We start from the raw sequence: 288,358 nt of genomic DNA, 5'->3' as shown, positions 1-288,358 counted from the left end.
TAAATTATCTACAAAAAATGTGTACTCCGTATTTTTCGAAAGTGAAAAAATGTGTCACTTACAAATATCAGTATTCTATGCACACACTTAATAGTAAAATTCAGCTAATTTCGTGCTATTACAAATTACAATATTGTGAATCAAAGATAAAACTTATTTTTTTTTTTTTTTTTTTTTTTTTATTTATCGAAAAGAAAGAAATACATAAATTATTTTTATAGATAACATTTTCGATTATCTATCTCCTTTAAGCAAAGCTTGTGTTGGAGATAGAGAGTTATTAAATTATGTAATATAATTATTAATAAAAGAAATTATACTAAATTAAATTAAGATTTTAAATACATATAAAACTAAATAAACAAATATCAAATACATTTCTAGAAATTGTACATTATAAAAACAAAACTATAAAATAACATTATATTCAAACATACCCGTCTAAAACAAATATAGATTAAAATTATTTACATAACTTAAAATATAAAAGAACTTGATTTAAGGTAAGTTGCACAATAACCATTCATTAATTAATTTTTTTTTTTTAATTTTGTTTGTATAGTATTGTAATTTCTGTTTTAAATCATAATCCAATGAATTGTATGTAGTAGGCCCAAGGTAATCAATGAATTTTTGACCACACGTTGTTTTTACATAATTTACTAATGCATCTAATGCCCTGTGTTGTCTTTTATTTTTGTATAACTCTGTATTGAACCATGTTTTTCTGTTAGTATCTAACCAAAATATTACAATTTTTTTGTAAACCGATCTAATAGGCAAAACCTTAAACTCTTTATAATTTTGATTTGTAGAGCCTACCATAGTTTTTTTATCTAAACAGATTCTTATTATTTTGTTTTGTTGAAGTTGTAATGGCTTTAAATAAATTTCGGACAGTCCACCCCATACTAAACATCCATATTGGAACACTGATTGATATAGAGCTAAATATATATTGCGTAATATATTTACAGGCAGGATATTTTTTAGTTTATAAAATTTGTGGAGTGAAGAACGTAGCCTCATTACTATATTATTTATATGTAAATTCCACTTTAAATTACTGTCAAATGTTACACCTAGATATCTGGTAGACTGGACCTTTGAAATTTTTTTACACATATCATCATTACATTCAGCGATATTTTTACAACAATGTACTGTTAGTTCCTGAAAAGGAATAACCGAATTGTAAATACTGAAAGCCATAAAGTAGGTTTTTTTTATATTCAAAGATAATTTCTTTGAGTTAAAAAGATTTACTACTTTTTTGAGCTCAGATATTGCTTTAAGTTGTACAGAATGCCACGAGCTATCTGTGAAGAGTAGACAAGTGTCATCCGCATAAGTTACAACTTTACCATCTATATTTATATTACATATACAGTTAATATATAAAATAAAAAATAAAGGACCAAGAACACTACCTTGTGGGACTCCACATATGATTTTCCTTTTTTGACCCAATGTTTTGTTTATTTTAACTATTTGTTGCCTATCTTTTAGATAATTTCTAAACCAATGTAAACTAGTTGTTTTTATGCCAAAACTAGGTAGAGTCTTTATTAGTTCTTCGTGATTAACCATGTCAAATGCCTTTGCTAGGTCTAAGAAAACAGCTAAAGTTTTTTTACCATGATCAAGGGCATTATATACGTGACTCGTGACGTTATAAAGTGCATTAACTGTCCCTAAGCCAGGTCTAAAACCATATTGATTTTTAGACAGTAGTTTATATTTTTCTAAGTAATTAATGAGTCGATTTTTGATTATTTTTTCAAGAATTTTTGAAAAGTTATTTAACATTGATATCGGCCTATAATTATTTACGTATTTATGATCACCACCTTTGTATAAAGGAGTTACTACTGCAATTTTGAAATTATCAGGAAAAACACATTTTTCAATACTTAAGTTATATAAATAAGTTAGTGGTCCTATAATAATTGATTCAATGTACTTAATTAGTTTTACCGTTACTGTATCAATTCCAGCAGCTGTTTCATCTTTTAAATTCTTAATTATATTTGAGACTTCTGATTCTGTAATTTTTGTACTAAAAATATCATCAAATGAGTGATCACTTTTATTATCTTTAAGTTCGTTATCTTTAAAATTTGTGTTATTCTCTAATGTATTTTTCCCTATTTCAGTAAAAAAGCTATTAAAAAAATTTGAAACAGCGTGTGGATTATCTACGGCGTTTACGACTTTGTTATCTATTAATATAGATTTTATTTCGTTCAATGAGTTAACTTCAGTGTTTGTAATTTCCTTAATTAATTTCCATGTCAATTTTGGACTTGATGCAACATTTTTAAATTTTGTTTTAAAAAAATTTATTTTAGTGAGTCTTAAAATGTTTGTAAAATTATTTTTATAATTGATATAATACTTTAGTAAGTTTGTATTATTTGGATGTTTTTTAACTTTCATTGCGATTTTCTGTTTATTTCGTGCTGAACACAGTAGCCCTGCAGTCATCCATTGTTTTATTCTTTTGTACTTAGCACTTATATTTTTAACTTCCGTTGCCAGGGATATACTATTGTTTAATTTGTTATAAAAAATATCACAACATTTATTTACATTCTTGCTATTGTATAGATCTATCCATAGTTCAGTTTTTAAATTGTTAACTATTTTATCAAAATTTATTGATTTAATATTATATTGGGATTTAGAGTTATTTTGTTTTACTAATGGAATTGCTAATATCGTAGAGTAATGATCAGTAATAGTTGTTTGAATTACACCAGCTTCAATATTTCCTACTAACTTGTTATTTTTTACGAAAATATGATCTAAACATGAATGCCTAGAGTTTAAAGGAGTCCTTGTGTATACATTAATATAAGATTTGAAACCACACATAGATAACATATCCAAGTAATCATTATCTACTGAATGTGTTCCCACTATATTTATATTCATATCACCCAGAACTACTGTAGACGTACTATTTACATTTTTTTCATTTAATAATATATTTTTAAAAGTGGTCAAAAAGTCATAGCTATCCATAGCCGGTGATCTATAGATACAGAAAAAAATTACAATACTATTTACAATATTTAAAGTTATTTTTACAATGTTTGCCTCTGTTTTATCAAACTCAATACAATCTAAACATAAATTATTTTTATATAAAATTATTACACCATCATTTTGGTTTCTTTTTTTTTTTGAAAAAAACATGTCATAATCTGGTAAAAATATATTACAAGAATTTGTATCATGCCAGGTTTCAGTTAATACTATAATATCTGGTTTAAAAATATTTTTTTCATTTTCAAGTAAAAGTAATAATTCATCTACATTTGCATTTATACTTCTAATATTACAACTCAAAATATTTATAAAAGATTCTTGTACAATATTATATTTAATTTTAAACTCTGAAAATGATTCAAAATAATTTGTTTTGTACTCAAAAAAACTATTTATTGTGCTGATACTGTCCATAATGTAACAAAAATTATTTTTTTATTTTATATTTTTAACTCTAGATTATTTTAAACAATTAACTTTTAATTTTATCTAGGATACTTTCATCATCTATATAGATTGTATTGGAGTTTTCTGATTTTTTTATAAATAGTTTATTGTTTTTAAACCATACAAACTTGTAACTGTGTTCTTTGGCTAACATTCGAGTTTTATAAAAAAGATTTCTGTTCGATTGAGTTAGATAATTATTGATATAAATACCATTATTATCCCATTTGTCATTTACATTTTTCGCAGACAGTCTTTTCTTTTTTACTAAATCGATTAAAGTTGCTTTATCTTCTTTTGTCTTCATTTCCGCCACTATTTTCCCAGACTTATTGTTCACATTTTTGGATCTTACACGATATGCATTTACTGTAGTTAATTGAACGCCCAGTGCTGATGTAATAGATTCTACTATTTTTCCACAGTTTTCATGTTCTTGAATGGGTACACCAATTATTTCAACGTGTTTCCCAAGTTGTTCTTGTTCTAATATGTTGATTCGTTTATTCATTATATGTAATTCGTTTCCTAATTTCAGATTTTGTTCTTTTATTTTTTTGTTTTCCTCTTTTAAATCTTTAACCGCTGTTACCAAATCTTGTATTTGGTTACTGAAATCATCAAATTTGTCACTCATGAATTTAACTGAGTCAGTTAAATCCTGAAGTAATTTATTCGAGCCAGTAAAACAATCATTCTTTATAGGCGAAGTAGTAGCAATAGATAATTCATTTCCTGCAATGATATTTTTACATTTTAGACATGACCAATTTTCTATAGCTTTTTGGCTCATTTTTCTAAAATTTGCTTCCCTTTGACCAGCACATCCAAAATGTAAAAACACTTTACATTTTGTACACTTAATATCGTCATTTTCAAATATTTCTTCATTGCAAATTCCACATAACAACATTTTATTTTTATATTATAGACGTAATTGCCAAATACACGGGAAAAATGGATATAAAACGGTAACTACGATAAGAGACCGACGTAAAACGCAAACGACCATACAGGTCAACGTACAGCAGATAACTGAAAACTTATACAATTAATAATAAAAAAAAAAAATGTAAATATTTAAAACTGTATCAATTATTTATTCCATAGCTATGTAATAACCAATTATAACTAATTTATCCATTGATAATGTTAACACAACCGCAATTAATGTCCTAATTGTTAAAGACTTTATTCTAAATAAAAAAATAAATAAACAAAAATAATAAAATATTGTGAATATATAAACTCAAATTTTTAATTTTAAAATTTAAATAAAATCTGCGCATTTTTTACAAAATAATTATTATTTTATATACATCAACAATCAAAAATTGTTCTGACCATAATATTTTTATGGAATTCTACCAACAAGTCACAACTAAAAAAATGAATTATTTTCGTTAAGACGTGAGCAATAAATATTGAATATAATTAACATATTTTCGAAATTCAAGTATTTTTTTGTGGTTGTAATCAGAAATCCTCGCTATCACAAAAATAATGTATGAGCCATGAGGTAACAAAGTACTTCTCGATACCCCTTAGTTATGCCTATGAATTTAAACGTATAGTACTTATACTCGTTGACCAACTACTGTTATTATATTCTAAATTATATAGAAACATATAGACTAGGAGCTTACCTATATAATTATTTCTAATTAAAACTTAAATACGCTCAAAAACAAACATGTAGGTATAGGTGTCATAAAAATATAAATGCTTAATACACAGTTTCTATACATGTATTTTCATATTTATCATAATACAAAACTCAGTATAGTCACTTGACACATTATTTAGATTATATTCATGTATATAAGATAATTAAATAGTATAATTTATTTGTTTACAATAATAATTATAGGTATACGTTTAAGGCGCTCGGTGCCAATGTAATTTTGTACACAAAAATACACAATACGAAAATAATTATCCTGTTCCGTAGAATCAACCAAATTTGATAATTTTTTTTTTTTAACTCATAGACCGTATACTATTCTACAGGCCACATTAAACGCCAACTTCCAATATTTTAATCTCAAACTTTATAATATGTTTTCAAAAAAAATACAATTTTAAAAGTTTTTTTCTAAATTATATTACACCATTACTTGAAATAAAATAAAAAATCGGAGTTCGATGTAGGGGGTTTTCTCCTTTCAGATAAAAAAAAATAGTTATCAAAATCCTACAATTCTATAAGGCCTGAGAATTATTCCCATGAAGACATTTTCTCCGGTATAATATACACCTTATCAACCCCCCTCCCCACTAAATAGGTATCGGGTAGTTGATCAGTAGAAAAGTATTGTAATATTAAGGTGGCAACTAAAATAAAAAAATTTAATTTTCAAATTGTACAGAATTGCGGAAAATTTGAAAACTGGCACCGGCTTCTTAAAAAACAATATTAAATAAAAATGTAATATCGACGAACCATTCAAAACAAATAATTCATAAATATCCAACACAAATGGAATGTGATATAAATAACTAGAACAACACACAACTGATGCAGCCTCAATAACCTAAAAACATAAAACCAAATAAATATAATTAAACAACTAATATTTTTACTATTTTTAGCCGTACTTTTTATTTTTTGATAACGCTTCTTTAACGTTACTTAGGTCTTCGTGAAGTATATGTTTTCTGATACCGTAATAATAGCTTTCTATATACGACTTCCAGTCAAATGATTTTAAGCTGAACTGGAACATATTGCGATCGTCTTTACTTAGTGACAACCACAATTGTCTAGTATTTGTATTGTCAAATTTCCATTGTTTTGTAGAAAACTCGTAGATTAAATCGACCATACTTTCTGTTTTTGCATACATTCTTAACATTCTGTAAAAAAAAAACGTAATATAAAATGTATTCTTAGTTATTACCGAAAACAATATTATATGTACCAAACAATATTATAAAATAAGATGAACTAATAATTATGTAAAATATTTTTTAACTATGCCTTGTATTTATTTTTTAGTAATTTCTTCAAGGACCCGAGACTCAACTTCTCACCGAAGCCCATATCGCAGACAATTTGAATTACAATAAAAAAAATAAATAACCTGTATTACCTAGATACCCACTTAAATTTAAAATTTAACGAATCGTTATAATATCATATATCCATCACCTAATAAGACAAAGGTCAATACTAAATCTTTGGACTTAAAAGTTTGAATCTTGCAAGCGTAACTATTTTTTAAAAAAATCTGTATCTAAAGCACTCTGAATAGTGAACATTAAATGTAAAAACTCAAGAAATAACTTATACAATTTAGAAAATTAATCATACAGAATGGACTACTCCTATATGCTACAATTAGGCGCCCTGGAAATGAAAAAGAGAGGGGCCTGACGAAAAAAATTGACTTCAAGTACAATCATCATACGTGCATATTATAAAATAATAATAATAACAAAATTACCATGTATTTATTTATATACTTCAAACTACTATTGCATATGTTATATAATAACGTAGGAAGAGTGAAATATTTTTAAGTAGCTGAAGCCTAAGGGATTATCCACGACGCTTGGTATATAATGGCTCATACTATACTGTAGTATGCAGCTATCCAACTACAATCTCTTATTTCAACTTTACATTTAAAAACAATACATTTATTTAAGCAATATACAATGAGCCAGCAATAAATTCAAAATTGTGTATGAATATTGAATACATTTAGATAATAATAGGTTTTGAATTTTTAGTTCTGAAAAATATTTGTTTAACATTGAATTGTAAGAGTGTGGTCTTTAAATTTAAACCGTCATTGAAATTATTTAGATCAATTAAATAACACAAGTATAAATTATTTAAAAGTATGATGCAACCAAAAAAAAATATCTAAACATTCTAAACCATTGTAATTTATAGTGTGATATTATACTATAACCTGGTAGGTAAATATACATATTTTTTTTTAATTTTTCAAAAAGATAATGCGCCTTATTGAACATGTTTTAAGACTTATGATAAATATATACATATTTATACAAATTATGAACAAAAAACAGTACAAGCACTTACTTGGGAGATTTACCACACAAAATCAATAACAAGTCCATAAATGCACCTGGTATTCGGTGCAAGAAAAATCTCAAAATACTTCCGACCATGAAATGCGTATAGAGAATGTAAAAACCGTACCACATCGATTGCAAAGGAGGAGCTACGTAATATTGATCGTGCATTTCTCTGATATATCTACCCCATGTCAAAGGGCTTTCGACACATGAAACGTAATTATATATTTTCGGTACCTTGTTCACTATGTTCGACTGTTTGTGTCTGAAAATTATCAAAACAGTTATTGTAATATTATTTTAAACATTGCGTGTGTACGCACAATGAATATTTTTAATGCCATTGCACACCTGTTAACTGTGTCCCACATGACGCTAATCAATGCGTTGACGGTGTAATCGGCAGGGATAATGTCTGTTATATTGGTTCCGATGTTTGGTGCCGTCCTTAAAAATCCTACCATGACCCCGGAAATCAGACCTGTTGGTCCGTTCATGTTTTCTAACCAGCCAGGTTCCGGTTCGGATTCCGTGCATCCGACTATAACAGTATTACGCGTTGATAAAAGTCTCGTTTTTCAATAATACTATTTAGTAGGTGTTTACATATTGTTATATGTATAACAAAATAATAAAACAACATTTTTATTCTTACTAATCGAAGGACGAAATATTGATATCGGCAAGCGATTTTCATTTATCATTATCATGTTTTCCGCGACTGCTTTCGTAAAAGTGTACGTATTGGGCCAATCCTCTATAATTCTATCGTTCACGCGAATAATTTTATAAAAAGTGTGATCAATTATTAATCAATCAAAAAATATATTATATATTATTAATTACTCGGCAGTCGGTACGTTGTCAACCAACATATTTTTCAGCTCCGTAACTGTGACCGGGACGGTATAGTATTCTTCTTTAATTTCTTTCCTTGGACAGTGTGAATAAGCAGTCGACACGTGCACAAAACCCTGTAAAATAAAATCGTTTCTCAAATATTTCAACCATATTTTTTTAATATTTACAGAAACTTGTTTCCTTATACTGTAGTATTTATGGACATTATCAAGTAAACCTCAAGCACTCGGCTTATAACAGCTATAGAAAATATTGTTGTAACAAATGCGACTTTTCTAGTTTCTACCTTGTTTTTTGTGAACAATATTTATATTTTTTAATGAAGTACCTTAAGATTTTTCATTTTTGACGCTAATGCCAACAAATGTTCAGTCCCTTGAATATTTATTTTTGATGCCAACTCGAGAGTTTCGTTGAATTTAACCGTCGCTGCGCAATGAAAAACGAAGTTAACATTTTCTATCATCCAGTCATGGTCATCTAACGATAATCCCAATGATGATTCCTCTAAATTCCCTTCAATAATTTTAATGGATTTTATAAAATCTGGTTTTTCATGACGAATCCGATCAAATAGCTGAAAAATATTAATATTTCTTTTTTAATTCAAAAATAAGTACAAACTATTTTTTTTTGTTTAATGTAAGTTATATTTACTTAATTAATAATTGTATTAGGTAATCATTTTATATATAATAAGTACAAACTATTTTTTTTTGTTTAATGTAAGTTATATTTACTTAATTAATAATTGTATTAGGTAATCATTTTATATATAATAAGTACAAACTATTTTTTTTTGTTTAATGTAAGTTATATTTACTTAATTAATAATTGTATTAGGTAATCATTTTATATATTAAAATTGTGTGTTCACATAAAAATTTAAAATTATTTTATTCAATTACCTATAAAAATAGTTAAAATACAGTGGTAAGCGCAACTATAGGTGATGGTTTGTGGTGGGATGCCCTGTGACTTCTGAGCACCCCCACCCAAAAAAAAAGAAAAAACAAATTTTGTCGTAGTTTTGTTTATGAAGACAATACAATTTCCGAATTAGATTTTTATTTTTCTGGTAGTTTCCATACATGTATTGCAAAACCACTTAATAATTAGTTAAATTGTAAAATTGTTTACGTTCGACGTAGTTAAATAAAAAAATATCGACTGGTTATATAATAACAATCGAAAAACAATGAATAGAAACTTTCAATTTGCCTCAATCCTATATCATTTTAACACATACAGCTTATTATGAATCAATACTTTACATTTGAATAAACTGATACCTAATCATACGGTATTCATACCATGTTTTCTAATTAGTAATATATGTATAAAATACCACAAAATTGTAAGTATTTATGATAAGATAATTTCGCATTAATTGCAATGTTGATAAAATGTTTTGTTTTTGTATTTTAAGACGTGACACTTATAGACAACGTTACTCATATAAATTATCATGTCCATTCCTATGTGCAATAAGTTATCTTTTGAGTATTTTATAATTATTAATGTTTAAAATTAAAAATGTCGACAGTTCTACACTGGTCATTGGTCCCCACACTTAGTAGTCACTGAATCACGTCTGTAAGTATTCACATTATTATTATTATTTTTTTTTTCCACTGATTGTGGTCGACGGTTGTTTATTTAAATTAAATACTTTGTATGAAATATTCTGAGTTATGATATTTATTGTCTATTTAATAGCAGTTACCTTCAACACTTATCTGTTTGTTTAAAAAATCATAATACATTTAAATTTAAAGTTTGTATTTACAACAATAATCATAATTTAAATGAAATCGTCAAAACTGTACTTGAAACGCAAAGTTGTGACTATATTAAATTTGTATATCTAATTTGTTGATTAACAACAACATTATACTTACAGTTTGTTGGTATATTTTTGCGACCCTTTGACTAGCATTCAGTTCTTTCTTACGTCTGACAAGTACCACAATATTTTTGACAGGACATGATCTGAGTAACTTTTCAGTGAGTATTTTCCCCAAAAATCCAGTACTTCCTGTAATTAAAACTATCCCATTTCTGAACGTTTCTGCTACACCTGTTTCCATCATTAATGTTAAAATTAGCGTAATTTATTTGTAAGACTAAGATGTAAGTTCTAATGTACAGAAAATAACAACCGAGAACGAAAACACGATATGTGCACCAACTGAAGCCATACACTCAGTTGATCCCTTATTAATAATATAAATGTAAAGCAAAACTACAATAAAGACATTTGATTAAGCGGGGACGTACTGCCCATTTTTAGTACCTATTATAACTCGAGCAGGTGTATGTACTCCATAGCTGTCTCCCCCCACTAAACACGCGTATATAATTGTATAATCAAGGGCAACCGGAGAAGAAAATAGCTAAGAGTAATTTTATAATTAATAATTAACATTTATAATTAAAGTCATATTAAATATTAAGTTTATAATACAATACCTAACGAAAAAGCAAAGTACTCCGCAACCGTCACCTGGTGGATATAAATACCAGGAAGTACATATTATCAAGGCTGGGAAACTTAATGATTTTTGTTAACTCAGTTAAGTTAAGTTGATATGCACCAATAGCAAAAAGTTCAAAGTTAATTTAACTATAGGTTAACTCAGTTAAGTTAAAAGTTAATACACACTTTTTGATAACTTTTTATTAAATTAAAAAAAACTTAATTTGTTTATACAACGCTAGCGTACTTAATATTTTTCCAACCCAAAACTAAATTATTTACTATAGTGTATATTATACTTTATATAGTATTTCCATATAAGTTGTATTCGAATGATTTAAATTTTTAACTTTAAACAATTCATGGTAAATATTTTTTGACATGAAAACAAAATAGACTGAAATAGTGAAATATAATAAAATTAAAAACAAAATAAATTAACTTAACTTATTTCTTAAAATGAAAAATTAATTCGTAAATATCACGTTAATTAAAAAAGACATTTAGTAAGTTAACAGTTAAGTTAATGAAAAGCCAAAAGTAACTAGTTTAGTTAAAAAGTTAAAACTAAATTAACTTTTTAACTTAACATTAACTTTTTAACTCGTTAATGCCCAGCCTTGCATATTATACACATTTATACACATTTCTTCACTCACTTCAGCGCAAGAATCATGTCATAACGCATTAAAATAATTAACTTCATGGATTTCAAATATTTCCAATAATTATAGAAAAAAATTATATTTAATTAAATTTGTACACAACAGACGACAGAATAATTCAATGGGCAACACACAACAATGTGGAAAAAAAATGAATACTGTATGAGTAACACGCAGTTACACAGTACTTACACCATTGCATAGAAAATTCTACAAGAAAAACAAATTAATGAATTCAGATTAAAGTAAACATTCCTTCCTACGACGCGGCCGCGGTATGTTCAACAATAAACATATTTGTTCGTTATTCAACATTAGTTAAATAACAGAATTATTTTCATTTAAAATTTAACTTTATTCATTTAATTCTAACAATATGATAATTTAGGTCTCTGTACACGTATATTGTATAGAATATTAGAATATTAGAATATAATATTTATGCATGTCCGTCCATTCGTCGCCAATGTTTTTTACAGGATCTATTATATTATAAATTATGTATTGATGATCATACAAAAATTATATTAATATTTTTTAAGATAACATATTATTTCGACAAATAAACACAAAAAAAAATCGTTGTTAAACACACATAATCATCACATAATTCCTTACGTAAACAACCGCAGTAATATTATACATTTATAATATTAAAACTAATAATTGGTAGGTATACGTTTTTATGCTAAACTCTTTTATTTTCCTCTCATGTATTTTTCTATAATAAGAGCTCTATTTTATGATAGGCAGAGTTTGTGTAATTTTCTATTTTCGAAAATAAAATACAGTATTTTTTTATATAAAACAGTTTAAAAAGAAAAAAAATATTGGAATTTTAAATGGTTTAACACTGTTTAAATAATATTTTATCTAGAGGTATTTCACCAATTAAGACAAAATAGGAATTTATTCTTAAATAAACACTATAAATTCGATGCATTTGCATTTTTATTTTGATACATCGTATATTTGTATGAGAAAATAGATTCGTCAAAAATATGTTTGTGTTATTCGTAATTAAAATAGGCAATTTAATTTTGCCTATTTTTACGAATTCAAGTGTTTAGGACATATAAATGCATATTTTCATGATTTCATAGTTTCAATGCTTATTTTCTTAAAATGTACCTATATATTTCCAGTGAATCTGGTCTAAATATATTTATCAATAATATTGTCCATATAATAATGTAGGTATCTACTTAACCTATACTGATACTAAATTTATTTATTTTTTCGATATTAAATTAACTTCGACTATATGAGTTAGTTTAAATTAAATTTTTAAGATGTTTTTGTAAATTATATATTATAAAAATAGTGCAATAGTACACTCTCTTCACGATGAATGTATTGGTTTAAAAATTACGTGCTGTTTTTTTTTGTGTGTCTGACGTCACCTTTATAAGTAGTTATTTTGTTATTGTTATTATAAAAACATTAATCGTAGAAACTTGAAACATTCTAGTGTACCTTAATTATAATTTTATATACACAATGATATTTTAAAAATATTTAGAGTTATTTAAGGATATTTATAGACATTTATAATGTTACTAATTTTATTTTATTATTGTTAGGTAATGAAAAATACTTGATCAAAATTCTTGAAAATTAAATACGACAAGTGTCGATAACCCTCATACATTTTTCTGATAATAGTTTTAAAATATTTAAAATATATTATATTATGAGTAAACTTTTATAGGATTTTGAAGTGAATACGATAAATTGATAATTAAAAGAGAAATAACGATTTCTTCAGTCTCCAATAATGGTTTTAATAATTTTTTGTTTTAATTTAGTAATTGTAAAATCTGTAAAGGAATAGTTTTACAAAAAGCACATTTGTTGTTGTGGATTTATAAAAAATATTATAAATAGTAAAATAAAATAAATTAAATGTACAACATATTAGACAATGTGCTTGTGGAACTTCATGACACGTAGAAGTGGATGTTAGTCATTTAGTAGATCATGACATCATGTTTGTTTTAGGCGCCTTCTGGGGTCATCAGGAATAGTGGAAACAGATAGTTCTGAGATCACGCGCCAAAGGGTTGTAGTGGTTCAGTGATTGTGGCTATTGAAGTGCATAAGTTCGTAGAAAACGTTGACAACGTTTTTACTGTTTTGTTGAATCTTTATGGAGAAAATTATTTGATACGTAGTAAGGGGCTTTGGTTATTTAACAAAGGCAATTGGAATGAACTATTTTTATTTTACTAATGTTTGTGGGTTTAGCATCTACCCAATACTGAATGCCAGTATAGGTCTATATTGGTTTGAGGAGTAGTTGTTGTATACCATAAGTTTATTTTTGAGAGTTACGTATTTAGTTGTTAAAATAAAGTGTAATTGACAAGACCAGTTGTTGAAGGCAAGGCGTTTGATATGGATATGGGTGCCCAGGTTAGCCGACGGTCCTACTGTATAGACCTAAACATTCTGAGCATATGCAAACAAAGGTTAAAAAAAAATTAAAAATCAAATATTATACCTATTTATTATCTAAAATCTATCAATGTGTCATGTGTCATTGTTACCGTTAAAAAAAGTGTGGTATAGTCTATGCTTCTCCAGTATAAAATGATAGATTAAAGAGAGGGGAAGTAGGTAGGTACAGACGTACAGTAGGAGTCGAGTGTAAAATTCATAATCAACACTGAACACATTGAATTGATAGGTAACTGTAATACAGTGATTCCCAACCTTTTTTATTCGACGCCTCCTTGTAAATTTTCAAAAATCCCCCCCTCCCCCATAAATTAGAGTTTGGACGGCATAATAAATGACGCAAAAATGAATTTAACCTACTGTTGAAAACACTAATGCCTAATAGTAAAATAAACTACTTTCACAATAATATCATCAAATAATAAATATATCTACTTTGTAAAATCATAGTCTTAGTGCAGAATCATTCTTCATATACAATGATTTTATATCATTGAATTCAAATTTAACACCATCTATTACAGTGGTCAGTGACCTACTGTACATCAAAGCAACGCCCTTTTACCCAATTTTTATATTTTTGAATATACTGCTGTAATGGGTGTGTAAAAATTTGAATTCAATGATAAATCATTGCATACGAGAAACGATTCTGACTGGAGAAAAAATATTAATCGGTTTTTGCACCAAGTTATTTTGCAATCATTAAAATTGCTACAAAAATAATAAAAGAACGATTTTTCCACATGATATCCTGATGAAAATGCATTTAGTAAATATTTTTGAAAAATTAAAAGATTGGTCGTTTTTGATATGCCTTTCTAAAAATCATGTTGATCATAATTTAATAGCGATGCAAGTACTATAGGTATATATTTTTTTAGATACAATAGATTCAAATAATTTAGGAATAATTTAAATAAACGAAATAGGCCGAAGATAGTGAATTATATTAGTTAAATCTTTTCATTTTTTTAATACGTTTTTATAGGCTTTACAATTCTAATTTTCCAATTTGATGGAAAACAATCACTAGAAAGAGATAAATTATATAAATATAATAAAGGCGAACAGCTAACATGTATTTACAATTAATAAAGAAACAGCTTGAAATTATAACAGGGCCAGGACTCATTTTATATTAGTGACATTTTCTAACTTATTTAGAACGTCTGTGATGCTTAAAACACACGAGTTAAAATTTATTTCAACTGAATTATTTAAAGTAAATGACTGATGGGCATTTCTGTTGAAGTAAACTGGTTTTCATAGACGCTTGAAAAATAATGAGCAAAGCGATCAACAATATCCTTTCCACCAATAAATAGTTCATTGTCATAAATCATAGTTTTTGGAAGGGATGATGGGTAAGTTTTTTTTATTGTTAAAAGATTTCTAAAATAATTTAGGGTTAGTTTTAATAGAAATTTTAATATTAAAAAGCGGGTAAGTGGATGTCGCTCTGCTGTACAGTAGATTACAAGTGACTCAATGTATAATGGATTGTATTAAACTTGAATTCAATGATAAAATATCATTGTATAAAAAAAAACGATTCTACGCGGAGACGGTTTATCAGTCTAGATTTTTTTAATTTTCAACATTTATTATAACCTCTAAATAGAACTAATATTATAATATTATAATTTTTTATTCGTTGCTACGGTGATAAACAAATCTTTAGAAATTAAAATCCCATTTTAAGCGGTTTTTCGTAATTTGTCAGTAGCTCTGAAAATGACCTCTCTAAAGTACCATATTGATCCAATTTGCTAAAAGATAAAGTACTATATGTTAAAATCAATGCACTCCATCTGGTAAAAATTTTGTATACAGGATATTAAAAAAAAAAAAAATTTAACACCATTGTAAAACCACTAGCTTCCTCGCTCCGCTCAGAATCTAAAATATAATAATTGTTATAATCGAGTTTGGATTGAGATTAACACATGCACGTAATTAAGAAAATCTATTGTAGTTCATTTGGGAAGTAGTTTGTTTGTACAACATGTAAGCAATTTTTTTCATATTATAAAATATCTTTCGAACTAAACTGTATAGGATATTTATTATTAAAAATGTAGTTTTACTGCAATGAATATCAATCATTTTAAAAATATTATCATAAGGATAAGACACATTAATTTGAAGTTTATGAAACACGTGATCCCGATTAATCGTAGCTAATGATGAGAACGATCTATTAATATTATTAGGACATTAAAACCTTACAAAGCCGCTAGGATATACAAAAATCGAAATATATTATAGTTTTGTTTTTATGTTGAATAGAAAATGTATATCAACTGCTGTGGAAATGCAAAATAATAAATGATCTTGGAAATTAAATTAAGACCGTCTCAAATACACGATGGATTTAATTGATCGGTATACATAATCTCACTTCTAGTAAATTACTTACACAACAAGTAGCAATTTAGTAATTATTGTTTCAGTTAATGATCATTTTATAAAATATATAGATGGAACGATTCTTTTCGACGAAGATAAATTTTTAATACAACCGTGGAAGCCGCTGTAAAATGTGGCCTGACACAATTTACCGCCACCGCAACAGTTTGCACGGGTCTTTGATAATATGCCATTTAACCGCAAAACTATATCAAGGGTAAATATAATATTCAATAATAAGAACACGTCATCACGGCCAATATAAATCACACGCTATAATGTATGAAACACTTCCAAAACATACATTAAGGTACACGATAAAGAAAACACCACACCTCATTGTAAATAATTAATACGTTTATAAACAACGCACAGATATACTTATAGATATAAGTGTAATAATTATCCATAACGGTAGGTAATAATGGTCGGAAAAGTTAGTAATGTTGGAAAAAAATTGTTGATTGTATTCAAAAACTTTTCAACTTTTTTTAACTTTGTTTTATAGAATATAGTGTTTATAGTAATGCTGTAGATAAATTGAATTCTTTGTCCTCAAATTAAAATAGCCAACACAGTATTGTACCATGTAAAGTGATATTCCGTGGAAAAATTTTAGTTAGACTCTATCTTACTTATAAAATAAAATATCTAGTATGTTACTTTAGTTACAGTGTAGGACTAGTTATGAGAAACCTTGTATAAAATTTTCACAATGTATTGCCGGTTGAACTATGAATTTCCATTTTGCCCTAATTTTTTTTTTTTTTTGTTCATCCCAATTATTAAGAAAAGTATTGAGAATTTTCGAAACCTCTCAAAGTACTAACTAGATTCTATTTCTTACCAGAAACTATCCCCAAAGTTATAAATTGAAGCGTTTTATCTACTATTTATCATCGTATTGACACAAACAAACCACACTTCATTGTAAAATCAATACATTCATCGCTCCTATGAGTCTGATCAGAATATAAAATAAATAACAAACTTTGAGTATGAAATTATATAAAAGTACTCAGATTTATTTATTTATTCAAGCATAATATGACATAGCATTCTGATAGTAATTTTAAAAAATATATATTTTCCTGTTAAAATTTTAAAAAAAATCGTCTTATAGCATAAACATAAACCTAAGTATAGGTAGATTTTACGTGATTTTATTAACTTTTTATCACCTTGATTCGTTAAAAATAACTGTTTCTATAGGTACTCTTATACAGAGTTATTATAATGCACCCATTTATAAATTACATTTTTTTTTAATTTTCACTATGAACCTATATGAACTGCCAACTGGGGTAGGCAAAATACTAAAAAATCAGTATCACGATACTAGATACTAGATGCTTGGATTTAGAGTACCAAGATGCTAGATTTTCGATACTATACTATATATTAGTTAGTTAATATAGACCACAAAATGTAATAACTTAATAACAATATTCTACAAGATAATTAATTATTATTCACGTACATAATTATTTAGAGAGTCATAAGCTACATAGGCAATAAGTAATAAGTTATTATAAGTTGTAGTAGTTATTACTTAATTATTATACTAGTATTATATAATATATTATATTGATAAAAATCGCAAATATTGATTATTATAATAATATAGTCAATAATACTACTATAATAACTTGGAATTTAATTATATATTTTATAAAATTATACAAATAATTATAGTAGGTACAAGATACCTATGTTATAAATATTTAATTGTATAATGTGTATTGTATAATAATAGTTACTAGTCAGGGTTGAACTTAATTTACATTGTACTTAACGTCTAGAAAACGAATAATTTATTTACTTGTTTAGTATAACATAACGCCTTGTTTCCTTTTAAAAATACTAATTTTTCAAAAGTGACATCTGATAATTTATTCTTACAAGTTGTAAGCTACAGTCTCCAAAAAATCACCTATATAACTACTCAATTGTATTTGTATTCTCAAAATAAATATTAATTATGATAGTAAAAATCAGAATTGTTGATAATTTGAAATTAATTAATACTGCAATAATTAAATTATGGTATTCATAAATTTAAATTTGCCGCGCCTTTTTCACATATTTTACTAGAACATATTCAAACAGTCGCGGTTGATAGGTAGGCGTGTGAAAATAATCGTAAACAATTATTATTTCAAAGTATAGCATTAATGTATCGAGATACAAGATACAAGATACAACTATCGAAGATGCTGCCCAACCCTGCCTATGAAATTATACTTAATAATATGCATAAAAAATATGTACATTGTTCAACTATTATTAATACAAAATAAACCAAATCATATTTGATGTGAGTAATGATCCATTCCATTTTTTTTTATAAACTGAGATTTTCTTAGAGTACCACCACAGGTTGAGGAACGCTGCTATAGAGTATAATAGACATTTGTATTATACAATATGTACCTATTAACATATTATGAACATTTCAAAATAATGCTAAGAAATACAAATTATACGCGATGGAGGACATACCTATTCAAAACAAAACTGCGTGTTTACATTAGAACAGGGGTCTTCAACCCGCGGCCCGCCCTGTCATAATATGCGGCCCGTGATCACATTTGAAATTAAAGATGTATATTTTCTATTTCGATAAAATTATAACGGATAAGCCATCGCTATCGGAAATATGCGATAAGATAAATTTAATTATACGTACTATACATACCTACCTACCTAGATATAAATGACCTAACCTACCTAGAGATAAATGTTGGCTGTTGCCTGTTAGTTCGTAATCGATTGTGGAATGAGCATAATACTCGTGTCAAATATTCTAATGATTAGAAGATAATAATTAATTCACAATAAAACAATTTGTTAAATATTATGCTTATTGCTTTTTCCATCGTCGTGCCAATAACACCTGACGAATGTACAACACACCTAGGTATGTCCTAATCTAGTCAAAAAAACTTCGGACTTTCATCAAAATGTTCACTGACACAGCATCAAACTATCCAGGCGTACCAGCGAGTTTTTTATTACCGTGCAATATTCGACTGCGAACAATGCATATTATATAGTACTTAACTGTAAACTGCCTACTTATAATGTATTGTTCTAAAAATTGATAGTAGAATCAGAACAACGCATTGCGATTTGCAAGTGTGGCTGCAGAATCTTCACATTCAAGGCGTAAATCGATAACACTCGTCAAGTATAATATATTATGATTTATGAAAAATTGTAATAAGTAATAGAAATTAATAAATATTAAATAATTAGTACCTATTTTCGAGAATTGATCGAATACACCTCACATTATAATTGTATGTAAATTATAATATATTATGTGTCTTACCTGGCTCATAACTGACGATTATATAGGTACCTACTAATATGCTGTAGTAGGATTACAGGTGACACAAAAAACGTGTCTTCTGATTATGGCTTGTAAAATTTCCGAAACCAAAAGTCACACGCAGGACTCTTTATACTTAGAGATGGGTTTTTGTGGAGGTCGTAGCGCATCTAACATCTGAAGAACGGACGGTACGGTCACGCTGGCCAGAGGTGGCTTAAATAAAGAGAGTCCTGCCCTTCCAAGGACTATAATCTTTATTTCGGACATCAGATCACTTGCATTCGGCCGCCCGTTCTCGCTGGCAGCATAGATAAGGGCCACACACTATAAATTATAATTATATGAATACGATTTGACCTCCAGATGCCTATCCACATTACGTCGGTGTTACACATATTTATTATTTTGTATTGGAATTTAGAGATGACAAATGGCCAATGGGTAATTATTGATTAAATTCAACCTTATTTATTATAATGATGTGTGAAAATTACAATCATCGTCCACCACTCGTTATAAAAGTAATATTTACAATATCTTTGCATAATTGATGACCAGTACAAAATCGAACGTGTACAGCGGAAATTTTTAAAAAATGTTGCTTATGTCCTCCAAATTGATTGTCCACCACATGCCACAAGACGTGCTTCATAGACTAAACCTCTCTACGCTAGCAGATAGGAGGGATCATGCACATTTTAATTTTCTGCTTAACCTAATTAGTGGAAGCCTGAGTATCCCTGACTTACTACAGACTGTTAATTTTCATGTTCCTGTTTTTAACTCCCGTACAGTATATCCCTTCTCTATCCCTTTTTGTTCTTCCAATTATATGCCGAATCGTCCTATCTCACGAATGTTGAAATTAGCCAATGAAGAACCATCTTTTTTATTTTAAACTGTATTTTTGTCATGTTATCTTTTTGTTATTGAAATAAGTAAATTATATATTATAGATGTCTACCTATAGCACTGTATCAAGCTGTATTAATTCTATTATTTTTTCTCTGTATTTTTTTGTGAATGTCTATTTAAATTGGGCTAGTCCCGTATTATATTTAATAAATAAATAACTAAATAATTCAAACGGCATAAGCTATATAACACGAAAAGACAACTGCTTTCCGCGTTTTTGCGAATAATATTGATTATCAATACTATGAGTATACATATTTTATTTTTTCATTTAATTAAAAATAATTTAACAATCTAGCTTAAAATAGTCAATAAGACAAATACATATATTACATATTATATATAAATATATATATGTTGTATGTTTACATTATAATATTTACATTTCACATGGTGAGAACTGAGAATCTAAGAACTATATCTATTAAAAGTAACTCGTTTTTGGTAATTAATAACAATTATTGTTAGATTTGTTTTTTGGATAGAATATTGACGACGGTTTCTTCAAAATACAAATGTTATACACGCCCAAAACAATTGCAGCAAGATATAAACAATTAGAACCATAAACATCTGATGCAGCCATAATAACCTAAAAGAATTACATCAATATAAATAAGTTTAATCAATTTAGTATACAGTTTAATTATTTTATACGTATTATGTATTATATTTTGTATGTATTTACTATATTATATCGATTTGGGTATATCACCGTGTTGTAAAAAAAATAAAAATAAAATATTAATACGTAATACCATAAAAACAATAATTCAAAATCCAGAGGGAGGAAAATCTAAAATCACAGTTTACAATATCGTACATTTGGTTTTTCGATGATGCCTTTCCTACGTTGCTTAGGTCTTCGTGCAGTACATGCCTCCTGATACCATAATAGTAGCTTTTTATGTAAGGTTTCCAATCAAATTCCTCTAAACTAAACCGGAACGTTTCACGGTCGTCTTTACTTAGCGACGACCACAATTCTCTTATATTGCCATTATCAAATGTCCATTGTCTTGTAGAAAACTCATATAGTAAATCAATCATATTTTCTGTTTTCGCATACATTCGCAACATTCTAAGTATGAATAAAATATTTTATATTAATGATTTTCATAAGCTAACATAATATTAAGGGGATTGCCAGCGGACAGTTTTCAAGGAGTTCAAAATAGGCAATTTTCAAATATTGTATGCATGTAGGTCTTGTGTGCGTAGTAAGTGATCATTAACGTATGTGACTGCGTGTAAATAAAATAGCGGAGTGCTCCCACACACGCATATGAACCGTAAACAATTTATGCTCGTTTGTATGTACTTTTTGTCAATCCTAATGAATTCAAATCATTTTTCAGAAGTCTTATAATGTTATAAGGTCCATCATACCGATCGACAAAACATTGGTACATTTTGGTTGAAATAATTGTCCGTTTGCAATCTCCTTACCTACTTATACCTAAGAAATTTTCTAAGATTATTTAGTTATTGAGTAAAATTATTAGCTCAATAATCTATACCGGATTATACATTTTTGAATAATAACAAAATAACAGGTTAAGGATAAATAATTAATACACATTATATGCATCCAATATCCAATATCCAATACTCCGATGTCAATAAAATTTGAACTTAAAATTATTATAAAAGATGTATAATATATATTAGAAATTTTATATTTCTCTCAGTACAATTTACAAAGAATTTCGTATTTCAAACTTTACAAACAAAAATTGAATCATATTATATAATTCAAAAAAATGTCAAATATCTATAAATAACACAAAAGTTTCCATAAAATGTTGAAAATAATTTTATGTTTAATATAGCCTGATAGTCGGTAAAAATTTTAAGTCAACAGTAATTTATTTTCGAAATTATAATAAAAAAAGTTTGAAAAAAATTAAACATTTAATAAATTGTTAATAATATAATTTTTATCGAATTAACAAAGTAATCATAACTTACTTGGGAGATTTACCACACAAAATCAATAATAAGTCCATAAATGCGCCTGGTATTCGGTGTAAGAAAAATCTCAAAATACTTCCGACCATTAAATTCGTATAGAAAATATAAAAACCGTACCACATCGATTGCAAAGGAGGAGCTACGTAATATTGATCGTGCATTTCTCTGATATATCTACCCCATGTCAAAGGACTTTCGACACATGAAACGTAATTATATATTTTCGGTACCTTGTTGTTCACTCCGTTCGACTGTTTGTGTCTAAAAATTATCAAAACAGTTATTGTAATATTATTTTAAACATTGCGTGTGTACGCACAATGAATATTTTTGATGTCATTGCACACCTGTTAACTGTGTCCCACATGACGCTAATCAATGCGTTGACGGTGTAATCGGCAGGGATGATATCTGTTATATTGCTCCCGATGTTTGGTACCGTCCTCAAAAATCCAACCATGACTCCGGTAACCAAACCTGTTGGTCCGTTCATGTTTTCCAACCAGCCAGGTTCTGGTTCAGATTTCGTGCATCCGACTATATATAATAATATTAAGTTGACATATTTCTCTAGTTTCAATTATTAAACACCACAATTTAATTCATAATTTATCCCGATTATCATTATTCAAATATACAAGTTACTAAATTGGATATTTTTCTCCCGTAAAATTAACCATATTATTCTTACTAATCGATGGACGAAATATTGATATCGGCAAGTGATTTCCGTTTGTTTGTATCATATTTTCCGTGACTGCTTTTGTAAATGTGTACGTATTCGGCCAATTCTTTAGAACTCTATCGTTCACGAGTGTAAATTAATGGATAGTTTAAAAAGAACAAACACCAATCGACAAGTATATAATATATTTACTTAGTAGTCGATTCCTCGTCAACAACCACATTTTTTAACTCTTTAGCCGTGATTGGAACGTCATAGAATTCTTCTTTGATTTCACTCCTCGGACAGTGTGAGTAAGCTGTTGACACGTGCACAAAACCCTGTAAAGTATGTATGCGTTTTTCTTTAAGTATATTACACAACAACCCTTTTAAAATATTCTCTTTTATAGAATAAGAAAATTAAAAAGAAATTCAGTACCTACTAATCTAATAAAATACCTAACCAAAAATGTTTGTGATAGTTGCTCTAAAATACAACAAATCTGAGTAATCCAAATATATTATTTTATCATTATATCCATTTATCATCTGAAGAGTTTATTATACCCTTTGTGGTTCTCAAAAATCACTGTTAGTATAGTCACGGGTTAGTATTAAAATTAAAATATAGATTTTTTTAATTGTGTTGAAATTCTTGTTTCATTATCTTCAGAAATAGGTAGGTATTCATAACATATTATTATAATAATAAAAAAAAGTCGATAATAATATTATTTTTTTTTTTTTAAAGAATCGTTGTGTGAAGTTGACAACTTTTCTATAAGATATATGACGCGGTTTTCTTTTCAATTTCCCGTAACTAAATTACTTATGTGGATAGAAACGTATAGTTCCAATACTATTATTTTTAGATTTACATACGTTCTTTCAAACTGAAAAAAACATGTCTTGAGTGGTGTACTTCATAAAAATCACATACCATCACAACACTAGCATAGTAGGTACTATACCTGCCTATATAATATGTGGTTATTATTTATTGAATTATTATAGTTATTACCTTGAGATTTTTCATTTGAGATGCTAATGCCAACACATTTTCAGTGCCTTGGACATTTATTTGCGATGCCAAATCGAGAGGTTCGTTGAACTTAATCGTAGCCGCGCAATGAAAAACGAAATTCACATTATCTATCAACCACTCTCGGTCAGACGGTGATAAACCCATCGATGATTCTTCTAAATGTCCATCGATGATCCTGATTGACTCTATAAAATCTGATTTTTCACTACGAAGTCGGTCAAATAGCTGAAAAATATATTTTTAAATCATCTTTATTAGGTATGTAGGTGGTCAAATGTATAAGTATTATGTATTATATTATTTTATATATTGGTTACAGAAAATAAAATAGTTATTATAATAATTGGATATGGGTAATTTTATTCGAACGATTTTCGATTAATTGTTGGAATTGAAAAACGAATAACCACAGTACTTCAAATTTTCACCAAATGTTCATTTTTAATACAAGACTACATTTCCAGAATATTTTGGATAATTATTTGTAGACATTTCAAATTTCAAATTTTGTTTTCTATAAATGTCAATAAAAAAATTTTTGCTGGATAAAAATGCTTTAAAATTGAATACAACATGTTCTTCATAAATAATAGTGGTTATTAAAGCAGTATAAAAATATTAAAGGTAAATAAACACGATTTGTTTTATAAGCATTTTAAGTTCAAATGAGTAACGGACAAAGTGCCTTTATTATTGGAAGGCTTCTTTAATCCGTCTTTTTTTTCAAGCCATTAATTCATCTAAAAAATGTACTTATTATTCTGGATGGTAACGTATTGTAAATTGTATTTTAAAAATAAAAAATACATCAAAATCACGAAAAAATCCATTTCTTATTTTTTTTTTTAATTAAATTATCATTAAAATGTTCAATTTTAGATTCTGAGCTGAGCGATGAATGTATTGATTTTACATTTATGTGTGTCGTGTGTGTATTTTTTTTGTGTCTGTCTTCGTCTTTTAGGACAATGAAGCTTTTTTCTTCAACAGCATCTTTTTTGGTAGGAAAGTGAATCTAGTTGGTAATTTGAGGGGCTCTGTTATAGCAACAATATATCAGGAACCGCTTGAATTAATTTTTACACTTTTTGACCCAACACAAATAACATTTTATTGACAATTATATAAAGGAAAATTAAAAAAATTGAAAATTGAAAATGTCCGCGAACAGCTCAAAAAGATCCAATTTGTTTTGAAAATCTTATGAAGTATGGGAATTGATAAAACGAACAGTGTAAATTTCATGTATCTATAGTTATTCGTTTTTGAAATACAACAAAATAAGAAAATCGTTACATGAGAAATCAAGTAAATATCCAATGTTGTAAAATAATAACTTCAAACGCTGATAAAAATTTTAATTTGACTTTCTTATAGACATTTTTTTTTGTTGATAAAGGTAGACAAAGTTATAAAAAATCTTGTATTACATTTTCAAATCTTAGATTTAAAATTAAAAATTTTTATGAATTTCTAACTCAAAATAATTTGTAAATTTTTGTGATTTTTACGTATTTTGTCAAAATTTGAACTTTAAACACTTATTAAAAAAATTGTGACTACGGATTTTTAATATTTTTCAAATGTCACCATAACAATATATTCGGAGCCTTGTATTATATTTTCAAGCTTATTTACCCAACAAATAAAATTTTATTGACATTCATAGAAAAAAAACTAAAAAAAATTGGAAACTGAAAATGTCCGTAAACAGTTCAAAACAAATCAAAATATTTTTAAGATGTTATCGTATATAAAAAAAAGGCTTATATAAGCAACCAGATAAAATTTCCATGTATACCTATACGATCATTTGTTTCAGAGCTACACTAAAAACCAAAATCGATTCTGTGAAAACCGATTTTTAAAAATTCCCGTTTTTCATTAATTTGTATGTTGTTTTTTCTAGCACTTTTGATAACTATTTCAATTTTGACCTCCCGAAGCACCAACTAGATTAGTTTTCTCATCCAACAAGATACTTTTGAAGAAAATCGAATCATTTTGACTGCCCCAAACGGTGATGACAGGCACAAAAAAAACACACTCACATCATTGTAAAATCAATACATTCATTGCTCAACTCAGAATCTAAAATGTTTTTTTGCATATCTAAGATTTGAAATTTTCGTATAAGATTTCCTTTAAGTTTTCCTACATTTAACAAAATAAAAGTTTACCGGCAAATTAAATACATTTTTTACGAGTGTTTGATGTTCGACATTGGATATCGACCCGTAAATTAACAAATTCTCATACAATGATTTTCTTATTTTGTCGTTATTCAAAAACTATTAACCGTATAGGCACTTGAAATTTTGCATCAAATGTTTATTTTATCATTTCATTTCATTGAATTCAAATTTAACACATCCATTACAGTGACTCTCTGGACACCTAATGTACAGCAGAGCGTTACCCCACTTACCCGATTTTATAGCTTAAGATTGAAAATTTAAAACAAGGTGTCTCATAAGCATTTAATTGTGTAACTAATAAGTCTAAAAATTATATAGACAGTATTTTTTAATAGATATTTTAAGTTCAAATTTCAACGAAATTAGTCGGAAATTTAATTTGTCACGGGTAACGCCGTACAACTGTGCAAGGGCAGGATGAACTTTACAAGTACTTATATTATTATATTTATAGACAAATAATAATTTAATGGTAAAGCGATATAATAGTTATTTATTTTATTAAACTATAAATAGAACATAAATAAAATAAAGATTGGCACATATGTATTGTATCGCACGTGTTAAATTATTATAAATTTAATATGCATGATCAACGCATGATGTTTTAATTTTTTTAACTTATATTTATATCGTATATTAGTGTATATAACTTAATTGCAATATAATAATATATAAATACTTTTTTATCCCAATATAGGCAATAAATAAATACCTAAAAATAATTCAATTAAACTGTGACAACTAGCACCGGTCTCCCGACATATTAACTAAGTTTATTAACACGTTAAAAAAAATAAATATTCAACTTGCTCAGCCATGATACGTCCTATAATAATATCTATACATTATTTAACTTAATTTAATTCACAATTAATATAATTCATGTTTACGTGCATAAGATAATTAATTATAGTTATTAAATCACCAACATTTATGAGCGTAACATGTACGTATATTATTAATACAAAATACTGTATAAGTAGGTACTTACAGCTTGCTTGTATATTTCCGCGACCCGTTGACTGGCGCTAAGCCCTTTCTTACTTCTGACTAAAATAGCGATACTGTCCACTGGACAAGACCTTAGCAACTTTTCTGTGAGCATTTTCCCCAAGAACCCAGTACTTCCGGTGATTAAAACTGTCCCATTTCCGAACGATTCGACTATACCCGTCTCCATTTCATGCAATGTGTTGATCCAAATCGATTATACGAAACGTGCAGTGGTCGGTAGTCAACAGTAACTGAATATTGGACAGCCAAATCTGATCTGGTTGCTTTTATAATAAACTATTTATATATCATGTGCCATGTACCATCGAGTTCAAACCGATAATAAGCCGATCAAAATAAAATAGTAGTAGTCATCAACGTTTTATATGTACTCATAACGGGACTTGTACAGTAACAACATTTTATTAAGACTCTACAACCTCTGATATTTGACCCATCCTCTTATTTTCTCCCTTCCACATGAAATGTATCATTCCATTCGACCATTCGTATTTTCCATTGATTCAGATTTCAGACAGCGTTTGAACTCATTTCCTTCGTAAACATTTTTGTTTACGTAGCGTCAATTATTTTTTTTGTTTTGGAAATACCCAAAAGTACTCACACGGTGGCCTTCATATTTATCAATAGATTAATTACTACCTATTTAATATTTATAATATTTTATGGTAATGATACAATATTTTAGTTATATATTCCTAACATAGGATATTGGTGATATTTTCATATCTGATAAGTATAAATGTAAGCGGAAAAAATTTTTGATAAGTTAAGAACATTTAAAAGGTTTTTTTAAAATCAAATTAATAACTAGGAAAAAGCTACAGTTTAACAATAGTTAAAAATATGACGTTTAAACATGGTTTTATAATTTAACGTATAACTTTTTAAAAATAACTGGAAAAAACTGATGAATACTCTTAAGTTATAAGTTACATGCATTTATTTCGGTGAACAGAAATCAAATCGAAATCCTTCAAGGGAAATTTTCCTTCAATCGGGAAAAACTGTACGAAAATTCAGAAAATTCGGTTCAGTATAGTTTTCCCGGTTAGTGGAGATGGATGTATAGATTGTAATTTGTATAATTTCCAGTAGATACTATTAGTATAGCCCGATAACTATATTTTTAGTGATCCAAAAACTGTATTTTTCAATATAATATATAATATATACATTTAGGACTACATCTGTGTTTTTAAAATCAGAACGGTTGCTGAGTGCCAAGATCAACTGGATGGGTCATAAACACGGTAGGTTCGATTAATTTTTGTCACAAGCTTCGTATTTATTACATTGTTAATATTATAACAATAGCAAAAATATTTATAACATAATACCTATAGGCTATATTATTGTTATTAACTTTTGAATCAATAGGACAATACCTATTTATGAATGATGCGAATATAGGTTTGTGATATAAATAGGCAGTAGCTTGAAGTTAAATTAGTCTAATAATTAATATTTTAATGTGTTATTGCGTAAAATAAATTATAATAATATACTTGGTTAGGTCCCCATGAATATCTGTGAATACAATAACTAAAATTGTAATTTTTAATTAAAATATCTAATTTCTTCAAAATTTGAACTACGAATGACTATAAAATAAATTATGCATTTACCTACCTATATTATTTATATTTTTAGGATGACTGCTCATGAACAATTTTGTATTCAATTAAACCTTAGCTAGGTATTCAAATTTTAAATTGTATACATTTTGTAAAATAATCAGCAAATGTACGTGATTTTGTCAAAATATAAACTTAAAATGTATACAAACCTTGTATATTTTAACCATGGTTAGTACCTACGCCAAATCGACTTCGTGTCTCGTGACTGATTATTATATTTAATAACAAGTCAATAATTATTAATTTGTACCCGTATGATTTACGTTCAAAATAATTTAAATAAAGTTCTTAAAATAACGAAAATGGGCTATTTACAAATGAAAATTATTACGACAAAGCAATAATCAATAACATGTACCTATACGGCATTATCAAGTCAACAAATCGCTCGTTTTCATTTGGTATCCTAATAATCGAGTTATCTCGATACAAAACTACAAAAATGATGATCTCTCTTACACATTGTTAAATGCATTTCAGTAATTTTGCCTAGGTAGTAAATAGTAATGAACTCCCTGATACAATAGGCAGTTAAAATGTATTCCACAATTAAAAATAACGAATGTGAGGATTTGTATTCATATTTCATATTATGTTTAAATCAGTGGCATACTTAGGATTTTTCTACCCTGGGTACACATTTTTTCAATGCCCTTTCGCCTTTTGATGTTTGCTATAAAGTGAATTCACCTTTAATCAAACTTAAAGTCATGAACATTATAATTATTTGTTTCATGTTTGTACATTGAAATTTTCGTCAAGTATTTATATTTCCATTTTCCATTCATCGTAAACGATTTACAACCAGAATAAATTGCCAGGTCATTCAACTGAAATGTTTCGTTTACCGTAAGAACCGCTTTTAATAGTTGGTACCGCCCGCCAAGACGGTATCCTTACCGATAATAAATTTCAGTCGGTAAATGTAATACGAGTCATAGGAAAAGTCAAATGAGCATACTTAAAAAATATATATTTATATTTTGGTGTACTTGACAAGTAGTCTTGGCAAGTATAGTCTTGTGAAAACCGGCTTAATGTTGAATTAACTGTAGGTATCTAATATTTATTACCTATGAACCGTATTACCCATAAATTATAATACCTAATAATATACAACACGTGCTCGATAATCCACATGCCTAACTGGTTTTGATAACTTATTAGCCATATTATACCCGGCGGCTGGATTTGCACGCAGAAAAGAAATTTAATAATAATAATGATTCAACATCAAAAACGCAGAGTGATTATTTTAAAAGGAAAACAATCATTATTAATTTTCTCTGAAAGTATTAACGTTTTTGCAGTGTATGTTTTTTAGTAAATGCGAAGTCATTGCCAAACAACTGCATTAAAAATTAAAACATTCGTGGCTTATACGTAGGTACTAAAGTAAATATAATCAAATGCAATGTCCTTAATTTCAAATCACTTGGTTTTACAACTATAACAGGAACCTGGCATTGGTTTTCAGATATCATTGATACGGAATTAGGGTTTAATAACTTAAATTTTTTTGATTACAATTTTGGTTGTTGTTGAAACAAACGCATTATAGATGCCCTAATACACTTTATAAATACAATATGTCTAATATATATTTATTATCTTTTCCATTCTCATGACTTCGGAGTTTCTTCCCAATTTTATTTGGCCATCAAACGATCTGCACATATCAGCTGTTGTATCAACCACAATTCACAAACGATGGATCCTGCGGTGTATTCATTTGAATAATTTGGTATTCTGATGTTTGTTAGTTGAATCGGCGGTGAGTACTGCGATAGTTGCAATTATGGCAACAGAATATTGATATTCAAGACTTACCAGTCCAGGTAAGGCGATTTGATACCGACTGGATTTCCTATACCTATGCCAATATTATACCTACTATCCTAGGAATCAAATAAAACTTAAAAAAACTTATTTCGAATTCGTCATGATCATAAAGTTAACTTGAAAACGAATTATTTACTTTTTGAAATCTAACACTAAAACCGTCAAAAATTAAATGTACGTAATTTTAAAATGTTAATAATACTGAACTAAAAAAAGATTAATTTAAAAATGTAAGAAAGTCGTTAACAGTGGCGTGTTTAGGCCGTTGTACCATGTACGTCCAAAGTCCAAGTTGGACGGGTACAGTACTTTAATTATGATATAAAAAAAATGGAGACAAAAGCTTGAAAATTTAGATTTTAGCTAGATTCCTTATAAATTTAAGTAATGGAAGTTCAACAATTTTAACGATACATCGGCCGATTATTTTTTATATGCATTTTAAGTTCATATTTTATCAAAATTCATAGGTAAAAGTTTTTCCTTTCATAGATAACATTAGATTAGACATTTGAATAGGAGATTCCCCACAAATTTTCCCACCTTAAACAGAAGAAAAAAAGTTTACCGGAAAGTAACAAACATTTTTTATGAGCGTTTGAATTTAAAATGTTTACAATATAGTATTTACATCAGTAAATTAACGAATTTTCATCTATCAATTTTTGATAATTTGTTGTGATTCAAAAAGTAATAATTGTAGGCACTTAACATTTTCACCAAATGTTAAAATGACCATTTTTCATACATTGTAATATTTTCAAACATTTTCAAGTCTTTTTGAACTATTGATAGCCATAAGAAATTTTAAAATGTTGACAATTATTTTTCAGTTAAAAATTCATAAGTTTTTTTTTTGCCAGGTGGTGCTGCTGAGTGCCTGCCCACAAATGTTAAGTTCTCCTGTCACTTACCATTAAATATAAAATTTGCTTATTGTACTTAACGTTGTATAGATTGTAAATTATTTCAAATATAAAATAAAAAAAGTTTTTTTTTCATAACTTAAATTAAAAGTTTTAATCAAAGACTTCACATAAGTATTTTCCCAATAAAAAAGAAAAAAAAGTTTACTGAAACAGAATATGAGATATTTTAAATATTTATAAAAAAAAATTTTAACTATTAAATATGATTATCTATACAAGTATGTTAGGCTAACACAATGTCTCCGCTCAGAATCATTTTTCTTATGTACTGTATACAATGATTTATCATTGAATTCAAATATAACACAACCAATACAATGATATGCTCAACAACTACTGTACAGCCGAATGGTACCCACTTGTCAACTATAAAAACTATTAAAATAATTGCTGTTACCAAAAAGTTAAGCTCTCTTCGCTCAATATTGTTTTTCATTCTATACAGTTATTTATTATTGAATTTGACTTAAACACATCCATTCCTGTGCCGTATAATTTAAGATCTAAATTATATATGAGATATTGATTACAATACCAGGAGGCAGATTTAGTAGCCAAATTGATTATTTTATCATAGAAGATAAATATAAGACGATTATAAAAAACGTCAAAAGTTAAAGAGGAGCAAACGCAGTTTCAGATCATTACTAAGTAGTCTTAATCATAATTGAGGTACGGTATGAAGTCATAATCAAAGTAATCCATACACCAACACCTCAGAACATAAGGGACTTCGAGAACAAACGAAGATAAGTAACTTCACTGATAAGAAAAGAAAAGAGAATTCAAACAGTCGTTTGAATTATAAAAGTCGCGCCAACTGTAAATCGAAAGTTTAGACTTCATGATAAGGATTAGTGATATGGATTGGATGTAAGACTTGGCGGGAATGCTTAAAAGTTTGAGCGTCTAGCAATCCGTCACGAACGTTGTAAATAGATTGGCTGGATACGATCTCCTGGCGTTTATCCGCTGCTTTTGGTTGTTACGCTCAAATACTTAATTTAATAATTCTCTATTAGATCTTGGATTTCATCCTTTCCTATATTATCGGTCTCCTTATCATTAGTTCCAACTTTCCCTATCTACAACCAAGCAGAAACTTCATGATATATATTTACCTTATGCATCCTTTTTTTCCTCGGTTAATAGTTTCCTTAAAACATATAACTCAGCTGGTGATGTGTTAAATTTTTCAACAAAACATTTTGCATCATTAACTGCTTATTTTTTTTTTTGAGGGATCCACTAGATTTATTGCATAAATGTTATGGATTTACTTTGTAAGTTATTGGATAAAGGTGTAGTTATTGCAAACATATTTTTATTTAAGGTCATTTTGAGTATACATTAAACGTTGTTATCGTGGTTAAAAGACTTTTAGCACCTGATGCAGTTATTCTATCACCATAATTTACTAACTTTTTTAACGATTCTAGTATTGCTCCAAATCATTCAAATATAACAGTTACGATCCTTCCATGTAAAATCCACCTAAGGTCGCAAAAGATTTTTAGTCAGCGTTTTCTATCACTTGGATATAATTGATGTTGAAATTCAATAAAAGTAGCAGTTCTTTTTTTTACCCGAAATCATGAAACTAATGCTTGAACTTCACCAAAAAAATTGTTTTGTCATTTCATAATAATCACAAGTACCTATCTACAACAACCAAGTTGAGTAAATGTGCGAAGCATCATACATATATCGTATTTTCTTTTTGAATTAATATCAAATTGTTAGGTTAATCGTACATGTCTTAACCGTATAATTTAGAATCTAAATTATATATGAGATATTGATTACAATAATGCGTCGTAAAAGTAACTTTTCACGCACTTGTAAAGATGAAATACAAAACTAAATTAATTTAATCTTTTATTCATAGAATCTTAAATGTTACATTTTTATAAAAACTAAAGGTGAAAACTGTCACTTAAAAAATAAAGTGAAAATTCATTAAATTTGAAAGATATGAGTCCCAGTGACCCAGTGCTGTGGCTCATCATAGAATTTATAATTCCAATCTGATTCGCTGATTTAAATCGTAAAGCTATAATATTATATACCATGATAAAATATGCGAACAGCTGATTTCCCGTGTGAAATAAAATATAAAAACATATATTATATTTTTCTATCTCGCAGATAATTGATTTCACTAATATTTATATACATTGTCGACAATTTTTTTTCAAAATGTACATTTTATAAAAGTCCAACACAATTGCAGCACGGCATAAATAGTTAGAACCACACACAACCGATGAAGCCACAATAACCTGAAACAATAAATTAGATAGGTACATCAATATTAAGAGGACGCCCACATGACATTGTGTTGTCTCCGACTTACAAACGTACAACATACCAAATTTTACGTTAACAATAATCAATTTTACCCTGATAATTAAATGTAATTTTAAAATTAGGGTAAGCTAACATAATACAATTTAAAGGTAAGATTATTATCTGAAGTATCGCTGAAGAACTCATTGATATTATTCTTTTTAATTAGGTAAGTTATGATAATTATAAAATGTACAACAAATTTAGTTTCAAAAAGGTCATAAGCATAATACTTGCTTCTTAATAAAAAAATATCAATAAAAGCCTCCGGATGCTCTAGAATCTAGATAATAATCTTACCTTTGCATTTTATAACAAGTCAGTGCATTCTATTTTTAGAATTTATGGAGTAAAAAGCATTGTTGATAACATAAAATTTGCAATATAGTACGTTTCAAGACAGAAACAACTATTAATGCGGGTGTGGATGTGCAGGCAGCATGACGTGTTGTCTCCGTTAGACAACATAGACAAAAACTGTTTTGCGCGAAACAACTTTACTCTCTCAGTATTTATAGTACACTTACCAAATTTTTTTGATAACACTAAACAATCATTTTTAATAATTAAATCAAAAAAAAACAAAAAAAACCTAATTTTCTCAAACTAATAACTTTAATTGTATTTATGTTATCAAAAAAATAAAAACACTACATCACAGACAAAGTTTTTCCATATGCTTTGTGGAATTTTTGTAATTCTACTATAAATACAGAGGGAGTAAAGTTATTACGCGCAAAACCGTTTTTGGCTAAGTGTGTACATTTGTAAGACAGAGACAACACATGCGGGTAGCACGTCCTCTTAATAGAAAACATCATAAAAACTATAATTTAAAAGACAGTGAGAGGAAAAGCTGGTAACCACAATATCGTACTGTCGATTTTTAGACGTTGCCTTCTCAACGTTGCTTAGGTCTTCGAGCAGTACATGTCTCCTGATCCCGTAATAATAGCTTTTTATATATGGTTTCCAATCAAATTCCTGTAAGCTGAACCGAAACATTTCCCGGTCATCATGACTTAGCAACAACCACAATTCTCTTGAATTGCTATTGTCAAATATCCATTGTCTTATGGAAAAATCATAAAGTAGATCGATCATATTTTCTGTTTTCGCATACATCCTCAACATTCTAAATAATAATAATACATTTAATATTAATCATTTCCATAAGCCAACATATTAAGTACCTAAGGGCTAAGAAAATGCATAATATTATTGAATTATTGAATAAAAATAATAAATCAATAGTAAATTTGAAATATTATCAAAAAAAAAATTTTTGAATGATAACAAAATAACAAGTCGAGGATAAATAATTAATAATTATTATACATTCCAATATCCAATGTCGTAAAAACTTTGAATTCTTATAAAAAAAAATAGTTACAATGTACCTATAGATACAAGAAATTTTAAATTTCTGTAAAAACAACTTACAATGAACCTTGTGTTAAATTATCAAATTTTATACACACAAAGAAAAATGAAATCATTTGCATGTAAATTAAAAAAGAAAAAACTAAAAAAGTCAAATGTCTAGAACAAAAAAATCTGAAATTTTTGAAAATTATTTCATGTTTAATAAATCCAAATATTTAATAAAAATTTAAAGCTAACGGTAATATATTATTTTTGAAATAAACAAAAAAAAATTAATTAAGTTTAGTCGAAAACTAGATTTGCGTAAAAATTCCTGTTTTTGGTTTTTCCGAATTATTTTTAAAATGACTAGGAATTTTTCATTTTGACCTCCCAAAAGTACCAACAACTAGATCCAAAATATAATAAAAACCGTTAATGTTGAGCAAATATTTAAATATTGTTAAGATTTTTTGGTATCAGTATAATAGGTACGGTGGTGTAATGTGTAAACATGATTTCTGAAAGGTGGATTAAAAAAAACGACAAGCTAAATGGGAGGGGAAAATTGGAAAAACCACCACCCTCTCAAAACTTTTACCCCCACGTCACCCCCCTTTTCTACGCCACTGAATAGGTATGAACTTCTTTTAAAAAAACCTTGTAATACATTTTCAAGCAATAGCTGCAAAAATTTAAAATTTCTAATATAATTTATATCCAATAAACAAAGTAATCATAACTTACTTGGGAGATTTACCACACAAAATCAATAATAAGTCCATAAATGCGCCTGGTATTCGGTGTAAGAAAAATCTCAAAATACTTCCGACCATTAAATTCGTATAGAAAATATAAAAACCGTACCACATCGATTGCAAAGGAGGAGCTACGTAATATTGATCGTGCATTTCTCTGATATATCTACCCCATGTCAAAGGACTTTCGACACATGAAACGTAATTATATATTTTCGGTACCTTGTTCACTCCGTTCGACTGTTTGTGTCTGAAAATTATCAAAACAGTTATTGTAATATTATTTTAAACATTGCGTGTGCACGCACAATGAATATTTTTGATGTCATTGCACACCTGTTAACTGTGTCCCACATGACGCTAATCAATGCGTTGACGGTGTAATCGGCAGGGATAATATCTGTTATATTGCTCCCGATGTTTGGTACCGTCCTCAAAAATCCAACCAAGACTCCGGTAACCAAACCTGTTGGTCCGTTCATGTTATCCAACCAGCCAGGTTCTGGTTCAGATTTCGTGCATCCGACTGTAATAATATTAAATTGATACAATTCACGTGTATTCATATTTAGCCATGGGTACAATAAACACCATAATTTGATACATAATCTTTAGTCAAAATATTCAAATAATAAAATCAGAATTCAGAAGAAACGCGTTAACACCTATTATAATATATACTTTTCAGCGATAAAAATGAACCCTATTATTCTTACTAATCGACGGACGAAATATTGATATCGGCAAGTGATTTCCGTTGGTTAGTATCATATTTTCCGTGACTGCTTTTGTAAAAGTGTACGTATTGGGCCAATCTTCCAGAACTCTATTGTTCACATTTTACATTATTAAATTAATCAAAATAAGAGAATGAAGTTTATTTTTCAACAAATATAATATATTGTCATATTTTACTTCAAAGATAATTCCTCGTCAACAATTACATTTTTTAGTTCTTTAGCCGTGATTGGTACGTGATAGAATTCTTCTTTGATTACACTCCTCGGACAGTGCGAATAAGCTGTTGACACGTGCACGAAACCCTGTACAATTTGTATACGTCGCACTTAAAATATATTATATAATAATAAAATATAGAAATTATAAAGAAACTACATTATGTCTATATGGTACTCATCCAATATAATATCCACGAGGAAATATAAGGAATTACCTATTATACACCTTGTTACAATTGTCTCCACGGCTCACCAAAATATAAGCTTAATCTTATATTAGCGGTATCTTAAAATATAACCAAATAAATTATTACCAACAAAAATATCCCTCCCTTTTTTATGGGGAGAAGGTCTACCCACCCACCATACTTTGCATAAAAGCCAAAATGTTTAACAAATAAAATCGTTGGTTATCAACTATTATATAATAATTATTTATAAAAAAAAGCGGGTAAGTGGATGTCGCTCCGCTATACAGTAGGTTACAAGTGGGTCGATGTGTAACGGATTGTATTAAACTTGAATTCAATGATATAATATCATTGTATAAGAAAAAGTATTCTGAGCGGAGATGGTTTGTCAGTCTGGATATTTTCAACTGTTATTATTAATTATTATAGCCTGTAACTATTAAATAACTATTGAGAAAATCGAAAAATGCCCTCTCTAAAGTACCATCTTGATCCAATTTGCTAAAAGATAAGGTACATAGATAATGTTCTTACAATCAGGTTTCATAATAGATCGATTCACTCTAATTTTTGAGCTAACAGCATAAAACTTGAATTTCTGAGAGTAAAATTGGTATGTTACGCGTTTGTAAGACAGAGAGAACGCATGCGGGTGTAGCGCCCTCCTAAGAGGTCATGTTTGCATAACATATCAAATTGTACGCTCAGCAGATCACGTTTAGCTCTGTAATTTAAAAAAATTGAGAGAATTGACCTCTTATAAATTAATGTAAAGGTAAAATGATTATCTAGTGAACCTCACAGATTTTCTTTTAGATTTTAATTTTAAAGAAAGTTGTAAGTATTTTAAAATGCACAAAAAATGTATAGTTTTAAAATACTCATAAAGACGACTTGTTTTAATATTAAAATATTAAAAGAAAAACCTATGAGGTTCACGAGATAACATTATTACCTTTAAATTTTATAATATAATTCACTCTAATTTTTAAACTAACAGAGCTAAACGTGATCTGCTGAGCGTACAATTTGCTATGTTACGCGTTTGTAAGACAGAGAGAACGCATGCGTTGAGATGTGCCAAGATTGCTATTATTATTATTGCTATTATTATTATTTTTTTTTTTTTTTTGGATATAACCCGCGGCAACATTGACTATTGGGAGTGGGGAAGGGAACTGTAGGTTTTAAATTGGGTAGGTTGGTACACGTGTGTGTTGTGTTTTGGAAGAATTCCTAATGGGGCACCCGTAGGTTTCTGCCATGCCCCGGGTATGGGGGGGGGGGGGGGGGGGGGATGGTGGCACTTGTTCTCCGGACACCGTGACTTGCCCGAAGAAAAATGCCGCCCGCGACCGAGGTATTAAACTCGGGTCGGCAGCGTCGCAACCGATGCCTTAGTCCGCTCGGCCACTCCGTCCCCCATTATTATTATTATTATTATTACATATTATCAATATCATTATAATTACTATGTGGGTATTATTAATTATGGGATTATAATAGTTATTAAATTATTGCCTTCAGATTCTTCATTTGTGATGCTAATTCCAATACATGTTCAGTGCCTTGGATGTTTATTTTCGACGCCAACTCGAGGGGTTCGTTGAATTTAATCGTAGCCGCGCAATGGAAAACAAAGTTTACATTTTCTATCATCCACTCTCGGTCTGATGATGATAAACCCATCGACGAATCATCTAAATGTCCGTCGATAATTCTGATTGATTGCATAAAATCTGATTTTTCGCTACGAAGTCGGTCAAATAGCTGAAAAATAATTAAATAATTGTTAGCAAAAAGTAATCAAACGTATGTAGGTATAAATTCAATTTTATTCAAACACTAATATTATTTATTATTGTTGTCATACAAGTCATTGATGATTGACATAATATAATAATATAATTCTATACTATAAGTTATAACACATATAATAATTTTAAATTATATAAGACAAATATTAATTAATAAAAAGTAATAGTAATTTATTTTATTAAATCATAAAATATTTACTAACAAAATAAAACCTGAACATATTACAGAAAGCAAGTTTGGCAGTCGTATCGCTTCGCTCGTCTAGGCCCGAGATAGTGGTGTAATAATTATTATAAATTAAAAATATATGATGGATCATCAAAGCATGTTCTAAATGTATTATTTTAATTATATATTAGTTATTACTGATTACTATATTAGCGAATAAAATGACTCAAAGATATCATTCTTTTATAATATGATATGATTATTGAGTGTACTGTAACTTTTGAACGATTTGACCGATTGAGTTAAAAATTATTCAATATAGATTCTATGAGTCTTGGAATGTGTTTACAGCGTATTTTTTCAGTTTCTATTGGTAGCTGAAGGGTACCTCAAAAATAGAATATTTTTTTTGTTTGTTAATAAAATTGTCTATATTACTATTATTATTATTAGAAATATTGAAATAAGTGCATAATTATAATTTTTTTTTTGGTTCCTATTAGTTACAATTTACAAATTACCAATGGTTACACGTCATTATAATAAAATATTTATAAATTAAAATTAAATGCTATACGTTAGAAATCACTTAAAAACAACAGGACTGATTTAGCTCATTTTTTTTTTAGCTATCGTAATATCTGTAGGTTATTACGGAAAGAAAAATTGAAAAAGTTGTCCGGAAGAGGTCCTCACACAACAATTTTGAGATTTACCATGAAAATTGAAAAAATTGTTAATAATTATCAGATTTTAGTTTTGTTTTTGTAAATAAATGGTTGCTATTGTTACTCTGGTATATAGATGAGGGAAATACATGTATCAAACTATCAAATTATTACGTTTATGGTCTTGAATAAAGAAATTATGACTTAGTCGAATAGTTTATTTTTTCAATCCCTAAGATACCTCGCTAAAAGTTAGCCAACACATGGATTTTTTTCAGCTCACAAATTTATAAGGTTTCCATTGGTTACATATTAAAATAATTAGTAGAAATATGGTATAATATAATTTTTTTTACAATTATATTTATAAAAAAAAACAAATGTCGTACACGGGCAACGGCCGGTGGGACGGCTAGTAATATAATTATATTATATCATATTATATTATTATAAATGTATTTATTTTTTTTTTGCACCCATATTAATTTTTTAATCTTGAATTTGTTTAAACTTAAATTATACTACTTCAGGAGTATATTTAAGTACAATATAGTTCTATAGTAGTTAAGTATAACTAGTACAAGAAGTCTGTTTGAATGTTGTTACGTGCTGCCCCTTCAGGGATTCACTATGTAGATGATTTGAAAATAATAGTAGTCAAATTACAATAATAAATGCAATGTTTTTATTATAACAGAATGAAATGTATAATATCGTCGTGGTAATAATAGTAGTAGTAGTCGTCCTGTATATGGTTAGTGGCGTGAAGTCGCTTCTGCGTTGCTGGTCCTGGTAGGGTGGATATTCAATAAGTTGTTATTCTCGCAACCGCCGCCTCGTAATGATAACTTGTTGTTGCCCGCTCCTCTTGATTAGCTTGCCAAAATATAACATTGTTTCTAACTATGAGACCATAACAACTCAAGGATAACTGCCTCTGCGATTAGTATAATACTTGTAGACTTATACGTGAATCGACTAGGTACCTACATACATATTATATTAGTACGTAAAGCTATTCCTTTACAATGTTGTAAATAAAAATGGTGATGCTGTTGTGAATGTATACGTTGAGATTACTGACTTGACTTCTAAATAATAGTATAATATAGTAACTATAATAGAATCAAGTTCTCCAGTAAAAAATAATTATCTTTTGTCTCGAAATAACATAGTAACAGTAGATCACAGAATGGAGAATAATACTATAATATAATTAATAATCATTTATTATTATTATTAATATTATGATTAGAACGCGATTAAATACGTGTTCCTGTCGTCCCCGGTGGTCAAATAATCATAAAAAAGTTAAAATATTAAAATATTTCATTATTATGAGTATTGATAATAAAGAATAATATATAACTTGTGGGTGGGTTGTGTGCATTGTCGTAACGGTTGCACCCAAAAACCGCACACTTTTGATTTTAGCCCTAAAAAGGTCGATAGCCAAAAACCGCACAGCTTAACGGTCATTGTATAACAAATTACCGTACGTTTATACTGGGTTAAAACCGCACACTATTTTTAGTAAAAATAGTGAAAAGATAAGATTATATGATATGTACTATTGTTTCAATTTTGGGAAGAATTTTTACGTGACGGAGATTGTATAAAGTTTTTAAAAAACGTCGGCAGTCGGTTTCAGCCAATCAAACTTTGAAAGTTTTAATTTTTTTTTAAATTAATATTTAAAATTTTTTAATATACCAAACATTTTTTGTTTTACATTTTTTTAAAATTGATATTTAAAATTTTAAATAAAATTTAAAAAAAAATAGAACAAATTATTAATTGTATATATGCGTTTTTTGTTTATCGACCTTTTTGGGGTCAAAATCATAACTGTGCGGTTTTTGGATACGACAATTTCTAAAATTGTGCGGTTTTGACCTATTAAATGTGTACGGTTTTAACCTAACAAAAGTGTGTGGTTTTGACCTGTATTTTATCAAAAGTGTGCGGTTTTTGCAGTCAACGGTCGTAACTAGGGGGCTACGCGGCATTAGCCCCGTGACTATGATTTAGCCCCGCAAAAATATCCCTTATTGATTTAGATATAAACCCCCTATGGATTATTTTAAATAAATACTTTTGTTAGCCCCCCCCCTCCAGAATATTAACCATAGTTGCGCCTATTGTTGTGTGGTTTATTGTACTTGATTATAGTAAGTAGTAATTTTAAGCAAACAATTATTTAATAGGTATTAAAAATGAAGTTGTATATATTTGTTAATTTAACATAAATAAAACTGTAACAACACTTTTTTTAATTAACTAGAAATAACTAATAGGCCAACAACTATATTTTTAAACAATTTAGTAATTTTAATTTTAATTTGTAAAAATCATTAAATTTTGTTTTAAACTTTTAAAACAGGTTTAATCAATGTAACTGTTTAAAACATATTTTAAACACCTTAATTATTTTGGTAGACATTAAACATACTTCTGGGTAGTAATTAACTTCAAAAAATGAATGCTTTCAGAGAAAATGACACCTATCAATTTGTTTTTGATTTAAATTAAAGAAAAATATTTGCAAAATGTGTAATAGTATACTAATTATGCAATACAATTGTGGTAAAGGTTCTGAGACTAGGTTAACTATATTATTTATTATGCTGTGATACCACTAAATATGGAGGAAGTCGCGATTTTTCAATTTTCTAAGTAAGTTTCCCCAGAAGCGTGAGTAACAGCGTCAAAAACGTTTGAATAAATAAAATACTTACAGATTTTTTGTACATATCCTCAACCCGTTGACTTGCGCTAAGCCCTTTCTTGCTTCTGACTAGTATCGCAATACTGTTCACCGAACAACATCTCAATAATTTCTCTGCGAGCATTTTACCCAAAAACCCCGTACTTCCGGTGATAAAAACTATCCCATTTCCGAACGACCCCGCTATACTCGACTCCATTGCCCAGCACTGTTTGGCACAATCGCTTTGATTTTGACTAAGTCGCGAATCCAAATAGATAATAAGTATACATATATATATATATGAAACGGTTAGGTGAATTGTAGTCGCAGTATACTCGGGAAAGAGATGTAACTCGAGTGTAACTATAATAATTGTTTAGTCTTCGCTCATCGTACACTAACTGGAATATTCTACAAACTGCATTAGTTATCCGTTTATTAAAAGTACAGCGCTGTGGGATATACACTGTTCAGTGGTAGGTAAATTAAAATTCCAATGAGGTGTGTTCACGGAGTCTGGGCGGGATTCCCGATGGAAATTTTTTTTTTTTAATATTACAGAATATTATGTTATCATATTATATACACTACCACACCGACGTTCCCCGGAAACCAAGGGAACACGTACAAATACAATAATTAAAAAAAAACAAATATAATATGGGTAGGTAATAGGTATATGTATAATATTATTGTACAATATACGTCTTTATCCTGCGTGGCATTGACCGTTCCAAATGTAATTCCCAATTTCTGAATTTAATACGGATATAGGTAACCCGTTAAACACGTCTTAAAAGTAACCTTCGCATATTTTAATTGGATTGTTTTGACCAAATTAATAAGTATTTTATACTTGGTCAAAAATTTTGTACAATCATAATAACTATTTTATATTCTGTAACCGGTATGGCAAGAATAAATAAAAACAAAAATCATGGTTTTTCGTAAGTCAACAATGTTCACTTTCATTACTTTTGTGTTCGTCAAACTTGAATAGCTTTTTTTTTTAGTTCTGATATCGAAAAAGGTGGATAAGTGGATGTCGATCTGCTGTACGGTAGAAGTGGGTAGAAGTGGGTCACTGTAATGGATGGTGTTAAATTTGAATTCAATGATATAATATCATTGTATAAGAAAAACGATTCTGAGCGAAAACGGTCAGTCACCCTATGATATTACCAAGTATATTTGATGATATTATTGTGAATAAAGTAATTTATATATAACCTATTAACGTGGAGCCTTGTTTTAAATTTTCAATCCTTAGCCATAAAAGTTAAACATTTTATAAATTTTTAACCACAAAATAATTAATAAATTATAAATTTGATAAATGTTGTCAAAATTTGAACTTTAAATGCTTATAAAAAAAAATTGTGCAAATGTATTTTTAATATTTTTCAACTGCTATTAAAACGATATATCAGGAGTCTAATATTAAATTTTCACGCTTTTTTACCCAACAAATAAAAATTTATTGATATTTATAGAAAAAAAAACTAAAAAAATTGAAAACTGACAATGTCCGTAAACAGCTCAAATAGAGTCAAAATATTTTCAAAATTGTATGGTGTATAGAAAATGCTAATATAAACATTCAGTGAAATTTTCAAGTATCTACAGTCATTCGTTTTTTAATTACAATAAAATAAAAAAATCGTTACATGAGAAATCGAGTAAATATCAAATGTTGTAAAAATATAAATTTCAGACGCTCATAAAAATTTAATTTAAGTTTCTTCTAGACATTTTTTTTTTGATAAAGGTAGACAAACTTATGAGTAATCTTATATTACATTTTCAAATCTTAGATTTAAAAAGAAAAATTTTTATGAATTCTCATCAAAATAATTTGCTATTTTTCGTGATTTTTCCGTATTTTGTCAAAATTTGAACTTTAAATGCTTATAATTAAAAACTGTGACTAAGGATTTTTAATTTTTTTCATCTGCCTTTGAAACAATAAACTAGGAGCCTTCTATTAAATTTTCAAGCTTTTTTACTCAATAGATAAAATTTTATTGATATTTATAGAAAAAAAAACTAAAAAAATTGAAAACTGACAATGGCTGTAAACAGCTCAAAAAGAGTCAAAATATTTGGAAAATTTTATGGTGTATAGAAAATGCTAATATAAACAACCAGTGAAAATTTCATGCATCTACGGTCATTTGTTTTAGAGTTACACCAATAACCAAAATCGATTTTGTTAAAAATCGATTTTGCGTAAAAATTCCCGTTTTTCCTTAATTTTTCTTTTGTTTTTCACATCGCTTTTGAAAACTACTGGGAAATTAAAATTTTGACCTCCCCAATGCACCAACGATATTCACTTTCCCATCGAACAAGATACTGAAGTCGAAAATCGAAGCATTATTTCGACTACTTATCGTGTACACAGACACAAAAATAAAAAAATAAAAAAAAAAAATAAAAAAAAAATAAAAAAAAAAATAAAAAAAAAACACACATCATTGTAAAATCAATACATTCATCGTTTCACTCAGAATCTAAAAATAAAAACAACGTTGCACAATAAATAATGTTCTCTTCTCTACAGTGTGAACATTTGGTTGCTTGGACTACAACCAGAGTGGTTCTTATCCGCACAAAACGGTTTTTGCAATGTTTACATTCATAAGAAGGAGACAACACACGCGGGTGATGAGCGTCCTCTTATATTATTATAATTTAACCTATGTAAAATTTCGGTGCCAGTGCGAAAGACTTAAAGAGCCCCTTTCCTATTCGGACTAAATTTAAAAGAATAAGACTGGCAAACTAATTATCACAAACTAACTGCAAATAAGACGCGTTAAAACAATGAAAATATCATATCCTGTCGGAGTTACGAGCCGACCGCAAAACTTATCGTTAGGTATATAGTTTATAAAATATAAAATTTATAAAAATTTTTATTTTTATTTTTAGTTTCTGATTACGGCGGTATTACGCTATACCGCAGCACTGCCGTTTGCTATAAGAAGACAATATAATATACTTTTTTACACATTGTTGTGTCGTACTTATTTGTCTATACAATTTATAGTTAAATTATATTTAAATTGCACCGTCGATTACCGAGATGAGCGTGGAAACCCGTTACGTGCCATGGTTTCACGGGGCTGCCATCGATAATGCAACTTTATGCAAGGACATTGTTTTTTTATCAGTTACACATCTCATTAAAATAACCGCAAAGACGTCCACGGTGATTTCAAAATACTGTAGTTACTAGTTACTGCGTGTACATCTAGGTCTGTAGTTAATTATTTTTTGTTAATACATCCTACTTGAAAATACGCGTGTTGTTTGTTATTAATGATGAGGAAAAAACTCGAATGTAGGTAGGTAGACACCTGTATGGAAAACCGACAGCATGAAATGGGACAGGCCATAGGCGACACTATAATATACATAATATGATTATTGGAACTTGGAAAGATTTTAGTTATGGCGGCCAAAGAATAAAAAGTAAGACATTGTATAAATTCTAGCCATTAAGTTAAAATCATAATAAACATCAATATTATCCATAGGTATACCTACTAGAATATTATTCATAGCAGCATTGTGTTTCAGTTTTGAAGACTGCCTACTGACTGGTACACTTCCATAATAGATTCGTATAGCATGTCGAACGTCGATGTCTCAAATTATTCGTTATCTTGAACTCAATTGAAATCCCCTTGTAGTAATATTAAAATTACATTAAGACTTTAACTTTTTTATGTTTCCCTCGAGTTTCGACATAATGAGAGTTAACTATAACAATTTATTGTAATTGTAATTTGATAAAAAAATCCCTGTTTGAGCACCTCCCGGGGTTGGTCCTCTCCCTTTTTGAATTAGCCTATCTACTGCCCAGAGATCTAATCTATCTATACATATAAAAATAGCTGATCCCGTGCACTTCGTTTGCCTATTAAAAATGCCAACTTTATATTAATAATATGTTTTACATATTACTATAGCAACCATTTATATATAAAAAAATTCCATCGGAAATCTCAAAATAATATATAAATGGTTGCCGTGGTAATATGGACACACAGGACGGACAAGTTATAAGAGTTAGCTATAAGATAAAATTATTTAGCTCTTGTAAATTAAACATAAACCAATTATTTAAATTAAAATTATTAATGCATATATTTTACCAAACTTTAGAGTACCATATAGTTAATAAACTAGCGAATCAAAATTAATGATTTGACTATCAAAATTTTCAGAAAAAAAAGCTTTACCGGAATCCATTAAAAATATAGTATAGTTGCCATTTGAAAAATTAAAGTTAATTTTAATATTGGTACACCCGCGTGTTTAAACATTTTGAAATTGTTATAAAAAAATTGCCTGTTAAAAATAAAGAAACGTTTTTTTTCGTTTTAACGAAGTCCTATGTCATCGATCCATGATCGTTAAAAAACCCCGCATACAATGACATATAAGATACACCCTGTAGAGCATTAGGTACAATTTTAAAAATGATTATTATATGACAATTGCTTAAAATAAAAAAAATTAAATCTTGAGTGAAAAAAGTATACAAATAGGTATTTAGTTTCTAATTTGATTCTAATTTGAGGTTGAACATATTTCTTACTCATTTTTTTTATATCAGTTTTCATATTAGTTGTTGATACTTGCAAAACTGCATTCAATTTTTCATCGCTTAACAATATTTATTTTTTCGATATTTAACAAATGAAAATTATTGCTCATCGATAGAAGTAATCATTTTTTATCAAAACTTCCAATACTTGTCCACCTTACCAAAATTTTTTATCTAAAGTACGGCCAGGATATTATATTTTATACATATGTAAATTGAGTGGCGGTCAAATTATTTTGTCGTGAGACGATATGTGGCTGATTTTTTAACATACACTAGCGCATACATTTGATCATTAAAAATATAATTTATGGTTACTGTTTTACACATATCTAAGTTATTTAGTTATAAATAATATTTAAAAAAAGGTCACGAGGAGGATTTATAAGAGCGTGCGAGATAACTCGTGGAAAGACGTGTCCGGAAAGCTGCCTCCAGCTCCTGTTCCTATATCGCCATCCCGATTCTGTTGGAGGTGCCATCGAGGCTCTTCGTCCCTCCTCCTATAGCACCATGGGGTGGACCACGATCAGGGCAGATCCTGAGCGATATTCAAGAGTGTTCGTGGCAATCGGATGTATAAGTACGATGTACGAGACTTCGAGCTTGGTGGATTCTGGTCGGCCGGTGGAGCTCCCAGTCAAATTGACCTCTGCAGACAAATAAAAAATAGACCTCGATAGAGGGCTTGTTGTTCCGTCTACAATTACCCTACCTTTTTAAATATGTATAGTAATAATTGATATTATATCGCATTATAGGTGTATAATTTGTAAATTTGTAATTATAGCACAATTAAGGACTCGGCTAAGATGGAAGTGATGCCATCTCAGTTTCGATAACACTGCAGGATGACGAATACAAAAGAAAAACACTCACATCGTTGTAAAATCATAACATTCATCGCTTCGCTAAGAATCTAAAATATCTGATGTCTTTCTTAATTTCTCGTTTTAATTAAATCAAAACTAGGTATTACAATTATTATAGTAATCCCGACGTGATCGGAGGATTAGTGTAATTTTTTTTTGAAAGACTAGGTATACATTTCCATTTTAGGTCACTATATTTTATGTGCAATCACACTAATTATTTTTTTTTTTTGGTGAATAATAATAACAAACATAAAAAAGACAACAAACAAACGGGTTTAGAACTTGCAAATAAGGTTGAGTCCTACTAGGAAGTCTTGTCCGTGGATTTTAAGGCTCCGCGGCCTTTTTTTGAGAAAAGCCTGTACCTATACACAGATTAAGCAAACTGAATGTAGGGTTTACGTATGACTTATCCAATATAAGTCGTTACACCTACACCAGATAAAGTCACGTTGGAACGAGATATGAGTATAACGAACATAATATATTTAGGGCTAGAGTTTGTATGCAATAAAAGATTGTAAAATATGCATTTTATATATCATATTATTATTTATTATCATTTTATAATATCATATATTTACCAAAATATGCAAAATTATACAAAAACAATTTTTTTTAATTCTCGTTATGACTGTTATTATATTTTGCATAGATAAATAATATCGTCGGCTTCTTGTCAACATGCATGATCGGTAAAAATGCGTTTGTTATGCAATGCAATGCAATGGCGTTTTAAATAATTGAAAAGTTTTTCAAGGATTTTATTAATATATTTTTCCCTATATTATATAAAAATATATTATTATCCTTATTCATTGCATTCACATATTCCTATTACAGTAACCAATCACATAAACGGTTTAATGAATTCTTATATCATATACACTAAAACAATACAAAAATACTAATGGATAAAAAAATATATGTTTTTAAGGATATTTCAATGTTTAATGCCCTTACACAAATTAAAGAGCTCACAATTATACACTAGATGGTGGTTTAAAAAAAAAATCGAAATTTTGCGGCTATATTTATGAGTTTTAGCAAATATATAATGACTTTTAGTAAATTAAAATATAATTATACAAACTAATGTTCAATGCATAGTAATATTGTGTATAACTAATAACAAAGGTCAAACGTGCTGCACTTCTGCAAACAATCAAACACTAAAACTCATATAATATGTACAGAAAATAAGTCAAAATAAGTAATCTCATTACATTACGTTTATGCCTAAATTTGGTGAATGAAAGTGTATTAATTACATTCAGTTCTTTATAGATCCTAATAAGTAAGAGGTACAACGACAATGTTATGCTATTATTATACCTAGTTAGGAACGTATTATTTTTATGCAAATGCATATTCTACAATATAATTCACCTAGAATTATTTTGATTTTAATGTGTAAATTCTATGATTAAAATTTGCATATTTTTGCATATTTGAGTAAAAATGACTATAAGTTGCAAATTTCCATATAATTGTATAAAAGTTACATTTTTATAAATAGTCGACTAATTTTTTTTTACTCTGATTCACAACGTATTTTTTTTTTTTAGATTCTCATCGGACTAGTGGAGCGAAATAATGTACCTAGGTATTGATTTTACAATGATGTGTGTTTTTTGTGTCTGTCTGTCTGTCCACAACATTTTGGATACTAAAAATGCTCCAGTTCTCTGGATCAGCATTTTTTCTTATAGGAGGTAAAAATTTAAAATTTCAAGTAGTTTTAGAAAGCGTCGAGAATAACCAAAAAAAGTAATACAATTTTTCGCAAAACCAATTTTTGAAAAAATCCTTTTTTTATTTTTTGGTGTACCTTACTCAAAAATTGATACCGACATACCGTACACCCTTGAAACTTTAACCAAATATTTATATTAGCATTTTCGACATATTTTGCCTCTTTTTAAGCAAGATATAGCCTTAAGAATGTTTTGAATTTTGTAAATTTTCTTAAAATTATTCTCGATAAAAACTTTTCACTCGGTAAAAAAGTTTAAGAATTTAATGCTAGGTTCCTTGTAAGTTTCATTCATAAAATTTCAAAAATGTTAAAGATAAATAGGCACGATTATTTTTTATATGCATTTAAATTTCAAATTTTGTCAAAATACATCAAAATTTCGAAAATTTTAAAAACTACTTTTTAGTTAAAAATTCATAAAAGTTTTTCCTTTCATTGCTAACAATAAAAATGTTGATAGAAGACCCTACCTTAAACAAAAAAAAAAGTTTACCAGAAAGTGATATTAATTTTTTATGAGCGTTAAATTTTAAATTTTTTCGATATTGGATGCTACAATGTTCAAACAATTTTGACTCTTTCTGAGCTATTTATAGCCAAGAGAAATTGTTTAAATTGTGTAAAATAATTTTTAAGTTAAAATTTCATAAAAAATTTTACATGACAAATTCTACCTAAAACACAAAAAAAAGTATACTTAAATGGAACATTAATTTTTTATGAATGTTTGAATTTATAATTTTTACAATGTTTGATAATATACAGTGATACATTTTTTTGCATATCTTTGAAATTATGAGTGCATAAATGTGCAATATGTGCTTATTTAACAATAATTTTTGAATAAAAATCCAGGCCTTAATTATTAGCAATTGCCCTTTTTCCCGTACAAAATTAAACAGGGCAATGCCCACTCTCCATTGGCATTTTGTATGTTATTTATAAAAATATAATGGTAAGTTAATTTTGGATTCGTAGGAGTTGTTGATTTTTTTCAAAAAAATGTAATATTTTAAAAACAATCAACTAAAAAAAAAAATCGATTAGGTACTTTTCAAAACTTTTGTTGAATTAAATTAATAAAAACGTGAATAGACAAGTATAGAATATATTTTTGCAATTAGGTATAACGTAGTTTTACTAGCACCCACTGTAATTTCATACTATAATGATGTAATAATATTTTATTTATTTATTTTATTTTTATTGAATTATTATTTTTATCCTACAAATGACTACATTTTTTTTTCTTAGTTAACGTTTTTTGAGAAATTATAAATACTCCAAAATAAAAAAAAATTATAAATTTATATTTTTATTTTATTTTTTCCAATATAAATCATTATATTTATTAATTATTAGTATAGTAAAATTATTTTGTAATTACAAAATATGGTAACATATTTTAGTATTACCATTGATTATATAATCAATGGTAATAATAAAAGATACGAAACTTATTAGATGCATCCACGTGAGAAATCAAGGGCGCACCCAAGGGGGTGGCTAACGGGCTTTAGCCCCCCCCCCCCCAAATGGCTAGCCCCAAACATTTTGATAATTTTATTAGGTTTATTGACAATTAACATTTTACTTTAAATTATTACAAAAAAAAATTATCAACTATCGACATTGAAATATTAGGTATAACATAATATTATATTATATTTATACCTGTCATTCTGAGACCTCTGTTGTCTATTATTATCGTCGCGACGTCGTTAGTTGAAACTGTGTACTGTGTAGGAATGAGCAATAATGAGTACAAAATTGTTGAACAATTTTTGAAATTTGTTCCTGTTCAATCTACAACAGGTCAAAACTTGGCAGATGTTCTTTTAGAAACATTAAACAATGTTGGGATTGATTTAAACTTTTTACGTGGACAAGGCTATGATGGTGCTTCTTCTATGAGCGGCCAATTTAAAGGCGTGCAGGCGTTTATTTCAAATAAATACCCAACTGCAATATACGTACATTGCGTTTCGCATAGTTTAAACTTAGCTTTATCAAATGCAGCTGAAGTAGTTCCAATTAGAAATGCTTTTGGCATTCTCCAAAAAATATATACATTTTTTAATACCCCGAAACGGCAAAATGTCCTTCAAAATAATACCGAAACATCAACTCATAATTCAAATAAAACGAAATTAAAGCAACTTTGTCCCACCAGATGGGTTGAACGTCATGATTCGGTTATTATAATGAAACAAATGTTGTTGCCTGTAGTTGCAGCTTTAGAAGAAATACAGTCATGGAGTTGTAAAGACTCATCGTCTAATGCGTTCTTACTGTTAAGTGGGATTCAACAAGGTTAGGTTAGTTTCCTGTAGGTTAGACTAAAAAAAAAAAACGAAAAAAAAAACAAAAAAAAATTAAAGATTACTTCATCATTGAAGTAATGAGTCATAATGGATCATGACCTTTAATTTTTTTTTGTTTTTTTTTTTCGTTTTTTTTTTTTAGTCTAACCTACAGGAAACTAACCTAATTAGGTTAGGTGGAGGGGCGGAGGGGGGAATATAGTCGTGCACGTATGCGAATGATTGTGATTTCTGAATTCGAAACATAATAATTATATGTGTTTTTAATAAAATTACGATATTTGTTTATGGATTTAGTATGAAAATAGTTTATATTTGAGGTATAAATATGCTGATGTTTATGAGAACTACAGAAATGTAATATTTCTCACGTGGATGCATCTAATATGATTTTTTAATACAAATATGAAGTTTGTACCTATATATTTTCATTGAAAATATGATATTATTATACAAATATGTGTACCTATCAATTATTTAGAGTAAAGTCGAATACAATAAAAGCTATATTTATATCAGCATTGTAGACTGTTGAAATTATACATTTTTGCGAGATTTTTAATATTTACGTATCGTCTTATTCAGATAGTTTTATCAAGATCTGAATAATGTCTATATGTGTTGTAGTATAAATATGTTTATATTTATGATCAGTATGTATATTTACGATCGAATATAAAATTATAATATTATATTATTATTTTATACCTATATAAAACCAAACTATGACTAATTATTTAATATCTACTAGAGATGGCAAGATATATCCTAACTTGTGATGGTAATATACATGTGTTTTACATTATTTGTGAAGTAAATAGGTGAACGGGTATGGTTTCAGCATAAATACCCTCGTGTATTTAGCGATAATTGGAGACAAATATATGATTTCTATGTTACATTGATGCAGGGGCGCACCCAGAATTTTTTTTTTGGGGGGGGGGGGGCTGAATTCAAAAAATTTTAATATTAATAGGTAGTATTTATTTTGAAATATGTACAGAAATCTTGTTTACAATATTTTACTAACTAATTTTGTTTTTTTGTTCCGGTTTTAAGTCGTGCCGTAGCGGTGATGTTATACCTGTAAAACATGAATATTATTTATTAAATTATGAATAATATAGTGATTATTTTTTATAAATCTAACCTTTTAAATTATAAATTTGAGACGCCTGGTTCTTTTTTTCCCCAATACTGAGAGTACTTCTGAAGTTTGAACGTCGATTTCTCTGTGAATATGAAGCATAGCTAATCCGTTCAGTCGATTCTGACTCATTGTATTTCTCAAGTATGTTTTTATTCTTCTCAAAGTGGAAAATGATCTTTCTGTTGTACTAGTCGAGACAGGCAATGTTGAGAATATTTTTAAAAGTATAAATATAGTTTCAAATAGAGTATCATTACACAAATTTAATGCATCGATTGCATTATGTGGTAATGAATGATTTGGGCATTGGAATTTTTGATACCATAAATCAAATTCGGCTACTGCAGCGTTAACACCATTTTCTGGTATATCATTTTTATAAAATTCTAAAAGTTCTAAATACTGTGATTTTTCTGTTTGATTAGGGGAATTTCCAGTTGGTAAAAGACACTTAAAACTTTTAATAATACATTTATGCTTTAAAAATCGGTCGGATATATTGTTTATAAAAGAATCTAGCCATGGAATAAAAATGGCACGTCTATAATATTCTTCTTCATTTTCTGCTGGTACATTGCATCGTTTGGTTTGATTTTTTGTTAATCTGGGCATAGTAATTGTTAGTTCTAAAGCATTAGCAATTTCATTTGCTTCGTCGAAAATAATTTTAAATTCATTTTCAACGTTAGTTCGTATCTCGCGAAGAACGAATACTACACCGTCTACGTTATTCAAAGCCTCTGAAATATCTAAATCACTCGTTTGAAGAATTTTACTGATTGGTAAAGTATAACTTAAGAGTTTCTCTGCACACAATAGTGAAATAATAAAACTTGATTGTCGAATCCCACTTAACAGTAAGAACGCATTAGACGATGAGTCTTTACAACTCCATGACTGTATTTCTTCTAAAGCTGCAACTACAGGCAACAACATTTGTTTCATTATAATAACCGAATCATGACGTTCAACCCATCTGGTGGGACAAAGTTGCTTTAATTTCGTTTTATTTGAATTATGAGTTGATGTTTCGGTATTATTTTGAAGGACATTTTGCCGTTTCGGGGTATTAAAAAATGTATATATTTTTTGGAGAGTGCCAAAAGCATTTCTAATTGGAACTACTTCAGCTGCATTTGATAAAGCTAAGTTTAAACTATGCGAAACGCAATGTACGTATATTGCAGTTGGGTATTTATTTGAAATAAACGCCTGCATGCCTTTAAATTGGCCGCTCATAGAAGAAGCACCATCATAGCCTTGTCCACGTAAAAAGTTTAAATCAATCCCAACATTGTTTAATGTTTCTAAAAGAACATCTGCCAAGTTTTGACCTGTTGTAGATTGAACAGGAACAAATTTCAAAAATTGTTCAACAATTTTGTACTCATTATTGCTCATTCCTACACAGTACACAGTTTCAACTAACGACGTCGCGACGATAATAATAGACAACAGAGGTCTCTCCCGGGGCCCAGAATGACAGGTATAAATATAATATAATATTATGTTATACCTAATATTTCAATGTCGATAGTTGATAATTTTTTTTTGTAATAATTTAAAGTAAAATGTCAATTGTCAATAAACCTAATAAAATTATCAAAATGTTTAGGGCTAGCCATTTGGGGGGGGGGGGGGCTAAAGCCCGTTAGCTACCCCCTTGGGTGCGCCCTTGCATTGATGGAAAATCATAAAAATATAGTGGTCTTGACCGACGTGTTATAGATTTGTGTATTTCGAGACAGGTATAGTGATGAAAATCAGTGAAGATTGTAAAGAGAGTATAGGTATATTATATTATATAGCTGACGAGTGAGGCTCTATGAATACAGTTTTTATGATATATAGTTATATGTAATTATAACTTCTGATTTTCGATATTTTAGAGTTTTAGACATGTCCTTGACATAGAAATTATATTTGTATAAGATTTTATCGACATTAATATACCTAATATAATGATTTGGGAGAAATTAAGGTATTTTTATCAATTTTCACTAGAAAAAAAAATATATATTATATATATATTTCCAAGCTTGTGATGGTAATATACAAGCGATTTCATGATTATTTTACAAAGTATGCATACATGAAAAGTATCAGTGATAAGCATCCATGTAGTATAGATATAACTGTATAAATAATAAATTCTTATTATTTTGTATAAAATAAATGCCGGGCCATCTGTGTAAGATATGCGTTAAAAATAATTGAAATATATATGGTTTACTATATGATATCATAAGTGAAAGATTATCACAGCTTGACGTAAGTACATTTTATTTTGTTTTTGCTAATATGTGATGAAAATAACTATATAATATTATTATCTTTCTTATCATCGAATACCATGGAATTTAAATATGATTTTGTAGGTATTATATTGCATTTAATTGTAGTATTAGTATGCACAGCGACGTTGTGATATATTTCATGTATCTACTGTAAATATATAATAATTAATATATGTTTAAGAATTCAGGTATTAAATAAAATAGGTATATATCGAAAGTATTTTATATAAATTGTTATTATTTTAAATAATCAATCGAGTCTGTATGTATGCATGAATGCTGTTTAAGTAAATATGTAAGCAAATGTATGTACGTGTGTATGTGTGTGTATGTATGTATGTATTAACTATTATATTATAGTGCAACGATATGTTTCGGATGTTGAGACTTGTAATAATGACTCGTTATAGTGATGGTCATGCATTTAGATACATTTAATAACTAAACTGTATATATGCCTTTGATGGTAATTAGACATGGGTATGATATTTTTTATAATATTACATATTATTTAATGAAATTATGATATTTTTGCCCATTTTTTACTAAAATATTGTGATGTTTCCATAATATTATGCTTTATTGCAATTTTGATATTTTTACTTATTTTAGCAAGATTTCTGTATTTACACACAGACAGCTATTTTTTTTTTTTTTTTTATCAAAATCAGTACATTTTAATGTATATTGTTGAGTATATTTTTAGGTTTCTGCATAAATTGTACTTACGTATTTAACGAAAAAATGAGTAAATTATAATATATGATCAGGTACCTACTATATTGCATGTAATCGTTGTATCAGTATGCACGGCGACGTTGTGATATATTTCACGTACCTATCAAATGTAAATATACAATAATTAATATATGTTAAAGAATCCAGGTATTGAATAAATTATATACCGAAAATATTTTATGTGAATTATTATTTGAAATAATCGAGTCTATATGTATGTATGTATGCGTGCATGAATACTGTTTAAATATATAAGAATATCAAATATGTAAGGATATAGGTATACAAGTGTGTGCTTACTATGTGAGTAATATATTATGTGTATGTCTATATGTAGATGACTTATTGATGCGTACCTATTTATATATATGAATGTTTATATGTATATATAGTTATGTTAACTATAAAATATGTTTAGGCGCTTGTAATATCGAATATGTATATATGATTTAATCGGTGCGAGTCGTTTGGTCGTTATTTTTACATTTTATACATTTATTTTTAACTTCATTGCATGGATCTATATTTATTATATATTTATCATACGTCTAAAATTATAAGCTTATCTATAACGATAGCCGACGCCGAGATTCACGGTCACATGCATTACTGAAAATAATTTTGTCAAAAAATATTATTTTATGTACCTACACTGTGTCACACAATAATTACATAAATATAACAATTGATCTACAAAAAATGATATTTTCATTTATTTTTAATCATTCAAAGTTGTGATACCTAATTTATATACTACCGAGTATACATTTAAGACTATAAATATTAATAAATATTTAGGTTTTTTGACTTAAAAAGAAGTGGTGATAGGGGGGTTAAGAAATTAACATAGGTAATCATAAACAATTTAAATGTATAATCATATATTTTAGGAGTATGATTGTAAACTATAGAGACTCAATTGCGGTAAGGTAGTAGTAAAGTGTATGTAATTATAAATATATCATTAGTAATAGCGTAGTATATATAGTGGTTGGGGAGGGGGGGAGAAGCCCCCCACGTTTACATATCAAGCACATTAAAACGTATACTCAGTAAAAAAATTACGACTACATCACTGTATATAATTGGTAGACAAGTTATGAAAACAAGAGGAAGACCAAGAAGAGAACCAGTTTACACGCCACCACTTTTCCCTCCAGAATTATGGTGTGTAGCTGAAAGGTTATCATCAGGATTGCCCAGGACGACAAATACTGCAGAATGCTTTATTAAAATGGCATAGAAAATTAAATAGATTAATATCGCCACATCCGGGTTTGTCTGAAATGGATATTATTTTTTATATCATTATTTAAATTATTAATTTTATTATTGTATATACCGTAGGACTACATAAATTAATCAAAACCTTACAATCTACTCAAAACGAAACTGAAGCAGTAATTGCGAGATGCTACTTTATGGGCGCAGTAATAAAAAAATGAAAATTCAAGTCCAATCCCACAATATACGTTTAAAAGAAGTGCAACAAAGATTCTTAGCTGATCCAGGTTATGATTTACTAGAGTATTTAAGAGGAATAGCACAAAATTTAAAATTTTAATTATTCACTATATTATATTGTTTATACTAAACTAATACTTATAAGTTATACTAGTATATTATATACCTACAAATTATTTTAATATTTTATTACAACTTTTTTTTACCTTATAATACCTACTTTAGTTAATTTTATAATATAATTTATGTTTTTTTTAAATAATTAACACAAATATATATTTTTCGACCATAATTTCGATATATTTCGATTACATAACATTTCGATCATTTGCATTTTCGATATCATATTTTTCGATCGAAAATGTGTTCGACCTGATACCTTTTCGATCACTAGACTTTCGGCCACTTGATTTTCGGTCAGACAACCCCCACCCGATTTAATGTGGGTTTTCATAATATCATACTAGGTATCGCGTATTCATGTAGGTAACTATAGAACTAAGTGATGGGTCAATAATAGTTTTTAGTCTTATTTTTTTTTTACTTATTGTTATATAATATATATATATCTATATATATAAAAATGGAGACAAAAAATTCGAAATTGCATCAGTTGAGAACGGCTGGGCCGATTTTGCTAAAAATTTTTTTAAATGATAGAGAATGTCGGGGAGCGGGTTTATAGCATAAATTATGGACCTAACTGATGTGAGTTAGAGATTTAGAGACAAAAACTGAGTTACACTGGTGGCGCCATCTAGCAGAAAAAAATATAAAAAATATAAAAATAATAATAATAAATAAATAATACAAGTATCGATAAAAATCGAAAAAAAATAATATATTTTTATATTCTGGTTGATATACATTTTTTATTTTAGACACTCATAACTCTAAGCATAAAAATTCTCTCCAAAAAAACAATAGTCGTTTTTGATTGAAAAAGTTCTTAGATAACATAAAACGATAATGTTTCAAAATAAAATGAATAATGTGCCAACTATTATATTTGTTTACTCTAGAGTTATTAGTGTCTAAAATAAAAAATGTATATCAACCAGAATATAAAAATATATTATTTTTTTTCGATTTTTATCGATATTAATCGATTTCAAGCCCAGCTATTATCGATATTTTTTGTATTATTTATTTATATTATATATTATTATTATTATTTTATTAAGCTGTAGAGTTTGTTTGTTTGTTTGAACGCGCTAATCTCAGAAACTACTGGTTCGAATTGAAAAATTAATTTTTTGTTGGATAGTCCATTTATCGAGGAAGGCTATAGAACACCACACTACGATAAATTAATAGAAGCCTGGGGAAGTGATCAAACAGGGATTTTGAGACTTACGGTGGAAATGTTTGTTTATATATATGGTCGTTATTGGTTATAGAAGAAATAATTAATAGATAAAATATTTATTTATTTTTTAAAAAAGGTTGATTTTTTTTTAAAGAAATGATTATTTTTAGAAATGGTTGAATTTTAAGAAAGGATTAATTTTTAGAAAGGGTTAAATTTTAGGGGAAAATGTCAACAATTTACTTTTTACTTTTTTAAAAAGGGCTAAATTTCTTTTTTTTTATCAAAGTTATACCAAGTAAAAACGACAAACTTGGTATGACTTTGATACTTTAGAGTTAATTATTCATACACTTACGTACAAACAGCACGGGGTCCGCGATCTACCGCAGGTAGATTGCCTACCTGATAATAACTGCTGCGAATTAGAATTTTTATCTCGGGCAGCAGAAAATTTAAGATAAATATAGAATATCAAACACCGAATATTTAATAACGCATTGAACAAAGTTTGTACATTTAACGGGTAACGAAGTGCACGGTATCAGCTAGTATATTATAATTCTCACTACACTTGACGAATAATAATAACAATAAAGAGATTTATTTTTTCTCGTATATACCTATAATCCATGTATGTATATATAAGCTATGATTTTAGTCTAATGTAATCTCATACAATTGTTCAATGTATGATTGATTAAAAATATAAGTATCTGCAATATTATTCAGGATAGGTTAGCCTGATAGTATTGTGTTTATAAACATACAATAACAAGAATGTATGTATGTTCCCACGTGTATGCACATTGTAACATGAGCCTGTATGGGAAAATGACTAATAATATGAAAATTTTTAATTGTTAAATTGATAAAGATGTTGGTATGATACTATGATAGGTACTACAGATGTGACGTTAATTATTGTATATTTCTAAATTTAGGTAATAAACCGCATAAAGTATCTGCTGAAATGAGAGATATTGTTAATAGTCCTTAATTTTCCGATATTATAATACTTATACAATAATATATGGCGGTGGTGTTATTGCCTGTGTGTATGCACACGGTAAAATAAAAATATTGTACAAGTGATATGACTGTTGTACGTAGGTATGTGCCACAGACTTCTATAATACACATTACAGAAGTCATTATAGAAGTCTGTGGTATGTGCTGATAAAATATACGCATCGGTCACTTGAGTGACATGTAAGTTGTCGATGTGCAAGCGCACGTGCGTTTTCTCATATTATGTAAGCGTGAAAAAATATGTTTTGCTCGAGTCGGGAGGGTTTCGTTGGTGGTGGTGACTGTGACTGGTAATGGTGTGTGTTTTTCCCGTGTACATGCATGAATTAATATATATATATATATATGTCGGTCAGGTTATTGATAATATGTGAGTTGTCGTATGCGCGTTCGTGTATGCGTTTTCTCATGCACAGGTATGAAGAAAAATATAGAACACGAGATCAGAGGATCAAGGGATCAAGAATAAGTGATAGGCAACGATTAAGGATTAGTGATCAAGAGGGGTATAATATGTGTAATAATAATAATATGGTAGGTGTGACACATAATGTAAAAAATAAATATTACACAAGTGATATGGCTTTTACATGTATGTTTTTCTCATGCGTTCTTAAAATATATCAATATTGTTGATTAACAATAGTTAAGGTTTTATTGGCATACAAACATGTCGATGCATGACTAGTCTTGATGAATGTTGTTTTTCTCAGATGCATTACATAACAATCGATCAAGACGTTGTTTGATACATAATGTATCCGTTGGTTCGAAAGCATAAAGGAGATATGAAAATTAATATACCGTTGAATATATAATATGGATGAGGCATCATATAAGTTTTTATACATTATTACCTAGAAGATGTTGAAATACCGAGAAATATATGTTACTCGGATAATGATACAATTTTATAATCCATTTAATGGATAAGTAAGAACCTTGTAGACGTCTGACCCTCAGAGTCGATATCCTCTATTCTCCTTAGTCAGTATACCTACTAGTTACACAAATTCATAATATTGTATGTCATAAGTATATAATTTTGTGTATGTTGTCGAGTAATCCTTTGAGCTGTATAAAATAGTTAGATCTATGTATTTCAATAGGAATTACAATTTTGTAGTAGTAATTTACGAGGGATGGCGGGGGTGAAAATACTTTTTAGGGTGGATGGATCGGAATGTTTAAATGCATCTACGTAATTGCGACTATGTATTTTGTAAGTATGACTTTTGCGTCTTAATATATTGATATGTACCTAAGCTGTATCATATGTTTGGTTGCGTGTGTGTGTGTGTGTGTGTGTTTGTGATGTTGTATGTATGAATATATGTACACAAACTAAATATATATGAATACTGCATATACATATATTTTAATAATACTTTAATTTTATAATATGTTTGGGTGTTTGTGATACCTGATGAATGTGTGTATGTATGTATAATGTATATGATATGCGACTATGTAAGTATCTAAATATAGAAATTATACATCTCGTAAGTATGCGAACGATTGTCGTAAACACCAGTTAAATGAGATAGAATATACATTGTAAATTTGTAAACATAAGCGAGTAAGTTGCGCAGCGGTGCGGTTGTCGTTTGGGAAACGACCGGTTTGGTAAAAAAAATTTTAAATTATTTTCCTCGCGTGGCGGTGGCTAATTGATAGGGAAGAGTGGCGGGGGGAATATCGTATAAGTGCGTGATTGATGGTGGGGGGTATATGAAGAGCGGGGTAGCGGGGGGAATGTCGTGTACGTATGCGATAGATCTGCTCAACCCATGGGATGATAAGGGATGTGCAACGGTTTTCGCGGGATGTGTCATCAGGTATAGGGATGTGCTAGCAGGATTTGGTTCCAGAAATCTCTTTTTTACCCTACTGGTATAATATGAAATAAGTGGTATAACATCCTAACTCTAAAATATTATTATAACGATCATTGATTTTTTTTTTAATTTAGTAATAAATTTATCCTCGACTTAAGTCAAATAATTACAGTTAAGTAAATAAAGTTACTAGGTACCTCCTACTTGTGGTAGACAAGAAGTGCAAGTAATATTAATATAATTATATTATATTATATATTATTAGTAATATTTTTCCATAACATTCGATAATGCCAATCATTCGCAAATTTGACAAGATGTACAATTTATAATAGTAATATAGTAACAATTACTGTTTAGTAAAAATGTTTAGTTGCCTATATTATGTACAATGTGCCCATTTAAAGTTTTGATGTGCGGAGTATTTATAGTGGACCAACATTTTGAGGGGTACCACTCCACTCCGTTCATCAAAACTTTAACTTTTATATAATTCATAAACTACTTCTGCAAAATTCTATTTTTATATGTACCTATATCAAAATACTCTAAAAAAATATCCTGCGTTTAAATTAAAAATGCACCCGTGTAGTTTTGTATGTAACTTTTTCAAATAAATACCTAACGAAATTGTTTGTGATTAGGTGTTATTAATAGTATTATTTGTTACAATCCGATAAAAAAAAGCCATGCACCTATAATAGGTAGATACCTTGATTATGAATACTATAGTTTTTGCAACCAATGATAGATACTTACGTCATACCACGCGCGTGTGTCCGAGGTCAGTAAATGGGTGTGTAAGTCAATTTATTTCATGCGACTACCTGTTGGCTTTTATTTTTTGTAGCTTGAAAATGTCATGTTTTAACATTTTTTTTATTTATTCGATCCTCTATATTACTAAGGTTGTGTATATAACATATTATATAAATTTATTATTATATGGTATCCCAATTGAGAGACTAGAAAGAATACAAAGAAAATTAGATTTTTTATCGGATCAAAAAGATGATTAACTTATACCTACCCTCGATAATATAATTTATTAATTTATAATTAACTCTCCAGATTAATCTAAAACTGGATTCCTTTTAGCAAATTATTAGAAATTCATAAAAAATGTTCTATTTAAATCTAAGATTTAAAAACTTAATACAATATTTCTTATAAGTTTGTCTACCTTTATCAACAAGAAAATCTCTACCGGAGAGTCAAATTAAATTTTTATGAGCGTTTAAAGTTCATATTTTTACAACATTGGATATTCACTTGATTTATTATGTAGCGATTTTGTTAATTTGTTGTAATTCAAAAACAAATAACTGTATACATGAAAATTTGACTGAATTCAGTTTATACATTAATGTATAAATTCTTATTTTCTATACACTATAAAATTATCAAAATATCTTGACTTGTTTTGAGCTGTTTACGGACAATTTCAATTTTAAATTTTTTTAGTTTTTTTTTTCTATAATTGCTTAAATTATGGATTAATATTATTAGTTTATATTATGTTAATATTATATAATGAATTAAGTACCTTCTTATGTTATATTATGTTAAATATCATGTACGTTATTATGTTAATTAGTTAATTATACCTATACATAATATGCTATATTGCTATTATATAACCAAAGCCAAAAACCAAAACCACCTCGTTTTGTTTATTTACTAGAAAAATATTTCTTATTAGGGCCTAGGGGAGACTGAGGGAATCGTAATCTTGTTTTCAATAACAGTGATTAATAATGATTGACAACGATATTATTCGGACCTAGGTTATTACCTCGAGCAAGTAAAAATAATTCCACTCGCCCAAACGGTACAAATGATACTCCCCAAAACGGACTATCAATTTTGTAAGTACATCAATCAGGACATTAGGATGGATCTATATAATTGTGCATTAAACAATATCAATTATAGGTATTATTAACAAACTATATTACCACTGGTTTGTTTTTCATTATGATCAAATATATATATAAATATATTTTAATTTACACTATAAGACACAAAAATATTGATTATCGTTAATCATAATTCATAACTTACACATAATAATAAATATTTATTTTTCTAATACTTTCTTAAACATAACATTCTGATATTACCTAAGTAGATTTAAATATTATTAAATTGCAACATACTTCTATATGAATACAAATGTAATAAGGATAGGTACTTCAAAATGTTGTGGTGGGTAACAAAATCATTTTTTATTTTCAAGCAATGGGAGAGTAAACTACAACTATACAAATAATAATAACAAAAAAAATCAAACCTATATAACAACACAACCATGGATCAAGACACTAAATAAATATCTTTAAAAATTTAAATAAATACTTCAATTGTATCTAACTTCTCTTTTTTAAATAAAATATTCACATATCCAATAAGATGATGGCCAGCTAAATATTCAAAGGTAAATTCATTATTAGCAGTGTTTACAAAATTGAAATTTCTATGGGTGTGAATTATATTTTTTAATTGCATGTGTAATTGTGCGTCTCAAATGCATAGGTAGTTCTTCTTTTTTCTACCTTCATTATTTTTATATTAGGTATATCAACTTTACACAGCATAATTGATGTGCTTAATTAATTAATGGAGATTTAACAATTGATTAAATTGTATAAAATAATTAAACATGCATAATTTGATAAGTAGAATAAAATTAATCCAAATATCGGTAAGACAAATAAATAAATCAACATCAACCCCAAATAATGCTATACCACATATTTGATATTGTCAATTCAGGAACTTTTAATAAACTATATTTTTCAATAATAACATTTTAATTTATAACATATATATTTATTTTATTCAGTAATAGGCTTTATAATATATATTAAAAACGCATTATACTTAATATAAATATTTTTGGGAAATAAAATTTCAAAATATCTGAAAAACATTTATTAAGATTTAAATGATGTTCAATAAAATTGACCTTTTTATATATTGACCATATTATTATAAAGTTAAAAAGATATTTGTTAATAGAACTTAAAAATATCTTCCAACACTTTAAACAGGATATCTAGTTTTCAAATGATGTTGAGCAATGAATTATTTTCAGAATTTAGATCTACAATATTGAAAAAAATTGCTTTCTGTGCAAAAATATATATTTTTTTTAAGATTTGTATTATTGCCTTTAATACTATTAATTACTTAAGATGCATAAATAAACAGGGTTTCCATATTTTTGTTATTCAAAATTACAATTATCATAATTGTAATATCATCAAAAAAACCTCTCCTTATCCATCCCACTGAAAGCATTTGCCAAAAGAATGTTATATAAATTCTACACTCAATACTACTCTACGATAAGGAAAAAACAGTTAATTAACACTAGATTAAAACAGGTACAATTAAATAAATTATTATTATTCAATAATGAACAACCGTTACAAAAAATTAACTTCCTCGTAGATGGTATAAATACAAAAAGAATGGATTTCCCAAAAAATAAAAATAGCATTTATGTGATCAACTGATTATAATCTATTTAAATCATTTAAATTTTATTAAAAACAAATAGGATGAACGGCAATCCTACAAGTCTTTAAAATAATTTCAAGATTAAGTCAAAATATAAAAAAAAAATTCACATAAATAATGGTGACATACATTAATATTGATCTTATCATAACTTAAGATGATTAATATAAACTGCAGTACACAGACCCTGCATCAAATGTATTATAATTCAAAGGAGCAAATTTATATTTAAAATTTTTGTTTTTAAATCATTTAAAATGTGGTATTTGCAAGGGTAAATATGTAAATGAATAGAGGAATTTTATAGATTTATAGCTGAATTAATAAAAATCATTTATTGATTTACTTATGAATCACGGTCATAGATAATCATTAACATTCTATAAAATAAAACTAAAAAATAACAGAAAAGTTATAATTTTAAACAGTTTTAACTTTTAACTTAAACCAGAAAAATAACATTACAATTAGTAGATTATTTTTGAAGACGATTATACTATAATTTTGCAATAAAAAAATATATATGATTAAAATATACATATTTTTAAGTGTTGAGTTTAATCTATTTGGTATAAATTGTGCTTTTTATATCAAAATTAATTTGAAGAGGATATTAAAACTGGTCTTCATAATAGAGGAGTTAATAGAATAATAATTCTGAAGCTGATTTTGAGACTAAAGATCCATGTAAATATATTTATTTTGTTTAATTTCCTCAATTATAATTCCATCTTGATTACTTTCAAATTTCAAAGTAACTATAGCTCACGATAGTTTAGAATAACTTGGTGGTGAAAACTTTTTCCTTAAGAACTTTAGAATGTATAATGGTAAACAGCTGACCAGTGTAATCACAGTGACTTTCCATAGGAATGATTCGGTTTGTATGAAATGAGAATCTAAACAAATAAACAAATGATCTGGTTAATAATTAAATTACAGTAAAATTTGCTTATAAATAGAATACAAATAGGTTTCGTGTATAATGATTATTAGCAATGTATTTGTTTGGTTTTCTATCTTATGTCTAATAATTTTGTTTGTATTGTAATGATGATAGTTACGATATTCCAGAAATAATGTGTTTTTTTCAAATGAAAACTGGTATAATATTTGCTTAAAATAATCTAGAATAATAACTCAATTTTTGTTTTGATGAATTTATGGAATTTTAGATTTCGTTCAATGGCGGTAATTTGTAAGCTATTTTGTTTCTACATCAACATTGATACAGTATCAAAATTAATTTAATTGTAATGAATAATTTCTAATTTATTGCTACTTTTGTGACTGCTATTTAATCGAACATGTTATACGCATTTCAGTCACCGTTTTAGTCTATACGTTTTATGTTAATAAATTGAATAAAAACACAATATTTTTTATGAAAATTGTTTTTGGAAAAATTAGTGAAAATAAGAAAGCAATCCAGGGCGCTCACCACTGACCTAATTTGTATGAACATTTTCCAGATTTCAACATATATAATGCTAACAAAACAGGATTGCTAAATCAATCTATTATTAAATTTATATATTATCTTTATATATGCACATTTTTTTTATGTAATCTTTACAGCGGAGTTGGGATGTAATTATCTGATTCTTAAAGTCCCTTGAAGATAGCAAATTTGCCTGTATATATTTTAAAAGTAGTTAAAAACAATATATACTAACCAAAATAATCTTTGAGTAAGATTAATGATAAAATATAAACAGCTAAACTAAAAAGTTCAGCCAACAGCATTAAATAGTGCCATGTGCGCACTGTCAATGCAACCATGATTAGTTCTGTGAGAATTAAAGCTGTGAAACTAATGGCAACAATGTGAATGAATTCATCTTCAAATAGAAACAATGCTCCATACATTATTACACCACCTGCCAAAATACAAAAAATGTTTGTAAAACAGCATTAAATTATTATGTGTATATTCAATATTGTATAAGTTTACCTTGATAAATGCTTATTAAAACCCAAATGAAAAATGTTTTATAAGATAACGACCGTCCTTTGCTCAGTTCTTTATAGAGTTCAGGGTAAGTTAATGCAATTTTAGACAGTACATCTTTATCAAGTACCAAGGAAAATACAGGGAACATGGTGTACAGTGTTGCATATCTGAAATCAATAAGTTGCTTAATTAATAGATCCTTGTAATTAAGTTACAATTCCAGGGCCTATGTTTTAATTATTTTTCGTATTATATATTTTTTAGCACAAAACCAAGCCATATTTTATTTAAATATACTTCACAAATTGTAATTTTTTATTAATCAAAATAATATTATTACTGTCACACATAAGTTGTAAACAGTATAGGTAATTATACAATAATACACTATAATTTCAGACTACACTACTACCCATAGTGAATTATGTACTACACAGTGTAACAACAAAAAATAGGCCCTATACAATATCAATCTTACCCAATCATAAGGAACCCTTGATACAGTGTTACTGATGAGAAGTAAAATACAGCTGAAAATATTGCTTGCATAGTAGATATGATAAGACCTCTATGGATGACAAATTGGCTAAGTGAGGCAGATCTTTTATAACTGTATCGACCATGTACCATGAGTAGTCTAGAAAGGTGTGAAAATTGTGGTACTGAAAAGTCTGCAGCTAAAGATGCTTGACGACCTTCAACACCAGCAATACCAATCCCTAAAATTAAAAATATAAAATTGTTGTATTCGCCCTAATAAGTAACAACAACAGTTATTAACAAATTATTTTATACCCGTGTCAGCCGCCTGAATCATCGAAACATCATTTCCTCCATCACCAACAGCAGCCGTTCTTTTTCCAGTATGTGCTTTAATTAGAGTGACAATTTGTGCTTTTTGGGTAGGAGAACATCGACAGCAAATTACAGCTGGACTTCGGCAGGCAACATCCAGTAATTCTGTTTGATAATACTGTAGACATATCTTAAGAACAAAGATAAAAGTTAATATAAAACACAAAAATTAAATTAAATTCTTATTATTAAACATACTTCCAATGAATCTCCAGTAATAACAAGAGCGCAATCTTGTTTTTTCCTAAAAGCATTTAATTGCTGATGTGCTTCAGTTCTCGTATGTACTGGGTTAAAAATAAATAATTCCTGAGTTCTTGAAACAAGACGAGAACTTTTAGCAATACAAGTGGCAGTTTCTTGCTTATCTCCAGTTAACATCCATATCTAATAAAATATAAATTTATTAAGCAAGCAATTATATTTTATTAAAATTACTCTTACTTTAATTCCTGCATTGCCCAATAATTCTAAGGTTCTACGAACATTTACTTGAAGTTTATCTTCCACCCCTGTTACACACAATAACTCCATTTCACGTTCTAGAGTGTCCACAACAGTTGCTACTCGTTGAGCACGGCCTGTCACAGCTAACCTTGCTGAATTCAAACGAGACTGGCAAAAAATAAATAAAACATAACTTTTGGTCTTTACATTATGATTTGGAATTATAGATAAACAATACACACTTCAAATTCCAAGTACTGTTCTTCAGTTAAATTTTTTCGAGCCACTACCAATGTACGTAAACCTTCTCGTGCCATATTTCCACATTCTTCTTCCAACCAGTCAGTGTATTGAACAATAGATGACATAACTACATCCGCTCCTTTTAAATAGAATGTAATATCTCCAGAGGCAACATCTTTAACAATTATTCCCATTCGTTTGGTTTCTGATGTGAATGGAAACATTTGTAATATTGTATAATTGAGTATATCTCCAGCAGATGTACGTAATTGAAGTGATGTCAAATCTCTCTTTATTACAGCTAAACCTACATCTTCAGTCCACTTTACTAATGCAATCTATGACAAATATAAATCAATTTTTTAAAGTTATAAAATTCTAAGTTTTTAACAAATATAAGATATGTATACCTCGTCAGGACTAGAAGCTTGATAAGTACACTGTGAACGAGAAAGTAGACTTTCTTTAATATAGTGTTGATCAGCTTCAGACCTGAGTTCGACTGGACTATCAGTACTAAAATCAAACATTTAACATATATTTTTTTTAATGCAAAATTAATTTCAATTATTTATCAAATGCTGTCTGTAAAAAAAATAAAACTAACATATTGCCCTGAACATTATTTTCAATAACAGGAGTCACATTATGACACAGCGCTATAGCTTTAACAGCATCATGAAGACGAGTTTGCTCAGAGCGTCTTATCTTAAATGATGTCGAACCCTGAGACAAATTACGATTATGTGTGGGCTCAACTGCTCCACAGAAGGTCATTTTTAGTTGTTCAGCAACCTACAACAATATTAATAATTAATATTATACCTTAATACTAATTATAGAAGTATAAATAAATTTATCTAACCTGGTCAAAAGACTCAGCACCATAAGAAACAGTCCCTAAATGAAGTCGTTTAAATACCATTGAATTTTGAGTAAGTGTCCCAGTTTTATCTGAAAATAAGTATGATATCCGGCCCAGTTCTTCTGGAATTGTTGTACATCTTACTACTGTATCTGGCATTTCTTCATCTCTTTGCATAGACCATGAATAGAATGCTTTACCCATGTCCAAATTTACCCTCAAACTAAATTAAACAACAAAAACAAGTATATAATTTATTATTATTGTTCATATAAATAAAGTTTTGTAAATTAACCTGATTGGTATAATGTATGAGAATAGTAATACAAATCTGAACATGTAACGATACCATGGACCACTGAAACCTTTTAAACACATCATTACAAAGGCCAGACCAACCACAGCACAAAAAAGTAGCTGAAAATTAAAATATAATGTGAACATACGATATAAGTAAAAAAAAAAATAATAATAATGTATTAAAAAAAAAAATGTCAACAATACCTTAGTTAACTGATTAATTTCTATATCCAAGAGTCCAACTTTACTTCGAGGCTGAGAATTATTCATAACAGACCTGGTTTCAGCACCAGTGTAAACAACAGCACCAAGTGCTGAACCATTAGCTACAACACAGTTAGCCCATAATGTATTTTCTACATCAAGACTCACTTCTTCCCCATTATCTTGCTAAATGATATATTATAAATAATTAATGATTTAATAATAATAATAAAATAATATATTCTCTTACTCTTCTAAATGTTCCTATGAAACTGTGAATATCTCTTTGAGGTTTTTCAGCAAAAATAGTAGCTGTAATATCAAACAAACGTGCATCACAATCTAATTTTTGAGTGTCTCCAATAGCAAGACGTAATTTCCAATCAGTTTCTCCATCCATTTGATCAGTTCGTACAAAACAAGCACCAGATTTTTCAGTAGTTCTTAATAACACCATATCAGCTGGGACTCTTTGATCTTTTTCTACTAGCACCTAATAATTAAATTTAATAAAACTTAATACATTTTTAGCTGTATTTTATTAATAATTACAAAAAACAAATCTTACTAAGTCTCCAACTTTGAGTTTTGACGATGATACATACTCTGTACCAATATTGTGATCTTTACCACGTATTAGACGTTTGTATTTTTGTGAATTTACTTCTTCATCTCGTTGCCACCTTCGAATATCATCAACACCTTCACGAAATAATGTGACAGCCAATACAAATATCTACAACATTAAATACCACAAGTAAGTATTGATAATTTTATTTTTTTACAATGTTTAATACCAGTGGTCCCCAATATGTATAGAGGTATCCTAATCTTAGTTCAGGTACAAATTGACTCATAGCCATCAGAAGAAAATAAAGATTCAAAAAGAATTTGAACTGTTGATAGAGCACCTGGAAATACATTTAAATGATTTTTTTAATTGATAAGTCGTATTATTATCAAAGTATAAAGTTTCAAACCTTTGGGAGGAATGTTATTATGGTGTACTTCTGATTGCGTATGACATTTGGGGAATACTTTTCGGTGCTTTGTTTCCCAATGACAATAGTACGTGAAGTAAGTTCCTTCTTGCGGAAACATTTTTGCCAAATCCATTGGCAAAATCTGTCAAAAATTTATATCTAACAATACTCTACTTGCATAAATATAATACAATAATATAAAATATCCATACATATTTAAATTAATATATTTTACAGTCTAAGACAATTCAGGCATTGATGATAATAACTGGTCAGTATCTTAATTTTCTAGATAAGTTAATCAATAACAATAAAAGGTATTCCTTAAGTTGATGCTTAAGAATAAGTATTGCTTAAATTAAGGTTGGTCACAACCTACCTTAAGCATTGCTTTTAGTTATTATCAATTTTTTTTTTATTTTGGCTTAAGCAATACTTATTTTCAAGCATCAACTATGAATACGGCCATAAATGTTGAACTTATGTATTAAGTAAATATTTGTGAGTTGGATTTGTTCTTTGATAGTTATTTTTTTAGGCCACTTTTTAAAAATCCATTAAAATTCAAAATTAAATAGAATGATAAAGATAAAAATAAAAGCCCATTCTCTATACATAGTAAGAAAAAAATAACTAAAATTTTTTTTAAATTGTAAGTCACATTGGATAACAAATATTAACATTTAGTTTAGACCAAGACATATTAATTGATTGCTTACAAATAAATTAAGAAATTAACAAAATATTATTTTGGTGTAATGCAATTATTGGTGGTTTATAACTTATAAGATAAAACAGTACCTACCTATTGCAATAAACAATATAAACAATTTCAAAAACAGCATTAATTAATAATGGCCTAATATTAACATTGATTTAATTATAAACGAATACTACCTATATTTTATTATCAATAATGAATAATGACCAATTATTATCACTGTAATTTATATTATATTGACATTTATTGATCTCAAAATGTAGGTAACTATTAAAAACTTCCAAAATTATTTTTAGTTTTTATTATTATTTTATAACTTAGAAAGTTAAAAGTTAAAGTAAGATAAAATATTTATTCTGTGGTATAAGAAAAATTAATTAGAATCCCAAATATCATATTAAATATTTAATACAGTAAAACCAAAAATTAATAAATAGTAGGTATAAAATATATGTATGTACCAAATATAAAAAATATATTGCTAACACAGGTTAATTATGTAAATGCTCCTACAACTGAAAAATTCTAGTATATTAAAGTAGGTATGATGTATATAATGTCTTTTACGCATGATACGTTCTTAAGTATTTTGTTACTAGTCCTATTATTAATATTACTTTCATACTCGATAAATTTTATTTTAACATACAATTAATATAAAATTACCCATTTAGAAACAAAACAATACATGCAAGAAGCTAACTTATGTAAAAAGCTAAGCAATTTAATTATTCTTAAGTTAGTAGGTTTAATAAAAAAAAAATAAGCAAAATAATCTTACATAAATATTAAAAACAAATACTACATAAATAATATACTAACTAACTATAAGCTTAATGTGTTGTAGTTAAAAACACGCTATCACTTCAATCATAAAATTAAATTAAAAACATGAAGTAATAATTAATTTCATTGTAGTAATTTTTCTTTTTAAAATTTAAATTAAAAATGTATGTAAGTTTTGGTGTTAGTCGTGTTTAATACGAGATTAGGTTAGGTTCACCTAACCTTAAACAGCCGACTACAAAACCAAAAAATTAAAAAAGGGTGAGCTATAATTTTTTTTGAATAACCTAATCAAAATTTAAACTGTATAAATCTAAAATTCAAACATTGTAATGTTTTTATCAATTACATATTACAAAAAAATATATTTCAATTATATTAAAAGGTAGAAAAACAGTTTCATGATAAATTATTGTTTAGCGTCATGATTTAATATTATTGGTTGGTAATTTTTATAAAATATATAATAGGTAATATATTAAAATTTAATAATCATATAATGAAAAAAAAAATACTTATAGAATTTATTTAATATGAATAAGTACAATTTTAATCTACAAATAACACTATTAGTATAAAATAGTACATATTTTGAATACATATATCAATCTAAAATTCAACCTTTAAATTACATCCTATCTCTAAAAGAAATATAGGTTTTTATTATATAAATTAAAATTGAAAAAAAAAACAAATTCTACTGTTCAGGAATATCTGAAGACAGAATTCTATATGGGTTATAAATTTAAATATTATAAAGTTAAACAAAATAGGAAAAATTATCATTCTTAATTTTTGCTCACCCTTTTTGATATTTGTTAGCCCAGCTAGGTCTTGACATACCTAACTTAAAATTTATAGTTAGGCTATTATAATATTATATTAGTAAAAATACCAAATTGGGATCCTACCTTAATTTACTTTTTTTCTCTTCTGTCATGACTGTAAAAATATAAACAGGCAGGAGAATGTGTCACAATCTGAAATAATAGGACACAAACTCCATGAAATACGAAAAACTTGTCAAAGCACTATTATGGCTTAGGTACTTTTGTCAAACTTTTAAAATAATAAGGAAAAATAAATTCATTTAATGGATTTTTGGTGATTAATCAGGAACCTACTTATATAAAAAAAAACAATTATTTATCTAAAAATTCTTTCAACCTAATAGAAATAAGTTGGAAATTGTAAATGTAATCTTGTAACCTTAAAAATCATTATTGCGTTTAATGACAATATTATTAATTGTGGATTTTAAGAGTTGAATATAAAGCTTTCGGGTGAGGTCTCATTTGAAATAAGACAACACACAATAATATAATGTATATAACTCATGCGGCATAACTTTTTTTATTTATATTTTATAATAAATACCAAGTTGACTAATTTATAAAATGTAACCAGGTAAAAGGAAACATGCAACAACATTTGCAGGGCCACTCAGAAAAAAAAATATTTTAAGAGCTAAAATTAAAACTATCAAATAAATAACTTTTTCTTGCCTATTAATAATAAGATTTGTGTGCTTGTCATATAATCAAACAACAAATATAATGAAATGTATTTAAATGCCAAATAAAGAGTTTATGTAAATGAAACAAAATGCCATTATTTCTTATACCTACTTTTATTTCCTATTTTAATATATTTATATAGATAACATATACCTATTATATTTGTAAGTATTCAAATTATTTTATTCCATTGGTCTGGTAGGATTAACAACAATAACATTATTTACATAAAAATAAATTATCAATGTGTTTACATTGATGTATTTATTATTATATTATATAAACGAGGTTACTATAAATTTATATACATAATATACTTTTGTCTTTTTTATATGTTTCTATTAAGAGGACAAATGCGCATGTGTTGTTTCCATCTTACTAATGCATACCAGCTTGGTAAATTTTATTTTAAGAAGAATCCGTTTAACTCTGTTATCATTTTGATTTATGAGAGTGAATTGATCATATTTAAAGGTGAGCTTATTACCTAGAGCCCCTCGTAGAATTGAGTATACTGCAGTGTTGGGAAGGAACGCGTTCCTTGAGGAACGCGTTCCTTTTATAGGAACGAAGCTCGGAACGCGTTCCATTTAAAATATAGGAACGAGGAACGGGAACGAGTTCCTATTTTGAAGGAACTTGAACGAAAATTTCCGTTCCTCAAATAATGAAAAAATTTTAACACGTTGAGTGCCACAGTATATTTTATGAAGCGCATATAGTGTGTTTCCGCGCCAAAACTGAGCCGCGACGCCGTCGGTCGACTACGTGTCGTGTTCCGGGTCGTTTCCGGTTCCGCGCGCCAAATTAGTTCTTCTCAAACAAAACAAAATGTCAGTATAAAAATATTTTTTCAAATAAATTGAATTAAAAAAAAAAACAGATTGTTGTATCATACTATGTCCTATACTCCTATGGGCTATAAGCCTATAACCTATAGCATGTCTCTATGTGTGGTGTATCGTGTATAGTACACACTATACACTGTATACTATACTACTATAGTAATATAAATGTATAATATTATGCAATTATGCAATATGAATGTATATATATAAAGTTTCAAGTCTACGCTATACAACTTTTGAATTATAACAAAAAAAATCTAAGACAAATCATTTTTGTTAAAAATCGGTGCTCCTAGAAAGGAGTGAGTTAACCGATTTCAGTGGTGGTCAATGGTGTTTTTTGCGAAAAATTTTTAAGTCAGAAATAATCGGTTAACTCTCTCGGTTCGATTATTTCTGACTTAAAAATTGTTCGCAAAATACACCATTGACCACCACTCAAATTGCAAAAAAAGGAACATGAAGGAACGGGAACGCGTTCCTTTTTAAAAAGGAACGGGAACGCGTTCTTATTTCGAGACAGGAAAGAGGAACGGGAACGAGTTCCTTTCTTACAGTAGGAACGAGGAACGGGAACGAGTTCCTTTCTTACAGTAGGAACGAGGAACGGGAACGAGTTCCTTTTTAAAAGGAACTTTCCCAACACTGGTATACTGTAATTATGAAGCAAATTATGAGCATTTTATAATTGTAAATATCTTGTACATTTTAAAATAATTACAACTTGCTTTGAAATTAAAATATAAAAATAAACTAACCTAACCTAACCAATGAGGTTCTAGATTATTATTAATATTCATAGCATTAAACTTGATAATAGATATTGACTCTAATATTAAAAATAACAGACACAGAGTAAAATTGATTCTTCTTAACGTAAAATTGACTATGTCATGCGTTAGTCAGATGGATATAACACATGCGGATAAAATGTCCTCTTAAAAAAAAAGGTTTTAAATTCTTATACATTTTCTCAATCATTTCATGTTCACTCAACTCTATTCCATTCAAGAAAAAACTGAACAGCAGACAAAAAATTGTATTTGTTTGCACAATCCTAATTACTAACAATAATAGCTACCCAAAAGCACCCAATGTCATTGTTCATGCACATGTCGATTTATTATTATTTGAAATTGAGTGTATTATTATGTACCTAGTATTATTATAAACCAATTGCATTTCTTAAATAAGTATAATTCTATATAGTATCAGAGTTCTTGACTTTACACAAATTGAATATCCTCACTATAATTACAATTTACTTTTGTGTATACTGTGTGTACTACAACCGGAGAAAAACATATATGTTTTTGAACTTTTTTACATAATGTTGTATACTATGACATTTTTCTTACATTTCATTATTTCTATATGATATTTAAAATGATTTTATAATACATTTTCTAGTATCAACTATATACTAATATAATATTCAGTAACTAATGAAAGACATAACTATCAAGTTCAAATTTAATATTTTTAGTATAACACGGGGTATAATATAATAAATAATTAGGTAATTTAATATGTAGGTAAATATTATTATTTATAATCATTAGTAAAAAAATATGGTACCTATAATATTAACGCTCTAGAATACTAAGTATTCTTGTTTAATATACATAAAGTAAATTTTATTAAGACGAGTACCTACCAGGTACTTATAATACTAGTTTACTGTTAAAACTAAAAATATTATCATATTCAATAATAGGTAAAAAAAACATTAAAATTTAAAACTTAAGAACTAATATTGTATTTTCTTTGTATCTCAAATATTCAATAAATTAATATGAACTACGATTCAGTTTGAGTATCTAGAAAAATATAAAAGGCCATATTATATAGTACAATGTATCAGTATGCCACATAAAAAAATTATAAAAATAAGAACCTATTTAGATTTTTTTCTGTACTAACGTTTAACATCTATCTAAATATATATAGCTCGTACATAGATATGTAAGTACCTATTAGTTGTAATTTTCTAATAACATTTTCTTTTTTTAAATATTAATATATATAATATATATGGGGAATAAGATTCAAATAATGAATAGGTAAAAAGAAAAACTATCAGATGCATAGAAATAAAGTTATATATTATGATACCTACAAAATAAATTAAAATAATTGTTAGTAACATTAAGATTTTATAAATGTAATTTCAACATAACCTAAATGATTTAATTCATTATATACTTAGCATTACTAATAATATTAAATAAGACAATAAGTCGGTAGATACATTAGTTTGTTTTGCTTATGACAGTTATGACAGAAAAATTAGGCCATTATTTACTCGATTATTTAATTTAAATGTATACAAATAAAAATATCTAAGAATCCATAAAGCGTATAAAAATATAATTATTTTATTTACTTACAAGTTACAACTAGTATGGAATTGCGAATTATAAAGATAAAGAACCAATATTGATAGTCACATACGAGTCACATATTACTGTTTATTGTATAACATGAAGGTATGAGTCTATGTATGAGTGTATGACACATTCATCATATCTTCTCCCTTCCTAAATTAAAATAAATGTATAACCACCTGATTGAAAAAAATTATAGCTTAATTTTGTAAATATTATAACAAATCAACATATTTAATAGACATAAGTATCTAATCATTACCTACTTAAAAACCATAAAACATTATTATCAAGAGTAGACTTTATGTGCTTAAGTATCATTAAAATATGCATTTTTATTTTTATAATTATACATTTTAAAAATACAATAAAAAAAAAATTAAAATAAATGTCAATAAATTTAAAACATTTAGGTTTTTTGTACCTAAATTAATGGTATTTGATTTATCTAATTTAGGACATAATTTTATTGATACCATATGAATTCATTGTAGGGTACTTTCCTGTTATACGAGACTACGGCTATTATCCTGACTACCACCCAAGACTATACATCCGTTATCGCGACTACCATCTTTTATTTATGGATTTACCATTTTTGTTCATCTTCGTTTTCGGCAACATCAACAATAATATTATTCTTTGTATTATTATTATTTTATTGTTTTTAGTGGTTGTACGCTGAGTGTAGCGTTTACCGTGTAAAATATATGACGAATGATTACTGGGTATTAAAATATTTTTTTTATATAATAAATTAGAATTTAGACATTTCAACAATACCTGCATATTAAAAAAAATATAAAAGAATTAAATATGATTAATAAAAATAAAGTAGTCTGTGGTAATAGTAAAGTGTATACATTTTGGTAGTCTTAGATAACAGGATTGTGATATTTCACAAAACAATCGCAGTAGTCGTGATAACAGAGATAGTCTTGGGTGGTAGTCGCAATAATAGCTATAGTCTCGTATAACAGGAAAGTACCCATCGGTAGTATGCAGTGGTATAGTGGAGGGTAATTTTATATTTATGAGTGTACCTACCTTTGACAAAAATCGTGGTATGCAGGTTAGGCGTGTACCCATAAACTTTTTTAGGACTACATCACTGGTAGTATTTCATATTATACAATAAAAATATAAAACAATGAACTAGAATCTAGATACAAAAATAATTATACCTTAAGTATCTGATATGTAATTATATGAAATAAATGTGGTTCATTGAGCAGAAACCTAACTAATAAGTCATATGTAGTACTGCAGTAGGCTGTATTATTGATTTTTTTGTCATAGACAATAATTTTTAATTAATTTTTTTATCTTTTTATATCCAAGTACGGTTTACATTTGAATTTTATTTAAAATTGTTCGAAATATTTTATTAGAACTACAAATATATGCATTTTATAATTATTTACAAACATAACAGGTAACATCCATACATTCATAGGCAGGTGTATCATTTTAAATGTTATATCTAGATATCATATCATATTATCATGTCTCAATTATGTACTTTACAATTAATGTAAATGTAAAATATTAATACAAATGTAAGTTTAGAGAATTAATTGTTATTATGATTATCAAAGTGTAAAGAATAAAACAAGGAACTCAATTCCAAAACTAAGTAGATTGTGACTAGTGGTCAAGAAGTAGAAAATAAATTTGTTAAAAATCTTGAAAGCGATTTAGATAACTGTACCTACTTAATAATTTAAATATATGTATAGCATACAGTATGGTTAGTAATTATTAGGTACTTAATACCTATCAAATAATAAATAACCCCTTAAATAATTCCAATAATAAGTGACTTCCGCAGGCATGAAAGATTTGTTGGATTAATTAATAAAAGATTTAAAAACTTATATTCAATTTCATTAATTGTTTTAATCATCAAAGCATACCTAAGTTAAATAATTAGAAGTTTCACAGTTGATTTACATATATACAGATATAGTTAATGATATTAGCCTAATAGTCTTAAAATACTTGCCACGTTAAGCAATGCTACTGTTATTTCCAGGACACCCGCAGCGTTATAAAAATGCAGAAAATAGAAACTGCAGCCTATTCATGCCCCTTAACCACTTTCATTATGTCCACTAAGTTAATATAAGTGTATATAGAAACTATGTAAAAAAGTCAATAAAATATTAAGTAGGTACCTACCAAATATTATATCGATTAAAATATTGTGAGGATGGTAAATTAAATTACTAATTGTAAATTAATAATTATACTATAATACCTATACCTATTTGTCTACAATATTATTGTAGGTATAAATAATACCTAGGAACTATTTTATTTATTATACAATGGATTACTTATACCTATAATTTAGTTTGAACATGTGGCCAATTAATTAGATAGGCATGACAATAAATAATATTTACCTATACCTAATGAATGCAAATTTGGATAAAATATAAAAATGATCTAATGAAAATTTTTAAACTTTTAGCTGTATAACAAAATATAAATAATTATTAGGAACAATATTGTTGTATATTTAAAGGCATTGAAGTGAAATCAGTTTGAATGAACCTGACATTTTACAGGACAAAAAGGTAATTGAAGAAAAAACCATTATAGGTATGTTTGTGAGTGTAAAACTGTTAAATGATCACAATTGACTTGCAGAGATGCCACCAAGATGACAAACACTGCATCACATAATAAGTAGGAAGCTGTATAAGCGTTTTTCCTGACAGGATGATGTGGCAGACAGGTATTTTCAGGGGTATTTTCCAAATATAATTGGTCGATATAAAAAAAGAGACCAACAGATAGGGTAGGTACCTCCTATATGTACAAAAAAAATATTTATTTATTAAATTATTTATAAAATGAGGTTTTAGCAAACAGATATTAGTTAATAATATTATTATCATTTGTAATTGCGCAATATGGACAACGGGCAATTTTGATGGGTGGGTGGCAGAGAGAGGTGTTTCAGTGTTTGAGTCAAACCTGTTGAAGACGTTATTGGTTTCCCGAGGCTTATTCAAAAGCGGAATGTCCTCTTTGACGGTCAGAGTGGTCGTGGATGAAGACGAGTTCATTTCCACCAAACAAACACCTGCACCGGCGGGCGAATCCATAAAATCAATCACATAATTCTGCGATTGCGCCCGTTATAGACGGCGGCGGCGGCGTTGACGACCTACACAAAGCTCTACGCGGCGCACGGCAGAAAATTGAATAGTATGAGATCTTACACACGACAAGGGTAACAGGCGACGAGAAAAATGTCGAGATTGCCGTGTTTTACTTCGCAAATATTATTATTTATTTTTTGGTTGATGCGCAGATCGTTTTCAAAGCGCTCACAAAGAGTCGTAGGATACGATATGGTCGGATCAACGAGTATGTAGGACAAAAACGACGTGTTCGACCGCAGATCGGACGGCCACTGAACAGTGAACAACACTGAACTGGCAACTGCCCGAACCGCAGCTTAGCGGCGACGCTGCGACGGCCGACGAGTGGTTTTGGCGGGGAAGGAGAAGTGGTCGGAGGGGCAGTGGGACGTGGCGGCGGCAACAGAACACTACGGAGCACGGACACGGTCCCGTTCTTCGGGCTTGGCGCAGGCGAATCACCGACCGAACGACCAAACGAGTCGATATTATCAACGCGCGCGAATGTCAAGGTTCAATTCATGGCATAAGCAACGCGTTGCGCAACTCCATTATCACCGCCGCCGGTTCTTCCAAGACCGAGTGACCGACCGCGACGCCGCCGTTACGATGATAAAAAGAAATGCGTTCACGACTGTCCGGACAATTATGACATGTCCACCAAGAATTACATTATATAATATTATTATCTTTTATATATCGTGGTCAATAGTCAATAATAATGTCTCAATATTTAATATTATTTATAATGTCAAACTAACATTTTAGAATGATAAAATTGTATTCGTCAATAGAATGTCCATGGTTCGTCGAGCGTTGCGTTCATTATTTTAAATATAGTAATAGGTATTAACATAAGCAATAGGAGCCTCCTATTTACAAAGACGCGAATGATAGCACCTCCAGAGTCCTGGCTCCAGTGCTCTCACCTTGTAATATAGTTACGACATGTTAAAAGAATTTTTTTTTTTAACCTATTATTATCACTACGGAAATTATAAAAATCAAAAATACTATACTATTCAAACACCAATTATATTATTGCAATGTTTTGGATTTAAGTCTATAATATTATAAATTATGATATAATGAATAGATATATTATATTATATATATATATATAATATACATTATAAATAGTTAATAACCGCGATTCGAATACGGACACGCAGTAGATGATGCCGGGCTGCATGAAAAATTGATTCATTTATTTATAATGGTTCACTGATATCATTGGCCGATAAATTATGTTTGAGGGACCATTAGCTTTAGTTCAGTATTGATTTATTAAATGTTTAGTGATTGTTTGTACAACTGTCTCAACTAGGAATTATTGAGATAAAAATTAATGTAGGGGGTAAATTATGTTATTATTAGAGACGTTATTTCATGTAGGACCCGATTTTTAAATTTCAACAAAACGAGTAAACTGGATTTTAATTGTTTTTATTATTTGAGAATTGAATCACTTAAATACTTCTAATGATTTATCTAATATAGTAATATGTCGCATTATCCAGAGGGAATCTCGATAAAAAAATCCGATAAAATGTTTCTTGACAATATCAATAAGTACACATTATAATTATGGGCAGCATTGAGTTATATTATTATTATTAATTATAATAAATCCATAATAGATAATTATTTTATCGTTATATTTTTTATTATTATTTTATAATTATATTTATTTTAATTACTTTATTCAGTACGAATGTAAATAAATAAAAAATGCATAGAAATATTTTTCACGCGTTTTTGATCAATCGGTCGCAGCAAGACAAGCGGAATTATTCAAACTTTAAAAACTATTATTCCAACGTCCAACAAATAATGAAAAATTAATTCAAGAATTGCGTATGCAACAATAGGTAATGCTACAATGTATTACTGGTATCACTAATGTGTGCATGATTGAGAATTGACTGTTGAGATAAATTTTTGTTCCCTGTAGTAAAGAGTCTATACTATAATACAGAGTATAGAGCATTTTGGGATGTTTCAAATTTCTGTACCTACCTAATTACAATTTAGTTTACAATAATTACACTCGTAAACATCGTTGCCTGTCATATGTATAGTTGTCACGTTGACAACAATAAAAATAAAAATGATTAATTAACAAAAGCACAAACTAAGATAAATTATACTTGGTTCGTGACAAAAGTGAGACATGAGTGATAAGTGAATTTATCACATCGGTCACAAACTAAGATAATAATAATTATTAATTATTAATAAACCTATTAAATAAATCTTTGACCATTATGGTTTATACAGTAGACCAAGATAAAAATAACACTGTCATTATTCTTTAACCATATCAAGTAAAGGCGTAAATACGTTATCATGTAAATATGTAATATAATAAAAACTATTATAAATTCCGTTAGTAATAATGTGAACACAAAGTCGGTGCACAGTAGCTTAAGTTGATCCAAATTTTGGGGGTTGCAAAAGTTCTCAAAATATCTCAGATCCGTTGATGGCTTTTTTGCCTCTTTCCAATACAACCAATAATTTATTAACAATTTGCATACTATTTGGCTAAATTAATAATATATTTAAAATTTTTTTTATTTCATTTTATTTATGAATTATAGTAATTAATAGAGAGATAATTCAAAAATTTAACTAATTCCAGAAATCTCTGGGGTTGCAATACAATACCTTTGCAATCTCCAGTTTACGCCACTGTACCCATGTACATAACCATTTATACTGACAAATTGCTGTATTTTACTAGATATTTAATACATTTTTTGATGTCCTGAACTGCTGAACCTACCAACCTATAGAAGTCATAAGGAAGAGTCTAATTTGCAGACGCTACTTACTATATTACTATGCTTAGTGCTATTTCTACTATTCTACTTCTAGGTATTTCTAATATTGTTACTCATAATTCATAGACTTAATAATGTTTTTTATTTCAATCAATATTACTACTCAGTACTCACTAGTTACTACTACTGTTTTGTTAGTGGCTTAATTCAAAATCCACTGTCGTTAATTGGAATTTACCATTTTTCGTTAATAGTAATCTCTAATTAGCAATATAAATTGAGTTTATAGATAATTTATAAGTTTATAACACTGATGTAAAATGTACATATGTATACATTGCATATTATTTTTGAAATTTAAAATTACAACTTACCTATTAAGTATTTTGAATATTGTGTAATATGTATGAGCTTTTTTAATTTTTCATACCCTAAATAAACTCAAATATTATGACAAAATACACCCATTAGATTGGCAGTAAAGTTAGTATGTTTCCAAGCCAAACTAAACACACTGCAAAACACTCGTAAATATCCACCAATGTTCATTGCTATAGTATTGTAATTTGTAAGATACTCACCCACAGAATAGGAGCGAAGAGACCCTAGCCCATCTGCTTTTGTAGTAGACGTTGTGCTTCTTAAATGGCGTCATGTCATCACTAGACAAAAAGCAGTCGGAGTCATCTCCATCGAACTGTCTCTCCGCTTGGCTTAATAACAATGGTATATTCTCTGTCTGCAGACTTTTTTTCACCTTAACGGGGCAGACGACAAAAATTCAGATTTAAACTGGAGCTGGCAATACCAGAGGACTTGCAAATGTATACATATGGTTATACTCATGTTTACTATGGCTTCAATATACTCACTCGTTTCATTTAAGTACGATGTTGTCAATTTGTCAAAAATCGAAATAAACATTTTAATGAATATTTCAATGAATGGAGTGCCGGCTGTCCATTTCACGGGAAATGTATACTGTATAGTATAGGTCACGTACAATAAAATGTAAATGCAAATAATGACAACTGAAAACAACCGTCTAATGTTTTTATTATTATCATTTGTTAAAAATTCTAAGTACAAAAGTCAGAAAAAAAAATAATATAATAATACGATAGGTATACAACTGTTTGGACGACAAGAGTTAGATAATATCTGATTAGTGATTAGGGATATCACGTTGAGCTGTGAACTCGTTGAACTGAAAAATAATCGACCGGCTAGACGAACGTCACCACCTTCATTATAATCATATTGATATTTTTCGGCTTACTTATTTTCCATGTTCCAAGTCCAACTAACCAGCTGTAGATACTAAAGTCTATAGATATTAGATTCAATCGTGAATTTAATAATAAATTGTTTCACGGATTCAATAATGGACAATTTAGTACGATATATTATATAGTATAATATACTAAATTACTAAATTACTAAATAAATTACAAACACTCACTAGACAGTCCCTACGACCCTACCACGATTTAACTATTTAAGATAGTATACTCGAGCCCACTATTGACTATACTATATAGATTATAATAATAGTATTTAATATTTAACAATATTATTAGTTATAACAAATGTCACGTAACGTCATAAGTCATAACCGCTGAAAATTGAAAAACTATACTATATATAATACTAATTACTAATGTCTAAATATATAGGTACTTACTGGCTACTACTACGGGGGTATAGTTACAAAGTCAACGACATTGTTAATTTATATTAAATAATAATAAATATAATATTATTCGTTTACATTTTGATTGATTGTTTCTTGGTTTGTAATAGGTAATAAAAAAAATAAAAATGCTAATTTAATCCGTCAACGTGTAAATAAACAGTCTTCAAATATCGTTACAAATTTATTTTTACTTTGTCACGACAGCGATACTGACGATACTGTAAAATTATTTTGTAATGTTATGATGAGACATTCAGAGTTGAAAAAACTACACTTCAATAGATGAATGCCGAAAAAAATTTAAATCTCATATTTTTCTGACTCCCACAATAGATAATTCATTGAAGTCGAGTATTATACTATGATCCCTGAAATCTGAAAAATGTATCTACAAGTAGTTCAAACTTTTTGAACAAACCCACAAAAATAAGACACGAGAGCATACAAAAATGATTGTATATTAGTAGATAGGATATTTTTTATTTGAGAAATATATTATGGAGTTGTTTTTCTACAAATTAATTTACAATATTGAATATTATCTGCATCTACAATTTATTGTACAATACTATTGGATATAGGTGCTTACATCATTATCGATGTGTATAACTGACAACTGTACAAGAGAAAGATGAAAAAGGTGGGCAAGTGAGTTAGGGATCCTGATTTATATTTTAAAAGTATGGGACATTTTATTGCTAATACTTGTAATTTACATTAGGTGTTAATTAATAGTTATGAGTAGGAGATAAGGGCTTAGTAGCTCAAACTTAAAAAGTTTTAATCTGACAATATGAAAGTTTAATTTTTTTTATACCTATTCTATAGGTTTCAAGTACTTACACAACCTATAAATAGTATTAAAATCACAATAAAATAACTAAAATAGTAACTTCAAATGCTCATGAAATTTAATTTGACTATCCGGTTAACTTTTTTTTGTAAATTTAAGTTAGGTCAACTTATTAGGATTCTCGTATTACATTTTAAGATCTAAGATTTAAAAATCAAAATTATTAGGAATTTCTATCTCAAAACAACCTAATTTGCAAATTGTTGTAATTTTGACATATTTTTTCAAAATTCTAACTTCTCACTTGTAAAAAATTATTGAAAATCTGAACTTTTTTTTAAATTACACTAATAACAATTTATGGAGGAACCTGGTATTGAATTGTCAAGTTTATTTTATGAAGTAAACATTTTTTGTCAACAATAATTTTAAAAAAATGATAAAAATAGAAAATTTCTTATGCCTATAAATAGCTTGAAAAGAATCAAAATATTATTAAAATTTTATTATGTACAGAAAATTTTAATTTAAAAAAAATGATAAAAATAGAAAATTTCTTATGCCTATAAATAGCTTGAAAAGAATCAAAATATTATTAAAATTTTATTATGTACAGAAAATTTTAATTTAAACATTTGTTGGAAATTTAATGTATGTACGGTTTTTTTTTTTAGTTATGCCATAAAAACAAAATTGATAATGTCAAAAACTGGTTTTGTGTAAAAATTCCAGTTTTTTCTTAGTTTAATTTTTTTTTGTTTTTCCCAAAGCATTTAAAACTACAGGGAATTTTTCAATTTTTACTTTTCAAAAGAATCAACTAGATTCACTTATAACTTTCCCACCAGAAAAGATAAAAAGGTTGAAAATCAAAGCATTATTTTGACTACTTATCCTGTAAACACACAAAACAAAAAACAGATATTGTTTTAAGACTATTAGGTTTATTTTTTAAATTTCAGAAAAAAATTAAGAATATTATACTTATAATATAAGAACAACAATTAATTTAATCTGTTATAATATATTAGTATGAAATTAATTAATTATATATTATTAATCTAATTTATTCTGTGGTACCTAGTTTATAAGACTTGATTTGTAGTGATTAAGCAGTAACTTTTTGCCAGAATTACTGGCATAACATGTAACTATTTGCTGTGATCAAGATGTAGGCAAAATATTGAAAGCAAATTGTGACCATATTCAACATCGTAATTTGTATTATTTTGGTAACAATTAACCTTATGTCATATACTATATTATGATCTAAGCAATTAACATTTTATCAATTATTATTTGATAATAATATATATTTAGTATATAGCTCAGGTAATACAACCATGTGCACACAAATTAATGTGTGTGGAAATAGTTTGTCTGTAGTTTGTAATGACTTAATTAAATAAAAATCTTAACTTCCAGACTTGATATAAAATTTAAAATTATATATTGAAGAATATAAGCTATTTCTAATATTTAAAAATGTACTGACATTTATTCCATTTTTTTACCTCATCATACTTATCACTAGTCAATAATAAATTGTAATATTCAGAATCATTTAATAATAATTTATTTTATAAAAAGATACAAATAAATATTGTATTTTGAAGACCATAATTGGTGACTTTATTACCACACTATTAGTGGAAGATGCTCCACTGTTTTTGTGGGCCAAATATTTCTTTTGCATAGCCTACCAAAGAATTCTGCACCGTGTGCATGATTTTGTATAAGTTTATTATTGTGGTAAAACAGACAATTATGATAAGGGAGATCTTAATAAAGGTTAATTTTACTCTCAGGGGCTTCAGAAAACAATATTGCAAATGTTTAAGTGTCAACAGTAAAGTTATACTGTAGAGTACATTGGTGAAAAGAAAACATAGGCTGCAGTCAAGATAACAGACTATGAATTATAAAAGAATTTTAAATTGAAATAGATTAAGAAACAACAAATAAGATTGATGAATTTTGTATTTTTTTTTATATAAATACTATAAAATGTCTAATGATAATTTATTTTTTAATTTTTGCTTTGTCTTTGTCACCTTCTTCATCTTCATCGTCGTCATCGTCATCATCATCATCATCATCATCTTCTGAAGAGTAATCATCATCATCATCATCACTATCATCAGCTATTAAAATAAAATTTCAAAATATATTTTTGTTCCTAAATTCAAAGAATATTGTTAATATTAAATACCTTCATCATAAGTATATCCTCCATAGTTCGCTCCAGAACTACCAGCTCCATAAGCATATGAATCATCATCATCATCATCACCTTCCTCATATGTTTGTCGGCCATATTTATGATTACGAGCTATGATCATAAATATTTATAGTTATTAAAAATACCTAATATTATATTTCATATAATATAAAGAAAAATGGATTATAATTTATAACTCAAAAGCAGGGTTTCAGGCGAATAGCACCTAACTAAAACCATCAAAATAAAAAAAGGTGGGCAGGTGGGTGTCGCTCTGCTGTACAGTAGATAATAAGTGGGTCACTGTAATGGATGGTGTTAAATTTGAATTCAATGATATAATATCATTGCATACAAAAACAATTCTAAGTGAAGACAGTCAGTCAGCCTATGATATATTACTAAGTTTATTTAATGATATTATTGTGAATAAAGTAATTCATTTAGGGGGACGAGGTGGCCGAGCGGTCTAACGCGACGGATTCAGCACAGCCGGTCCGAGTTCGATCCTCTACCACCGGGCGGCATTTTTCTCCGTGCAAGTCACGGTGTTCGGAGAACAAGTGCCGCCATCCCCCCACCCGGGGCACGGCAGAAACCTACAGTTGCCCCATTAGAAATACTGCCAAACACAACACACACGTGTACCAACCTACCCAATATAAAAAACCTACAGTGCCCTCCCCACACCCAATGGCCTATGTTGCCGCGGGTTACCCAATAAAAAAAAAAAAAGTAATTAATTTACTTATTTATGTGGAACCTTGTTTTAAATTTTCAATCTTTAGCTATAAAAGTTGAACATTTTATAAATTGTTAAATTTTAAATTTGATAAATTTTGTCAACATTTGAACTTTAAATGTTTATATTAGCATTTTCTATACATGATAGAATGTTCAAACAATTTTGACTCTTTATGATCTATTTATGTATTTGAGTATGGTAAGCTGACACAACATCTCTACTCAGAATCGTTTTTTGTATACGATGAATTGAATTCAAATATAAAAAATTCATAACAACGACATACTCGACAACTACTGTACAGCAGAGCAGTACCCACTTGACCACCTTTATTTTTCTTCAAATATTTATTGAAAAAATAGGTACATTTAATATAATATTTTAAGGCATATAATTAAAAGTGTGGACATTTTTGAATGTATATTTTAATGGAATTTTGGTCATTAACATCCAAACTTTAGTCATAGCTCAAAAGTTATGAATAACATCTACCAATAATAGTTCTAATTTTATTTTATTAGGTCCCAATAATTTTATTAGGCTAGTCAAGAATAATTGATGGTTTAGATTTGGCAATATTGACAACTTGAGAAATATACCATTATAATTTTTTTATAAATAATATTCTAAAATATGAAATTTAGGATAAATATTCTCTAAACCCCAAAATATTTACAAATATACAAAATATTTTTTCCTACAGTCTTTAATTAACAAATCATTCAAATTGTTAACCCCCATTGAGCTGCTATAAACCTTATAAATATATGTAAAAATCTTAGAATCTGTTCTTTATTAATAACTAATAAGTAATAAATGAATGTTTTTCAAATTAAGTATCTGTATTTGTACTTTAATCTGTAAGAGTCTTTTACGGGACTGATTAATTTAATCAATAAACTTAACCAACAATAACATAGTATATTAGCTTGATTTTTTTAGTTTAAGATTTTAGAAAATTTCTTTATATAATAATTTTGAGTTTGATATGTATTGGTTTAATGGTTTAAATATTCAAAATATTGTAAAATACCTAATACATTTTAATTTACTGTTTCTAAATTATTGTGACTTTTAGATTCTGAGTGGAACGATGAATGTATTGATTTTACAATGATGTGTGTTTTTTTTTTTTTTTATTTTTTTTTTTGAGTCTGTCATCACCTTTTACTACAGTAAAAGTGCTTGGATTTTCTTCAACAGTAACTTTTCTGATAGGAAAGTGAATCTAGTTGGTACTTTGGGGCGTCAAAAGTAAGTTCCCAGTAGTTTTCAAAAGCGACGTGAAAAACAAAAGAAAAATTAAGGAAAAACGGGAATTTTAACGCAAAATCTGTTTTCGAGAAAATCGATTTTGGTTTTTGGTGTAACTCTAAAACAAATGACCATAGGGACATGACATTTTGATTGAATGTTTATAATTGCATTTCCTATACACCATAACATTTTCCAAATATTTTGACTTATTTTGAACTGTTTACGGACATTGTCAATTTCCATTTTTTTTGTTTTTTTTTTCTATAAATATCAATAAAATTTTATCTGTTGAGTAAAAAAGCTTGAAAATTTAATAGAAGGCTCCTAGGTTATTGTTTCAAAGGTAGATGAAAAAAATTAAAAATCCTTAGTCACAGTTTTTATTTATAAGCATTTAAAGTTCAAATTTTGACAAAATACGGAAAAATCACGAAAATTAGCAAATTATTTTGAATTGAGAATTCATTAATAATTTTTCTTTTTAGATCTAAGATTTGAAAATATAATACAACATTATCCATAAGTTAGTCTACCTTTATCAAAAAAAAAAAAATGTCTACAAGAAAGTCAAATTAAATTTTTATGAGCGTTTGAAATTCATATTTTTACAACATTTGATATTCACTTGATATCTCATGTAACGATTTTCTTATTTTGTTGTAATTGAAAAACGTATGACTGTAGATACTTGAAAATTTCACTGAATGTTTGTATTAGCATTTTCTATACACGATAAAATGTTGAAAATATATATCTGTTTTTTTTTATAAATATCAATTAAATTTTATTTGTTGGGTAAAAAAGCGTGAAAATTTAATATAAGGCTCCTGATATATCGTTCTAATAGCAGTTGAAAAATATTAAAAATACATAGGCACAATTTTTTTTATAAGCATTTAAAGTTCAAATTTTGACAAAATGTATCAAATTTAAAGTTTAATAATTTTTTTGTAGTTAAAATTTTATAAAATGTTCAACTTTTATAGCTAAGGATTGAAAATTGAAAACAAGGCTCCACGTAAATAGGTTATATATAAATTACTTTATTCACAGTAATATCATAGGCTGACTGACCGTTTTCGCTCAGAATCGTTTTTCTTATACAATGATATTATATCATTGAATTCAAATTTAACACCATCCATGACAGTGACCCACTTGTAACCTAATATACAGCAGAGCGACATCCACTTACCCACCTTTTTAATATTGTTAATTGAATTAATAGATTTTAAGCCAATAAATAAAATAATTCCAAACATCAATTATGATTTAGATGTGCAAAATTATTAATTATACTTTAAAAAAACTGTAACTAACTAATGAAAACAAAATGTATAATAGTATACTTACAAGATAATGATAGATCACTGACTTCAGCTGTTGGATAAGAACACTTTGGACATGGATAATTTCTATCTTTTTCACAATACTTGAAACGTTTACATCTAATGTGTTCATCGCAGAAACATACCTTACATTTCAAACAACTGTACTGTCCTAATTTATTGCATGATTGACCTGTAATTAATTTTAAATAACATTTATTCTAATGTTTTAAAATGTGTAGGTACTTATAAAGAAAATAATTCATTAATGCCACCATAAAAATTGAGACACATATTCAATTTATAAGGAGTTTGAAATAGGAAATTTTAAATTTTAAGTACTAGGTAATTCAAAGTAACTTATAAGTGGTACCATTGGTAATTATTGTTTAATTATGAAATTACTTATAAAAACTATTTCGCGCTAGAATGAACCAAGGTAACAAATGGCACGAAAACTGACAAAAATAAATAGGTATGTCATCAACGATGCGAGTTTTGATCCAGCTGACACATGCCACCATCCTCAGCCATAGTTATGGTTTACCTCAATCCTTTAGTCGTAAAATGATCTCCCAAAAGTCAATACCACATTAGTAAATATATATATATATATATGACAACAAATCTGGCATATTAATAGGATGTGGAGTGGTTGGCGAACACGGTGACGGTGTATATTGGTTATCAGTTATCACAAAGTTGCTGACATACCTATTTACTTTATCAAGGTAAGAACCACATTATTCAGCATAAAAAGAAGAGAACTTCTAAAGTGCAATATTGTTTTTATTTTTTTTTTCGTAAGATATTGAAAAGATAAAAATGGTTTCATATTGTAGAAAAATTTTTCTTTTATGGGCAAAATGTTTGTTGTTTTTTTAGTAGGCTGAGTAATACTGACAAGCTTGAAACAATTTACATGGCGTGGTTAAGAAGGCGCTACACCCGTATGCTTTCTCTCTGTCTTACAAACGCATTACATGGCAAATTGTACGATCAGCAAATCACGTTTAGCCCTATTAGTTTAAAAATTAGTGTGAGAAAAGAAAAGATTAATATCTAGTGAACCTCATAGGTTTTTTTAAATTTTTAATTTTAAAACAAGTTATGAGTATTTAAAAAAAACAAACACATTTGTAAGACAGAGAGAACACATGCAGGTGTAGCGCCCTCTTAATGAACCACTCAATATTTTAGATAAATACATTACATTTATAATTTTCTGAATCCAAAACTTGACATGAAGCTTGGTGCTCAAATTGATCATCTTCACAAAGATATGCTGAACAATAAGAGCACATGAATATACGACCACCATGATCCCATGTTCCACGTTCACATTCAGCACAATTTGCATCTTGTAAGGGACAAACACAGGCATGAGTTGTAAGGCATTTCCGACCATGACATACCCACGCTTCACAAAAATCACAAATAGCACCCTAAATATAGAATACATAGTTATTATAAAAATAATTGTATTTATCGTATTTATGTTATTCATACCACTAGTCCCATTCCTGTTGTATAAACACCAGGGTGTTTAACAACACAATCTCCTGACTTCATAAGACATTTTATTTTACCACAGCTAGCACATTGAGGCAAACGCTGTAAATTTTGACAAAAATAACAAAAAGCCCGATTTTTTTGTTTCCTAAAGTAAAAATAATAGAAATCCAATTACCAATATGATTATAATTTTTGTATTGATATATTTTATTCATACTATAATTTTAAGTTATTATTCATAAAAACAATTCTTATTTTCATAAAATATAGCAAGGGAGAATAGATTCAAAAGCTAATTTAACGATTATTTACAAATTTAATTTAATACAAATTTTAAAAAAAACATACTATTTATAATTTTCTAAAACAAATCAATTATATACCTAGCATTAATTAAATACATATTGTATATGGTTAATGAGAATAATTATATATTTTTGAACAAGTAACAATATTTTTTTTACGAATATTTTTATGTTATTCAATTTGAATACCTATTTGTAAAACTTACTTCTTGCATTTATCACATTCCTGAAAATAAAAATTTTATATTAAAAAAATTGTAATTTTAATACAATTATATACTTTAAAAAATAAAGTAATTAAGCTAATAAATTGTTCAATGTATCAATACACAAATATTAGAGTAAAAATGTAAAGAATATTGCCTTAAGAAGTAAGTTATATTTTTTTAGATTTTAGATCATTAAGAAAAGTTAAAAATTAATTTATATCTATTATATTGTTTTTTTTTTGTATAATAACTATATCAGCTAAATTGTATTTGCAAACTCTAGTTAAAAACAATTAGTTAAACGGATTTGAAATATAGGTACTGATTTGTTATGGCCCTGCCGGGTTGAGTGAAAACTTTATAGCCCCGCCACTCAAGTCTGTTATATCCCCGCCATCCATAGTTATGAATACATCGTAAAATATAAGATATTGAGTTTATTTATTTATATTTATTAATTTAATAAATTCTAATTTGCAGCAACACTGATTTAAACATAATCAAGTCAATCATAGATACAATTTTGTTGACCCTAACTCAGGAGCCCATACACAAATTGTTGAAAAAATGTGGGGTCTGGCCTAATGGGGAACAAAAATCGTAGAGGAACAGATAGATATTTTTAGACTCGTACATAGCGGAATTTATGTGGCGATCAGAACTAAATAATAGTGTTATCCGTTATATTATATATAGTAATCCGTTTGAAACAATTTTAAAATATGTAGCATAATTTTGGGAATCATGGAAAGCCTAAACATTTTATACATTTTTTAACATTATGTATTTATTTTATATTTATACAATGTATTTATTGTTATGGATGGCAAGGAGATGTCAACTTTTGACTAGGGGGGGCTGAATATATTAAAGGCAAACAGACCATTTCAATATAGCATTTTAAAATTGTATGTTCTATGTTTTTTTTTGTGGGGGGGGGGGGGGCTACGGCTAAGTTGTGGGGGGGAGCTATAACAAACAAGTACTGAAATATTTAAACACCTATTTAATACAACTTTAAAATATACATGGCACCCAAACAATGGTTACACAAAAACTAAATATAATCTTTATTCATTTTATAATTTTAATAACATATTTTTAATAAAAAAAAAAATGTAATAATAAAAGAGAATGTAATAGGTTAGGTTATTTTAGAAACTTCATCGATAGCACAACATACATTTATAAAAATACACGTATGACAGTATGACAGATGATTTGTAGAATAAAATATAGATAAAATTATTGAAATTCATGAAAGTTGTACAATTGTATTTCTAAGGGGGTTCAAAACCCAATGGATTGTACTATATTATGTATTTACATACATTTTTTATGTTTATGCCTTGGATAATAGTTGAGTACCTTCAATCATTTTTAAGAAAAAGGTAAAAATAATATTATTTTTAACATTAAAACAACCTACGGATTATTTTAAATGATCATAAATTGTATAGAATTTCTAGATAAATTACTTTCACTAAAATTACATTGGTTTAATAATAACCTATCGGCTATCAGTATTAATTTTTTTAATTTTAAGTATATTATAATAGTTTCTTTCCATCAAAATGTTTGTTATAATAAAATAATATAATATATAGAAAACAAAAGTTAATAGTTATTTACTAATTTATTTACCATTGTTGCATTGCAGGGATGTTTAGCCAAAGACAAATTGTCCTTTGCAGACCTAATTCCTTTTTGCCGGGCCCTCATCTTCTCTGCTTTCTTCCTCTGGCCAGTTTTCTTTTTAGGCATATTTAACGTATAAGACGTACACCTATATTATATTATTTTAATTATTAATACATGCGAAAGAATAAATACTTAAGATGATATTAAATTGTAGACTGTAATACACTAATACCTGAATTAAATTATTGGAAGTAACCAAGTAGTAAGTACTTGAAATTTACCAAAAATCTTTGGATAAAAGCCACATAAGAGTGAGACACTGAGACCAGTTCGCCCTCGCATGTCACGAGTTCATATTTCATAAAAAAAAATTGATAACATTATCTACCAAAGATTATTTTCTGATAATAATTGAGAACAAATATCAGGTTGGCAACTTAATACATAATAAAAACATGGTAATAACTAATAATGTATTATTCTATTCTGTGGTATTACCAAAAAGCAAAAAGTGTGGGGGGCTGTAGAAACGTTTCTCCAGGAGTTAGTGCCCGATATACTATTTAATAGGTACCTAATATATAATTACTTAAAAATTGTAAAATTTTATTTATCTGGTACCAGGTACTCTATTAAAGAATGTTCAATATACCTATACGATATACCTTTATAACGTATGACTTATACAGTTATACGTTTTAACTTATATAAGTCGTATATGAATAAAGCAATTTTTATTATAATTATTATTTAGATAAAATAGACCTTGAAGTTTTTACTAGATCGTGTCATAATTTTGTAGACTTACAAAACATTGAACATTTTGAGCTGGGATGTTGTACACGACGTGGCAGCAAAAACAGGTTCATACAATTTATCTTCACTTGATTTTCTTGTGATTTGTGAATCATGTAAGTAAAGACGTACAGTGATAGATTTTTTCCAATTCCAATTAGTTTTCGTGAATAAATTATAAAACAAAATCTTATAATATCGTAGGAGTTATATAGATAAATAGGTATCTAAACTGCCTGAACAAGCAAAACTGCACAATCATTTGTAATAAAATAAAAATAAAGATCAATCAATTTTTCAGCCCAAAATTTGGAACTTATATAATATACAAAGAATGAAATTATGTATTATCTATGTATTTGGCTATACATATGATGTTTATGAAATGTGATAATTATATCTATCTATGATTATAGGTATTTGCGTCAAGATTAATTTCGAACTTGCAATACGAATGGATTAAGAACCCATCATTCAAGTAGGTACAATATTAAATTATTATCATAATATTCTCATTATTACCAGATAAAATGTTTTGTTTTTATATTGATATTCATTGATGGATAATAATGACAATTCTGGAAGCCCGTAGGTACCCCTAGCTGATATATAGTTTTACCAATTTTCAGTACTTCTGGTAGGTATAACATAATTTTTGCGTAAAATTCAAATTTGTTATTTAGAATTAGTACCATTATAATACAATGGTCAGGGCCGTGTTAAGCTTTTTAGCGCCCAGGGGCACTCATTTTTAAGCGCCCCAGCCCCCCTCTCTTTGTTATATCATCCACTTATTGACTACCTCGCACGTTATTTAGTATTTCAGGTATGTGAAGAAGTATAGGATGACTTTTTTTTGGAGACTCCGAAAGATTATCATCTATATTTTTAATTGTCTGATGATCCTGATCCCTGATGTTGTGTTGACATAAAACAAATAGAACTGAAATGGCTAATTTGGTCAATTTTAAATGTGCCTTACAATACCTTAATATAGATTTAGTGTGTAATAAGTTTATTAATAGCTATCATATAGTTATAATGTTATAATGTTGAAAACTTTATCTAAATTTAATTTAGTATTATTCAATAAAATTGCATTACATAAACAAATTATAACAATTTTTTTCTCGCTTTCCCTTTAGCAAATTTATTAACTATTATGGTTGAAGGGTCACAACTCAGCAGTCACTCATCGGAAAACCTTTAGTACCTTAGTACCTACATACAATTGAAATCGATTAATTTTTATTTTATTATCGGTACGACAAAAATATATTTCTAAATATATATAACTAAGGATGTAATCATCGTAATTTTTTCATTAAAATTTTTATTAAATATAAATTGAGGCGTCACCAACAGGCAACTGGCAACAGCGGTTTCTCAAGCTCGAGGCGCCCCTTTATTTTACTAAGCTGTGGTGCCCGGGGGGAAATGACCCCTTTGCCCCCCCCCCCTTAACATGGCCCTGACAATGGCAATACTTTTTTAAAATAAAAACTGGCACTAAATATTTTTTGAAAATGTTATTACTTGTAAATATGGAAGCAATAATAATCATTGATCATTTTAAACCTTTTCCTGGAACACCGATTAAGCAGATGAGTGTATAAGTAAGTGTATAATCGACGTCTATAATAGTAAGTATGTGGTTAGTGGTATCTACCTATAATCTATATGTTATAATAATATATAGACTATAGCTGGTAATTGTCACTATACCTAGCGGATTGTTACATCACTATGTTGCAAAATAGTGCATTATGTTATCAATTATGAATACCCCATGGCCTATGTAATTAATAATTATATAGGTTGACATACTATCAAAGTTACATTTAAATGTCTCCGTAAATATTAATCAAATGTATGCCAAACGCCTATAGCCGTCAAAAATAATGATTCATACGTCACAGTCGCGGTGTAGGTAAATAAATTGTTATTTTATCTATAGGTATAGGTACACAATAAGACTGTTCAAACAATTAATATTTAAAACAGGATATGATAAAATATAATATTAAATCGTATACAGCAAATATATTATAGTATATAAATATAATATTATGGTCGCTGTAATGGATTTTAAGTTGTAACACGAAGCAAATAGCTGTAAGTCAAATACAATCATTGTTGGGTTGGCGTGTATAGGTAGGTAACTACTAACTACTTATAAATACATATATTACACGATGCGAATGTGACAAAAAATATGCATGTATGGGCAATAAATCCTGAATAATTGCAATGTTATTTTTTGAACGTATAGTAGTACCTATTACTAATATTAATAGTAACTTGCACACTTGTTCAAAAATATATCGAACTTCGCACATGTAATAATCTTTGTTAAATAGTTTTTTTTATACACTTCACCTAATACCCAATGTTATTGACAAATTTTGTTGGTATGCAAATGAGTATACCTATATGAATTTAAAATTACATACTAATGTGTGAACCCTATACAGTTTACCCACTAACAAGTAATATAATATGGATGCATAAAACATTACTGAGAATAACAGACAACAGTTACAATTTATGTTATGAAACTGTTTTGTTTTACACATTTAAAAATTAGTTGTTCGACTAATAGATGTAAATCCAAACCAACATAATAAACGCTGTCGAATATTTTAGGGTGTTTAGTTACTATAATTACTATAATATGTCTATATTATTTCAGATTCGAAGACCGTACGCCGTATAGGTATAATAATCATATTAAGAAGAATAAAGTATTTATCAAATATTTATTATGGTTGCTAGTGTTGTTTTATTTTCCTTTTTTTTGTGATTACAATATTATAATAGTGTATATAATATTTTTGGGTCCTACCACCTATTTCATGGTCCATCTATGTTCAGATCGTCTATTTTTCTACCTAATAATTAGACTTTAAAATAAAGACATTAGAACTAATACCACGTTGTAATTTAAAAATATTATTCGTGGGTAGGTATTTTAGGCACGGTCATGCCCCAAATAAATAAAATAAAATAACATTTTTTTAAAAATATATTACTATTAATTTAGGAAAATAGTATACAAATCGGTAAAAATTGTTGGTGGTATAGGGAGGGGGGGCGGAAAAGTCACCCATGGATCTGAGATATGTTGAGAACTTTTGCAACCCTCTGCAACATTTGGACCAACTTACACCAATGGGCACTGACTATGAGTTCATAATATTATTATTAACTGAATTTAAAATAGTTTTTTTATTATATTCCTTGATTACGTATTTACGTTACACTGGTAAACATTTTACTATCTTTTTATGCTGAAGCCTGAAAACGGTGCTGTATAATCATAATTCAATATTTAAACACATTGAAGAACTATTGCAGATAATCAGCGGTGGATTTTCAACATTTTTCTGGGGGAGGGGAGAAATAAGTATTCCTATATCTCTCCTCCGTAAATCCACCACTACAGTGAACACCGAGCAATGATAGTCTATAGTAACGACATAGGCGCACATTGGGTGTGAATTTAGGGGGTGCAGGATTAATTTATGGTACACATATTATAAGAAACGTTTTTACAGGCGTTTTTCGCAATGAAAATTACTAGTAGGAACAGTAATACACCATACACGCGTTTATAAACTGCAGGGATTAAAATATATAATATTGTTACAAATTGAGATATTTTCTTTATAGTTATAACTTATAGTTGTGATGTGTTGCTTTTATTTATAGTAGGTGCCTAGTATGGTCTATTTACCTGGCCACAAAAATTATAAATCAGCCTCTACTATTAACGACAAACATAGATAGATATTTTAGAAATAGATATATCTATATTAAGTTTTAATCGTTTATAATTAATATATAATGATTAGGTTTATTATAAAATTTTATATACGATACTCCTATGATATAAATATTACATAGGTACTGACGTAGGTACCGTATATAACATTTATTGCACAAAAGATAACAAATATTGTTTATTGAAAATGATAATACTAATACATGTGAACATAATACTATGTAGATTTGTAAACGACCTATATATAAGATAATTTAATGTAAGCATTCCAGTAAGTGCACAGAAATATTTTTTCATGTTAAAATAATGAATTGATTAATATAAGAGTACCTATACATTTTTAACTTTTTATTATATACAAACGGCCTTCTCGATACCTTGACTTATTGAGAATAACTCAATGATTTCGTTTTGAAAGATGTTTAAGTAAAAGTGGCCTCGCTCACTTAAATTATACTAATTTACGTAACGCGTTAGCTAAATAAATGTTATCATATTATAATATATATTATATATATATATATAGAATAATCGTCAATCGAACGAAAATCCTCATATAAAATGAGAAGTAATTTCACTTAAACACCTATTCGTTTTAGATTCTAAAAATGACTCAAATCATCTATATCAGACGATATTAGTTAAAATTTAAAATTCCACACAACTTTGAACTTACTAAATACTTAATATTATAATACCAAGAACAAATAATTATTTTGATAACAATATTTTTTAATGGTTGATAGTCTTAAAGTAGTAATAGTATCTTCTAGGTATATACTAATATACTACTACTATATTTATATTATGTAGATTTTACTATTTTAGGTAGGTATACATTTTATTACAATATATGTTATTTGTTGGTTAAAAAAGCTTGAAAATTTAATAGAAGGTTCCTAGTATATTGTTTCAAAGGCAGATGATAAAAATTAAAAATCCATAGCCACAATTTTTTTTTATAAGCATCTAAAGTTCAAATATTGACAAAATACGTAAAAATGACGAAAATTTGCAAATTATTTTGAGTTAGAAATTCATAAAAAAATTTTCTTTTAAATCTAAGATTTGAAAATGTAATACAAGATTTCTCATAAGTTTGTCTACAAGAAACTCAAATTGAATTTTTATGAGCGTTTGAAATTTATATTTTTACAACATTTGATATTCACTCGATTTCTCATGTAACGATCTTATTTTATTGTAATTAAAAAACGAATGACTGTATATACTTGTACAATTTCCCTGAATGTTTATATTAGCATTTTCTATACACCATACAATTTTGAAAATAATTTGACTCTTTTGGAGCTGTTGACGAACATTGTTAGTTTTTTTTTATATAAATATCAATAAAATTTTATTTGTCGGTAAAAAAGCGTGAAAATGTAATACATTTCCTGATATATTGTTACAATAGCAGTTGAAAAGTATTAAAAATACATAGGCGCATTTTTTTTTATAATCATTTAAAGTTCAAATTTTGACATCATTTATCACATTTAAAATTTAATAATTATTTTGTAGTTAAAAATGTATAAAATCTTTAACTTTTATAGCTAAGGATTGAAAATTTAAAATAAGATTTCACGTAAATAGGTTATATATAAATTACTTTATTCACCTTAATATCAACAAATATACTTGGTAATATCATAGGCTGACTGACCGTTTTCGCTCAGAATCGTTTTTTTTTATACAATGATATTACATCATTGAATTCAAATTTAACACCATCCATTACAGTGAATCACTTGTAACCTACTGTACAGCAGAGCGACATACACTTATCCACCTTTCTTTTAATATTTACATTATAATTTTCAAACATTAACAATAATATTTTTTGCTTAATATTTTTTAATTACGTATTATAATAATATTATATCCTTGAAATAAAATATTACGTTTCCTAATAATATTTTAACGATATCTAAATAATAATAATTACTTTTAGAAGTAGATTTTACAAGTTTTACTTAATATAGGTAGACACAATATTTAAAAGATTATAAAATAAAAATATTTCGAATGATCAATACATCAAATAAAATAAATAATTATTAAACAAATAGTTATAAATTATAATGAATGTATGTACTTAATCAGTAATCCGCAGTTATCTTTTAAAAGAACTATTAACATATGTTGTTTCACATCGTGATATAAAACAAAACAATATTATTGTTAATTTTTCAATAATATTTATTATATATTAATTCGTTTTAATGAAAAGTATACCGATATTATATAAGACTTATATAATATATCTAGGTATTTTTATATTAATATTAATAATGTAATAGGTTTTAAAAATTACATGTGGTTGTCAGTTATATTTTAGTCTGGCAGACGGGGGTTATTTTTCCTAGGGTCGGGGATTTTTTTCAGTTGATTTTTATTCCGCTATTACCTATCTCTATGTTATAGTTCAGTACTTTAGTGCTTAGGTATACAGTAAAATTATGTGTAATGATCTTACCAAATTCAAAATAATTTATATCATATACCGACATAAATTGTTTCCTTAAAACGAATACAAGCATACAGCTTATGTCGCTTATGATATTTACCATATTATTTATCACAATATAAAAAAATCAGTTTAAATAAAAATTTAAAAAATGAAATAATTACATTTTTTTCCAAAAAAAAAAAATAAGAAATATAGTTTAATTTTTAAAGATTAGTTAATATTTTATGAAATAATTGAATAATTTATTTTGAGGGGATTTTACAAGTTTTTGGGGGGCTAAGCCCTCCCCCCAGCTCCCCTAGTTGCGCTTATGCCCATAAAGCAATCGAATTCATGTGGGTTTCCTCACATACGGGCATCTCTGGAAATGAAAAAGTGGATATACTGGCAAACGAGGCAATCACCTGGACCTTATCCTCAAGACCTCAACCATTACTACTCTTCCATACCAAGACTTAAAAATATGTATAAATATACACACTACCGATATGTGGCAAACATCTTGGGATGAAATACCAATCACAAACAAGTTAAAATCGATTAAATAGAAAATCACTAAATGGTATACTCCCACTGTGCAATGGAAGTTACATAACATTGATGCGATGTTGAATTTAGGTTTCAAAAAAACATTACCAATTAACATCAGCACGATATTCTATAACTGTTTTATAAAATAATGTTTTTCTTCTTAATAACTTATATTCTATAAACGTTTATGATTCATCATTGACACGATATTACAATAAAACATGTATGCGATAATATATAATTGTTCCATAAAAATAATATTTATATGTCAACAACTAATATTCTATACATGTTTATGATTTATCGATGACACGATATTACAATGAAACATGTATACGATATCATAAAGTTGTTTCTTACATATTTATAATAATTGTATTATATAGTTGTGATAAATGTTATTTTATGTGGGGGTGCTAAATTCAAAATTCGGGGTTCTAAGCACACCCAAGCGGCCAAGCCCCCCTCAATTGACTCTGTAAGTACCAGCAAAATTTATATTACCTAATTTAATAGTGGAGACATTGAATTTGAATACATGAATACATGATAATATAATATTAAGTATAATATTATGCTTTGTATTTGATAAAAATTTGTAATGTTTGAGCCATTTGAGGTTATGCTTAACAAAATAAAGGTAGCCTTCAGGATTTAGATGCCCTTTAGGTAGGTGTCTATTTCCTACTTTAAAAAATGTAATGTGATTATGCTGGACATACCTTTGTAACTAAATTTGCTACCCATGTTATTTGTTTGTACGATGATGACAACTAATACGGACAATACGGTTATTATGGTTCATTGGTAATTATGTTCACATAATGTAGATATATAATTTTCTTTCCTCTATAAAGTATTAGAAAAAAAAGAAATGTATGGTTTTGAACCATGTTATTTTACTAACAGATAGGTACCTACCTAAAGTAAAAATACTATTAATTAATATTAATTGATATTAATATGTTATGTTATTTCCACATAACAATTTATATAGAGTAGGTCTTACTATCTTACTATTTATTATATTATTGTATAACTTTTCACTACAACAATACTGACGCCTGACGGACTTGAAACAGTTCTTAACCTTTGCTGTCAAAACTATACTATGAAAACACTAGGTGTTATATACAACAATTATACTACATATTCTATCGGTTAGGTGTAGGCTCGTAGGTATAAGGCGTAGGACATTAGGTAGGTATAAACAACAACACCCTGCCGATGAGGTTCGATTCCCTATTTGGGTGTATTATTTTTATTGTTTTTTTTTTCGTTTTAAAATAATTAGTTGCTAATTTTATACAAATAATAATATCTATGTAACATCTAATAAATGTTACAAATTGATTTGAAATGTTAATGAAACATAATATAGCACAGTGGGTTAATGTGTCAACATAACATTATATGTATGTGATTTTTGATGTTACATACACATTACTTGAACACATTAGATTTGCATTGCCGTGAAATAATGCATCTATGTTTCTAAAGATGTGCTTACACTGTTTCCTGAATGTCAGCAAAAACAGGGCATTAAGTGTTGCAGCAATGTTTTTCATACACGTATGCAACTCGCATTGCGATGTTACACGTTCCAATAAAACATCGCTGAATTATTGATACAACAACTCATTGCACAGTGGGCTCAGCCCAATGCCTCTATATTCTATTCAGCGAGAGTTGACCCACTTGCGCGCATGCATACTGAGCCGCTGCAACATTCAGACCCCCCGAGTAGGCGTCCGGCGGTCTGTGATTGGTCAGCGGTGTTCGGCGATCGACAGTGCTCGTCATAGTAGGCAGCTGCTATTGGCGACGATCACCACTAGCGCTCCAAAGACGGGCCTGCGCGAAGTCGCGGCCGCGACCAGTTTTCGTCGAGCGAGTGGGTCAACTCTCGCTGAATAGGATATAGAGGCATTGGGCTGAGTATACCATTTAGTGATTTTCTATTTAATCGATTTTAACTTGTTTGTGATTGGTATTTCAAAGAGTATAAATGTTCCAAAATTATCAATACCAGAAAAAAAAAATCGGTCACACCAACCTCACCCACATATACATGTCATAAAACATGAAGAACAACCTCTCTGTAGCCAATGCAACGAACCGCTCTCAATCAAACACGTAGTCAGCCCGCTATATTATGTCAACGCAAGAAACATCCTCAACCAACATTCATCGACGGAGGAAGCCCTAGGAGAACACATAGCTTCGACACAAAAATTTAATATTAAGATAAAACTACATAACTAATAAATATAATATAAATATATAATACTGTAAAAACCACTTATCCCATAACTATGTAATCTTAATTTATAACTTTATTATCCATTAATAATAATGTAACCACAACCACAGACTAATTACCTAGCTATTGAAGCCTTTATTCTCAATAAAAAAAAAAAAACTTAATTTTATATAAATATACAAAAATAAAAAACTAATAAATTGAATTGTAATATACTGTGTGTCCTAGAAATTGGGCACACTCATAACTCAGTTACCTATATTACTCCGTACTCTGTATATATTTTAGAATTCTGTCTGCGGGAGATTGATGATCCAATAGTCTATAGTTGCATGTCCCACAAACAGATTTCAAAAATATGGGTACTCGTCTAATATGCTACCTACCGCTACTTCGTTGGTGTAGTATGCTACCTACCGTAAAATGATACCTACCAAAAAAACGTTTACTGATTATTGATTAATAACAAATTAACAACAATATTTATAACAATTTATTACTAAATAATTTATTAATTTATCGTCGTCAAGTACTTTATAATATTTCTATACGTCATTATATATTATTATACATTATACGTATATTATTTTTACATCATCCCAGAAAACTTCTAATAAGTCGTGTTGCGTATTAATGGACCGCCACCATTCTTCTTTTAATTGCCGGCTTAACAAATCTGTTGCTCCTCGGGTTTTAATTCCTTATTTAGTTTTGACATGTCTCTATATACACTCGATCGTTTGTGTTTGTGCGCCCATTGTAGGATCAACAAAAAACTCGGAATGATTGACGGTTTCATGATGATAACCTATATCTTTTAGGGTACTATATGCTCGCCATTGATCTGAATAAATAATTGATCCTTTTTTTTTTTTTTTTTTTTTTTTTTTTTCAATCCTTAGATTGGTTAAATGACTTTGATGGCTCTCCACTTATCCCTATCCATTACAGCTACTTTTAGTTCTTTATAGTTGGTTTTCTCTATATCGTCTATGATCTGTTTCATAAATGGTGTTCTTGGTCTACCTCTTCCAGCTTTTCCTTCTATTTTTCCTTCTATTATTGTCGTTATCCATTCATTATTTCTTATAATATGTCCGATCCATTTTTTCCTCCTTTCTCTGATTGTATTCCATATTGCTTTTTGTTCATTCATTCTTAGGTATACTTCCTCATTTTTAACTTTCTCTGTCCAAGAAATTTTCAGTGCTCTTCTCCAACACCATGTTTCAAATGCTTCAATCTTTTTTCTTTCCGCTTTTAGTATCGTCCATGTTTCTGCCCCATAGAGGGCTATACTCCATACAAAACTCTTTATAAAATTTTTCCTGGTGTTTAAGCTAACAGTGTTTGCCGTTAATAGGTGCTTCTTTTTGTAAAATGCCTGTTTTGCTTGTGCTATTCTGCTCTTTATGTCCATTTCGCTTCTTCCATCATGTGTTATTTTGCTTCCTAAATATGTAAAACATTGAACAGTTTCCAGCTTCTCATTTTCAATCGTTATGTTCGAAAGCAATTCCTGCTTGCTGCATATTAATATTTTTGTCTTGTTCTTATTTATTTTCATTTTGTATTCTTTACAGCTATCATTCATTTTTATTAACATGTTGCCTAAAGCTTCTTCATTTTCCGCAATCAGTGCTATGTCGTCTGCAAAGCGCAGCATTTGTACTAACATCCCATTAATTTTAATTCCTCCAATTTCTTCTTCTCTTAATTGCTTTAGAGTATTTTCAATGTACAGATTAAATAGTGTTGGTGATAAGTTACACCCTTGTCTAACTCCTTTTTCAATATTTGCTTCTTCCCATGATTTGCTTCTTTTATCTGTTATCACAGCCTTTTCATTTAAATATAATTGATCCTAGTCCTATTTAATTTTGTATTATTACCTATTGGTAATAAAGTTGTCTTATCTATTTTTTCCACTTTAAAAAATCTTTGTTCTAGAACCCCATAAACATTTCTACAACGCATACCAAAAATCCATGGACCTTACTACGAGTACCGTAATTGTTTTGAGTTGAATGATCCATTATCAATATCGTCAGCATCACTTGATACATTTTCATCTACATTTGGAATTATATCTCCATTTCTCAATCGTCCTCTATTATATTCGTATTTACGCTTGCCTCTTTACAGGGATTATTCCAATCTACAATTGTGTTACGAGTTTTTGTTGTAAATTCTTCGGTCATTGAAACTGGAATTTGATAAGCCCAATACCAAACTAATTCAACAATTTTATTCAATGCTAAACCGTTATTACTTTTACCATTTTTAACGTAATATGTAAAAAAAGGATTTTTTTATGAGTGATAAGTTTGGCATCGTAAATAAGTAGTTTTTAATAAATCACCATTTGAGTCCCTTTTATGATTATTTTTTTGATATTTTTTCAACGTGCCTCCACAAATAACACCTTCTTTTGATTTAGAACAACTATATACCAAGTTCTGGGAGCAAGTTTCTCTCTTAAAGATAATTAACACATATGTTTCCTCATTATACGTATTATATGCCCGTACAAATAGGCAATAGCGCATTGATTTGTTCATTTTTGTTTATTTTAAAACAAAGAAATAAAAAGTAAAACTCGCAACGAATAGGACACAGACACAACATAGACTAAAATAATATATCTGAAAGTAAGGTATCATGGGTCTTGGTGGATCAGTTAAGTTATCATAATAGCTATTAAGCTATAATTGTGTACAAAAAACTGTTATAATATGTTATTTATCGTAATGACTCAAATGTACTTTCCCGCAATACAATGAAATAAAATAAAAATAATTACGGTAGGTAGCATACTACATCATGCAGTTTTTTGGTAGATACCATTTTATAGTAGGTGTAGCATATTAGACGAGTACCAAAATATGTATAGGTAATAGGGTATACAGCCGTATATAGGGTAGATATACCCCGGCCATGGGTAATTTAATTATAGATTAAACCCTGTTTTCGCGGACACGTGGTATATAATATTATATTGATAGTAAAGTAAGTAAACTTTTATCAAAAATAACATATACAATAATTTATAATTAATTAAAGTATAGGCGTATGAAATTGAAATACCGTGGTCTGAAATTTAAATAGGTATTTTATTGATTAAAGATTAGAACAATCTATATATTATCTATATTCTATATATCTTATAAGGTTTCGTAAGATTAAAAGATATATTTTATTTAAACTTAATTCATTTTCTTAGGATATAATATTATGATTTTAATCTTACATAAAAAATAACAAAACAAGGACAAACTCTAATAAACACTAAACGACTAAACATTGTAACACTTCGCTAGACATGAATTTCACTTTTGGTATTATTTATTTTTAACTTGTAACAGTTTAAATATTATTGTAATTAATATATGCTCAGATGCTCGGAAAATGTTTATAACTTTATAAGTAGAATGAATAAAATATAATTCTTAATTGCAATAAAAATATGTTCTTAGAATATTTTTTCATCAAGTAGGTTGTAGGTACCTACGTGGCTAAATTAGTATACCTATACCTACCTATATCTATAATCTATATATTATAATTATTTATAAAAAAGTATTTAAAAATGGTTCTTTTATCAGAAACATTTATGTAAATAAATATATTTAGGTAAGAAGGTAATTACATTGTACATTCTAAGTAAACACAGATTAATACTATCTTAGTTGTACCTATTTATTTTTCGTATAATTTTCTTATTTATTTATACATATTTCATATTTCATAATTTTACACATAGATTTAAAATCATGTACCTACTCATGTCTCATACAGGAATTTTGGTATGTCATTTATCACTAAAATTGTACGAGTTTTACGCTAGACTATTAAGGAAGTTTCAATTAAATACCACATGTTGTATGGAAAAAGTTATATCCAAAAAACTACCTATATTATACCTACATTTATACGCTTTCTTTAAAAAATATTGGTTTTGTAAAGCCATTATAATAGATACATATACATTATATTGTCATTGATTATAAAATATATTTTAAGAATTTAAGAATAGTAATAACATTTACTTTATAGGTATCCATACTGTTTTTTTTACTATAATAGGTGTATACGATAAAGACAATAACCTGCATGTAATAATATATATATATATATATATATAAGAAGACTATTTATTAATTTTTTTGTTTAATAGCTGTTCTGTAATATTTTTTTTCTATTTTCAAGTAAACATAAACTATAGGAAATTTAACACAGCGACGGGCACATCCTATACAAGTATACAACACACGGGGAAAGTTTCTCGTGCACTCACAAACGATTGTACACAATTTCACGTTAGGTACACACTATCCATTCTCCGTAACTATATAATAATATATATAATGCGATGTGTGGAGTACGAAAATTAGTTTATAACCGGTGCTGTGGTCTGTGTTCCATAAAAGCGATGGAATGGTGTTATTATTCCTCAAAATAGTTTTTCCTCCTAAATCCGGCATACTCTTGGTAGCATAATAATACAAATACACCGTACAATTTGATTAAAAGTTACTTAAAATTGACCAAGAAAACATTATTTATATGATTATTAGATTTTCTCTTATATACGTTTTAGCCTGATATCTTATGGGATTTGTAATAATACCTATATTATTATTAATTTTTTTGCTATAACAAACGATGTATAAAGGTTCCTACTTATAGCGGCTTGCGCGTATTGGTATATTATACCTACGACGTATATGATACATTGTATAGGTATTATTATTTTATTTTACTTTATGCATATTTAATTATTTGGATTTTGCAATGTGTCTGATGTATAACAGACACTTTAAAAACGATTTTTCAAGGTTATTTAGACTATTAGTTAGGTATACGTATATAACATTGTATAATATAAATAATATACGACTTACATATTATTATACCTAACATTTATATTGTGTTATGATGAAATAGTTTTGAATTTGTCATTTTTTAATTGGGTAGGCACACATTGGTTCTATAAAAGTTGTGGTGAAATATGCATATTTTGTTCAATGAATATGATATAAATATTATGGTTTCGATTTATCATGTACAGCCGCAATATATAGGTATAATATGCTTGCAGGTTCGTGAGCAGTGCACGTTCGTTATTGGAAACTCAATTTCCATATATTGTGTATTTAGTTGTAAATATAAACAATTGTACATTGTAAAAAAATCACGTAAACGGTTGCTCAAAACGACATTATGACATAGGTATACCAATATTAAAAAATATTTAACAACATACTTAATACTTATTATTATATGGCAATTTATGGTATATCTGATATTGAAAAACTAGAGAAACATATAAAGTTTTATATAAAAATTTATAATATATATTATTATATAACTACAATGTATTTTAATGTATCTATTTAATATTTATGTACCTTTACCTATGTAAACTAGTTCCTGTTTGAATGGGAAAGATGTTAATATATAGGTACTAATATATCTAATTTAGGTGTTAGTAAGTATAAATATATAGTGTTGGGGTGAAGCCCAATCTAATAACAATCGTTCAATGAAAATAATATTCAAAACTAAAAAAAAAACGCTTCAAATCTATTATCCTCCTACAACAAGGCCAAGAAAAGTGGTATTATTTTGCCACCTAACTTTTTTATTGTCAAAGATAAATGTCTTTGACCGTGATGATTATATATAGGTACTGCTTTTTCCCTGCAAACTTTTATTGAACAGATAAGAACTCTTTATCTTTAGGGGAACGTGGGGGAATGGCGGCCAGTGGGTAATACCGGTCAGTGACATATCTTATAAGGTATGATAGCTACAATTTAGATTTTCACGTTATTTGATAAGGGTTGTAAATTTTAATCAAAACCTAACACCAGATGTCTCAAAATGATAAATATTTACCTCTAAATAATACGAGGATTGCAATTATGTGCTCATAATCACCTAAATATTAGGGTTTTTAAGAAAATGCATGTATTTCAAAAAAACTGTGATAGGGGTAATATCGGCCAAATCTTATGGGACAAAGACGACCTTGGATTTGTTTATTATAATAATACGCATGTAATACAAGCTAAATTGTTTTGTATTGAGCTAAAACAACACGGATATCATGGTTACTTCTACAAACCGAGTGGTTATTGCAAATCAAATAAGGTTTGTGCACCAATAGAATCAAAAGGATGAATCGTGATTTCCTTAAGCACGGTTGCGTATCAACGCGCCGGCGCCAATCACAACGGCAGCAGCATGGGGCGTGGTTATACGCGGTGGCCAGTACCGATAACAAACGACAACGGGTGTTCTATGACCGGGCGGCGCCAGAGCGAATATCGTGAAAGAAAGTAAGACACCGGGGATCGCTACGCTTGAGGACCAATCACAGACAGCGTTGGGCGTGTAAAGTAATATTCTAAGTCTAACACAGGTATTTACTATTCATTATGTTTTTGAACGTGAATGTATAATTTTCCCGTGTATATAAAATATTAATAATTTATACTGAACACATAATAGCTTTATGGTTATTAAAATCCATCATAATTCCCATCCTTATTTGAATGGTTTCTTATTTAGTTAACAATTAGAATCCTAGATAATAGATATAACCATATAAGTACATTTATTATAAAATAAATATTGTAATAATAAAATGTATTAATATAAATAATATAAGGTACTTGTTTGTTATCGCCCCGCCAGTACACCGTATAAAATTTATCGCCCCGCCACTCTTGTTTGTTATCGCCCCTCCAGTACATCGCATAAAATTTATCGCTATTGCTAATCGTTTGTGATCTATTTTAGAAAATGAGTAAACTACATTTTATCATTTTTATGATATAGGATATTAGTTCGTTGCTGGCTTTCGTTTACTATTTAATTTACTTATTACCTACTATAATGAAAAATTCGATTTATACGTTAAAATGAATTTTACTAAATTACTTACAATTGTTTCAAACCGTGATACTGGAATTAGCTTTTTACAACAACATAATATAATCAAAGTTAGTGAAGTGTGTGAAAATGGCCATATAATGTCCATCAAGGGATCGCGATGGCGATGTCAGAAAAGAAGTTGCCGAAAGGAAAAAGGTTTGAGAATTAATAATTGGCTAACTGGTTCTAGACTACCAATACACACAATTGTCCATTTCATATACTACTGGGCCCGAGAAATGTCTTCAGTAACATTTTGTAAACGTGAACTAAATATGGGACAAAATGCTGTGGTTGATTGGAGTAATTATCTACGTGAGGTATGTGTATGGAAGCTTGAAAATAATCAAAATAAAGAAATTGGTGGTCCCGGTCTTTTTGTTGAAATAGATGAAAGTTTATTTGTGCGTAGAAAAAATAATGCTGGGCGTATTCTGCCACAGCAATGGATTTTTGGTGGAATATGTCGGGACACTAAAGCGTGTTTTATAATCAGTGTACCAGATCGATCGGAGAAAACATTGTTACCTATAATACAAAAATATATAAGACCAGGCTCAATAATTTTGTCAGATTGTTGGAAAGCTTACAATAATTTGCAGCAAGTGGGATTCAAACATAATACTGAAAACCACACCTACAATTTTGTCGATCCGGACACAGGGGCTCACACCCAACATATTGAGAGGTTGTGGGGTTCTGCTAAATGGGGCAATAAAAAGCGTCGTGGAACTAACAGAAATTTTCTAGAATCATATTTGGCAGAGTTTATGTGGAGAACACGTCTCGGAGAACAAGACGCATTTGAAACTATCCTCAAAGATATTTCCGAATTCTGGCCTCCATTATAACTATACATTTTTTAATTTAAACTTTATACTATACATTTATATATTTAAAACTATTAAAATAAAATAAAATAATATTATACATTGAAATATTTTTTTTTATTTATGGAGGGGCGATAACAAACAAGAGTGGCGGGGCGATAAATTTTTTACGGTGTACTGGCGGTGCGATAACAAACAAGTACCTAATATAAAATATGCCAAGAAAATTACGAAAATAGTATGGGAGTGGGCTGGTATCACAGTTTTTAGTATTTCTTTTTTTTTTTTACTCAATTGTTTTTGTCAAGTGATGTTTGTCACATTATTCAAGCTAAAAAACCAGCTGCGCGTAACGGACGCAAAGAGGTCCGCCGCCAGGCCATGATCTTATTGTGCGGCGTGTATAGGTAGGTACTTGACACACTCAGTACATTTTTAAGGTGCTTGGACACTGTAGAGAAAATTATAACTGGAGTTAGATCGGTCTAGTAAGACTGCTCTAGAAGTGTATTTACACTATACAGACATTGTCTTTAAGTAGGTAAGTCTATGAGAAAGGAGTAGAGCTAATATATTATGTAGATTAGTCTACGGCCCGCATGTGCATTGTACATATGACTTTTTGTTTGATATTTCGAAAGCATTTATCATTTGGGATAGTTGTTGACAATATTCTTCGTACGATAAATGTCGGACCGCAAACGCGTTGCAGCTGCAATTATAAAAATATATAGAGAGTCATATCTTCCTATACAGCGACTGAACGCTCGCCCCGACACACGAGTAGGATGTGGGAGAGCAGCTATTCAATTCAGGTTCAAAAGGGTTCTCCACATCGAATCGGTAACCAGCCTCCAAACAGGGACATCTGCATGCTACCATGCCGGTCACTCTTTATGTCAAGAACGCCTCAGTGGATATTTTAAGAAATTATCACTGGGCGACATAAAAAAAAAATTCACTCTGACTATCAAAATCAACATATTATGAGCTTATAAAAAACTTTTCAGTATTAAATATTATAAAAAACATTACCTATATCTAACAATACCATCAAAACTCACAACACATAATTACAAATAACTTATGAGTTAGGTAAATTAATTCTTATTAATTACAAAAAATGGAATCAATATTGTCAATATTGTAAAAATAAAAATACATTGGGCCTCACACACAAAAAATGTTCTACACGCCACTGATAAGCCTTACCATAAAAAATACCATTATTAAAGACTGATATCAATGTAAGCTTACACTTATAAATTGTATTCGAAAACACAAATTTCTAATGATTTTTATCTTATTTACTTATTGAGTAAACACTGCAAGTGTTTCAAGAGCATCATACTTATATATAGGTACTACCTAGTAACTAGAGTAATTTATAATAAGTAATAACTAATAACTAATACGCATATATATATTGTTTTTGAACTATTAAAAATAATTATAATCATAAAAACTATAAATCATTATATTATTAATATAGGTACCACCTATGTCCTATATGTATACTAACCTATATAATATATAGGTATAAGTATTAATTGTTGGTATATATTTATTTTTACAATCCTTGAACTGAGATATGTATTTAAAGTTTAAACGATAATATTAAATGAATATATTAATACTGCAATTTCTGAACTCTTAACATAATAGTGTTTGGACTTGTGTTTTGAACGGTTTTAACTTTATTTTAGTTGTAAAATATTACAAAATAGCAGACTACTGCTAAAGATTACCTAAATAATGAGTTTTGCAAGTATATATATAGTGGTATTAAACTACTAAACTACTAACATTAGTTATAAATACCTACTATTTATAATCAATGGTAGTAATTATTTAACAGTACATTTTCACGTATTTAGTTAATTCTGTAACCAACAAATCTAAAGAATACATAAACACAGTTTTTTAGATTCTGAGCGAAGCGATGAATGTATTCATAGTTGAAGTTAAAATTTGGCGAAATTGCATATTAAAAAACCAAGAATAATGATTTTAGTTATTTTTTTTAATTTTATAATATTAATTCAACTTATCGGTTACCGTATAAATAATAAGAAATATCATTATAAATATAATATAAAATATCCTAGACTGACAAACCGTCTCCGCTCAGAACAATGATATTAAAACTATATCATTAAAATATTGAATTCAAATTTAATACCATCCATTACAGTGACATCCACTTCTTGTCCACACAAATATTTTATTTTTGTTAAACTATAAAATGTCTCGAAGTTAAAAGAGATACATTCTAAAAAAATAAAATGTAACACAAATTTATAATTTTATAAATGTTAAACTTACGTTTTTTTTTATGAAATTAAAATTGCTATACTCAGTGGCATAGCCAGGATAAGAAATGGGGATTAAACATCCCCTGTACCCCCAGGTTATGCTACTAATACACTGATTCTGCACACTTTTTAATCTTTTTAAATAGCTTTGATACTAGGTATATAACTTTTGAGAAATCTTATATTCAATTTGCAAACTTTTTGACCGAGCAAAAATATTTTATTGACATTAATAGAAAAGAAGGTCCTAAAAGGTGATGACAGACACAAAAATAAAAAATTCAACTAAAAAAAAACACACATCATTGTAAAATCAATACACTCATCGTTCCACTCAGAATCTAAAAATATATTATATTATATATTTTTGTTTATTTTCATATTAGTCGTGCAATAATGTCATTGTAATACTTAATCGAACGACACACAAATATACAATTGTCAACTAAAATAATTAATATTAATAAGTTTTATGGAATTATCGAATCGAGTGCAAATAGAACTTTTTATTATTATAATTATCATTTATCACATATTTGGATTTTAACAAATACCTTTTTAAAAATGCTCATAAAATATTTAAAAAAGAAGTCAACTTTACTTAATAAAAATAATGAGATTTCAAAAATTGTAAAAAATAATCTACTTTATGAATTAAATAAATATTTTTCTAATAACTAGATTTGCAAATTAGTAATTTTGAATTTAAAAAAAAAAAATATTTATATCGGATTTAAATTTTTTTATTTTCAGTATTAAAATCAAAAATTAAAAATGTTATACTATACATGTAAATATATTAAGCAAGTCTGTAAATGATACAAACAATTTTAAATATTGCTTAGACTAAAAGTTATTTTATTTGACAGGTATTTCTCTTACACCCTGTGTACCTACTACCTACCTATTTTAATAAACACCTTAAGATATAGAGATTACGATTACCTATTTATTCTTACCTAAATATTACGATTACCTTTTTATTCTTACCTAACCTAAACGATAAATTTATAAGAATGTATTGTAAAATAATTAGTAAGTAGACAATTTTAGTTATAGATAGATTTTAGTTGGTATAACATGGGCTCAATAATATGAAGTATAAATTAAAATAAAATTCTGATTTCTCATAAAAAAAAATGTAAATGTAATTACACAGTAGTTGTTACAACTACAGTAGTTAATAACATAAACTATATACATTATCATATATCTTAACGTAAACATATATTTTATTCTACCACAGCTCACGTACATATAAATGTGTTTATTTTAGTTGGAATAATATTTATCGCTGGATTTAGTCTTTATAATAATGTAGATATTATAAGCAGGTTAGCTTGGTTAACTTTGATAGAACTCTAATGAAGAATTTAATTTATTAAAAATATTATGACATACTTATATTGTTATTATTTTTTTCAAACGCAGTTTCATTTCAATTGTCAAACTTATGAAATCGTTAGATGTATTTTAATGGTATTAGGTTACAGTGTTACGTAGGTCTTATAACCTTTCTAAACCAACATATAAATATAATATTTTATATATATATTTGAGTTCAAAACCAGTTTTAAAATGATTTATGTATCCATAATTTATAATATTCTAGAGAACAGTTTTCTGTTTAAAAAAAAAACATTTATCAGCGGGCTAACCTATTATAATATATAGAAACAACAGTACTTATAATAATATTATACATTATACAATAAGATTACAAATCATATTGTTATCTTATTTAATCCACAATAACCAAAAACAACAAAAACGTATTTATTGCAGTTTTAACGACACGAACGGAACAATTTGTATTGATAAAAAGTAATGACTGTATCATAGGCGCAAATAGCCAAATTTTTTTACGGGGACTAAGTCCCCCAAGCTCTGGCACTTTATTTGCGCCAATGGACTGTATTTTGAAATTCATAAAACTCTGGTATATAAATATATTTTTCATGGGGGGGGGGGGGGGGGGGGGGTTAATTGATGTTTATAGCTGTAAAAAATTAATAATTATATATTAATTATTTTAGAATTAAAATATCAAAGGTTTTATAAAAATATTTTATCTCAGATTTTATATTTTAGATTCTGAGTGGAGCAATGGTTTTTTACAATGATGCGTATTCTTTTAATATATTTTTTTTTGTGTTAAAACTTTGGAGATGCTTTTTTTCTACCACAAAAATGCTACAATATTCAACGTTGAGCGAGGTTTCTTCTAGCGAATTGGATCTTGTTTGTACTTTGAGGTGTCAAAAGTAGAAATGTCACAGTACTTTAAAAGATAACATGATTAAAATTACGAAAAAACGACAATATCTATACGGCATTTACGCAAAACCAATTTTCGACATAATGTATCTTATTTTTTGTTGTACCTACCTCGTTCAAATACGAACAATCGTAGATTTTAATTTTTCACAAATATTTATATTAACATTTTCTAGACATGATAATATTTTAAAAATACATTGATTGTTTTTTGGATATTTATAGACGTTTGAAATTTTCAGCTTTTATTAGTTTTTATTCAAAGAAGCATCCTTCTTCCTTATAAGCTGTTCTAAATTCTAATGCATTAGGCAATACGGTTGCAAAATAATCAGATCAGTCAGACTTTCTTTTTATAGGCGTTTGAATTTCAAATTGACAAATTGTGACTATAAATTCGTCAAAACCTGTGAAACTCATAAACCATATTGTACTTAGTTTAAAAATGCATTAACATTTTTAATTTATATAAGTAGGTTTAGGGTATGGATATAAGATTTGAGCATTTAATACAAGTTTTCCACAATATAATAAAAAAAAATTTTAGAGTAAAAGCCATTGATGTTTCTTACGAGAGTTTGAATTTCAAATTTTAACGTAATTCTTCAAATCGCGAACTATTTTGTAGACCTGCATAATATAAGAATCGTTTTTTCAATGACGAGATATACACTCGACACTTACTGTACAGGTACAGCAGAGCGAATTTTAGGTCAATGTCGAAGTACAAGGGCAAAGGGAGATTTTTATTTCAATTATTTATCCCCACACTACCCCCTGCCACGACGAATGAAATTCGTAAAATATACGCCACTGCAGCAGCTGCCGATGTATAATATAGTATAATATCATAACAATATCGGTTTGGTAAAGTGATTTGCGCACTCGCGGGAGATGATTACGATGGTAACTAATATAATATCATTATTATACAATATAATATAATATTGTTGTACATGCAAAACGAAAAAGTCATAACGGCCGTGGCGGCGGTTAACGAATTGAAGCGAAATTTCGCTGCGGCGGCTGCAGGCGTCCGACGCGGCGTGGTCGGCGAGGGGGGGGTGGAGGGGTTTGAGTGGTCGGTGACGACGCCACGACGGCGGTCATATCGATGGCCACCGTCGCGTTTTCCCACTCGTACGCGCGCGTACCGCTCGACTGCGGCCTGCAGCAGCCTTGTGGCGGGCGGGCGGGCGGGCCAGCGACGGCGGACGACGCGAGCGCGGCGCATACGATAACACCGTCACGCGGTCGACGCTCGTGTGCCCGTCGCGCGTATATTCGACGTCGTCGTACGCGTCACGCGCGCAGTCTGCGACGCGTCGTCACTGCCGCCGCCGCCGTCCGTTTTTTTTTGATATTTTTTCATTTTTCTTTCGCTTACGTGCGATCACGACGTGTGGTGAAGGCGCGCGCGCGCGCGCTTGGCGTTTATACGCGTGTTTGTTTACGTGCGCGCGCTTGTGTGTGCAGTGGTATCATTGCGTTATACAACAAGTGGTACACCTATATATCATACTAAATAGTATAATATAATATTATATAATACACGGGGTGCAGGGATTTCATATTAAATCCATAATTGCATATTCTACTGTAGAATAGTATAGTAACATATAGGTACAGCAGAGTGAATATATAGGGCAACCGCGGTTGTGGTTTTCCCTGCCGTGCGGTGACGTCACGGGGCCACTGTGCAAGGTCGCGAAATTTACTGTGGTAATCCACTATACTGTTAATCATCGACTAATAATTACTATAAAGCAATTATTGGCGAACCGCGCGAAACCCAATCAAACACTTTTAGACTTTAGTGCTCGGCGACTAAACCGTTTTGTGAATAAAAACACGGACACAGTATTATACTACAATCCACCACACTATAATATACCTACTATAAGTGCCTGTACTATGTATAACTACTCAGTTCCGGTGGGACGTTTTGCACCCACGAACCACCCACATCCCATTATTACTTGTTATATTTCGTGTCTGACGGGAGAGTAATTTCGTCCACATATTATTATTGTTATCTTTTTTTTCATTATTTTGTATAATAAATAGTGGATCATATAGTATCTTATACCTTATACCTATTTTAAATAATACAAGTAACTATCAAAAAGTTAACCACGTCAACAGTAACGTTTACATTACATAAACACTATGTCTATGCGTTCTGAGAACACCTGTGTGAATGAGTACGTGTCGTGTAAGAGGGGATAAATCTACTTTGTGAAAGTACCACGCAATTATACAATATTGGATTGTTTTCAGTTGAATTCATTAAACATTTCTATATTAAAATTTAAAACAACGGAAACATTTTTATTGTTTTTTTTGTTAATGGGAAAAATAATATGTATGATATGATCAAAGAATAAAAACTCAAATACATAGTGACTGTTTTAAAACACTTATTATATCGGAAAGTATTAATCAACTCAGCTAAAAATGTATTTGAATTTATTTAATATATAAACAAGACGACAATAATAACGATGGAAAAAATTAATATATTTATTCGTTTTGTTATACCTAAGTATAATTTGTATTTTGTATGCATATCATGCGATGAATATCATCGCACTTTTTATTCAGAAAAATGTAAGAAGTATATATTCCCTTCGCGTCTCTAATTCCCAAGATTTCCACATTCTATTTGGAATATTAATAATGTTATCTGACTTAGGAATACTTTAATCCATTCTATATTAAAATACACATGCGTCTTAAAACGATTGTGAAATATCGTCCCCCTTTTCATGTATTTAATTGGTGTTTAAGACATCTTAAATTACTACTAAAATTAAAATTTGATTTCTGAGTTTTAATTTTCTAACTGTTCTTAAACTTCCAAAACACTTCCATACTTTAAAGGCATATAAATATTAATTTAATATTGATTTGTTTCCTCGTTGTACATTGATTTGTACATTGATTTGCATATTATTCTTGTTTTATTAACCATACGAAATTGACTTATGAATAAGGTCAGTTAGGTATACGTGTTGTACGAGTATGAAAAATGACAACCAGACGTCCTGTATTTTTATTACCGGTTTTTATAGAGGTCAATGGCCGTCCTTGGTCATTTCTTCTCCATTTCCAAAAATTAAAGTACACACAAGATGTTGACGATTTGTTAAGACTAAAGTGCGCAAATGATGAGTCGCATTACTGAGTTAAGAGGTATACAGTAATACCTATACATAATAATATTGTTTTGGATTTCGTTGTAAACATTAAACATAACAACGTATAATATATAATATTGTGTGTATAACTATAGGCCCTCGATGAGAAGAAAAGTCATATTAGACCATCTATACATATAACATCTATAACATTTTGTAATATGAATTAGTTCAGTACACGAAGCGACAAGCGTGAAAGTATGTATATATATATATATACGTAATATACGCAACCTATATGTAGGTACTCGTATAATATGACACGGAAGTAAAAATGCGACCGTTAGACAGTTTACAACAACTATTATAGAAGAAAACTAATATAAACTATATACTTTATATAGTATTATCATAGTACCTATCATACTAAGTAATATAACTAATAGTTAGGTACTTCAGCGAGGAGTGAGCCGTACATCCACAAATCAACCGCATAAAATCAATACATAATTAAGTTTGTTTAAATACCTATGGTGTATTACATAAATATAATTGATAACAAAATTAGGAATGCATCAAAATCCAAAATGTATTGCCTGATACTTCCATGATATTTGCGATATCCATAAACTGTAGCTAATATACAGGTCCAGCAGCTAATGTTAGGAAACGTTACACCGACATTTGTTGTCTCCGTCTTAGAAGTGCGTAACATATAGCAAATTGTATTCTCAGCAGAGCACGTCTAGCTCCGTTAGTTTAAAAATTACAGTGAATTGACCTTTTATACAATTTAAAGGTAAGATTATTATCTAAGCAATCTCGTGAGACTTTTATTATATTTTAATTTTAAAGCGAGTTATGAGTGTTTTAAGATGTACAAAAAATTTACAATTTTAAAATAATCATAACTCGCTTTAAAATTAAAATATAGTAAAAAGCTCATGAGATCGCCTGGAATCTAGAAAATAATTTCACCTTTAAATTGTATAAGAGGTCAATTCACTCTAATTTTTAAAAACAAAGCTACACGTGTTCTACTGAGTGAACACAATTTGCTATATTACGCACTTGTAAGACGGAGACAACAAAATATGTCAGTGTAACGTCCTCTTAATGTATTAGGTATATAATATAGGTAATATTTGAAATAATGAAAAATTAAATGAATTATTTATGAAATTAAAAAGAAAGCATTATCAAATACCCAGATAAAATAAGACAAATATAATCACAATATTACATGTATCCATTTTTATTTTAGAGAAAATTGCTAATATAATTAAAACAAAAATACTGTAAGTTCTTAGAATTTTAAATTCTAAATTTGCATTCCACTAATATAAGTGCATAACTGTATAAGACTTATTACTTATATTTAAAGAATATATTTCTTATCTAAAACTGAAAAAATAAATGTTCGACTCAAAGGAAAAATCACCGACAAAAGTTTTTTCTCGCTTTTAAATATTATGTCTATATTATCATTCCATCTTTACAAAGAGAAAAACAAGCGTGTTAAAATATGTATTTACATAATATTTTTATCAAATTTAATGTCAATAAAAAAATGTTAAATATATAATTAGTGTAACTACAAGTAAATACCTTTTAAAATTTAGTGCATTACTGAATAAGTGCTTAACTACGTAATGCTTAGATAATAGATTCTGATATTTATATATTCATAGTTATAATATGAAACAGTCAAGTGTTTAAAAAAATGAAAAGGAATGAGTCTAATAACTTATTCATCATAGGTACTTATTAAAATCCATTAAAAATAATGGAAGATTGTAAAAAAAGATGATATAGAAATGTGTTCCTATTTACAGCAAAGGCGGATTTAAATGTACCTAAAATTGATTAATTGCTAAAGTAAAAAACTGACTTTAAAAATGTATTTAAATGATATGTACAAATTATTTAATATCCCAGTCATTAAACATTATAAAATATTCTTATCTGATAATATTCTGATCTAACATTTCTTATATACCTAAATGAAATTCTGCCAAAACAGTACATATTTTTTGCTCAAAAGTAAATAAAAGATAATTTAGCCATAGGTACATGTATATAGTATAATATATAATATACCCATTAATCGTTTGAAATTGTACTTATCCATTGAAATGTATAACAGCATATAAATAGATTCATACCTATTGTTTAATACTTTAGAACTTTATTTAAGTCAACATTATAATAGGTACCTACGTATATATGATTAAATGACTGCAGGTGTTTTCATTCTAAATATAGGTACGATAGTGTGCATGTTAAACGGGTTGTTAAAACAGTACCTGTGTAAGTGATGGGTTACAAAACTGCAAAATGTCCAAACTACAACCGTTTCTAAAATGTTGATAATTTTTAAGGATTTATTATAATTATAAAATGGCATGGAGCGTGGACCCCAGAAAATAAATATTAAATGCAATTTATTATTGTGATCGAAAAATAATTCTAGTCAGAACTGAATGTAATTTAAAAATTACATTTCTTCACAGTTATTCTTTTAAAGTGTTCTCAAAAATTACAGAGTAATTAAAAATAATACCCCTCTTTAGTAGGCAAGATTTTCATTTTAGATTTCAATGATGTGTCAAATGTTTAGATCCTTTTTTATAACCGCAAAGTATTTTGTCAAATTAAAAACCTACGAAAACATCCCACTTGCTATTTCGCCATACCACGGCTATAGAATTATCTGTATTCTATTGTTATACAGTTGTGTGCTACACATGGAATCAAAAATGCTTATAACAAATATTTTAAAATAATATAAATACAACAAAAAAAGCAATTAAAATTTTTTTTCGGTAGTTTATTTGGTTATTGACTGCGATTCCAAAGATTATACCTGTCTGAAGTAGGTATCACGTAAATTGATAAATCTTCTTGCTGTTTTTTTTATCTTCATAATTCATATTAGCATTTCTACGAATCTGCTCTCATATTTTATAATTTAACTTACCATTCATAATATGTACTGTTTGTTGGTTTATTGATTTCGTATAAAAACAAACATTAATTATTGTTACAACAAAAAAGCTATGTAGGACTTATACCAAGTTACCCCTTTTCTCGTCATAATAATATGACTTGAATAAAACATTTTTATTATATCATAGGTGGCATAATATTTTCGTTAGTTAATATGCATATACAACAGCTTAACTACAATGATTACGGGAGTTGGGGTTATTTAAAATATACTGTTCAACATAGTTTGAGTTGTTAAATATTTTGTTATTTGTTATTAACTATTATTGAGTCCAAACTATAGAAACATTTATATACAGTATATTTATTATTTATATATGTGTATTGTATTACATTTACCTAGTGCAGTCTGCAAGGAAATGGCTCAATAACACTTTATGACGCATCTCATTGCAATTTTTGATAGGTTAGAGGGTCGATGGATATTTAGGGCGACATACTGGAGTCAGAGCGAGTTATCATACTAAGCAATCTCTGTATTTGAAGTTTTTTCACTCCACTCTTCTAACCAAACTTAAATATATATATAGTTTATTGTACCTAACGGTTTGTTTGATTATAGATATTTAAGATTATAGAAGTTTAATACGTTAATTTTATAATTTTAAATTAAAAATTAAAATAATAATATAACTTTATACAATCAACTTTAAACTCAAAAGTAGTAATCCATAGTATGAACTTCTAACACGTTTGTATTTGTATTCGAAACATAATAGTAATTAATATTTTCTTTATTCTCTTTTTTCTCTGTATTTGTTATATTAAAAATGTATTTCTTGCCACAATATGGCAAATAATATATAAATAATAATATTTACAAAGATAAGTTATTAATTTTGATCTATTTTCACTTAAAAAGTACAATAATAATTGTTAAATGATTACAAGTTTTTGTTATAAATAACATAATATATTATTCTAGACTAACCTAACCGTAAGGTCGAGTGGAATGGTCATATCAAGGCCCACTTGTTCTTACAATAAAATTAATTTATTTAAAAAAAAACTGGATGTGTGTTGTGTGTATAAAGCTGTAAGGTTGAACCCCCGTTTACATTACCTTTACCATATCGTTACTTGTATATTATTGTTACGCGATTTATTCGTTCATGCAAATCAGTCGGTTTTCTGCACAGGCATATTCCTACGTTGCCATATCTCAAACAAAGTAATAATAATAATATGTTATAGGTACACTGTACACAGTTTGTTTATAATTTTAATGGGAAAATTACATTTTTGAATTGTTTGAATTTATTAATATTGACAATAATATGACCGTGGTTTGGTAATTTGGTTTTAAAAAAGTATACAGGTACATTTTTACCGATTGTTGTTCGGTGCAGTGTTCAAACTTTAAATGTATTGATATCTAGTAAATTGTTTAAGAGAAATATCGATTGTGTATCAATTAATATCTAGAAAAATATTAATTGCTGCAAAACTATATTACAAAAAATATATATATATTCGTAAATAACTATGAAATATAACTATGACGAGTTGAATTCTAGTATTTTCGTTGTTGATTTTTAATATTTTCAAGAATAACAATGCAAAGTTTTTCTATTTAATTTTTTTTTTAAGTATTCTTTATCTATTTAAATGTTCTCTATGCGCAAGTAAAAATTAAACAACCACCAAAATATTATTTTAACCCAGCTTCATTCATATATAGTTCTTTTAAATTTTATATGAAATTGTTTTTTGGTTAAATATCCCGAAATGCACCCCCCTATTTCTTGAGAAAAATTTATAAAACTTGAGAATTTACACTTGTAAGTTGTGATTTGAAAATGTAATACCTACCTAGAATCTTAGTCATATGTTACGCTAAATTTCTAACCATAATAATCAAAAATCTTGAAAATGTCTAATAGAAATATTTTTAATTTGAAGAGAATAAGGTTTGGATTATGACCAATTTTTAAATTACATTACGTTATTTTAATTTCATCTGAAATTTACTTTTTTAGATACTAAGATTTAAGATACTTTTGAAGATACTAACATTTGAAAATAACTATATAAGGTTATTTTATGCATAAAAATATTAAATGCATGTCAAAAATCTTTTGATCATTAATTATTTTCGCGATTAACTCAAAATTTTAAAGAGTCTTATAACCTATTTATATGTGTCTCAATCAGAATTTTCATTAAAATTGATAGTAATTATATAAATACCAGTATACCATCATCCTGGTCTGAGTTACTGCGAAAGAAATAAAGTGATACGAGTGGCTCATTTTCCGGTCTTCATATCCAGATTTCTAATTATGTTGTTAAACATTATATATGTTATGTGTTTAGATTACCAACGAATTCAACCAATAGATAACCTTTTAATACTAATATTTTTAATTTTTATTAAATCTTATACTATTCTGTGTTCATTAGTTTTTACAAATTACAACATATAACAAGTATAAAATAATTTAAATTATTCAACTGTTCAATTTCAATTCTATAAACTAAGATGATTTCATATATTTTAATATAATTTATCAGACCTAATTGTCAATAAATGTACTAATTATTATCTAGAACCGATGGAGTAAATTGCGCTTTTATTGCTTCCGGTTTCCCATCATGCACATATTTTGTGTCCTATTGGTACAATGCCAGGACAATATAACTGCGAGTAGACTGAAAAGGATAGAACTATAGAAGAATAAAATGTATACAATGCAATAAAACATCCCACTGGGAGGAAAATGTGAGAATTGCCTATGAAACTATAGTTTTACAATAGTAATTTAAATTTGGACTACAATCAATATAATTAACTTACTTTTTGTTAGGTTTTAATTTTAATGTTTAATAGAATCATCGTAATTAAATTAAATATGTATGTAACATAATATTCGAATCATTCGGTTGGTATAATAAGTAATAACGAATCTGACCTTACTATATTGACGAGACATATTAAATATTATTAAGTACTAAAGTACCTATAATGCTTATCATCAGTTTTATTGAAATAAAGGTTTAATTCCACATTTTTTCTTTATAGCGAGCGGGTTTTATCTTACAATAAATGAATAAAATAATAATAAATATAATAATATCTTATCTTATAATAAATCTATGTTTTATTTACAATTTACGTTTACAAAACAGGATTATCGACGTAACACCAGTTTTCGACAAAATTGTCTTTATATTGTTCTTTTTCGTAATTGAAAAAAAAGAATAACTGTAGGGATTTGAAATTTTCACCAAATATTTATATTATAATTTTCTATACTTATACTAGAAGTTTTTAATTTTTTTTTGTGGCTTCCAGCTAGTGCCAGTGAAAAACTAACTAAAGATTGTAATAAATAACGTTAAACTTATGTCCCTCATTACTGTCCTTGACAAAATAAATTTGTATTTTATTGTTCCTATTGTACTGAGGTGTGTGAACGAAACTATAGTTTCCAAATTATAGAAATTATGATATTACTATACTTATTTATATTTATGATTATTTTTCGTACACTCGTACATTTAATAGGAGCCATGATTTGAAAACGGGTTCACTACTAGATTATTTTTTAAAGGCCACATTTATCATTTTATTTACTTGCAACATGCTAACACCATGTCATTCCTTTTTTCGTACTCCTACTATATTTCGGACATTGTTACGTCGTTTGTTGTGTACATCTTGAATTTCGAATCATTGTCAAAAAGTTTATCATTTATAGTCCATAGGTATAATCAATGATTGAATACCTACATGTGGTATTATGTTATTATGAAATATTATTAGCTAACTTACAAGAAAATGTTCTGTAATATTGTAGAAGGAAATATAGAACTAACGGTTTTGTATCATTAAGAGGACGCTACACGACCATTTGTTTTCTCCGTCTTACAAGTGCGTAACATAGCAAGTTTACGTTCACCAGATCACATTAGTTAAAAAATTTAGTTAAAAATTAGAGTAAATCGATCTATTATGAAACTTTATGTTAAGAACATTATCTGTGTTTGTATGTTGGTTTTTTACAATAGTTCAATTTTTCAGCAAGTTATGCATATAAAATACAATATAGCGTAAATTAAAAATGCTCATAACTCACTTAAAAACTGAGTTATCGTATAAAACTCCACGTTCAAACATAGATAATGTTCTTACCCAAAAGTTTGATAGTAAGTCGATTCATTCTAATATCAAAACTATAACAGGCAACAGCACACTATTGAAACTGGCGAACGAAAATTTTCTATAAACATATAACTTTGCGGGTACGACGTCCTCTATTAGGATTAAATAGTACAACGTTGGATGTGGATTCAATAGACAATATTATGCTAATATTGCTCTAATACCTAGAAACCTAGTAGTTAACCTGGAAATTTTACCTTTTTAATAATAAAATTGTTATCATAATAAATACATTTGAGATATCCCATAGTGGATAAGATAACATATACCTGGGTACTATCAAAAAGATGAAAATAAATAAAATCATGTTCTAAATTCTAGTCAATAGTTTATAAAAAGAGTGCTAACTTACTCAGATTAATTGAAGCACGATAATAATATTATGTTGGGAACTCATTTTTTCTCGTTAACCTAATACATACCAACTAAATTTTATCCATTGGTAAATATTTTTTACAAAAAGTACTTACATAGTTCAATTTTGCAACCAATTATGTTTAAAACTTAACAATAACAACGCAAATAGCTATCACTGTAGATAATGGTATTCTTTTAAAATGCCCGTGACAACTCCCAATAGTCCCAATTCAAAAGTGAATCTATAGGTACACCAAGTGGGTTTCCATGGTATTTACACCATTGTATTTACACCGGAAATCACCTGAGTCATGTGACGATTTTTTCGAGGACAAATTAAGGTTGAATAAATATTCTATTTTAGAAACAATTCACGATTAATCGTACCTATATATCCAGCTTTATGTAATAATTTATTGATAAAACATATATTATTAGTGAATATGTCTAGACTCTAGATTATAGAATACAAAATAGAAATAAAAGTTAGATTGAATTTTTAAATATCTAATCATTCCTTAACAGTATTGTATAACTGCATGTATTGTACACTTGTATAAATATGAAATAGTTAACCTTATAGTAAATTTCCATTACAATATAGTTTGACTATAATTAATATATAACTATATATAATTGAACTCAATTACAGAAAAAAATAGATATTTAAAAACCTAACATATCCTATTGTATGTTTTAAAAACGATTAAACTGTGGAAAGTAAAAATAAACAATAATTATAATGAACATATTTAATTAAACATTTTATTGAATAAATTCATATAATATGCTATTACTGTGATCTTTTTATTATACGATATATGCAATAATTACTTCACAAGTTATTTACTTTTACAATTATTTTCACTATCAAATCATACTTAAATTACTGTATTATATTATGGCTACGCCATACTTGTGATTTTCTAACGTTTTAGTCACACTTGTTCCCTTGGAAATTATATTTAACGTTTTGATTGGCCAGTATCCAACACCTTACAATAAAAATATATAGAATAATATACTTACATATTTGTTGTAGTTTTTAAATATTTTTATACTATCTACATTCTACAATTATAAACATTTCAAAAATATTCTGTTTTTAAATTGCACGAGTTGTATTTAAAATATGATTCAAAGTACAGACGTACCTACAGTACAATTTAAAAATATTAATACCTATGTGGTGTTTTCGATTTTATAAAGTACGGTAATTATGCATTTTAACAACCCAACCATATTATTTTTAAATATTGTGTCGACAATGACATATTTTTTTTGAATTAGGTAGTTTTTTTTTATTATTATTATTAATGAGATTTCAACATAAATTATTATATCTCGACAATTAAACAAATAAGACCATTAGTTTCAACAGTTACAATTTTGAAATTAGGTAGTCATGACTGTATATTGAAACTATTGTTACAGTTTTTACAAAATAGTACTATTGAATATATTTGTATAAATATAACATGTAAAATAGACTATTACCTATTTAATATTATCTATTTAATGTTTTATTTTCTCCCAAATTCATTGAAATGCTCTATAGTGTGTATGACTGAACATAAACAGGAGTTCTATATAAATTGCTAAATCTTTTCGATGTTTTTTTACATCATGTTATTAATATCCTTGTCATCGTTATATTGTCATCAAGCAATATAAATTGTTATCACGGCTGGTGCACATACGCTCTGAAAATATTGATTACGTTGTAGTATTGAAAAATAAAACGTGTTGGTGGAAACATGTCTGCATCATAGCATGCCAACAGGAAAATAATAGCTACATATTATTTTCAATGTGACTTTTTAAAAATAAAATGTATATGCAACCTTATATTCACCATCGCTTCTATAGCTTTAAATGTATTAGATATATTTTCTTGATATTAAAAAATGCATGTTGTATTTTAGATGTCACTATATCTAGTAATAAAATGTCGTGATAAAATGTCACTTTCCTAGTGCTTTATATTTATTTATTTTTTATAATTTTTTGTTTGATTTTAATAATACAATTAATTTTAAGTAAAAAAAGTAGGTAAAAGTGACAAATATATTGTATCTAGTTGATTGTATTCTTTCGATATTGATAGGTAAATTAGATTAAGTATACCTTAATATTTAAGTATTGCATTTACAATATGTTTTTGATATTGTCAAATTATGTGTGCATATAATTTAATGGCATTTAGTTTTAAATTAATAAAACAAACATACATTATGAATTTTTATAATAAGAAATGTATTAAATTTAATGTCAAAAAATAATTTGTTAAACAGATTAAAAAAACTAAAAATTGTTTTAAGGCCTGGATACATGCCATAACTTCTATAATACTTTAATGTCTGGACATCGTCTAGTAACTTTGACCAAAATTGGAGCTTTAGCGTTATTTAAATCATCATTCAAATTAATTATATCGTTAAAAAATATTTATTTCAAACTATACTTATCTTTGAAATATTTACCTGTTGAATATCTACTGTTTACTTAGGAAATTAAACTTCGAAATTGAAATAAATAATAACAATTTAAGTAAATTATTATATTTTTTCATAAATAAATATTTTTAATTTAAGCATTTATAATTGTATTGTTCATATGAAATGCTACCTAATTTCTGTTTGATATAGGTACTATCAAGCATTCAAGTTTCAATATTTAAAAATGATTTATTTTAGAACCATAATAATTGAATTGATTTAAGCTTTAAAATTACATTTTGACGAACCACTTTATCAAATTGTTTTTGAATAACTCTTAATTCTAATAAGCATACCGTATTATGTATAAAGGTACTTTATATGAGATATATTTTCAAAATAGGGTGTGTCTATATACTTACTTGGCACACCCCGTAGCTCCGCCTCAATATAATACTGTGGGTCTAGGTCATTGAAAATAAGATATTATATATTATTTCTTTTCATATTGTTTACTAATAATTTTATTTAAATAGAAAATTTTAATTGTAAAAACAATTTAACTACCTATGTATCTCAAATCGAATAATATCTTTCAATTTGATCATAAATTCATAACATATTAAATAGGTAGGCATCTCTAATAGTCTAACATTGTAACATAAATATATCGGTGCTCAAGTCAAACTCCAGACAAGAGATTAGAAAACACATTAGTTGTCCTTTTAAAATGGGTGCTTATTTTCAATTGATCACTACAAATGTAATGTTATTCTTATCTAATCATAGGTTTAATTTAATCATAAATTAGCAATACCTATTCATAAATTAAAAATTTAAATAATATTTTAAATATTTAAAAGACCTAGTTAAAAATATTGAAATACTTGAATCAATGAAAGAATCAGTATTTTGTATCAAACGTTTTTTGTTATCATAGTTTAATACAATAGTTGATAGTTCTCGTAGTTTTTAAATTTCATATCATTTTTTTTTTTTTATCTAAAAGTAACTTAATAATATCAGTGCTATTATAGTATTGTATTACTATTCGTATCAAATATTTATAAAGAAATCTCATTTTTATACAAATTATAGGTAGTTGTACATTTAACACGAGATCTGTAGGTATATACATGTTATATCTGTTAATTTTGTTGAACTTGGTAGTTGGTAATTTGGTATTTAGTACAGTAGGTTTTAATTAACCTGCAGCAGAGGTACCTATATAATACTATACTGACACGGTATAGTACCAAGTTGAATTGTAAAAGAATGGGTAGGCGATTCTTCGATCTGTTCACACATCACAAACATATATCATTTACGCAATTTGAAATCAATATTTATGGGCTAATTAATTATATTGCCACTCGAAACTTTTCGATCGTTGAAAAACGAAAATTTCAAATAGCATACTATTATCAGGTATTTATAACTACTTAACTACACCATCGCCGATAGTGGGCGGGAACCCTTCATGTCCGTACTATCACTATATAACGTACGGTGTTACGACTTATACGTTGCCTCCGTCATCGTTGTAGAACGGTGTTCACGTAGGTGTAGTGGGGACTGCCGTCGGTCGCTACGACTTTTCTGATTATCCGCGTTCAACACGCCGCTAATCCAGTTTGCGGAAACTACTCTCTCGCCGCGCGCGTCACACCGATGTGCGTCCATAGTGTGTATTATATTGTACATTTTTATACCCGTGATATTTCCCTCGACACCGGGGCAGTTTCCGCTCCCCCTCCCCTCACCCCGCAACCCCTTAGTTCGCTGCGGTTCGCCATATGTGTTAATATAGTGATTTTTTAATTAACCGTTACCGTTTTTTTGTTTTTTGTTTTTGTTTTTATGCACACACAAATGTATAGGCCACCGGAGGAACTGCGTGCCCACAGCAAGATGTCCTGGGACAACCCAAGGGAGTACATGCTGAAAGGAGCTACGCCACTAAAAGTCAAGTGAGTGCCTCGATTTTTTTTTTTTTTACCACACACGCCTATGTATCGAGCTTAAATTTCTCAGTCGCGCCCGGTGGGTATACGTCTTTGCGTCTTTGCCATTCTGATGGTGGGAAAATAGGTAATAAGAACGGGAATATTCATACAGTTCATACTGACGTAGTTACGCAGTCCAACAGCTGTTCGTGACGTCACGTGTTGTCACAGCGGGCGACAGCCAACAGTAGTGTCGTCCCCCTAACTAACGACACTTTTTGGCATTCCAAAATAAATTTTCAACGAATACATACTAATTTTTTTTTTCATTTGAAAAATATATTTACTAACATTGCAGACAGCATAATACAACATAACTATTGAACCCATGCATAGTTGTTTATACGTCTACATAAGTAAATATCAATTGGAATACTATTTGTTTTTGTCAATGCAAAAAATGTGTAACATAATCTTCCAAATAATGAATAATTATAATATTAACGAAATTAATATCAACAAGAATGAATATACTACTATTTAGAAAGTTCGAGTGATTATAAAATCACATTTCATTCTTCAGGCTTCAGTTCAACGTATTAAACAATAGGTACCTAATTTAACTATTTCAGAATTAGTAAATTATTAGTAAGTGTATAGTAGTGAATTTAGTTATCAAGTGTAAAAATTACTTTGTATCATATAAATTAATAACTGTGTCAGTGGCGTAACTATATAATATTGGCCTAAATGAAAAAGCTCTTTATAGAAGATCCCTTGTTTTATCACAAAAACTTAACTTTTGTATGTAACTAATAAAACTTTTGCGGGCCTCTGTGAGCGATGGCTATTTACGTCACTGAGCTATGTATTATATATTATTTAAATTATTATTAATAATTTTATCATTAGATTTTACAATCGTTCAAACTTTCCCTCGTTGGGAATGACCATTTCTTTTGAATTACAAAGAAATGATTATAATTATGTTTTATTTACGCGATTATCATAAACATAGACGCGATGTTAACATAGCGACTGATAACATAAGTGTATCGAAATAAAATTTTTTAGAATTTTAGATTGACTCCCAGCTAAAAGACTTGTTCTTGTACAATAAAAAGCTAACTGATTAAGACAAATTGTATACCAAGTGCCAAAATTAGGAAAGGTTATTTGAAAGCTTTATAAAAACATGGTTTTTATTACCTATAATATGTTCTATTGTGGAGTTTATTTCCTCTACAAATTAACTATTAGCTGGATGTAAACATAATTACACGTGTGTAGCTTTTAAATTGAAAGATATAGGTACTATTTATTACATTTTTACATTTTATGGTTTAATTGAAATTAAAATGTATGTAGACACTGGTGATGTTTTATTTCTTGAATTACCTACCTGTTATAATTGTCCGTTATAATTAGGTATTGCATATTATATATAAAATAAAATGAGATAGGTATTAGAGTTGAGTGGAACACTATGATTTATTATGAGTGTTTTTAAGTCTTTCAGTATTGTATTTAAATCGCTGCATTCGAAAAATAATTCTATACAGAACTGAATGTAATTGAAAAAATTAAATTTCTTCACAGTTATTTTTTTTAAATGTTCTCCGAAATTATAGAGTAACTAAAAATAATACTTCTCTTTAGAAGGCAAAATATTCAATTTAGGTTTCAATATTGTGTCAAATGTTTAGAACTTTTTTTTAACTACAAAGTATTTTTTCAAATAAAAAAACTTCACACTTGCTAGTTGCCATACTGCAGCTATAAAATTACCTATATTCTATAGTTATACAGTTGTGTGCTACACATAGAATTTAAAATGACTATAACAAATATTTAAAAATAAATATAATCAATAAAGCAATTTCAAATTTGTTTTCGGTAGTTTATTCGGGTATTGACTACGATTCCAAAAAGTATACCTGTCTGAAGTAGGTATCACGTATTATCTAATCGTCTTGCTGTTTATCTTTTATCTTCATAATTTATTTTAGCATTTCTACGAATCTGCACTTATATTTTAGAATTTAATTTAGTATTCATAATATTTACTGTTCATTGGTTTATTGATTTCATATCAAAAAAATATTATTTATTGTTATAAAAAAAAAATCTATGCCGAGGACCTATACCGAGTTCCCCCTTTTCTCACCTTAGTAATTTTACTTGAATAAAATATTTTTATTATATCATATGTGGCATAATATTTTCGTTAGTTAATATGCATATTCAACAGCTGAACTACAATAATATACGGAAAATGGGTATATTTAAAATATATCGTTCAACATATTTTGAGTTGTTAAATATATTATACATATCTCGTTACAGGTTAAATAACATTTGCTGTTGAAGCATTTTCTTTAAACAAAAACAAAAAAATTCTCGTTTAAGTGATAATGTAATTATTAACATATTTTATTTAAAAACAATTTAATGATAAAGGAGGCATGATTAGGAAAGCTTTATGTAATTAAATTTGTTATGGCTTAGAATTTATTTAAAAAATATTCAAGTAATTAATGTAACATATAAGGATTAAGTACTTATCAAGTATTAATGGTATTTGATAACTTGTACCTATATAATTCATTATTAAGAAATAATAAGTTATGGAATATACTGTTTTTTTTAAATATTTAAGTTAGGTATAGAAAATAATTATTAATTATAAATGTAATTGGCAATAATGATAATTCAGGAAATAACTACAATTCACGTCTTGAGTTGTTAGCCAATGACTAAAATGTATCATTTATTACAACATTTCAGCTGTAGTGTATTAGTAATTTTTATAAATTATAATTAATAATAATTATACAAACATTTCCCAGGAATTAAGTACATTTTGTAAACTTCCCTAAGCAACGTTATATATTTAGTAAGTTGTATGAACGTTTCTGTGCAATTTTTATGCTGTTATAATCTTTGTTGATATTTTCTGGGGTCGACTGGGCTTGCCACGAACGCACGCCTATATGTTTACATTGTTAACGCGTATATTATTAAATACATTAGGTTCAAAAGGAGATAACTCTACGGGATGCAGTTGGTATCTGGGTTTAGATAGTATCACTGGATCACAGTGATTTATAAAATGTAATTGCAACATAATTTGTTAAACTAGTAAGTGTGTCTGTCGGCATCACACAGTTTATAAATATGTAACTGAAAAGGCATTAATATATTCAACGTTTTTAACATAATAATATAATTAGAATGATAGTTATTAATTAATTTAGATGAATATATTTGGTTTTTTCAAAAAATATTGCCACTTTATTATCACAATAGGTACCTACCTAAAGAATATCAACAGTTACTCATAATGTAATATATAATATATAATCAATATTAATATTTTTAGAAATATTTTTATAATTTCATATAATATAACACGGGTAATTCCCTATTCATTCTTTACAGTGCCTAATTATTATCATTATTGCAGGTACCAGGTAACATAATATTAAAAAACTAAAAAGTAAAAAGTAATAGATACGTTTGAAGACGTGCATTTTATCAGCAGTGGTTAATCATTGGATTTTTTTTAAAAATTATCATTGTTATAGGTACTTATACATATATAGTATAACTAAACATATATTTAGGTATATTTAAAATATCTGGATATTAAATGTATGAAATTACTATAATTGTACATAGGATTAAATGTGTATAAGTTATTGTAAATATGTGTTTAGGTAGTATTTAATGAGGTACCTAAACCTAACTAGTGGAAAATAAGTCGAAAATCATATTTATTACAGTATTTATTATTATGTTGTTTCCTATCTTTCTTTAAAATAATTTAAATAATATAGGTACAAATAAGAATGTTTTTGAATGAGTGTTGTATAAGACTTAAAATGTAAGACAGTTCAATAGTAAACTGCAGAATTACGTAGGTATAGAATCGTTGGTATTTAAATGCTATGATTGATTTAAAAATGATCATTGTTTTTAAATTTATTGTATTAATAGATACTATGTTGGCTCTCATCGAGGTGAACTAATCTATGGGAGTGCCCAACGCCATATCCTGCCCCATGCTTGCATTATATTTTAGTTTAAATTAAGTGTTTAAGTATAAATCAATTTTGTAAATCCTATAAAATAGTTAACTTCTAAAACAAAATAAACTGCCTACAACAATATTCCATTAGAATATGAATACCTTAACTAAAATCAACATATTGCTGCAACAATAATCTTGTACTCAAGTCTTCGCTATTTATATTGAATATTTTATGAATTTTTGACTTCAAAATAATTTGAAAATGTTGGCAATTTTATTAAAAGAAATCGTTCGAATACAATATTAAATATACTTAAATTTTTTGATATGTTTAAATTGCTTTAAGTACAACATAATAATATGAGGTACCGGGATTCTATTTTCAAGCTTTTTGACCAATAATAAATACTTATCAACGGTAATAGACAATTATAAATGCCTATTAGAAGCTTAGAATTAGTTTAGATAAATTTTAAATTGTATTGCGTATAAAAAAAAAATAAATGTACTAATAACCAATAGGCAATATTTTAAGCTTATGCGATTAATATTTTTTGAATTTTTACGAATTAAAGAAAATTGTTTTAGAAGAAATCATTATTATGTGTTTAAATATCAAATGCCATCATAATTTCAACTTTGAACACTCGTAAAAATGTATGTGATTTTAGGTTAAACATTTTTTTTTAGATTCAAAAAACTTATGAATAAATGAAAAAAAAACTTAAAAAACGAACATTTTAAGGTCTATAAATAACTCAAATATAGTCAAAAATATCTTTAATATCGATGTATAGAAAATGCTAATCGAAACATTTGGTGAAAGTTTCAAGTAAATGGTAATTACTTGTTTAATTAAATTAATATAACAAAATTAATTTTTCAAAAACTATTCTTAATTATTAAGAAAAGTATAATGATATTTTGATAATTTTTAAAATACAAATAGATCCAATTTGCTACCAAAAACCACCCTCAACAACTAAGATTATGACATTTTTACTGCTCCAAAAGGCAATGGCAGACACAAAAATCTATTTACAAAATAGAAACACACACCATTGTAAAACCAATACATTTATTGCTCTGCTCGGAATATTACATAAAAATTATAAATTTAAACAATGCTTAATTTTTAAAGATGAACTTTGGGAACATGTGGTTAGTAATTGCTCTTTTTATATTTATACAAATAGTTTATTACTTTAAAATGTTTTTATATTTTTCAACGAACTGTTTATATTATACTACAATATTACATGAAAATATATTAAAGACAAATCTATTTTTTTCTTAGTAGTTCAAAAATAATTTTTATGTTATTTCAAAAAAAATTTTCTGAAACTTCAGAGGGTTTTGGGAGACAAATGTACGTCTCTAAACTTTGGTATTATAAACCATTTGAATTAATATGTGTTAGGTAGTAAAAAAACAATACAATTTAATTTTAAATAAATTTATAATGTTTGATTTTCAAGACGTCCAAGTCAATCTTTAAATGATTAATTGTAATGAACGCTTGCGCAATCTGGCAAGCATACCATATGCACTTAAATGAATCTAAATTTAATACAACATGTCAGCACTCAACAGGCTGTAATTAAACACAAATCTATCTTTTACCTCATAATTATATAATATTATAAATAAAATAGAGTGGGGACGAGGTGGCCGAGCGGTCTAACGCGTCGACTGCGGCGCTGGCAGTCGCGGGTTCGACTCCCGGCCACTGGGCGGCATTTTTCTTCGGGCAAGTCACGGTGTCCGGAGAACAAGTGCCGCCATCCCCCCACCCCGGGGCACGGCAGAAACCTACGGGTGCCCCATTAGAAATTCTGCCAAACACAACACACACGTGTACCAACCTACCCAATATAAAACCTACCAAACCTACCCAATATAAAAACCTACAGTACCCTCCCCACACCCAATGGCCTATGTTGCCGCGGGTTACTCAATAAAAAAAAAAAAAAAAAAAAAAAAAAAAAAAAAAAAAATAAAATAGAAACAAATCGTTAAGACAAAATTATTTATTGGTGTAGACTAGATTATACGTCTTTTCATTATAAGGGATTCGTCATTTTATCTTATATTTACGGTTTTTTTTTTTTTAAATTATATAACTTGGATACTAAATTGTCCACATTAACTAGTTTTTCGATATAAAATATCCATGGACTGTTACGACCTTAACCTACATCAACAACACCATTGAATTAGGTCAGTTACAAAACTCAACTGATAAAGTAGAAAGTGCAAAAAATACAATAGAACCATTAAATATAATTAATCTCAATACATTAAAAAATACAATGTAAAGTATTTTGTTTCGTTTTTCGTCGATAATATTTGAAAAAATTATACTCTGGTTATTAAAATGAACTCCCAAACGTAAAAAGTTAAACGAAACTACAATGGGTTCATCGTTTCGGGACGACAAGAAAAAGAATCTGTTTTTTAATTAAATTCCGACGCAAATATCTTGAGTAGTACTATTGAATCATCTCGACTATTTTTGGAGATACCGAGAGGAGAAAAAAATATGTGACAATCGGTTTGTTCTTCGTTTATTAGGTTACTTGGCGTGAATTTGGCACGGTGATTTTTATTTCTAGCCTTCTGAAAGACGTAACATGTAATCATCGAGCGCTCTTTACGCGATCGGATGGCTTTCACATACACACACATGGGTTTTGGCATAATAACAATTATACATATGTCTATTACCATGTTTAGGCTTCCATAGTGAAAGTCTTAAATGGATATTCGTAGTCGTGTATCTTATTTACCTAAAAAAAAAGTCTTGGGATTTATGTTTTAAATATAATTTTGATATTGCTCACTTAAAAGTTAAAATAATTGCAATTTACAAGTCAAATTATTTAACTACTTTTCGACCAAAGTCTAAAATATTTATAAAAGAACGTTCCTTTTTTTAGAAACATATTTATTTTGATGTTTTTTTATTGTTGATTTTTTATTTATAAATTAACACAGTCACACAGATAATACTTTTGGTTTGTTTGAAATGTAAAACTAATTTGAATTAATATTTAAGCTATCGCATATTAGGGCTTTGTAACTGATTTATTTATTCGGGTTTCGGATGCTGGCTATATTCGGGTGTTCGGGTGTTTAAACACTAGCTGGAATACAAAATGTAAATAAACATTCGGGTGTGCTTACAAGGGTTAATATAGATTATAGATTAATACGTGTATTAGTAGTCCGGGGACAACTTCATTTGAAAACGATTTACCTATTTCATTTAAAGGATATTTTTTAGAATATTATTTCATATTTTCATCTCATAAAATATTATTATGATAAATTGATAAGCCCATAACTATGATTATTGTGATTATAAATGCCCGTTTAATTTATTGAATTATTCTTATAATATTTTGTTTCATACAGCAATCCAATTTTTTATTTTTATTTAGTTATTATCAACTGCAGGCTATTAACAGTTATTGTTGAAGCCTTTACTTATCAATAAAAAGTTTGTTCAGATATATGATTGTCTTGAACCTAGACTAAAAACAGTTTTTTTCACTTAAAAATTAAAAAATGTTCTATGATTATCAATAATTATTATTAAATAACTTACTACGAAATCGCAATTGTTAACCGTAGAAAATACGTACTTAACGATATATTGAACTTATATAATATACTGAGTGGGGGCGAGGAATGTATTGGTTTTACAATGATGTTTGTTCTTTTATTATCTGACGTTACGTTTTATCATCTTGGAACAGAAAATGTACTTTTATTTTTAACATTTGTAGATGTTTCTAGTAGCAAATTTGATCTAGTTGCAGGTACTTTGAGGAGTCAGTTTTTTTATACATAATTGGAAAAAATTAAAAGTTCATAACATTTTCAATTTTAAAACGTAAATACCAAATTTCTTTTGGTAAAGAAACTTATTTACACAATTTTGCAATACCTACGAATTGACTAAATAATATGCGATATTTTTAAAAAAAAAATTTTAATATTTTTATTTATTTATTTTTTTAAGTAGACTTGGTCAAAAGTCAAAACCAATGATACAGCTTAGGTATAAACAAACTAATATATATTTGCTGATAAAAATATCATAGAAAACATTTACATATAGACAAAATAACAATATGTGAATTAGAGGAAAATATTATAAACTTAAAATAGTTGGGATATTTTCATTGTGATAAAACAAATGGATAGTTAAAAAGAATACGTGAAATATTACAGAGGGATGGAGAGTTATGAGGAGTACAGAGGGGAATCAATCAGGGAAAATTACTAAACTATATCAATCTATAGCCTATTGAGAAAATAATAATAATTTAACATCAACTATCCTTATAGAAATATAGATACTGATCCATCCCGTTTCCTTCGCTAAGAAATAATAATCGTTTTATCATAACATACTTTGTGATTATTATTAATGATAAACTTAACACATACTACTCAATGACGAGGTATAATGAGGTATGATGAGGTAGGTATAGTCAAAACGTACTACCTATACAGCAGAGAATTTCCAGGGTTTTTTTATGATAAAAATGTATTAAGGTTTTGGTTAAATCGAGGGTGTTTGGATAAAAATTAAAAAATGTTTTGAGTTGTATGGGTTTTGGATGTTTCGTTCTGGTTATATTTTATTGGGGTTTTACATGTGTTACACGACCAGGTTCTGTGAAATTCAGGTGTAAAGTCTTGCTATAAATGGTAAAAACTGTAAAAAAAAAGTCAAGTCTGAAATGAACTTTTTAAATTAAAAGAAAACGATATATAAAATATAAAACCTGTGATTGCAATTAATTATGCTTAATGCACGTACACGTCTATTAGGTACTGGTTATTTGCTACTTTGAGTAAAAAGCACTCAATAGGTAGGTAATTAATAACTTATAATATAAATAAAAACCAGGGTCACTCTGCTTTTTAGGTAGGAGTCGAGTGTACTATTCATCATTGAGTACTGAGTACTGTTACACAGTCACTGTAATGGATATGTTATATTTGAATTCAATGATAAACCTTTGCATACGAAAACGATTCTGAGTGGAAACGGTCAGCCAATTTCTAAGGAATACTTCATATTATGTTATATTGTTATATTTATAGGTATTAGTAATACAGTAGTTGAAATAATAAATTTTTCCATAAACAAGCTCGTCGTATAGTGGCGTGTCGTTGTGTAATATAACATTATACGTGAAATCAATGATAGTTTATTAAAATTAAAACTTTAGAAGTGTATTTGCAGCATTCAAAGCATAAAGCTATAATAGTTATATTATATTATTATTATACATCATGGCTCTTAGAGATAAAATGTAAATGTAATATTTATTTATTAACTACTATTAAATAGTAAAATATAATGTATGAATGTAGTATATTATGATGTATAAACCATATGTATATTACATGAATCATAAATCATAAAATAAAATGCTGTATTAATGTATTATACAACAAAATTGCATTTATAGTATTTGAGAATATAATTTATTAAATTTATGAATGATTTATTTTTTTGAAATAAATCAATAAATAATCTTAGAATTATTATTTGGAAAATATAAAAACTGAAATAGGTAGGTAGTTAAATAGTCACGATACAAATCACATATGAATTGAATTATTTCTTATTCGATCTGCAGACAAACTGCAATTTAATACTATTTATTATACCTAAATGTTTCTCCTAGTTATAATATATAAGTTAAGTAATAAAGTAAAATCAATTAATTTTTACCACATAGTACATTTTTCAACTTTTCATTTAAGTTAAATTTCATTTTTAATTTAATTTTTCAACAATTTATTTATTCAAACCAAATGGTGCCTAGAAAGTGTGTAAAAATTTTACACTTTTATAAATTGTAGATAAATGTTATCCAGACTTTCTAAACACAACATATATTAAAACAAATTAGGTACCTACTACCTATAACCATATATTTATATTTTATATATATAACAATTATTTAATTCTTCATAACAAATTATTTTTATACCGTGATTTGTATAAGATATGAATACCTACATTTAAACTGAAAATGCATGTATTATAAACGCATAATGTTTAAAACAATGGAATTGGACTTTAATGCAATAAAATTCAACTATTTACTTACTTATTAACTATTTTTTCTACCAAAGGGATTTTTAAAAGCAATATCATTAGTGAAAATTTTTTTTTAAAATTATCAAGTACTTATTATTTTCAATTTGCAGTTTAGTATGCTAAATTCCAATACCAACAACGGCTACTACAATATTATGATACTATGCGTCATATCGAGGAGATTCACGGACACCTTTTTAATAACACAATATTATTACCTGCGCAGCATAGTCTTGTGTAGTTGTGTGATAATGGTACATGAGTGAAAGTAGCACATAGCTTAAGTTGGTTATGAGAGTGGTTTTTATGCACGTCTAGAGCAACCGAATTTTATTGTTCACAGTTACTGAAAGCAGATTTGCACGATATTTTTTTTATGAATTGCATAGTAGACATTTTTGTCCTTGTGTCTATATATTTCCTATGCAATATTGTGGACATTAGAGGAAGGTCTATTTGAATATTATATTCAAGGTGATAGTCCTTGACCTTTTGTTCTAGCCCCCAAAATATGCCTTAAAAGTAGAAACCTATGGTTTATTATAATAAGTTATTCTAAAAAATTTTTAAAAAAACATGCTCATTGAAAACTTCAAAAAAAAATGTGTTTATAAAACGATCATAAATATTTTGAAAGCGTTTAGACTTTTAATAATGTGTTTTTTTTTTTTGGTATATTTAAATAACTTTATTATGTATTTAATGTATAACTATAAATCTATAATATACAATTAGGGACTTCCATAAATACACATTAGCTACGCGCAATGTTTAGTACCTACCTACCATTTAGGTACTATAGTGACTGGTGTACCTATACGGTATGGTATATTATACTTACTATATAGTATATACATACCTTACTATTGACTATAATAATAATACTATACAGTATACACTATACATACTTGATACTTATACAGATTTAAAACGTAGAAACATAAGTATATGTAGGTAATTATACCGTTATAGTATTTTTTTTTACATATTTTTGGCTTCAACACAATGTGGTTATTAGTCGATAAAAATATAAAATTTTACTTACATAATATTATATGAGTTGCGTTATATTATTAGCTAACAGAGTTCTGTTTCATTTAAAAAATGTATACGTTTATCGACTGATTTTGTTATAGAGCGATGATTTTTTTGTAGAGTTTTATGTATAATGTATTATATTGATTCAATTCGAACTTATGATTTAAAATAAAAGTAAAATTGAACGTGTGTTTTATTTTGTTATATTATCTAATGTAGTAATGTGGTATAGAAAATATATAGAAAGTATGAATGAAGGTACCAACACATTATGACGTTTTATTATTTTCTCAACGAATCTGGTATTAGTATTTTTTTTTTTCATGAATTTGCCCATTCTTTATATTAATTCATAAATAATAAAATAAAATTGTTATTTTAGTGTAAATTTAAAAATCAATATACATTTAACACAAAATGAATACATTATTATTTTCATCAACAATCAAAACAAATAATTTGTGAAAAATGGAATTTCATATGTTTTATCAAATTTTTAGTACGTACTTAAATATTTTATAACTTGATAATTAGGTAATAGTATTTACTTACACTTTTACAGTTTCGTTTCGTAAATCTAATTTTCTATGTTTTTTTCACGTTACCGACATTATACTTCATGGTGTATAATTATTATTTTATTATTATTAACTTTTTTTGCTGCACTACTATGGTTTGGATTACTACATATTACCTATAATATACAAATACATGGATATGATAAACATAAATATAATATATATTAAGTTATTTAATTGAATTGGGGGAAACAAAGTTCGCATTTTATTCATGCATAAAAAAACTACAAGGGATCTCACGAATTACGTTGTAAATGAAACTTGGCAACAGTGCGAGAAAGTTGTCCATTGATTCTAGAGAGGGAAAATTCAGAACAGATTCGGATTTTTTTGATTTTTGAAATTGCAAGTTACCTATATAGTTGCTATTAAAGCAAATAAAATGACCACAACAAAAATATTTAATACAAATACTTTTGTTTTAATCAATTGTATGAATAATAAATCAGAAATCAGGTGCATAATAACCCATAATAATCAGCTTTATAGGTATAGTTGATTTCTCGTAGCTGTCAGCGTTACTGCGGTGTCTCCTTGAATTTAAACCGGATGTACATTTTTTTAACCGAGCGTAATTTTTGGCATTCTAACGAATGTATTACTGATTATATGTTTATTTTTATCAACTCATTTATTTACGTGTGTTAAAAGTATTAAAAATAAATAGTAAATAGTTCAGTACCTACTTTACTTTACTAGTTAGGTACTTCATTACATATTAAAATAAACAATTAATTCTAAAGAGAAAAATTTAGTTGTAAGATAGCATTTAAATGCGAAATTAATTAGGTGTCAGAATCCATTTTTAATAAATATTATTTTGTATTTATATTGTTTGAGTTCAGATAAATGAATAATCCAATTTATTTTATTGATATTTTACAACAATATTACCTATTCCGAAAAACCCATAGAACTGTTCTTACATTTTCACAACTAAAATATTAAAATAAGAAAAGGTAGTAAGAGCTAAACGCGTTGTTGAATTGAATGTAGTTGAATACTGTTTCTTGACTGGAATTTTTAAATTTTAATAAGTCTACCGTAAAAAAGTTATCGGTAGAACAGGACCTACCAACAGGATGTTCTTAAAATAATGTTTATAAAATACTTACTTCAACTAGGTAACTATTTATATTTATTTTATTTATATCTATTTATATTATATTTTATATAATATCGCCTTATGAAGTAATTATTTTTTTTTTTATTAAAAATAATATTAAAACTCACTGCTTATTTTTAAACGAATCAATATTTATTTTTTTGTTATCTTTCTCTTTTATTTAATGCTTACATCTCAGTAGCTATTTCTCATGTAATGATAATTTATCTAAGTTACTAACTAATCGAATTAAAATTCTGTTGAACTGTCATTACAGTTATTTCACGTATAATAAAGGTTAGGAATTTGTCTTGGAGGTTCTATCAAATAGAATCATTACCTTCGTTAAATTAGGTAATATATTATATTATAGCTGATGTATAATTTTTGATTTTTTTTTACTGGTTGATGACAAACCACATAAATAAGTTATATTCATTAATGATCTTACTATGACTAAAAATATTAATTTTTTTGATTTTAATAAAAAGTGTGACATAGGTTTATCCAGTGGCATACGCAGAATGTTTCAATGGGGAAGGGGCTTGAAAATTAATTACAATTTTATTTTTATTTGTCCAGTCTAATAATTGCAGACATTTAAGTGAGGTATATTTGAAAATGTTTGCACAACGTCAACTTCTCAACTTTTCTAGTTGAAAAAATGCTCTGATCATAAACTTCAATGGAGGTTTTTGGAAGCAAATTGGATCTAGTTCATACTTTTGGGAGGCCAAAATTGAAAACGGTCTGTCTTCACTTTGATTGTATTTGATTAATTTAAGTTTTTTTTTTTAAAAATGTTAATAAATAATTATTTGTTTGGTCAAGAAGCTTAAAAATTTAATACAAGGTTCATCATAAGTTTTTATTATAGCTATTTAAAAATATTAACGATATAATATATAGGCAGGTTTATTTTTTATAAGCATTTAAAGTTCAAATTTTGACAAAATCACAATTAATTTGTAGTTCAAAATGTATAAAATATTAAATTTGTATGGCTATTGCTTGGAAAAAGTAATAATAATACGGTTAATGGGAGGGGGGGGGGGGCTTAGTATATTTGACACCTTTATTGTTCAAAATAAAATCACGGATGTATTTACACATTTTAAAAAATGTGTTCTATAAACAATAACAATAAATTCTATTTCCCTCTACAAATTTGATAACACTTTATTATAAATTGTCTGAGACCATTAAGACAAAATATATATGATAATTTAAAACCATCTTAAGAGGATGTTACACCCGCATGTGTTGTCTCCGTCTTACAGATGTACAACATAGCAAAAACTGTTTTGCGCGGGACAACTTTTATCTTTCTATGTTTGTAGAAGTGGCTCCAAAATTTCTAAACATGTAGGGTGGAAAATTATCTATGCAACAGCGTGCCCATATTTTAGATAACATCAATACAATAAAAGTTATTTGCTTCTAAACATTTGGTTTTTTTGTTTTTTACATTTGCTTATAAAAAATGATTGGATAATGCTATTAAAAAAAGAGCACGCTGTTGCACAGATAAATTTCTTCTTTACGTGTTGTGAAAATTTGGTAGTCCTACACCAAATATGTTGCGTAAAAAGTTGTCTCGCGCAAAACAGTTTTTGCTATGTTGTACATTTGTAAGACGGAGACAACACACGCGGGAGTGGCCGAGCGGACTAAGGCGTCGGTTGCGATGCGCACCGACGCCGGTTCGATCCCGGCTACAGGTGGCATTTTCTTCGGGCAGTCACGGTGTCCGGAGAGAAAGTCCGCCATCCCCCACCCGGGCATGACAGATACCTACGGGTGCCCACTTCAAAATTCTGCCAAAAACAAACAATCACGTGTAAAAACTCACAGTTCCAAACCCTACCACAATACAACCCTACAAACAGCTAATGGCCATACCACTTAATGGTTATACCACTTATACCTATATTTTAAATTACAGTTTTAATTGTATACCTAAATCGAATTCATTTTTAATAAACTATGAATTTATAGTTCATAAAATATTAATTACCCATATTATTTGTGAATACCAATTTTAAATAACAACGAAAGTAAATTAGTAGACTTTTAGTAGATTTTATAAAAATGATTGTGTTGCCTCTTTTTTGTTTATTAACTTTTAAATATAATTTATTTTAAAAACTGTACCAATTACACAAATTTCAATGAGTTATGTAGGCACCTGAGTATTTAAATAAACAGTATAGTCTAGAACCCGTGAGAACGATTGGTATATGACGTTTAGCTCTGTAGGTTAGGTTAGGTAAAGGTATTAATTAAATAACCCATATAACATTAATCTAAATTTTGTCACAGCTTATCTGATCAAAATTTTAAGTACGATTCGTTGTGTAATATTTTACGTCAGAAACACACCCAGTCCATCAGGTACTTCAGTAGGTACTTATTGTAAAACTCGAAACATACGTAGGTATCACAATAGGTATACGCATTATGCCCGTTTTAATATTACTATGTGATAAGAAAGAAATTAGTCGAGTTTTATTTTCATCCATTATTTTTTTTCTTGATAATATGGTGATTAAAATTGCATTAACAATTGTGACATTTTATGTTTGACCGTAAACAACAACACTTTAATTTTTTCCAATTTCAGTTTCACATTTTGAAACTAATTTAAACATTGATAATGACTTTGTACTAGTGGACACTATCCTTATATATATAGCATACAGATTATACCTACATTTATTTTCTTTTAAAATAAAATATTAACTTAATCCGAGTATATTGTTCATACATCATCATAATTACATATCGGTTGACTTGTTGATGTATACAATAAGTATGATCAGTAATGGAGCTATTAAAACTAAATTAACTTTAGTGTAGGTACATTGTTATTATTTTGTTATAGACCTCGAAGTGCTACAAAACATGACTTATTTACTAGAAAGTAGCAGTTAACATATTTTCAATAATATTTATATCATTTAAATTGTATCTATAATATGTATTTATTTTAATTTTATTGTACACCTATAATTTAGGGAGCACACATAATATAAAGTTAAGTCAATAGTTTCTATAGTCTGCTATAAAAAATTGTAAACAACGAGTCGTTTAAATAAACTCAAACAATTAATTATTTTTAAAATTGAAATAACAAATATTATCTAAATATTGTACAGTTGTACATTTAAATAGCAAATTTATGAAAATTATATCCAAACGTTTTTGATAAATTCTTATTAAATCATTAAATATTCTGATCATTGGTATTAAAAGGACAATTTGAACTAATTAAGGATCTTAAAATAAATACGAAATAGAAAAGACCATTTCTCACAATTTAAATTAGTCGTGCATTTATATAATATTAAAATTTGAAAATAATTTATTACTTTACGTAGAATTTGTTATGTAGTTTTTACACTTCCGTGGCTAATAAACTATAAAGTAAATACTTACAATATAAAGCAGATAATTTATGCTAACTGTTAAGATCTAAAATGTATTTAACAAAGAATTTAAAATATATTATTCTAGATGAATATAAAAATAAAAAATATATTTCGATAAAGATAATATAAGAGTTTAGAGTACCATAGATTATGACCCTAATACAATTCAATCGATATGGAAACTCTTTCATTGGCAACTGGCAAGTCACATTAAACGCAATTGAAGGGAATTAAGGTATAGAATTAGTTATAGAGGTAGGAAAATGGATACAACGAATGATTGGGAATCCTAAGACTTTCTGATAATTTGGATGAACCTATATTTAATACAAAAGACCCCCTCAATATATTATATCTACCCAGATCGATAAGACCCTACGATACCGTTTTAGACGAGTACACCTTTCTAATATGTTATTTACTGAAATTTTATGTTGGTTTATTAGTAAACTATATACATTATACAGATTAAAATTATCTTGCCATTATAATACATTATTTCTACTTTGTCAATTTTGAATTTTTTCATTATTAGGTAGGTATTGTATACTGCAAATGTTATACATTTCTTACATTTCTGAGGAATTATTCAAATACATTTTCAGTTCATCTGTATATGGTTGAACAGAGCGATGGTGTTCTTCCTAGAGTTGGGATTCTAATAGGTATGATATAATTGTTTCGTGTGATACATGTTATAGGTACATACTTGGTTTTGACGGGTCTCCATAGCGTTTATACATCGTTTGTGTTTCAGCACCATTGTTGATGGAACAATGAATTGATGACTATATACCTATTAAAGTAGATCTTCACGAATCATAAATACAATAGCTAATTATTTTATTATTGTCGTAAAATGATGTATCTACTGAACACGTACTATATACCGTCTAGTCTCGATTGCAGCAAAATGATAAAGTAGATAAAATATGATATTAGTAAATATGTAGGTAGATAGCATGTTATTGGACATTTGGACGAACACCGATCCCAAATGAGTACAAAGTAAAAGCGAATATACGCGATTGGCGCATAAACTGCGGAAATACCGTTACCAAAAATGTCCGTGTAGGCGTGCTAAGTAAACAATATCGAATTCCAAAGGTTAAATCAAAGGGACACTGAGTAACGCGTCAACAGCAAACAATACACGCACAGTTCGTCATGCATGCGCAAAAACATAATAATATAGGTACAATATTGTATCAGCATATAATATATGAAATGCATTTTTGTCACCTATAGTGCCAAGTATTTACGCGTAGCCGCGTATAGGTAAATTTATACGTTATACGTATAGGCGCTTTGTATACCTATATACATATAGTGTATACGCGGTATAGCCAACAAGTTCCCTGCACAGTACACCTGTCGAACTTATAGGCATATTTAGCCTCGAATAAGCAGCGCCTGCAGCTGTCACAATAATAATGTAACGTGTCGCTCACAAAGCTATATACTGCAGTGGTGGTGGCGATCGCAATGATCACCGACAGTGACGGTGCGGCGGCGGTTTTCCCGCGGGTTTTTTCAAGCGCCTATTGTGAATTTCCCGATTTTTTTTTTCGCGCACTGACTATACTTTTAATCCGCGCGGGACGTCTAATATAATACGTTGCCCATATACCATTATAATATTACGCACTATATGTATATCATAATCCTCGTATAGGTTAGGTCCCGCCTGCTCGAGGGACGGCTTAAATACGTTTTTGCGAATACATAGAACTCATCTTGCACCGGTGTCCCATCCGCGTGCACTCTTGTTTTGTAATTTACTCGCCGTCATTTGTATTAAAATTGAACGCACAAAGTACGCGTAGGTATATTGTCGCGTACCGCGTATGGATATTATAATGTTCACAATAGTATATTATTATTGGCTTTTTGAATTCGCGTAAATATTTTAAGCCTCCGATAATCGACGTCTGATTTTTCATTCTACTGCACGTCAGTGGAATCGTTTTCGGTTAGTGCTTATATGTTCTCGTGTACCTCATATTTAGTGTTACACAAACCCGTGGATCGTGAACTGATCAAAGTCTTTTATTGCGCCTGTTACGAAATCAAATCAATTTATTGCGCATCTACACTTCGTACGTCTACACTTTTTTTCATTAATATATTAATTATTAATTTCAAGCTGCCGTCGTGACTTTAGGCCGTTATATAAGATGTTTTTACGGGTCTGCAATTTCGAATTCACGTTCCATACACACTATATAGGTGAGGTAGAAATCAAATTTGAGCAGGTTAAACGTACATTCATTAGTATAAAGGCATTTTAATTGTTATATCGATCACCCACACTTCCGTGTAGTATTAGACTGAGACTCTCAATCTACGTTCCTCCGCCAATACGAGTCTTTCGAGCACTTCAATGTTTCGTTCACAATTGATGGAGTATTTAAATTTTTCTAAATTACTTTCCCCAGTCGATTTTAAATCCAAGGCTTCCATGCCCGTCATACGCATCCGTTCTTTGTACCTAAACGACTAAATGTGCTCAGTGGTGCCACCAATTAGATATGAAGTTAATCAACCGAATAAATAGAATGATGCGAATTATTGCTAATGAGAAGAATCCGTCAATCCTTATATGATGATGATATATAAATATATTAATACATATTATATATCATATTGTGTTTGGTTTTCAATCTTAATGCAGTAAAACGTAAACATCGTATTTTCTTATATTTATATGGTATATAATATACTAGTATTATTACAGTAGGTATTCATCGTTTTTATAACAGACCTATCAATTAAAGTTTTTAATAATATATTCTGGAAACATATATAAAAACCGATGGACTGCATTTAATATAGTATATTATATATAATCGTTTTTTGCACCATTGACTGTATTTTTTAGTCTTCTAATAATAACTATTAACGATAAACCTTAACCACAAAATAATGTAATAATCAATGATCAATACCAACATTTTTTTTTAAATATTTTGATAATATGTTGTATAATATGTATAAATATATTTAAAGATAAAACAGGCTAACCACATACAAATATACATTTCAAATGACAAATAATCATTTTTAAATTAGTGTAGGATATTGATATATAAACATAAAAATAATATTGTTTAATATTTATTATTTAAATAGAACTTATTATATTATTTCAATTGAAGTCAACTATCGATATATATTATATTTAAGTAATATAGTAAGCTTTTAATGATTTAATATTGTATAGTAATTATTATAAATTATGAATTTAAAGTTACTAGTTAGTAATACTAACTAACTAACTTAGTATTAACTTTTCATATCATATGTATTATTAATGAATAATTATTTATAGTTACCTATATCTCTTGATACATTATCTATACATTATACCTATGTTATTTAATAAACACTTAAAATAAAAACCGACAATAAAAGTATTATTTGAGATAATGCGTTACTAAACTATCGTGTCTGTATGAAAATCGTACCTTTACTACATAGCTACATAATAGCTAAAATTGCATTATATTATTAAACCTAATATAAACAATTCATATTACTATAAAATATAAATACTTAATGAAGTCATTGCATTTTTTACTCTTGAGACAACAAACTCAAGATATTGTGTAATGAATTTTTGTAACAAGATTGAAAAATGTGAAAATGATTAAGACTTATACTTTACAGTATCTAAAAAGTTATTGTCATACGAAAATTAACCAAGTATTTTTAAACACTAAATATTAAACTTTAAAAATTAAACTTCAAATATTGAAATATCACTACAAACAATAAAATTCCCATTATTTTACGATTCTATACCGATCATATTATACCACTTCTGCTCCTATTCTCACGTCTGTTCGCGAGAAATTATCCGTTTAGTTTCCAGTATTATTTAACTGTTGCTTTTTTTTGTAAATGATTACAATATTACGTGCTTTTACAACCTGGTTGTCGTGGTTACCAATAAATCTGTTGATTTTACAGTGTAGACTCAAATTGTGTAAAAACTAAAAAAACAATACATGATCTTATATTGTAATATTGATTTTAATCCTCTATAATATAATATAATATAACCTGACATTGACATACCTATCCTAAAGATCCAAACCACTCTCATGGTCTCAACTTAACTCGACAAATTATATATTTTGATTTAAATTTTATAATTTTGAAAGAAATCATAATCAAATTGATAGTTACTAATATTATTACAACCTTACAATAACCTTACCTTATGATTATACATATTGTAACACATAGCCACATAGGTGCTATGTATACGCTGTATTATATATACATGCACTTATATGACGTATAAAATGAATTGAGCAACTTAGAAAATAATTTGATTTATTGATCGGAACACGTTATACTGTTTTGTTACCACACTAAATAAACATATCGTAGTATTACATTAAATCGTATCGTTTCTGTAACCTAGTTTGTATATATAATAATGTTTAAAACTGAGTAATTTGCGAACCATTCATTGGTCGATTCAAATATACGAAAACGCATACGTGGGTAGCAATTTCGTTTCTATGATTAAACAGGCGTGGATCTGGAACGGATTATATACGGTAGGGCGGGAGGGGGGGGGGGGGTGAGGTAGGTTTCGTTGATTTTATATTATCTGATCAGATGTGACTTGCGGACGGAAATGCGTGGTTTTAATATAAACTGTTGTAAGATGTATTGTAATTGTCATTAATTTCTGCGAAAGCGCGTGTTTTTGTTTTGCGTGTAATGCATGATTTGCGTGTACGATGACATTGATTACACGCGCTCAATGTATAATAATAAACTAATTGACAGACTACTACAATAGCTGGATGTCTTGAGCGGACTGTGCGGACACAGAGTACGATAAAACGTCATGTGGTTCGGTCCAGTGAATAGACGGGCGCGCGGGTGTGACGCAACGAGAGTTGGAATGCGAGCATTCGAACTGGGACGCAGTGAAAGAGACCGCAGACGATATTATATTATATTATATTATATGAAAACGTATTTTTACAATAACGAGTTACACTCCGTAGACCGCAATACTTATTACACGCGCAGTCGCTATTATTTTTATTTATTTTTTTTTTTTTCGTCATAATTAATGAGAATAAAATATAGACGAGTTTAATATCTATGTATAGAACCTGGATACACTATGGTGGGTGGCTATATTATAGTGTGTATAATATATAATTTCACCTGAAAACTTCCGGTGTGTTATCTCATTAATGTTAATATTATATAGGTATATTATCTACGACTTACATTTAAATTGTTTAATTCTACTGAATTATAGTAAGCTAATGATATTATTGATATGTTATAATTATTATATCATATACCATGTATACGTAGGTATATGGTATAACGATTGTTGGCTTGATTGCGATGTTCTATACGCTATGTTTAATTAAAATTATTCTATACGTATATATAAACACTATAATATGTATTATGTAGGAATAAATAGATATACAATGTGAGACTATTTGTCATGTAAGAATATCGATAAGAATTCAATTTCTTCATTCGATTAAGTTATGAAATCGAAAAAATTATTTCAAACCAACGAGCGTATAGGTACTTACTAATTACTATATCTATTTATTATCATTTATACTTTTAATTAAAAAATGTACATTTATGTTGTATTATTTTCAAGTCTTGTAAACTTTTAGCTTTATTGCAGCGAATAGCGGTACACTGACGCCTAATTATAGTATCAATTTATAATTCGTTTAAATATTTTATGCTTTAAGACTACGAAAGTCTTAATACATTTTTAATTATGTTGACTAAACATACTCCAATCATGAAATGATTAGGTATAAATAATATTATCATGCATTTTTTTAATTTTAATTTTTTGTATTTATTGAGGCGAAAGTTCCTAGTACATGCGTTATACATAATCATCATAAATAAAATAATATACCTACCTAATCAGTAGTGAATACAATTTTAGTTTTTTTGCTCAAATGTATTGACAAACATCATATTCTGATAAAACTATAATATATAGTCATGTAATTTGTTACGATACATTACGTAGCGCACATACTATGAACTATGAAGTAAAAAATAAATCCCATAACTACTACGATAAAATCATCTAAAATGTAATTTAAAAAAATCTTCGCTTCGCTTGTTATACAATTACTCTGTAATTTATGTTTTAATTGTATTAGTTCATATCACCGATAAATTGACAAATGACACCTACTGAATGTTGATCTATTAACAAATGTATACAATGTTAAATTGAATACTTATTAATTGTTAATTTAATATGATATTGCAATATTGCAAAACTCTCGCTTGAAATTATCACAAGTTATACTATTATAATATGTTTAAAATACTTGTATACGCAGTAAAATGTCTAATAAATATTGACTCGATTTATTCGTTTGTCTTTATAGAATTATAAAAACGTCAAAACTGTGTTGTTTTTATTTTATAACTTTTCAATAGAATTTTTAAGGCCTTAATGTGATAACTGTACTTTAACTGTGATAACTGTACTTTAAAATGAGAAAATATATTTTTACAAGCATTGAACTTTAAAGTTAAAACTAGTATTAATTTGACGAACACATTCGTTGTTATAAGTCTAGATTATGAGCTTCATCAATAAAAATTATTCTTAAAATTTTATTTCTGTAAAGTATGATATTTTATGTACAAACGAATACAGAGAATTTAAATAAGTTATCAATAAATAATAATCGACTTAGATAACAACGTAGACATGCGTAGGTATATTGATTTCTGAATACCTAACACTATGCGTCCCTATGAATACTTAAATTTGTTTTCTGAAGTTTATGACGAGTCTTACAATTCAAAACTAATCGTATACGGTAGATACCTAGAGACACCTATCGTACTACTTATACACTATCATAATATTATGCACGTGCGACTTTTTCCTATAACACGTATGTAACAGTGCACTGTGGTGCAGTAACACGACCTACCTACTCGTTATAACGTTATTTTATCTACCAAGAAATAAGAATATATTTCAGCATACATTATAAGATAAACTCTAGTTCTCGATCCAATATAAAATGATCGCACTTACGGACGAATGCGGTCTTATCGATTTCCAAACATTTCCGTTTGATTATTTGTAATACCTATGCATATTAACACTAAAAAAATACATTATGATATACAACAGATACGTTACTGAAAACAACTAGGTACCTACTTCAAAGTCGCGAAAATCGATTTCGTACGCGGGTATTTCGTGTTACGAGAATACGATCGCATGATGTGCACAATAAAACCTGTATTGAGATAACAGTAATATAATAATAATAATAATAATAATAATAATACGAAATAAAATAAATTTAATGAATTGTGATTTGGTGCGCGCGCTCGCGTGTGCAAATAACCATACAGAAACGCGCGTGGCCGTCCTTGGGATATGACGTGATGTAGGTCGCGCGTGGTCCGCTGGCAAATATCGCTTGCTCGGCCATCCCCTACCCTATCCACCAAATGATCAACCAATCCGGTATATTAATGTAGTTTTTAACATTAACCTTTGCAGGTAATGAGCGTGTGTGTGTGTGTGTGTGTGTGTAAAATACTATAATATACTGTAGCTATATATACGACACATAATATTATATTATACATTATGTGTTATTAATTTTTCAAAGCGTTTTAGCTAATCCTATTGGAATATAATATTATATTTTCGCGAATAAAAGTACCTAATATCAGTGGGATCGGTACGGATGCGCCCGACGGTCTTTTATACGAGTTTTTTTTTTCTAGCCTTAATACCGATGGCATTTGCTAAAAAGTAAAAATGTTTTAAATCGATGAAGTATATAAACCCTTATAAATACATTTTAATTCTGTATTTAAGCCATTTAAATTTCAAACTGTAATTTGCGTTCATTGGTACATTATATGGCTTTATTTCACTTACAACTAAATATTTACAAATGCATTTTAGAACCTTTAGAAACTAAATTATATTTTTTCCAATTTACTCGTATCGGTCGTAATTTATATCATTGTCAAAATAATAAATTGTTCATCACATCAGATATCATTTAATTATATCATCAAGCATATTTATGATGATAAATATAATACAGTTAAATGTTACATTAAATTCAATAGGAAACCTGTGTGCTATACTGCTACTATAATTTATGTTGTACAAGATATTTATGTAATAAGCTTATAGAAAAATTATTATTATAATATATTTAAAATCATATTATTGCGGAAATTATTAGTACTATTTATAGTAATAAATTAAAACTACTTTTATTAAATTTACTTAGTTTAAAAGTATAAACTTAAATTACATTTTAAACTTTAAAATTTGTAGTTCAAATTATTTAATAATAATCTGTTTTAGTTGTATTTAATTTATTTATTACTAAATTAACTTTAGGTTAAAAACCAATAAATAAATAATATTTGTTGTCAACCTTTAAATGTTAGTTTTTTTTTGTCAAATCAATAATTATTACTGGTAACAGTCAATTAAAAAAGGTATTATTTTCTTGCTCTTGAATATTTGCCAAGTTAGATTGTTTTTATTCAAGGACTCAAGGTAAGAGTCCAGCAGACAACTAACTGGATACCTATATATTTTACATTTTATCAAAACATATTATATATGTAATGCAATTATATTATTATTAGTATGTACATTTGAATATTATTTAAATTTAAAATCAAAATACGCCTTTATTTTCAAGACTGCGATTCCTGTAATATTTTGCTTAGTAATTATGATCATTGGTCTTTATATTATTTTATAAAAAAAATTAGTAATTACTTCGTTTGATTCGGTGATGGTTAATAACATTTGATATTGTAAATATTTAAGTTGTATACGTTGATGTTTTTATAATATTGGTATATTAACACACTCAAATTGTTTTTCTTATTTATCCTTGATAATAAACGATATTTTATAAAAAAAACTGTAGAATTTGTATCAAGCTATATTAATTATGATGTTTTAAATTAAACAATCTCTATCATAATAATTATTGTTTATCGTCTGTTTGTAATTTAATTTGGTACGTTTATTACATTGAGCACAAAGATTTATTGAGTACCTACCTACCTAGATTAATTTGTGATGACTGATGGCTGATGATAAAGTTGCAATGTAATCGGCGGGTATAATGGAAACTCAACGACCAGTAAATTATTAACACCTAAACATATTGGCTATTACTTATGAGTTATGAATCGCGCTTTGTATGAAAAAATATGAAATAAATAAGTACCTATATACCAGATAAGTAGGTAAGCAAGCACAACTTCAACTAAAAAACTATGGATTTAAACCTATTCAGAAATTTAAATTATTTGCAATTTGCGTATACCCATATACGTAGTTTATGGTTATAACATATACAATTGACGAGCAAATATATTTTATTGGTATTCATTTATTAATTAATTAAATTAACTAAATTTCCGTTAGTTTTCAGAAACAAAAAATCGTTGAGATATATTCTAGATAGCAATTTATCTTGTCTAATAACATAGGTAGTATATTATATTATACTACGTGCCTATATAGTTAACCCTGCAAGACGTAGCTCAACACTGTGGCGCCTAATAAACGGCTTATTCAATAATTCCAATATCCGCAGTCACAAGGCCACAAAAGGGACATGTTAATAATGTATTTTTCATCTCATAGGGCTGGTGATTCCTTTTGCACAGGCGATATGCGTGTCTGGAAGATACCTATACACAATTCACATCGATTATTCATATAATAAAATACAATTTTAAAAGTATTAAAAAGTTAAACAAATATATTAATATATATGTATAAATTATCTTGAATTAAATAATGTCCGAAACAGCTATTCTCCGTTAAACCTATAGTTATTTTGTGGATAGTACTATATGAATTATGATGCAACCAGTACTATACCGTCCACAGCACAATAATTAATTTCAAAAAATCGTATTATCATCATACATTATAAATTGATACACTGCCATATTGCCATTACGTTAAAACGATAAAGCTGTTGCTTTGAAATAATAGGGGACCCAGATATTATGGATATCTAAGTATTTTACATGGCGTATATATAATGGCATAAGCGCATAGCGGCGTACCACATGACGACCAAATAATTGTATTAAAATTTATAGTACCATTATATTGGACAGAAAAAAATGTATTAAACGTTTTATATATTATTTTAGTTGACAATACATTTGTTTTCCTATTATAAAATATAAATAAGTACCTTGACGGTATTTTTTTTAAGAGCCTCCTACATTTTCTTTTCCAGCGGGGCCCAGGAAATCAAGATCCACTATCCGGTAATGGACAGGGTGAATAAAATGAGTGAAATATTAAACAAGAGAGTTAATAAAAATAAAAAAGCAGTACCTAACACTGAAGTGTGAATATTTTGTGCAAAACTTTTATTCAAAATGTTCGGAAGGGAATAATTGTCATTGTTACTCATTAATTTTAATAATGTAGCAATGTCAGGAACGGTGGATGAGTTGGAATCAATATTATTACGTTCAATATAAATTTCGTAATTTGTAGACATTGAATTTAGTTTAGTATTTACGTTAAATGCATATACATTAAGTACGTTCACTTACAAACAGTAGGTAGTACAGTACACCAAAATTATTATTAGATTTAAATTAATTATTGATTATTAATAAATTATTGAACATAGGTAAAAATGTACGGTTTCTGTTTATTTCTTATTAGTTGTACAATAATAAACAAAATAACCAAATGAATGTAAAATGTGCAAGTACAGGTTGTGTTAAGTTAAGTGTTTACTATTTTATCTTGAACTTATTTATAATATGATTCGTAAATGGTAATGCAGTTGATGTTATCAAAATGGTTTATTTGAAAATGTAGGTTGTGAATATTCTGTAGAAGTGATTAATTTTATTTCAATAGAATTGTTTTATTTTGTATTATTTAATTTATGCAACGCTATTATTAATTGATTTATAATTCCTATATTTGAACGTAATTGTATGGGTTACGTATATGTGTGTATTATTAATTTATATAATAATGGTACTACCTATACGTCTTCTGTGTTTGTATTATTATGTAAACACAATCTTAAGGGGCCCGGTGCCGATTTTTCAAATTTTCCGCAATTTTTTTCAAAGTGTACATTTTGAATACATTTTATAACTGATGGTCCACCAAACCGATTTCGATAAAAATTTCAGAGCATATTAAGATTGATATGTAGATAGTTTCTGTGAAGTTTGTACGCTGTGCAAAAAGTGGTTCCGGAGTTATGGCCTCTTAAAGTGCACACCTGGAGACATGGCCAAAAACAACAACAACGTCTATTCCTTGATCATCGCATGACGCGTGAACGGCTGGACCGATTTTGCTAATTCTTTTTTTTGTTGTGTTCGTAATTGTCAGGAGAAGGTTCTTATGTAATAAAATTTTAGGAAACTTAACCGGAAAAGTAGGAAATATTGATGAAAAAACAACAACAGTGGCGACATCTGTCCAGAAAAAAATTAACTAAATAATAAAAAATGTAGTTTATTGTTGCAGATTAAAATAATAATAGAGTATTATATTATATTGGTTTCTATTGGTTAATTGGGCATGTTTGTTGATTTGTATTATTATTTTTTATCAATATATATAATTAAATGTTTGTGTGTAGATTAGATCTCTGGAAAGAAGATAGACTAATTTAAAAATGGTTAAATTTGGTTTTTTTATTTAATCTGATTTTAGTATGGTTAGGTTAGGATTTTGTATTAATTGATTATATTAATCCACCATAGGCAGAAATGTAGAATATGAAAAACTTGGTATAACTTTTATACTTTAGAGTTAAATCATACACTTACGTGCAAACAGCATGGTGTCCGTGATCTACCGCAGGTAGTTTGCCTACCTGATAATATACTGCTGCGAATCAGAATTTTTATTTTGGACAACGAAAAAGTTAAGATTAATTTTGAACACCATACACCGAATATTAAATAACGAATTGAACAAAGTTTGAGTCATATATAGAGTTGGTACATTTAACAGGCAACGATGTGCACGGGTTCAGTTAGTTCTATAAAATTATTTGAAAATTATTTTTTATATTTAGTTGACGCCTTGATTATATATAATACCGTTTCACTAATCTACTGTCTGATACTTATTTAGGGGGGGGGGGAGGGTTGATACGGTGTATTATATCGAAAAAAATTATTTCACAGGAATAATGCTCTCAGGTCTTGTAAAATTGTCGTATATTGATAACTATTTTTTTTTCTTATTAAATGATAAATTGTAGACAATTTGCTGTTTATTATTAAGCAACTGTTGCTATATATAGGTACTTCCTATTGAAATTTTAAAATACACAATTTATTTTGGGATCGAATGATTATTAATATTTGTGCATAATTAGCGTGGATAACCTATATGTGTTCGTTCACCTTCACACTCATGTTATCTGTGATTAGGTATCTATTATCTATGATACTATGTCTTACAGTAGTATCTATGAAAACATTTTAATTGATTATCTGATTGGAAACATATCTTATAAAAAAATACATTTGCTTTATAAAAATAATAATAAATTAATTTGTTTTCAAAATAAATAGTTATTAATTAGTAGTATACAAAAATAGTTATATTCTTATTAGACAAACGAGTAACGGATTATTGTGTTTCGACATATAGTATTAAAATGCATAGTGCATACTATGCAGTGATGTCTTAGTGATGTTATTATAAACGATATGAAAACGACCTTGATAAACTATAATACCTAATGATAATAATATATTTAAGGCCAAACTTCCAAGTAGATAGGTTAGGATTTTAATATTTGTTTGACCGCCGTGAAATATTTTACCCATAGAATAAATAAAAGTATAATTATAGTCATTTTTTAATCATATGCAATAAATAAAAACTTACGCTTGAATAAAAAAGGTCTTATCGTGTAACGTATTACCTAGTGAATTATCTATTATTGCTTTTAGTGTATGTTTGAAATACACATTGTAATAATTGTTCAATAGTAAAAATACATTTTAAATAATACTTGTATAATAATTATTATGATTTATGATTTCCCATGACATTTATAATATATATTATGTAGGTGTACAAAATTATATTAAATGCATTATATACCTATTTATAACTTTACTTACTATATTATATTGTAAAATACAAGACTTTTAGAAAGAAATTTTAACGACCTTAAAAAATGTGTTTATTTTCCTGTGGACCTTTTAATTTGAAAAATCAAAACAATATACACATGGTTTATAAACATGGATTCAATTCATAATTATTGATATTTTAATTAATTTTAAAACTAAACTAATGTTGATACACGGTTATTTTCATAAAAGTATACCTATAATGTACATTCATAAATCGTAATAATATTAATTGCTAATCAGTTTTTCGACGACATAATATTATTTTCAGAAGATTCAACACATTTGCTTTTTTTGTCCACCACTCTATGTTTAGCCGAACACTTTTTGAAATATGGTTGATGGTCGATAATTTTTTGACGCCAAGCCTCTGTAACAATTTTTGTAGTATTAAATTCTAAACGAGACCACCACAATGACTAAACATTGGTTTACTAAGTGATTTTTTTTATCAGTATTTTTATGGGACAGTAAAAAAAAGCTACGAAGGTTTTAGTAGTCCTGTTTATCAATTGGAAATTATTTACTTAACTATTTACCTAATTATAATTCAAAACTAAAAAAAAAATGTAATTTTGTCGATTTACCATGAAGCTCAATCAATGACGGTGATTCGCCTCCATAGTCCTTAGGCATATATTTTAATGGCACGTGCTCCAAGAAAGTTTCAAAATGACGATGTACAATCATCTAAAATCAAATCGTAATTATTCAAAAATCTAATTTTTTGTAAATGCATTTGTATAACACTCACTCTCTTTCGAATTTTCGCCTTAAGGAGAGGTTTAAACATCGCCATTATCGCACTCAATATGGCTGGTGGATTTATTATGTGGATCTGAGCCACGCGCTCTGGATAAGCTTTCTGTAATTATATTTACGCATTAAACAGATTTAATAAATTAATTCTGGACATACATTATCCAACCAAAACCGTTGTAACAATAAAATCATATATTATACATAGGTACCTGTATTATCATATTATAATAAAAACATATTTTTATAAATCTATAATATTATTTGATACTTCACATTTAAAAAAAAAAAAAACCCGTATTGTTGCGAACTCGACGTGAGCTCACACTCGCATTAATTCATATCATATAGTATTACGGCTTACCCAGGCGTATAAGAAAAAACGGCGTAACAGCCCTAATGGATATCTGGCCAAATGACCTAACCGCACCGTCCTCATGTCGATAACGAGCACGAGTTTTGTATGATCTATTCCTTGGGCGAGATAAAGGTCGGCCAAACATGTCAAGTGCATGGCTATACCGGCTGGGCTGTAATCTGATGTCGGCGTATCTTGGCGATGCATATACACTGCTAGTTTTCGGCCACCGTCCATTACCGTAGGTACCAAACCCACGAGTCTAAGCAAAAAAAAAACTCAAAATATTAAATTCCACTTTGCCAATATTCATCAGAACAAGTAGGCACTTGTCTAATATTAACGCGCGTATATTATATCGTACGCATTTACCTATCGTCCGTTTAGCTACAGGTATTATTGTGCCCATTAGATTTTCGTGCTAACGAAAACTTGAAAACGAACGTACAGAAAACAAACTTACGTCGTGTCATATCCTTTTATCATCTCCTTATTCGTTTTTGGATCTCGGTTGCTCATTATTTCCGGCAAGATGGTTTTTAGTTGAAAGTATACTGGCAAGTTGTCTTTGACTCTTTCCACTTCATTCTTATTCATAACCAGGTAGTTCTCCATCCACCAATCCAATTCCACTTTAATAAAAAGTTGTTCATATATTATCTATTAATTATTAATTGTTTTCCTCAAGAAAATGTGTTATTTTATATATTATGCCATTTTTTTTTTTTTTGCAAATTTCTTCGTAAATATAATAGTTGCTATTTATTTGTTTCAGGTAAGTTACGCACACAAGAAATCTCGTTTTCATTACTATCATACATTATAAGACCGTGAGTTTGTTAATTGGGTATTATGTAACATATAAATACATGGTATAGGTAAGTATATTAATTATTATTAACTATACGGTATAAAAATAATAGCCATCGCGTGGACGGTTAACTATTAGCTCTTAACTGCTTGTTGAGATTATTGGATCTTCAAAAAATATGGTCAATTAAAAAGGTTTTAAAATGACAGTACATTATTTTAATAGTATAGGCTTGCAGACCCGAACGTGTCTACAGACGCAATTAAATATCATATTATAACGTAATAATACAACAGTGATGTAAATATAATTACTTTTCACATGTCCCACTCCCTACCGGGGCTATTTATTATTGGAGGCCGTGTTAATATCTCACCTCCATCCAACGTGTTCGGCAGGTTAGGTTGGTCGCGAAGCCACTGAGTGAGCTCGCAGACATCCCGGCGTATCGACTCTTCGGTCATGCCCAACAGGCGTCTGGTGGATGCAATGTCATCGGGCAGTGGACCCTTTGGCCGCCCGTAAACGCAGTCTAATGTCCTGTGTATAATGATAATATTAGATATATAATAACATAAAATATGAGTGGAAAAAAACCAATCGAGCGCAAAATATAAATTTTCTACGTGTCGTAATCATTATTCGGATGGACGTTCTCTTGCGTCCGACTGCGGCGGCGGGCGAACGAGTTAATACGATTTTACCCGTATTAGATTGTGTTGTTTAATTCCAAACAATGTCTAGGTACCTGTTTTTTATTATATTTCTCTCTTAAACGTTTAAATCGATTGCAGGACTAAAAACGACGTTTTTATCCCTTCCAAATGTTTGTCTATGGACCGTATATACATATGTATTATATTACATTGTGTTATTCTCCGAACTAGTTTTTGTATGCATTCGATATAGTATATTATATCAACACACATTAGATAACAGCTTCCTTATGTACTACTATTATACACCCTCTCATTTATGAATAAATCTACTTATCACCAAGTGCAAAACCTTTTTTGGAACACATGCGATGTATACATATGTATATATAATATATATATATTATATATATCATGCATGATACCGACCGGTTGCAAAGACCACTTTCTCTCCGGGGCACATCGGTTCGATTACGAAACATTGCACGTTTTGTCGGTCAAATAAAAACGCACGTTCTCTCCCTCAGACAAAATGTATTTACTGCGGCACTGTTATAATGCAACATCTTGCGATATGTACCTATATTATTATCATAATTTTGTTTTAAACTTTATTATTATAATTATGTGAAAGATATTAGTGAAGGTGGGTATTAACGTATACCTATAACTGACGAACATTTAATAACGTATAATTCGGTACTAATAAGGTGATCGCTTTGTATATTATAATTTATAATTAAATATAGTTTTAGAGAAGACTGGAAAATATTAGTGAGACGATTACCAAAAAGTCAACAATTCATTATATACGTAAAGAGGTACACGATGCCGTAGGCCCAACTAGCAACAAATTGTTGTGGGGTGACAGCCGTATTTTTATAGCTCATATTTTCTCCTTATTAAACAGTATGGACATTTCCCCTATACTCCCCCTAACTAAGTTGGTATATATTTGCAAACAGCTTGTAATAAATATGAATTTACATCAATATTTATCTAGTATTATTCACTAAACATGCACACATACATTTTTTCCTTTAATAATATATTTATTCAAATTCTGATTATTGGAATTTTTAAATACACTTAGTAATGACCATATTTTACATTATAAGCTTTAGTTTGAGTTTATAAGTAAAAAATCAACATAATAATTTACTGTAAAGCAGGTTGATTCTTATTTGAAAAAAAAAGAAGATGGTATCGCCCAGGGGCTAGGACACTCCTTAAATGGAATAACAAATCTTAGCATTTTCTAAATTTTAAAAACAGTAGTATAGCATACTCATTCTTAGCCAACCGTATGCCTCATTGCTGAAATCAATTTTTGTGAATTATTATCTAAGTGTCATTACAGAATTTCAAAATCTGAGAAATATATATTTCTAACGGAATCATATTTTCTCGTGATACCTTACGACGTTATCGGTGCTTAGGTATACTGACGTCATACCACGACGTTCACCAAATACTTTCCAATAAAGTGATTTCTATTCGATAAAATAGAAGAAAATGTACACACGCGGTATTAGAGCACATACGCGACATCTACATGCAACGACATACTCGAACAATAATATCACCGCGTATCGGATTTAAAACAATCAAATGTAGTATTAAATAGTATAAGGCACGTTAATAGGTATAAAAAAAATTCATTATCATAACAGACAAATTAAACGAAAATAAATTATCAACAGCTCATCGTTCTACACCTGCTTATCACATATTATATTATAACAACAATAACAAATTATTCGTGTGTGTAGGTTTGTTTGTTTAATTAATTCACTCACCTGGTCATCTTGATGTACTCGGCTCGTGCTATGTTCGCGAACTGAGTGTCTTCGTATAGTTTTTTTTTTCACATAATTTACTATACGTAACCAAGGCGTTTACGGTTTCAAAAAACTGGATATTACTAAACAACTACTATTTATAAAACGTGACCATCATGTGAGGGGGATCTCGTGGAATAGAGGGGAGTAGTGCTGGAGATCGTTGCGGCAGTCTGATTTCTATGCGAATGTATCTATATGCGTGTAATACGGCACATTAAAATGTCACGAATACACGCTTAAATTACCTTGAGACCGGTTTTGCGTGGTTTGCGTGGTTTGCGTAGAATAAAAAGGTCAGGGACCTTATAATCAACCTACATTGTCAAAAGCTCAATAGTTACAGAAAAAGTTTAATGATAAAATTACCTATATGCTTATTATAGTTATTATTATTAATTGTAGCGTAAACCGCGCATAAAAGATTAATTTTCGTGGAGAGTGCGTTAGAAAATAAATACATACCTGCCTACTTCAAAAGGTGATAAGGCAATTGGTATTATAATAAATTATGAAAATCCTTGAACGCGAGAATACGTTAACTCTTTCAGAGAAATCCTTATTACATTTTTTGGCAAAAAAAATAAAATACAAATCTCGTTTATAATTTTCTCTTCTAATCCCCATACATATTTCAAGTTTCTTGCAAATATAATTATAACTTTGAAAGTCCATTAATTAAAATTATAACGTTCTTAATGTTAGCTACAACACAAACTACAGTACAAACATAAATTTATTTATTTGATGAATTACTTTGTGTGGAATATAAATATCTGTTAGAAAATTAATATATAAATGTTCAATAAAAATGTAAAAATACTGAAATGAATTTATAAAAAAAATGTGACATTTATTTGCGACATTGGCTACCTAAATATATTTTGTTTACGTCTTTGTGAATAAGTCTGCCGAATACCAAACGTTATGTATTTTGGATTTTTTACTAAACAATTATGTTTATTTAGTGGTATAATATGTGTTTACAATAAACTAAACGTGTTTTTAGTTAAAAATAATAGTGTTTTACTTACATCGAATGAATTGTCCCCGACTTACACAATTGAAAACTGGTTTGGTTTGACGTGTTGAACGAATAAGCAGCGGTTGTGTATCATTTGTTTTTGTCTCAGTAGGAACAGTCACGAATTAATAAATGTAAAGCTTCGGTGTCCTCTTTACAGTTGGACACAATCGAATGAACATTGTAATCGCGTGAAATACCCAGTGGTTCATAAAAAGTAGTGCACGAGAATGTATAATGAATTTTTCCACTCTGTTTGTCCCCCTTAAATAAAATAAAATACATCAAACCGTTTTATTTTTTATCCCAAGTGAAATACGAACCAGCAATGAGTATACTAACCAAATTTTAAAAACAAATGCTCAACATTTTTTTTTTTTATATAATAAACCTAATTAAATGTTTATATAAAAAATCTCATCGGATATGATAATATCATGTAGGTAATGATTTATTCGTATGAAATGTACACTATGACGGTGTCAGTCGAGATCTGAAAACGTTGCATAATCAAATCGTGAATGTCATCCAGTGATAATATTATCACTGGATGTAGGAAAGTATAGTGTATATAGACAAACGAAGTACATATTATGCATCGACATAGTTTTAACATTCGTTAGGACATTTGAGGATAGATTTTAAAGCTATTACAAGTTACATTAATTTTTAAAATAGATAAAAATAAATAAATAAATAACACCTTGAATATTTGCAATTTAAGTCCAAATGTCCCCCCTTGTTAATTTTTAATCTTAAATACAATTTAAATCTTACTGAATTAAAATATAAATTATGCTAAGTGTTTTACCTACTATTATAATATCGTTCATTGTATTATTTAAACATAAATATTTTATATAAAAATATATTTATATTTCTTTGAACCCCTGATCTTACATTTAGTATAGTTATAGTAGTATATAGTAGTGGCATAACATTTACATTAAATTAATTTCGTATTGGAATAAGTAAAATATTGTTCGCAGAAATCGATCGACCTTAGAAAAAATTATTTAACTATACATCTGTCATTAATTAATATTAAAAAGGATAAATTCATATAACCTTAACACCAACTTTTTACAATGCACTTAATATTAAAAGTTTGTCATACACCTTTGAATATCAAATATGGAAAATTAATAAAAAAAATCATAGGTGATTTCAATTATTCTTTAACAATAGTAGAATATAAGGATACTTTTATTTTGTAATTATTTCAATTTTAAAACGAAGTTATTGGTTTTTATTAATTATTATCATGTTTTTATTCGTTAACTTGAAAAATACTTTTTGGGATGGAAAAAAATCGAAACAGATTTACCCAAGCGTTTTTATTGAATAGAAACAGAATACCGGTTATCCTTTGTAGAGATTATTTTTCAAACTCCCATATTTTTCACAGTTTTGTGTGTTTTTATTTGTCAAAAATGTCTGTTGACATCAAATATTAACATTATGTTTTTATATATTTAATATTATTATCTCGTGAAGTTTATACAAGTATAATATTTATAAAGAGTATATTTACTCTAAGTTTAAACGGATTACAGGTTAAAAACTACGAATACATAATATCCTACATTTTGTAATAATAATACAGCTATATTATTATTTATAAAATTGTTTTTACGCTCTTAGTATATATTACAATGGTTCAAAATTCAAATTGAATATTCAAATTTTTCAAATGGCAGTAATTTATAATTGAAATCAGGTGTCAGATGTCTGATTACATAAATTGTACGCGTTTATGTACTTCCAATTTAATAAGTCACTGAACTCTGGTTGAATAAACAATATTTTGTTAGGGTTAAAACTTAAAATGGCCTTAAGTATATTGTTATGTGTGAATAAAATACTATTGGTATAGAAAACACGCAATGTGATTTTTTCACTCATTTCAGCTTTTGTGTTATTTTTCGTAAAATTAAACACTATCATAATATTCATAACATTACATTTTGAAAAAAGAACCGTTTTCTTACTTTTTTTTTTAGGTTGTAATAATTGTTTTTAAGTTTAAATTGCAACCAATATTATTTTTATTTGTATAGATTCTGAAGAATTTTCTAAAAGTGTTTTACACAAAAATCGATTATTGCACTAAAAGTGCATTATTTATAACTTTATAACTATATAACTTATAATTAGTTCAATTTTTTTTTTATATACGTGAAATTGGTCATTTCCATAGTAATATCCACTTTAAACCACCAATAATATTTTGCAAGTAATTTGTAAGTTTGTTTTTAAGAATTTTCAAGTAAATCGTTTTTGCGTAACTGTATAGAATGGCGATGGCCCACCTAAGTTATCCTAAATTATCGAAATCTATATTAAAATATGATATATTTTAATTTTCATCAAGAATTTGCAAGAGTGTTTTTGGACATTACTCACTCACTCACAGGCACATCACAAAAGGGGGAGAGTCTTAGAGGGCCTGACCCCTAAGAAACGTCAATGTCCCCGAATAACTGGCCCTTTCAATTTCATTTTTAAATATTTTAGATATTATTATTATTTTAAATTATATTTGGGTCAAAAGTAAAAATTTCCTAGTAGTTTTCAAAAGCGACGTGGAAAACAAAAGAAAAATTAAGGAAACACTTTATAAATAAAAAAACGTGAAAATTTAATGCAAGGCTCCTGATATATTGTTACAACAACAGTTGAAAAATATTAAAAATACATAGGCACAATTTTTTTTTATAATCATTTAAAGTTCAAATTTTTACAACATTTATCAAATTTATAATTTAATAATTATTTTGTAGTTAAAAATGTATAAAATGTTTAACTTTTATGGCTAAGGATTGAAAATTTAAAACAAGGTTCCACGTAAATAGGTTATATATAAATTACTTTATTCACAATAATATCATCAAATAATATACTTGGTAATATCATAGGCTGACTGACCGTTTTCGCTCAGAATCGTTTTTCTTACACAATGATATTTTATCATTGAATTCAAATTTAACACCATCCATTTCAGTGACCCACTTGTAACCTACTGTACAGCAGAGCGACATCCACTTACCCACCTTTTTTTAGATATTTTTTGATAAGGAGAGGGGTGGTAGCCGGTAGGGTGTACATAAAGTAGAGAGGGAATAGCAAACTGTTTTGCTACGTGCCTCCTCAGCGGTTACTCAGAAGGTGGCTGCAGTGGACTATTTAAGTTGTGAATTTACCTATCAACGTTTTCAGAAATATAGTTGGTATATATACTGCTTCAGAAGGATAGAGCATCAAAGAATTTAGGAAAAACCCCAGAAGGTCCACGTTTTAGGATTAGCAGAGGCGCTGGGAGAGCAGTCGCCTAAGGGCGCTTGGACTAGAAGACTAATTCTAGACATATGGATTTGGATTGGTAGCAACCACGATCCCATCACATTCCACGTCACACAGGCGCTAAATAGTCATGGTTGTTTTCCGGTTTAAATCTGGTCTCACGGTTGAACCAGAGAAATTTGGCAATGTGAAATTTATCAGTATATTGTTTAAAAATTATTTTAGTAGAAGCATTTTTTGAGAATCATTAAAATATTAAGAGTTTAGGATAGCCTGATTGTCCTTATACATGCAGTTATCAAAATTCAAAATATATAGGTATCGAGTGGTTGAGTTTAGTCATCACTCATCACCAACCAGTTCATATTGATTATTCATATACATACGAAGTGTCAGTGTCATTTATGATTGTTTGATATTTCATACAATTTGATTTTAAAACAATGTTATCGATTGCACAATCAGATCGTGTACAAAATGTACTGTTAGGCGTTATTGAATTTATTTTATTTATTACCTGCGTCGAGGCAGAATAAGTCATCGAGATATTATTCATTGTGTTGATATTGTTTTGTATTCCTGCGCACTCGATTGATTCTCTAATAGTAAAATAGTAAAATATATTTCTTGCAGTTACCTACTGCAGTTGGAAATACGTTTATAAACATTATACTTGCGGCTATATTAAAAAAAATGTTTTATCACCATTACATATTTTATTCGTACAGAAAAACCTAAAATCGCAGTCTCAACAGTTCGTAGGTATACGTAGGTACACGTAATACCTATATCATAACACAATAATCGGGTTTCGTGTATAGGAAAGTGTGCAGCCGCGTTGACCCGTAAACATCGGCTTAAAGTCGAATTAAAGGCGGTTTAAGTCTGCGGGATTACACTCATTACGTTGTCCTGTCGACGCGAACCGCCAAATAGCAATATGGTTGGTCGGGCCGTCGTACAATGTCGGCGGTAGCGGTCTCGTACGATAATAATAATAATAATAATAATAATAATAATATTATTATACAGACGCGCCTTAACCGTACGGCCCGCGGCAACGTAAATGCTCGTGTGAAATGTTGTCGAAAACATCGGTCGTCCCGGGGGTCACGTTACCAGCCGAAGGCTGTGAAATATCCGGACGGCGCGAATCTTCCGAGTGAAAGGTGGAATCTCAAAAGTTGTCGGCCATAATATTCGCCGCCGCGAAATAGAAAGCTACCGCCGCCGCCGCCGCCGTCGCCAGTTTTCGTACGGTTTTTTTTTCCGCGCATCCGGTAAAACTACAATTTGTTATATTATTCGCTCGGACGTCCGTTCCCGCAAATTCGCGTTAAACGTGTTGAACGAATTCGGCGGAAAACGGTGGCGAGCGCTGCACACTCGACGAGAGACGAATGATAATATGCTGCCGAACGGCGGAGACGAGAGCTGATGTAATATTATGCGCGAGCGGCACACTACTGCGAACATCCGTCGTTCTCGCGTTGTCGCATAATATATTTTTACAGCTACTTGACGAATATTTAATTTATCATTATTAACGATTATTACATATTTCGACTGTACCTGCCGCCATCCACGCCGTTCCGATTCCTGCAACTATATATTCGTGGATTACAAAAACCATATTATGTCATACGCCTTCAAACCTGCGCGAGATTCCGTTCAAAATGCCAAAAGTTCAAATTTTGTCAAAATCACGATAGATTTGCAAACTATTTTGTACTTTAAACCATATAACATTAACAAATTTAAAGTGTATGAGAATTGAACAAAGTTGTTCGAAAGTTTCTCATAAAGAAATTTGAACTGTGAATAGGTTTATGCGGTATATAATATAGCCTACAACTAAAATTATAATATTCAATGGTTAATATAAATAATGTATATATGTAATGTGTTTGGCAACAATTAGTTCACCTACCAGATTATTAATAGAAAAATATATTACAACTAGTAATATGAATAAATTATAAAATATCCTTAGATAGAGAAGCTGACATACCATTTCCGCTCAGAATCGTTTTTGTATGACATGATTTATCGTTGAATTAAAATTTAAAATATCTATTACAGTGACTGAGTGACCTACTCGGTACTCAATGATGTAGTACACTCGAATTCTGCTATACAGCAGAGCGACTTCTCTGGTTTTTTTTCAATATATTATCATAATTGTTGCTAACAATTAAGTGGGTAATTAGGTATGTATCTATTATTATTTTACTAATTCTATTTCTTTTATCAATTATTGATCGACAATCATTATATAATTTTTTTCAATACTCCTCCATTATTTATTAAAAATATTTTAATTAACCATGAATGATCATATTATTGTATTTATATGATGGGAATATCAGTAATTTATATACTTATTTAGACTTTAGAGTGAAAGAAAAATTATACTTCACAGAATTCTCCGATGATAATATTTATTACGAAACAATAATCTATTACCTAATTTTATCTCTTCATAATGCAAAATGCAAGTATAGGTAGGCTCTTACAAAACCTACAATTATTTTTTATGCTAAATATATTAAATACAAAAGTGTAATTTTATTTAAAATAATTTCAGTACCTACTTCCTAGACATTTTTACTTAGTTACTAAATTTGAATTACTTTTGTTTTGTATTTAGTTTTATAATAATTCTTATTTATGCTTATCATATTTTGACAATACACGCATATAATTTGAATACAAGTGTATTAGGAAGCATGATCCAGAATCTAGATTGATTATTTAGATATTAACTGTACCGATTTTGTAGTCGAGTCTCGGAGGGGGTAGTATTTTAGAAAACGTTGTTTATATTTAATACTATTGGTATATATATAGATAAAAATAACTAAATAAATAATCAATTTACTTTTGCGACTTCGCCATTTTACTTAATGTAAATAAATATCGTTCATTGTTTATTATTAATTATATGCTGTATACCTCTACACGTATATTACTTTGGGAAACTCTAGTACACGGGAACTATATTGCATGTAATATATATTATTTAGGTAGGTGCCTATAGTTGAACCTATACACTTGTGGCAGACGTCAGTTATACCTATATAGACGAACACGAAGTCGCGGTTTTCTCGAATATAACTTAACGTTAACGAACCACATTTTTTCCCATCGCGTTTCACTGACGTTTTTACTTTTCTTCTTGCGGACGTGCAGGGAGAAGGTATATCACACTCACTCGAATAATATTATACCGAACGTACCTCTATAGTCTTCACCGTGAACATAAGATACGCGTCGTATGGTTTTGATAACATATTATGACCGACGCGCGACGTCCCTTCCGGGGTTGGTCGTGCCAGGGTGATGTGTAAAATGATCTTTGGTGGTTTTTATTTAAGTGCATCTAAGTGTTAGGCACGTCGGGCACTTTTGATACCGCTGCAGTACTGCAATGTGGACTAGGAATGTATTGTAATGAGATCGACTGCGGACGAGATTGAGATCACGTACGGCGATGATATGATAATACGATCAGAGAATGTTTATCGAACGCCGCCTACAATTGTCTATTCATTTTTTATATTATATTATATTATATTGGTAGATATATTGTGTCCGTGCTTACTATGAATTAGAACCAAAAAACGTATGCTCGGTGAATTAGGTAGGTATATTATATAAATTAATCGACATTTCCGACCTTGTTATTGTTGCGCAGTAGTGATGTACAGGTTCTTAATTGTTTTGGGTTATAGCGATGGTTGATCGATAAATGTGTGTCGTGTTCGTTTAACAGCCGTTTAAAAAGTTTTAGCTGTTTATTTTGTATACGTATACGGCAGTGTAACAGGCCTTATCCCTCCTATCGTTAAAAACTTAATCCTGTTCCGTTTTATCCTATATTAATTGAAAATCAATTTCTATTAGTATATAATGCTTTTTAAAGCTCAAAATGTCCACTTTATATATGTGTCATTATCAACGATAAAAAAAATAGGCATGGTAAAGCGTATTCGAATCAATTAAAATAATGTTAAGCTTCCTTGAAGCAAAAATGTATCAACAAAATATTATAATGCAAATTTTAGATTCCATGTTAAAAACATTCAAAATACTATTTTGGCAAAGTTTTCAAATAGAAAATATGTCATACGCAAGTGAATATCAAATATTGTCTGTACTATTTTGAGTTGTTTAATGCTTATTCGATGTGCTTAAATTTTGTTTTAAAAACGATTTATAATAATATTTTTTTGCAAAGTTTTTCACGGGAAATATATAGGTACATTGTTTTCTGGTAGTAATATAATGGCGAATAGACGATAAACGTTACTTCACAAGTTCACGGTCGTCCTTGTTGGTTTTTAACTGGTTCAACGAATAATTAAATTGCTCTACCGGGTTTGGCCACCACTGGGCGGCCTAAATATCCCCACTGTAAACATGCAATAATACGCCCGACATTGACCCGACGGACTCTCCGAACTCTGAAGTATTGTTAAAATATAAACATAAACTATAATATCGAATATGTAAATTGTATAACTTATATATATATATCATAATATAATATGTATATCATATTATTATAGTGGTATATACATCACATAATATTCCATGCAAGCCGGCCGCTGCAAGTATCTGCAACGTGTGCCGGAGTTGGCGGCTCGGCGCACAGTCTTGTTTTGGGGTCATCATCTCCTCCACGACTAATCGGCCAAACACGTCGTATTTCAGTCTAAAGCGTATGCGTTTTGTTCAATGCTTATCGGTTATCACCCTGTTGCCCAAATGTGTTATGTTTGTATTATGTACCCGGACCAGATATTATATAATAACTGTATAAAGTCCGACCTACATGGACCATTGTCTATTATGTTCATAATATTATTATTTAAAAATGAATCCTTTAGTTTTTCAAGCTTTATATTTATTTTTGTTCATACGGTTTTAACGACACAACGGCAACGAGTACAGTATTATAAATAAGGACATATAAAAAATAAAATATTACAATGGCTGAACTGAAATTAATTAAATATGTACGATGTGATGAAGAATATTAAAAAAATTATCAGCGTTTGGCATATATTATTTATAATACGCAAAGTACGACATAAGCGGGATAATTAGTATGATAGGTATTATAATAGATTGTATTTAGTATATTGTTTAAATAATACTAAATTCCATAAATAACAATAAAAGTTAATTAACATATTATTAAAACGTGTTTTGATTTTTGTTATAAGTTTGGTGGTCGTTAGGATTACAAAAAGATAAACATATAATATAATAATAGAAATGCTATTTGAGATATACAAATTGTAAAATATACCTAATAGTGTAGTGTAATCTGTATATAATTTATAATATATTTCTCAGATCTAAACTTGAATAGTCATAAATACCTATATAACGATATAATTCAGACTATTTTAAATAAAAATAAGCTTTGTTTATAACACACTCAGACACTCAGTCATGTCATAATATAATTAAAAATTACATTTTGAATGTTGGGTAATTTTATTTATTGTTAAATATTTGAGGCAAGTGATAATTTCTTCTATAATATATCAGTCGTGTACTCGTATTTGCATATGTCTGCAGTATAGTACCTAAATATGTGCAGTGTGTGTGTGTGTGTGTGTGTGTGTGTGTGTAATATGTACGTATTCAATTATAATATAGTTACGTAGGTATCTACTTAAGTACTTAACCAACGTCTTCTTTTATATTTTAAGTGTGTATATTATGTTGTAATATTAGGTCAGTTTGTATTATGGTATTTTTGCCACGTGAAGTGCATTAATTAAGCTATTGATTTTATTTTATTATATTTATCTAAAAGGTAAAACACGCCATTTAGTTTTCAACTTTTAACGTCTTAGATTATAGGTGTACATAATATTATTTTATATGCATTCAAAGACGTGCTACAGTGTGATATATTGCTATAAAAACAGTTGTTTGTGAAAATTATTAGTTATTATTTTGTGTATTGTTACAGCTTTTAAACGTTGTTTTTACACGTATACCAACGTAAAAAAGTTTATAAAGTTCAGCCATAATATTGAAACTCGATGACATTTTGTTGCTTTATGTCTCTATGCTGTAATCTTATGTTATTTAACCTGGTAAATAGAATTTAATGATTTAAAAATTAAAATTACTACTCATATAAAATATGTAAGTTTAAAAAATATAGGTGTAGGTATAGGTATATACAGGCGCGGACTGGTAAAATAGGGCACGGGATGCTACACAATTTAAAGGGCAAATGACAAAAATTGTTGGGGCAAATTTAATACATGTAGATTATTTATAGAATATTAATATATTTTATTTTGTTTTAAGAAAATATTGAACATACGTTAAAAACGTAAATAAGTACCAAGTTACAACTAACTTTCAATCGAAATTGTACAATATTATAGATTCCTAGTAATCGAAAGTTGGTAAAAATCTGCTGTTCATTAGGTGTCTAGAGTCTTTAAATATATAATAAATAATATTAGGCAAATATATTTTAGGGCAAGGGATTCTGTAGTATCCCAGCATCCCAGCCAGTCCGCGCCTGGGTATATATTGGTATACAAGGTGATCAGCTATTTAAGTGTCTACACTCATTATTTCAAAAAATGTTATAAAAATATGTTTTTTACATAATTTTATGTCAATGTAAAATAATATTTTAGAAAAATAAATATGTACATTTTTAAAAAATATTATCGTGGTCACGAGTAGTTAATTAGTTGGAACTTATTATTATTTAAGCTTTATAGATAAGTGTATATAGTAGTGTACTTGCGGGGTACCTAACATTAATGTCACTCTACTCAGACATATAATAAAATATAAATTTAAACATAATATGTCAAACTGGATACAGAAAACTGGTGCGAGATTCGATCAACATAGTGGTTATATACAATACATGTATTGTACATTTGTGGCATAATTATGAATGATAATTGAAATAATTTAAAATCGATTCGGCCGTCTTTTCTGTCACTTAAAAACAAGACCGTGAAAATTAAAATATATCTTCGATGTACTGATATAAGAGATGAGAGTATACAAGACTCGGTACCAAAAAATAAATGTGCTAAGTACATGGAACTTATTAGACACTCGCCCAAAGAAGTTTTTGCAAAAAAAATAAGAAACTATTTGTTTTTTTAAACATCATTATTTGCAAACCCCATTATATTTATTCCTCGCTCTGAATCTAAAAATTGTAATTAAATTTAATGTTTATTGTTATCAAAATATTGTATAAGATTTTAATTTATGTTTCAGGTAAGTGTTTCGTGATATTAAATAACATCTTGCATTATACATTTTATGCAACGATACCTACTAAAGTACTAAATATATGCAAAAGCTGAGATAATGGTATGTAATAAATTTATTGTTTATTGGTATTAATTTATATGATATGTAGTCACGTTATCGATTTATACATATTTTATTTGAAATATTAATAATAACTCCGATAATAGTTAAGTCATTAAATAGGTGAGACTATATTATAATAAATTTTAATGTACTTACGTTAATTTAATACGTAATAACGAGTGGTGGTATTACATAAATGTAAATTGTAAAACCATTAGTATCAACTAAATTTAGTTGGATTCGTGTTCATTTTTAAATCTTGTTATACTTTTGATGGGATATTACTGATATTAGGCATTTTTACTACAGATAGGCGCTATAGTATTTGATTTACTATGAACACAATATGAACTATGATCCTTAATCCTTATTATCGATATAGAGCACTTGAGTTTCATCATTTAATCTAATAATATTGATATATAAGTACCTACTATTAGTCCGTCAATAACATAATTTATAAAAAATAACAGTTAAATAATACTTTTAATACATATAAAATATTTTTTAGTGTACGTTGTAATAGTGTAGTAAATTAGAATACGGTCAATAGACAGAGAGAAAATGAAAGCGAGAGAGAGAGCCAGAGAGGTATACTATGTAGTAGATTATTTCGATTCAAAAACGTATTCATGCGTTTCAAAATAATTAACCACATAATGTTACTTCATTTATTTGATTTATTTTATTTTTTCTATGGTTTATTTTTGTATAATCTTTATACTCATTGTCTTTTTAAATAATACGAGGAGTGTATTACATTTTTCAATTTAATCGGTCAGATTTTGTCCAATTTTATTGACATAAAAGCTTGATTGATATAATTTATTATTTCGATTATTTACTTATTATTTACGCAAATTTACGTCCACGTCATTTTATAAAATCATTGTAATTTATTTTCAAGTCATTGATCAGGTACCGATAATAACATAGGCACTCCACATAACAGTAATGATTCGTCTTTTCGATTAACGTTGTTATTAATTATTATTTTTTTATCGGGTAACACTGCAGTAAGGTGTGCGCTGTTTGGTGTTTCGACGTTGTTAACATTTTTGTCAGTTGTAAATTCGTTTAAATAAAATAATATTATAAACGAGGTCGTTGCGGTTTACGATCGCAGGGACGTCTCAAAAGCCGAAATTCGATACAAAACGGCACGGTATATGATTATGACCATTAAAATATTTCCACGACACTATATGCAGTAGTTGTTGTAAACGTCACTAAAACTCGAATGCCTATTATTATTATTATTATTATAACCAGCCGGGTCACACGGCGATAAAACCGCATTAATAAGATAACAGTAAAGTAAAAATATGTATACACTCGTACGTATGTGTATAATATAATGCACATGTGTGCGAGTGTCCGCCGTCCTTGGGTTAGACGTGTTGTAGGTCGCGCGCGCCTGTGCGATAGGTGCGGCCGATGGCGGCAACGCGTCGGTCATAATATATATATATATATATATGTAATATTCACACACTATATATATACGCAACACGGAGTACGACGCCACGGGCAATGTCTTCTTGATTGGAAAACTTTGTCGGGAATTGGAATTTATGAAGATGGCCGTATAGATTTATTAGTTCACTAAGTTTTGAGTCATCGGGTCTAATTTGTTTTGTCCTCCAAGTCTACAGAGTATATCTGTATGGGCATACCTGTACACGAACAGTGCATTATAATATATTATATTATATTGTATGATATAATCAGATGGCGTGGACCCAATGTCCTAATGGAAATGTGCGACATGTCGCGATACGCACAGAGATAGGAGGTACGTTAGATATTATACGCCACGCATTACACATTTAATAATATTTGTCCTGCAGTGTATAATACAGTTCGATGGCTTTGTACGCGTTTTTTTTTTTTTATTTTGATATATAGGACAGTATAGGTATTTGTTTTTCGTACTACGCCCAAATATCCCGAACGATTGTGATACGTGACACAGATCAAACATACGTTTAAACTATTGTCTATAATGACACTGCAGTGATGGTTGTGTAATATTATAATATAGCCCATCGAAACGCAATTAAATTGTCCGACCTATAAATTATAATGCAACATTTTATTGAATTCTTTTTGACGAAAACAATAAGTTTAATATCTTTATGTAAATTACACTGTTTGTTTAATGGTTTAAGAATAATATTTGTGTTCGATGTTGATATTGAACGTTTTGATACACAAATAATAATAATAATAATATATTGTATACATTTAATGTTTTTATTTATTGTTTTATTCTCGATAACACATTTTCGTTATTTTGTTTTAATTATTCATTTTATCATCAATTGTACAAAAATACGAGAGAAAATAATTATTGAAAACATCTATTATTTTATTGTTGAATTTCTTAGGTATGCTTTTTATATGGTTAAATTTCTTTACAGGTTGCCAAAATGTTCTAGATTTTTCTGATATAATTTATAAAATCATATACGTAATTATAAAACTATGTGCATCGACCCTACAGTCTAAAAAAAATAGCCGGTCTAAAATGTGTTAACATTTATCAGTTCGCAATCACATCATTACATTTGTACTATTATTTAAACAAAATGATATTGTCTTGTATAATATACTGCATTATCGTTTAGCTGTATCTTGACATTATATTTTATTATTTGTATTCTATAAACCTATAGTATACAAATACTATAACAGTGACGTCAAGTAATATCGCTGTTATACATCAATATTTATCATTGTTCGACGATGGTATTTTATTTACCTACCTCATTCTGTGCAATATAAAAGTGATTTCATCGATACGGCAACCTAAAGGCATTTAAGCGCGAATTACGGTCGAGAAGGCGTGACCACATCTCACCATACACGGGAGGTCTGGTTACGTTGCCAGTTTTTTGTTTTATTTTAATTTTTTTTTTTAGGTCAGTAGGATACTATACACATTAAAAATAATTCTCATTTTATTTGATACACACAGAAACTAGTAGGTATATAATATGTTACGCGTAAATCGTTTCCTATCGTTGATCCACAATACAATATGTAAGCAAATTACTACTATAATATAAAAGTCGACTTAGCTCTCTACTCAGATTATTATCTTTTTAAAACGATGATTAAACACATAAACTAGTTAAACTAGTAGATTTATTGTGCCTGAATTTTAGTTTTCTGTAATTAACATAAAAAAATATCTATAAATAACACTAAAAGCTGTTTGCCTCTTTCAATACGACGTAATAATGTGAAGATATTTTTAACGCATCATTTGTATATCATATACTATAATTAACGCATGCATTTCGATTAAAATAAAGAATACCTATTTACATACATCTCAAAATTTTTAAGTCCAATATAATATAGTGTAATAATACCATTATAAAATAATTTACACAAATTTACATTTCTTGCAAATGTATTTTGTGATTTAAATACGATTATATTTATATCCCGATTTATATGTAAATTCAAATACCTACACTGTAATCCAGCATTTTATAATAAATTCAATATATTATTCTTATTAATTATTATCAATTAACTATAGTGAATTGATTAACCGGTAACTATAATCAGTAATCAAATACTATAATTGGTTGTATCTTATTACCAGACACCAGTTAATTGTACGTTTAATATCCCTACATGCATTTTACAACTACTTGTTATAATACCATATGACTTGTTGTTTTACGCATACAATAAGGGTTGACGGTATTTTTTTCAAGTTTTTGTGTACAAAACCTTCACTCATATTATGAAAACCGACAGTCTACAACAAAGTTGAAACCATTTCGTGACTCGTAAGAAAGTATTAGGAATCGTGTTCAACCTGCGGAACTTTTATACTATATCCCACATAATGTATATACCTATACTTAAGTAGTGAAGTATTTATTATACCTATCTTATTCAAATATTATCTTTTAAATTAAAAAGTCTACAAACATTTCTAATTTTTCTTCAACAAATAAAAATGAAATGTCAAACACGCGGAGTATGTACTTAAAAAAGTTTCAATATTATCGATAACTTTGAGTAGGCTGTAGAGAAAAAAAGTTATACTTTTCATTTATACTTGATTTTTTTTCAATACTATACTTTTTAACGTTGGTAATCAATGTGCACAAATGTTGTGATGCATATTATTCAATTAATCGAAAATATAATATATAATATTTATTGTACTTTGGGTCAATATGTTTAATTCATGTTTTTAAAGTAATAATTCCGTTAATAACATTATGCAATAATTAATATTTTCTGTGATTTAATTATTTCTTGCTTCAGTTTTAATTAAAATTTTATATCAATGAAATATGGTCGCAATTTTTAGAAGAATCCACCACATATTATTCTATACAACATTTAATAACCTTACACGGGAAAACTTCAACGATTAATTGTATTTGTTTTTCCTCTTGTATTTAATTATAATATAATAAAACGATGTGTGTATTTCAGTAGTAAATTAATTACTCTCAAAATATTGTTTAAATGCAATATGATAAATAATAATCTCTATATTAAAATGATAAAATATATATTTTCAACATACCCCCCCAAAATGACATACTCGTAAGTCGTCTTACGAAATCAATTTAAACAAACAACTTATAAGACAGGATATTCTATTGTGTGAAATTAAGTTCGCAATGTAATTATTTAAATAGTAATAAAACAAATGCTCATTAATAAAAACAAATTAAATATAGGTAGGCTACTTAAATAATTTACTAATTAGGTTAATTAATTATACTTACCAGCCATTACATCAAAAAATACATTTAACATCGTTTCGTTTTTGTGGACTACCTATAATCGATAGTATTTATTTAAATCCTAATTTGTATGAATGAACTTATAAAATATATCGTGTGTTAATTACCATATATAGGTACAAAATTAGTAACTCCGAAAACTCAACATAGCGCTTATTTAAGCCCATAAAAGCTATTATACGTACCAATTATTACCAATTTATTTAGTTAATAATTACGTTCAGACTTATGTATAGTTTTTAATTTTTAGTTAAGTCTAATTTGGCATGATTAATTAATAATTCCCTATTCCTAGCACGTTTTGAGATAATAATTTGAAATGTTGTACTTACATTTTCAACGCAGTAATCAATGCACTATATCATAAACGGACCATAACACGAACACTGAGTGACTATAATCAGCTGATGCCTTCGTCGTGCTATCGTAGTAAAGGCAAGCGCAGAAATAATCAAGTTTTACGGTTTATGAAGGGCATTAGGTGCGAGACTTCAAACTATAATACATAAATTAGGTGCAGAAAATAGTGGTTCTTAAAGTCCATCTTTTTTCGAGAATTTGTATTATAGTATTGTGTGTTTGTGAGGTTTATAATAACGACTGGTTCTAATTACGCAATTACCTATAATTTTTCATTAATCACGTAGGTATATTACCTTGGAACTTGACAATCACTAATAGAAGGCAATTATATAGTGTGTAGTATTTTGCATGGCTTAAAATATAAAGATGGATATAGGCAATATATTGTGGGTACTATTTTTACTAGTGATTTTTAAGAGGACTGTGTAATGAATAGTAATAAAATAGTATATGTATTTAATGAGAATAATAATTCATGAAATAATAAATACGGAAAAATAGATACTTACCTATTATTAAGTTCATTTTCATCAATAGTTATTATAACCAATGATTTTGCAATTATTTTTTTTATATACATATATTTTGAATAAATAACACAAAACATTATATTATTCTTAATGATAATTTTAATTTTTTTTTGTATATATAATATGTGTATAATATTTCACTCGTTCTGCAGTCGTACCCATATGTTATTAAAATATTAACTGTTCAATTTATAGATACGCGGGAAGTATAGGATCAGTGGAAGATTTATGAACAGGGGTCCCCAGGGTCAAGAGAAGTAGGTATATTCGAAAATTCCGTGCCTCAGCATAGATATTAATTTTTGTTTTACATACCTAATACATATTTTAATTATGATTTTTGGAATTTTTATAAATTTTAAGAACATCTACATATATTAAAAAAATATATATTTTATTGTCTACTGTATTTATAAAGGCTTAGTGGCATGCCGACGTGAGACTATTTCAGAGAGCTTTTATTTGGATATTACAAATCTGCAGACTTTAATAATAACCTAACCTAACCTAAAATATACACTGTAAATTATTATGTGCAACTATATAGGATATGTAAATTCTAAATGACGTTCATATAGAAGCGCCAAAGTACAGCGGTTCTTAAACTATGGTCCGCGACACTCGTGTCATTAAATTTTTATGAAACGTTTTGTGTAATAAAAATAATTATAAATGTGTTATGTGTACCTATGCTTTTATGTACCCACTTATGTGATTTGTAAAATAAATTACGTATTAAAATATTGATTGTGATGATAGCATGAGATATTTTATAAAAAACAAGGTATTCGAAAGAAAATTGGTTGGGGGTCCGCTATTTCTTAAGGTCTTTCGATAGAGGTCCGTGATCACCAAAAGTTTAAGAACCGCTGGACTATAAGAATGGCCCAGTACAAGAAACCTACGAATAATAATGTGCCATTGTGTTTCAAAAATAAACGATTGTATATTATAGAACCATTAGAACTGTTTTACACTGGAAAACATTTGTCACAGTAGCTACGTGCACTAACAAACGGTCGATGCGTAAACGGATTGATCGAGAATTGTTGAGAATCGAACTTGGGCTGATCCACGGAAAATATTCCGGTTATATCAGCTCATGATTTACGAAAAGCCGGTTTTACTTGCCGATTTGGATATATTATTCGACTTGTGTAGGTAACCCAACCAGGTAACGTGTTACCAATATTTTGTTACTTACGTATACAAACGGATCAAGACGTCATGGCGTGTGCAGTGTGCGACCTAGGTGGTAATCCTCGCCTAGCTGGCTTAAACGTCAGTCACCTCGACAAAAGTGGGATTTGGCTATCGCACGGTCCGTCGGAGGTCCTCATCGGTATAAGTTAGATGGTTTTTTGCAGAAGGTATTCATTTTATTTGGTCTGATATAAATTATTATTTTTAAATATATTTTTTTTAAGCTTTCGTAGGTACATCTCACATCTGTGACAAAATATAAAGTACATATATATTTATAATTATTAATGTACAAAATAATAAACAATTTGAAATAATATAACTATCTAAAAACAAAAAAATTGTCAGTGATTTGAGTCCTAAATGGCTAAATGTGATTAAAGAAAGGAAATTGTGTATAGGAAGTAGGAATTAACATATTATTATATAATTTTTACTCCTATATTGAAACTAATACGCGAGTAATATTGTTTTATCTGATATAGTGATATGTCCCGTGTATAGCTACTTACACACAATATCCTTAGCTATATAAATATAGACAATATAGTTACTATATACTTCACTATAATAATGTTGTCATCAACATGTTTTATAAGTTGTAACACGGCAGGAACTAAAAATATCCCACTCCACTAGTATTTGGTATATATATTTACAACCCGAGTAAATTGTAAATTTATAACATATCTCTAGAATATTATTGCACATGGATTTATAATTCCACTATATGTTAACGGCACTACAATTTCTGTATTTCGAATTAGAGTTACTGACTTTAAAATGAATTAACATAGGTACTGTATACATATAAGTAGCAAAAGAGGTTTAAATATAGTTTATCTGTGGGTATAGTATAAATGTGAATTTCCTTAGGGCTACGTGATAATGTTCTGTACGCATTCAAGGCCCTTGGGGTGTACTTAAGGGATTCGCCATGACGCCATCTCTCATGATATTATTTTCTATTCAATAATATAGGTAATAATATTTATTGCAATATCCAGTTCTACCCACCCTTGAAATTATTTTAATTAACATTATATTAAACATCTTACTATAGGTACTACAAAATATAAATGCATAGCTTTTGGCCGGTAAAGGGTTTTAGGATTTCGGCATCGTCATACATATTGATGGCAGGCAGCAATTATTCAGCTAACCATAATATTCAATAATATTTTCACATCAACTTATATACAGCGTGTCTCAGAGCTCAGCAAGTTATCCACCTGCAGCCTACTATGTATAATATTATGTATATTATATAATATATTCTCCTCCATACCCACCACCAACCCCTAAACTTTAAAACTTACATAACTGTTTGAATACTTAATGGAAATAAATAATAAATAATTCAACTTTTAAAATATTTAGGCAGGCGCATAAATTAGATCTATAAATATAGCTATTCAGATATTCAAGAAACACGCAAACAATATTTTCAATTATTTTATTTTGAGTTAAAAGAATATAAATTATTAAAAACTGTGACTCTAATTGAATTATTATACCCATATAATTATTTTTCAAAAAACCGAATTGAATAAACGTTATTACTAGGGACAAACACAGTGAGAAAACCTCTGTTTATAGTGTTTATACATTACATGCAACATCAAAATATTATATAAATTATGTCGTTTATTATACGTTTTGTAATAACTTGTGATTTTATCCTGCATAATTAGTGGCAGCTATTATATCAATGTAAAAATGTAAAATTTATAATTTATTGGCACAACTGTTAAATTTGTCGATGTTGTGAACTTACTGGTATATTTTATAATCCTGTTCGGTAAATTTGTAATAGTGGTAAGCCATGTACGCGAATGATTTCGACTTTCATTTTTTAGTCCACATCGGGAAATGTATAATATACCCGCTAATGAATTAACGTTATTGACTGCAGAAATAATGAATAGACGATACATTATCGTTGTATGATACCTACTTTCTAGCTGACATTAGTATGTAGATTATTGTGTCATCGTAACTTGAAACTTGAAAGTACTTATTTACTCTATATTATAGCGTTTACGTTGAAGGTGGCGAGTTCCGACAGATTTTTCGATTCGAGTTAGTTGCAAACCAATAATTATTATATAATATTATGAATTTATAAAATATATCACTCGGCTTACAGTTCTACACGAAAAACCCTCAAGTTGGTTGAGAAATATTATTGTTCCGGTTAAAATTTACTGAATTATTCAAGTAATTCAGTAATTGGTTACACCGGCCAAGCTCCATTTATGATTTTGTACGGTTTTAGATTAATGATAAATAACTGCAAGATTGATAATACATGCACATTCACTGTCTATATGATTAAATTGCAATTAGCATATATTATTTTATGTATAAAGTTAAATATATTATATTAGATTTATTCTGGAATATATTATACGTTATTGACTATGTTTTTCACACAATATTATAAGTAGAAGTTTTGTGATGCGCTTTACACACCAATATAAAGGACTTCATAAACTGTTGGGCTAATAAGTTGTATCAACATTTTTACACCTGTGACCTGTTACACTTAAAATGTCCTCCTTTAATTCGTATTCAGTGTTCCCCGGCCAATCCATAGCAATCATAAATTCTTATTAAGTAACTTGAAATAATTTAATTTTGAATTCTATTAAAGTGTTAACTATTGGTTTAATATATCCAGTTATTATATAGGTACATAAACGTCGTCAGATAAATATACAACTACTGTGGTCTGTCCAGCGAGAGAACGCGCCGCGCACCGACCAAAACTGGTTCCCCCGCCCAACATCCTGCCATAGGGGAACCAGTTTCGATAGCAAGGTGGCGCGAGGGGATGCGCAGAATCGGCGCGTTCTCTCGCTGGACAGAGTGTATATATTATACAAACCCCAGGAAACATTGCTACCTTAATGTTAAGTAAAAGGTACATTTACTCTAATATTATAAATAATAAAGATAAAAAATAATTGCTGAACAAGGTCGTACTCAGAACAAATTTTCAACCCTAAAACCTGACCTTGCCGCTGAATGTAAATTTCTTATGTTACGTTCTTGTTACACGGAGTCACAACAGCCAGATGATACGTCATCTGTGAGGCTAGGACGCTAGGTAAATATTATAAAAAAGTTTAGGCGCCTATTCGACTATTATGATGGCTATTAAAATAAATAAATAATACGTTTATTACCTACTGTTCAATAATATTGTACGATTAGAAAGATTTACGATGAAAAACATCTTTGCTTGGGCGTTTACGAACTAAAATGGAAGTAGCAACTCGCAAATAGTGAATTTTTAATAGTTGTTATGAATTACTTATTAACTATTATAATAAAAGGGGGTGTGATATTGCGATAGTACATATTTTCTGTGACCTATATATACATGGGTAAGTACTCAATGGGCGTCATTAAAATAACAAATTCATTCATCATTGTTTAGTAGTTATTTGACTATTTATACATCGTCATAATCCATAAATAGGTAAACATTACAAACATAATATGATAAAATATAATATAATTGTATAAGTTCATTGTTACCATACATGCGTAATGAATAATATTATATACCTATATAAACATAATAATCATGTAATCTTGTTTTATTGTATAACGATGTACAATATTTAGGTATCTACAATCAACTAATAACACACAAAAGTAGGTTTTTTCAGACGTATATTTATTAGTACGCAAAAATAATATGTAGACGTTCTTCAATTCAAAACAATTAAAATATATTCCATAAAATATCCAATTTATTAAATATACAAATTGTTATGTAAAATATTGTTCAACATTTCGTAATTCCTCATATGGAAGTTAATAATGTCATTAGTCTACATCGTATACGGTTTATACGTGATTTCTCGGCACCACATCTGTACTGTTTTAAAAAAAAATTAATTTGTGCCCACGAACTGTTTAAAATTCAAAATATGTCCGTGTAAAGCGTTTGAGATGTGGTATCTTTTTGTACGGACCGTCAGACTAATTTTAATTGTGCAGAACGAAAAAGTCGAGCCATCAATGAAAATTTGTGATAAAAGTAAATGTGGTAATATGATAAAAACGCGGCATCTGTGTTGAACGCGGCGTGACCATTGACTCGGCACTCAAAATCTACGTTTTATAGTCTAAAATAAATAATAATATACTTTATACATAATATATGGGCGTAACTTGGACAACTTTTATGGGAGCAAACTTTATAATTTAATGCAGGTATAGCCACAGATTAGATTTACTTAATGCCTGTGGTATAATAACATATTATTTGAGGTAAATAATATATATAAAACTAATGGCGAATGGCATTGATTGGGTTGGGGTAACTCCTGTGAAAACGTTCTGCTTGCTACTTTATATTGTTATTGTACATTGAAGTACATTTTATAGTGCTATAAAATCGGAGCCCATGGTCATGACTGTTGTCATCAAATTATAGATCAGAATATCAGATAATATATAATAATAACGTTTTTATTAATTTTATCCACCAAAATAAACAAAATCCTTGAAACTAATCGGTTATATTATTGTCTGTAGCTAATCGTTGAAAATACTATACTTTCTGAATAAAATTAAACGATTTCCGGGAGAAAATTTCACCCATATGCGATTCCCCCCCCCCCCACACCACCAGTTTACGACTATGTATACGAGATGTAATATAGTATATAATAATAAGTATGAACAAAAATTAATAATAATTTTATAACGAGTATACAGTTCATATTTCATAAGGACAAAAAGGGTTATATTATATATTTTGTTAGTAACGCGGTTGTGGGGGTGCGAGTTTTTTTATATTCGCTTACACCTGATATTATATGCAATTATGAAATCCAATATTATATTATTATACCTTACTTTCCGTTCTCGGTCGTCCATTATTAATGCGTTCCCGGGTGCAGTGTACCTATTATATTGTATTATTTTATGTTAATATATCACAAAGGTTGTAGACATAAACGCGTGAAAAGAATAAAAAGCGGATGTACGCGATTTTTGAAATGAAAATGATATGAAATTCAAACGCAATTACCAGCCTTAGGTATAATAAGTCCTTGTGGCTTGTACACTCGACACTTGTACCTTCTGTTTATATCGCATAGGTACATATTACATACACAGTATAATGTTTAAAATGTCGACATAATATTATATACATTAAAATGTAAAACACAACACCACACCGGGTACTTTTGTAATAATAATAATACGTAATACTACTAATACTATATTATATTAAGCCATAAGTCACAGTGGCGCCCGTAAGGATATGGTTCATGGTCATATATGTACCGGCGATCGACTCCCTCTTTGAGCTTTTTTTCGGTTTTTTCAAATACCTACATAATATATCGCGCCTAAATATTTTCTCGGAGAAGGGGTCTGGGAACGGGTGTCTTCTCGACAGAGTACAGCGACACCGTCGTGTGTCGTATGCAGCGAATAATAATAATAATAATAATATGATCATATTATTATGTTCGCCGATCGCCCCTCGCCACCGCCCGCTTCGTGCGTCAATCGGTACGTACAACAGCTGCTGTAGATGTGATACGATAAATACATTACTGGAATATCGTACCCTACGTACGCCGCGGAAAACGCGACCGCGACGAGCATTCTTTCGTCCGTTTTCTTCGAACGTTTTTTCCGTCGTGGGAGGCACCGGCGCGGTCGGTGGTGGGGTCAGTTCCTGCGGAAATGCCGTCGTCGGTGACGTCACGACGTCGATGCGTATTTACGCGGGCGTACGGACGGGCGGCGGAGGAACCATTGATCCGATGCTGCGTGTCGTCATCAAAAAACCCCTTTCGCCCGCAACGTGGCCCACGTGCCGCCCACACAAAACTCTTCCGAACTGCCGCGCCGCCTCCGCCGGTTTCCTTTTGTTTTCCTTCCCCTCGCGCATATACGCCCGCGCACACGCACGCACGTGTTATACGCTCCGACTGCACTCTCACACTCGCCCGGCATCACACCGGGGCGTGGAAACGGACGTATACCTCTATATATACGGAAAACCTACACTTGCGTCGTGTAGGTACGCGAGTTCCCTGCAGGAAAACGACGAAGGGGGAAAAACGAAAACGGCGTACAAATCGGCTTGTGCATTTCAGTATACAATAATAATAATAACAATACGGCAGTCGTCGTCCGCCCAGTGTTGCCAGCGCGCTGCACCGCGCCCGCCTACGCTACACGAGTATTATGATAATTGTATAATGTAATAATATCATTATGATTTATAATATAATTATCTAGTCGTATTGGATAGATTAGCGGCTGTCCGTTTTGCGGCTTTTCTCGGAATCGAGTATGGGAAATTAGAAAACGAAAAACCCATAGAGGTGTGCCTATTAAGGGCGAACGGTTCGTTTGCAAAAGCTTAAGAGGTATAATATAATTTGATTGTCTTTTGAATGCACGCCCAACTGCCCGTGTCGCAATAGATGACTACAATAACATTATTATGTAGTAATACCAATGGCCGTATATTGTGTACCATAAATTGTACCTATACACACACGACCGCCGCCGACACACTCGATTTATCGTTATTGTGTTCGGTGCGTATATAGATCTTGTTGCACACACACACACACATACACACACACACGACCGTCCTCGAGTGTTTAGCTCTCAATGTCTGCAGCGCGATAATAAGAGCAGCCACTTTCATTCAAGCATCTTCCTCCTCCAGCGCCGCTGACGGACGGTTATACGACCTTTCATATTATTATTATTATTATTATTATTGTCGTCGTTTTCAAGTTAACCCGATCGTCCCGATCATCAAATTAGTCGAACGACCGTTCGCAAGAATGACTGAACGAGTTGACTGCCTTGTGCACGTTCGTATTGTGATACACGTCAAACTATCAATTATTGCCCTTAATATTTCGGTTACACTTGCCAAGTTCGTCTCGAGTATCCGTAATGTGTTTGGTATGACGCTCGACATTTTTCGAGATTATTATTTTATTTATTTATATCCAGGGAATTTTCCATGCCAGAAACTCTAATAAAAATCCGCGTATCGTGTATGGTATCACTCGACCCGGGGGGTTCATAAGACTACCGAGTGCACATAATATTATTAATACACTATTGTGATACTCTAGGCGTTTGTATAGCAACATCGGTGAAATTGGTAGCGCAGTAGACTTGTTAAACCGCAACGGATGATCGCCGCACATTATCATCGTATTATCACGTGCAATAACTACACAATCTGCCGACAAAATAATTCTATCCTTGTAAGTTTTTTTAAAATCCGTCCGTAATATAAACCAGTCAAAGTAAAATAATTTCGTAATATTTATGTGCATTGTAATGTGTATATTATAGTGCATACACACATTCGTATACGAAGTTATACACAGAATATTATAAATTATAATATACATCGTGTAAGTAATCGCGTTTACGTATTTCCGAACAGATTATAACGATTTTCATATTAATTTCATACTTTATTAATGTGATTGTTATTATGTTATCTATTTTCCCAACAACAATTAATCGTATTTGTTAAAACGTATTACAATGAAGTTACAACTATAATAACGCGCATGGCATTATATTATGATGGAATTGTTGTTGGCGTAGTAAGAACGGCCAATTGAACAAATTGTTAAACATCAAAACGATTCTTTAAACACTTTCAATTATTTACTATATAATCAATATAATTGAAATTGAATGTAATTAAAAATTAAAATAAGGATATAAGCGTATTGGATACAATATACATAGGTAAATAATATAATAATATTATATATCTGTCACAAATGAATTCCTTTCTGGATACCCAATATATTATAACAATATAATACCCATCGGTCGACTGACATGGTTATAATATCGTATGATCCCGTAATACATTATACACCTATAGTAAAAAATGTGTTAAGTACGTTTATAACGCATTATGTCAAGTCCTCGAATGGTATTTTAAATGATTTAATCGGCATTATGTTAGATTTCCGAGTATTAGTAGTTTATTGCTGGTACTTAAATAAATTAAAATTAACAATTAAATCATAGCTATTAATACAATTAAATTAAAAATTAATTAAATTAATCAATTTTAAATGTTAGTTTTGTTCACGTGCCGAGTACACGCAATCAACTCATTTGTATATTAAATATAAAATACTGCAGTATTGCAGTGCATTATAAGTCAATATTAATTTATAATGATTCAACATGAAAATTACATAAATAATATTATTTTGAAAATTAGTTACTACTCGCTTTTCACATCACACGAATGATTTAACACACATAATATGTCATATATACAACTCACTACTCGGTGCATTCAAAAACTTTATTAACCAATGCCATATTATTAGTCCACATTTCTGTAATGACGTGGTATTATTATAAGAACTATATTTATACAACATAGTATACATAGGCGGCTCTAAAAGGACGCGTGTTTCACTTCCGTGACAGAAAATGTACTTCCTCGCGGTCTATATTGTAATATATTATACGATATTGCTCCGAGAAATTTGTCGTTATTTGAATAATATAGGACTGTTCCAGGTATAATACGCTCATTATTAAATTATATTATTATATTTTAGCTCGGGGAATGATTATGGTCGCATTGTTTGACACGATTCGACCTTTTTTGCCGCCCCGACCGTGTGAATGTGTCATTTGTTTGTAAGTCATGCCGCAACGGCACAACACGTCAACACTGTTATATACTTTACTCACCACAAGAACATTATAGTACATGTATATAATATACTTTGTATACTTAATCCGTGCTACCCCGTATCTTAAGAACGATTGTGAATGTTTAATGGCTCGATCCGCGTTGCAGGTGCTCGTTAATTAATAGTGTTATTGTTATTTCCGTATAATGGGGCCCACTATGGTTTGTCCAAATTTTAAAATTGATTTTTAACCGCACCCAAGCACGATTTGTAACACGTTGTAAAAAAAACCCCGACGTTTCAGTCCATTATTTTGGAGTGTGAATAGCATTTCATAATAGGGTTTGATAAATTATTGAAATAAACGATGTGCGAAAACGTGAAAAGTGTACTGTGATGATGTGTTCACAATTGATGTTCAATAGTTTGACAATTTGACCTGCTCGTTGGCTTTTATACAACCAACAATAAAATCGCCTATACGCATTACATAATATTATACGGTTTTTTTCTCTTCGCAAAAGTCGGTTTAAATAATAATAATATGTTAAAACTATTAGAGCACACCGAATGATCACACATCGGTTCCAAGTTCAAATTCGGTAGGTACAAATCATTAGACAATATGATCCGAATTACTTTATTTTTGGATAATTTACTGAGCGGTTTCAGTTGATTTTTTTTTTATGTATCACTATTGTAGACTAGCCCGACTAGGTATATATACTCGTTTTATAAATTTAAGAGAGAAAGGAGTAAGGACAATAATGTGCTAATCGTAGAAATCAGTTTTGCTCTACATGCTTATGCGGCGTGAAAATATTTTAAAAGAATTCGTTATAAAAATAAAAAAAATAAAAAACGATAGGTATACTGTACATATTATTGTTATTACATTTTTCAAATAGTTGAGATGTCACAAAAGTGATTCACGACAGTGTAGAGGCTTACTTACCAGTTACTATTAATATTATTAGATAATATGTACCTATTATAGAATTTAAACTTAACATTTAATAATATTATAGTATATCCAATAATATATTTTGTATTGACTTAAATAATATTATTGATTAGATATTGATTATAAATACTTTGATTTATAATAATTATTGATGATAATATATTATGGTATATTATATTATTATGCTGTGTAAATGTGTAATGTGTATCGTGTTGCGTGTGTAGTGTATAATGTTAGCTTACTTAATACTTACTGCTATAGCAGTTTAAATTAAATATTTAATCGTAATGTTTTGTTGGTATTATATTATATTATCGGCTAATATTAATAAATAATATTAAGTACTAATAAATACCAGTATTTATAATTATAATCATTGTTGATTGTAATAATATATGTGTACTGACGATAGCTACGTAACAAAACCCATAAGTCTATCACATTTTACAAGAGTGATTTTTACAACAGCAATATGTAACTATCAATATTTGTTAAGTAATTTATATACATTTATTTCACTCTGTTTTTGTTTTAAACTTCTTATCTATTATAATATAGATAACATCCTGCACGCAACATCTTGATTAATTTATTTAATGTGCCCATTAATATTATTATTAATTAGTGGACTCGTTAGAAAAAAACTTATAAGGTTTTTCCGGTTTTTCCGGTTTTTCTACGTAGTCATTGCTGTAGAGAATAATATCAAAATATTTTTGATATTACATATAAATATAATATATATATATAATATATATATTAAGAAACAAATTGATATTTAATATAGGTAGGTACAGTTGCGTAAAATGTATGAACTTCTACAGTATAAACACAATACTTTGTGTTTTCGATGCATAATACACACTTATATAAGTACTCACTCCTCACAGGAACAATATTATTACAACAATTAGACACGGGTATATAAATTGTCATACTTAAAAATCTTTTTTAAGAAATTGTACAAATGAAATCTCACTGGCGTATTTCGTTTGTAAGATTCTTTTTGTACGTCCGTGTTTTTTCAAACTTTTGTTTTGCAACTCCATTTGCGCAAACCCTTTATATGACATAGGGGTAGCTTAATAAATGTCAAAGGAATCAACATTATAATCTGTTTTAAACATTCACGAATAACAAAAAGTTTGTTTGGTCGATGTACTTGATACATTTACTCGCTAAGATGTTGTTTCCTGTTGGTGTACCTATACGCGCATAATGTATATACTATAGAAACTTTTTTGATGTTTATCAAAGAATCCATTTTGTCAATAACATGGGCGTAGTATGCATGGGGGCTACAGCCCCCACAGAAACTTTTGTAGCCCCTTCGTGGTGTTTACTTTCATTTTTTACATTTTATCCGAAATTACCTATATAGTTTTAAATGTTTTTATAATTTTCTAGTCCTATACAGCCCCCACAGATAATTATACCAAAACTACGCCCATGGTCAATATTATTTCAAGTGGAAAATTCATTAAATCTCCGATCCCTCGGTTGATTGACAGATATATGTACGATCGTTGTCATATCATGTTGCTAATAACAAATATATAATTTCAAACTAAAGCATATGTAATATGTATAAGCATATGGTTATATAGGTACACTTATATGTGAAACGAGCTTAAATGAAAACGCGAGTATAACTTCAACCGTGTAACTGTAAAACAGGTCTGATTCGTCTTCCTTAACAGATGTTAGATAGTTAACTAGATCATTATTTCTATACTTACTTCAATACTTGTGATGTCTACATTAAAGTATGCATATTAAATTATTAAAGGATACATTGTTGTTATTGGTTTGGAAAATTATTATTATTATTATTATTATTATTTAATAAACTGATTTAAGTAGATAGATTTAAACTAAATATACATTTTTTTTTTATGCATCAGACTACAACATATACACGAAATTCATAAGTTGTAACATATTATTATACGTGTATATCCCCGTACATATATACAACATTACAACTGCAGTAACAGTTTATTGGACTCGACCACCTTGAATTTGAAGTTTATTCAGCGATAATTTTCATATTTTCGTATATTCACACACCAAACATCCACTTATCCGTCCAACGTCTCGCCCGTGTTCAGTGCCATCAGATATCGACTAATGTAATACCTACCGTATGCGTACTTATTTTTATATAGGATATTACTCTCTTTTATACCTACCGAAAAAATAAAATATTACAGAATAAAGGTTTAAAATTATTAATGTCCTATAAAGAGTTGCGCTTGTTCGGGGTAATATTTAGTCTTATCTTTATAAAAATGTTATAATTTGTTTACTGCATCGATTGAATGACTAAACTATACACCAAGACTGTTTCAAATAGGCTTATACATACCTAGTTGATAAATTATCATGTTTGTGTACAAAATAAAAATTGTATTTTGAGTAGGTACATCAAATTATTTAATATACCTACTATTCCTTCAGTATTTTATCTTAGTCCTTATTTGTCTTTGCTCGTCGTGTCGTTGGAATGTAGTAGTAATATTAGTAATTAGGCTTTGAATTAAGATAATATTTGGTAGTTAAATATGACCGACGAAGAAAGCGTAAAATAGTTTAAATCTCAATAGTGATAGCAACGATGTGTATTATCTAGAATTGGAAATATTATGATTATTAATTAGTTTGAGTAGGGGAAAAAAAACATTTATAATATTATTCATACTATATTGCCAACATTGTTGTTGATTTTCGAGTATTCGATATAATATGAAGATGACACCTACACCGCGTACAGCGTTTTAATAATTATGCATCGGCCGCGGAGACGGAATCCGTCTTATTTAAAAATAAAAGCATTACGCGTAACTTATACAGGTAGTATTATGTCATCTACCGACTACGTCCTATATATTATCATACCGGGGAACAAAATATAGCGCAGTATGCACGTATCGTGCACTGTGCTGATTATAATATGCGTATAATGTCTAGCAGTAATAATAATAATTATCGTGTCTGCGGTGAATAATCGTTTAAGACGAACGCCGTTTATCGTATTAAATATTATTATTCGTCGCCGTCGCAGTCGTGTTGCCGTGGCCGCCGCACGGCGAGGCATTGCACGTGTCCCCGTGCAGATAACTGAATATCGAAAAATCAATTGTTCGGTCGGCATAAATAATAATAATAATAATAATAATATAATATACTGCGTGTATTATAATATACTACTGTGTCCTCGAAAGCCGATCGGCCGAGTGCACAGACTGGGCAGCGGGTCCGTGTCCTGTTCTGCGGTTAACCGCGCTGCGGGCTCTTCCATTTCCGAGGATGAAAAAAAAACGACCGAAACGGTTCTCGCGAGCGCATTGTTGACGGGATATAATATTCACAAAAACGATGGACATTATCGAAATAAAAAAAAAAAATAAACCATGGACGAAAACAAAAGAAAAGAAACGGACGTTGTACGTAAAACGCCGCAGTAGAATTGCACTCCTTTATACAGAGATAATAATATTGTATTACATAAAAATCGTTTTCTTCGCAATGACCCAATGTTCGATACTTCGATATTAGAAATTATTATGACATTTACGACTGGTCGTCTCTTGACGGATACCGGTTGGGGTGTACCACGGACGTGGGATAGTAGGTATTATCAAGTAAAAATTGTTTTATATTATATAATTAGATGATAGATATAATAATATGCATATTATATATTTATATCATGACGTGTGTTATATTATCACGAGACTGTGGGTGCCGCTATTTTGTGTTTGACTTGGCACGAAACGGTCGTTAGATTGACGAGGCAGTTAACAGAATGATACGACTCCATTACATTATAATATCGTCCAAGCTTAATATATTATTATGTATATTATTAATATATTATACAGACGGCGGGGTACGGCAATGGTCGCATATTGAAAACATCTGTTATTACCAAACGGCAAACAACAAATCTTGTGAAATTGACAAGTTCTAAAACTAAAAAGCACGAGGCGGAGGCGGTGTACGTATGCGTAAAACTCACTCTGTCAACAAAAAACCGTTCACAGCCTGTAATATTATAATAATTATTAATACTGGATTTTACAGGAAAAATACCACAGTGCTCTGGTACTCTGGTACTCTGCGGTTCTCTTGTGATTTCGGTGCTCGTGTTGTACATATTTTATGGTTTGTAAAAACTCGTACCGTATGTACAGATTGCCATTCACCGTGACGTCATGTCCCGTGTACCGCGGACTCTTCGCCGAGGTATCATATGATAATATAATAATAGACGTTATGTATATCACTATGTATGGTATGCCGAATGGGAGCAAATTAATCGACAGGTCGGAAACGAATGAAAATCGTGTCCTAGAAAATGTTCTCGGAAGGTCGAAATAATAATTGTAATACCTACATTATTATACTGTATAAATCGAAAAATAAACACGAACGAGTATTTTAATCAATCCCGAATAGTTACCACCCAGTTAATTCATTGACGCCACGAACGACGATCGATTGTGATCGAATAATGGCAATCTTGCAGATCTGTCGAGGAGTTTGTAACGAAGAAGAAGAAGAAGAAGAAGAAGAAGAACGACTCGCTGGAATCGACGTCTCATATAATATTATAAATACCTACCATTGTGGTATTGTCAGTACGTTCATTTTCAAAACCAAACGGCAAACTCTTTTTTTTTTTTTTTTTTTTTTTATTGAGTAACCCGCGGCAACATAGGCCATTGGGTGTGGGGAGGGTACTGTAGGTTTTTATATTGGGTAGGTTTGGTAGGTTTTATATTGGGTAGGTTGGTACACGTGTGTGTTGTGTTTGGCAGAATTTCTAATGGGGCACCCGTAGGTTTCTGCCGTGCCCCGGGGTGGGGGGATGGCGGCACTTGTTCTCCGGACACCGTGACTTGCCCGAAGAAAAATGCCGCCCAGTGGCCGGGAGTCGAACCCGCGACTGCCAGCGCCGCAGTCGACGCGTTAGACCGCTCGGCCACCTCGTCCCCCAAACGGCAAACTCTGTTTGAGCGAATTGTCTAATTTTGCAGTATCGACGCCCAACAAATGTGATTTTAGCAATATACTGTCAGCTATAATGAACGTCATTTGATATCGGGTTTCTAAAAAAAAAAAATTAAAAAGAATGTTTATTCGTAATATATATAAACTACATATACCCATGCCTACGTATTGTGTGTGTGCGTGTGTGTGTGTGTGTGTGTGTGTGTGTGTGTATTTCCGGTTTACGAAAACGTTGTTTTAAATCAGCATCAGCCCACCACTGAATTGATCATTGCGCGTCTAAAACTGATACAGATTTCAATCGATACACATAATAATATTATACATTCCGAAGGTAATCTGCATTATATTATTGGTGCCATTCGTTGTTTATACTTAGCGACCGCCCGCCCGCACGAAAAGTAAATTATAATTCGATTTGAGAATGAAATCCCTTCTACCTTCCCGCCAACTCCCCCCCCCCCCCCCCGGTGGTCGTTGTACGAAATCGTACGTTTATGGGACAATTTTTTTTTACAAAAGAAACTCGACAACATCGCGAGTGCGCCATATTATAATGATACACCATGTACATCGACATACAGTGCATGTTGTTTGCGTACAGTACTACACTACATCGATCTACGGTTTTCCACTTTTTTTACACGCTAAATAGTAAAGAAACCTGTGAGCGTGCAACTGACAATAATATTTACGTTCTTTCGATATTATGTACACTATGCGCAGATAAACCGTTTATCTATTCACTAATGTGCGCGTTAGCCACAGTTCGGTAGAGCCGACGTCGAGAACTCGCGTTATTTGCAATATTGTAATCGATTTTCTTTTCCATGGAAGTTTTTAAGTTAAATAATAATATTATGCGTTTATGTTTACGTTTCACGTGTACAGTACACAATATTTGTGTGTAATTGTTTTTATTTCCCCGACGAAATATAATACTGTGCACTACGAATTCGATTAGAGTACAATTTTATTATTATGTTTATTTTATTGATAGAAGAAAAACATTTTAGAAAACAACTAATAGCATTATTATGCACGATCTACGTATACTTTACGAAGGAAAAACAGAAAAACGCGATTAGGAAAAATGCACTTTGAGCACTATATATTTTAATCGTGCACGCAATCCACGTTGCTAGACAATTTATTGTAATAATAATCATTATAATTTTTTCCACTGTAGTACGTAAATTGTATTTATTTCTCCGTAGCAAAATAAGTAATTTTCTCATTTATATTAAAAGTCTTTAATTAATATAGAGCACATCGTTAATATTTGACTGCATTAAAAAACGTCTGTCCAGACACCGTCCAGCCGGATAACAAGTTTAGCGATAACCTGCAGCTATACATGTAAGTCTTAGTTATGCTTGATTTTTCCGTATACACTTTGCACATATTATAATATTATCTGTTGACTGTTATCATAATGTTACGTAAATGTATAATATTTAAAACGACTACCGAGTAAGCAGTAAGCACTCATAATATTCAACCAGCGCATGCCCCCTCCATAGGGGCGGTGGAGGGTCAGTGGCGTAATTAGGGTTGGTTCTAGAGCAGAGGTATGAGAAGGATTGGGGGCGATGTGCAATTTGCTCAAACTACGTACCTACCCTAAAATAAAATATGTTTTTAGTCGTGTATTATAAATTGTACAAAGTGTATATAATAGAAATAGCTGACAAACGGTATTAACTAAAATTAGTAACAATATAATATGTAAACTATTGTTTAATACTCAATTAACAATATTGTATTAACTATATAACAATATTTAATTATCAATCTATGATAAAACCATATAAAATGTATGAGAATGCAAATTATTACACAATTACCCAGACAGCATTTTATACAGTAACATTATAATCACGAATAATATTATTACAATGTCATAATAATATTTTTAGTCAAACATTTGCTGTCCGGGTAAGAGTTAAGACAGTAATACAGTGTATTGTAGTGTATCTGTCAGTTATTTCTGTTGCACTCTGCATTATGATAGTTCCCCCCCTATCTTTTACGCCATTAAAAGCAAAAAAATACTCCTGCACACTTAATAGGTAAAAACGATTAAAAAAAAAATCGTATATGCTGACAAAGTCCCGCGTTGTTTCAAATGCCAATTCCATATTACGTGTTCGGCATAATATTATAAAAAAAATAATATCCATAACCCCTTCCCGCCGTCATTAATAATTACGCCACTGACACCGCGACCGTACTTTGCGACCGTCGCACGATTGTGTAACAAATATAATATAATATTAAATTAATAACACAATATATCGTCTGGAAAACATTATTAATTATTATTATTGCATTGCCGATTTTTGCCGTTACATTATCATGTGGTCCACTGCGGCGAAACGCGTCTACGATAACGATTGACGGGAACTGTTCGGCGGTGGGTTGGAGGAGGAGAGGGGGGTGGGCGGCGGCATCGGTGAACGGGAAAACGGCCGCGGCGCTCGTGTGTGCAACGGGTATGGGGAAAAAAACAAATTCGCCATAAACCGTCGAGGCCGTCCGGTTGATTTTCGCGAAAAAAATTTCATAGTAATGATAATATTGTTATTACCATTGGTTTGCAGTCCGCTGCGACCGTGGCACGGCGAGTCGATTTGCGACACGGTTGGGTAGCGGGGAGGAGGGTGGCTAGGGGCGTCGGATAGATGGCGCGGTGTTCGGCGCGACAACGCCGAAAGAAAACGGGACGCTCCGCGGACCCCCGCCGACGAAGGGATCAAGAAACTCGTCGCGGCCGCCGTCCCGTTTTCGATTCACCGTCGACGCGATCGCAACGCTCTTGAGCGTCATTCAATGGGGGAATAAGGAAATGCGATGCCCGCGCAGCTTTCCCGTAGGTACCACCGTGCAGCGAGCTACACCAGCTTGTTGGTGCCACGATCGGACGGTCGACCTCTCCCCCCCCCCCCCCGCGAGAAAGGAAAATGCTGTGCCCGACCGGCCAAAAACTAAAAGTGTGACATCGAAGAATATTATGACCCATCGCATCGTATTGTAATGGTACAGTAACGACGATCGCTTTATGTGTTTTGTCGGCGGCGCCGCAGCCGACCTTACGCCGACAGCCTTGTCATTGAACCGAGAAATACCAGTTCTATTGTTGAGCGCGGAGGTTTTTTTATTTTCCGTCTCCGCTCGCGCGAGCCTCGGTAAAAGTTTGACGGCCGTTCACCGATTTTTTTTTCATTCTAAACAATATTTTCGTACCTCGTCGTCGTCTCCCTCTGTCTGCCACAGGAGGTAGGTAGGTAGGTAGGTCTTCTATACGTGCACCGTGTTTTTTGTTTTTTTCTCCTATTCCATTATAATACGCTACACATAATAATAATAATAATAATATAATGTGTACCCGGGGCCTGTGCTCTTCAATTACGAATTATATCCGGCCGAGTCGGCGGTGGAGGAACCGATATAATATTATATTATTATTATTATCATTATTATTACCGGGCCTCCGCGTATACCGTTATAACCCGGACCGAGGCCGTTCATTATAATCATCAACGTGGCACGTACACACGCGCACGATCGCTCGTGCGAACGCGAACTATGCGCACTCGCGGCTACACGTGCACACACATTCGTACTACGTCGTCATTGTGTATTCGTGTCCGTGTGAGTGTGTATGGAATAATATTATTGTGATAATATTGCATTATTATTTTTATCCGTCGCGAAATCGTCGCGCGACGTCGATGTGACGATGTACGACTGCGTGCAGTGTGTTTTAATATTATTATGTTTTAACGAAACCATCATGCGATACTACTGCGACGCGTCTCCTGCTGTAAAACATAATAATAATAATAATAATAATATATACGATGTTATTGTAATAATATATTATTTTTCGTTTCGCATGCGTGCGGATATAGCGTATGTCCACTCTGCGGCGGGCAGTATTGATAATATTATTGTTATACACGCATGAATGTGTGTATAAGCGATCACGAAACCCTTTTGTCCGCGACCGCACCACACTCCGCGGTGTAAAATATACCTATACAACGTGACGTTTATAAATATTTTTCAATGCATAATAATATAATATAATATTGTATTACATTATGTGATTAAACGGCGTGCATATAATATATACAGTGGAATTACCTAGATTTTGTGTATATTATAATATCGTTGTACATAATATTATTAGTGTATAGTACGCGAGATCCTGCGCATGTACAGATATTACCGAAATAAAAGGGAAACTGCGATGAGACGATTATATTTTTAACGAGCTCTCTCTCACTCCCATTTTCTCCGTGCCCGTTCCATAACCCCCTCCCACCTACAGTCGGAATATAGGTACCTACGTGTATGTACCTAATCTATTATACATCGCGCGATGCACGTCGCCGTTTTACAGCGATTACCGTTGTTACTTGTTACGCACGTCATTTCATTTCCATTGATTTTTATAATATACAAATCGACTAACGATTATAATAATATTATAGTGGTTATAACACTGATGTGTTTATAATCGTTTGAAATCATGTTACGTTTATAATTTAAACATATTATTATTATTAATAATTGTATACTATTTACTAATTAGTGTATTTTAAAATCAATGGTTGCTGCCTATGCTATGCGTCTACTCCGGACACTCCAGTACTAAGCCGTGTGCATTCGTTTCGGTAGACCTGACGAACGATAAGCGTCTCTACATAATATAGTGATGCATTAGATTGGAATCAGTCGGCTAATATAATACTATGACGTATTGATGTTCTACGTTCCTTGTTTATTATTTATGTACACGCGTCTGCGAGAACTTATATTGATTTTCCGTTGGGTGGGTGTGATTCGCGTGTACATTTTGAGAAAAAAAAGTATGTTATTAATATTTTACCAGCGGTGACACGATAACGAATGTCGAAAAGCGTTGCGAACACTAGAAGGTGTACAAGGTGCAGTGTTGTGTGTGTAGGTAGGTCAGTGTTATGTAGGTGAACCGTATTACAATAATATTATAAGAGCAAGCGACTGCGTTCTACGTATAGCTTTATTATTATTGTAGAACTAATGTAATGTTGTGTTGTTGTTATAAAATGTATATGAGCAGTTTGAGAATTCCGACGTGGTATTGGATGGATCGAGTTGTAAACTTACTATATAGACTATACTGTACTATATAATGTATACGAGAATCGAGAACCCACGGATACTACATAAACCCTACCCTCCTGCCTTCGTCGAACACCGCCAACATCAAAGTCGTTTCGAGACATAAAATATGTAATATAATTGGGAATTCGGTATTTCTGCACTTTACATTAAATTAATTTATGTTATACCATATACAGTGTCTGCACTTCGCAGGCCATAGGTTTAAACGGTTTAGTACTTTTATACCTTAATAACAATATCACAGTGGGCATTAGAATATAACTGAAAAACGTTAGAACAATAACACTAAACCGTACCTTTGGTCCCGAGATTAGAGAGTCTTCAACTTTAAGTCGTTATCGCTCAGTCGTACGACGACCGGTTAACCAACAAGAGCTCGTTTATTCAAATCGAATGTTTTCCGTCGTCAATCCATTAATTGTAATAGTGCTCTTTTCACCCACCGACTCTTGGGCAGCATAATATAATATATTATTATATTATAATTTATAAGCCAACACGTGACGTTTTTGATTTGAACGCACGTGATAATAAACGGCAATACTTTTTTAATGGTTATTGGTGGGAAGAAGGGTCTACGATATTTCAATATTATATGGTTATCATACCCCCTCAATTTGATAAACAAATTTTCTCAAACAGGAATAAAAAAGATAAATTACCTATACCTATTGTCGATTATTTAATTATTAAAAACGAATTAAAAAGTACCTTATTACATCAATAATATACTACCTTCTAATTGTCTTTTAAATACTTTGACTAAATTATACGGCTATTTAAGAAAATATAAAAATATAATCATACAAATTACAAATTAATTATACAAGATTTAAAATATTTTAATTTAATTTCGATTTGTCAAATTACATGTGGGGCAAATTAAAGTATAGGGGACACTAACCTCCGTTGTGCGTACCTTCATTCATAAATTTCTATCAAAATAATATATTTTATAACACATTGTTCATCGTTTTAATTATGTTTTGCCATAATTTAATATTGAAAAATCTTTGCAACAGACGTTTTATAGGTATATTATTGCTGGTCAACTCGGCGTAGGTACCTGTTGAACCTAAATTGAACACGCGTCGATTTGTTCTACACTTTTACACTTTTATACGTCTTATTCGGTCTTCTTTTACCACTTGTCACAAACATTTCACTCGTTATTATCCAGGTGAATGATTTCTTAACCCCGTTGGACGCAGACAAATTCCACCTACACTCGCAGGACCTCCGTTTAGGACAAAATAATAATAATTGTTATTATTTATTTAACCGGTCGCAATTTTTTGTGAAAAATTCTAACATAGGGGTGCCAGGGTAACGTATTTTTTGTCACCGGGTCCACTTTAATATAAATGTCTCTTACCCCATTACAATATTCGATAACCACGAAATTTCCAATGCAGTGGCTGTCATTTTTAAGCTTAAGCGGTAAAGGCGCCCGGTGCCGATGCCATTTTGTTATCAAAAATACATTCTGTGGGATCCGGGGATACCGCCTTGTAGAATCAACCAAATTTCATAATTTTTTTTTTAATTGTTAGAGGAAAATATTCTACAGCCCACATCGATCTCTGTTTTTCAATATTTTATTCTCAAACTTTATGATTTGTCTAAAAAAATATAAGATAAAAAGCATTTTTTACAAATTTTTTTAATACAATTATTTGAAATGAAATACAAAATCTGCAGAGATCGATGCGGACTGTAGACAGTCTTCTTCTTTCAGATAAAAAATATTCATTAAAATCCGACAATTCAACAAAGCCATACAGTTATTCCCGTGAAATAATTTTTTCGATATAATACACCCTATCGACCCCCCCCCCCCCCTAAATAGGTATCGGATAGTAGATTAGTGGAAAAGTATTTTAATTGAGGTGGTAATTAAAATATAAAATTTTATTGAATTTCAGAAAATTTGAAAAACTGGCACCGGGCCCCTTAAGTATAATATTACATGTTAATATATGTTACAATATATGCAGTGTAGCATGATAGTGAAATAGATAAATTATTACAAATTCATACAAACATAATTATCATATTATCTCTTAATATATATCAACTTTTAACATACTATATGCCTATATAGTATTAAATATAAATAAATAAATAATAATAATAACATCATCTCAATTTATAATTACGAGAGAATGACGTAATATCTAATAATTTCACAAAAAGAATAAAACACTGCCGTAGTAAATAATAAAAAAAATTTCTAACCACACGTTTTATAAAAAAATGTAATTCGTTGATGACTAATTCAACATTTATTTTTAAACAATTGTTGACGTGTGTGAGTTATTCTACATTGAAATTTCACAAAATTTTAATTTTGTATAAACACGCACATACTTCCATCATTAACCTATATATTATAATATCCTTCTTTAAAAACAAATGTATATGGTTTTTACGAACATTGATCGAAATAATTTTAGCCAATGAAATAAATAATGTGCAAATAGGTAGTCCAATTCAACCGTGATTCAGTTATCAGTTTAAATAATCAGATTTCATGATTTTTTTTAGCATTTAAATATTAATATAATTCAGTGGTTTCCACTTTTTTCCACATTTTTCACACATTTCCAACATTTTTATTCTACGCCTCTCTTGTAAATTTTCAAAAATCTCATGCCCCCCCCCCCTTAAATTACAGTTTAGACGACCTTTTTTTGTTTTAGTGATTCCAAATAATATCTTTATTATATTATAAAACTAATATAACTTCTTTATTTTATTCATAAAAAAAAAGGAAAAATATGTAAATCAAGTATAAAACTTAATAATTATAATAGTATTATCAATTATTTTTATATTTTTGAACACAATTTAATAAATATTTTTATATTAAATATTAAAAATAAAATAAATTTATTGCTTTCAATTTTACTCATTGTAAAATGGCATAATTATTTTGACAGCAAAATTCTCATTATTTCGTCATCCCTATATTCCTCCTTGCGGTATTATCTACCTATCTAATGTAAATATTCTTTTAAAAACTTGTATGGCTCTTTCAATCCGTACACTTCCATTAATTTTCCTCGAGGTTATTGGAGTTCATATATTGATCGTTTTGTGAGTGAAAAATAAAACTTTGATTTTATTCATTGCGTGTGAAAAATACTGTAATTATTATAGCCTATAGGTATAGACGTAAACATCAGTAAATAAATACGATATTTAATTTCAAATATAATTTCGTGTTTTAGTGTAATTACGTTTTTGGACTAAATAGCTACAATAGTATTATATACATTATATACATCTATCGAAATGTTGACTTTAGAAATACGCGCGACTAAAGGGGACCTAAATACCTTTCTTGAGTACAAAAGCTGCAGCAGCAGTAGTAGTTCACAGTGCTGTAGTAATATAGTCATAGTATAGCGATTATTGTAGTAGAAATAAATAATAATGTAGTATTAGGTATAAGTATCATGATTACTGCAGTAATAGTAGTAGTATTGGTTGGAACAGTAGTGGTCGTATAGTATAAGTAATATTACTAATAAGTGTATATAAAACAAATAAAAAAATAAAGGAAAAATCGATAGCCACTAAGAAGTGTGTATATATATATATATATGCATAAACAATCCCGACGATTTCCCGGTAACTACGACTGTGGTGGTGGCGGTGTCGGCAACGCAAAGCTGTTTGAATAGTTTTTTTTATTTCAATTTTTTTCCTAAGCGAAATCAAAAGTTTAATAAAGTAAAACGCGTGCGACTTTTTGTCTCTGTCTCTCTATCTCTGTACTTCTCGTCCACTATACCTTCACATGTTACAATGTTATTTTTATTTTTTATTTTTTTTTTTATTTAAATTAATCAAAACATTCAAATAAATATTACAGTTATATGTAACTTAATTAATTAATTCAAATCAGTAGCGTAGCCAGGAATTTTGTATGGGATGCGGGGGGGGGGAGGCTAAGTATACAAATACAATATGTATGTCTTTTGTTTACACTTTTTATGTTTTTATTAATCTTGATAAAATTCTAAGGTCAACACAGTCAATGGGGGGGGGGGTATATCCCCTTAGCCCCTCTGGCTACGCCACTGATTACAATTATAAATGTTGAAATGTTATGGAGGCACGCATGTTATGGTCCAACGCAACTGCGTTTATTATATTCTATGAGTCCGACCGTCGTACCCTGCGTTCCGATCGCGGACTGCTAAAAAGACAATACGGTCAATACCGCCACCGTGTCATAAGTTATAAAACACTTAAACACGGAAAGAAAACCGAACTGCTCGACGGCCATTGACTAAAATAAAAATAATATAATTTGTACTTATCACTATCATATTATTATATACACGCCTCGCGATATTATTCAATGTTACACCGGCGGGTTAAATGAATTCCAAGCGGGTCACCGTAGATTGAAATCATCGTCGAGAGAGTTGTAGACATGATGTAGAATACTTCGGGCTCATAATATTTCTGTAGACGTTGTCGTACACGCGCGCACAACACTCAACTCTTATAATAATATATATATTATGCTGCTATGAGTATATACGAAATGAATGATCGGTCTGGAATTTTGTATTATTATTATTTTGTTATCCTTTTGTCGACTGCTTTATAATCTCCCTGCGTCGGCGGCGGCTCGAGGAAAAGGAGTATGCGCAACGTATATTTACGATTATTGTTTTTTTTTTTACTTTTTAATGTGTTTATTTTATTATATAGTTGGTCCCGTATTGGGCGAGGTAACTTTATTTTGAACGATATGTACCCACTTATTGTTATATATTATAATATTATACACACTGTAAATTTGTGCGTGGTTCATTAAATTGTATCAATAACATTATACTCACCCGACTTCATAATATCATATTATATATATATATATAATACTGTAACTGTAACTGCAAACTGAATAGAATATTATATGAATTTTCATCGTTTATATATATACGTTTTGAAGACCAATCCGCCTGTTGGGAAATCTTCGAAAAGTGGCGTTCGCTTTACGCTATACGTACAATATATATATAAGAAATCCGTGCTGTATATATGTGACGGTGAGGCAGCTGCATTACAAAGTGACTTTCTAAAAGATTAAAAATAAATCGTATCATTGCGTCATTACAACAATAATAATTGTTGTTGTCAACGTTATGTAACTTAAGTGACGCGCCAAGGTGTTGATATAGGCGAGCTGAATATTATAGGTATACGCATGGTACATACCTACTATATACCTTCCAACTGTAATCTGTATTATCACTGATTTTTAAAAAATTACTTCCTACCCCTGGTGATTATTCTCCGTCAGTCTATAGCGTTTCTCCCCGAGTTTTTAATGACGGGATGCGTGCGTTTAGAGCCGTAGAATCGATTTCCTTAGCACTTCCTGACTCCTGCAGGGTACTTTTAACTTCATATTATATAGATAGCTTTCTCAATCCCATCTGTGTACCTGTATAAGTTTTGTGTCTCAACGTCAATCCTGCAGGTAAACCGCGTGGCATAAACCATCGCCGCCAGTCGCCACAGTCGTCGATCGATACAGAAGATGATCCGCGCGGGTGGTGGGTCTTTCGCGCGATGTGAAAAGGTTTTATCTCGTTTCGTTTTGCAAAACTCACTTAATTCGAACAAAACCCGAATTCCGACCAAATATACCGAGAAACTGCGAGACTCACGCCGAGAAATACTTGCAATGTAATTTATACGCGATGGGAGACGAACGACCGCCGCGAAAGCTCTTCTTTTGACTGACAAATGTATGTATTAAGATTTCGTAGAACGTGGGGAACTCGTTGGATTGTACAATCTTATTTATATATCACACGAAAGGTCAGTAACACTGCAGCAGTAAGTTGTGTAGCGATGGATGTACGAGGCGATATTATTATATGTATTTACTTTCCCCACGTCGACGGTGGTTCTCATTCAATCTCTCCAATTTAAAATATTATCTTTTCTGTAATATACATAACGATTTAAAAACGAACCGTTGTGTGTAGTATTATTACAACTTCTTCAAAACTACTTCTCCTACTTCTAATCTATTTATATATATAATTATGAACCCCTTCCCCCGCTGAATTTTTTTTGTGTACGCTTCTGCGCCTATAATAGTAAAGTATATAACTAACTAAGTCTCGGATAAATTTCAAATTCACAAAATACATATTATTATTATAATTTATAAACACACTAGACATGCTACGATAAAATGAGAGTTTCGGCGTGATTCACGTGATGTCAGCGTGGGGTCTTGCTATACAATTGTTATAGACTTATATAGCTGTATGTATCAGGGAAGACTTATATTACAGTCGCGTGTAGGCACACGTGCATTTGCAGTGCACGCGTCGGACAGGTGTTATACCGGTGTCTTCACGGTCGCGGTCGTTCCGATATACAGTCATATAGACATGCGGAAAAAGGTACAATATTATTACTATATGCACACTGCACACATCACATCCCAACGGTTTTGAAAAAACAAGTCGCTCCCCTCGCTGTTCAATATTGTATATAAACTTGTGTTGTCTTACGCGTTCTACCATCGGGCGCGTTCACGAAAATTATACCGCGCATAATAGCATACGTCCTACTTATGTAAAATATTATCAAGTTATAAAATATATTATGACTTATGGTCGGAACTAAATTATAACGCGACGACTGAAAAAAGTCGTCTGTTTTCCAATTTGGTGCGTTGAACATTTCGCAGGATTCGTTGTTTATTTAAACTTTCAACAAATTGACTCGGGAGGTTCAAACCGTACACAACGTGACACATATAATCATTATACATACACGACTGCCGGTGAATAATAATCGATTCGGTACAGACGCACGTCTGTATTGCACACATCGACTTGTCCATACTATTCTAAATAAATCGAATTAACCAATCGCAGACGAATTGGACCCGACATTACATATCACACGACGACGACGACGACTAGGGAAAGGAAGAGGAAGAGGAACTAACCACGAAGAAGAAATGTACTGGAAAAATACAATAATATCTTGTATATAACCTTGCAAACCTACTGCTTTAGTCTCTATGGCTTAATATGGTTGGGGCCTGTGGGACAGTATAGAGATGAAGAGTAAAATCGAAAGCGCGTTTGTATTTTTCGATCAACTAAGAAAACTTGTTTTGCTATTTATTGCACACATCGTTTTAAACGGATTAAACGCTGACGTCATTAAATCCGTCTTGTGCGGCACAAGTAAACGCTATATACGCACTGTGCTGGCACTTTAGCGAACGTAATTAGATGACGTGGGAGCATACATATGATGTGTAGGTTAACCATTTATATATTATAATATGTTACCAGAAACGTGAATAATTGATTTTAGGCAATGTGCATAAGAATAATTATATGTTTCAATTGTATTCTAAAAATTGGCATTATGTATAAAATGACTAGTTATTTCATAGAATAACTGAATTTTTATCTTAGGCTATTTTCAAAAATATATTATTTATTCAAAATTATCTATCCTTTATAGTTTCTAATTATTTAAAGTTTAAACATAGGGAAGTGAGGAGTGATACTTAGAATTAATATAATTTACATTATTTTTGATGGATTAAAAAAACTCTTGTCTTATAAATTGTACCATCATGTATACCAGTTAATCGTTATTCGTTGATTAACCACTGTCCTTGTGCTGAGGTTGAAACCTCGTTAACTTACAGTTAATACACTTTTTAGTTTTTTAGTAGACCGTGATGGGATGATTGGGCTTCTACCTAGCTGATTCAAAATGCCATCCTCTGTTGTCAGATTATTCGCATTTCGGATAACGTTCGGGATATGGTATAATATATTAAATCCACTTGATATATTATATTACCGTTGTAAATTTGTAATAAACATTAATTGTATTATGCCCATGAACATAATATAATACCTTTGTATACAATACGATTGTGTTTACTCAGGTGTCTGCAATTCTTATTATTCTACGCGTATACTACCATGTATCTACTATCTAGGTATAGATAGTTTATACTACATGACTGCATATTATGTAGGTAATTGTTTGAGCAATTACGTTGAAAGTAAATTGGATGAAAATCGTATTTATTTTCATGTGCCTACAGTAGGTATAATATATAACAATCCGAAGAAAACATTATTCTCGTATCCTGCGGTACATAATATGTTGTGGCGACTGTATTCAATGCGCCAACTCGTCTCGACGGGGTCGGTAACTATATGGTAGCCTCGCGTCTGTCGATGGAATTTTCTTATAAAAACCTAAATAAATATGATTACTATTTTACTATTATTTGTTATATAGATATATTGCTATATTAAATTATGCAACTATGATATTTTAATGATTCCCCGGACTCAACTTCAGCGTCATCGTCGGCATCAGAAAAAAAAAAACAGATACGCGTCGTACAAGTGCGTTATAGGTATATATTAGCGTGTAATATTCGTCGATTCAAGGTCGTATTGTGGATGTAAGGAAAAAACAAAACATCAAAAACTGGTCCGAATCTATAAATATTTTGTACTCAGATATCATACGCAACAACTATAATACACGTATAACAACCACTTCGGCGACGATTGTCTGTACAACGATGACCGAAGAAACCGGAAAAGACGAAAATCAAAAAAAAATAAATAAATAAACGAGAGAAAAATATCATAATATGAGACGAACGCGTACGTGTCTAACGTATGAAAACGCTCCTTTGTGCGTCGAAAATAATAAAACGCATCCCTTTCGATTTTTCAAAACCTTAACGATAAATTACGAATTTACCAAGCGCCTCACTGCCACACAACTACTGCCGCCGTTGCAAGCCCGTGCGTGCAGGGTGTTAGGTCATTTCTTCCGGGCCGGCGGCGGACGTTTTACGACTGTTTTGAAAACCGACACAATACCGTCAAAAATCGAATGCACGCTCACAAAATGTCGTATTGATGGCATAATAATACACGTTTTTCTCGTGTTTGTTGTCGAAAATATTTATTGAAACGCGTCACGACTTGTCTACCGGTGTGTAAATAGTGAAAAACAAATATTTTTTTATTGTTATTACTCGTTGTTGTTGTCGTCGTCTCGCAGATCGCAATAGCTATTATACCTACTGCAATAATCTTTACGTATCATACAACCTACAACCATTATCGACATCATCGTATTTACGAAATCTTCGACTTCAAATTTACACAGTACTAGAGAGTATTAATAGTAGACAACAATTGAATTGAACGGACGAGAAAAAAAATTACGATCGTCGTGAAAAAAAATTGTGTTAAAAACAAAAACTCGATTGCGTAGCTCGATATTAAATAGCGGTCTTGAAGTTTTATCGCGTTGGTTTTTCTTGTTTAATTTGTTTGTCTTATATAATTGCCGTATTAAATTCGACAACATAGGTATACAATATACAGTTGTCTACCACAGCGCGGTACAATTATTAATATTGTCACGAATTATGAACGTTTTTTCGACGATTGTTATTGCGACGCAATCGAGTCGTAGAGTAGTATAATAATACGATAATATCATGAATAAACATATTTTTATCAATTATCAGTAAACGCATACTTTTTTGTCGGATCGTAATCGTTCGAGACGCGCCGTATTCTTATCAATGTTTAACATTGATAATTTATCTATAATCAGTTTCGAAAACGACGAATCAAAATACAGTTTATTCAATGCACTTTTATAACGTAGTACGTACTATCACTAATATAGTGTGCACACGCCGTGGTGTGGTGTACCTATATACATACATACATGCAATACACGAAATATGGATCACTGACCCCGTGGGCATTTCTGGCTTTCTGCAATCGTTTTATAAACGACTAAAGGGGTTATTGGCTGTACTGCGAAAGGGCCGCCGGGACTGCATTAATAGTATCGTATTTGTGGGTGGTATGTGGGGGAGGGAGGGCGGGCAAAGAGACAGTCGCCTTTCAAAAGTCGAAAACAAGGAAACGCAAACATACATTCACGTAATATTACATACATTTATATTACATTTGTTTTTATGGTAGGTACTAAGTACCTACAAAATGTTGTGACTATAGTCGTGTCGACGACGCAAAAACAGTGACGTATCGTCCAACCTGGAATTTTTTTAACACACCGTTTTCGTACATAATACACGTACACACCGTTACGCGTCGTCCCTGCCGTCCTCGGGTCCGTTATATTATCCGTTCGCGATTAGCATACCGATTTGACAATATATCGCGCGCGATTTCTGGTCGCGACACGTCATCGATCGTAGTCGGCCGATCGTCATCGGCGTAGTCGGTAGCAGGAGCTCACGGCGATTATGCGTGCCGAAGAATGTGGGGTGAGGATTTTTTTATTTCGGTAAACTTTTCACTTGTTAATGGGCCGTACACCGCGATCGCTCTGTACAAACACACACGCGCGCGCGCCCCGCCCCACCACCCGTCGCCCGACCCATAATATTCCGTCCCACTTCACGTCCGATTACAACTGTGCGCGCGCCTGTGTGTGTGTCCTCTACCGCCTGCCCGAGACATGCACCGCCGCGTGTACCCCCCACCAAAACGGCCGCCCGTCCACTGTAGCGTTTTCCCCGCCGCTCGCGTCTATCCCTTCCACGTTGCATTCGCCGGTGGTGGTGGTGGTGTTGCCGGGTGGCGGAGTACATACACCGCTACCACCGGCGCGCGCGCTGGTCTCCTCTCACACAACGGCTGAGGCGGCGGACACTCAATATGGCTTCCGTACGATTGGTCTCCGGTCGCTCGTCCGTTCCGTAAAAAATAATAATAAATTTTTTTTTTTTAATTATACAATTTTTTTCTAACGAAATCAGTACTCGTTATTTACAAAAAAAAATATTTCCAATACCTACAATATTTCGCGTGATCGTCAGTGGGGCCGCCGCCCTCGAGTGTAACATATTTCTATTTCATGTAAATCGTTTTGTGCGTGTGTGCTAAAATCTGTGGCCGTATCGTAAAAGTGTGTGTGTGTGTGTGTGTATGTATGTATATGTGCATACGTCCGATTCTATAAAATATTATAGTAATTAATGTCGGTGTTGTGTTCCGAGTGACTAGTGTCGGCGGTGGTTGCTGTCGGGTACGACTGGTGAAAATATTATATAATTGATGTGTAGATCGTTGTGGCTTTATAGAGTTAAGAGTCGTCGAGTGTCGGTGGTGTAAATCCGTCGTCGGCGTCTCTGAGTGCGATATCCACTATGTCGTCTTTCTGAACCGCTTCGGAGAGACCGTAACGCCGCTGTTGCAGTCGTCGTCATCGTCATCACCATGAACTACCGTCCGAAACCCAATCCTTTCGATGGCTTGAGGAACTCTCCGTCTTCGCACAATCGTGGAGGACTCAGCTACATGACTACGTGAGTGTTCTTTTCGCGTTTTTATTTCCCCGCTGTAGCCGCACCCATCGCCCTACACTTGGCATGGAAACGTTTACGTCCTTCGCCGTCGCCGAAACCCCTCGGCAACCCGATATTTGGGTCGTAGAAAGTGGGCATTTCTTATCGCATTCGAATTAGCACATAAAGTTGTGGTCGTCGATCGCCGTGCTCGTTCCCTGTCCACGCATTGATAACGCGCGTCCTATAAATTAATGTGCACGTGCATAGGCGCAAATAGCGTTTGGGATTTGGGGAGGGGGCTAAAGCCTTACTTTGATAATATTGAATAAGCTTTAAACAAAATGTAGGAAATGTTTGGTGGGTTATGGACATTTGGGGGGGGGGGGACTTAGCCCCTGAAGCTCTCCTATTTGCACCTATGTGCACGTGTCTCTGACCAGCGTCGAATATCTGCCGGTCAAAGTTCTTTTCCCCGCCACCGCATGCACCAGCCCGTTCGAAAAAATCGGTTTTCATTTAGGTTCCATTTGCGATGACATAGGTAGAGGCAGTAGTATTATAGTAGTGCCGTACTGTAAATACTTGTTTAAGAGTGTACGGGATGTCGGGATCATCCGATTTCCGTGTGTCTCGCGAACTTCCCCCTTCGGTTGAAGAGGATTAACGAGAAGATTGCGGACGAAACCCGAACAGAGCCGCTCCTCGTCGCATGCACCTTACTCACTTACGTTATTACTACTTATATACAAATATATATTATTACAGAAGTGGTCGGCTGTCGAACAGGACTTTCCGTTTGGGTCCTCTTGACTCCGTCTATTTTATTGTTACATGACGTATATTTTTTTGTAATATCAATAAATTATCTTCGTCGTGAACAACGACCCGTTGTGTATGTGGCGTATATGACGTGTCGACTTTTATTTCGTATCAAAACGACATTGACATTTTCTATTGGAAAGTCGATGGCGAAAATTTTACATTCGCGCGATGAGGATGGTACAAAGTAGTAGGGGCCCGCGTCGAACATGAGATTAGAAATCGGGTCTTCTGGGTGTGTCTTATCTCGTAGAGTTTATTATTATTAGGTCTGTTCACGTATGTAGTAGAGATGGATGGTTGACAAAAAAAAAAATGATATAATAATAATTTGATAGGTGCCTCAGTGCCTGTATAAATGTATCATTATATAAACCGTCGTCGTTGCAGCCGTTTTACCTTGAAAACCGCCAACTGCTGTCGTGTGTGCGTATACTCATCGTAATATCTGATGAATAAATTACACGAAAACACACGACGTTTTATAAATTTGAAATTCGCCAATCTTTGACGAATCGTCTGTACTTTATGATCGTAAAATGTCGGAAGAGGTAAACGGTCGATTGCTCAATAAAAATAAGTGCTCCGTATCTGTATGTGCTCGTACACTGTATGCGTTTGACTAGAGTGGCACAACCTTTTTCTTCTTTATCCTCCGCGCTCATCGTTATCTATTTAACGTTTAACGTATTAAGACTTGTCGTGTAACGTTTCTCTTCACTCGTATTTTTTCCACATTAAAGCTCGGCGGACGGAGAACCAAGAGAAAATTTTCCAACTTTACTGTAAACAGCTTGCGTCACGAATCACGATTACAATAATTTCAATAGAATGAAAAAAAAACGCGTAAAATATATTATACTTATTTGAATTTATCATTCAATATATGTGGTTGTCGCGCATCAACCTCTCGTTGTACTCAAGCTTTTTATTTTTATATCACAAACATTCTTATTTTCTGTTTATGACCAAGGTACCTATATATTATGCATAATAAATAATAATTCCCCGTCGTTATAATACAGCCATTGTACTATCATAACATATATTGTGGACCGATTTCATAATGGTTTATTTTTCAAGCGAAGAGGATGAGTTCAATTAACGTCAATTATGTCGAATAAGGATTTTGTTTTCGATGAGCACATTCGCGTCTAACATTGTTTGTAATTCGGTGTTTGCTACGCTTCGATTCGTGATTATACAACACTACGATAGTCGCCAATTTGTTGTTTAGAATATTTGTTTTTCTACTATTAATATCATTATTGTTATCAATCAGAAGTCATATGGTCGATTTAGATCGTTACCTATGTTATATTTATTAAACTTTGTTTTCTTGCATTATTTGTCAATAAAAGAATAAGAAACTTTCGAAATTATTTTTTTTGTAAATCATATAATGTAGGTATATTGTTTGCTTGCGTTGTATATTTTATTATTATGTTTAATAATAAGTTAAGTGTTACATATTATATTTGTCACATACTCACATGATATTTCATTCAATAAAACCCCATGTATTTTATATCATATTATTTTCTCTAAAGGTACTTATGTTTATTTTTTAGTAGGGTTTCTTTTTGGATAAAACATTCAAACGTCTTAAGTAGGTACCTACAAAACATTTAAATAAATGTTATGCGATGGAATGTTGTCCAGGTACCGAAATGCTATTGCCTATTGTACTCTGTAGTTTTATAATGTGATACGTTCTTGAAAAATCGTTCCATACAGTATAAAATTTCGGATTAAACGTATTGAACAAATGATATACTATGTAAAATTATGTAACATTATTTCGGGGCGTTCACAATTAATTAAAATGAACTTATGTCTTAAAATAATTTCCAATTGTAATGGTGTTAATATTATCCTTTTACCGAATAAGAATTATATATTTTGTTTCATAATAGTTTACACTATATATTACAATACTAGCTGATTTCGTATTATCGTGCACTTCGTTGCCCGTTAAAAACACCAACTCTATATGATTCAAAATTTGAGTTCAATTTGTAATTTAATACCCGGCGTTGTGAAGTTCAAAACCTTGAAAAATTCCCATAGATTAAAGATTTTTAACACAGTCATAACAGCGGTTATAGGAGTCACACTCATTTTGTTGGTTATGACCTAATGTAAAATACAGGCCTAAAAATTATATTCAATCATAACTATTTTATTCTATGTGACTAATAGAAACCTTATAATAAACAATAGTATATTATTATTTATTATTATTATTTCTATAAAAATTCTCAAATTTGCAATAAAATATTAAGAGTCACTTATTGAAATAAAATGTAACGTACAGATTTTTGGGATAGTGTAGCTTTCTGACGGTAACATTTTTTAAAATCGGTAAAGTAGTTTCAGAGATTACCCCGAACAAACAAACAATTTTTCTTCTTTTTATATTATATGGGTATAGAGACAAATACAATATTTTATTATCTAACTACCTATGTAATTAATTTTGTTTCGATAAAAAGTTTTTAGTAACGTTTTCTATAACGAAAACAAAATAAGCACCAATCATAGATGATATTAAACATTTTGTGTGACGTAATTAATAAATGCTCTAAGCCCGGAGGTATAATATTACATTCATATTATGTAATAAAATAAAAAGAATTAATATTTAAATATTTACTTTAACAATATTACAAGTTTACAATAGAATTTTGTTTAAATCGATAATATTCGTTGTTGTTTTGTCGGATAGTGGGATTTGATAACAACCAAGTGTTAATTACCATTTATATTTTGTTAAAATGTTAATTATGTTTTACTTGTCAATTTTCCCTGATATTTATTTACTTTGACGTTGGTCCATATAACATATTAATTATATTATTTATGTACTATGATTTTAGTTTGAGAAATGTTTACCTCGTTTTTACTTGGAATATACGTTACTGGACTAATACATTGTAGGTGTATTTCAAATTACTGGGGTAAAAGATAAACCGAATTATATCCGTTTCCCTTAACCCTTTGAATTTATGTGCTTACGGATGAAATTAAACTTTCTCTTATTGCGTAATCGTAAACTATGCGACTATTACATAGAACATTTTATTAAATAGAAGAATTATATTTTATATAGGTAGTACATATCTATAATATTCTAGTATATGTACGTACCGTGCCTTACAGTCGGCAATCAAACAAAATGAATTATTGTCGTCGTTGTGGATGCGTATACGAAAGCGTGGAATTCCACAAAATGAATAACGAAAGATATCTAAAAAATTTTAGACCTGCGTCTGTTTGTTCTATAATTATTTTTTTTGTTTTCGTAGTCGGCGAGTATAAAATAACATTGTATTTACGCGGAACACCGTTAATGGGCGCGTTTATATCCATCAAAAGTCGGTGTGTGTGGGTTTGTGCACTTCATGACCCAGACTCGTACGCAAAATTTAAAAACGGAAAAAAACGTCACGATCCTTTACGAATATGCAACAAAAGTCCACCGTCCGAGTTATTATTAGTCGCGCGTTGCGTCTATTTCGGGATTTAGATATTATGACGAAAGTTTAATAAAACCCAATCCAGTCAATAGATTCAGCCATGAGATGATATTTTGAGTGACCAATATTGTCAAACGTCCGTTATGTTGTCTCAAACGATCAACCATTACCAATACCGCTATGGTAATGATATTATGATAATTAAATATTGTTTCAAACTTTCAACAAAATCGTCCGCGACAACGAAATTAGTTCACGTCTTCGTGCGTATAATCGTGTTGTTCTAAACTATTATATTATTATTATTTAATTGTATTGTTTGTGCGGCACGAACTGTGTTTTTTCGTCAAAACTGTCCCTTTGGTAGTTGGTGGGTGGCCGGCACTCGGTAGGGATTATTTTGGGCCACACCGGGAAGTGTTCGCTTCTTTAGCCGAAAATCCATCGTCAACACGGGTCGCGTTAGCGCCGGCTTTGTTGTTGAAGATTTGTCAAAACGGTCCCGGAAATCGATACCTCTCGCACCGTGTGTCCGATAGAAGGTTTCGCCAGTAGCTGCTCACCCAATCTTGTTTCCGACTTCTTAATAATAATATAAATAATCATCCCGTACCTACGGAGTGAGGTGGGTCGTCGCGTCATCCTATCTATTTTATTACTTTTCGAACAACTATCAATTTTTAACTAAAACATAATACCACCGACTTCGTCTTCTACTTTATTGGTAATATTCGATAAGCGGTTACTCGACGGGGGACGACAACGGAGATTATTGATTATTTTATTATTTACGAAAAAAATCATATTTTATTATGTATAAATAAATGAAAGGAATCGCTCAAAATCGTTTCCGGAATAGACGACGACCACCACCACTACCACCGCCGCCACCTCCACCACCACCACCATCTCAGGTGCTGCCGCCGCTGCCATCGGTTTAAAGTGGTCGTCGCGGGCGCGTGAGCGACGTTGGCGACCCGAGCAACACCGTCGGCGGCACCGGATCGGTTCTCCCCACTCGCTGGCGGAACAGACGGCAACGTCGCACAACTGCGGCGGGCCCCGTTTGCGCGATGACATCGCCGGCGCGCGCGATAATATATCATTTCACATTTCGGTGTTATTGGCCTCCTTTTCAGGGGCGTCCTCATTCGTCCGCCTTACCCACCCGCGTACACAGTGCCCACCCCGATCTCATCGCAATAGTATTAAACTGAACTCACCGCCGCGGGGGGGCCACATATTATGTGTACGATATTATATACATGGTAATATCGTATAATTATATTATGTTGAGGGGCAACTGAGAGAGGATGAGAGAGAGAGCGAGTAAGACATCAATGGACGCCAAAGATTCTAGATCAGACGTCGAGGAATTCGAAGGAATAAACATTTGTGATCTGTCCGTCCACATGTCCTCCCCGACCCTTTTGTCGGCACTTGTGGTACTACGTTCTTTCGCGGTACGTTACAAACACGTCTGCCTGCAGCACCCTGCCGGCCGGCACCTGGCTAACCTGTCTGTGCCCATCGTCTATCGTTTTCATTGCCATTATCAATGTCATGCAAACAATTTAATTTTTATGTACTATCGAGTTGAAATTAGAAGATTTTATTATCGTACACAATATTATCATAGTCGATATGATTTTATTCTCGGAATGACATTATCATTATCATCGTAATGATGTTTTCGGGTCTTGTGGTGTACAGGTGTACGATAATGACGACGACACTGTCCGTCACTGTCTTTGCGCTATTTTTTTCCAGATATTTCATGCCTGACTTATGCAAACAGTGCTCATCTGGTTGTTTATCTTATCGGCAGTCAACATTGTTTTTATTATTAGTATTGTGACGATGGTCGTTTGCTGGCGCCAACGTCCGTGTACAATATTTTGTTTGATAACGGGATTTCGTGTTGTCTTAACAATGCTAACGTTTTAAATTAAGCCTTTCGGAATTTGTCTCTCCCTCGTATTGATTTCAGTTCCGATTTGCGCGCGATTTCTATCTCTTGTATATACACTTGCCGCGATTTGGTGAAAAACGATTTGAATCCGATTCCGTTTTGTATATTTTTGGTAGGTGATATTTTATTTATTTAGTTTTTCATGTTTTTTTAGTTTTTGTGTCTACTTAAAATCTCGATATTGTAAAAATTGTATTCGGATATAATCCTATGTATGTATTGAAACCGTGAAACATATTTGGCGACAATTATTCTCCACGCGTGCGTTAAGACGGTCGTACGTGAAATAAATCTTTTAAAATATGATGTCAACATTTTCAAAATACTACCAACGAGTTCATATAATATGGGTTTTGAATGTTCCGAATTAACATTAATTTTCTATATAATGTGTTATTAGCAGTTTAATCTGATTATACGTATTTTTATTTTTTTTTGTTAGTATCACGTGCACGGCTTAAGCGTATCATCTCGAATCCCTAAAGTATTTTTGATACAATTTTTGAGCTTTATCCTACTAATGTAATTAGAAATGTATTAAGTTTCGACATGCTGCATAATATAATATAACATATTTCTAGTCTTTATTATTTGTACGATAAGATAATAATTAAAACGGAAAACATATATACTGTACTATGTATATATATAATAAATATACGATACATATCAGATACTTACTCCAAGTATAAACGCAAATAATACAATAATTAGATCATTTACAAAAATATAAAACGTATTTTAAGCAATATTATTTACACGGATACTGTACGCTAGACGTTAAAAATACAAAAAGTATACGTGTAAAGACACATTTACATTTACACGTTCGTAATCGAAAGCCAATATTAGTAACCACCAAACATAGTAGCACAATTAATATTCTAGTAACATTAAAATTTTAACATTTGTAAAATATCTATATAATTTTCTGATGGGATTTATTTTGTGTATAAATTAGCAAGTGCCTAGTGAATTTAACCTGATAATTACATGACGTGGGCCAGATTACATATTCATGAATCACGTACAAGGTTATGTATTGATCTACAAAAAATAAGGCCCGAATGTAATACCTTTGCAGTTTTATCTATATTTTAAAACTTTTTTTAATAGAATTGTATCCAAACAGTATTTAAATAATTTAAAAAAAAACGTAACCTCTATTTTTTTTTATCTACTCACTAAAATATGGATTTTTCTTGGTTACGCGCGCGCTTTCAATAACAATTTTATTATGGTGTATAGAAGAAGAATTTACTGAACATTTCGGTGTATAGAAACCGAATATTGTATTAAAATATTTAATTTATCAACTTATATAATCTGGATAGTGAAGATTATTTCGAAGGGTCACTCTGTTTTTTAACTCTGATGATAATAATAAAAATAAATATATATAATTTAGGTATATAATTAAATAAGCATATTATGTTTAACTCCGTTAGTTTAAAAAATAGAGTGAATCGACCTATTATGAATCTTGATGGTACGAACATTATCTGTATTCTTATTTGGTTTTTTACGATAGTTCAATTTTTTAGCAAGTTATGCGTATATAATGTAGTGAAAAATAAAAAAAAGCTCATAACCCACTTAAAAATTGAATAGTCGTAAAAACCAACATACTAACACAGACAATGTTCTTACCATCATGTTTCATAATAGGTCGATTCACTCTAATTTTTAAGCTAACGGAGGTAAACGTGATCGTCTGAGAACTTGTAAGACGGAGACAACACATACGGGTGTGGCGTCCTCATAATATGAAACAGTTAAATTATTTTTCAAAACTAAGTATTTCAAATTATGAAAAAATATTGTTCTATGCTTTGTTAATTAGGTAGAAACGTATAAACGTATCACTCCGTATTAGTGTACAGCTATTATGAAAAAAAATGTACACTAGATCGTTGATTGTAATTTTTATCTGCAATCACAATTTATAACTTATACGTTGAGAAATAGTTTTACTTAAGTTCTTAACGACAAGTCTTTGGTATTGGTTATCACTTATCAATTATCACCGTAGGTCATCATCATTCTTCAATCTATTTTAATTGAAATAAAAATAATACATTATCGTTGTAATTACTAATTATTATATAATAATGCTGGCTGTCGTCTGACCATATACCATACCCTTATCAGTGTGTACATATTTGTGTATGTTCGTACGTCCTCTTGTGTGTGTGTGTGTGTGTGTGTGTGTGTGTGTGTGTGTGTGTGAATTTGTGTCGTTATAGCATTTTTCAAACATGGCGCGGAGGAGGGGGTAAAGGTATCCAAGAATTGAATATTTTCCATTTCTTTTGTCGTTTGAACTTTAAATGTAATGACTAAAGAGTAACTCATTATTCTTCTATACATACGTTTTCTCGGATATTTCAAACTTTTACACTTAGTAAAATATAAATGCATGTACATATTATTAAAATTGGAAGTGTGGCTCGTTCAAAGTTTTAATGAAGTGAAATATTTTAATATGAAATGCCTTCAACAAGTATTTCATTAGTTTTCTTCGATGTTAACAATATTTTAATACCGGAAGAAAATCTGTTTACAATTGCATAACTTCAATAGTTCAACAATTATTTAATAGTTATTGATTACATTATAGAAAACATACTTATTTTACCTATTACTTTTACGAGCATAAACACGTTTATACTTAATCGTTGATAAATATTAATACACATGTGTCGTGTCTATATATTTACATTTTACATATTGACATATTGTTTATACATTATACTTATTAGATAAGTTAAGTAGTAATATTTTTATTATTTTTCGATAACTATAAATCCCTAATTAAATTATATTATCAAAACTTGTATTTAATAATATTATTAAATTATTGGGCTATTTTTTTCTTAATAACTAGGTACGTGTTTAACTAACGAACGTTTTTTGTCTGAATTTTATACGTGTTTTTGATAAGTTAATAATTTTTTCTGGCGTTAATATATTTACAGATCATGTTTTTCATAAATAGTTTTTGGAAGTATTCCAAATTTCCAATGTAGGTACTTAATATGTATTAGTTCTAAATTTTTAAACATTGTTTTTTTTTTATGTGCAATTCTTTTGTATTTTTTCAATCATTTGTGAACTATGCTTGTTGAGAGTTTGATACATTTTATTTTATTTGTGCATATTCATACAGTGTACATATTACCTATATACCTATAGGTACTATATAAATTATTATATTATATATTATTGTTCTTTACCATTCAGCAAAAATTACAATATGGGCAACGACTTTCTGCTGGCGTAATCAAAAGGACATTCTTGTCACATATTTTTAAGACTAAATGTACAAACTTATCAAATTTCTGAAATCCGATTATACGTCTTAGTTTCCGTTTTAAAAATAATTGTAGTCCTAGTTGACCAAGGTGTACGACGTGTACCGTGTATATTATGTATAACTATACGTATGAACGTTACGAATTGGAAAGCGCTGGTCAATAGACAAATGGTGTGTTTCTTTATTTTTCTCTAGAACTGTCATGATTGTGATACTCGTTGGCGATAAAACAGTAAAACACCCATCTTTTCTATAAAGCTATTTTATTTTCTTGTCAAGTTATAAACACTTATTATTTATAAATTATTATACTGTTTAGTAGTTGCGTCGTAATAATGTAGGTGATCAAATAAATGAAAAAAAAACCGTGTTATTCGAAAACAACAGTGAAAACATTTTGAAACCTTGTCCTTGCGTTGTTTTTTTTTTTTTGTACACAACAATTTAATGCATTCCAATAACCAAAGAATTGGTTTTAATTATCATTATATACTTATATTTTTTTTCTATTGAAATACACCGTGAAACTACGTCAAGGGAGCCGTAGTATGGTTAAATGTCGACGGAGTGATTGGGAGATTATATTATTAGATACTATCGCAATGTCGTTTTCGTCGAGAAAAAAAAGAATTTCATCGATTTTTCCAGACCTTTATTTTTATTAGGGAAAGAGATACATATATTCCGTCACAAAGGGCTGCAGTTAATTATTAATCCATTGATCCCGCAAATTTGAAGTTGTAGGCTTAAGTAATTCGAAGTTGAGCTATTGTTTTTCGTATCAAAATATAATTGACAACTTACTATAGTCGAACCAGGGTTATATGAAAAAAAAATACAGATAAGTCATATCATCAAGCGTATATAATTGACACTTAAGTATAAGTACTTATATAAATTTATTGATAATATTATATAGCAACATTTTTTTCAAATCAACGCATAAGAAAACAACGATTTAACAAAGTCCTTGACAAATAATAAATGAAGTAGTATTTACATAAAAAATAAATTCCTTTCCAATATTCACATTATTAGAAATAATATGATAATTTTTAAGACTGTAAATCAACAATATGGGGAAAAAAATATTAAAATTGACTTGTATTTTACTATTTATATATTTATATAGGTAATTATAATTGGAGTAACCAGGATGACTACAGGTAAAAATATAGGTGGGTAACAAATCGATGGGTCCCTGAAAAAAACCGTTCATAGTATATCCGTATTAGGTACCTTTGATGTACATATGTCATATGTGTATATGTATGTGCACGTGTGTATATAAGAAATAAGTATATTATATACGTTTGGGCCGGATCCATTTTATCCTGATCGTACCCGTCGGCGACGGCGTCTACACCACAGCAGGTAAATAGTTTAAAATAAAAACATTTTGTTTTTAAACCTCGAGAGAGTGGTTCACCTGAAAATAAAATATATTCGAAAAATACAAACTAACGGAAACAGCCCCACGTCCGCGTCGAGGTTTTTGTATAAACGTATAAAATGATATAGGGGATAATATACGATAATCGGTCGATATCGGTGTTTTTTGACGTGCCATATCTGTAATATGGCAATAGAAAAAAAAATGTATACAATTATTAATCTAATATTTATGTTTTTAAAATAATTTAAAATGTACACAGTACAAAGAGAATGCTTTTTTTCACTGACCTTCTTCTGTTTATATTATGTTTAATTATGTTTTTTTTCAATGCAACCTGGTGTCTGATATAAGATTTTACAGACTTGAAACGATAGAGTTTATTTTTCAATTCAAATAACACTTATAATAAATATTTGTCGTCGGCGCCGTTTAGAGTCCTATGCGTGTACATCATTGTATTATTTGTATTCGGGCACTGCAAATTCTCCTGTATTATTTATTAAAATAGCAATTTGTTGAAAAGGCTGCAAAGAGAGAATGAGAAACAACATTGGTGTTTTTATTAGTTTTTTTTTTATAGCTTTTTAAGAATAGTGTACGTTCGGTTTATGTTCTGTGGGTCACACCAGAGATTTGGAATCGATTCAAAACCGTTGCCATGTTTTATTTCTCGTGTCATTCCATGTGGCACATCGGCTTAGGTACGAAAACGCACGCGTCTTATACATACACGCAGTGTTATTTTTAATTTACACTTTTTCGCGTTAACACCCGTCGCATTATTTGCGAAGATAGCACAGAATTATTTTACAAAACGCATTAATCACTTCGTCGTCGCGTCCAAATTCGTTTTTCCCGAGACAATTCTGTGATCGTCGTAATACCTTAATAACTTATAGCAACAACGGCGAGATTAAGAAAAAAAAAAAAAAACGTAATCATAATATCGCCTTTACCGTTTCTACAGTTACGCAGTTAGGTGCGGGCTCCTCTCGGGGGGGGGGGGGGGGATAGAAAAATGTATTTTTGGCGGTGTATCATAAAAAAAAAAAAAAGGTTATGGTATCGAGCTATAGTACAAAGATTACCATCCGTTTATTTCGCGTCTGCCGGCACCGTCTAGACACTCTTGAGTGAAACTCGCGCGGACCGCTAAAGAGCAGCTTCGTATACGCGCGAAAGACACACCGCGGCGGCGATGCGTCGCGTGTTCGTACTTTGTTGCTTTGGCGGCTGCAAACGAAAAACCGTCGTCGACGGTTATTACGACTACGCCGCCACAATAGAGGTCAACGACCATTGCCAGCGGAGCTCTTCTCCCCCTCGTCGTGCACACGCCCCGCGCCACCGACCAACTCGCGTGTGTGTGTGTAAGTGTGTGTGTGCGTGCGCGCGACCGTGCACTAATACTATACGGTATATAATATCTGTTTTCTTCCCTCTGCCGCACCGGTACTACCTCGTTCGTTCCCCAGAGACGACGACGACGACAAATAATAGTAATAATAATATATTATAAGAATATAACACCGTCTTTGGGACATTTTTTTTCTTTATTTCCAAAAACACCACCGCCGTATTTTCACGGCTGCCCGTCGCTCGCGGGGGGCTGCACTGCGCGTTCGGCTGACGGACCGCGCCGTTCGTGGGTTTTGCGTTTTATCTTTTCTCGTTATTGTCACAATAATAATAATTATAATTGCAGTAGATATGGTATGGGTACACATGACGTAAATAGTAATGTCGTCGCAATCGTCGCAATCGTCGCACCTGCAGTCCGCGGCGGTCCGTCAGTGTAGCGTTGTTCCGTGTGCGTAATTTTATTGTGCAAGTGTTTTCGGTTTTGACGACGGCTATTAATAAAACTGCCTGCCTCAGTAATTTTGTAAGTACTCTGTAAATATTCGTCTGCTCGTTGTCATATTACATTATAGGTACCTATGTTGATAACATGTTGATAACATGCCCATATTGATATGAGATCATATTTCTTAACATTATATTATATTTGCAATCCGGTCTACGGGCGAAAGAAATTGAAAACGACGTGTTAATCCTATCGCAGTATATTCAGCTAGACCTTAATTGAATTTGAAGCATTAATATATTATTATATACCAGTAAACCACACGATGTTAATATAAACCTTAGTAATATGACGTGCTTATTCGTCTGATCCAATAACGCGTCGGTCGGTGGTGGCTACTCGATATTGGCCTATCGACGAGATAATAATTGTTAAAGTCGAGTAATCCAATTGTAATTCACCCGTTAAACCACCCGGCGGGCAGCGGAGGCGTGTTGTCAAAATAATTTTCCTTGACGTCATTTTTTTCTTTGCCCTCCTCCCCGAGTCGCATCTAACGAAGTGGCATGTACGGTTTGCATTACGCCACTACATTGTACAACAGTAGTTCGATTACGATTATTAATATAGTAACAATATTATCGTGTAATCTTGAAAACGGTAATTTATCTTTTATTTACGATAACACGGTATAGGTACCTACCACGGTCGCCGGTAACATTGTGTGTGGTAGGTACGCACCGTAAACCCGTCTCGCCGATTGGTAGAGCATTAACCCGACGGTCGGTCGGGGCGCCGTAACTGGCTCTTAGCCGTCCCTCGTTTTTTTTTTTTTTGCGTGTCTACGCCGTATCTAATATTTGGTGCACGCTGTGAGTTATGACAACGTTTTGGAATACTAATGAATCCTCCGGCCACCACACGAAAAACGCGCGCCCGCTGAAGTGCTTCCGCTGCCTGTCAAACGCAGCAACAGAATATTATATCGGTGGAAATGATCCACCGGAGGCGGAGGCCGTGTGGTCAAGAGAAGCGCTCTGCTAATGAAAATCACTGTTTAACGTTGTCGGCAAAAAGTGAAGGAAGTGTGTGCAGCGCGTGCGTCTTGTTCGGAACACATTTCTTCCAGTCGGCCGTAAAAATAAAATGCCAACACTGTCGATAATGATAATAATAATAATAATAGTAATATTTTTTTTACGACCATAATAATAATAATTACTATTATTATTATTATAAGTATAATGTTTTTTATTTTTATTCTTATTATTATTGGCCGAGTAAACGGTTCCGTATTCCATGGGGCGGTAAAGAGAGAGAGATATAGAAAGATCGAGATCCGGGCTCGGAGGCGTATGATGGAAACTGTTAGCTGCAACAATCGTGTTACATATAGAGGGTGTTCGCCACCGCCGCCGTCATAGTTATCGTTATCGTCGACGACGATATTTTAGGGTGAATTGCTGGCTGCGCACGCGGTATACAAGGATATTATTATACAGCGGTATTAATCCCCCTGTTGATTTGAAAAAAAAACAAACTCGGTACTGCTGGACACGGTCTCCGATGAGGGATACACACATACACACACACACCACTATTGATTTTCCGTGTCTTCGGGGTTCGCGTTCTCTCTCGGCGCGTGTATGTGTATAGTTCTTTATGGCTTCATGGGCACACACACATATTTCGCTTAGCCGTACACGCCGCTCTATAAAAGTCCAATTCTCGTCATTAATTATTACCCACACAAGCGCCACGCGCGGGTGGCATTCACGTCGACCACCTCCTCCTCCTCCGCCGCCGAAACAGCCACCATCACCGCCGTATACAACAGACACTTTCGTCCGCCACCCGTCGCACTACACCTTTTCACCACATCTACAACACTCGGGTCGGTTCTGTACATTGTGTGCATATTAAAAGCACAATCGATATTTAGTATATGGTGTATGTGTAACAGCCAAAATAGGTGTATAATATACACCGATGTAAACGACGTCGGTGGTGGTGGTGGTGGTAGTCGTCGTCGTCGTGGAGTCAGTGGTTGTCTAAAAAGATATAACCCGGCTACAGTACCTACATAATGCGTCGTTAGTGTATATATAGTAAACATCGATACAGCCGCGTAAAAGCTTTGTGTGTTATTTATTTATTACGACGTATACAGCAAAACTGCATCGGCGACAGACGTGAAAAATAGTGAGTGAGAGGTGCAGGCGTTTGGCGATATCCGACGCAGTGGCGCCTCGACGGATGGCTGTCGATACTCGATGGTGATTTTTCCGTTCGGCGGACTGCAGACAAGAAGGTTTTACTTTTAATCGCGTCACCCCGCAATTATGAACCTAATTTTGCGTGACTTAAATCGACTAGCTTGATGCATATCGCATCGTTGCGGTGCGGTTGTCATCGACGATCGCGTATATCATGGCCAAAAAACGTGTATCTCGTGTCTGTGCAGTGTTGGCGCACGCTCAATCGATATCTTAGCAGATGCTTCTGATGTTGACCTCGTAATTTGACAGCAATTCTTTGGTTTTACGTTTAAAACAATGGAAGGTGTAGTGTAAAAGGGTGGTCGTTGTGTATACATAATATTATATGTATGTAGTACGCATTCGTCGTCGTTTTAACCCCTTTAACACGGTTTCTATATGTAAAGCTATACTAACTAAACGAGTAACGACTACTAAAACTATGTTGGACTGTTTTTATTTCCGCCACTTGATATTCAAAAATATTCTCCCCATGGTATTGTAGTTGTAGGTATTATTTTTTACACACGTAGGCTATTATATGATTTACGATCAACGTCTCTATATATTATGTTTTTTATTCTATAAATATATTGACATTTACAATACATACTAGGTGAAAAGAGTAAAGACCTAGCTATTATTATATATATATGTGGCTTACGTGTATTACATACTACGAAGCGACCTATGCAAGTATGCATACTTATTACTTACGTTATATTATACTTATAGTATACATATATTGTATTACTCACGGTGTAATTGACACGAATACGAATACGCGTGTAGTGTCGTCGGTAGAAGTGTGTAATATGTGTTTGCAAATTATTGTCACATTATACTCTATCGGTAATTATCCCACGGCTGCAGCATACAATTGTGACGGCTGTAATGTTTCGACGAACTGTGTGCAAGATTTGACCCTCCTATGTATCGGCATCCGGCGGCTATATTATACACGTATATACATGTATGCGCACGTCTATAGGTATGCCACCTGGAAATCTCTACACGGCATGTGTCAGGTGTGTGCACTCTCTGTAGTGCGCAGGCAGCTGCCGATTTAAGAAAGGTTCCACCACCACCACAGTTAACCGACGGCGGCAGCGACCGTGGTCTGGACGTCTGGCGAGTTCTGATGCTGTGGCTGCGGCTGCTGCTGCAGCGGTCGGGGTTAATCGGTGGATAAGCAAAAAAAAAAATCTTTTCCCGTTCTCTCGAAGTCTGTTGTCGAGCGGCAGCCGGTCCGCGGGGGCGCGTTTTTCGTTACACTGCCTGTGGGATTCAACAGAATCTTTTGCGTATACAATAAAAACATTACCTGTCTCTCGAACCAGATGTTCCCTACCTAATACCTATATATGTATGTAATATGTGTTCGCCGTTGTCTAGCTATAGCCCTGCGAGTATAGTTAAACAATTATGGGTATTTTTATTTTTTTTCACTAGTCCGTGTATAGAGTTATGTCTATCTCGAGTTTGGCACCGAATATATATTATGTTACACCTTCCATATCGCAGAATCGTGATGCGTCCGTTATTATATTGAGTGATGGACAACCGTTAGTGTATGCAAAACCTTTGGCCATCTGGTAAATCTCTTTTTATTATGTAGTGCTATATATATTATATACTGTATATATAGTCTGCCAGGTGTAGTATTGACAGTGTTGTTGCTTCCGTTTTGCAGTATGTGCTTATAGCTTATACTTTATACCATATACAACGATAATATTTTTAATCCTTTCTCCCATCTCGTCTGGACAATAATGAATCTATACGTGCCGCAAAAAGTATGGCTAATATTTATTTATGGTTTTTTTTGTGTATTTTACAGAATGGAACGGGAAAAACAACGTGAGAAAGAAAGGCAGTCCAGACAGCAACAAGTTTCCGAGAACAATGTCAAAGACAAGAAAGAACTGTTCGGCTCTCCAGTAAAGGTAATTTCTCGTTTGTAATTTATGTTTCGTGTCTTTATTTTTGTACCATCGCTTCAATTGTGCATGTATATTGTATACCTATAATATACTCTGTCGTCTGATTTGGGTGTGGTACAGATTAGCTGGCCTTCCGGATATTGCGAAGAACCGAGGAATTTCCTTTCTCCGCCGCCCGGAGAAAATGGGCAATTACTTATATTTTTGTCCCCACTCACCACCGTCACCGTACTTCTGATCCGCTCCAGTGCTGTTCCCTCTGATATTAGGGGGGAAGTAGAGGTCCTTGGTTAAATCTTAGACCGTGCATAATATAGTATATAATAAGACCAACGCTGCGCGGATATTATCTATACATTTTCTTCTGTATTATTACTCTGGGTGTTCCGATTTTCTAAGTTATCTTACACTAATATATAAATCTTTGTTATAAGAAAGTGAGATGTAATCTAGCATTTTTTTGCGGAAAACATTTTCGATGCTTTTTCCGCACGTCCGTCGTATATCGTACAATATATCACGTGTAATGGAAATTAACACGTCGTGTTCGTATTGTATTCACCGCAAAAACGTATTATAGGTGAACGATATAGGAAATTAATTTATATTTCACAACATTATCGTCGAACGGTATATTTGTTTATCAACAAATTATTTCGGATTTTTACGCCATCTCTGGAATATACTGCGAAGTATATATACATATATTGAGACGTATAGTATATATTATATTAATATACTTCATAGGTATAACAGTTCCCACTATATTAAATAGTTAACCATGTAGTCTGCATACATGTACTCTTTACTGCAGTTATCAAAGGTTTCCGAGAAATGGGTATACACGAAAAAAATTAATTTTATAAACATTAATAATAATAATTTATACATTTGTTTTATTTGGAATTTCTTTTTACGTTATCGTGTAAACATGATGTGTGGGGGTAATATACATTATATATTATTATATTAGTATTATAAAACCTACTCAAGAAAATAATCGTTTTACTGGTGCAGACGAACAATGATTTGTATTTTATTAAATATATTATATTTTTATTTGTATCAAGCGTATATTATATATAATATTATTCATTTATTATTTAATATTTATAGAATCGATAACAAATAATTCTTTCACTTCGTTGACTACAAGACGTATGAGAATTATTTGTGGAATGATTTTTATATTAAAAAATATAAACGATACCTACTCAAACAATGTTCAGTATTATGCATCTAAATACCGTAAGACGCATCAAGTTAATGATTAGGTTTTACTTGGTTTCTGACTAGCCCCCTGATGTATACACCGTACATATGATATCATAATACATTTAAGAGGATGGACATATTTTATATAATGTATAGTGTATACCTATAATAGTCGTATATGCGACGGACGCGTGCAGTGGCCCTTGTACTTGTTTATCTATATATTGCCGTCCGCGAGATTTCAGCCGGCCGTTGACCTACACTGGCGTGCGATAGAGACAACGACAACGACCCCCCCACGATAATATGCATATATTGATATAATATGTATATGTAATACAAGTTATTATGAAATACGTTGGGTTGGATAGGGTTACACAAAAACGAGACGGCAATGTGCGATAAACGTATATTATACATTATAATATATAATATGCATATGCTGCTGCAGGGTTCAAAGGAATACAATTCATATCACCTATATAACACACACGACAACCGGTTGACTATGGCGAGAGAGGATTTGGGGGTGGTGATAGGGTTGTGTTCGAATATTGTTTTATTTACCGTGGCAATGTCGAGGGTGGCGTTAGATATTCATCGACTTATACATATTTTATCCTTTCTTTTGAGCGAAATTCTTATTTTGTGATTTTAAATAAAAATACGCGTGCACCTTTATAATATATAGACGGCCATTATACCCCGAAGTATACTCGGGATAGTTGTATTTATCTGTACACCGCCGGTACGAATCTGGTCGTAATAGTAATATAATATTATACACATTCGATAAACAGCTGACTCGCCGATTGTGCGTTTTTATAATGAAATCCCCTTCGACGACCCTACCGACAACCACTATATACATACCTGCCTGCATAGTCTTGCTCATATATTATTATTATTATTTGTACGTATAAAATAAAACATTGCCGCAGCCTGCGACTAGTAGTTATAATAATATAGTACCTATATAGTCGCACAGACCGTGCACCGGATGAAATGTATTCAGTGTCACGCGGAGCTCGCGATCTTTTCGATTTAAATAGTTACACACATTTATATTTGTTCTTTTCCGTCGTCCCCGGTTATTTTTCTTTCTTTTTTTTTTTTTTTATAAGCAATAATGTCTCGAGTCTTTCTCTACATCTCTCTCTCTCTCTCTTTCTCTCTTTCTCTTTCTTTCTTTTGGCCATGTACGAGTATATACGACTACGACGACGTAGTAAAGTTATTTTGTCATCCCGCACACGTTCCACTCGTTTACAAAGACAGTAAAGTCGATTCCCAATCACATCGGCATATCGTATATATTATATATAATAAAATACTATGTATCTGCGATCTGCCGTACGCGCTCCTGCACCATATTACTGCCGCCGCTGCCGTGCCACATGTTTGAAGTATACGTATATACATTATATACAATGCAGCAGTAATGCGAAACCAGACTCTGTTCGTTCTGAACGAAAATTATTATAAGGCTTACCCGGAAAAAATATAATCCGAGTTTGAGGTAAATGTAAACGATTTTTTTTTCTACTTTTATATTTTTATATATGCCTATATGAATTTTTATTATAAAAATCCGATTTATTCGGAAGTTATTTAATTTCCCAGTGTTTTACGCTTTAAATCGATGCTGTACATCGCCCGCTAGTAAAAGTATACTATTATAAATCACTTTGTAAAGTTACGTGAGCGTAAAGTCCGTAAAGATAATAAAAATAATTTGTTGTCATCGTGTAATAACAAACATATTCGAAATTTGATGGACCTTATACTATCTACCTTGGACTCATTATAATGTACTGATGACTGTAGACTAACAGAAGTTAGTGTACGTATAATGATCCACGATTTGAATATAATGTATCGTTTCCAAAGCGTCCGTTTTTAACTTGTATTTTGTATTTACATTTGCGTAGTTGGTTAGTTAATTTTTAAATGAATTGCTTTTTGTTGAATAATATTTCATTAATTGATGATTTAATCTGTCTCCGACGTAATATACTTCATCGGGCGCGCAAGCATCAGGAAAGTGTATTATTATTATTTGTATAATATTGTGTCGACCTAAATACATTACGCAACATTAATGATTATTGTACATAAACCACATTGTTTGAGATATTGCAGTGAGCTCTGTGCATTGAAATAACCTTATAGTAGACGTTTGTGTTTTCTTTAAATCATTATTATTATTACTACTACTACTACTACTACTACTACTACTACTACTACTACTACTACTACTAGTACACTACTTCTAGTACCACAAATCACAATGATATCCTTAAGACATTAAATAATTAATATGGAGAGCTCGCATCAATCAATTTAATATGTATAATATTATAATAATATTATACAATCTACAACTCTGCATACAGACATCATCAGTGTAAGGTATTTCTAGTCGGCTATCAAAATCATTTTTCTGACACGAAATCACAGTAGAATTTTCTTCGAGCGGTGTATTCCCCTTGACCTACTACTACACTATCATGGTGTATATAAGATTTTTTTCTCCCTAGGCTGTTATCTAATTATTATCCACTGCTGCTGTATTTGTCGTCGGTGGGGCGTGGCACATAAATTACTTTGTCTAATGCCAATTCATTTATACGAAACGAAGTTAATAGAAATGTGTCACGGAGACAACGGCCCCTTAATGTTATTAAAACCGGAAACCGTTTCCGAACTATAGAGGCAATTTTAGAGATTTCTACTTTTAAGTGTAACTGCCGCGCGCCCGTCAGTGCATTTTGAGTGGATAAAAACTGTTTCCTCTCGTTCCCTCCGCTCACTGCCCTTTCTTCGCTGAAAAAGCGTTTCAGCGTTGACGTTTTTTCGGCAAATTAATATTACAACTACAAACAAAAACAAAATAAAAATAAACGAATCTACGGTAAACGTTAGTGCGCTTATTATAGTCAATCACCATTCGGCGGCATTCACCAAACATTGTGGTTTTAATCATTGTATATTATATGTTGTTATAACGACGGTGGAAGTCTGTGTTATTTGCGTGGTACAAATCGACTAGTGACGTAGTATATTATTATGTGTCATTTAAATTTTTTTATTTTATCATTAAAAAAAGGTTTTTGTTTTTTTTTGCGTCACATACGCGCAAGTCTAATGTCTATTATTCGATTGTGTATGATTTAACGGCGTTGAGAACCATTGTGTCATTGCAACTCACTATTGTGGGTCATCGCTGTTTTTCAATCTGCCGAGTTTCGTCTTCGAAACTTCTTCGTCGTTTATCCCGATGTTCTAGTCCGAGGCGCAGTGTTGGTAGCGGTTCACATGCCACGAGTCAAAGTGGGGCAATCGCCCGACCACGACGATGTCGTACCTTGTAATAATACAAATATAACAAAAATTGATTAATTTATAGTCTGATTCAGTCGTTGTCCATCAAACACGCTGCGTTTTTGTACACAATTATTATTACACAACTATACCTATCTATCCGCAAATAGGAATATTTTCGGCGTGTCTGTATACCTACATCATACATGCAATTATATTATAAAGTATGAAGTTATACTATTCTCTGCAGTTTATCCGGTCTATCGCGGACATGAATTTTAATTAAAGTTGTTCTAAGCTTCAATTTTAAATAACCCGTATACGACGTACAATCCGTTATGTGCGTTGTATGTGCATACGTATGCAAATTATAGTGACTATATTGTATACATATATAGGTACTATCACGTGTAGCGTTCTGAAAACTTTTACGTGCAATCGTATTAGCTTTTGTTTTAAATATTCGTAGTTTGCTTACGGGCAAGTGCATCTCGTAGTGCTTTAAGATTTTAAATAATCCGTTGAAATTTGATCGAATGCTTGAGAAGATGAAGATTTCTTGAAAATCGAATAATATATTGTAATAAACTATAAAGTATTAGTAGTAGTGTAATAGTAAATAATGCTTCGTACGAAGATTTCTGCGAAAAGTGTACAATACTTTTCGTTCTCCAAACTTTTGCAAGTTTTGTTAGTAAACTATATTGTCTTACCTGCAACTTTAGTTTGACCTGAGTTTCCACTAATGTATATTACATTTACAAATTTGTATATAATAAAAACTCCAGTCTTCAAGCAGTTATTAATAATTGATTAATGGGAAATACCGATGAAAACTAGGTTAAGAGTATTGCAATTACCTGCAGGGGTTGTGGAGCGAAATGGAGACCGAAATTGCAAGACAGACGTCTAGATGTTTCAAGTAACAATAATAATTACGTATTATATTCTGAATAGTTATCGTTATTTATTCATAAAAAATTATGTTTGCAAAACGTTTAAATAATATTATCTGTAAATAATGTTATCTGCATTATGGGTTTGTGCAGTGCAGAGCATCACGTGATGTCTCACATCAATATAAGTCTGCATAACGATTTCTATTCGCAGATTCGTACTGACGGACCGACGTGCAGTGAGATTACGTCTGAGCGTATTTTTATATTCCTTTGATGCGACGATTGATAAAACCATTACCGTTAATTAACTAAACAGAAATCGCAAACACGCGTGATTAAAAAAAAAGACGCCTCCCACGCTCCGAACGTGTTGTCGTAAAAATTATATTGTTAACTTTTTACCCCTTGTGTCAAATAAATCCTGAAATGTGTACACTATAATATAATATGAACGACCATTAACCTGCTCTTGTCTTACGAATACGCACACACAATCCCACTCGATTGCCTCATCCCCGCACTGTTACAAAATTGCATTGGCCTTTTTATAATAATAATAATACGTTGTTGTTGTATCAACGTATATTCTAACTATAAACGTGTACCTAGGTATATATAACCTAGGCTATATAAGACTCATTTGCGAATGAAGCGCAACAAATTGACCGATAAGTCTACTGTGACCTCTAAAGATAAGTATTGTTAAATGTGTTTAGATATAAATTCCGTTTTATTTTTAAGTAGTTATTTTTTCATTTCGCGTCCGTAAAATTAAACGAGAAACACGCGACCTTGTCAGCGGGCTGCAACTACATTTAATGCGTATATAATCAAAGGTCTTTCAACCCGAATAAAAAAAAAAACAATAGATAGTGAAAATGTTTTCATATTTTAGGTTGAACGATTCTGTATTTTATCATTTATTTAAATATCTGTTTTTGATGTTGTGCATGCTATACACGGCTCAAGTAAGTGTGCGTTCTTCAAAAACCGAAGTCAAGCGTTTCAAATGTAATTTAAAGTTTGTCCTTGTAGAGAAATTCTTCTAGTCTTGTTACAATTTAGTAATACTCTTATTTTTGTGTAGCACTTTTTGTTGGTTTCGCGTAAAATTTTTCTATTAAAATGCTCTATTTTTGAGACGAAAATTTAAATAATCTCGGTCTTTGTTGGGATGAATATATAAGAGAATGAAGGATGATGAGTTTAAACAATTGTACCATATGCCAGATAAGGGAGGGGAAATTAGATAGAGACGACTCCAGTGGGCTGGTCATGCGCATAGAAAAAAGAAAGAATACGTCTGATCCAACTTAATGTGCCATAGGGAATGAGAAAGATCAATGGGTCTTCAATGGGAAGATCGGTTAAGGAGCGATGTATAAAAAGTTTAGCCTGTGGCGAATTGGCAAGAGATTTAGCAATGAATAGAGAGAAGTGGTAGGGAATTATGTTTGATAGCAAGATCTGAAAGTCGCATTATATTGAAGAAGAAGCTTACTTATTAGTTATTATGTAGAATTTACGTGGAGAATCTTCTCTAGTAGATAAATTACAAAAACTATTGTACCGTATCCTCATTCATCGTCCAAAATTCACACCAATGGTATATCATCAGCGCCAATCACTACGTTTGGTGTGCTCCAGGCTACTACAAAGTTTCCTTTACCCCCAGAGTCCTCGGCTTCCCTCCACTAGATACGCGTTACCTTATTAAATTTTATTGACCTATACATATATCATATACCTATACATTTATCCTTTATTCCTAAACTTATATTTAACTTAACTTACAATTAATCACATCACAAATTACATTTATGGTCACCCGGCCCCAGGACACTAGCGATGCTTCTTCTTTTTCTTCTTCTTCTTCTTCTTCTTCTTCTTCTTCTTCTTCTTCTTCTTCTTCTTCTTCTTGGATCACTTGATACCCATCGCTGGCTCAGACTTATTCACTTTGTATCCTGATTATCCCTAAATTCCTTAAGTCTTCGACATCACTCGTCATCAATAATATCAATTTCACACACACTTACATGCACAGCATGAAAAAAAGTAACCAACCGCACAGTATTTTTGGTTTTTCTCGAAAAAATTGCATAGCACCGTTTGCGTGTAACACTGCAACAGCATATTTTAAACTATATAATATTATGAATACTATTAATATACATATACATGAATGCGAAAGTTAAAATTTTTCAGGTAGGTACCTACCATTACCCAATATTATCTTTCCTGTTACTGCGGTCTGCGACTAGCGACTATTGTACTAGCTATTCGTTATTTAATATTATACTTACACTGTACGGAGGATATATTTTTTGAAATTAAAACATTTATTATTTTAATGTTGGAATTTTGTTTAGAATTGTTATTGTTGATTACGCACGGTTTTCTGACCATTCGTTAGATAATATAATAATAATAAATATTCAAGTATGTATACACTTTATTAAAACAACTCAAATGGGGAATTAAACGTTTGTCATCTATTTCCACTAGCACAAAAGCAAAAGGGTGTATAATATTATATAATATAATAGTAATATTACAAATGTATTATACTATATTATTATTCGCATTTATGGACGTGCGTCATAAATCAAATTATAAATTAAAAGATATTATACTAGGCATATTGCATAATATTATAGTATATAGTAACTCTTACTAAGAGTTCTGATTAGTTTCTCTTGTATTACTAATGTCACGAGGTGTCCCGAAAATTTCCCAAATACTTTAAAACACATGTTGTATACAATTTCAAAAAAAAAAATGTAAAAGCCGTATAGAAAATACAGATCTGAATATTCGGTGAAAATGTGATGTAACTTATAGTTATTTTTTTTAGTTACTCCAAAAAACAAAATCAAGTTTCTCGAAAACTGGTTTTAATTAATTTTCTTTTGTTTCAACACTTTATGTCGGACATTTTACCGAGTAAATAAAAAATTTATTTGAAAAATGCCTACCATTTTTGTTATGAAATTTAATTTTAATTTTAATTCAACCGATTTTTCGTTAACTAGTTGGATTTCCCCTACTCCAATTCAAACAGTAAAAATCTCAGGGGAGTTACCCTCCCCCTTAAAGAGGTCCTCGCTGAGCAGGGCTAAAATTACTCAACAATTATTATTATATTATAACTGTCATATGTTTGTATGACGGTTGATTACCGCGTTCATTAATTTATTTAAGTGTTGTAAAATCCGAGTACACAAAATGAAAAAAGTCACAGCATTCACCCTCCCCCTTAGCCGTAGTTACCAGCGAATATCAAATATTCAAATCTACCTCGTATATTATTTAAGAAACAGTTTGATATTTTTGAATTTCGATACTTGAATAATAATTACGATTTTACGGCTATTTTTTTCGCACCGGCCCCAAGACTTGTTTAGGTTGTGACACGTGTGCCGTCTGTAGACTGTAGACGTGAACGTATTGTTATTCTCCACGGGGGCGTACACAATAGACTACCAATAATGAAAATCCGTAAGACGTTTTATTATAAATCCTCGTTTTAATAAACGCAAAAAATGTTAATTATAAATGTTTTTTCGGCTGGATAATATTTTGTATGGTGTGTTAACGGTACATTTTATTTGCGTATGACGTTTCGCTCATGTAAAATAAATACACCGCACACTGGATGAGTCTATATTATTATGATAGATTATTTAATTATTACTATGGATGGTATACCGTATACCTAGTACCTATAGTAGTGCCTACGTGCATTGTACGGGTTTGTTTAACGTCTGTGTTCTTTGTGTCGTTGCCTTGGAGAGTACCTAATTATTTCGTTTCGTGTCGTAATTCACATTGACATTGCACAATCTATAATTACGCTATTTAATTTCGCATTTTTAACGCCATATTATTATTAATGTTGTTGTCTGATGCGGTCTCGTTACTCACTTTTGTTGTTGTTATGTGGTTTTCAAAATGTTATCGATACTTACGATTCAGTTCAAATCGACTTTACGTTATACAATAAAGTATATTATATTCATTTGTATAATACGAGCATATTATTATAGGTAATCGTTCTTGGCCGTTAAAAAACTAGGCGACGCGGTCAATATAATATTATAGTCGATACGAAAAAACGAAAAAGAGCTTCACGAACGCACCACCCGTCACCCATCGGATACAAAACGGGCTTATTGTCATTACCATAATGGTCTCTCTTTTTTTTCGCCTCACTTTGAGTTATTGAGTGCCGTGATCTATATATTATTATATATCCCAGTCGCCTTCGTAGTAATGCATAACGATTTCGCTATAAAATTAATGTGCATTTATATAATCGGTTTTCTTGATATATTTTATTAAAACTGTGTACGTCTATACTATTATGTACATGTATAAATTAAATCAAAATTTTTGCATATCAAGTTGTTTGTCGCTGGACAACATATAACGCGTTATTATTATATTATTGCTGTGTCGTCTCTCAAGAAATTATGGGTACATTTAGGTATATAGAAAAAAAAATGTTCTTCACCTTGATTCTTGAATCATATTATTTTAACCGTGGGGTTAGTAGGTACATGTATTTACTATAAAAAATATTGGAGGAATTGATTTAATTTGTATTCGATTGTTATGTTTCGTTAAAAAAATTGTACGCATCGGGTTAGGTTTGGTATAAATATAATTGTTGAAACGTATCGTACGGATTGTTTGTTCTACAATCATAATATATATATATTACCATTGTGTATTGAATGAACGAGCAAATTTTAAAATCATTAATTTGTTATACGGTTGATTTTTTGCTGCGTTTTTTTTTTCATTGTATGTAGTTGTGTAGGCTTTATTTAATATAATATGTCAAAAATAATGTGCAAACTTGCTAACATTTTTCCGATTCGAGACTGTTAGAATAATCAATTTTTATTCAGTATAGTTACTGGAAGTCAGGCCATATTAGAACTGTTTCAGTAAAAAAAACTCGATCTATGATTTTATGATTACCTACTATAATTGTGTAATATCATGTATTTAACGATATACACATTACACGTATATATTGTATATACAGCTGAGCTGGTTTATTACTTATTAAGTTAGTACTTATATTTATTATTGGAATAAATAACTTATTATTAATTGTATGTATATTATGATTCTTTTTCTTTGAATATTGTTGGTTTTTTAAATATTTATTTATTATATTCTACATTTCAAATTTCAATGGTTATTTATATTTCGTTCCATTTCAATATTTCTTTTGATTATGATTATCAATGATTAAACGCCAGAAACGATTTTTAGATTTATGTTTAATATTATAATTTTTAATGTAATTAAAACTACTGATATATATTATGTACAGTTAACGTGCAATAAGATATTAGCAAGAAATAGAAACATTATTATGTTCGTTCATCATGAAATTATTGTTGTGCCATGAGTATTGCGTTTGTAATGTACAAAATTAAAAGTTTTGCACTATATTACTATTACGAAAGTAGACAAAATGGGACTTGTATTAATTAACTAAATGTTATTTAAAATGAAATATTTGTCAGTTGTTAATTTATTTATTTTTCGTATCATAGTAATTTATTTTATGATGATTTTGCTTACAAAATAAATTTAATCGAAAATGTAATGGATAAGAAAAGTAGGAATATATTTTATACGAGTTGTGGTCCTGTATCGGTCATTGGGTGTATCATACTATATTATTTATAAATGTCCTAAAGAGTCCAATTTAATTTCGTTTACAATGATATGAATAATAATAATAATTATAATTTGATCGTTGACAAAATGAATGTATAAACTAATGAATTATAGTGTGCATTTTCATAACTGTGGATCAAATTTATTTACAAAGTGTTTCGTGCATATTTTGTCTATTCAATGTAAATTTTTTCCCGTTGACTGAATTATTGATAAGTGATTTTATTTTATACAATACGTTATGATTTTATGAATAAGTACATTGTTTTCATAAATATATTGTATGAGTCAAGAAGTGCTACATTTTACAACTATACTTTCAATAAATTATTGAACAACCTTAAAATTCTAAGTATTGTAATAACTAATAAATCATAAGCAATGACATTTGCAAAAATAAATTCATCATTAACTTACTCTGAACACTTTAATTAAAGCTACCAGTCAGGGCACGTTACTATCGGACTTGGGTTGTTTTATAATGATTAGGTAATTATCAAAATCAATAAAACTCGTAACCTTGTCTAAATTGTACTTCTCTGACAATGTTTATTTACTATAACATTATATTTTGTAATTATAATTTATACTGTATAAAAACAATGAATTCATTTTTTTAATACCAACATCATATTGTGTATTTATTATGGAATTAAAATAAAAGTAATAAACTAATAACATTATAACAAAATACATTCCCTTAACCTTAGATTTGTCACATTTACCATTTGTGATATGAATAAATAGTAACTTTAAGTAACTGTCAAACTCATGTATAATTATTATGAAGCTATTTTACTATTTTCGAAATTGCACTCACAAGATAATTCCAAAATAAATAGGCATGTTTAGTTTCCTTGGTTGAATTTTGGAGTAAGAAAAAGCGATAATTAAATGTATTTGTAATTAGTAATACTAAAAAAAAATTGTTAGGGTTACACCCTTCGATTATATAGTAAAAATAGTGCATAACTGCTAGTTTCGGAAGTCCGTCATCGGGTTACTTCTGAAATTAATAATAAAACATAAAATAAAGTATAAAATCATGAACAAATAAAAATTCAAATAATTAATATCAAAATATTAGGGCAAATTTATTTTTGAGTACTAGTCTATTTATTATATTATTATAATAATTTTTTGGTTAAAGAATAAAATTCTCTGTTTATATTCAAAATACTTAGGTTTTAATATCACACGGAAGTAAATTCATTTCTAAACCAAGCTTTGCCGATTTCTAAATAAAATCATATTTTGTTAAGAAAATAAATATTGTTTGGAGATATAATGCCATAATGGCAAATTTTATAGGGAAAATAAAACTAAGACTAATCAATATCAACTACGAATACTTAAAATCTTAAAAAAATAAGCGATTTCTCAGAAGTAGTTTTGCGTTGTTAATATTTAAGTGCTAAGCGCATACTCGCGTTTATTTTTTCGAAATAATTAAAAACAAATAAATAATAACAATAATAATAACAATAATACGTATAATTAAGTCGTAGGTGGAAACTCGTTAAATATCTTATATAATAATATTAATTTTTATATTTAGTCAATATTGGTTTTATGAATTCGCACCCTCCCCAACCGGCCATCCTGCTTTCCAGTTCCCATACACATTTGTACATTGCACACTAAGCGTCGTAACGTCAAATTATTATTATTACCGGTAACCCTCTAGAGTCTAGACGACATTCTGTCCAATATTGTTCTCCCACCAGTCACTGCTCGGCGGTGCACAGTGTACTAGCTGTACCTACTTGGCAATATTATTTATATATAATATAATATAATATTATATTATTGTAAAATAATAACGCGTGACGTATGAGAGAGGTATGAAAAAAAAGCGATTGTAGTCGCGCCCCTCTCATTGTTACGTCTCGGGGCTCACGGTTTACGGAGTGGTGTTGGGGGGAGGGATAGATCCGATCGGCCTGTATAATACCTGTACCGTGTAAAAGCCACAGTAAAAAGAAGTAGTAGTAGTAGTAGTAGTATGATATAGCAGTATTGTAGTAGTGGTGGTACAGTGTTATAATAACGTGCCCACCGCCACCTCGTCCTCCTACCACGTTCTAATTTTCTCGTTACCACCGCGTGTTCCAGGTGGACGATGCAAACGACGACGAACAGAGCCAGCTGATCCAGAGTCAGTTGGGTTCGTTCGACGACGCCAAACCGTACTTGGACCTGGTGTTCAGCTGCGGAATCGCCGGCATGCCGCCGAGTCCCGCACCTCCGCCTCCGCCGTCGTCTTCGTCGCTGTCCGTCGCCGGTATGATGCAACACCACCACTCGTCCACGTCGTCATATCCCTCCTCGTCGTCTGCAGCCGTCTCCGCAGCATCGGCCAAGTCACACCATCACGCCGCCACCACCGCCGCTGCCGCTGTGATCGGCCAACAACAGTCGTCGTCCAGGAGATCAGTATCGCCCGCGTCCGGCGGTGGATCCGTGGCACCCACTGTCGCGACGTCCTTTAAGAAACCGACCGTCACGTCGCACGCCATGGCCAGGTCCTCGTCGTCCGGGGGCGGCGGCGGCGGGTCCTCTTCGTCGGCGCACTTTCAACCACCCGCCAACCCACCCAGGTACGTACCGCGACCGCAGTACAATATTATATAATAAATTCATCATAATTCAGTGTTTGAATTGGGAAATAATAGAAAGGGGATGCAATAGTGTAAATAAAACTTTGCAAAGATCTAAATTTCTTATTGATTAGGATGTAATAATTAGTAGGGGTACTTACGTTGAAATATTTTTTAAAAAGAAGGAGCACTCCGTCCCCTCCAATTCTAGCGCTGATTATACTGTTATGTGTAATAGGTTATAGGTATCACGGCCACCGCCGCCATGGCGTGCCAATAGTTTTTAACTTTTACGTCTGGTCGGGATTTTTGATTAATTAATCGAAAAGCAAAAAATCTCCACCGTCGAAACGTAGGTACTACGCGCTCCGACTAATTGTGTATTCAATATTCCACGCGGACTTACACCGCCGGTTAGTTCCGTTTTTAATTAAATTATTGTATCCGCAGAATTAATTATTGCACATACACTCAAAATATGAGTATTATATAATATTTTTATAACATTATTAAATTACATATTATTTTGTTTGTTCCGTTTCAACGTTTTCACTGGTTTTTACTACCACCTATCCGCTCGTTGTAACGGTACGTTTCTAACGTTTCTTCGTATCGAACACGGCCACGATTTTTCAGCTATACTCGACGTCGTTCCATTTTGTAAGTTGTTTGGTGGGGGTGGATGAGTGTAGTGGGGTGGTATTAAATTGGTAATACAACAACTGTTATTCTATATATCGGTCACAAGGAAATACCGAAAAGGCTTATTATTTTGACGATTTCGTAGAACCCACTTTTCTCCTACTCCGGTGGCAATGAAAGTTTTTTGCCAGTCTTGAGTTCACAACATTGATGTTACCTACATTGTTGCATTGATATATTACCGTTGTCATTTTAATGTCTGATCTATTTCAAATGCCAACCAGCATATATTTTATTCGAAAACAATATAATATAATATATTATTATTGTAATACGCTAGATCTTAAATCCTTGGCTTTGTATTTTATTATTTGATCGTTGTTATGTGTGGTTTGTGTTGAAGATAATACAAGTTGTTTAGTTGTGGTTTATGTATAACGAATGTTATGTATGTACGTATTCAGTGTTATGGGTATTATGAATTCTTGATTTAATTAAATTAATTTAATGATTAGCTTGTTGGTGCTTTCTTTTTTTTGTAAAACTTAATCCACGTCTACATTATTATAATATAATATTATAAAATGTTTGAATGTTTTTGAATTATTAAAAAAGGAGGTTCAGCCACTGATATATGGTAATATGTATTGTAATATTTAAATTTTTGTTGTTTTGGTACATTTCAAATATATGACAACTTCTTGTATTGACTCTTATGTACATGCACGTTTCATTTTTAAATATCTTTTTAAAAAATCATTGAAATACCGAACAATCTCAAATAAAATTTTATCATAAGAATTCGCCTATTATTTATGTATGTTTAGTTATATTTTATAATTTTCAAACTTAATTTTAAAAAGAATTAAAATAAATAAATAAATAAATATAAATACATTTAAAATCTTTTACTGTTTTGTTCTTGACCCCTATATAAACATAATAATATATATAACCATCGATCATAAATACTAGTATTTATAATCAATGATAATATAACTGTGGTCTGTGGAAGACTGAATGAGATGTTATGTTATTTTTAAATGGTAGTAGTACTTAATATCAAATTGTTTTAACTTGTAACTTATGTTTTACGCGTAATATTTTAAAATAATACTATATTATCATTTCTTCGATAATTTATGGTGTTTAATTTTCATATCTATTTAAATAAATTAAGTATATTATATATATTATTATTTTATGGACTTATATAATATTATTTATTATAAATGGACTATGTCCATTTTACGTAACTATTATGTCCGAAATATTTTATAATTTGATAATGATATTATAATATATACACATTTATTAATTAAAGTTGAATTGGATCCCAAATTGTAAAAATAATTTTTTGCATACAATATACGGTACATTATAATAATTATTAATATGGATGATTGATCATCTATTAATTATTAGCTATACATCGAGTGTGGTGGGTTTGAAGTGTGTGTAATTTATGCTTTTACGATTGTGAATATTATGTATTATTTAACCTAGTTTTGCAAAATTTAATCTTAGACAAGTATTTCGGTTTACCTAATGATAAACTGTTTTACAACTAGGTTACGTAAGTAAATCGGTACAATTGTTGACACTAATTATAGTAAATATTATTTAAATACAAAACTAATAGATAAGAAACATGTAGTCAGAAATTATCATTATTTTACTTATTTTTTAAACTTAAATTTTTTCCATTGAGTTAAAGTCAAAATTACCTGGGTGCTGTGTTTAATGAATTAATTGTCGTTAGATTAATTTAATCGATTTACTTAATGTATTCTTATTTATTTTACCAAATAAATATATTAATCAATGCTCGTTGTTCAATAATAGATCTATTGTTGTTTCTTGCATATATTATAATTGTATTTTTCTTTTATTGATTATGCACATATTGTTATCTACCTACATATTAAAATACAGTTAATGACTTAATAGCATTTTAATTTCGTCCGTTGTTCTTATCATTTCTCTAATAATTTTCAGTTCAAATTGCGTTAACGACAAAACCTTATCTCGTGGAAGGGGCTGAACTATTTAAATTCGTTTAATAGTTTAATTTAATTTAATTTCTAAATTCCGAACACTAATCACCTTAAATCTTAATATATAATAGGTAGTACAATTTAATTTCTACTAATAATACCACAGAAGATTGCGAAACTTTGACCGTAGCATATCGAACTCGGTTATACCTCAGGATGCTATAACCGTCGATCTCTTAAATATAAACTTCGATTTACGATTGCGGATTATTATTCGGCATCGTCGAATAGAAGGAAAGATGTAGGAAATCACTCAAGCGGTTTACGAGACTTAGCAGTTAGCAGTTTTATATATAACATGTATAAATAGAGAAATAGAGAAACGAACAAAGAGGACGAAAATAATCCGAGAATTGCCGTGCAGAATAGGTGAATAAATGTTTCAAACTTAAAGTCGTTTAGAGCACAAAACTATTGATAAATCCGATGCGTGGATGTCGTGGCTCTATAATACCTTGGCAGTAGTTATTCTATAACGAAATATTGTATACATTCGACGCGGGATAAGGGGATAAAAGTGTCCAAATAATAATATAAAAAAGTGGAAAAAGTATTTTCTACCGAGTGCAAAAATGCTAGCAATCAATAAGCAGAAAAATCTATTTCTTCTACTCTAGGAAAGGGGAAGGAGCAATTTTAACGTGTGAAGAAGACAAACGACAACGTGTGTTAGGTATATGTGTATACTGTATAGATGTATTTTATGTCGATTATTTTATAACGTCGTGTGGAACCCCTCTCCTGCCCGGACACGAACGCCTTTTGGTTATCAACATTTTGCATTCACCGGTCACTGTATTATAATATTATAGCTGTTATTATGTTATTTTCACGCGTAGACGAAACTAAACACTTTAAATAGCTTAGGTCAACCTAATAGACTGGCGGCGACCCATAAAAATGTGCATATAATTTATAGATATTAGATGTGAATAAAACATTGTGTGTTATTTATTTATTATTTAAAGTATATAGGTAATAGCTATGTTTGTACAAAGAGACTAATGAATAATCACAACAGTTATTTATGAATGTTACCAATTTTTTTTAATTCTTCGAAATTTTTATTTTTAAAGCCATTATTACTAAACAATACAAGTCCTACCAATTCGCACTATCGGCGGTTTTAACCGTGATTTTTTCGGTCGTTTATTAATCATCGGAGAAACGTATTTGGTTCCATCAATACACGGACCGGACGGGTCGTAATATAATTTCGGATAATATCATGATATCGGCGATGGTGTTATACATCGTGTGTGCCATCGGCAATCATTGAAATCTGATATTCGTTTCGCGCTATGGACGACCACGACAACAAACACAGAGACAACTACACCGGTGACGTGGACGTGTCGATGATACAATGAGCGTTATAAATATTGTGTGCTCGCGTCCGAAACAGCTGAGCGGTGTCGTCGATCACATGTGCGTACGTGTGGCCCGCCCGTGACGTCATATCATAATAATATAATATAATATATTTTAGCTTCGGCAAATTTCCTTTCAAACAACATTCACGCAAAACGAAAACGGTATATTTTACATTAATTGTACCTGCCGTCGGTGGTGGACACATTATATACACACGAGTGTACACGACACGTATGTAACACTATATGTAGTTGGTCGTATTATTATTTTAACGTTTCAAAAATGTTATTGTAAATTATTGAGTTCTGCAGTATAGTCCGATCATCGATGGATAGGAGTAAACGAGTAATTTGTAATCATTTTATTGCATACCTACGTATAATTTTACATTTTCACTGCTCAATGTACCTATACTAAACTGGTGTATGTGGGTGCGGCACTCAAATGCTCAGACACAACACGACCGGTTGTGTAATGTGCTCGGACGAAAATAATATTTAACATTATTACATGTATACCATTATCATTGTTGCGTGAACATTTGAACGCCGCCGACTTACCTTCGTCGCGTATTGAGGCGAAGGGGAAAGAAAAAAAAAATGTTTTAAAAATTACGTAACTGTAACTATTCACCAAAGACGTCATCATCGTTCAAACAATATTAAGTCGATCGTATTTTGGGAGGAAATTTGTTTTGTATGTATTACACAGGGTACAGCCACCACTTTCCACTTTAGTGCACGCCCAAGCTGTTTTTATGTGGTTGAAAATTTAAAATTGTTATCAAGTGAAAGCGGTTCTCTCGTGTGATTGACCGCTACCACCACCACCACCACCACCGTTTCGGTGATAAAGACCTTGGCCCGGTTGTGGTCTATAGTACAAAGATATGGCGACGCGGTGGTTGTTCATGTATAGGCGAAATTTAATTGTCTTCGGAAAAACGAAAAAAAAAATTAAATTAAATTACTTCTTTGCACGTCGTACGCATTGGGTACTTTGATAACCCGTGTATGTGGTTACCACGGTTACTTTTGAATAGAAATCAATAGGCTTATCAAACTTAAGTGTCTTTCACTCGTGGTCCCGATGGCTGTCCGCCAGTAAAACGACGATATTATACGGATATTCGATGACGGTGTTTAATGCTTATCAGTTTTGACGCAAAAGAATGATCTAATTGATTCATACCTTTACACCTAACAAACTCTATTAACTCACGGTATTCATGCAGAGAAAAAATTAAAAAATACTTTCAATTAATATAATATTATATCCATGTTGTGCGTGGCTTTTGTTTTATTATCTTTTTCGCCTTCGTGTTACCTTATAATTACCCATTAAGTGTTATTATTATGCAGATATACTTCGTATACAGGACTGCAAATATTGTAAATATACATTTACACTGGAGACAAACATTTTAGTCGATAAATAAACAAAAATATTTTCAGTGCACAGTAGATTATCTTTTTTTAGTTTTTAATTATTGTTTGAAACTTGATTAAATTTTAATCACGTAATAACTAAATTTTTATCCGGTTATATATAGCAGCTTTTATACATAAAAAAAATATTATTTTATTTTAATGGTAAGTATTAATCAATTTCCAAGTGAATGTTTTTTCTTATAAATAACGAGTCGTAGATTTTAATTTTATACAGTTCGTCTAATAAAACATAAATTTAATTTCGTAAGCCACGCGCATCCGTTTTTGTATTAAAGGAAAAGTAGTATATATATTATAGTATTATAGTGTCCCGAGAAAAGTTTTTTCTCGTTACCGGTTTTCAAAAGTTTGCAATAATTATGCATAATATATATCATACTCCTCCTCCCTCGCTCGGTGCGACGCATATATTATAATTCATCCGATCGATTTTTAAACGATTATCCGTGCACGAATATTATGCAACAACATAATAACCGCGAAACAGCTGCTGCACTGATATATATATATATATATACTATTTTATAAACATAACTTCCTCCTATACCTAGTCCTATCCTAGAGAACGGACGTACATATAGTCATACAACATAAAGGTATTACGTGTACGGTGCATATTATTATATCGACTGACGTGCGTTTTAATATCGTATATAGCCGTCATTATAGCCTTATTATAATATTGTATATAGACTATTGAAAAATTCTATGCGATTAGCCATTATATAATAGTGGGTGTATTATAATTTCCGTTCGCTTTAAATGTTGCAATAAATACGCTTTTATTTCCTCTGTGAAAAAAAAGGCCGAAATGTCAGTCTCGCGTGTATTTTACGTGTTCGCTGATACGTTCCCGGGGCGGGATAATATTATGTTCGTTACTGCAGTGTATATAGGCGGCTGCAAATACGACGGGAAATAAAAAAGTTCTGTCCGCGAAAGTGCGCGTTGTAAACACAAAACGTTTGGTCCGCCCACCCGACCCTTGAAAGATAATTTTCTTAATGATGTCGATGGCATATAAAACTACTAGGCCGCTGACGAGTGGGCGGCCGGAATGGGGACGCCGACATCCTCGGTTAGGCGTTGGCTAATCGGATTCGCGGTCGTAAAACGGCGCTCATAAGCGTGCAAAGGAATCCATTACGTTATTGGAACTTGATGAGCGAGAGAACATAACATAACGGCGTGTGTGCAGCAATGACACTATGCTGCCACACTGCATTACTTGTACTAGACCACAGTCGTGGTCGTAGGATCTGATGTATACCCGTCGGCGATCTGCACCATCAGTCCAGCCCCTATTTTTCATAAAAATTCGTACTGCACATTTTTTTATGCACAATGAAATGATACAGAGTCACTTCGTAGTGGAAAGTCCACTTTAGGTCTATGATGAAAACACAACAATCACTGTAGCTGTGCTGATACCAGATTCTCGATACTCGATCGTCGTCGATGATAAGTGATAACAGGGGCGCCCGCAGAAAATCAGCCCAGTGGGTGAAAAATTAGATTTATGTTATACATACATTGGTAGTCACATATTTACATTATTATACACTGATTTTTTTGATCATTAAAAAAATCCCAGTGGGTGCATATCCGGTCACAACCATTCAATTAATAATGATAATAATAATATTATGCGAATATTCTCCTCTCTCAGTCCGGTAGGTACATAACAGCGTCATCATTTCCCCACCCGTCTAAAGTGTGCATACGAACGCCCATCGGTGTATCTGATGACAATCGTTGGGTGGGACGAGGTGGCGGGGAACCACCATGGTCACACGTGTACAGGAAGATGAGAACTTCGATTGCTGTCGTAGCGGAAACGAAAATAAAATATTTTAAAAACTAAAATATGAGATGGCAGTATGTCGTGTACATAGGGGTTCTGATTTTCGCAGACGCGCGTTCGTCGATGGCTATGTCGCGTCGCTGTGTTTACTCTGCAGCCACTGAATAGGTATTGTGCAGAGAGGCTTACGTTTTGATATTCAAACAGTATTATAATAATATAATGTATTATCGTTCCCAAACACGCGTATAGTTAATTTCTGAGTTAACATTAACTAGGTAATGTAGGCAAAAAAACGGCACGAGTACGTACTCGATATAAAATTACTGTATTTATATAGCATTTACTGACGTGTGGTGTGTAAACGTCGTCATGTTCAATGTTCGTGTGCGTTATTATTTACACTGCAGTCTATTAATTTATTGTTCTGTCGTTGTATGCGTTCGTAAATAATGTAATAATCCGGCTCGCAAGATTGGCACGTTTTTGAAAAATAACCGAGTACCTATATCGAATATAGATTATTGTGTCGAATCGTGTCTCTGTTGCGGGTGCACTAAGTATAAGATTAAGACGACCCGAAAAAGCAAAGAAATGATTTCAAATTCAATAGTGGAATTAATTTTTATTGTATTCGTTTCACGGTAACCCGTAATTTTATGTCCCGTTTGACCTCTAAATAGGGTATGCTACATTGTGCATATCCCGAGGGTAACATTACATTTTTTTCATGCAAATGATTGTGTGCGTGTTACACGTACAATATATATTATTAATATTATTTAATCCTACAACCACATACGTATTGCGAATTATTCTTTTTTATCCAAAGAAAAAGTTGCCGTGTTTTATAACAACAATACTTTACTACCGGGAAATGCGTTCTACTTCGGAATTCAAATTTAATTTCATCAAACTTTCAACTTTGTGGTGTCTGTTTATTTTAATATAATCATAAACGTGCACGTTTTTGTTTTGTTACAGCGTTCTTTTTTCAAAATTGGTAATAGTGATCGAATGATTTAAATTTTAACTTCATTATTGCGATAGATATCAATGTATAAAAAAACTCCTTATATCTTGTTATTGTACCCACTTACTTATTATAATGTATTGACAAACGTAGCACGCTATTCGATGTTTTCCACTTCGAAGAAAATGTTTGAATCATAAATATGTATTAATAAGTAACCATTAGGTAATTGTATGTATATATACCTAGTGGGAATTAGGTAATTTTTCATTTAATGGTGATAAAAAAGCGTTACTCAAAATCGGTTAAAAAATAAAAATATCTGTACTCAGGTTCCGTTCAAAAAAGTATTTATGTTCAAAAAAAAAATATATATTGCTATATATATTATTATAAGCCTGAGTGTTTAATTAATATTAATTATTGCATTTAACTTTATTCGAAACCTTTGAGTATTTTCTTATATATTAATATAAGGGTGACATAATTTAAATTTTTTTAAATCTATACTATATATAAAATTGTAAGGGTTTTTCTTCGACCGCGCTAACCGAGAAAACTACTGGACCGATTTGGCTGAAATTTTTTTTGGCTGAAACCCGAAACTCTGCTGAAGGTTATAGTACCACTTTTGTCAGTAAAAAAGTTCATAAAAGTTCATAAAAAATTAAAAACAATTGTACCTATATTGTGCGTTACGTATTTTGACCGTTTTATTTTTGTATTTAGCATAATAATATGTAACTATGACAATATTTAAAACATAATAATTATTAATCATATTTTTTTACCGCAACTAGGATTTTTACATATTTTGATATTTAACCTGTTTTGATCCCGACCGCAACTCGGATTTTTTTTTTACTACCTGTTATAATCTCTGTTGTACCGTATTGTCCAGTGCTATACTATATACTATCTAGGTGCTTTAATGTGCATATTAACGTAGAATACTGTCATTCGGTTAAAGCGATAAAATACATATGTAAATATATTAATAAAGGATCAGATAGAGCTACTTTTTCTGTTAATCGTAAAAACGATGCGATTACAAATTATTTGAATGGTCGATATATATGTACTTCTGAAGCGTTTTGGAGAATTTTCAATTTTGAAATCCATGATAGAGATCCGACAGTTCAGCACTTGGCTGTTCATCTAGAAAATGGACAGCGTGTTTTCTTTAATGCTAATAATCTTCATCAAGTTATTGAAAATCCAAGAAAAACGACACTAACTGCATTTTTTGAACTGTGTTCACATGATAATTTTGCGAAAACACTGTTCTATCATGAAGTTCCTTCTTATTACACCTGGGATAATAGCAGAGGCTGGTTAAAGAGAAGACGGGGAAAAGATGTTCCAGGTTGGCCAGGAATAAAAATGGACACTGCCATTGGTAGAATTTACACGATTCACCCAAATCAAAGTGAGTGCTTCCATTTAAGATTGTTACTAAATTATGTACAAGGTCCTACTTCATTTGAAAGCTTGAAGGCCTTTGATGGAGTCATTCACGCGACTTTTAAAGCTACCTGTTTTGCTCTTGGGCTTTTAGAAAATGACGAACAATGGAAAAATACTCTAGCGGAGGCAACTCTTTCAGAAAGTCCTTCAAAATTAAGAGAATTATTCGCAATAATCATAGTTTTCTGTCAACCGTCTGAACCTCAATCTTTGTGGGAACAGTTCAGAAATGATTTTTGTGAAGATATTCTTCATACAGAGCGCACTCGATTAAATGACTTGCAATTTACTTTTTCTGATGAAATATTTAATAGAGGTTTGATTGAAATAGAAGATAAAGTTGTTTGTCTGTCTGAAAAATATTTAACTGAATTTGGAATGAACTCACCTGTTCGAAATGAAAATGCATCTGATCCTTTTGAATTCTCAATTTTGCGTTCTTACGATAATAACCGATTACAAGAATTTGTAGAAATCAATTTACCAAAATTAGTAAATGATCAAAAATATGCTTTTAATGTTATTACAGAAAGCGTAATGAATCATCAAGGAAGAGTTTTTTTTTTAGATGCTCCGGGTGGTACAGGAAAAACATTCCTAATTAATTTGTTGTTGGCTCAAATTAGATCCTCAGGTAAAGTTGCATTAGCAGTAGCTTCATCTGGTATAGCAGCAACTCTCCTTAGTGGCGGCAGAACTGCTCACTCGACTTTCAAGTTACCGTTAAATGTATTATTTGATACAGAATACGTTTGTCCGATTCGTAAAAATGGCCCTCTTGGAAAAATTCTTCAAGAAACCTCATTCGTTGAGTGGGATGAGTGTACAATGAGTCACAGATCACATATCGAAGCAATTGATCGAACATTAAAAGATCTTAGGTGTAATAATAAGTTTATGGGTGGCATAACATTTGTTTTCGCTGGTGATTTCCGTCAAACCTTACCAGTAATCCCTAAAGGTACTCGAGCTGATGTCATTAATGCTTGCTTAAAATCTTCCCCTATATGGAACTATGTTGAAAAACTTTATTTGCGAACAAACATGAGAGTTTATTTATGCGGAGGGGACGATATTTTTCCAGCACAGTTGTTGAAAATTGGAAATGGAACTTTAGAAAATGAAAATGGTTACATTTCTGTCGATCACACGATTGGACGGGTGGTCAATAACGTGGAAGAGTTGATTTCTACAGTTTATCCTGACATTTTTAATCTGTCCAATAAATCTTATCAGTGGTTATGTGAAAGAGCTATTATCTCTCCAAGAAATGTAACAGCAGAAGAAATTAATGATATCATCCTTCTAAAATTCGATGGACACTCACGTGAATGTCTATCTATTGATACAGTTACATCAACAGATGATGCTATTCATTATCCACAAGAATTTCTTAATTCTCTTTCTCCTTCGGGATTTCCTCCTCATAAACTAAAATTAAAAATTGGTGCTCCAATTACATTATTACGTAATCTTCAACCACCGAACTTATGTAACGATACAAAATTACAAATAAAATCGTTGCGAAATAATATTATAGAAGCCGTAATTCTTACAGGGCCAGCGAAAGGAGAAATTGCATTTATTCCAAGAATTCCCATGATTCCCTCTGACTTGCCGTTTTCTTTCAAACGGCTTCAATTCCCGGTTAAAGTTTCTTTTGCGATTACCATAAACAAAGCACAAGGTCAAACATTCAAGTACGTTGGCGTAGATCTTCGTACAGAGTGCTTTTCACATGGGCAATTATACGTGGCATTTTCTCGAACTGGAGACCCGAATCATCTTATGATTTTAATTTCAACAGGAAATATAACAAAAAACATCATATACTCAGAAGTCTTATAAAATTCTTATTTTAATTGTTTTTTTTTCTTCATCAACTTCAATCAAATTCTTTATCAACCATAAATTATTTCTTTTTTATCTGTATTTATTTTTATCATTTATAACGCTAGAAAAATTTCAATCCGTTTTCATTAACCATTTTTTATATTTACTTGCCGATCACATTAAACAATAATATTTGAATAAAAAATTCTACATATCATGGTCCGAAGGCAAAATAAACAACCAATCACGGGCGAAGCTGTGACGGGTCGGCTAGTAATTCATAACCACTGTTTTTGGATAAAAAGAGTACAACTTCAGGGTTTGATACTCCAGTCGTCCGAAACCCCTTCATATTTAACAACTCTTTCATCAACTTCTTGTTTGTTCGAATTCTTGATTAGACATTTTATGATTTTGTTGACTGTAATTATTTTATTTTTTTTATTAATATTTACTAGATATTAAGTAATTATAAATTATGATGAAATTAACAACGCGTTCTTGCAAAAACAGATGCAATATGTTTTTTGTATTTCACGTGATCGGATGTCGGTTTATTTAGAAGTTTAGCTATTTAAATATGGAAAATGCGTGTAATGTGTAAACAAATCATGTCAAGGCTGAGAAAAACATTTTTAATCACAATTCTGTACTTCTGTTGTTTAGCTATTATTAATTGCCAACAAATTTTCAATTAATACACATTTCAATGTTACACACACATACGACATAATATACGCAGTGTTGATTTCAAATTAAACACTAAAGGCAGTACCCGATTAACCGATAATCAGTGCGCCAATTTAACAGATTCAACGTCACTTCGTTAATAGTTCAATATAAATAAGTGACAATTCAGTGGCATATGCAGGATTTTTCAATGGGGGGGGGGGGGGGCTTGAAAATTAATTACAACGTATAAGAATTTTTGTCTTGCTTATTAGTTGACGACAGTTGAAACTTGGTAAATATTTATTATTTTTAAATTTATATAAAAAAAAAAAAGTATAATAAAGGGTATAATAAAAAGGGCAATAGGGCCTGTTAGCCCCCCCCTGCGTACACCACTGAGTTAAATCGATTTTTATGTACATGTAATTATAACGATAACTATAAAAAATGAATGTAGATTTTATGCAGTGCACCGACTAGAATGCAAAAAAGTTTCTATTTACAAGTATTAACCTACCTAAAATATGTGTTTATACAGTGGCGTGCGCGTGTCTGTATTACGAACACAATGCGATTTCCGTAGTGCAAACGAATTTAGCGATTAAATATTATTATCGTTTATGCGAGAAGGAATAATAAACACGCTCGCCAAAATCACCCATAGAAGAGCCTCCTTTTAAACTGTACCTAGTGACACCGGCGTAACCTCGAACGGTTGCCAAATATCGTTTTAAAAAATTACCGCTAATTTAGGACGAAACAAGGTTGTCTGCCGGTCGGCCGTTTATTTGAATACTCATGTTCACCAAATTCACGCTCGCTCGCGATATCTGTGCGATAAATCGTCAAACGGATTATAATAATATACATATCGTATTCGCATATTATTGTTCAAATAAAATCGTCAGTTACCTAGGTTGTGCGGTTGTTGAATCTATAGTCGTCAAACATGCGGGAGAATGACCTAATTAGAATCTCGGTATGCACATAATAATATTATATATTATATCGAATGCGGGTTACGACTGCGCCGAAATTACGGGGACACTCAATATTACTTGGTCGGGACGGTTTCTTCAAAAAATGTCTACACCCGTTGTCGGCTCAAACGTGTTTCCAGTACTTTCCACCGCCGCATAATAAACGACTACGATCGTGTACGATACCTATACGTCACGTTTCGGAATATCTGAGAATATTTGGCGTCTAAAGGTCAAGGCATCTTCTGCAGTATAGGTACGATAAAAATAATAATAATGACTTCGCGGTTTTTGTGCGAATAGAACACATCATTCACGACGACCTTCATTGGCGTGAGTTCAGTAAAAAAACCCAGGTCACAGTGTCTTACAGTTGTATACTTATTCACGTGACGTCGTATGTTTAATGGTTATGGTTATAGACTAACGTGATCGAGCTTAAACGTAACAATACATGCGGTTGAAATCCGTCGTCGCCTCTTTTTTTAAATGTAAACGAGTTACGGCGAACAGAGTATAATATTATAATGGATTTTTGTTTTTTTTTTTTCACAGGAGCAGTAACTTTTTGAAACCTGGTGAAATGAAGCCACCTTACTCGTCGATGAGCCGATCGACAAGCAGTAGCATGAGGAGTAGCCATTCTTCGCACCACAGGCCCACACACAAGCCCAACCTTGCCATACCAAATGTAAAGAATGTAAATAGGTTTTCTTATGCATTGGCGAAAATAGTGATAGGTTGGGGGGGGGATAAGCTCACCCTAACCGCTGTATATAGCACCTCACCCCCAAAAAACCTTAAGATTTTACATCAAATTGGGATACATGAAAACATTTTCATTTCTACATCAAAATCAAAATTTTCAGCCCCCCTCCCAAAAAATAAAATCCCAAAAGCTATTGACGCCAAGACCATACGTCCCATCTAATATACGATGAATGAACCAAATGTTTCTGTTTATTAATATATTAATTTCTTTGATTTTTGCAGAGTCATAATTCAAACGATACCAACACTCCCAGCACGATCGAAGACATCCTAAACGTGAGTATTTGTGTTTTATAATAATTATAATATATTATATTATTATGTACATCGCTCAATGTCGTCTTACGTGTCGTCTGTTCGTTATGATTACAGGAAATGACCGTCGGTCTTCCGCTCGTGTCAGACATCGCCGAAACTCCGAGGGTCTCTATCGTCGACTCCAAGTACACCGCAGACGGAAAGGTTGAACCGCAGCAAAGGATGAGTCCCAAAGGTAAGCACACATACACATAGTGTAAACCCTATAATGCTGTTCGCGATCTATCGCTGTGACTACCAGCTAGATCATAACCCGGTACCACTACCCAGTGTGCGTAGATACAATTTTTTTCTGGGGGGGTTTAAAGTCCATTTATGATACAAGTTATTAGTTAAACTGAACGTCATTTTTATTTTGAACTAGTATTAGTCTATTACATTTACCGATTTTATAATTGGTTTTCCTAAAATAAAAGTGTAAATACTCGGATAATTTCTATATAAAAAATGTATAACCCTAACCTGGGGGGGGGGGGGGGGCGAAAACTCCTTTCCCCGTAACTACGCCACTGCCACTGCCATTATACCACAGGTGGTTATAATACAGTACTGTTATTGCGATATATACGTACTTGGTGACTGGCGTAATAAATGTTAAACTCGATATATCTCTCGACCGCAGGTTTCTCTCACCATCTCCACGGTTGTTTTATGGGATATTTCGAAAGTTGATCGTTGTTGTCATTCATTATTATATTGTACACCATCATACCCATTAAAATCTTTAATTTTGTTGGTAATACATTTGTAGTGTCACTCATATTGGATTATTGTTGACCATTGTACCTGCGCTTACGCGGTTTTGATTTCAAATACCATGAACTTAAATGATAATGCGTGTAGTACTGCAGTGTGTTATATTCTTTATTATAACTTATGTAGGTACTACTGGTGTTTGTTTCGGTAATTACCCGTCGTTGCACTGCTTCGTAATACTAAAGTGACTTGTTGTAAATTTTTTTTATTTTCCGTCAAACAAGATGCGATTGAGTCTCGAGGATCGGAGTACTTATACATTTTTTGTTTTCTACTGCACATTAAGATTTTAGTGTTTTTTTGTTTTTGTTTTTTTTTCGCCAACGTAAACACACACACAAACACACACACACAATCGCATTCGTACTACGTTCTATAAATATACTCGCGTAAGGTGTGTGTCCCGTGGTAGGGTGTCCATCGTGTGACCCCCTCATCATCATCTATCTGGTTACCGCGTCTTTGTCGTCATTGTCACCGCGTTGACCTACCTGACACCTTTTCGCTTTAGCCCACGTCACTGGTGCTTCGTTGCATTTGTATCCTTTAACCCAATTTCTTATTTTAAATTAGTACGGGTGAAGTTATGTCATATGTAATTTGTTTGTACATTCTATTGCCCTCATAGCGTTAATAAATAAATAAATAGATAGATAGATAATATCTCCATATTGAATCATATACAAACTAAATCACTTAATTTTTATTCTTTAAATTACCATTTTAATCTTGTATAAACTAAATCAAGTATTTTAACTTTTGAAACTAACTGTGGAAGTACCTAAACAAAGTTTAAAATACTCAATTTGATGCAAATAAAAAAATCTTTTATTTCATGAGACGTGAGTATTACATTTTCTTCGTCTGTGTAGTTAATATAATATTATAGTCTACAGTATAATATATTATTGTGCGTCGTTGTTTCTATCGAAAGTAGGTATGTAATCGGCTTCGCAAACACCCGGTTTTTGGGGATAGTGTATTTCACTGTGCGTTGTAAAATATAATATTATTATTTATTATTATTATGATTTATTATTGTTCTATATCGAATTTCAAAAATTCCCTTCCGTTCGTCTTGACCTTTACGACAAGGGCTTTGCGATTCGTTTGAAAACACACGACTGCTTCAGCCGATAAGGGTTACGGGCTTCGGTGTGGGAGCGTGGGCCAAACACATTTGGATCGTAACAAGGGGCGTTGTTCCGTCAAAACTCACAAAATATGTGCGCAGTGTGCACGAAAAAAGAATATCCATAAATCCGGAAGAAAAAAGTAAATCCTCAAATAAATCTGTCACGCTCAAGTCTTCGGGGAGAGGTGTAGGTATAATACGTATAAATACAATATACGATTACGATGGTAGGGTACACATTTGTATGTTCACGGCGGAGAGGTCTCCTTCGGTGCGCATCATACTCGTATATTTATATTTTATATACAAATATAGGTACTTGCTGTATTACTACTGGAGAAATTTGTCCGTTTTTTTTTTTTTAAATATTGATTTACTCGTTGCAATTATTAGTTGCTTCTTTTTCAAACAACGTTCGCGTTTAATTATATTTCAATATTATATTCATACACGTTGCTCAGTAATTATTGCAATAATGTCGTTATAATAATTGTATACCTTACGTATAAGAAAAACACTTCGGGTCGCTGTTGGTCGGCCCCGATTTACTTAAACGTGATTACGCACAAATATCGTCCTCCGTCACCGTCTGTAGAATTTTCTTCGGCATTCCTTGTACGTTTATTATGATTTATAAAAAAAAAAAAAAAAACTAGGTCAAATTATCGTCGGACTATATTATTATATACATATTGTTATGTTAATGTAGTTAGGTGGATTACTTTGGTATAGATAAAGGTACGATGGCGGCGACGACGGTGATCGTAAACACGGTCGCCGTCGTTAAAATATTTAAATTTTCCTCGGAAAAGTACGTATCGCTCGACTAGCGACGAAATATAAAAAAAAAAACAAGAAAGAACTTTACCAGTCGCGTCCGACCGTCAACGGCAGTTGTACTTTGCGGCGAGGGGTGGCGCATACGGAGTACGACGCACCATTACCATACTCTATTTTGTGCATATTATTATAATGGTGTATTGGTATAGCGAGCGCGCTCTGTGTACGTAGTAAAATGTCGACGGCGCCACGTGTGTTCGGCGGACCGTTTGCGACGGCGTGGTGCGGTGGGCGGTCCCTTTTCCGGGGTGGCGTCCACCCCCCTCCCGCCCAGTAGTCGTTTTTCTCTTAACCAGAGTATACAATTTATACGAATAATATCGTACCGACCGTTCGCCCTTATCATGCCGCGCTCCTCGCCACTTACTGGGCATTACAATATTTACTTGCGTTTTAACGCGTTTTTATCGTCATGTTGTTGTTGTTTTTATTTTTTTTTAACGCCAATCAATGTGACACTGTCACTGATCCGCCGAAAATTTGTGCCCGGCTCTGCGTTGCGATTGTACGGGTATCTCGCCCGCGATTACGGTTCATACCGCACCCTTTTCCCGAACGTCCGCCGCATCGTCTTTTCGTTACGTGTTCGGTTGATGATCGTAGGTATGTAACCCGCCACCGCCCGTCCGGAGCCGCCGCTGACTCGCCATCTCACGATGAAAGACGCCGGTCCCGATCATCGAGATCAACGCTTGATATTTTAATCGGCGCACTAATAAAAAAATAACTACCTACTTGCGACTTGCAGTCGCCTTAGTTGGAAGCCATCGAGTATCGTTTGTTTTCGGTCGAATTCTTAAAATAGTAATCTCTATGTATTATATTATAATATGTGCTACGAGTTGCCAAAATAATAATACGATCCCTTCGCCTCGCCTTTGTGCATAATAAACGTGACGTTTTCTAACATTTAATTTCGCTGTAGTGTCGGCGGTATTACATTTTTTTTTTATTATTATTTTCGTCGTCGGGTAAAATATTGTGCGTGTGCCAATGTTCTTTGATAGTTTCGTTCTTTGTCGTCTTGAAAAAAAAAAAACATTTAAAAAAATTAAACCCCGAGATGTATAATAATATTACGGTATTGCATTTCATGTTCATTCAACGTTCTTCTGATAATAATATTAACCGTGTGCCGTACACACGGAAAAGACATACCTTATAGTCCGTGGCGGCCGTACAAATGACGTAAAATTACGCGATTCTATTTCTCTCCCAAGGTTGGGATATCTCATTTAAATAGGTATAGGTATTGGTTTCACGTTATCTTCAAACTTTTTTAATTACACCATACTGTTAATAAAATCGATGAGCGTTATGTGTTTGAGCGAATATGAATGTGTCAGTGCTAGATAACATTTTATTTCGTGACCGGAAATATTGACTAATGTGTATATATTTATCAAATGTGTATATATTATGTTGTAAAATGTATTAAGCAATTAACATAATATATCAGCTGTTGTGCTCTTCCATTGGAAACACGATGTCGTGATATAACTATATAAGTGTTAATACTTATTAGTTATTACGTGTAATTGTTCTATTGTTATATAGAAACTTTAGATAAAGGGTCTTGTCTTGGTCAATCATGATAATTTTAATTTTTAAATATTGTTAATTATTTTTAAATTAATATTTAAAAAAACAAATAGTTTAATGCGAACATGTAATGTGCAGGTTTGGATTCGTTTTATTGTCGAATTTGTATGTAAGACTAAATTAGTTTAATGACATATTTGATGTTATGAAATTAATGAAGATAAAACCTAAGTATAGTTCACAAATCACAATGAATTTTAAAACTTCAGATATTTCAAGCGTCTAGTGTGTATGTACAGAACAAGTAACAACAAACACAATAACACATACATTTTTAACATACGTGTACAATGGATACTAGTATTTTATAATAAATAAAGCTAAGTATTTTATTTAGAGTATTGTGTTAACGATTGAACGTTTTATGATTTATACCGCTATGGGCGTCGTGAAATATATTAGCCGTGATATCGTTATTGTATAATATATCGGTTTTGTACATCTTCGAAATTTTAATAAAATATGTAAATCCAAGTAATAAAATACGTTTTTAAAACTATTTTTTTTTCATCTTTGAGTTTTATAATTAAAAAGTCTGTAAAGAAATCAAAATGTGAGTACTCGTTAGTCATGTCTTAGACAACCGGTGTACCATCCTGTCTATTTATCTGTATAATTTTATTATTTAACAGTGTTAGAATATATCTAAACAGCATTAATATGTACACCACAATACTAAACATTATCTTCGTAAATATATTATAAATAATTTACTGGTAAAGACTAAAGACTATACTATAATATAGTGAATAGTGATATCAGTTCAGTGTCGACCACCGCTATGTAAGGACATACACGAAACACATGTTGTGTTCGCGTTAACGAGATATTTGTTTTGTAGTATATTGTATTTGTATGTACCTTAGTCGTTTTATATCTATAAACGTTTTTACAGAATTATATTTTCAAACAATCTTTCCTAATCGTCTAGTTCTCGAATTTATGATATTAAAATAAAAAATTATAATTTTATTAATTTCAAAATCGATGTGTGTTGGCTATGAAAATAAATTATTAAACCACAGCTTAAGTATATTGCAATCACTGCAGTCTGATGAAAACTACTTTCAACGAATCACATTCACATACGAATTATGAATAATAATTGTTCAATACTTGTCAACTATATTTCTATAGCTCTGAGTAACACTTTACTACGCTGTGGAACAGTTTTGTATGTTAAGTCTATTAATTACTTGTTACAGTTTTCACTTTTTAATACGTTTCACAAATATTATATTAATGTCTGCACACAATCGCCCGACGTTTAACCCTGCTGCGAACGTTTTGCGAATTATTGTCCCACCAAATGTTTGTTAAACTACGTTGTAATCAAATGTTTCAAACGTTATAAATTATAATATTATATAGCACTACGGCACTACAGCTTTAACCGATGAGGTGTCATTTTTATATTTCTAGTCTAATAGATTATATTTAATATAATGATTTAATAATTCTCGAGTGTTAATTTCTAATTTATGATTAAATATAATTATTGATTAAACTAACCTTTTGTCGTTTTGAACGCATCACAATAGTCAATTCATATTTTGAATTAAATATATGATGTGGAATAAGAAGTGGGTATAATTGTTTTCGCCTTACGATTTAAATGCTTTCCGATCTGGCCAGACGCGACGACCTTTCTATCTACGATCAGTATATATTTATTGTGTATCTACCTCTCAGCTTAAACAGTAAACACATTAAAGTATAAGTTCGATAATACAAATTTAACCTAACCTAATCATTATTGTGTCGATGAGCCTTTTCCATTATTTTATGTAGTTAATATTTAATGACCATTAATAAATCTTCCACGAAATCAAAAGATTATGACGTAATATAACTATACCATATATAGTATAACTATGTACACTATAATGTAGGTAGTTACTTAAGTTATAAGTTATAACATACAAGTAAATTACAATCTACTTTTCTTTAGTTTATTCACCCACTTTAGTGTGTACTATAGTTTGATTAGTATTATAGTATTTTATTATCGTGTACTCGTGTTGTCTGTACTCTGTAAATCAATAAAGAAAACATGTCCTCTGTAGGTCGATGGGTGATAATAAAATCTATTACAAGATTAGTCTCGAAATAATACACTACAGGTAGGTAAAGTACGATATAAATATATAATGGAGACATAACAGTCGACTAAACGTGATTTGAATCGATATTCGTCCTATTGTGATCGGATTTTCGATTTGTGTTTGCCATGCACATTCATTAATGTCTCCGCGAATATTTGCAACCGTCGCGTTGCACCGCACGACTCCCTGCTTCCGCGGTGCACAATAAACGGAATTTGAGCTGAGAGTTTTTAGATTTTTTTTTTCACTTTCTGTGATCTAAATAACGCAACCCGCCGCGAGTCCGGGTTACAATAATTTCGTAAAAATCGGTGGGGGCCGGTGTTTCGATTAGTTTTTATGCGTGCGTGCGTCTTGTAGACATTGCAGCTGTTGTCGTGTAGAAAAAAAATTAAACACAAAACCAGATGCCTTGTGTTTTTGTTTTCTCGTATAATAATATCATGTGCGAGTGTACGTGTCTACAGGCTAGTAAAAACTCGCGGCGACCAACAGGTAATATATTGAAAAAAAAAAAAAACTCTAGACCGTTCCCGCGCGAATTTCTCACTATGTTTAAATATATTTAAATCTCGCGGGGTGTGACGGTGTATACTTCACCAGTTCAACCCTAGATATATCGCTATTATTATTATTATTATCATTATGACGAATACAATGCGTCGTATACGACGAGCTTATATTATTATGTATACTAACCCCCCCGACTTTAATCGATCCCTTTTTTTCTCTCCCACCCATCCACTGATATTATATTGTTCTGTTGAACCGTTCGCTCCCACCGGTTTATTATTAAATATACGCGACGGGATTTTGTAGTGGGGTAGTACGCGCGGTCATAGTGGTGGTGGTGGTGGTGGTGGTGGTGGTGGTAGTAGTAGGTATTCGTCGTCGATCGTCGTACAGCAGTTGTATTGTGTTGTAAAAGAGGGTCGTTGCCGCGACGTGCGTGCTCGGTGATTCACATGGCCGCCGTCGTTTTAGCCGGCATTGTATCGGGTCGCATATTTTATTGATGTACAGAGTTTTTTAGACGTCATTATAATACGATCGTGTGTCCGTTTTAGACGCGTCCGAGAGCCTGAAAAAATTGCTCGGTGAATCCAAACAACTGTTTCCGGATCCCGTGCACAGAAACCAACAGCCGTCGTCGCACGGCGTCTCGCCGGACGCCGCTGCTTCCGTCTCCGCTGCGGCCGTGCCTATGGACGCCAAACCGTCGGGGCCGTACAACCATTCGCTGTACACATCGTGAGTATACTTGAAATCATAGGCCACATAGCACATGTTGTTATAACTAATATGTTATTTAGAATATAATGTTATTTAAAGTGGCGTGTCGTCTGATATTACCTATATAGCTAGTACTGTTTACATTTTTTTGCTTATAATTGTTAATTTTATTTGTCATTTAACATAAATCCGTTTTATATTTATCTTAAATTGGGTCTGACACGTACTTTTCAACACAGAATACGGTAGTTTCGGTCGAGACAATTACTTCTCATTCGGGTGCTGGTCTTTGTAACGATATTATTGTTGATTTTGGGTACTATATGATATTTTTCTATCGTTGTTGTAGGTACATGGTCAAACCGTCGGTCAGAGGGTCTAACATAATGCCGCAACCGCAACAGACGCAACTGATGCAGGTAGGTCGAACGCAGTTGGATATTTTACCGTCCGCCTCAATCCCTTTCTCTTCTTCCCGGCGGAGGGTTTTTTTTTTTGTCCATCGTTGTTTACCTAAAATATATTGTTATCGCAGGAATCGCAACAGTTGTCGTTATCGCCACCCACTGACAAGGCCCGCCGGAGTTCCACGTCGACCAACGTCATATCGTCTGACACAACCAACTACGGTTCCTCAAAGTGAGTTGTGTAGTGTGTACCTACTGTGTATTACAGTAATACTATTATACAACTGTGGTGTGCTTTCGCTCGCCAAGTTCGCGTTTTGACCTTTTATGATACTTACGACCTCGGCGTGTCTGTAGGGCCGACAAGACCAGTAGTGACATGTCTGTGGATGAAGACAGCTCGTCCAGTGAAGAAGACGAGAAGGACAGTAGTTCGGATAGCAGCTGTAGCGACAGTGAGAGTAACGACGAGAAGAAAGACACCGTCCCACCGGCAACCGTTTCACCGCCCCCGCAAGAGGAACAGGAAGAAGAGCCCAAGTGGTATCTGAAAAACTTTTTGAAAAAGAGCACGCCCGACACGAACAACACGACAAGGACGTCACAACAGGTGAGAGTTGTTGCGGTGGCTTTTCTTGATAATGACATTAAAGTCTATCAATCCGCGACCCGTTGTAGGATCGTAGTTCGCCAATACGGTGTATGTAATATTATGTCTTTTTCACCTGTAATTTGTACGCTATCGCGGGTACAACCGACACAATGAGATTTGTAAGTATCTTTGGGTAAACCCTGATCCACCGTTGATAATCCTGAATAATAATTTCGATAATTTTGTTCGTCACTTCAAACTTAACAATAATATTCATTGCCGTTTTCCACGGTCACGCGTGATAAACATGATATGAAAATATATACTATAATATATAAGTATTAAGTACCTATGTAAACACACGAGTGTGTTTTATCATCGAAAACCACCGTTTACAGTTATCACGTGACGATTGTTAAAACTAGTCTAAGTTTAGGACGAATGCTGCTGTAGTGTTGTAGCATTCTCATTGGAGCTCATAGTTATTTCTTTGAATGTTTTTATTATTGTTATTTTATTTTTTATCTTCGCCAGCTTTTAAAACATTCTTAATAATATCGCTATTTTTTAGTCCATGAAAATTAGTTAACCGGTTTATAAAATATAGTTAAACAACAACCACAGAAATAATAATACAACTATAATGATTGTTATTTTCATAAACTTTTAAATCAATTTGGGATTGACAATTAATGTATTTTTATTCCCTACAAATTTACATGAAAATATAAAAATTAAAATTATAAATAAAATGTATTTATTTTCATAGGAGGAACCTGTTGGATTGGGCGATCCTAAATCAAGTCCAGGCTTTCCTACGCAGCGATCTGAGGTTGTTGAATTATTATCGGAAATGTCAGACTCAGACTCTACCCACAGTGATAAACAAAAAAGCCAATCTGATTCATCATCTTCATCGTCTTCATCATCGTCATCATCCGAAGACGAAGACGATAAAAAGAAAAAACCTCGTGACACTAGTTGTGATAGTGATTCATCCTATAGTAGCCGTTCACATCCATCATCTAAACCAATAACGGACTTACACAAGAAATACTCAGCTTTAGCAAAGTGTGAGAAAAAGGATCTCAAGAAATCATTAGTAAAACCTGCTAAATTAGTAGAAAGGAAATCGACACCAGTGATAGTAAAAAAAGAGGAACCAATTGAAGAACCAGTTGCAAAAAAGAGAGGTCGAAAGAAGGGCCAAACAAAAACTCCTAAACCTCTTCCGCCATCAAAAATCAAGTCAAAACCTTTGGTTTCATCAGATACAGAGGATGATGAACCGCCAAAACCAGTAAAGATAAATGAAAAACGAAGAGGTCGACCACCAGGTAGTATTAAAAAGTCAAAAGTGGTATCAGCTAGCAGTGAATCGGAAGAATGGACTGATAGTAGCCGAAAGAGTCGGAAAAAAGATTCCGAAAAGAAGTCTTCACATTCAGTAAAGAAAACACCATCTTGGGAAAAAAATCAACCTCAAAAACCTGTAGCTCGAGTCAGTGCTGCTTTGCGTCCACCACGGTCAATTTCGAGCAGCGCAGATTCAGACTCCTCTGATGTAGAATGCAGGCCGCCACCCTTGTCAACAGCAACTGAAAGTCCACCCAAACTTGATGTAGAGGGAATCAAAGTGCAAGATAAGAAGAAGAATGATACTTTAAGGAAACTTTTTATAACACGGCGTGAAGATGGTGGGGCCAAGAGTGGTGGAAAATCTAAAGGTGGAAAAGGTGGCAAAGGTGGAGTTATTATAATTGATAACAATGAAGCAATGCGCAATGATAACGAACGTGTTATATCTCCTGTACCAGTCATTCCACTTATACCTAAAGAACCAGAAGGCCTAAAGACTTTAAAATTATCTGTGATATGTAAAATACCATTAAGTAAGTTGCCACCTAATTTGAATTACTTGGTGAAACCAGCAAGATCTGAAGAGCTGAGAACCTGTGCTGATTTAGCAAATACAAGGCAAGATGAAAAAAAACAAAAGCATAGACATCATAAACATCATCACAAAGGCAGTCCATCACAAACCATTTCAGGATCAGAAAAATCTAAGTCCAATGAATCTCCAGCTAACACTGCTCCGACAACTCAGCCTCTTCTCCAACAGCCTTCTTCTGATGGCTATTCCAAAGGCATGATGGATAATGTTAATGTATGGCGTAAGCCAACATCTGTTTGTGCAGTAATACCAGAAGCAAAAGTTAAACCCCTTGAGCACAGGTAATTTTTATTGTTTTGAATTGGCATAATGTAATTGATTTAATTGTTATTAAATATGTATATTTTAATTATAGTACCATGTCATACTTACAACGTCCAGTTGCCACCAGCGGTTTGATTCACGGCCCTTATGAAGAATCATCTGAAGATGAAGATGGTGGACCACCTCCTTTCCTTCCTTATAGTACCACCTCTGTTCAAATAATGGACCCTCGGTATAAACGTTCACTGGAACTAGATCAATACTCTCCTAATGCGTCCAAAAGACGAAAATTTCACAATCCAACTGGGTCAGCAACACTAGGAAGATATGCTACAGGAATAGTAAGTGCATTTAAACAGTTACAAATTAAATAAGTTCAAATTAACTACTGATACTTTTCTATATTGGCCAGTAGACTACAATAATTTTTTTTTTTAAATTATGTTAATTTACTTTTTAGTGCTTAACTTAATTTAGTGTTATAGTATGATATTAGTTATTATTAAGTATGAGGAGTACATTTAACATATTTTTTTCTATATTTTTTTACACATACTATTTCAAAAGTTATTGGACATACTGTATACCAGGGGTGGTCAAATAGTTGATCACAATCGGCTGGTCAATCTTGGACGATGTCTCAATCTCCCTTGTTAGGATTTATTAATTGTTCTTGTGCATTTGTCATTTAATAGATACAGTTATTAAATACATAAATTTTGGTTTAACCTGTTAGTGTGAAATTGAATTTTCTCACATGAAAGTTATATAAAAGCTGAATAGGTACCGAGCTATACTTTCTGATGATCATTTAGACTTTAGTGCAGCGTCTTTGTTTGGCAGTTAGCGACTATTACTGAGATTATAATTAACTGACCATATTATGCAAATATGCAATGACACACTTCTAAGTCAACATTGTAATGTTCATACATTTTAAAATTATTTAAAAATTGAATGTGAAACACTCGTTTATATAACTTTACACTTTTATTTTATTATTTATATAAATATATTTATTACTAAAATAAAATAATTTTTTTACATTAGTCGATTCTAAAAGAAAAAATATACCCTTCAGTAGATCTTAATCAAAAAAAGTTTGGCCACCCCTGCTGTATAATATTTAATAGTAAATTTAAGTTATAAACTTAAAACAAAAAGAATAAAAATAATATAAAACATTTTTCATAACATTTTATATTATATTAAAATAAAGAGTGATAATTTTTTGAAAAAAAAAATGGAAATTAACCCTTTCACTGCTCCAGATGTACTAGTATGTCACTGTATTTTATAATATTCTCAATTTCCGGCAACCGTACAAGTTTTGAAAACCATGGTTCGCATTATTTTAAACTAAAATAATTAGATTATAATAACAATCTCAAATAAAAAATCTTAAAAAAAAGAAAAAAACAATAAATGTTTTATTTTATGTAGCATACACTGGTTGCAGTGGATAAATAGTGTAGCAGTGAAAAGGTTAAATAAACATTAAAATAAGTAAAACTCGAAGCTGTAAACTGGAGTGCGCCATTAGGTGTAAGTTCAAATTTAAATTGTGAGAAACATTCAGTTTATCAGTTTTTCAATATTGAGATGTGCAGCCAATCATAGGTGCAATTTGGGTTAAATTTATGTTGACTAAAGTGATCAGTGGTGGGCTTATATTATCTTAATATAAATAGTTACCTATATTCCTATAACATAATACACTTTAATCTATATTATTATTCTGATAGGTAGGTACCTATGTATTATTATTATTATTATTATGAAAATGAAAATGATAAGGTCTTAGAAATAAATTTATCCAAATACCTGTGGCATAATATTATAGTCAATAAAAATTTGATGATGCTTGGCACCCCCAAGCCCCCCCAAATTGCGCCTATGCAGCCAATTCATTATTGTTTTATAGATAAGTTATAAGTTTATAACCTACATTTTTTCTTAGTTGACTGCTGTATAACATAATAATTAATATAAAATAAATAGTAACTATAAAATAACAATTTATTGTTTGTTTTCTATCAGGGTGACGGATTAATAAATGATATCTTGGTGGATCGCATGCATGAAGTTCCTGTACAACCTCCTCCCAGACAACCATCATGGCGCATGCAATCCATGCACCACCAGTATCCTCCAAGGAAAAGATTCTTCTCTTACTTTGTAACTGACTTGTACCCCGAAAACAAGTAAGATCACTAGAGAAATATTTGCCTTAATTATTATTTACAATATTGTTAATTTTTTATTTCAGTATGCACCAAGAGGTCCCGTTGAAGGAGGCACAAGCATTGACCAAACTAGCAGAGTACGAGCCTGATCCCATTACTCAAGAAATGAAATATTTGGACGGTATACTGTGTTTTGTACTTAGTGGACATTTGATGGAGAATGATGGGACTAGGGAAAGAGCAGTGCTCAAGATTTATAATGACACTGTTGACTTAATTAAGTATGTATTTTAATTGTTCCTTCTTAACATGTTTTCTTATGTTTTCTGATATTTTTGTAGAGTTATTTGGTCAAAAATATACAACTACCGTGCAGACTGTGATCACGAGGAGCTAGACGAAATATTTGAAATGGCTGATAATCCAGAAAGGGATAATAGGCTGTTAATACTTTGGTAAGTACATGTTACATATTCAAAGCAATTTGATTATTTTTTGTACAAATCAATAAGTTACTAACTATTTGTTACAGGATGAGGTGTCTTAGTTTCTTGCGATTAAAATTGTTTAAACTACTTGTATACCAAAATCGACAGAATTTCAAGACTGTTCAGCAACATTTCCTGAAGGTAAATATTTTTATTTGAAGTATTTGCATTTGTGTATGGTTCTAACTAAAATTTTTGGCCAGAATGTGGGTTCAAGTCCCATTTCACCATCTCCATCACCAGCCAGTTCTGTGGAGAGTCACTCTTCAGGATACTGTAGTAGTAGCATTACACCCAGTGGTGGAGCTGCATCTGGGGCTGTGACAGGTGTGATCGGTGTTCCAATAGTTGTGCACAATGCTATTCATTCGCAGCACATATTGTATTGTCATTTGGCAGCAGCACATGAAATGTGGCAACGTGCCGACCTTTTAGTTATGCGCGGGAAACATACGCGTAAGATATAAAAGATTTAACTGTTTAAAATTTAGAGTGCACCACTAAAAAAATTGTCTCCTTATTTTGTGTTACAGAATTCTTTGTTGAGATGGACCGACATTGTGGACCTCTCACACTGCATAGTACCGGCCATGATCTCACACTGTACGCTCGCATTGCCATTTCCCGTATGAGATGTGAGTTTAACATAAAAAATTACCTTCCATGATATTAGATGAACACCTCGGAAGCTAAGTCATCGCACACATAAAATAAAGTACAGACCGTACAGTCTTGTCGCATTTCATCATCGTCTTGGGCTTCATTGTAACGAGGAATTTAATTTCTATTTCATGCAAATTGTTTATAAACTACTTTATAATATATATCCTGTATATAACTCATGTACAGCTACTTCATATTCTCTTCAGTATATTCTGTGTATTTTTTTTTTTTTTTAAATAATTTTAACTTTGAAAGATAAATTATATTTTGACACAAAACACTATATAAAAAAAAAAAAGAAAAAAAGTTATATTAATATATATTTATAATAAAAAAATTATATATATATAAATCATATATACGTAAAATATTAATTAAAATTTGGTTCTGAGCAAGACTCTTAAATAACAGTCTTAAAAAGCAAATTTTGGTTTGGGTATTTAACATGGGATTTTAAATATTATACGATTATTATTATTAATTTTATGTACTACGTATATATACGTCATTAATACGTATTAATCTTGTAATCTTAATCTTTTGATGACATTAAGTTACATATTATTTTAACCTTACAACTTTTAAAAAATACCAAAAAAAAAAAATGTAATTAAATACTAAATAGTATATCTGTTTTATGAATAATTATAATTAAAAATGTAATGTATCTATATATATTATATATATATATATTTTTTATAACGAGTTATAAACATCTGATTAATTATGTTGTAGAGTAAACAATAATTATTAATAATTTGTTTTGCATGTAAAACAAATTTTACAAAAAAATGTATAAAAGAAGATTTGTGTAATTAAAATAAAACAATTTAAATATATATTGTATAATGTATATACTATATATAATATATATATATATATATATATATATGTGGGAATTCATTCCTCGCTTAGTTAAATTTACCTGGTTGTTGTTTCCAAGTGGTGTTCTAACGCTCGGTCAAACAATCTAAATAATAAAAGAAATAATAATTTTTTTTGTTAATTTTAAGAGTTACCTTTGTGTGGAGTAAAGTATGTAGTAGCCAAATGTGTACAAAACGACACCAACGTTTAATTATTATTATAAAAATTTTTTGTTTTGATTTTTTGGATGAAAGACTCGTCTCTAGAGCATCGGTAGGGTCGATCAATTGTGTTGTCGAGTTTTGTCTTTTGAACGCACTAGGTCGTGCAAAAGATAAAGTGATAAATAATATTTTTTTCTTCTATGATATTTAATATAATACTCTATATATAATAAAATTATAAATGTGTATAAATACTAATTTTTCACTCTTCCCAATCAATTTTTTTCTAAAAACTATCTTAGAATGAGCTTTGTGAGTTATTATCGATTATTAATATAATAAATACAATATTATTGCAAAAACTTATATAATGTTTAATAATATACACAATACATATATATTTTATAAACTTTACGTGCTTTCATAAGTAGTAGTGTTATATTTGTATTATGTATCTACACGTGGTCCGGAGATTTTTTTGTTGTCAGTTTTTCAACAATTTTTCTGACCCGTGAATGTGACCAACAAATTCGTTCAATTGCCTTATGTTGTTTTAAAACAACGATTTAGAAAGACTTATATTAATGCCACAAGTTAAAATTTATTTCATTTACATGGTTAATAATTACATTTAATTATAGTCTTATCATTAGACTGTAACATTTTTTTTAGACAATATGTGTATAAAAGATACAAACAAAAAATTTTAAACAAAACCAAAGTCTGAGTCATATTGCCTTAAAATGTAATCGATAATTTATATACTATATTATGATATTCAAAATGAAATATATTTAGTGATGTTTACATTTAGATTTAAAATAAATAAATAATAAAAATATTCATCCCCCTACCTATTTACCCAAAAAGATTCTAAACAAAAAATGTAGTCCCATTTTACTTTATTTGTTGTTTTGTTAGTGTTTAATTTATTATAATTTTTTTTTTTTGTTATATTATAATATACATACAAACAGATAAACATTACCAATTTCCACATGTTTTAGTTTGTAATATTATATCATTATTATTATTATTATTATTATTATTATTATTATCATACATTTTTTTTTATTTTAATAATTCCGTCACGCACACAAAATGATTAGTTGAATTATTGTGTTATTAAAAAATAATTATAGTCCGAACAGTATTTTAATTTTTTTCTTGTGCGATTTAAATGCAATTATGTTATTACTTATTACTATACTATACTACTATTATTATTATTATTATTATTACATATTATTATTATTAGATATTGTAAACCCTGTCCGTCTGGCACAGCCGACGCTCACGGGTCGATCCCGTTACCTTAATTTTTTTCTCCTCCGTATCCGCCTCCTTCCCGTTGATTTATCCCAAATACGGTTAACTATTATAATATTGTGAAGTAAAAAAAAGATTGTTAATAAAAAAAAAAAAAAAAAAACTGCAATGGATTATTAATTATTCTTATATATAATATTATTATGTTAAGGATAGAAAAAATTATATTATCATTTAATATTTTTATGTTATACCTATAATTTATAAAATTTTAAAATTAAAAAAAAAAAACAAACTATTTGAAAAATATATATATGAAAAAATAAAATAATTTTGTGTTGACTTTTTTTGTGATACATTCGTCGGCGACCGCTCGATACCAGTTACCACCATAGCAAATATATACGACCACCAATGTACATTGTGCATACTTATTTACTAAATTCCACGACAATCTAAAATGTGTTGTCATGTTCTATTCCAAATAAAATACAAAAAATTGAAGATCAGATCATACTCCGGACTTCTCTAGGCGCTTTCTGGTAGCTTTAAAACAATGGGTGCCAAACCTGGCTGCTTGGTGATGACCAGTTTTCGTTTGCTACCCGATTTACTCGTAAATGGAACAGTGATATGGTTTTTGGATCATACACGGCTAGTGTAGGTAGATTTTTATGTGTGGAAACCGCCCCGCAGTGGCGTGCAAAACTTTTTCGAAAGGGGAGGGGGGGCAGATATGAATTTTTGACCACGTTACATAGTGGTAAATATACTTTCATAGCACTATCTTATATCTTATGATATGACAATAACAAGCCAAAAAGGGGAGGGGGTCTCCACCCACATCACCACTGTGATCACAACCCAGCTGCCATCCTGTGACGATGGGAAAATATGATCGCTCGACCTGCACATCTCCACGCCGACACAGACGTTTCGTAATTTTTTTGGAAAAAACTAAAATTAATTGACGAACAGCGGATGTTTAAAATATGATCTATAGCAGTGGCCAGTGGGTTTTTTCCGCCGACTTGAAACTATATTGTTGTACATGACCGAAACGGATAGTTGCGATTGGCGGCGACCTTTACTATTGCCTATTGGTGAGAATGGTAACCCAAGTCACCTAACCTATTACCTATACATACCACAATACTACCGTAGATGCAACTGGTGTCAAAATGCTATTCCCATCAAAAAAATTATGCTAAATGCTATGTAAAATGATAAAATATATATAGGTACAGTTGTTAGTTATATTAACAGCACTAAAGTAGGCAAGGGGCACTGTAAACAAACAATTTCTCGGTAAGCATTAAAATTGGTTGGCTTGAATGTCCTACGTTTGTCCGAAACAAGTTATATGAAAAGTTAAAAAGTTTTCCCTACAACGGTCAACATTTTTAATTAGGTAGTCAATAGAGGTACCTCTATACCGAAAAATAATCCATACTGATAATATTATAAAGCTGAAGAGTTTGTTTGGTTGAACGCACTAATCTCGGTAACTATTGGTTCGAATTGAAAAAAATTATTTTCGTGTTGGATAGTCCATTTATCGAGGACGACTATAATAGGCTGTATATTATAATACGCTACGGGCTCGGGGAGGTGCTCAAAAAAGGGATACTTTGAGATTTACAATGGAAACGTTTGTTTATAAATGGTTGCTATTATGGTTACGGGAGGAATAATCAGTAGAAATAAACGTATTCATTTATTATTGGTTACCATTGGGGTGGTTAACCGCGGGCAGATCAGGTACAAGCATGCATCAAATCGAATTTTCCAAGGTGCAGGCTGAGTTGCGCTTACTGCAGTGAGCTACACCCAAAAGGAGTTGAACAACCACAACTTTTTTTAAGATTTGTGATTTTTTTACGGGCCACGAAGTGCGCGGATTCAGCTAGTTAAATAATACAACAATAACAATATAATAATGTGAATTGTGAATTGCATACCTACACACCTTCCAATTTATTTTCCTGCGACCTGAGTAGCAGGCTCGGCATAAAATCGAATTTTTTGTGAAAATATAATTTCAATTTATTTAGTTTAATACGTCTTTTTAATCATATACCATTGAGCGGAAAAATAAACAGCGGTGGTCCAGTAGCTTAACAATTTCGTTACAGGTAACAGCCCCTCGCTTTGGTCGCTAGATAGCGCTGTCTCATTCTTTTTTGTTTTTAATTTAATTTGCTGATTTTTGCCTCTGTTTATTATTTTTATTAATTGCTTATAAGAGAGTTTATTTGCTAATATTTGCTAATAAAATGCTTGTGAACAATGACTACCAAGTACCAACTACTTACCACTATTTAAGCCATTAAAGGGGGGTTCACACTACACCGTGTCGTGTAAAATAATTACTGTTATACCACAGTTACCAAACGATAATTAAATATATTCAACTATGTGAACTATGCGGTATCGTTTGGTAACTGTGGCAACTTTGATTTGCTCGTAGGAATCTTATATTACATTTTTCAAATCTTAGATTTAAAAAGAAAATTTTTTATGAATTTCTAACTCAATATAATTTGCACATTTTCGTAAATTTTACGTATTTTGTTAAAATTTGAACTTCAAAATGTTTATAAAAAAAATTGTGACTGTATTATTAATATTTTTTATTTGTCTTTGAAACAATATATTAGCAGCTTTCTATTAAATGTTCAAGCTTTTTTACCCAATAAATAAAATGTTATTGATATTTATTGAATTAAAAACTAAAAAAAAAGGAATCTGAAAATGTCCAAAAACTCAAAATATGTAAAAATATTTTGAAAATTTTATGCTGTATAGAAAATTCTAATATAAACTTTCAGTCAAAGTTACATGTTACAGTCATTTGTTTTAGAGTTACACCAAAAACCAAAATCGATTTAGTCAAAAATAAATTATCGTAAAATAATTAATCGTAAATTCCTTAATATTTTTTTTGTTTTTCATTGCGCTTTTGAAAAATGCTGGGAAAATTTTACTTTTGACCCCCCAAAGTATCAACTAGATTTGCTTTCCTATCAGAAAAGATAGTGTTAAAGAAAATCTAAGCACTTTTGCTGTCCTAAAAGGTGACGACAGACACAAAAAAAAAATACACATCATTGTTAAATTTAATACATTCATCGCTCCGCTCAGAATCTAAAAATAACCAACGGGATTCACTATACAACAATCTTACCTTTAAATTGTACAAGAAAACAATTGACTCTAATTATTAAACTAATAGAGCTGAACGACGTGAACTGCTGAGCGTACAATTTGCTATGTTATGCGTTTGTAAGACAGAAAGAAATGCACGCGGGTATAACAAAAAAATCATCGCTCAGAAATCTTCACAAGCCCCCTCAAACAGTACACAATTTTTATACTATAAATGTATACGCATAAAGGTGTGTCTGTAAATACTTTTCATTTCTAATAAATTTCTTCTATACAACCACAGGGAGTCAGGGACCATAGACCATAGGTGTAATTAGGGGGAATAGGAGGTATTAGCCATTAGCGTGCGCAGGATTTTACTTCGATTAGGTTTTATCTGAGTAAATAATTTACATAATTTTTTTCTTAAGAGTTTTTATATGATTATTTCTAACGAAATTTAGTCTACATTAAGAACATTTGAGTGTTCAACCCGGACACCTATGGTCATCTAGAAGAGCCTCTTCGAGTCGTAATTTATAAACGTGGTAACAACCGATGGACGATGATACATGATGATACACCATACAACGGTTGTGAGTTGTGACAGACGTTAAGCAATGTTCTAAATCAGCCAAAAAACTGAAACTATGATTATCAACGTCTTTGACATATACTCATATTTAACAATTTATTTTATTTTTTTTTTTTATTGAACTTAAGCCCGGCGACTATGGCCATTAGCTGTTGTAGGGGTTATGAACTGTGGTAGGGGTAAGGTTGGTACGGTAGGTTGATTTTACGATTGTTTTAACGGTTGTTACGGTAGGTAGCAAACACGTGTATGTGTGGCAAGGTTTTTAACTACTATGAACCCGGGTGGTCACCCATCCGGGAGCTAGTAGCTGTGTCCGTTACTTACTCCCAGTCGCATTCCACGACTGGTAGCAGCCAACGCGCCACGCCAAGCCACACAATTTATTTTATATCTATTAAAAATGATCAAAAATTGATCAACTGATCGACATATGATTTTTTTGTCAAAGGAAGAAATTTCAGGGGGGTCAGAACCCTAAAACCCTGTCCCTGCGTACGCCACTGACAATAGCACCCCCAATTTTAAAATTAGCTCCCTCCAAAATTGTCGGTATTTATGTATCAAAGGATACACCTCTGCAAAACCTCTGCTTACAAAAAAAAAAAACCAAATGTCATCAGATATCAGACTATCGTAGTATATGATGGTTAAAACAATTTTATTCGACGATTGTATTTTTCGAGTTCAAATCAATTTCTTGAACATTATTTATTATTTCCCAATTTACTATTTCTGCCTTCTACCATGGAACAATTTCCAACCCGGTCGGCGGTCATATTATTATCATGTTCAGTAGCCACAACAATTATATTATAGTACCGCGGATAGTATTTACTAATATTATTACAAACTGCCTCATAATTATAAATGTCCAGAAAATGCAGAGCTTTAGCACCCTCGGTTTTTGTATTGAAATTGTGCCTAGACAGGGACACAGGGTTAATATGTGAGTATAATTAATACTCATGTAGGTAAGTACTGTACTTATAAAGAATATTAACGGTCTGAAGCTATCCCCTTGAATATTTTATCTCTTGTGCTTTAAAATGTTGGTGAGGGGCCAATAAATAAATTTCGGAGACTCCTTTTTTAATTCCAAATAAAAAAAAAATTAGGTAAAAATAATTTTTACAAATTATTTAAGGTGACTTTACAATTAAACACATTATCATGTGTTACCATATAAACGAAATAATCAAATGACGTAATAATTTTAGTAAATTCTATTTTGAGACTTTCTTCTAAATTAAATTTCTGGCCGACGTGTGTTGACTGTCTTAATATTGTAACATATAGGTACTAACATAGAACAATAGATACTAATACCTACACTATTATACATTTTAGCTGTAGATAATATACTACCAAGTCTCACCCCGCATCATTTGTTCGACGTTCATCCTATTTATCGTCGACGCGATGACAACGATTTCTATATAATATTATAACCTATAAGAGATATTAATAAAGTGACTAACAATAATGATTACCAATTGGCAATTACATATCCTAAGAAAAAATAAATTTTAATTTTAATTTTTTGCATAGTATCTGTGTAAATTGAAACTCGTAGCAACGAAAAATGTCGTTCATTTTCCTTGAAAAAAATGTATTCATTCAACATGCCCTTCTTTAAAAAAGAATTCATTCCTTCCAAACACTGGGCGAGGGTACAAAAAAAATTGTCATCTTTTGTACTGTTCTTTTACTGACTTGGAATTCATTAAAAAAAACTTTAAGCCATTATTAGTACTCAGTACATATTATTTATAAAATGGAAGTCTTGAGCTTTCAACCAGTGAAACGTGCTGTCTAGCTAGTGATTCAGTTCATCAAAAAATTCAAAATACCAAATTCATAGTCATTAATGATAACGTTCAAACGTTGTAATTAGCATCAGGTGCAGCTGTGTTACATTTTGTTCCATAAGATAATTTCAAGATTTCAGATTATTATGATATCTAATAAAATAAATACCTAAATAAGAAGATGGCACAGACTCCTTGTTCAACCCATGGCTTTTTATACAAGGTTATTGCAAGAGTACCCCCACTGGCCCCACTATATAATTGTATTACGTTAAGGAATTAAAATAGCAGCGTATTGACCTTAGAATTTTATCAAGATTAATAAAAAAATAAAAAGTGTAAATAAAAGACATATTGTATTTGTAAACTTACCCCCCCCCCCCCCCCTAAAAAATTCTTGGATACGCCACTGGACCTATATAAAAATAATAAAATTCCGAGATATAGGAAGAAATCTACAATGTCCTATTATATACCTATTACAATAATAGTCAATATTATATTTATATAATATTATAAATAAATAAATATTGTATAGTAATAACCTATACTTATTAAGTATCAATAAAGTTGGTTCGGTAGACTTTTCTAGGGTGATTAATTATTCAGAATATTCAGTGTTGTTAAGAATACTATTTAGAATACAAATTTAAATACTTGGTGTCTTGGTATCATTTGTATTTGAAATATGTATTCGAATACTGTGTTTAAAAAGTATTTAAATATAAATACAAGTACATTATAAAAGTATTAAAAATACAAGTAAAAGTGCCTACTTTTTGTTGTATCTACATTAAAATGTTGAACCTACGTTTATCACAATTCACAAATGTATACTTAAAGTTATTAACAAATATTTGAATTCAATAATTATTAATGAATACATTACTTAATTGGTTCAATAATTCTCACATACCTATTATATTGTCAAGTTAAACATAAGCAAGGTAGATATGAATTCTATGTATTGTGTCATCTATCATCTGTGTATTTAATGAAAATTTAAAAATTCTTAAAAGCATTATAAAATATTATTTTAAGACCAATTTTTTAAATGATAATATACCTACGAGACTAAAATACTGTTCGTTGAAGTACGATTGTAAAAAGAAAAAAACGTATTTAGTGTTCTGGAATAAAATACAAAGAAAAAGTTTTTTGAAAGTATTAAAAATATATCTGTCAAAAAGTACTTAAAAAATGTTTGAAATACCAAAAAAGTATTTAAATACTTAACAAGACTGGTAATAATATGACAAGTATAATAGACTGGTATATGCTCAAAGTACTGATTTAGGCATTTGCGCAAGTTCTATAACCAAGTTAAAAATTATAGAACTATTCTAGTCATGTTGTGGGTTACATATATAGATAGGCGTATCTATAGGAATTTGAAATTAAGTAATTTTTTTTGTGGTCCTCTTACATATTATAATATAGATAAAATAAAAGGTTAGGTAAATAAATAATGTAGCTTTGGGGGGGGGGGGGGGTAAAATAACATATGAACAGCCCCTCACAGCAACCAACCTGATAACGACATAGATATAGAAATGTAAAATGTGGCCTGGCCGCCTGGGTTATACATTTTCCCGGCCCGAATTTTTCTCCCAGGCCATAGATAGGCAGGTACGGGTGAATAAAAATGTCGAACAGCATACGAAACTGTTTTTATTGTGTGCACCTTTTGTTTTTTAACTTTGCGTAAAATAGCAATTCATTAATTGTTTGTACAGTGAAAAAAATATCCTGCAAATACATACCGATCAGCTCAAACGTTTTTTTTTGTTTTATAGAAATACAAGACAACGGTTAATGGTTATATACTGATAATATGAAATACATAAACAAATTAAATACAGACAATTAAATTGCCTCATGTTTTTTTTACAAAATTTTTTCGTTATTGTAATTTGTTGTTACAACTATTTTTTTATATCATTATTATTTTTAACAAAATTTATATAATTTGGGATATAGGTAACAAAATTGACTTGTCATTTTATCGTTAATTACTATAGTATTATAAGCAGTCGATTAGGCAAAACAGCGCGTGATGTGCCGATGTACCTGTTTAATCATACTCATTGTACAATGTACATGCAGTACGTATAGAATATTAGTGTCAAGTGTACAGAGAAATAGTTATACCTACCTACCCAGACAGCATTTTGTAATGATAATATTATAATAGTATTATAATTTATAATAACGTTATACCAATATTATTCGTTATTATAATGTTATAATAATATTATTAATCAAAAAATTGCTGTCTGGGTACCTACGCATTGTGTAGTACAAGCTTTCAGTCGCGAGCCGTCCTCAATATGGAAGCAAAATATTGTTGTCAGTGATAGAACACGTGTCGTACTTCTCGATGTCTAGGTTGTGTTCATTGATGCTTTCGGTAATTTTTTTTTTTATCGTTTTAAATCCGCAATGTATCATCTATACAATACACAGTAGGTATTTTGGATTTCAACAGCCTGCAGGTATTACGTAAAAGACTTTTGGCTGCTACTATTACATAAACATTTTAAACGGCATGAGTGGGAAGTGGGAACGAGGATAATAGAGGAAATGAGCGTATTCTCCCACCCCTCTAATCATCACCCTGGTTTGTAACAGGTGTGTAGCATCACGATGTTGAGACACACGGCGTACCTAGATCTGCTCGCACGTTGAATATAATAATATTGTCACGCGTTTTTCGTGTGTCGTGTGTCAGGACCCGTCGTCATCGTTATTGCCTATTGGGGTATAATACACTATGATATAGCAATACAAAAAATATATACTTTTCCATTGTCGTTGTGCGATGTGTGCAGTAGAAAAAATGTAATGTTCTCATATTTTCCTAATTCGGTCTTATAAGAGCTATAATGAATGTACCTATATAAAATCTTAAATATAAAGTCTCTCCATATAATACATGTTTTTGCGGTTGTTTTTAAATTTACTAACACAATTAGTACTCCTACACATAAATATAACACACGATTTGTTAAAGATATTAATTTATCCCTGCCTATATTAAGAACTACTTTTTGTCAGTCTGGACCATATTTTGTGTTTATTAATTTTTGTATTAAATATAAAATTTGCATTCATGAATTTAATAATTTTATACAATTAAAAAGAAAACTTATGTCTTTAGGATTAAATACCTTATAGTTTGATTTGAATTGCTTATAGTTTATATTATTTTATTTTTATATTGTAATTTCACTATTACTTTCTTATACTGTTTATTATCTACTTTATTTATTTATTTTCTCTTATGTTATGTTCTTGATATGTTTATTTAATATTGTAATTGCATGAACTTTCACCTTCAGCGCAGCCTTTGTCTTTGGAGGTGATCCAACATAAAAATTTGTCTAATAGTAATTTAACTTGTATATAGTTTTTGTTGGAGAATTAATAAATATTATTATTATTATTATTATTATTATTATGTACAATGTAATAAATTATTATATAGGTACAAGTTACAGGCGGGATGGACTAAACGACTTGAAAAACGGAGCTTTAAAAAGTTCATCTGCCCAAGTAACCAATGGCAATTATACTAATTATTTCTTCTATTATTTTGCGTAAAATCGTTTTTTTTTTACTAATGTTAAAGTGAAATCACCGATTACATAAATTATAGATGATAATATTTTTGAGGGTATGACATATTGGTTTTATATTTTCTCATTATTTGACTTTGTATTACTTTCGAAATAAAACAAAAAAAGTGTGAATATTAATGATTTTTAAATTGTTTTGACTGTTTTGAGACAATATTCAAACAAATCAATATGTCATACCATACTCTCAAAAATATTATTCTCTATAATTTGTATGATGGGTAATTTACTCTAAGATTAATCAAAAAAAAAAATGTTGCGTTTTTGCGTTTATTGTCTATTCTGGAGGTAATTTTGCAATTGTTGCCCGCGGGCCAGAGATAGAAAACAATCCTAATGTCTAATTAGACTGGTATCTGTAAGTGTACTCTGTAACTGTGCTCTATATACCCCTGTGGTCTTGTATAATACTTACTAGTTGTAACTCTTGAGTCTTAAGACACAGGTACTTTATTACACGGTATACCAACTATTATCTTTAAGTACAAAATTGAAAATAAGCTTATAGGCAGCGCACCGGCACCACCCACCCAGAACAGGGGTTCAGAATTACTATTATAATCTGTTAACTGTAACCAATAGCAACCATTAATGAGCAAAAAACAATGTTTCGATTTACATCGTATAAATCTCAAAATCCTTGTGTGAGTGCCTCTCTGGAGTTGCTCTACCGGGTCCAATATTGTGAATCAAAACCATCCAGGTGACCACTCAAACACACACAAACAATTTGAGGTCCAGCCGTTTAGGCCGTCCAGCATAGTTCAGTGACATATACAAAACATGGCTTCATATGGGGGTGGTTTGATGCCGGTTTGATGATATGCACTATTTTTGGCGAATCGATAAAATCCTTACCTTCAC

At 30.3% G+C, this 288,358-nt stretch overlaps 9 protein-coding genes, 1 long non-coding RNA gene and 1 pseudogene across 22 annotated transcripts; 4 read left to right on the top strand and 7 right to left on the bottom strand.

The window, feature by feature from the left end:
* Positions 1-5,228: 5,228 nt before the first annotated feature.
* LOC132949786 (fatty acyl-CoA reductase wat-like) lies at positions 5,229-10,912 on the bottom strand. 2 transcript variants are annotated; one of them, XM_061020865.1, is made up of 9 exons: positions 10,885-10,912; positions 10,314-10,450; positions 8,741-8,989; positions 8,398-8,525; positions 8,207-8,316; positions 7,903-8,092; positions 7,556-7,816; positions 6,100-6,357; positions 5,229-6,035 (listed from the first exon to the last, which is right to left on the bottom strand). In XM_061020865.1, exons 3-9 carry the CDS (start codon positions 8,876-8,878, stop codon positions 5,948-5,950), a joined length of 1,173 nt encoding a protein of 390 aa, XP_060876848.1. In that variant the 5' UTR covers positions 8,879-8,989; positions 10,314-10,450; positions 10,885-10,912; the 3' UTR covers positions 5,229-5,947. The 2 variants fall into 2 exon arrangements, with proteins under 2 accessions (XP_060876848.1, XP_060876847.1); XM_061020864.1 differs by lacking the exon at positions 10,885-10,912 and having other exon boundaries at positions 10,314-10,701.
* LOC132949790 (uncharacterized) lies at positions 9,883-18,944 on the top strand. Of its 2 annotated transcripts, XR_009665132.1 has the most exons (4): positions 9,964-10,008; positions 10,316-10,419; positions 16,309-16,404; positions 16,473-18,944. It is a non-coding gene; the product is annotated as an uncharacterized LOC132949790 (long non-coding RNA). The 2 variants fall into 2 exon arrangements; XR_009665133.1 differs by lacking the exon at positions 10,316-10,419 and having other exon boundaries at positions 9,883-10,008.
* A 2,035-nt stretch (positions 18,945-20,979) lies between these two features.
* Positions 20,980-27,957, bottom strand: LOC132949787 (fatty acyl-CoA reductase wat-like). Its single transcript, XM_061020866.1, has 8 exons — positions 27,558-27,957; positions 24,342-24,590; positions 23,532-23,659; positions 23,346-23,455; positions 23,002-23,191; positions 22,652-22,915; positions 21,504-21,761; positions 20,980-21,272 (listed from the first exon to the last, which is right to left on the bottom strand). The coding sequence occupies exons 1-8, from the start codon at positions 27,744-27,746 to the stop codon at positions 21,185-21,187; spliced, it is 1,476 nt and encodes a 491-aa protein (XP_060876849.1). The 5' UTR covers positions 27,747-27,957; the 3' UTR covers positions 20,980-21,184.
* Positions 27,958-33,852: 5,895 nt separating this feature from the next.
* Positions 33,853-43,407, bottom strand: LOC132949789 (fatty acyl-CoA reductase wat-like). The gene is made up of 8 exons (XM_061020867.1): positions 43,006-43,407; positions 39,135-39,383; positions 37,379-37,506; positions 37,180-37,289; positions 36,800-36,989; positions 36,453-36,713; positions 35,218-35,475; positions 33,853-34,273 (listed from the first exon to the last, which is right to left on the bottom strand). Exons 1-8 carry the CDS (start codon positions 43,192-43,194, stop codon positions 34,186-34,188), a joined length of 1,473 nt encoding a protein of 490 aa, XP_060876850.1. The 5' UTR covers positions 43,195-43,407; the 3' UTR covers positions 33,853-34,185.
* Positions 43,408-53,706: 10,299 nt separating this feature from the next.
* Positions 53,707-55,104, bottom strand: LOC132949167 (52 kDa repressor of the inhibitor of the protein kinase-like). Its single transcript, XM_061019937.1, has one exon. The coding sequence runs from the start codon at positions 55,102-55,104 to the stop codon at positions 53,707-53,709; it is 1,398 nt and encodes a 465-aa protein (XP_060875920.1).
* Positions 55,105-57,632: 2,528 nt separating this feature from the next.
* On the top strand, positions 57,633-58,413 carry LOC132949165 (uncharacterized; annotated as a pseudogene).
* A 7,137-nt stretch (positions 58,414-65,550) lies between these two features.
* Positions 65,551-85,086, bottom strand: LOC132948074 (probable phospholipid-transporting ATPase IIB). 5 transcript variants are annotated; one of them, XM_061018364.1, is made up of 19 exons: positions 84,830-85,086; positions 84,539-84,714; positions 71,755-71,899; positions 71,572-71,685; positions 71,343-71,510; positions 71,025-71,267; positions 70,775-70,960; positions 70,566-70,687; positions 70,271-70,493; positions 70,013-70,200; positions 69,816-69,921; positions 69,405-69,743; positions 69,160-69,330; positions 68,914-69,102; positions 68,656-68,845; positions 68,339-68,579; positions 67,861-68,027; positions 67,583-67,786; positions 65,551-66,805 (listed from the first exon to the last, which is right to left on the bottom strand). In XM_061018364.1, exons 1-19 carry the CDS (start codon positions 84,836-84,838, stop codon positions 66,672-66,674), a joined length of 3,315 nt encoding a protein of 1,104 aa, XP_060874347.1. In that variant the 5' UTR covers positions 84,839-85,086; the 3' UTR covers positions 65,551-66,671. The 5 variants fall into 5 exon arrangements, with proteins under 5 accessions (XP_060874347.1, XP_060874350.1, XP_060874349.1 ...); XM_061018367.1 differs by lacking the exon at positions 84,830-85,086 and adding an exon at positions 74,176-74,244 and having other exon boundaries at positions 84,539-84,656; XM_061018366.1 differs by lacking the exons at positions 84,539-84,714; positions 84,830-85,086 and adding exons at positions 74,176-74,244; positions 81,002-81,142.
* Positions 85,087-88,408: 3,322 nt separating this feature from the next.
* On the bottom strand, positions 88,409-96,035 carry LOC132948532 (zinc finger protein 330 homolog). Its single transcript, XM_061019039.1, has 8 exons — positions 95,900-96,035; positions 95,671-95,812; positions 94,024-94,043; positions 93,507-93,657; positions 93,211-93,442; positions 92,023-92,190; positions 88,659-88,778; positions 88,409-88,590 (listed from the first exon to the last, which is right to left on the bottom strand). The coding sequence occupies exons 2-8, from the start codon at positions 95,788-95,790 to the stop codon at positions 88,469-88,471; spliced, it is 933 nt and encodes a 310-aa protein (XP_060875022.1). The 5' UTR covers positions 95,791-95,812; positions 95,900-96,035; the 3' UTR covers positions 88,409-88,468.
* Positions 96,036-112,445: 16,410 nt separating this feature from the next.
* Positions 112,446-113,309, top strand: LOC132949164 (uncharacterized). The gene has a single exon (XM_061019936.1). The coding sequence runs from the start codon at positions 112,446-112,448 to the stop codon at positions 113,307-113,309; it is 864 nt and encodes a 287-aa protein (XP_060875919.1).
* A 6,277-nt stretch (positions 113,310-119,586) lies between these two features.
* Positions 119,587-278,631, top strand: LOC132949747 (AF4/FMR2 family member lilli-like). Of its 5 annotated transcripts, XM_061020795.1 has the most exons (19): positions 119,587-119,602; positions 132,870-132,959; positions 233,593-233,698; positions 246,952-247,436; positions 261,245-261,389; positions 261,683-261,736; positions 261,833-261,953; positions 269,284-269,467; positions 269,799-269,868; positions 269,985-270,088; positions 270,214-270,466; positions 271,218-272,683; positions 272,758-273,007; positions 274,707-274,870; positions 274,936-275,133; positions 275,194-275,307; positions 275,385-275,481; positions 275,544-275,796; positions 275,874-278,631. In XM_061020795.1, the coding sequence occupies exons 2-19, from the start codon at positions 132,901-132,903 to the stop codon at positions 276,005-276,007; spliced, it is 4,257 nt and encodes a 1,418-aa protein (XP_060876778.1). In that variant the 5' UTR covers positions 119,587-119,602; positions 132,870-132,900; the 3' UTR covers positions 276,008-278,631. The 5 variants fall into 5 exon arrangements, with proteins under 5 accessions (XP_060876778.1, XP_060876775.1, XP_060876776.1 ...); XM_061020792.1 differs by lacking the exon at positions 119,587-119,602 and having other exon boundaries at positions 132,625-132,959; XM_061020793.1 differs by lacking the exon at positions 119,587-119,602 and having other exon boundaries at positions 132,626-132,959; positions 261,245-261,380.
* On the bottom strand, positions 162,499-183,846 carry LOC132949591 (uncharacterized). 3 transcript variants are annotated; one of them, XM_061020570.1, is made up of 7 exons: positions 183,711-183,846; positions 164,761-164,924; positions 164,037-164,205; positions 163,580-163,835; positions 163,211-163,321; positions 163,044-163,146; positions 162,499-162,826 (listed from the first exon to the last, which is right to left on the bottom strand). In XM_061020570.1, coding segments are annotated over exons 1-7 (936 nt in total). In that variant the 5' UTR covers positions 183,713-183,846; the 3' UTR covers positions 162,499-162,695. The 3 variants fall into 3 exon arrangements, with proteins under 3 accessions (XP_060876553.1, XP_060876552.1, XP_060876551.1); XM_061020569.1 differs by lacking the exon at positions 183,711-183,846 and adding an exon at positions 167,916-168,097; XM_061020568.1 differs by lacking the exon at positions 183,711-183,846 and adding an exon at positions 166,840-166,989.
* Positions 278,632-288,358: the final 9,727 nt, after the last annotated feature.

The sequence above is a fragment of the Metopolophium dirhodum genome, chromosome 7 (genome assembly GCF_019925205.1).
Source record: "Metopolophium dirhodum isolate CAU chromosome 7, ASM1992520v1, whole genome shotgun sequence".
Lineage (NCBI taxonomy): Eukaryota > Metazoa > Arthropoda > Insecta > Hemiptera > Aphididae > Metopolophium > Metopolophium dirhodum.
This window is presented reverse-complemented; position numbering and strand designations above follow the sequence as displayed.

Coding starts and splice junctions, on each gene's coding strand:
- LOC132949786 (XM_061020864.1), bottom strand. CDS start 10,505: ATGATGGAAACAGGTGTAGCAGAAACGTTCAGAAATGGGATAGTTTTA. Junction 8,990..10,313: donor CAAAAATATACCAACAAACT/GTAAGTATAATG, acceptor AATATTTTTCAG/CTATTTGATCGGATTCGTCA. Junction 8,317..8,397: donor GACAACGTACCGACTGCCGA/GTAATTAATAAT, acceptor CGTGAACGATAG/AATTATAGAGGATTGGCCCA.
- LOC132949787 (XM_061020866.1), bottom strand. CDS start 27,746: ATGGAGACGGGTATAGTCGAATCGTTCGGAAATGGGACAGTTTTAATC. Junction 23,192..23,345: donor AATATTTCGTCCATCGATTA/GTAAGAATAATA, acceptor TATTATATATAG/TCGGATGCACGAAATCTGAA. Junction 21,762..22,651: donor TTGTGTGGTAAATCTCCCAA/GTAAGTTATGAT, acceptor ATTCATACTTAG/AATGTTGCGAATGTATGCGA.
- LOC132949789 (XM_061020867.1), bottom strand. CDS start 43,194: ATGGAGTCGAGTATAGCGGGGTCGTTCGGAAATGGGATAGTTTTTATC. Junction 37,507..39,134: donor CACAAATGAAGAATCTGAAG/GCAATAATTTAA, acceptor CAAATTGTACAG/GGTTTCGTGCACGTGTCAAC. Junction 35,476..36,452: donor TTGTGTGGTAAATCTCCCAA/GTAAGTTATGAT, acceptor ATTATTATTTAG/AATGTTGAGGATGTATGCGA.
- LOC132949167 (XM_061019937.1), bottom strand. CDS start 55,104: ATGAGCAATAATGAGTACAAAATTGTTGAACAATTTTTGAAATTTGTT.
- LOC132948074 (XM_061018364.1), bottom strand. Junction 71,268..71,342: donor AACTCAAAGTTGGAGACTTA/GTAAGATTTGTT, acceptor TTTAATTATTAG/GTGCTAGTAGAAAAAGATCA. Junction 68,846..68,913: donor TTACTGGAGATTCATTGGAA/GTATGTTTAATA, acceptor TTTGTTCTTAAG/ATATGTCTACAGTATTATCA.
- LOC132948532 (XM_061019039.1), bottom strand. CDS start 95,790: ATGCCTAAAAAGAAAACTGGCCAGAGGAAGAAAGCAGAGAAGATGAGG. Junction 94,044..95,670: donor ATCCCTGCAATGCAACAATG/GTAAATAAATTA, acceptor TTTTATTTTCAG/GAATGTGATAAATGCAAGAA. Junction 93,443..93,506: donor CAACAGGAATGGGACTAGTG/GTATGAATAACA, acceptor TTCTATATTTAG/GGTGCTATTTGTGATTTTTG.
- LOC132949164 (XM_061019936.1), top strand. CDS start 112,446: ATGAATTTTACTAAATTACTTACAATTGTTTCAAACCGTGATACTGGA.
- LOC132949747 (XM_061020792.1), top strand. CDS start 132,850: ATGCACACACAAATGTATAGGCCACCGGAGGAACTGCGTGCCCACAGC. Junction 261,390..261,682: donor CCATACCAAATGTAAAGAAT/GTAAATAGGTTT, acceptor TGATTTTTGCAG/AGTCATAATTCAAACGATAC. Junction 270,467..271,217: donor CGACAAGGACGTCACAACAG/GTGAGAGTTGTT, acceptor TTATTTTCATAG/GAGGAACCTGTTGGATTGGG.
- LOC132949591 (XM_061020568.1), bottom strand. Junction 163,322..163,579: donor GTTTTTTCTTATACGCCTGG/GTAAGCCGTAAT, acceptor ATATAATTACAG/AAAGCTTATCCAGAGCGCGT. Junction 162,827..163,043: donor GTCATTGATTGAGCTTCATG/GTAAATCGACAA, acceptor AAATTGTTACAG/AGGCTTGGCGTCAAAAAATT.